The sequence below is a fragment of the Staurois parvus genome, unplaced genomic scaffold, assembly GCF_062004578.1.
Source record: "Staurois parvus isolate SC_StPar_1 unplaced genomic scaffold, SC_StPar_1.0 ptg000303l, whole genome shotgun sequence".
Taxonomy (NCBI): Eukaryota; Metazoa; Chordata; class Amphibia; order Anura; family Ranidae; genus Staurois; species Staurois parvus.
The window spans coordinates 10,864,739-11,153,096 of record NW_028318099.1 but is presented as its reverse complement, the minus strand read 5'-3'; the positions used below and the strand labels follow the sequence as shown (position 1 = coordinate 11,153,096).

General features: G+C 41.9%; 1 protein-coding gene across 2 annotated transcripts; it reads right to left on the bottom strand.

Moving 5' to 3' along the window:
* Window positions 1-151,995: 151,995 nt before the first annotated feature.
* Window positions 151,996-283,836, bottom strand: WDR11 (WD repeat domain 11). 2 transcript variants are annotated; one of them, XM_089683228.1, is made up of 30 exons: window positions 283,669-283,836; window positions 260,534-260,645; window positions 242,694-242,847; window positions 242,171-242,344; window positions 240,131-240,317; window positions 239,602-239,767; window positions 238,006-238,120; window positions 230,352-230,550; window positions 227,309-227,409; window positions 226,111-226,290; window positions 220,959-221,043; window positions 216,207-216,313; window positions 203,375-203,450; window positions 203,065-203,173; window positions 198,671-198,795; window positions 194,174-194,321; window positions 185,156-185,262; window positions 183,305-183,419; window positions 181,777-181,948; window positions 176,511-176,619; window positions 175,983-176,045; window positions 174,688-174,753; window positions 170,982-171,129; window positions 165,821-165,916; window positions 164,287-164,452; window positions 162,492-162,589; window positions 158,679-158,824; window positions 158,473-158,552; window positions 157,531-157,720; window positions 151,996-156,886 (listed from the first exon to the last, which is right to left on the bottom strand). In XM_089683228.1, exons 1-29 carry the CDS (start codon window positions 283,752-283,754, stop codon window positions 157,560-157,562), a joined length of 3,651 nt encoding a protein of 1,216 aa, XP_089539354.1. In that variant the 5' UTR covers window positions 283,755-283,836; the 3' UTR covers window positions 151,996-156,886; window positions 157,531-157,559. The 2 variants fall into 2 exon arrangements, with proteins under 2 accessions (XP_089539354.1, XP_089539352.1); XM_089683226.1 differs by having other exon boundaries at window positions 151,996-157,720.
* Window positions 283,837-288,358: the final 4,522 nt, after the last annotated feature.

Sequence of the window (288,358 nt, the reverse complement as noted above, 5' to 3'; positions counted from 1 at the left end):
GCAGTTTCCTTGGGTATTCCATACATCCAGGTTCAATACCCCTAATAAACTACAAACAAACCAAGCTCAAGGACTGTTTGCTGTCTCATGGAAGCAAGTCTGGGAGGAATGCATGTTGCCTGGCTGTGCAGGACTATAAGAGGACCCAAATCTCTAGCCACTCCTCAGGGGGTAGTGCTACAATACACTACAATATGGATTTATAGAGGCATAGTATTTTCCAACATTCAAACATACTGGGCATTTGCAGTACTTGTTTAAAGAAGAGTTAGCAAGAACAGCAGACTTTTAAGGTATACAAACAGAACTTAATATATAAATAAAAAATGATTATTAGTATCACATTTAAACATCTTAACATTTAATAGCTTACATTACATTTCTGTATACTGTAACACCTCAAAACCTTTTATTATCCCCATCCAAAGCCTATTAGCTATCTATATACAATAAGAATAGAAGCCACATACTGTAGTCACAAGAATTAATATGCAACGCTTGACATGATATTCGTCAGTATATATATCTCTCAGCATCATGGAATGGTCACTAGTACTTACCCATGGAAAACCCTTTCTTGGACAGTCCAACACCCTAAGGCCTCGTTCACACCAATGTATTATTTTAGTGCTTTTTGCAGAAACGCACTAAAGTCCATTTACCATGATTTCCTATCATCGGTTCCTATTTTGAGCCACTGCATATTTGGAAAGGGTCAGGGACTTTTTTAAACACAAAGCAATGTGTTTTTGGTTCAATAGACTTCAATGGGGACGTCACAGAAAACACATGTGGTGCATTTATTATGTGTTTTGCGTTTTTAATCTGCCCAGCAACAAGTTCTGGCCACTTGCCGAAAAATATTTATTTTCCTATTCCCCTCCCTACAACTCTTCTACTATCTTCCACTGCCTTTTCATAAACATTTGATTATTATCTTTAACACCATCCTGTTTTGAGGCCATTTTACTAAAGTATGCATTAAACCCCTATTATCAACAGTACAATACATAAGAGGAAACAAAAAGTTAACACTCTAGATGGGAAAAGGGAATAATTCAACATGACATGACATTCAATAATGTAACCACGTTCAAAATGGCCACGCCGCTATTTCCGGTTTAGCGTGTGACGTCAGCCGTCACGTTCATTGACGCGTTTCGTCACTTCCGGACCTCTTCTGAAAACTGGAAAAACGTGGCTTGAAGCCATGTAGACTGCTGAGACTGGTCTGAAAGTTATGCTGTCCAAAATTAACCCCAAATGTAAGATATATATTAAATTTTGCTATATTCTTTATATATATAATACATGGATCTGTTCTTTACCTTTGAGGAATTTGGAGAATTGAAGGTTACTATATATATGGTGGATGCAAGCTTGGAAGTGACTGCTGTATACATCCTGCTATGCTTGATATTACTCCATGAGGGTAATTGTATTTAATCTCACTGTTTAGAGGTGGTCACGGAGTGTTCACTTCACTGATTCATGGATTGATTGATTTGTTTCACTTTATGTGGTTTTATTGATTTAATACTTTAAATATAATATAATATTTTTATTTTTTTATTTTTTTGTTATTTGAGTGTACATAATTTTTCACGTTTATTGGAGTGTACACAGAGTGATTTTTATTGCATGATTCACGTGTCACTCACAGTTGAATCTGGTTATTTATATTTATTTTGCACATATTTATTTTTCACCTATTTAAGTATATACTTATTTTGTTTAAGGTATATACAATTAATTTTGAAGGTAATACACTATTTTAGTTATTTTTTCTCGAGGTATTAAGTGGTTTGGAATGGAGAAATAAGTTGGACACACTGAATTAAAATATTATGGAGGACTACCTATATTTGGATATTTTGGACACTAATTTTTGGACACTTTATTTTGGACTTTTGTATATTTTTATTTTATATATTGTTTCTATATTATAATTTATTTATTTATTTATTTTACGTAAGAGGTTAGGGGTTGTTGGGTTTCACAGAGAGAAAAGGTTTGAGTATTCATTTTGCTTTTAAGGGTGAAAGTGTGACTTTTCTTTGGAGGGTTATTATAGTGAGAGTTCACTTATTGATATAACTACTGCCTCTCAGGAGAGCAACCCCTTTGTGGGTACCCAGTTTAGGGGTCCCACAGAAGACTGAATGGACTTGAACACTTGGAAAGGTATGAGCTGGCAACCTGGGGTAGGAAGTGAGGGTTATGCTGCAAGATTTCAGTGAAGTTCTTCAGTAAAAGTTTGTTAACTGTTTAAGTGCCTGGCCTGAGGTTCTTCCCCAAGAAGTGCATGCAAACAGGGCTTGTATAACAAGGAGAGACAAAAGGGCCACCAGTGAAGGGTTAATCGTACAGAGGAGTTGGTGGAAGAGGCAGCTACAGGTAACCTGTAAAGTGGTGTGAATGCGAAAGCAGTCCGGCAGTGGGAAGGTTGGTACCTGGCAGGGAAGTCACCCCCAGTAGCAAAGGGGTTGGTGAGCTTGACCCCCTCCTTAGTGATCGGTACCCCATACAAGGGACGTACTGTATAGTGTGGCACTGGGGGCACCTAGGGACAGTAAGGAAGTGGATCCAAGTCAAGTTTAAAGCTCATTAGCAACAGAGGTCTGCACTGTATGCATTTGGCAGGAACTCACATTTTGTCACTGGGAGTGAGCGGACAATCATGGCTGCGCTGGTGAGCAGAACACAGGCTCTGTGATGTCCCTTCAGAATTGCTGCATTCATGAAGAGGTGGTGTACAGTGACATGAGAAATGTGCTTAATTGCATAGTATTTAGGTATATCAAGTGGAACTGTGCAAGGCGAATGGTTTTCCTCTGAGTTGGGGTGCCGCTTTAATGCTGATCGTCGCATGTCTGCGACCCTGTGCCCTTGTTACCAGGGCATTAGCAACTGCGTTCGCGAGGGTCCCTGTATCGGGCACAGAGCCCTGCCCACACACTCATTTGACAATGAGCCTGAGTCGAATGTTTATCTGTTTCAGAAATTGGAAAGATTTTTCAGGAAAAGACTCTTTCAAAGACTAGCTTCTACAGAAAGTTTGTTCTGTACAGCAGGATTCTTTTGTCTGTTTTCCATCTGATAGACCATCTTTCTTGTCCATTTTTACATCTTAAAGTGATAGTAAGGGCAAATTAAAAAAAATAAAAAGATGTTAAACTTACCTGCTCTGTACACTTACAATTGTGTTCAAAATAATAGCAGTGTGTTGAAAAAAGTGAATAAAGCTCAAAATCCTTCTAATAGCTTTTATTTCCATACACACAAATGCATTGGGAACATTACACATTCTATTCCAAATCAAAACATGAAGAAAAATAGATCAAATTTGTGTTGTTCCTCTAAACAAATTGAAGAAAAGTGAATATTAGACTGTTCAAAAAAATAGCAGTGTTTGTATTCTTCTTTACAAACTCAAACATTCACTATATAAACTGAAAAATGTTTGAAGATTTTGCTTTCCTTTGAATCACTTAATCAATATTTAGTTGTATAAGCACTGTTTCTGAGAACTGCTGTACATCTGTGTTGCATGGAGTCAACCAACTTCTGGCACCTGTGAACAGGTATTCCAGCCCAGGATGATTGGACTACATTCCACAGTTCTTCTCTATTTCTTGGTTTTGCCTCAGTAACTGCATTTTTGATGTCACCCCACAAGTTTGCTATTGGATTAAGATCCGGGGATTGGGCTGGCCACTCCATAACGTCAATCTTGTTGGTCTGGAACCAAGATGTTGCATGTTTACTGGTGTGTTTGGGGTCGTTGTCTTGTTGGAACACCCATTTCAAGGCATTTGCTCTTCAGCATAAGGCAGCATGCCCTTTTCAAGTATTCTGATGTATTCAAACTGATCCATGATCCCTGGTATACGATAAATAGGCCCAACACTGTAGTATGAGAAACATCCCCATATCATGATGCTTGCACCACCATGCTTCACTGTCTTCACAGTGTACTGTGGCTTGAATTCAGTGTTTGGGGATCGTCTGACAAACTGTCTCCGGCCACTAGACCCAAAAAGAACAATCTTACTTTCATCAGTCCACAAAATGTTGCACCATTTCTCTTTAGGCCAGTCAATGTGCTCTTTGGCCATGGCTCTTTTTTTCAACAGTGGGACTTTGCGGGGGCTTCTTGCAGATAGCTTGGCTTCACATAGACGTCTTCTAATTGTAACAGTACTCACAGGTAACTTTAGACCTTCTTTCATCTTCCTGGAGCTGATTGTTGGCTGAGTCCTTGCCATTTTGGCTATTCTTCTATCCATTCGGATGGTAGTTTTTCGCTTTCTTCCACGTCTTTCAGGTTTTGGCTGCCATTTTAAAGCATTTGCGATCATTTTAGCTGAGCAGCCTATCATTTTCTGCACTTCTTTATATGTTTTTTCCTCTCCAATCAACTTTTTAATCAAGGTGCGCTGTTCTTCTGAATTATGTCTGGAACAACCCATTTTCCTCAGAATTTCAGAGGGAAATGCACTGTAACCAGCATGTACAACATTTGCTGCCTTCCTTCCTTAAAAAGGGTAATAATTGCCACCTGTTTTTAAAAGAATGAATGACCCCACTAATAGAACTCCACACTGCTATTATTTTGAACATGCCCCTTTCAATTAGTGATTCAATTACACAGAATCAGCAGCATGCATGTCGAGACTGTTGGGTCTGTTGGATTTCTATTACTCTACTACACCTGCTAGTAAATTATTTGCCATGTAGAAATATCATTTCTACCAAAAACAGTGATTGGTCAGGTTAGTGATGTCTGACTGCTATTATTTTGAACACAACTGTATATTGCACAGAAAGGTTGATTACGTCCTCTTCAGGCAGACCCAGCAGGCACGGTTTGCTTTGGGCAAGGTGGTGGTGCGTCTTAATGCAGCAAATGCATGAAACGATAAGTTCACCTTTGGGAACATGATACATGCTCCACCCGTATTTTGAGTGGAACGTGTAACGTGTTCCCAATGCTGCAGCCTCCGCATGCTGACAACCCCCCCCCCTTCCTGTGACAGAAGTACATGAAGAAGTTCCCTGTACAAGCAGTCGGATTTAAAAACAGAGTGGCCATGCAAGGCTCCACCCACATCAGACATTCTCAGTGTTCTGTGAATGACTGAACTACAAGTCCCGAAAGCCTTAGTGGCTCTCAGCTTGTAGTTCTCTATCAATTACCATGGCGCTTTGGAGCGCCATGGTAGTTTATTGAATTTTCCTGTCAGTATATCTGCTTGTCCATACATCCCATACGGGCAAGCAGATATACTGACAGGTCTGCAGGAGACCTGCATAGCCCCAGCAATGCTTTACAGGCACCTGCAGCCAAAAATAATAAATGCACATTTTTTTAAATCTGCAACAAAATGTACATTTGTTATTTTTGAGCAAAAAGTGAACTTATCCTTTAAGGTAAAAAACATTTAGATTTTAGAAGCACTTCTCTAAAATACCTGAAATTAATACACACATGCATTTCCTGTATCCAGGCACATTAGGTAATATTATTTGTCATTGTTGCTTTTTTGGTAGCTGAGATTGCTACTGTAATTTTCACAACAAAAGATTGTTCGTTCAAATATTCTTTCACAATTGTGGCAAGCACCTAATTATATCTAATTTATTGAATTTATTTATAATTTACTGAAATATATAGTCGATAAACAGGGGTGGACTGACCATTTGGAATCTCGGGCACTGCCCGAGGGCCCGGGGTGAGTAGGGGGCCCCATGAGATGCCCCTGGTACCTTTTTCATAGGCTTTTTTGAGTTTGGGCAAGGACACAGGGGTCCCATGATCCCCTATTGCCCGGGGGCCCCATGAGTTGTCAGTCCGCCCCTGTCGATAGATAATAAGTAGGTGATGAAAACTGTGATTATATTTCAGAAGACTGGATAGATCACAACTTTATATGTTATGTATAAAAGGTGAAAGAAAAAATCTGTGAAAACATATACAGTAAGCTTGCTAGCAGTCACAGATGTAAGTTATATGATTTTGTTTCTTGGAATGTAAGTGGCCAGTAAAATGTTGTCTGGAAGCTGGTGGTGACTTCTGTCATTATAAAGCATTCCACCCTATATTTAAAATGTACTATACAAATACCTGTGGATCTGTGATTTATTTACACTCATATATGTCTAATGTTGATGGATATGTGAAACTAATGCTTTTTTTCCGGTCCATTCCCACTTTCCATTCAGTTTATTACTGCATGCGGAAATGATTTAGGACTTTGTATATTTTTTTTTTGTTTCATCCTGTTGTAATACTCAGGAGAGTAAACATGATTTTTCTTTGGGCCCCATGTTTCCATCCTCCTATCCTAGAGCACAAGTCTGAACAGGGCCAGACCTCACTGGCTGCTGCAGTGTACAGGTCAATGGGTTTAATTTCATTACGCAGTTAGCTTTGTGAATGAACAGCTATTTATTGCAGTTGTGTTATATGTGCAGGTGTGTATTTGCTATAGTGGATATCTAGACTAGCAAAGGAAAAGAAAATTGCAGATGATGTCCACAGCAGCCAATCAGATTACAGAGGTCATTCATAAGCAAATATCATATTGTGCAAAAAAACACTGGGCCAGGTAAACTAATGTTACTGAAGCATATTTTTTCGGATATGTCAAATAATAGTTACATTTGGAGGGTTTTAATTGAAAGATTTGATTAGTACAGCAAACAAAAAATTAAAAGTGCAACTTTTTGCACAAAAAGTCTCTTAGTCTGCACAAAATAAATATTGGTACAGAAAATGGGTTTGTCAATAGAGGTGTGCAGCTGTGTGCCAAAAAAATTGGGTGAGAGAGTTACACATTCTACCATGCACCAAATAAACTATATATAATGCAACATAATAGGTAATTTGACACACAATGCACCAAAATATGATGTTATAATTCATGTTCCTCAACAACTACCCATTTTAGTGCACCTGGCCGACTGTCTACTGCAGTAAATATGGTGCCCTTACATCAGCCTTACCCAATAGCCAACTGTTATTTTGCAGCAGGTAGAAGCTTGAAAAACTAGAATGGCTTAATTTTAGATGTAATTTTAATGTATCTATAGCACAACAATTTTTTTGGGTGCACTGGGGAAGATTTATACTTTTTGTCAGGTCCTCTCTATTGGTCCCAGTGACCATTGACACTGGAACTTGTCATCAAAACACACAGAGCAAAATCTTACACTGGAGCTGCCTGTTCCAGTGACAACTGTCTGGGAATTTCCCCGCACTCTGGGGAGATTTCCACTTCCTAACTTGTTGCAGACATAAGATGTTAAGAGAAATCTCCCCAATGGCACGCAAAGTACAAAAAAAATATATATCTCAAAAGTTCCAACCATTTCCCCATTCCATCCAAACGAAACGAAATAATTTGACACTTTAAATGCTAAAATCAGTTGCCATTTTTAGCTTACTAAATAATACATTGTAAGGAATTATGATGTGCAATAACTCTCTACCATCAGCTGGAAATATACAAAACTTGGTAGCCCTCTGGATTGCTGCTCATTTTAAAAGAATGTTGCCAGCTTAGATGTAAACTGATTCCTAAAAAAATAAAAAGCTCCTCCAAATAAAATGTAGCTTATCTGTTTAAATTGTCTCAGTGTAATTTTTAAAATAAAAGTTATTATCTGGTCCAATGAGCCATACTTCTGCCATGGTAGAAAATATTATCCTCTCTTTTGCATTTGGTGAGCAATGCATCCAGTTGCAGTCTGGGCCTTGAGAGGTTAAAACCGGAAATGATGAGATGACATAATGGGGTTTATTTACTAAAGCTGGAGAGTCCAAAATCAGACTCCCTTCTGCATAGAAACCAATCAGCTTCTAACCTCAGCTTGTTCAATGAAGCTTTGGCAATGAAACCTGGAAGCTGATTGGTTTCTATGCAGAAAGGAGTCTGATTTTGGACTCTCCAGCTTTAGTAAATAAACCCCAATGTTTCCTCACCGCATGTCAAATGCCCTATGAGAAGCGCACCACCATGGATCGCTGTGCCGATGGCTACTGCAAGTGTAAATGAGCCCTAAGGGACATATTTCTAAAGAATTCCACCATACATTCTCCAACATTTGCCCAACTACTGGTCAACATTTACCCATTTTAAGAATAACATTTACTGCACGTTCACCAGGTGTTAAAACAAAAATAGGCACTTAGGGCTTCTTTACATTCACGTCTGGGGATATTAGAACCCTGAGGTTGGGCCATGTTTTTACTGCCCCCCACCACTACCACTCCCCCTTTTACTGCAGAGGCCAGCAGCTGCGAGTGTACACATGAATTATATCCCCTGTCACACTCAGCTGGTGGTAGTGCCCTAGTTGTCCGGTATTTAGGGGGTTAAAACACAGTAAGAAGAACTCCTTACTGCCTGTCAAAATCTCTCTGAGATGCAATTTAACGTTTATAAAAGAGTAGATGTTACTCTCTCTGCATATTTGGTGGGCAAAGGTAAAAAAATAAAGTTTGCCATGCTGAAATGCCAAATAATTTATTTTGTTATTATGAGTTTGCAATAGTTGCTTATAAGGAGTGTAAAGTCTGTACATTCTTAATATAAGTTCAGCAAACTTTTTTATTTTGTACCTCCCTGTTTCCCGTACTGTAAGTAGTATGTAATATTTTGTAATAAATAATTGGTAGTATTTAATAAATGCAGAATAACTTTAAATACGTTTTCCTTAAATGGGATGACATATACCAAACATGATCATTTAAACTTCTTTCTGAATGTGATGTACATTAGCGGAAAGCAGTGTTTACTCTTCGATGTAATGAGTTCTCCTTGAGGGGACAGTTTATTCGAGGTGAGAAATGATTAGACCCACCATGTTAATACCCCTTTAATGATAGAAAGGTGGTGATAATAGTAAACACCTGGGTGTATTTTATTGCCATCATGTGGCCTTCAATGAGATGCATGTTTATCAGAGCACGTGCACACATCCCAGCATATACTGCCGCCTGGGAAACGGGCAAGTGTTAAATGCTTTATGATGCTGTAAAGATAGTGAGTTGATTACAAGCTGGATCTTCTGCTAGCAGGTGCCAGATGCAAATGCTGCCATATATTGGCTCAGTTTTATAACTGGTGAAAAATACAATGAACACTAAGATGACAACATATCAGTACAGCAGCTGCTGGTACAAGGCCACACGAAGCTCCTGTTATTGGTCAGGCTTAGAATATTTCATTTTTACATGTACCCTGTGTACACCTGCCCCCAAGTTAGTTCAGGTTTGCAGTGAAGAGTATGGTAATATTAGAGTATTCAGTGACAATTGTGTGCTCCCAACCACATGACAACAGTTTGGGAAAAGACCCTTTTGTAATACAGCATGACAATACACCAAACCAGCTCCAAAAACATTATTGCTGCTCAGCAACTTCTGTTAAGTTGTTCATCCAAGTTTTATCCTGTGTTTAGCCTGATGGAAGGGAGAATGGTCTTGCCCCCAAAACATGTTGGATGTTTTGATTAGACATTTTTATCAACTATTAAAATTGTCTCGGATTTTTTCATCTGGTTTTAGTCTGACGCTCCTTTCTGTATTTCTGTGGTTTGCACTCCAAAATGTCATGGACTGATGAGTTTGGTGTGGAGGAACTTGAGTGGCTAGCACAGATCCCTGACCTTAAAGTGGTTGTAAACCTCAGACATGAAATATGAACAAAGTGTATCCCTCTATAGTGTGTACTTGGCTGAAGTAAGAGCACTAAGTGTTTGATTTCTTTCTGCTGCTTTGTTCCTCCGCTATCTGTATGGGTCACTTCTGACAAGTTTTCCTGACACCAAAAGAAAAATGGTGACAGGGGAGGGACCTCCAGCAAAGTGACAGCCTCAGCTCTGTTCCTGTGTACTGTGTGAAGGGGGTGTGTCCCTTTCCTCCAATCAGCTTTCAACACTCTCCTCACTGAGCTCTAAAGTGTGTAATTTCAACTCTCCACCCCCTGATTCCTGCTCAGACAAGCTTTATAAATTCTGGACTTTGAATGGATGTAGAAAAGAGAGGGCTACAGATAAGCAGGTGCAATGTTTGTAGGAGGATTTGCTTAATCTCTGTAGATCACTCAAGGCTAGTCACTTAATTGTAAGGGTTAACAATCACTTTAACTACATTGAACACTCTTAGAGTGAAGCAGAATGCCAGGAACTAGGTCTTCTCTTGCAATATTAGTAAATAACCTCACAAAAACTCTGAATGAGCACAAATTACCACAGACACACTCCACAGTCTGGTGGAAAACCTTCCCAGAAGAGTTGAGACTGTTACAACTACAAAGAGAAGGCCAGTTCCATAGAACGCCCATGTTTTTGGAATGGGATGTCCAACAAACTCACATAGGTGTGATTGTCAGGTGTACACAAATATTTGGCCATACTATGCACCATGTGTACACATTCGGCTACTGACTTTGCAGCTTAAGGGGGAGCTATTGGGGAATGATAAAACCTAACTCACCCATGTGTTTTTACTGCCCCCACAAGTGTATACAAGCCCTTAAAGTTCTAATTGTATTCTGTTTCCTTTGTTATTCGCATTTAATAATATGTTATAAGCAAGTGTTAATTATGAATAAACAAAGTATCAGGAATTTGAGAATTATGATATGTTCCTAATTTATCTGAACATGAGAGCAGCCATACATGTATTTATTATTTATACAGGCTGAGCTTTCTGCTCAGAATTGCTGCAAAACCTCTGTGCTTTACTGTTCACTCTCCTGGCTGCATTCATTTTTCCTTTGTTATTTCATTTTCACCTGGTGATCCTGGCATTAAAACATTGAATGTGCTTGGGTGACACTGCTCATTTAAACTATTGGATCTATTAAGGAGCAGTTTTGTCACCATGACAGGACTACAAAGCACCTCCCGTTTCCTTATCAACAAGCAGTGAGAGGGTGTTTTGTAGTAACCTGGGCCGCAAGGAAACATTTTTCAAGATAACATTTGCAGAGTGCACAAGGTAGCTGTGGAAATCTAGTAGGATCAACAGGTTTTTTTTTGGTTTTGCATTTATCAAACAAATGCAAAAAAAAATTATAACACTTTTATTCAATGAACATAGAGGAGAAAATTAACTTAATTTTTAGGTTTTACATATACATTAATAACCAAGCATTTTCTCAGTCCAGCTACATCACAACCTATAATCAACCTGTGCTCCTCTGCAATCAGTCACAGGTCTATGGTACTATACAAGACCCTTAACATTGGCTAATCATCAGAAAATTCTGCAATGGTTAGGGGGTCACCACAGTTTATATAAAAGTTCAAGGTTAACAGCTGTGCTTTACTAAACCAATGCCTGACAGCAACAATACAGTAGTATAATCAAAAATTATCCATGTAGTTAGCATTTTATTTGCACACAGAAGATGTCCTAATATTTTTATTAGTTCCACTGAATATTGATTGCAGAGGTCAATTGAACAATGGGAATTAATCTCTTTATACTGAACTAGCCTTGAGATATAATGATGGTTTTATTAGCCAGACTTTTTGTGTTTATGTGGGTAATACATTGGTGATTTTGGATACTTTTTCCTAGAGCGACTGAACTTGAACATTCTTCTGCCCCATATAATTTTTTTGCATGACATCATATTAATAGGATCCTTCCACCAACATATGGGTATAATATAGATTAATCTCATAATCTGATCAAAACATTGAAAAAAAGCATTCAGGAGAACTGATGCATCTTTTGTGAAAACCTCAGCTTGTATCAATCTGCTCAAGTGTTCAGATGATATTAGACTTGCCCCCTTTTGACCATTACTGTTAGACTTGGCCCCATTTTGAGCTTTACTGTATGTTTTAAGTGACAGCATATGGCAATGAATTCAATCATGCATTAAAGTGTTATTAACCTCTTCACGTCAGCCATAAGCATATATGCGGCCTCTCAGCGGGTGGGCCTTACTGTGGAGAGGCTGAATAAATGCGTACCAAAATGTAAACAATGCTGTCCTGAGAGCACATGCCCTGCGCACTCCCATCACAGTTACCAGTAATGGAAAGCTCCCGATCTCTACTTGGAGCTTTCCGATCATGTAAAAGCTGTGACAACAAATCACCAGTCTCCACCTCTCAGCATCTGAAACCTTTTACATGGCCCGGGAGGTGCTGGCAGGAAGGGGTTAAACGCCACTAAAGAATGTAAAAAATGGCCCCTATTGCAGGTTTATGCCATAATGTGCTAGTATTATTGGTATATTAGCACCTAATGAAAGACTTGAGCAGCCCTTAGATGAGTAATTTTTTTTTTTCATCTAACCAATGGGTGGAATGACAAAAAAAAGACTCATTTCCAGAATACACTTATCAGCACTGCTGGCTATAGCTGCACAGCCGACCAAGTGGATAAAATTAAACAGGCTGGCCATATGTGGATCGAAATCTGGCTGGTTCAGTAGGGACCAGGCGAATTTCCATCCATGTATGGCCAGCCTGTCAATTGGAAGGCTTAACCTGTCAACCGAGCCCTCCAGTGCTGCGCTATCACTGCTATTGCTGGTCCTAGGTGCTTTTATCTTTGCCCGGTCTTCTTTCTGGGTTTCATCTCTTCAGCTGCTTGAATAGCTGGGCTGCGATGAAGGCACTCCTGTACTTTTGTCACATCACCATAGCACAGAGTGGGTTCCCTAAATGTGGTCTGAGCTGCGGCTCAGATTGTATTACAGGGGGAGGCATTTATGACACGAGATCACTATGGTCTTCTCTATTATAAACAACCTGCCTGACAGCAGTTTTCAAACAAAATGTGAGCTCAGTACCACTTTACATTTTTACATTTTATATCTGTATCAATTCTTTGTATTGTTTAATATTTGTTGAGGAAATTGTGCAGTAATTTGGACTTTGGTTTTTAATACTTTACATCTTGCTCTTTGATAATCCTACAAAAATGGACTTGTAGCATAACCCTATTGTAATTTAAGGAAATCTAAAGCCCTGTTCTACTCTTTGGCAATCAGGTTTTGCTAGGAAGTTGTTTAGATAAATTACCACTGCAAGGGAAGGTGATAATATTCCTTTCTGGTTGTATTTTAGATTTTAAATGTGTCTGTGTTTTAAAAGAGGGATATGCTTTTAGCTAGATTGTAGTTCTTTAGTTAAAAGATTTCTAATAAATATTATATTCTCTGTGCTTCATTTATCCAGACTATGTAGTGGAGTGCCCATTTACTCACCATGCTCAGATGTAGGTGCAGGCCTCTTTAACTCAATTTCCCACACCTCCCTGCATTCCCAGATACCCCCAGGGAAGATAAGTTCCTCAGCTTCCCTCCCTCAGAAGCCACACCTCAGATGCCACAGCTGATGGGGCAGTGGCAGCTGGGAAAGTGATCTTCAGCCAGGTAAGTGGCCCTCCACTGTCAGAACTGGGGTGCAAGCAACCAGGTAGGAGCCAAACTATTTTCCCAAAGACCCAGCCACTGAGGAGAGCCTCTCCCTATTGCTAACACAGTACTCTAGTTCCATTGGGGTGGCCTTCTTGTCTTTCGGCTTTTTAATGCCTCCAGCTGTTTGCTTGTGTTACCAGTGCTACCCTGGACTTCACTGAAAGGTACACTGTTTATAAAGACAATTGCAAGTAGCTGCTTGTGTTTTACTGTTGTTAAAGAGTTTTATAAAGACTATGCTATGCAGCCACATTACCCTGATTGAGCCCGGGAGACTTTGCTGTAAAGAGTCCATATTTGCGCAACTTTCATAAGCTGTTTTGTATTACACTGCAGAGTATGCATTCTGTTTGCCATTGTATACCTGCTTTGCATCATTGCTTCCAACAAAGCACTTGTTTAGTAAACTGCAAGTTAAGGTTACTTGTCTGATCATTTGGTCAGTTTCTTTTTCTGTTAAACATGACAAATAGGATTGACCATGTCATACAATGGTAACGGGAGTGGCTTGAAAGCGGTTCCTGGTAGTACCACTCCAGAGTGAAGTAGGCATCCTACTACTCTTATTCTTGGCAGGTCTACTGCCACAGCAGTTACCCAAGTACCCAAGGCTGGGTCAGGACTTGGGTGGCTGGATCAAGAAATTGCAGGGCCCAATCCAATCATATGGGGTCCTGCCTGCTCAGCAGGCAGGACTGGCTATGAACTCCTTAGAAGGGCAGTATGAAGGTTAATCTTGCACCTCTGAGCGGAAGACCAGGATTCCCTTGACAAGATAGTTAAAGTGGTGGTAAAGGCTAAAAACTAACTAATCCTAAAAATGTCCCTCCCCCTTCTTCCTACCTATCAGGCACACCCTGTATACAGAAGATCTGCATACTTACCTATTTTTAATCCACTCCAGTCCAGTCATGTGATTCTGCAGCTCCAGCTCCCCTATCTAAGGGGGCTCTCTACAACAGCTGTGAATTACCAGAGCCGTGACAACATCACCCATAGACTCCCATGGCTCAGCCATTGTCGGCGCCCCCTTCTCTCTCCTTCATCAGCCTCTCACTGACACAGGGTAAGTAAGCCTATTAGATCAATGATGACACATGTTCTTACAGGGGGTCCATTATCTGGGTTCTAGTAGATATTAATCCTGATTAAAAATGAGCTACCCATGAGAAAGAGCCTTCCCATACAGGAAATCAGATGCTAGAACAGATGAGGGTAGGAGCCTATGGGTGACTCAAATCACCTTGGTGAGAAATTATTATTATACATAATTTATATAGCGCCAACAGTTTGATCAGCGCTTTACAATATAAAGGAAGGCAATACAATTCAATACAAGAGGGTTAGGAGGGCCCTGCTCTTGAAGCTTACAATCTAAGAGGGAGGGGCTGGTGGTACAAAAGGCAATAACTGTGTGGGATGAATTGATAGGAGAAATAGAAGTTTAGGTTATTAGCTGAAGGCAGGATAGGTTTCTCTGAAGAGAGAGGTTTTCAGAGATAGCCTAAAAGTGGGCAGAGTAAGCGATAGTCAGATAGATTGGGTTAGAGGGTTCCAGAGGATGGAGGAGGCTCTGGAGAAGACCTGGAGATGAGTATGGGAGGAGGAGACAAGGGAGCTAGAGAGTAGGAGGTTGTGGGAGGAGCGGAGAGGACGATTTGGGTGATATTTGGAGACAAGATTGGTGATATAATTTGGGGCAAAGTTATAAATGGCTTTATATGTTATTGTTAATGTTTTGCATTTTATTCGTGTGGCAATGGGAAGCCAGTGGAGGTATTGGCAGAGAAGGATGGCAGATATTGATTGGTTGGTAAGGTGGACGAGTCTATCAGTAGCATTCATGATGGACTTAAGAGGGGATAGCTTGTGATTAGGTATGCCAATGAGAAGGAAGTTACAATAGTCAAGGTAAGAATAACAATGGAGTGAATACGTTTCTTAGTGGTTTCAGTGGTTAAAAACGGTGTATCTTGGAGATGTTGCTGATGTGAAGTCTACAAGATTTGGACAGTGGTTGAAAGGACAGATAGGAGTCCAGGATTACACCTAGTACCCTGGCATGAGGGGAGAGACTGATGGTTGTATTATTGATCTTGATGGAAAAGTCAGGGGAGGGGGCATGGGCTGAAGGGAATAGTTTGAGCTCCATTTTAGATTTAGATTGAGGACGTGGAGTGACATCCATGCTGATATGTCACTTAGTAAGTTAGTAATGCGTGAGGAGACTGAAGAGGTGAGGAGTATAAAGATAGATTTGTGTGTCATCAGCATAGAGATGATACTTGAAGCCATGTGAGTTTATCAAGTGACCAAGGGAGAAGAGGTCCAAGGACAGATCTTTGATGGACCCCTGCAGAAAGAGGAAGTGGAGAGGAGGAGACCGAGTTATAGGTGACACTGAAGGAGCGCTGTGATAGGTAGAAGGAGAACCAGGAGAGAGCAGAGTCTTGTAGTCCAAGAAAGTGGAGTTTTTTGAGGAAGAGGGGATGGTCAACAGTATCAAAACCTACAGAGAGGTCAAGTAGTAAGAGTATGGAGTAGTGACCATTGCTTCTAGCAGTTAGTAAATAACACTGTTCAACAAATTTTTATTTTTTGCCAGTTTTGGAAACAAAAGGATCAATTTCTTAATGAATTTCACATTCTGAGTTCAAATATAACAATGAAATTTGTCAATTGGCTCTAGTTTTTCTGTAAACGGAAAGTTTTCTACTATAGGCGTAATGACTACATAATGCACAATAATTAAATAGATAGATGTCTTTCCACAAATATAAAGCAAGTGATATTGACTACATAACAAAGCCTAAATGACATAATATATTGCATATGATTACCAAGAAAAATTATAGCCATAAGCTAAGTTGAATCATTTTAATACTTAGGATTCTCACTAGTTTTGTCTTCAGTTTGTGTCGGTTTTGCTTCTCTTGGCTTTTCTCTTGTATTCGAGGAAAGGGCTATCTCTTACAACTGTCCAGCAATAGTCAGCAAGCATTGATGGGCTCCATTTACCTTGATATCTTCTTTCCATAGCTGCAATGTCTTGATGGAAGCGCTCTCCGTGTTCATCACTCACTGCTCCACAGTTTGGTGGGAAAAAATCCAGATGCGAATGTAGAAAATGAATTTTTAGAGACATGTTGCAACCCAGATTTCTGTAAGTCTGAATGAGTTTTTCTACCACTTTCTTGTAGTCTGGTGTTTTATTGTTTCCAAGAAAATTTGATGTCACTGATACAAATGCTGTCCAGGCAGCCTTTTTCTTTCCACGCAACAGAGAAAGAAACTCATCATCATGAATAAGTTTACGAATCTGTGGCCCAACAAAGACTCCTTCATTTATTTTTGCAGCACTAAGTGCTGCAAATTTGCTAAACAGGTACTTGAAACCTGCTTTATTCTTGTCCATTGCCTTAACAAAGTTTTTCATTAATCCCAACTTGATGTGTAATGGAGGTAATAAGATCTTATTGCTGTCTACAAGTGCTGGATAGTTAACATTTTTTTCTCCAGGCTGCAATGACTGGCGTAATGGCCAGTCTCTTTTGGCATAGTGCATTTCTCTCGCACGACTGTCCCACTCACTGAGGAAGCAGCAGTACTTAGTATATCCACCTTGAAGTCCAAGTAGGATAGCAATCACCTTCAGGTCACCACAAATCGACCACTGATGTTCATCATAGTTGATGCACCTTAAAAGCTCGTTCAAGTTTTCATACGTTTCTTTCATTGAAACTGCGTAAGCAACTGGAACTGACGGCAGCTGATTGCCATTATGGAGCAAAACAGCTTTAAGACTCGCCTTTGAAGCATCAATGAACAGCCTCCACTCATCGGGATCATAGCATACGCCGATGGCTGAGATTAAACCATGAACATTGTTACATACAGCAATATCACCTTCCTGGACGAAGAATGGGATCAGATCTTTCTGACGATGATGGTAGAAAGACGTACGAACATCACTTGCTAGGAGATTCCACTGTTGTAGTCTTGACCCCAAAAGCTCTGCCTTGTTCTTCGGATGATCCAGGTCTCTGATAAGATCGCTCAATTCCACTTGTGTAATGAGGTGTGGTTCAGTGGATGTGGATGGAAGAAAGTCTGGGTCATGTGAGGTTGACGGTTGATGACTACATGCTTCAGGTTCTTCCTCACTTGACTCAACCACAAAGGATTCTGGTGCTTTAGGAATTGGTAGCCCCTCTCCATGAGGAACTGGACGTATTGCCGATGGAATATTTGGATAGTGCACAGATAACTTTTTCTTCTTATTTAGCCCTTTTGTTGGAGGCACCATACAAAAGTAACAATTACTAACATGATCTGTTGGCTCTCTCCAAATCATTGGCACAGCGAAAGGCATAGATGCCTTTTTTCCATTCAACCATTGCTCCAGTGCCGTCCCACAAGAATTGCAGCATATATGTGGTGCCCAGCTCTTGTCCTGGTCTCCTATCTTGCAGCCAAAATACAAGTTGTAGGCTTTCTTAATCATTCCTGTTATCCTCCTTTTTTGTGAGATAAAAGTTATTTCACCGCAGATATAGCAGAAATTATCTGCTTTATTCACACAAGTTTGAGGCATTACTGAGTAACCTATATAAGCATAAAACGAAATGTAAAGACGCTGTCGAACTACAATCAGCTACAGATACTGCAGCTTTTATGCAGTGAAGTGATGCAATTAAAGGCTAATATTGCATCATCTCAGTATACATGCAATTTTCTATTGGTCACCAGTATCAATTGCGCAATATGCAGCTGAAGTTGCATCATAATTTTGAATGGCTTACGTCATTAGATGGGTGAATATATCATGGAAACTAGAGCCAATCAACATTTTTTAGGGTCATTTTCGTTTTCAGCACCCCACAATTATGTAAGAGTAGCTAATTTTATGCCCAAAACTTTTTACCTGTTGAACAGTGTAATTAGTGAGTTTTAGTAGGGCAGTTTGAGTGGAGTGAGCGAAGGCCAGACAGAAAATGGTTGAAAAGGTAGTTGTCAGTGAGGTAGGAGCTTAGGCGATTGTAGACTAAGCGTTCTAAGAGTTTAGAGGTAAATGGGAGCAGAGAGATGGGTCTTAAGTTGTTCAGGTTGGTGGGGTCCAGTGAGGGCTTTTAAGTAAGAGAGTGATCTGTGCATGCTTTAGAGGGGAGAGGGAGGTGCCATTAGAAAGGGAGAGATTGAAGATGTGAGTGAGGGAGCATAGGACAGAATAAGAGGGTGACTGTAGTAGTTGTGAGGGAACAGGATCCAGGAGGAAGGTGGTGAGATGGGCTTCTGAGAAAACTTTAGTGACCTCTTCAGTAGTAGCAAGGACAGATGAGGAAAGTGTTGAGGGAGGTTTAGTATAATATATGCTAGGTGGGATAGATGTCTGTGCAGTGCAGATGCCCCTATGAATTGCATCAATCTTGTTTTTGAAATGATTGGCAATCTCGTAAGCAGTGAGTGAGGTACTGGGTGGAGGGGGCGGTGGAGAAAGTAGAGAGTTAAAAGTAGAGAAGAGATGATGAAGACTGGATGACAAGGTATTAATAAGTGTCAGGTACCAGCTGGCGAGGGCTCTAGAGATCCACAGATCGGGATTCCCCAGGGCGCAGAGTCTAAGCCCCAGACTGCTTATTCACCAGAGCCCCTGATGGTGGGGATGGACTTGGAGCAAACTGAGACCAGGTCGTGGCCCCCGAGTACCACCCAGCTGTGGTAGAAATAATTGCCAGTGGTACGTAGCGGGTATGGGCCTGTTGTGAAAAGGCGGAGCAGACCTAGGCAGTAGCAGATGGATCCTTGCAGGGTGGATGGATCCGAACAGGAACAGCAAAGTCAAACAGTCCAGGTCGGTAACAGCGGAGGCAGACGGTACAGGGCAGCAGGCTAAGAGTAGTCGGGTCACAGGCCAGGTTCAGCAACGGAGGTCAGATAGTCAGGATCAGGCAGAGAATAGTCAAACGAGCCAAGGGCCAGACCAGGAGACCGTCAACAGAATCAGGGTCAGGCTGGGTCGGCAACAAAGCAATCACAGGAACAGAACGAGCAGGAATCAACAGGAACAAGACCATACGGCAATTTGAGCATGCAAAGGGCCGGTTTAAATAGTGCGCCCTGCGCTGTCATTGGTGCCAGGTGCGCGATCGCGAGTGCGCATGCGCGATTTCCGCAGTTGCCTATGTCCTAGTGCCCGCCGGCTAATGCACATCGGCGTTCTGCGCATGCGCAGACCCGTGCGCCGCCGCGAGCTCTGGGATTCCTGACAAGAGTGACAAAGTAGGCTTGTTTGACAGCATGGAGGGAGGAATTTTATTTTAGGAATGTATATTTATATAGTATGAATGCTTGATGGGATTTGTTTTTATGCCACAATCGCTCCAGTGCACAACTATGTCTCTTAAGATTTCTGGTGTTGTCAGTCTTCCAAGGTTGTAATGGTCGGGACATGATACTTTGTGAAGTTAGAGGAGCAAGTAAGCCTAGTGTGGATGAAAGTGAACTGTTGTAGACAGAAGTGGCCGGGTCAGGGCAGGAAAGGGGAGAGATTCTGTCATAGAGACGGTCAGTTGCAGAGTAGAAAAGAGAAGGGTTAAAGTTGTGAAGGTTTCTGTAGGTAACTGTTTGCTGCTTGGAGGGATAGGTGTTTGAAGATGAAGACACTGTGAAGGTGATGAGATTGTGATCAGAGAGAGGAAAGGGGAAGGTTGTGAGGTTGTAGGGAGTGCAAAGATGGGAGAAAACAAGGTCTAAGGCATTCCCATCAGAGTGAGTGGAAGACTATATCCATTGTGTTATGGCAAACGATGAGGTTGGGTTGAAGAGTTGGGATGTAGCTGGATTGTTCACAATAATGGGAATGTTAAAATCACCAAGAATGATAGTGGGTATTTCAGAGGAGAGAAAGTAGGGTAGCCAGGCAGAGAAGTCATCAAGAAAGCAGGACACTGGTCCAGGAGGCTGATAGATCACTGCAATCCTCAGAGAAGTGGGAGAAAACAGCTGAATGCAGTGAGTCTTGAAAAAAGAGAAGGATTGAGAGGGAGGGGTAGGGAGGACTTGGAAGGTACTCAGTGGGGATAGAAGCAAACCAACTCCACCTCCTTTCCGACCACTGGGTCGTTCTGCAGGAGAAGCAGAATCTGATGCTTGAAGCCAGGTTTCTGTAATTGCTAGTAGGTTAAGGGAGTGGGAGACCAAAAGGTCATGGACACAGGTGAGCTTATTACAGACAGTGTGGGCATTCCAAAGTGCACATGAAAAAGGGAAGGTGGTTTTTAGGAGCATGGGGATTGAGATTAACCACTTGCCTTACCGGGCACTTTCACTCCCTTCCTGCCCAGGCCAATTTTCAGCTTTCAGCGCTGTCACACTTTGAATGAAAATTGCGCGGTCATGAAATACTGTACCCATATGAAATTTTTATCATTTTTTTGAGACAGATAGAACTTTCTTTGGAGGTATTTAATCACCACTGGATTTTTTAATTTTTTAAGAAACAAACCAAAAACAACTAAAATTTTTGAAAAAAAAACGTTTTTTCTTAGTTTCTGTTATAAAATGTTGTAAATGAGTACTTTTTCTCCTTCACTGATGTGCGCTAATGAGGCTGCAGTGATGGGTACTGATAGGCAGCACTGATGGGCACTGATAGGCAGCACTGATGAGGAGGCACTTGTAGGTGGCACTGATGGACTTTGACAAGCATCACTGCCTGATTGTGGCGTAAAACCAAATCTCAACAAGCATTCACCCTATATAAATCTGCTTTCTTAGCATACAATTCCTCCCCTCATGTTGCCAAACAAGCCTACGTTGTCACTCTTATTAATACCTTGTCATCCAGTCCTCGTCGTCTCTGCTCTACTTTTAACTCTCTACTTTCTCCACCTCCACCCAGTACCTCACTCACTGCTCACGAGATTGCAAATCATTTCAAAAACAAGACTGATTCAATTTGTAGGGGCATTTCCACTGCACAGACATCCATCCCACTTAGCATACCTTATACTAAACCTCCCTCAGCACTTTCCTCTTTTGACCTTGCTACTACCGAAGAGGTCACTAAAGTTTTCTCAGAAGACCATCTCACCACCTGCCCCCTGGATCCTGTCCCCTCACAACTACTACAGTCACCCTCTTCTTCCATCCTATGCTCCCTCACTCACATCTTCAATCTCTTCCTTTCTAATGGCACCTCCCTCTCCCCTCTAAAGCATGCACAGATCACTCCCTTACTTAAAAGCCCTCCCTGGACCCCACCAACCTGGACAACTTAAGACCCATCTCCCTGCTGTCATTTACCTCTAAACCGTTAGAACGCTTAGTCTACAATCGCCTGAGCTCTTGCCTCACTGACAACAACCTTCTTGACCCTTTACAGTCTGGCTTTCGCTCACTACACTCCACTGAAACTGCCCTACTAAAACTCACTGATGATCTACTAACAGCTAAAACCAAGGGCCACTACTCCGTACTCTTACTTCTTGACCTCTCTGCGGCTTTTGATACAGTTGACCATCCCCTCCTCCTCATAAAACTCCACTCTCTTGGCCTCAGAGACTCTGCTCTCTCCTGGTTTTCCTCCTACCTAACTCATGCCTATAACGCTGCCTCCTCCTCTTCACTCCTTCTTTCCGTAGGGGTCCCTCAAGGTTCTGTCCTTGGACCCCTTCTCTTCTCCATCTACACTTCCTCCCTTGGTCACCAGATAAACTCACGTGGCTTTAAGTACCATCTCTATGCTGATGACACACAAATCTATCTTTCTACCCCTTACCTCACCCCTTCAGTCTCCTCTCGCATTACTATCCTACTAACTGACATATCGGCATGGATGTCACTCCACTTCCTCAAACTCAATCTTTCCAAAACTGAGCTCTTAGTATTCCCCTCAGCCCATGCCCCCTCCCCTGACTTCTCCATCAAGATCAATAACACAATCATCAGTCCCTCCCCTCATGCCAGGGTACTAGGTGTAATCCTAGACTCCCATCTGTCCTTTCAGCCCCAAATCCAATCACTGTCCAAACCTTGTAGACTTCACCTGCGCAACATCTCCAAGAAACGCCCGTTCCTAACCTCGGAAACTACTAAGCAACTTATTCACTCCCTTGTTATATCCCGCCTTGACTATTGTAACTCCCTCCTCATTGGCCTACCTCATCGCACGTTATCCCCTCTTCAGTCTATCATGAATGCTGCTGCCAGACTTATCCACCTTACTAACCATTCTGTATCTGCCACCCCTCTCTGACAATCCCTCCCCTGGCTTCCCATTGCCTAACGGATAAAACTCAAAACATTAACAATAACGTATAAAGCCATTTATAACTCTGCCCCAAATTACATCACTGATCTTGTCTCTAAATATCACCCAAACCGTACTCTCCACTCCTCGCAAGACCTCCTACTCTCTAGCTCCCTTGTCTCCTCCTCCCACGCCCGACTGCAGGACTTCTCCAGAGCTTCCCCCATCCTCTGAAACTCTCTACTCCAATTTATCAGACTATCGCCTACTCTGCTTACTTTTAGGTGATCTCTGAAAACCTATCTCTTCAGGGAAGCCTATCCTGCCGTCAGCTAATAATGGAATCTTCTACTCTTCCAACCAATCCATCCGCCACAGCTACTACCTTTTGTACCACTATCCCCTCCCTCCAAGGAGCAGGGCCTTCAAATCCCTCTTGTATTGAACTGTATTGTTACTGTATTGTCTCCCGTTATATTGTAAAGTGCTGAGCAAACTGTTGGCGCTACATAAATCCTTTATAATAATAAAAATAATACCTCAAAGTACCAGGTATGTTTTTGGAGGTTGACACTGGAACAGAAATTTTCCAAAGACGGCACTAATTCTTCTGACCCTGGTGACACCCTGAATTTCCTCACTTTGGAAGGACATTTCCTGTTTAGGTTACGGGACAAGAAGTGGCAAGAAATATCCCCATTTGGACAGAGATGGCAAAAAAAGAAAGTGTTAGCCTGTCAATCTGCAGGAGCAGAGTCTTCTGACAAGGTGCTTCAGGTAGTGTGGGTCTCATACAAAGCAGTAGTTTGGAGTGGTTGCAGTCTGTGTGCATTTTTCCAAGTCTGAAGTGAAGGACTTCTGGCTGCATTAACATATTTTGCACCCCACAGATACCAGTCATACTTGAGTGTAAGTAATTATATTAAATCCCTGATATATAGATAGGTATGAGTATAAACAACATTTAAATAGGCAAAAATGTTTGTGTATATATCTATATCTAAAATCCTTTCTTCTCCCTTTTACCTCTGATTCCATTAACCTTTTGGTCTTATTACTACACAGTAAAATGATGTTATCTTAACCCCATGGCCTCTCCTTACAAGCCAGAAGGTGAGAGTGACAGTAACAGCAGGTGTGACTTTAGATTCCAGGTTGTGAAGAGAAAGTTAGTTGTGATCCATCTGGCAGAGAAGGGAAATTGCATCACACACTGACCAGGTGTACATTGCAATAAACCATATCCATTGTATTCTTCATACAATAAAAGTTGATGTTTGTTCAGCACTTTGTTATACTGAGAAATATTGCTTGTACCACGATGTCAGGTTTGATAGAGTGAAATCTTTATGATCGGTTTGACACCTACACAGTTAGAATACAAAGGCCTTTCTGAAAACATTGGTGTAAACTGATCTCAGACATTCTACCAAACCCGTCATAAACGAAGGTTGCCATTTACAACTTCAGCAGCCTTCACCACCATCTGCTTCTCTGCTCACAAAACTTCTATAAGGATCCTCACTTCGTTACATCAGAGTGCCAGGGGATTAAACATTTACTTATGTTTTTTCCAGTCTTTTTTGTTTTCTGTAAACAAAGATAAAAATTTTATGATATTTTGTTATGGTTTCTTCTCTGCACCTGCTGTAGCAGTACCAATGAATGGCACGGAAGCTCTAACTGTTCAATATACATCTGTTGCTGCAAATTCCTTTGGCTTGCATGTCAAAATACCTGTAGACTTAAACCATCAATTTTCTTTCTTAAAATAATAAGCATGTCATAATTCCACTGGTGCTCCTGGCTCCTCCTTTTTGGCAAGTGTCCCCCCATAGCAAGCCGCTTGCTATCGGGGCACACCTTCAGCTCGCTCCTGAGCCATGATGTCTGTGTTTATAGACACAGACAGCATAGCTTGGCAGCACCTCCCACTCTTTGTTCACAGGATTTGACGGACAGCAGCAAGAGTCAATGGCCCGAGTCCCTGTGAGAAAAGGAAGAGAGGGGAGAGAAGACTGCTGTGGGGCACAGTGCTGGATTGCTGACAAGCTCAGATAAGTGTTTAAAGAGGGGGAAGAAAAATAGTGGGGTGTTTTTTTACCTTAATGTAGGGAATTCATTAAGGTAAATAACCCAGTACTTTTATAATGGTTTTAAAGTAAAGTTTTTCCCCAAATAAGATAAAAATAAAATTCACATGCATTTTATTTTTAATTTTTTCACATTTTGTACTCGAAGCTTCCTTTTTTCACTTGTGCCCTGGTCATGCCATTATATTTCTGTGCCCTTGTGCCACCAGGATCTATGCAACCCTATGTAAGTATCTGTAACGTGTATGCTCCCTCTCTGTACTACATCTCTATGTGCAGCTGTTCAGAGAATTGCACACACAGCCAGCGTGAGAGGAACACAGAACTGCTGTGGAGGAGAGGTGTACCTATTTTTCTGCACTCCTGTCGTACTAGCTGGGCATGTGGCGCTCTAAACGGCGCATGTCAAATTGCAGTACAGAGCAGGAGTGTACACATTGCAGAGACTCACTCAGGACTCGGGGCACAAAATATAGTGACATGGTCAAGAGACAATTAAAAAAGGAAGCGCCAAGGAGGAAAATAAACTAAAATTCAAACACGTGAGTTATTTCAACCAATTTTAAGAATATACATTTTTGTCTTTGATACCACTTTAGAGACCTTTTATATAGAAGAATGCAGTAAGCATTTAGAAATATTCTAAATAAAAATAAGTATGTTTTTTAATGTGTTTTAATGCAGTCAGGCTGTCAATAAAGAAGCAAGTCTAAAGCGGTACCAATACCCTATGTATGAACCCCTATATATATATATATATATATATATATATATATATATATCATAGTAGCTGCAGTATGATATCATACTTCTTGCTCTGGTGGTAGACTATACAGATTACAGGCCAGATAAAATGATGGCTAGTGTTAACCGTGCAGCTGTAGTACCAAAAAATGTCCACAGTTTCTCCAGTACTTGGCTACCATTACCGCATGCTTGATTAGACAGCATCAGGGTTGTGCTGTTAGTAAAATGTAGCCCTGGCATATAAAGCACTTCATTCATTATTAAATGTTATCTAGCTTGCTTGTGTTGGTGGAACAGTCATTTTTTTTTTATGTACTGCATAGTTGTCAACATTTTAAAAAACGTCCAGAGACGCTTTTTTTTCTGTGAGTCCAGTAAGCCATTTTTGGTGGAGAATATACTTTAATTGAGGGCAGGGCATTCACTTAAAATGGGCATGGTTCTATATGATAGTAGCACCCTTCTAGATAGGTGCTAAGTTAGGTAAATTTAGTTCTTGGTTCATTGTAATTCGTGTAACTGCATGTGATTGTTTAGGTCTGTTCTGTGTTTCACAGGCTGCAGGTTTGACTGCTCCCCCTGCAATTTAGAGCTTTCTGGGTGGTTCTGGAACATAGGTGTAGAGTAAAGCAAATAGGCAACATGAATACTTATACTGTCTCAGCCAAGTCACCCTGTGGGAGACTGGACGGATGGTTGCTGGGAAAGTGTATAAATAGTCTGAGAACTGGAACAGAAGTGTCTTGTCCTTGATGCCTAGGAGGGCTGCTTGCCCTCTTGCCATGCCCAATTCTGCCATGTGCTTGCCATTCACCATTCACCAAGGCCTCAGCTGGGTTGGCTGGAGGGCCTAGTTGCTGAAAAATTGCTGGAGCTGACTGAGGGGCTTCACATCTGAGGATCTAGTCTGGTATCACTGGGAGAAAGTATTTGGAAGATGTTGCTAGGAGGTAACCATCTGTCTGAAGACATTAGTGATTACAGACTTGTGTGAGAGATCCCAGAGACTGCTTTTGACACTCTGTCTGGTGTTATACAGTCAGCTGTGTGTAACAGGGACATTGTGTCCAGTGTCTTGAGGAGCTCAGTCTATTTAACTCTTCGTGAAGGGACTCTGTTTAGATTATCCAAAGAGGAGGATTTATATTGTCAAGTTGCTACTAAAAAGCTCAATCCATCATCTACTTGTACAAATGGTAACTGCCCCAACCTATAACTGTGCAGCAAGGAGCACATGGAAGGGCGATGCATGTCAAGCAACAACAAAGGCAAATTCTCGGCTCAACTTACCAGCCAGTCTGCAACAACCGAAATTGTTCGCGTTAAAAACAAGGGTTTAGTTTACACACATTTGCAAATACGTGTGTAAGCTGCTGGGCCACTTCACGGCACCACAGTATTATCTGCAGTCTTAGCTATATAAATTTTGAGAGCCTCCATAATATGAGTACAGTTATAATAATGGATAGATTGAGGGCAGGTATGCCTTGAGGGAGCCTATCCCACCTTAAAGGCACAGGGGCACCGAACACCCAGCATATAGCACAATGGCAGCAAATGTGTTCAGTGCGTCCCCTTACCAAATTACCAATGGTACAAACAAATGGCAACTGCCCCAACCTATAAGTGGCCTTTACAGCAAGGAGCACGTGGAAGGGCGACACGTCAAACAACAGCAAAGAAAAATTCCCAGCTCAACTTACCAGCCAGCCTGTAACAAACCAAATTGTTGTTCAGTGGTGGTAGGGCATTGATCCTCAGTGGGGGGTCAGGGGTGGGCGATGGTGCTCAGTGGTGGTAGCCATGGCATTGGTACTCAGTGGAGATCAGGGTGGACACTGGTGCCCAATGGTGGTAGTGTTGGACTTACATCCTCAGAGGAGGGTTAGGGGTGGAAACTAATACCTGGTGGTGGTATCTGGAGGCACTGGTCCTCAGTGGGGAGTTGGGGTGGGAACTGGTGCTAAGTGGGAGTAGTGCCCCCCCCACCAAGCCCCCCCATGCTGCAGTGGCAGCGCAGGGGAAGTATATATGCCACAGCCATGGTGTTTTGCATTGCATGCGTATTACATGACAAAAGTCATTCATGAGCAGTAGCGAATATACAAGGAATAGAGTTCATATGTGCAGGACCCGTTGTCACACTCACTGCTAATCAAGCCGCCCCTACCCATATTCAGCTTCACTCTGCATATCTCATCAGTTTGAGCTGCAGAGGAAGTTAATAATGCAAGACTTCCTCTGCAGGTGTGTGCGTTTACAAGTTTCAGTTATGGTGAGATGAGATAGCTGCAAGACCACTGTGACTGTGTGACAACTCACCAGATTGGTGTGGTCTGGAGTCCTGCACTGATGTCACACAGTCACCCTAGGGAGGTATGCCTCATGCTGTGATCCCGAGACACAGCCTGTGTAGGACAGCAGAGTGAAAGGCAGGATTGTCCCAGCTAATCGGGACAGTTGGCAAGTATGTTGTGCTTTGGCATCACTTGCAATTTAGCCTGGCTATGTTGCCCAGATGTTTAGTTTGAGCTAGCTTCAGTGTATTTTGTTGATTTTTCTTGGCCCCCACACCAGCCCAAAAATACTCTTTGGGTTTGTACATATAAATGACTGAAAGAAGATACAGTTACTTCAGTACAGTTTGAATCCTAAAACCAAAGAGTGAGATAAAAAAGGACCTTATTTCTATCTGTAATTTATTTTAAATGTCTAAATAGGCTAAAATGGTAAAATGGAGGGGGGGGGGGATCACATGCAACATGCTGTATTTGTCTTGTGCCAGGACAAGGCCATCGAGTGCCCAAGATGAAGATGCCAAACTGTGCCGAACCCCATCCCCCTAGGAACCCCCCCCCCATGTTTTTTGCACATGAGCCACTGTCAAGGAGTAGATAACTAGGGGCAAGTAAGCAAATGGATTGCAGAAGGATGGAGAAGGAAACACAACAAGGCAGTATAAATAAAGCATAGGGCAATTGAACATCTTGAGCAGTGGTTTTCAACTTGGTATTGGTGTCAGTGACTATGGATGAGCTCAGGCGTGTTTGGATCCTAGTCTGAACCCACCTGAGCTATTCTGACAGAAAGCTGTCACTGCACACCCCCAATCCTAAGCAGCCAAGGCATTTTTGCCCTGCAGCTACACATATAAGGAGCGTGTATATATACGGCTGAGGAGTGGGAAATTACTTGGCTGCTTATGATTGGTGGTGTGCAGTGACAGATTGTTGGCACGATAGCTCAGGTGGGTTCAGACTAGAATATGAACTTTCCTGAACTCATCCCTGTCAGTGACTGCAGTATAAAACCTGCAGCATTAGTGTCAGTAATACTAACCCCCAGCATTGATGTCAGTGACTGCAATAATAATCCCTAGCATTGGTGACAGTGGCCACATTAATGTCAGTGGCAGTACAATTACCCCCCCCCCCCCATTTCACTGGTTGTTAGTGGCAGTGCTGTTAACCCCCTCCTGCTTTGCTGGTCATTGACAGCTCTATAAACCACCATTCCACCCTGCATGCATGGTCCTTATGTGATCACATGCTCCTGTGCTGCTTTCTTCACTCTTTCCCCTCCTACCCCTCATTTTGCTGAGACTTCACTTATACTGTTGGGTGGTGTTGGGAGGAATACTAACTACAGGCATGTGGCCCCCCACTTCCACTCTTCCAAAGTGCAGATTCTTATGATAAGGCGCGTAAAATAAAAGTATGAAGTACTGCTTCTAGCAGAGACCCATGAGGCAAAGCATGGAATGGCGAACCATGAAGCACTGCATATAGTAGAAGCAGAGGTATGAAGGCTGCATGTACAAGTGAGCCATGAACCACTGCATGTAGTATAGAGGCATGAGGCACTGTATGCTATAGCTGAACATGAAGCACTGCATGTAATAGGGAAGAATGTCAAGTACCCTTTTTGCTAGAGACACTCGTACCCCCAGACATATGGTCACCATTATAAAGCATTAATGATAATAGTGACTTCCCACCAAAGAAAAAGCTCCACCAATTTGGTATTTCAATTGGGTTGCTGGTAGATTGCTATATATTTTGTCCTGTAAACTACTCCTCTCCAATACAAGATGATCATGCAATCTTCCAGCAGGGAAATTTCACCAGTGAAATCATGGAAGCTATAAAATTCCAATTTGGGAATCCGTTTATAGACATGACTTTTGGTGGGAATGACACTCTTTAGCACTTACATGAAAATGTAAACGTCCATTATTCCTATATCCCACCTGACCAGTAGCAGTTGTACCCTCACAAACTTTTACCTACTCAACTGAAAAGTAAATTCAAGGTCACTTGCAGTGAGGAATGTAAAAGTCGATTAACAAGAACAAAAATCATTGAAGGAGTAAAAGATAAGCTCACTATGGGACTTTGAGTGGGATTTAGACCGCAACAGCGAGACTTGTGCAAAACTTAGATGTACACATTTGATATGGTTTTCTGTGCAGGTGAGTGCCCCAAAGGAAAACATAGCTCTCTATTTTAAGGTATGGAACTCATGCAGAAAATAATTATGGTGTTGCTACCAGAACATATTTCAACAGGAAATGTTAGTCACCCTTTTTATGTAGTGAGCAGTGTGCTTAAAGCACATTCAATAACTGGAGGACTCAGCTAAAGATTAACACACTGGTTTAATTGTATCACATTTAAACAAAGGAAATGGGGCACAGGAAAAAACAAAAACTTATCTCAAGTCGGAAATCACTGAAATCTCTATGAACCTATTACTAACTGTATAGATAAGGACGGCAACTCAAAGACTTTACTGTACATTCACCCAGGTGACCTAGGGCCCTGCTTTTTATAATACATAAACACATCAACACAACTTGCACTTTTAGTAAGATACCGTTACATACAATAGGCCTTTTGTTCCCCATCTGTTTCAACTTTGGTGTCTTTTTTTATTGTTGTTATGGGTACATAACGTTAAGTTACAAGATAAAAATATTCACAGTTGTAATCTTAATTATTTTATGGAGACTTTATAAAAGAAAAAACTTGTCTTCATGGGAATACTGAATAACTTTCCACAAAATAAGTGCAATTTAATTTAATTTGTTTCAATCACAATTCCAGTATTTTTTCCTTGGTAAAGTGTGAAAAGTAAGAACTGTGAGATTTTGATTGCTGTCTGTGACCTATTGGAGAATATCCCTCATTTACCATATAGTCACCAGGACAAAAAGGAATGCACTTTTTTAGTAGTATTGAATAGAAATTTAAGACCCTCTGCTTCTGAACACCATGCACCATAAGTCTTAACCGCTGTGCTTCTAAACTTCACACAATATGTGCCACCTCTGTGCTTACAGAACTCTCACCTGCAGACTGATATCATACAGTATAGCATGTGTATGATAATCCACCCAGATTCCACCAATGTTCCGATCTTCCTTACCTCCAGACCACTAGGGACTCTCCATATGTACTTCCCAAGACTCCGGTTTTGAGGAGTAAGGTACCCTTAAGGCTCTTGTTTATTCATGTAGCCATATTTGCCTTGCCCATGTAGGGAAAAGATACCAATACGCCTCTTATGGTGTAGTATGTTAAAGGTGTAAATATTTATTACAAACAAAATGCACTTACACCTTAAATCTTTTAAAATCGCATCTAACATAAAGATCTCGGATTTTACTTCTGTATGCTGTCGCTTCCAGTCCACGCCTGCCTCCGCTCATGCCCTAAGCAGGGATTCCTTGATGAATCCCAGTCACGTGACTTCAAGGTATTCTCTGATGAAGTCATGTGACCATGGCATAATGTGTAGAGTGTGAGTGGAGGCAGACGCAAACCGGAAGTGACGTCATATGGAAGTAAAATCTGAGATCTCTATGTTTGATGTGATTTTAAAAGTTTTTAAGTGTAAGTGCATTTTGTTTTTAATATTTACACCTTTAACATATTACACCATAAGAGGCGTATTGGTATCTTTTCCTCTCTTGGGCAAGGCAAATATGGCTGCATGAATGTACCTTACTCCTCAAAACCGGAGTCTTGGGAAGTACATGTGGAGAGTCCCTAGTGGTCTGGAGGTGAAGGAAGATCGCAACATTGGTGGAATCTTGGTGGATTATCATACACATGCTATATGATATCAGTCTGGAGGGGAGAGTTCTGTGAGCACAGAGGTAACACACATTGTGTGAAGTTTAGAAGCACAGCGGTTAAGATTTATGGTGTTGGATGATCACTATGACAAGAATTCTACTATTTTTACTTTTTTTTAATATTACACATTAAATTGTATGGACTAGCACTACAATATGGCATAATGGACTTTTAATGGTTACGGTACACTGTATTGCATATGTTTACTATTTATCCGAGGTTCATTAGATTTATTCAATACTATTTGTAATGCACATGAAGAGCAGACGGTGCATATACTGTATATTGTTTCACCATTAGTAATTTTATGTTTTCACATATTTAATATAGTCTAACAGCACAGTATCACATATTACATTGTTTGGCACTAGCCTAGATCAAACCTCGATCTAGCAGTTTTTTCCTGTCTTTAAAATTTTTTATTAATATTATTTTTTTTTTTGCACACTTTTGTTTGTTTACATCTTTCTCTCCGGCAAGGAGAGAAAAATACAATGCCTCTTTCTCTCCATTCAGAAGAGAAAAAAAACCACAGGTGCTTGCTGCACAGTGACTAATCCCTGTGATAGGCCAAAGGCTATCACAGTGATCAGGTGACCAGGACCGGGTTCTGATCGTTAGTGATTAGTGAGAACTCTGATCAGTGAGAACTCTGTTCTGGGAGAGTGCTATGCAGCACATTCCCAGCACAAACACAGAGACACATATACCAGTATATGTGCCCAGGTATAAAGATCACCTCGTGGATGCTGCATATATGTGTTACTCTGTCGTTACGGTTTAAACATCTTTTGTTTTGGTACACCTAGAATGTATTTAGCTTATTTAAACTGAAGGTTTTGAGCAATAGATATAACACATAACCCTTTGGTAAATTTCAAGCCCAGCTCCAGCCAAAGCCTCCTATGTTCTGGATAGAGCTTGGAAGAATTAGAATCTCTATCATGTTTTTATTGCCAATCCTGCTCTAGGGAGGAGATTTACCCTCACTTCCCCTTAGAGCAAGAAGTAAAGATCTCTGTAGTATGATGACATTTTATTAATAAACAAATTATTTTCTTCTTGCACTTTAAATGACTGGAAAAACATCCTCTGTACTGCAATTAGCTGAAGCAAAATTATGATGGATTCAACTTCTGTGTCTTATTAAAGAGTTAGGGCTCATGTTCACTGCAGCTGTTCAGCGTTTTTTTCAGCAGCCCCTGAACTCACCCTAATGTTTTCCTATGTGTCCATGTACACATCTTTATTTACAGTCGTTTATAGGCATTTGAGTTTACAGTTGTTTTTTTGAACGCAGAAAACTTGCATCCAGCAGTCGATTTTATCACCATTTCAAATACAACACACTTGTAAATGAGGCTAAACACGCCAAATCGAGTTTATATGTATTTGCGTTTGAAATTTTTTTTTTAACTCTTCCAGTTCCCGATGCTGTCCAGAGCCTTTTTTCATCATGAAAAATGTATGCAAAGCGTTTTGAAGGTACTCAAATGGACAAAACACTGAACACAGGATGTTCCTACCAAGCTTGTCACGCATTGTAATGACCAATTCAAACCTCAGACCTCTCCCACCCTTGGAAACAAAAGATATGTTAATGACCATTCACACCTCAAATTCCTCATGAAGACCCCCTACCAGGTGGTCTTAATGACTCACTCCACTAGACAGCTTTCCCACCCTTGGAAACAAAAGAAACGTTAATGAGCAACTCACACCTAAGCTAATCTCAACACCTACTGCTCTCTCTGCTTCTACTCTCTGTATTTCTCTGAAACCGTCTAAAATAGTTAATAATTTAACACTTGTCAGTGCATTCTGGACATTTAGGAAGTTCTCCTCTGCTTATCTTTAAAAAATGCTTCTAAACGCAAACGCGCATAAACGCGCTATGCGAACACAGCTAAACAGACGGTTTTTAACCTACATTTTCCAGCAGTTAGTTTCCATCGTTCAGAAGTATCCTGTGTACATGGGGCCTTAAGCTGCCAGTAGGTGGCAGCAAGTCATCAGATGACCATACTGTCTGGATAAACTGGGTCTAAGGAATTATGGCAATGCATAAAGTTGCATTTGAAAGAGAATACAGCTGTTTTAGGCACTGTAGGCCATCCTTCCTTGTGTTGCTCCTTAAGATGACCATAGATGATTCAAATCTCAGCCAGTTCAGCAGGGAATGGCCGAGATTCAAACCATCTGTGGGCAGGCTGATTGTACTCAAGTTGATCCATTGAACCATCAGTCGGATTTTTACATGCAATTATTGTGAGCAGTTATATCTGCTAGCAATATTCACTGTGTTCTCCTAGCAGGGACAGCTCCCTGATTCCTCCTACTCCGGGAGAACACAATGGCTCCGTGGCAGGAAAGAAAATCACTCTATTCCCCCATCAAAACAGTTAGTTTTGATGGGAGAATAGAGTGATTTTCTTTCCTGCTGCCCATGGAAAGAAAAGAAAATCGCATCATCTATGGCCTGCCTTAATCTGTGAACTTTATTCACAGTTACCCAAGATTACCCAAGTCATTACTGTATTCTAAAAATACATTTTGAACCCCGACGGCACCAGTTGTCCTCTTTTAGTTGTGCACTTAGATTTTGTGTAAACAGAAACCACAGTACTGCTGGCTATATTCCAGGCATATCTGGTTTTCCGTTAACATAAATTTAGTATTAAAGCACAATTGTGATACAAGAAACGTGGACCATTGCAGGCACCTTCTTAAAATAATAGTTATACTGACCCACTGGCATTAGGGTACATTCATACCAGGTGTAGAAATGCTTTGTCTCTGGCGTGGCCAGTTTTGGTGTGGGCTAAAAAAGTACTGTATACAATACTTTTTTTTCCCAGCACAGCACTGTCACTGCATGCTGGCCAATAGAACCTTCTGAAATGTCACGGTTTGATATTTCAATAAAGTTTGCTTAAAAAAAGTGAATTGTGCCAGCCATGCAGCGACTGGTGTGAATGGACCCTTAACCCCTTGGTGCCGGTGCCTCCTGGCCCTTTAAGGGTTTTCTGATGCTGAGAAGTGGAGTGAGGTTTAAGGTGGGGGTTAGGGTCATGTGACCGCCATGGTTGGCTTTACCTGAGGTGCCTGGAGCACACAGGGCTCGTGCTCTCTGCACATTTTTTACATCGGGTACGGGCGCCGAGAGGCCGCATATTTGTGTAGCGCCGGTGCAAAGGAGTTAAAGATTTATGTCACTACATTGGAATAAGTATGCAGATCAGGAAAATCAGATGTTCTTATCTGCATACCTGTCCTAGGCCAGTTTCTTCAAGACAGCCAGATGGCTAATATCTTCAAAAGAAGGCTCTGTAATGAGTTTTCATATTTTGCTCAAGGTTGTCTCTTTAGTCTTTTATGGTTGGTTGCGCATTATATTAAGGCATCCAATTAAAGTAGTTCTAAATTATAACATTTTTTTCTTACCCAAAATAAAAACATGTTATACTTACCTGCTCTGTGCAATGGTACTGGATGGAGAGGCCCCAAACCTGCTCTTCTGGGGTCCCCTCCTGGATTTCTCTGCTCCAATTCTGTGTCTGCCTCCATAGCAAGCCATTCCTAGACACACAGTGCTGCTCAGCCCCGCCACCTGCTCTCTTCCTACAGGATTTGATTGATAGCAGCATGTGCCAGTGGATCCTGCTGCTGCCTCTGTATCTTGTGAATTAAGGGAGAGCCACTACAGTTGGGCACAGTGCTAGATTCAGTGAGGGATTAGGTAAGTATGCGGTTTGGGGAAGGGGGGATACTGCTTCTTGGACATTTCTACCTTAATGCAAGGTATGTATTCTGGTAATAAAAAATGTTAGAACTTTAAAACCACTTTCATTTAGAATTTTTTGCCAATGCATGGCAGCTGATGGAACAGGACCTGCAGCATTTTTTAATGCAGTGCACCATTATGCTGAGCATGTGCTTTGTGGTGCACTGCAATGCACGTCTATTGGCACCTACTAGAGCACTGGAGTACAATCTAAAGGAATGGCACTACAACTCAACTACAACAAAGTGCAGTCTTTTACTGATTGGTTGTGCTCATTACTGCAATGCATAGGTCTAAAAGGGCATTCCAACGTTGGTGTTAGAAATTCTACTACAACTTTGCAAAAAGGATGTTAATTTGGTGGCAGTCTTCCATTACCCAGCTAAAGTCCTCTCCTGCCCTAGCGTGAACCTATTTCATATTTCTTCACATAATGGTCTTTTCATAAAATGTCCTGAATACAATTTCTTTCCCCTCCCTTGTGTAACTAATAAACTATTTCCTGCTCTGGCTGTGACATGTTATTTTTTTCCATTATACCTCTAAACAAAAACTATTTGCTCTGAGAATTCACTCCTGTGTTGATTAGAGCGTGAATACAGCCGGTATATTGTTCCTTACACTAACTGACTGCTCAAACAGACCTGGGAGTGAAATCACCTCTGATTTCAGATCCAACAAGTGATTGATTAATGAATCCACCACTTCACAGGGCACATTCCATCATTTTCTTCATTATACACTATTTTTCTTTTTCAGAACGAGTTTGTGTATAAAGACCATTCCTATCTAAAGACTTTTTCTTTTTTTTTTCTTTTTTTTGCCTTTTTTCGTTTACTGTAGGGTGATTGTCTATACTTGTATGATATTATTTCTTTTAATTTATTACAGGACAAGCTCTAGCCAGTAAAACTAATTACATATTATTCACATTGGATTTTTTATCCAGGCTAGTGATATGGGCTTTCTTCCACCCATAAATATTCCCTTTCATTTTTCAATGAATGGGCTGTATTACCATAGATCAAGACCATGCAATAAATACTATTCTGCTATGGTTTAAACATTGTTGCAATCACTTAAAACTATGTTGATTTGAAGGTAAAAATGTAGCATCTAAAATCACAGTGTTGGAATGCGGGCAATTATTGAGTGTCAGGTGTTTGGTAGACCAGCCCCTGGCTTTCATTAATATCAACACAAAAGGTTTTGATGTATGATGGCCTATAGCAGCAAACCAAACAGTGCCTCTCAGCATCACCATATTATTAGCAGAGCTTCAGGCAAGCAACTAAATCCCTAGTAGAAATATCTGACAAAGAATTTGCAATTCTGTTCAGCTACCTATGCTAAAAGAAGTATAGTATGTGGGCTGTCATTTTTTAAGTCCTTGTGAAAATTCTAGTTATCTGCCAGTCATGCTAATCTTCTGCTGTAGAACCCATCTCTTGGCAGATATGAAAGAATGTATACAGTAGCATAAAAACTATAAAATTAGTGACATTATGCACTTAGCCTAAATTACTGTACTGGCTGCATCAGCTTAGTAAATTTGTGGCCAGCTTTAAAGCGGAACTACACTGCATCTGAACACCGCAAACCAAAAATGCTATTTAATCGATTTTTAGTATTCTAAGCTGACTCACTCATCCATCCCTGTCTCCATGCTTTATTTTGCTGAGAAATCACTTTTAAAAGCATCTTTGGCTGTGGCCATCTTGTGTATGGGCAGATAAATCATGTAGCATTTGGAATCCATCTTCCCTTAGCTCAGGCATACAGGCAAGAGGGGGTGCTTAGCTTAGAAATCCCTCCTCCTCCCCTGAAGACTGCTAGGGTGTACAACATCATTTGTCTAGATCTACTTTCTTACCTATTTACTAATTTTAGCGACAGGTATAGTTTCTGTGGCTGGTCAGACACTGTCTTCTTTTTGTATGTCCAATTTGGTTTCAATGACAGTTGCGTTGAAACTCTGTGGTGGTTTGCCTGATGCAGTTGAGTATGTGGGGGGTGGTGGGGGGGGGGGGGGAGAGGGGAGCAGGGGGATGGCATTTACCTGCATTGGCATCTTTATCTGTTCTGTTATTCTTTCCTCCATTCTACGTTACTATTCAACACATATTATATGTAATCTACCCCTAAATATAAAAAGCATCTGTCATCACACTGATGTATTTCTACTTAAGTTTGAAAAACAGCTTTGGGCAATAAGGAGTTTGGAGCATCGCTACAGAAACAAAATAGGGAGTTAAATACAATTCTTTACTTCATGTTTCTTCTTGCAATAAAGCATTCATACAATACTAAGCCAAATGCATAGCTAATGTCAGGTGACATCAACATTGAAAGCTCTCAATAAAGTCTTTCCTTGCCTTGACTCCAAGGACAGCCTCAGCCCCTCTGACACACTTGGTTGAATGAAAGTTACTTAGATACCTTTAACTTGGTTTCAAATTAACATCACTAAATACCCACATGACCGTTTAGTGGTAAATGAATGCAATGTATTGGTACAAAAACTGTATATAAAGTGAGCGCTAAGAGAAAAAATCTGGGAGCAGCTAGCACAAATGGTGAACCCACTCCATATCACAATAAAACATAAAAGTGCTGGTCTATACAAAATAATAATAAGTGTATATATCTGAAAATAAAAAAAAATCAACCCATAGATGAAATGTGATACAGTAGCCCGTGAATGTTACTACATATCAAAATGATAAATGTACAAAAAATATTATATTATGAAACGTGCACCCTGGTCAAAGCCAGACCAACCGCAGAAACAGGCCAGGGTCATAAAAGATGATCGATTGATTCTCTGACCACAGAGAGGCAAAAATTAGCTCTCCTTTTTTAGGACACATTACTAAAGGCCACGTATCAGCCCTTGAGAAGAGGAGATATGCATACTTCACTCTATTCAGGACTGCGGTTCATACTAATTGTGGGTGCAGCCCTTTATGCCACTGAGCACTTTTAGCATTTAGCACTGAATATTATTGAATCAAGGACTTCTTTTATTCATTTGGACTATTTGTTGAGTCACTATTATTTATGATTGCACGTTTCATGATATAATATTTTTTGTACATTTATTGTTTTGATATGTAGCAACATTCATGGCTACTGTATCACATTTCATCTATATGGGTTGATCGTTTTTGGATTTTCAGGTATATACACTTATTTTTATTATTATTTCATATAGCGCAGCACTTTTGGTGTGTTTTAATGTATTGGTACGGGTTAGAGTAAATGGTGGTTTGAGCATAAATGACAACACAGAAGGTAGGTTGAGACACAATCCACTAGACAGTATAATCATTATGGTAAGGTAATTTAGAATAGAATTATGTACCACTAGACTGGGATTAACTCATGAACCAGCACAAAGTCAGCAAAAAACAGTGCATAGAACTAGCATTAACCGAAGTGCACATGCGTGCGGTGCCAGGATAGGTTATGAACTGACCACGTCCTACACATACTCAGTCATCGGAGCTAATTATAGCTGAAGGGGGCAGAGGAAAGGCCTCAGGACTGGCACCACTGGCTGGAGGAACTCATGATGCACTGACAAACGGCGGGTGCGGCAACAAAGCCAGCACAGCCTCCCCAGCAGCCCCGATCGGACCGCCAGTCTCCTCTCCTAGAGCAGACCCCTCCAGCCAAGATGTCGCCAGTACACAAAGTCACACCACACAGCGGCCAGCCATCAAACCAGCAGCTGTCCTCACCTCCACCACAGCCAGCTTCTCCAGACAATACACTGGGGGAACCCTTCTCTTCACAGTCCCAGGAAGACCCACAGCCACAGCGGACACTACTGGGTGACAAACAATAATTCTCCCCATATCCTTTATCACCTGGGGGAAACATTGATAGTACAGCCTCCCCGGCCTCCTCTATGGATAAACATATTGTAGAACTAGCCGACATTATTCTGAGTCAGTTTAGATCCACTGAACATCCACACTACCTCCACCATATTCAGGAGATGCAGTGCCTATAGCCAGATTCTCCACATTACTGCAGCAGGAATTATCTAAAGCTTGTGCCATTATAACTACCGATGTCAAAAGTTGTTTTCAATGCATAGGGGAAAGACTGGACTCTATCGAATCCAAATTGGATGACACTGTCAAACAGGTGAACCAGAATTCTAACCTGATAGCTACTCTACAAGACCAATTGGACCAGGCTCAAGCCAAGATAGAAGACCTTGAGAACAGATCAAGATGCTATAATTTCAGGATCAGAGGTCTTCCGAAATCGGAAGTAAATCTGGAGCCAGTTGTACATACCCTGATGCAGGACCTAATCTCTGACATCACCCTGCACCAGCTGGAATTAGACCACTTCCATAGGGCCCTGACGACCCCTAGATCTGATGGACTACCCTGTGACATTACTGTCTAACCGCATTTTTACAGGATCAAAGAAAAAATAATGATGGCAGCTAGAACCAGACAAGAACTCAGACGTTCGCTGAAACCACTACTGATGCAGCTAATGAATATCATCAAATATTGCTGGTCATTTCCCTTCTGACTCTCCTTTACTTTCAGAGGAAAGACACGCTCATTCTCAAGCTTCTAAGATGGAGAAGAAATCCTCCTGGGACTGGGAATGATCTCATGGAATTCTCCCTCTGCCAGAACATCTAATACTCCACCCAGACCGGTCTCCCCGTTATGGTCACAGTCGACAAGATCTGCCTCCAAGAAGACCCAATTACCTACATGAACACTGGGGAAGGGACTACTACAGGCCAATTGCCTTCATAGGCAGAGCCATCACCGAGGGTGATACCTACCACTGTTCAGTTTACCCCCCCTCCTATATGCCTTACAGGGTAGTTGAGGGGAAGGAAATTGTTAACACACAGAACTGGACTTATTGTTGTTTAAATGATCTTACGGTTTTATATGTTATGAGTAACTTTGTTGGGCTATGTATGTTTCTTCTAGTTGGAAACACAAGAATGTCTACTTGACCTCTCTCATCTTTTACCCCTTCTAACATTGTCTAAAAGATAAGATGTGCTGAGGTAGAACCGCATGCCACTGCACATTTTCCCCTCGCTGTTTGCTGATGACAACTTTGCCCTCGATAATGAGGTGCTGTCCCCACAATCAGCTTTAGCCTATATAATGTGGAAGTTTATATTGTTGATGCTTCATTGCCTGTCAATAGGTAGACAGTGGGAAAAGCCAATGCCTCTGTTCCTAATACCCCTTTATATTCTTTCTATCTTTTAGTATCTTCTTTACCTCAGTGCACCGTCTTCTATAAGGCCGCAGGGACCCGGACAATTACTTGGAGGTTTTTGGTGGACTGTGAGACAGCTATCTCAGGCGAGTACAAACTACAGAACCATTATGACAAAAATAGCTCTGACTAATTTTAAAATACTCACTCACAATGTCCAAGGCTTCAATTCCCCAAACAAATGAACACTGACCTTTCATCACTATCATAAACAAGGGATAGATGTCTTATTGCTGTAGGAGACCCATTTCTCCTGGAAATCACACCCCAGTTATTTAAATGCCAAATACCCCACATATTATCTGTCCAATGGGTCAGATAAAAAAAAAGGTGTGTCGCAATCTGCATAGCTAAACTGGTGCCTTTTATCCCTAGTGTGGTTATCTGGGATAAAGAGGGCAGATATATTCTCCGAATGGAAAAATCAATGAACACTTGGTCACTTTTATCTCATATTATGCCCCGAATGTCAGACAAGCAACTTTCTTTAAGAATACGTTGGCAATCTTAATCCCTCACGCAACAGGCTACATAATTTTTGGAGAAGATAGCAATACTTCCTTGGGACCAAATTTTGGATAAATCTAATTCCCTTAAAACTGTATTAAAGCATTCCCCAAAACAGAGCAGTAAACTATCTCGTCTATTGCATTCTTATGACCTTATTAATGTCTGGAGAGATAATCATCCTACAATGAGGGATTATGCATATTACTCAAACGTCCACAAAACTTACTCCCGCATTGACCATCTTTTCACTTTATCCCCACTACTCTCATTTATCACTTCAACTAAAATACACACTGCATCCTGGTCAGATTATTCCTCAGTCCAGATGACAATATCATACCTCTGGACGAAGGCTCGCCTGATGGCTTAGCGGCTTAATGCCTCTTTACTCAATGATCCCACAGTATACACAGAAGTGGAAAACACTATACGCCAGTATTTTGTTGAGAATGTCCCAGAGGACACTTCCCCTACTACGAATTGGGCGGCACATAAGGCGACGATTCGAGGCAAACTCATTCAAATAGCATCTAGGGCTAAATGGGAGCGGGAACTGATTAACCAACAAGAAGAGGAGCTCAAGGAGCTACTCAGAGAACAGAAAAAAACATCCTCATATTGACATTCGACATAAAATGATTTAGCAAGGGGAGGCCAATTACTTTTTCACACAGGGCCAGGCAAGGTTGGACAGCTTTTTTCCCTTAATAGATTAAATCATCATTTAAAAACTGAATTTTGTATTTACTCAGGTTATTTGTGTGTAATATTTAAATTTGTTTGATGATCTGAATCATTTATGTGTGACAAATATGCAAAAAACAAATCAGGAATTGGGGGGCATATACTTTTTCACAGCACTGTAAGTAGAGGCAAGGTAGGCCTCCCTGCAGAGATGACTTTCAGGGATCGCCTAAAGGCAGACAGGGTAAGAGATGGTCAGAAAGATTGGAGGATGGCATTCCAGAGGAAGGGAGAGGCTCGGATAAAATGTTGAAGGTGAGCATAGGAGGAAGTGATTGAGCTAGAGAGCAGGTCTTAGGAGAAGCAGAGGATGGTTTGGTTGAAACTTTGAGACAATATTGGTGATGAAGCTCGGGGCTAAGTTGTGGCTAGCTTTTGATTTTGATGTTAGTATTTAAATTGTATTTGTTAAAGAAGTGGAAACCAGTGGAGGGTTTGGCAGAGTGGGGAAGTGGACGCCAAGTGGTTGGTAAGATGGATGGGTCTGGCAGAAGCATTCATGATGGAGTGAAGGGGGTAGCCTATGTAAAAGTAGGCCAACAGAGAGGGAGTTGCGATAGTCAAGGTGAGAGTTAGCCAGGGAGTGAAGAATTAGCTTTGTGGCGTTATTGGTTAAGAAGGGGTTTATTTTGGAGATGTTGCAGAGGTTAAGGTGGAAAGATTTTGACAGTATTTGGATGGGGAACCATAGGGAAAGATCAGAGTCCAAGATTACATCGAGCACCCTGGCGTGAGGGGAGGGACTGATAATTGTGCCACTGATCATTACGGCGAAAGTCAGAGAAAGGGATGAGGGTGTGGAGGAATATTATCAGCTCAGTTATGAAAGACTGAGTTGAAGGAAGTGGTGTGACATCCATACTGATCTGTCAGTTAATAAATTGTTAGTGTGCAAGGAGACCGGAGGGGTGAGTAGAGGAGTAGAGAGATAGATTTGGGTAGTGTAGGCATAGTGTAGGCATAGAATTTGTATTGGAAGCTGTATGAGGCTATTAGCTGACCCAGGGAGAAGGTGTAGATAGAGAATAGAAGAAGTCTGAGGATGGAACTTTGTTGACTTCTACAGAAGGAGGAGGAGGAAGAGTTGTAAATGACGCTGAAGGTAGGATGACATAGGTAAAAGAAGAAACAGCAAAGAGCAAAGTCAAGGAGGCCAAGGGAGTGGAGTTTTTTTGAGGAGGGAGCGGTCAACTGTATCAAAGGCAGCAGAGAGGTCTATGAGTATATAACCATGAGTTGTGAACACCTGACCATCACATTTACTAGAGCTTGTTGGATATCTTTTTCCAAAACCCATGAGCATTACTATGGAGTTGGAACTCCACATGGTCCTTTACAGCTATTTATTCCATAAAGCCAAAATAGCATGCTGACAATGGATGAGATGACATGGCTTTCAATTTGGATTTCAATTCATTTCTAAAGTTTACGTACTGACTTGTGGCAAAGATGGCATCCTATGACACTGCCACATTTTAAAGTCACTGAGCTTTTCAATACCACCCATGGCATCCTATGACACTGCCACATTTAAAGTCACTGAGATTTTCAATACCATGCATTCTACTGCCACTGTTTGTCAATGGAGATTGCATGGCTATGTGCTTACTTTTATGCACATGCTACCGAACCTAATTTACAAGGCATGTCCACATACTTGTGGCCATATAGGGGTAGATTTACTAAAACTGGTGCACTCAGAATCTGGTGCAACTGTGCATGGTAGCCAATCAGCTTCTAGTTTCAGCTTGTTCAGTTAAGCTTTGGCAATAAAAAGTGGAAGCTGATTGGTTTCTCTGCAGAGCTGCACCAAATTTTGCACTCTCCGCAGTGTTAGTAATTAACCCCCATAGTGTTATAGGAGACCGATCCTCTATGAGCTCACTTACATTCTGTGGGTTGCTTCATATGTTACTTTAGCTACTGTGTTTTGAATGTTTTTTTTTCATTCCTAAGTGATACTTTTCACTGTATTAGTAATTTCTGATCTGTGTATCATTCCACAATGGAAAGTCTTGTCAAATTGTGACATTATCTGTCAGCTTCTGTAATCACTTCATCAGTTTTAATTTGCCACACCCAGAAATTTCCACCGATGTGCCTAACATTTGGTTTAAAATTTCATTGCAAGTATTTAATATGTGACCTGATATTTGAAACCTAAGCAATCCATCCAAGCATTGCTTCCAATATCTATAAAGCGAGTAAGTTAATAATGGAGTGTCTCATCACTCCCAACCTCGAAAAAAACAAAGATCCATACACAACTCCTGCCCAGTTTTTAGATATTTGTTAAGGTATAAATCAACTAATCTCAGCAGCACACCATTATATAACTTTTAAATGATGATCCACTGTGAATAGTTGATTTACTCTTTAATAAATATTATGATACTTGGCAGGAACTGTCTGTGGATCTTTGCTTTTCATTGATTTCTGGATCAGTGCAGCCAGCTGTGGTCCTGTACTGGATGGTGGCTAGTCCACAAGGTGACATCAGTTTCATTAGGAAGTTAGGGAAAATCTGCAGCCAGAACACAGATAGAAATATGGATAGGAGGTTTAGCTTTGTCCTATTCTACTATATAGAATAGAAACGTTACATTAATGTGCATTGTATCATGCATTACCATGCATTGCGTTAAGGTAACATATTCAAATACATGAACTACCAAAGCACCAGAACAGAAAAATAAAACACATGCAGCAATGCAGTGCACCACAACTCACAATCGTGCTTTACTGTGTTGTGGTATACTGCAATGCATTTGTGTCACTTCAGTGTGCTTTACAGTAATGATCACGTTACTGCAACTCACCTCAAAAGCAATGTGTACATGGGCCTCTAACTGCATTTACTGGAAGCCAATATTCTGCGTATGCGTTTACTGGCAACAGCTTTACACAATCCAATTCTGGCAAGGGATGTGATAGATTTGGACATGATTCATGACAATTGGGACATGTATGGGTTACCGCCAGAGTGCTCAAGGTCTAGAATTTTAATTTTTTCACTATTTTATTCTTTTTGTGAAAAAAAAATATAAATTAATAAAGGGTCATTTTTTGGCAAAAGATCAGGTCCAGGGTAGTTAAAAGGGGCTTAAAGTGTTACTAAACCCGGAACCCTGCATTCAATATAGCTGGTCTTAACATGGAAATGCAATTATTTTAGTAAATATAAATTGCTAAATACCTTTTCTCATCAGTAGTTAGATCAGTCTTTTGACTTCTATCAGTGTCCAGTAGAGCACTGGTTAAAGTTTGTAGGAGGAGTTTTCATTCTCATCTCACTGTCCTATGAGACTGCAGGACCCCTGACCCTCTTTCTGGACAGTGCTGATTGGCCCTGTGCTGATCACATGCACTTTCTCAAAAAGAAAAAAAAACTCTCTAGCAATGCACACCAAACTGAGCATGTGCAGCTTGCCCCTAAGGCTCTGTTATATCAGGAGATGAGTCGGGGACAGTGGAAAAAGTGGAGGATCAAAGACAGGATTAAATAGTCTTTTTACACATTGCAGTGGATTAACACCTTAAGTTCCACAGTGAGTATAACAAGCTTGCTTTACTGTAAATACAGGTTGCTTTTACTGTTGTGGGTTTAGTAACACTTTAACCCTTAGGTGCCATTTAAAATCCATTGCATTCTTAAAAACCACCTGAAATTTTTATTCCACATTCAGTGCATTTCACCAAAATGGCAAGATTTCACTGAATGCTCATGATTCTTGACAAAATTGTGAGTAAAAAAAAAACTTCCAATATTGCCCATCCCTAAACAGGGCCCTCTGCAAACTTTACAGTTTAACCAAAGGATGCAGTGCTTATTTTCCTCTTTATGGAAAATATCTACCATCAGTCACACCATAGTGACAAATAATTTTACCAGTTGGAATCACTCATTAATATAGCGTTCAAATACATAAAATTGCTTGCTCCTATTGTGCTGCCTTTGGTAAGGTAAGGGTCCTTTGTTGATGGGCTTTGGGCTTTTGTCTATAGCATCTGTTTGACATCAATTTGACATGCTTCTGAGAGCAGTCACATTTCATTGACAGGTGTATTTGACCTGCTTCAAGCAGATTTTGTATACTCATAGACTTTGTATGGAAATGCAAAACATGTTTAAAGTGAACAAAAGCCTGTTAACAAAGGCCCTAACACTGTGTGTTTTCCATGTGATGCTTTCTACCCTTCATATGTTCAAAGTACTTGCCTATTTTGTGCCTGACGTGACATATACTCTTGAAATATTAGTTATTCACTCTATGCTGGTAAAAAAAATGTAATTTTACATACATTATTGTGTCCTCATTGTACATGTGTCAACAGACAACCCATCTAAACTTGAATTAAGATCTTACTCTCAAGGATAAGCATTATGATCTGATATGTCATTTTCAAAGTTATCTTTCCTACACAGTGTTTTCTTTTTGTTTCTTAGGATTGCCACTGCCTTTGGCTTTGTCTCTTTTGGCAAACAACCAACCTTGTGTGAGCAAATTCTCCGTCTCTGCCTAGACCTGTTCAGAACACAACATGTAGAACTTTCCTTCAAGGAAAATAATTACAGCCAAAGAAAGACGAGGAGGGAAATTGACAGGATCAGGCTGCGAGGCAGGCGGGGAAGTAGAATTTCTCTCCCTTTCTCTGGCACTCAGGGCAAACATTCTTGTCACAGCCAGAAAATACACTGCTCAGATTTTTTTCTTTAAGCAAAGACTATGTAAACGAAGAGATTTGGCCTGGGGGACCTGAAGGAGACGTACACCTTCCATGTTCAATGACTTAGTGTAGAAGAGGAGTTCTTGGGAATCCTAAGAAAAACACATTTTCCTCTGTGACCTATGCTCAGTTTTTTTCTAGCAGTGATTTGCTTTTGTTTGTTTTGAGAAATAGAAGATCTTGTGAATTTACACTTATATAAGTTTCTGTTTAGTGATAGATGTAGTGTACAGTTTATTTCTGGCCATTGTGTAAGGTTAGCTATACAGTCTTCAATTTTTCTTATTAAGCTTAGCGGGTTGAACAAAACTATGGATAGATTTTCATATCCACACCAAATAGCTCTGATGGAGGAATATCCCCTGACGGCTATTGTGTTCATCCATGTCTGTCAGAATACCCAAACACTGACTGTGTCTGAATGGATACAGTCAGTGATTCGCCAACAATTTTCTAACCACCTCTTGCAATTTTTCAGTTGAAGTTTGTCGAGCTTGGTGGAGGCCAACATAGCTGACACTGACTGTGTCTGAATGGATGCAGTCAGTGATTGGCCAACAATTTTCTAACAACCTCTTGCAAATTTTCAGTTGAAGTTTGTCGAGCTTGGTGGAGGCCAACATAGCTGACACTGACTGTGTCTGAATGGATGCAGTCAGTGTTTGGCCAACAATTTTCTAACCACCTCTTGCAATTTTTCAGTTGAAGTTTGTCGAGCTTGGTGGAGGCCAACATAGCCACTCACTGCTGGAAGATCAGCCACTTTAGCAGGAATCAGTAACAATTCAAGGCATGTATGGCTAGCATTAGAAAAGGCTAAGTATTGTGAAGCAGAGCCTTAATTGTCAGTAGACGAATACCAGTAGACACAAATGAAGTGAAGCACAAATCTTCATTCACGTCACAGAGACACTTCAAGGAACATCGTAAATTTTACCTGAGCCAGGCAAAATGTCTATTTGATGGCAGTCTCTCATAAACTAAACTCTACTGTAGTATGAACAGCACAGAAGCATGACTTGTCCCAAGACGCATGTAGGGCAAGGTCAACAGTACTGGTGTTCTACCAACAAAAGATAATAGGTTATCTTATATACCAGTACATTTGACAACAATTGCAGGGAATTTAGGAAAATCTTCAGTGATCATATAAGTAATATTTAGCTTGGCAACGATCAGCAGAAAACCATATGTGATTAGTCATGTTTTATTTAGCTGCTTTGAATGAGGAAATTATTGGACACTACCAAGAAATTCGTACTAAAGCTGTCTATGGGTATTTACAGGGCTTTGATGGTGTGGGATGTCAGATGTTTTTTACACGGAGAGCATATTCCTTAGAAGAGACTACTTGTCCTTGTATTGGAAATTCCTCGGTAGAAAGCACAGAAAATATTTACGGTTCTACATGGACATTCGCAAAAATTTGAACTTTGCTCCAAATCCCTTTATTTCTATTGGCTTTTAGAAATTTAGAAGGTAGAGGGAAGTGACTTCATAATAGGTACGTCACCTAATGTATGGTGTCTCCTTGTAGAAGGTTAAAGACCCACTCCAGGCTTGGGATCATCCCCATTAGAGCAACCCTGACCCCCTTTTTAAGACAAATTGATATATATTACTTTAAAAGTGTCTTTGGTCTGGTAAAGTCGAAGGTTATTTTCTCCCTATTCCAGGAGTGGGTGGATCCTTAATGCTTCAGAGAGTGGTGCCACACATTGACATGGCATTGCTCTTTGCAGCATTCTCCTCATTCGCCTGTGAACCCATGTTGGGGAACGGGCCCTTGATCCCTGGGCTTAGAGGAAGCAGGTTGAATGATACTGGGTAGTACTGGATCCGTAAGCAGGTAAGTGTACAGAGAAGAGGTGAGTATTGCAGCCACAGCTTTTCTGAACTATCTTTTTTTCCCAAGCTTGATCCTTGAATCCTGAATAGGTTTACCAGGCAGGATATATTTTAAATCAGTAGTTTCTCTGCCAACTATATACATACAGTATGTATGCAGCATTACTGCATGTCATACAGCTCATTAATGTGCCTTGTTTTAAGCTTATGCTTAGCAGACAGCATTTTCCCACAAACTGTATATGCCGTCATAACCTTTGATGCTGTACCTCACGATACGGCAAATAAATTGTCAACTTCAGTCACAGAGGCACCAGCTAAGCAGCACCACCAATTTGCCCTCTTTGAAGCTCAGTAAGATCTGACGTGACTCCGTATTACTAGCAGCGCACGTAGTAAATGATAAAAGTGAGGCTTTTCACCTGTTTGCTACGTGTCTCATCACACAGCGGAAGCAAAAGAATATTACATCACTTCTGCTTTCAACGCTAAACACACCTGCTTCCGTTTTTTTGTCTAACCTCTGTATATTGGCTTCAGTGGCTATTTTTCATTTATTCAGTGTTACATTCTCACTAAAATCTGCAGTCAGCTGAGGCTTTCTAGAATTTAAAAAAAAGACTCACTTGCAACCATGGCAACAGCACTTGAAGAACAAGACTTCTCAGATTTTTCATCCCCCAGGTCATGTATTTGGCTCACTGATTTTCCCAGAAATCTTCACAGAGCTTGAGGTAAAATTGCAGGCATTCTTAGTGGTGTTATTTACTGCAATGACTGTAACATCTTCAGTGAGATACTTGCCAAGAATAAAGCATGTTCAAAGGATGTAGTAATATTCGCACTCTCCAGCATCAAGCCACATGAAGCTTCTATGCATTCGTTATTATGCCTCATGATTATCACATCAACATGTGCAGTTCAAAAAATAAATTATGTATTGGTATGGAATTGCTATTTTTCAATTTAAAATTGACAATTGAAAGCCTCTATTTCTCATAAATCAACATTTTGTCCCACAAGCTGTCATTTTATATCTCCCTGGAATTACTCCTATTTCTGCCTTCTGAAAGAAAAACTCATCGTTAGTATCTAAACCCAAAAACAATACATTTTTTAGTTCTCAATGTACAGAGCATTCATAAAGTGAGACCCCCTTCACTTTTTTCAATTTTGCAATGTTGCAGCCTGATACTACAGTTGTGTAAAAGTGCTCGGTAGGCAAGTGGTTAAATTCATTTTTCTTTCATTTATGTACTTAGTACCCAATATTGACAAGGTGAAAAAAGTAATTTTAGAAATGTCTGTGAATTTATTAAGAATAAAAAACTGAATTATCACATTGGCATAAGTAATCAGATATGCACAACAACAATTTAACTCAAGTGTCTCCCATTTCTCTTGATTGTCGCTGAGCGGTTTCTACACCTTGATTGGAGTGCATTTATGGTAAATTAAATTGATTGGACATGATTTGTAAAGACACACACCTCTCTATGTAAGTCCTCACAGCCGCCGATGCATGCTGTGTCAGAACAAAAGCCATGAGGTCAAAAGAACTGTCTACAGAGATCAGCTAATTGCAAGGCACAGATCCAGCGAGGGCAAAAAAAAATTCTGCTGCACGGAAGGTTCCCAAGAGCACAGTGGCCTCCATAATTCTCAAATGGAATAAGTTTTGCACATCCAGGACTCTTCCAGGAGCTGGTCATCTGCCCAAACTGAGCAATTGGGTGAGAAAGGCCTTAGTAAGAGAGTTAACCAAGAATATAATGGTCACTATGAATGAGCTCAAGAGATCCTGTGTGAAGATGGGTCAAAGTTCCAGAAGGACAACCATCACTGCAGCCCTCCATTGATCAGGGATTTATGGCAAAGTGGCTGGACAGAAGACTCTCAGTGCAAAACACATGAAAGCCCACTTGGAGTTTGCAAAAAAGCTTTATGAATGCACTGTATCAGTCCTTAGATATGGTGGCTGCATTAGTTCTCCTTTTTTTTTAGGCTTTTTCCCATTATTTGCACCTGGCAATCCTGAAAATAACACAATTCTTGTATCTTTATCATGGTTTTAAGGCTTCTCATTCCACTTTTTTTTTTTTTTAAACAAACTTAAAGAAATTCCACAAAACAGTTGGCCACATAGGGAATTTTCACCAACAAAACAGAAAACAAAAAATGCTAAGCCACCTGGTTCTCTCTTCAGCAGCACCACTGCTCTTTTAACTGGTGCCTTAGACCATCTCACCCAACTCTTCTGACTCTCTGTGTTCTCCTGGCTCACTCATCCTTTAGTTGCAGCACTCCCCAGCTGCTCAATAGGAGATTTTCTGAGACCCCGAGCTCTGACGCTTCTCCAAGTTTCCCTTTGTCCCCTGGATTCGCTTTGTCACCTCAGCTCTCCCAGTCCTCTGGACTTGCTTAGCTGTCCTATTTCCTGAGTAGAGAACCTCTTATAATGGGGCTATGCCTGTCTCCTGGATGGAGCACACACTTGTCTCCTGACGGAAGCCCTGGACTATGGTCAGGTCCTTGCTTATAATTAGAGATGAGCGAATCGAACATGGCGAAGTGGAATTCGTTTCGAAGATCAGGAAAAATTCGATTCGCGCCGAATCCGAAAATTAGCAAACTTCGGATGCACGAATCGAATTTTCCCAAAAATGGCGGCGACATGTGTGGCGACGGAGCGGGGATCTCTGGGAAGGCGCGCAGACAAGGCGCGCTGACCCATAATGCATTCATTCATGACATGTGATCGCATTAGCCAATCAGCAGCCAGCCAGCCAGCACTGTGTAATGGTGGAGCTATAAATTGCGGCCATCTTACAATTCTCCATTAGCCTCCGGTCATTCAAGAGAGACAGACCTCTGTGTATTAGGGACAGAGTTAGGGCCACAGAGACTTTAGGGCCACAGAATCGTTACTTAGGGACACAGAATTGTTACTTAGGGACACAGAATCGTTACTCAGGGACACAGAATTGTTACTCAGGGACACAGAATTGTTACTCAGGGACACAGAATCGTTACTCAGGGACAGACACAGAATTGTTACTCAGGGACACAGAATTGTTACTGAGGGACACAGAATCGTTACTCAGGGACACAGAATTGTTACTCAGGGACACAGAATCGTTACTCAGGGACACAGAATTGTTACTCAGGGACAAAGAATTGTTACTCAGGGACACAGAATTGTTACTCAGGGACAGACACAGAATTGTTACTCAGCGACACAGAATTGTTACTCAGGGACACAGAATCGTTACTGAGGGACACAGAATCGTTACTCAGGGACACAGAATTGTTACTCAGGGACACAGAATCGTTACTCAGGGACACAGAATCGTTGAATTAAAGAGTATGTCAGACAACACGCAGAGGAGTGGCAGAGGAGGCAATGTTTCAGGAGCGAGCAGACGTGGCAGCAGAGAAAGGGGTCGAGGCAGCACTAGTCGCAGCCAGAGGCCAGTGCTCCCGGTGTCATCCAGCGGTCGTGTCTCCACCGACAACCCTGCCGTCATCGATTGGTTGGCTCGGTCGTCTTCCTCTTCCCAGGTCACCTCTTACACCTACAGCCAACGGTCGGTGGGTACGTCAGACACAACCGTTAGTTGGCATGGCCCGGGAGCAAGCCCACTGAAATCACGTGTCCTCTACCTGCCCCTGTCCTTTGGTGTTCCCTCACCAAGCGAAGTATCGCATGCTGTGGGCTCAGCCCCACTGTACAGTGAGGAAGAGCTAACAGAGGGCGGTCAGGAACGGGGGGAGACATCCGCCTCTTCAGCAGCCAGGCGAAGAAGTACTGGCGAGGAGAGTGGCTCGGTAGCCGGTCTAGAGACAGGTCTGTCTCCTGACCCACACGCAGCCGAGGGGGCTAGTAGTGAGGCGGAGACCCTAATTGATGATGATGAGGCTGATCGCACTTGGCAGCCTCGTCGTCATCAGGCTATTGCTTCCGCATCATCAGGAGAAGAGGGTGCCAGCTTGGCAGCGAGCAAAACAGTCGGTGGGTTGCCCAGGAGGCAGCAGGGTCGCAGCAGTGTCAGTGGAGGCAAACGGCCACGGAGTACAGCACCAGCTCCACTGCAGCCTACCACCACGGCCAGTAGTGGTGCCGGTGTGCACGGAGGAAGTAGCAGTCAGCCAGTGAGGAGTAGCGGGGGCAAAGTTTCCTACTCGGCGGTGTGGCAATTTTTCGTCAAGCTGCCCGAGGAAGTAAACGTAGCCGTATGTCGACTATAAATCCGCCATGAATCATGCCCCAAACATGTTATTATTTTTAACATGGGCCCCCGTACCGACTCCTCATGCTGCTGCCAGGCCCGTAATCTGTCATGGGCCCCTGTACCGCCTCCTCATGCTGCTGCCAGGTCCAGAGTGTGTCATGGGCCCCTGTACGGCCTCCCATTGGTGCTGCCAGGCCCGTAATCTGCCATGGGCCCCCGTACCGACTCCACATGCTGCTGCCAGGCCCGTAATCTGTCATGGGCCCCTGTACCGCCTCCTCATGCTGCTGCCAGGTCCAGAGTGTGTCATGGGTCCCTGTACGGCCTCCCATTGCTGCTGTCTCCATCGCCACACTCTGCCATGTGCCACTTTCAGGTCACCTCACAGTGCTGGTGGGTTCCATTTTGTCATAGGGTGCTGGCAGATTACGGGCCTCCCATTGCTGCTGCCAGGCCCGTAATCTGCCATGGGCCCCCGTACTGACTCCTCATGCTGCTGCCAGGCCCGTAATCTGTCATGGGCCCCTGTACCGCCTCCTCATGCTGCTGCCAGGTCCAGAGTGTGTCATGGGTCCCTGTACGGCCTCCCATTGCTGCTGCCAGGCCCGTAATCTGCCATGGGCCCCCGTACCGACTCCTCATGCTGCTGCCAGGCCCGTAATCTGTCATGGGCCCCTGTACCGCCTCCTCATGCTGCTGCCAGGTCCAGAGTGTGTCATGGGTCCCTGTACGGCCTCCCATTGCTGCTGCCAGGCCCGTAATCTGCCATGGGCCCCCGTACCGACTCCTCATGCTGCTGCCAGGCCCGTAATCTGTCATGGGCCCCTGTACCGCCTCCTCATGCTGCTGCCAGGTCCAGAGTGTGTCATGGGTCCCTGTACGGCCTCCCATTGCTGCTGCCAGGCCCGTAATCTGCCATGGGCCCCCGTACCGACTCCTCATGCTGCTGCCAGGCCCGTAATCTGTCATGGGCCCCTGTACCACCTCCTCATGCTGCTGCCAGGTCCAGAGTGTGTCATGGGTCCCTGTACGGCCTCCCATTGCTGCTGTCTCCATCGCCACACTCTGCCATGTGCCACTTTCAGGTCTCCTCACACTGCTGGTGGGTTCCATTTTGTCATAGGGTGCTGGCAGATTACGGGCCTCCCATTGCTGCTGCCAGGCCTGTAATCTGCCATGGGCCCCCGTACCGACTCCTCATGCTGCTGCCAGGCCCGTAATCTGTCATGGGCCCCTGTACCGCCTCCTCATGCTGCTGCCAGGTCCAGAGTGTGTCATGGGTCCCTGTACGGCCTCCCATTGCTGCTGCCAGGCCCGTAATCTGCCATGGGCCCCCGTACCGACTCCTCATGCTGCTGCCAGGCCCGTAATCTGTCATGGGCCCCTGTACCGCCTCCTCATGCTGCTGCCAGGTCCAGAGTGTGTCATGGGTCCCTGTACGGCCTCCCATTGCTGCTGTCTCCATCGCCACACTCTGCCATGTGCCACTTTCAGGTCTCGTCACACTGCTGGTGGGTTCCATTTTGTCATAGGGTGCTGGCAGATTACGGGCCTCCCATTGCTGCTGCCAGGCCCGTAATCTGCCATGGGCCCCGTACCGACTCCTCATGCTGCTGCCAGGCCCGTAATCTGTCATGGGCCCCTGTACCACCTCCTCATGCTGCTGCCAGGTCCAGAGTGTGTCATGGGTCCCTGTACGGCCTCCCATTGCTGCTGTCTCCATCGCCACACTCTGCCATGTGCCACTTTCAGGTCTCCTCACACTGCTGGTGGGTTCCATTTTGTCATAGGGTGCTGTATGGCCTCCCATTGCTGCTGCCAGGCCCGTAATCTGCCATGGGCCCCCGTACCGACTCCTCATGCTGCTGCCAGGCCCGTAATCTGTCATGGGCCCCTGTACCGCCTCCTCATGCTGCTGCCAGGTCCAGAGTGTGTCATGGGTCCCTGTACGGCCTCCCATTGCTGCTGCCAGGCCCGTAATCTGCCATGGGCCCCCGTACCGACTCCTCATGCTGCTGCCAGGCCCGTAATCTGTCATGGGCCCCTGTACCGCCTCCTCATGCTGCTGCCAGGTCCAGAGTGTGTCATTGGTCCCTGTACGGCCTCCCATTGCTGCTGTCTCCATCGCCACACTCTGCCATGTGCCACTTTCAGGTCTCCTCACACTGCTGGTGGGTTCCATTTTGTCATAGGGTGCTGGCAGATTACGGGCCTCCCATTGCTGCTGCCAGGCCCGTAATCTGCCATGGGCCCCCATACCGACTCCTCATGCTGCTGCCAGGCCCGTAATCTGTCATGGGCCCCTGTACCGCCTCCTCATGCTGCTGCCAGGTCCAGAGTGTGTCATGGGTCCCTGTACGGCCTCCCATTGCTGCTGTCTCCATCGCCACACTCTGCCATGTGCCACTTTCAGGTCTCCTCACACTGCTGGTGGGTTCCATTTTGTCATAGGGTGCTGGCAGATTACGGGCCTCCCATTGCTGCTGCCAGGCCCGTAATCTGCCATGGGCCCCGTACCGACTCCTCATGCTGCTGCCAGGCCCGTAATCTGTCATGGGCCCCTGTACCGCCTCCTCATGTTGCTGCCAGGTCCAGAGTGTGTCATGGGTCCCTGTACGGCCTCCCATTGCTGCTGTCTCCATCGCCACACTCTGCCCTGTGCCACTTTCAGGTCTCCTCACACTGCTGGTGGGTTCCATTTTGTCATAGGGTGCTGGCAGATTACGGGCCTCCCAGTGCTGCTGCCAGGCCCGTAATCTGCCATGGGCCCCCGTACCGACTCCTCATGCTGCTGCCAGGCCCGTAATCTGTCATGGGCCCCTGTACCGCCTCCTCATGCTGCTGCCAGGTCCAGAGTGTGTCATGGGTCCCTGTACGGCCTCCCATTGCTGCTGTCTCCATCGCCACACTCTGCCATGTGCCACTTTCAGGTCTCCTCACACTGCTGGTGGGTTCCATTTTGTCATAGGGTGCTGTATGGCCTCCCATTGCTGCTGCCAGGCCCGTAATCTGCCATGGGCCCCCGTACCGACTCCTCATGCTGCTGCCAGGCCCGTAATCTGTCATGGGCCCCTGTACCGCCTCCTCATGCTGCTGCCAGGTCCAGAGTGTGTCATGGGTCCCTGTACGGCCTCCCATTGCTGCTGTCTCCATCGCCACACTCTGCCATGTGCCACTTTCAGGTCACCTCACAGTGCTGGTGGGTTCCATTTTGTCATAGGGTGCTGGCAGATTACGGGCCTCCCATTGCTGCTGCCAGGCCCGTAATCTGCCATGGGCCCCCGTACTGACTCCTCATGCTGCTGCCAGGCCCGTAATCTGTCATGGGCCCCTGTACCGCCTCCTCATGCTGCTGCCAGGTCCAGAGTGTGTCATGGGTCCCTGTACGGCCTCCCATTGCTGCTGCCAGGCCCGTAATCTGCCATGGGCCCCCGTACCGACTCCTCATGCTGCTGCCAGGCCCGTAATCTGTCATGGGCCCCTGTACCGCCTCCTCATGCTGCTGCCAGGTCCAGAGTGTGTCATGGGTCCCTGTACGGCCTCCCATTGCTGCTGCCAGGCCCGTAATCTGCCATGGGCCCCCGTACCGACTCCTCATGCTGCTGCCAGGCCCGTAATCTGTCATGGGCCCCTGTACCACCTCCTCATGCTGCTGCCAGGTCCAGAGTGTGTCATGGGTCCCTGTACGGCCTCCCATTGCTGCTGTCTCCATCGCCACACTCTGCCATGTGCCACTTTCAGGTCTCCTCACACTGCTGGTGGGTTCCATTTTGTCATAGGGTGCTGGCAGATTACGGGCCTCCCATTGCTGCTGCCAGGCCTGTAATCTGCCATGGGCCCCCGTACCGACTCCTCATGCTGCTGCCAGGCCCGTAATCTGTCATGGGCCCCTGTACCGCCTCCTCATGCTGCTGCCAGGTCCAGAGTGTGTCATGGGTCCCTGTACGGCCTCCCATTGCTGCTGTCTCCATCGCCACACTCTGCCATGTGCCACTTTCAGGTCTCGTCACACTGCTGGTGGGTTCCATTTTGTCATAGGGTGCTGGCAGATTACGGGCCTCCCATTGCTGCTGCCAGGCCCATAATCTGCCATGGGCCCCGTACCGACTCCTCATGCTGCTGCCAGGCCCGTAATCTGTCATGGGCCCCTGTACCACCTCCTCATGCTGCTGCCAGGTCCAGAGTGTGTCATGGGTCCCTGTACGGCCTCCCATTGCTGCTGTCTCCATCGCCACACTCTGCCATGTGCCACTTTCAGGTCTCCTCACACTGCTGGTGGGTTCCATTTTGTCATAGGGTGCTGTATGGCCTCCCATTGCTGCTGCCAGGCCCGTAATCTGCCATGGGCCCCCGTACCGACTCCTCATGCTGCTGCCAGGCCCGTAATCTGTCATGGGCCCCTGTACCGCCTCCTCATGCTGCTGCCAGGTCCAGAGTGTGTCATGGGTCCCTGTACGGCCTCCCATTGCTGCTGCCAGGCCCGTAATCTGCCATGGGCCCCCGTACCGACTCCTCATGCTGCTGCCAGGCCCGTAATCTGTCATGGGCCCCTGTACCGCCTCCTCATGCTGCTGCCAGGTCCAGAGTGTGTCATTGGTCCCTGTACGGCCTCCCATTGCTGCTGTCTCCATCGCCACACTCTGCCATGTGCCACTTTCAGGTCTCCTCACACTGCTGGTGGGTTCCATTTTGTCATAGGGTGCTGGCAGATTACGGGCCTCCCATTGCTGCTGCCAGGCCCGTAATCTGCCATGGGCCCCCATACCGACTCCTCATGCTGCTGCCAGGCCCGTAATCTGTCATGGGCCCCTGTACCGCCTCCTCATGCTGCTGCCAGGTCCAGAGTGTGTCATGGGTCCCTGTACGGCCTCCCATTGCTGCTGTCTCCATCGCCACACTCTGCCATGTGCCACTTTCAGGTCTCCTCACACTGCTGGTGGGTTCCATTTTGTCATAGGGTGCTGGCAGATTACGGGCCTCCCATTGCTGCTGCCAGGCCCGTAATCTGCCATGGGCCCCGTACCGACTCCTCATGCTGCTGCCAGGCCCGTAATCTGTCATGGGCCCCTGTACCGCCTCCTCATGTTGCTGCCAGGTCCAGAGTGTGTCATGGGTCCCTGTACGGCCTCCCATTGCTGCTGTCTCCATCGCCACACTCTGCCCTGTGCCACTTTCAGGTCTCCTCACACTGCTGGTGGGTTCCATTTTGTCATAGGGTGCTGGCAGATTACGGGCCTCCCATTGCTGCTGCCAGGCCCGTAATCTGCCATGGGCCCCCGTACCGACTCCTCATGCTGCTGCCAGGCCCGTAATCTGTCATGGGCCCCTGTACCGCCTCCTCATGCTGCTGCCAGGTCCAGAGTGTGTCATGGGTCCCTGTACGGCCTCCCATTGCTGCTGTCTCCATCGCCACACTCTGCCATGTGCCACTTTCAGGTCTCCTCACACTGCTGGTGGGTTCCATTTTGTCATAGGGTGCTGTATGGCCTCCCATTGCTGCTGCCAGGCCCGTAATCTGCCATGGGCCCCCGTACCGACTCCTCATGCTGCTGCCAGGCCCGTAATCTGTCATGGGCCCCTGTACCGCCTCCTCATGCTGCTGCCAGGTCCAGAGTGTGCCATGGGTCCCTGTACGGCCTCCCATTGCTGCTGTCTCCATCGCCACACTCTGCCATGTGCCACTTTCAGGTCTCCTCACACTGCTGGTGGGTTCCATTTTGTCATAGGGTGCTGTATGGCCTCCCATTGCTGCTGCCTCCACCGCCACACTGTGGCTCCACACTCTGGTTTTGGCCCCGTGACTGCCCAAATGAGTGAAGTGTGCGGTGATTCTAAGATCGACGGCACTCATCTGCATGTCATACTGACTGACAGTATTAGTTCTCTTCCCCAGCAGACTCCAAGGGCATTTAAATTAAAGGTACAGTGTTCTGCACTAATATAAAGGCTCTCTGAAGCCTAGAAACACCCTTTTTATAAGTTAAATTCGCAGCGAATATATTCGACTCGAATCAAATTTATTCCACGAATTCGCCGAATCAAATTTTTGAATAATTCGCTCATCTCTACTTATAATCACTGTGCACACCTGCACTCACAGCCTGCCAGTCTCCTGCAAGACCCAGACTGGGTTGGAGATTTCTTCCCTCCCAAAGCACTATGAAATCTCAAAACTACAGAGTCCAATCTGGGAAAACCAAAATCTGAGGAAAGCTGGAAAAACAGTTTTCTCCACTCAAAGTCGATACTCTAAATGAGTGCGAACCCTGTGTCTTTCTACAACCAGTTTCTGGTGATGGGGCCGCGCACTGTCACAATAGCTACACTCAATTATTTCTGCTTTTGTTCATCTTTATTATGTTACATGGTAGATTGATGTGAGAAGGATGTTTCTGCTTTCTTTTCTGCTTAGAGGACATAACAAGGATACATTTCTGGCAAGATCAATAAGTATTTTCTATAGTTGCTAGAAATGTTCTGCATCTGAATAAAGAGTTTTGGGTTTGCCACTACTATGTATCCTGCATGTTTATGGACTGCAGACCCAGTGAAATAATGCGAGAATTTGCTATAATAACCATATTACACTGCTTAGTGTTTGAATTTAGTTTGTCTTCTCGTAGAAGAGCCTATAAGGGGACTTTTTAATAAGACAGCCCACCTTTTTTCATCCTGAATCCAGCATTTCAATCCTGCTGATATCCTTCAGCCTCTTTACAGTCTGTCCCTGTCCATATGCACTACTGCGATAATAGGGTGCTTGTGTTTTTCCACAAGGCATATTTTCTATTTGTTGCTGGCTGCAATAGTTTTTTTCACAGACTTTTTTTAAAGAAGCCCATAATGAACATGGAAGCCCTCCTGAAAAAGTGATTTAAAATAAAGCTGTTTACAAGAAAAGAGAAACAAATGCCTTCCTCTTAGCTTCCGACGCCTCCAGGAGACATGGGTGACATTCCCGCGCCTCACTGTTGCTTCCTGGGATACCTGGGTGCTCAAAATACCATGAAAATGCACTCCAGCTTATTACTGGGACTCATTTTATGGGATTTTGAGCGTCCAATTATCCCAGATGACAACATCAAGGTACAGGAATGACACCATGCCTCTTGGAACTTTTGGAAGCCGGGGTGGAGATAACTATTTTTCTTTCAACAGCTTTATTTTCAAATGGCATTTTCAGGTGATTTTACTTTCAGGGGTTAGCACTTTTAATAGAGCGACCTTTCATTTCCATGGATAACAGCCTATGTTTGACAAAAATGGAATATGCCTGGGCAATGTATATTAGCTGGAATTTGTGGGAGACGAGAGAATAATTGCTACCTCATAATACAAAGAGCCCAAACAAAACTTCAATATCAGTATCACTGGCTTTTATTTTTATGAAAGCCAGCAGTTAAAATAAAAATAGGCTTTTCAAGAGTTATTTTTATGTTAAAGCTTATGTAAGCTTATGCACATATCTGTACACCCAAAAATCCTGGTAAGGACCAATATCTGTCCTGGACAGCTGATTGATAGCTAGCTCTTTGATTGTCAACACCTTAGATGTTTTTTCTAATAATTGGGGTATTTCCCTTTTTTTTTAGATTACTTTTAGCTTGGAGTAATTAGAGTGCATCAGGCAGTTGTTGCCAACAGTCCATTCAAGAGCTGGGTTCCCCTTCCTAACTGCTGTTATTTTTACCTGTTTGCGTTGACCAGGGCAGGGACGCCATACAGGGTGAAAAAAAATAAAATAATGAAAACTATAAAAAAAAGTTAGTCTGTAAACGTTTTTTAAACAAAAATGAAATTACATAAAAAAAAAATTGTAAAGGCGGGTAGAGGTATGTAAATATGGTACTACCTAGGCCATGAACTGGAGAAAAGGTAATGTTGTTACCAGGTCTTCACCATGTATGATTCAGTAAGCATATTCTTCCCATTAAGCTCCAGCTCCCAAGAGCCTCTCCTCGTGCCAATAAAAACATTGGAGGGGTAGGTGGAGGAGAAAGAGATGAAGGGGAGGGGGGAAGAAGAGGTCACATTAGCATGGCAGCAACTTGAACTCTCCTTTTAGACATGCCTGTCTTTTTTTGGACAGTCTTTATTTGGGGAAGCCTATGGTTGTATGATTCTATGTTTAATTTTTGCTGCTGCCTGCCCTTCCCTCTGGCTGTAGAATTTTCTCTCTCTATTTCCTGCTGCCTGCCCCTTCCTCACATTTTTGAGAGGAATGCAGCCTATAGCCATAGGTTTCCTCCAGCAGCTATGTCTCCAGTGCCCTAACTATAATTAATTCATAAAATAAATAAATACATGAAATAAACTCTTTTTTTGAGTGCCTGGGAGAAGAAATATTATGTTGGCAAAGCAGAGGAATTTCAGACGTGTCTTTGCTGTGCTCAGTCCTGTCACTACAGTAATACCAAAAAATGCATACAAAATATAAATACTTATGAAAATATAATCTGAAAAAATAAGTTAAAAAATGAGGATGGAATTTGCTACTTTGGGGTAACCCAGGCATACTAAATTATATAGGGGAGGGGTTGCAGTGCAAAAGGCCTGGGCAAAGGGCAGTTCAGACTACCCGATTTGGAAGTAGCTTCTTTTTTTTGCAACTCCAGATGGAAGCCGATGCCTACTGCCATTTGGAGCTGCACTGTCCAGCCACTTTACAATAGCTATTACTATTGTCCCTTAAATAGTATACTAATTCTTATTGCAAGTTAAAACCTGCCTTGGCTCTATTTAAAGCCTATTCAAGTGCTTGCATACTGTCATTACACTAAATGATTTATAACAGACACAAACCTGAAGAATATATTTTGAATATTTTGGGAATATTTACGGATGCAGGGATGGGAGGGGGGTTGGTTTTAAAGTGTTTTTGTGCATGTGGTTAAAACGTATCCAAACCCAAAAACAAAATTGTAATATTTTGCACCTTATCAGATTCCAGGGATGAAAGAACCTGTCCAGGTTCAATCTGTGGGAGGATTCTTGCTTGAAATTTGCAAAACCTGAACTTGGCTGTGAACCCTCTTGATGTTTATGGGTAGTAAAACTGTACTATAGCTTCCATGAATGAAAAGTGCTCTATGAATGGGGGAGGCAGACTTTTTATTCATCCGCCCATCCTCTATTCATAGGTGGGATATGGGGGGGGGAGACTAATTTGAATTTCAAGTAGGACAATTGGCACCAGCACAAGAGATACTTCCCTTTAAATGTGATTAGTGCCCTTTTCCTAATTTTTTTTAATTTTATTTAAACTTAGGCTTTAAAGCTGAAGTATGGGAATTTGTACATAGTTACATTGATCTAGCTTGGACCATTGTAAGTATGTATGTGCCACACCTGTGATATTACTGTTGACATTAGAAATCACTGTAGTAGGCACCATTACTACTGCTGCTAGCTTCTGGGTTCCATTATGAGCAGTTGCCCTGAGGCTGCTAGCTTGTCATTGGTGCCATTCAGAGTTTGCTATGCATTTTCTCAATGAATGCACAGCATTCTCTGATAGAGAAGGTGAAGATTGTGACAGCACTGCATTGCCTCTTCACCTCGTCTAATCAGAGCATGCTTTGCATTCATTGAGCAATCATAAAGTGTTCCTTAAATAACTCTTATATCCCTGCTTTAAATTTTAAATTTAACCAAGGCAGTGCCCAGCTCCCTGTCCCCTCTGTTTTACAACTGATTGTCTTTTAGCCCTGAAATTGACCAGAATTAGGCAATCAAAATGCACCATCCATAAACATCAATAGGGTTCCCAGCTAAGAGCAGGTTTGCAGATTTTGAGATTCAACAATCACTTTTCATCCCTAGCAGCATGTAAGGTGCAATATACTACATTTTTATTTTTGGGTTTAGATATGCTTTAACAGGAGCCAGAAAACATTGATATTTTTAGGGACATAATACCATGTGATCCTTATGTATTAACCTTTACATACAGAATAACACAAAAATTAATAATTTAACAAGCATTATATAGAGGTTTAGCCCATACAAACGTTTGTGTTGCATTGCCATGCAGTAAAGCATGTAGCTCATTGACAATCCAATGCACTACAATAATAGTGTGTCAGGTCGATTTTATAGTGTGTTGTATGCTGACAGAACTATCATAATGAATGGGCTACCTTAACACAGCACAACACTATAACACTATGTTCTAATGCATGTATGTTTGCACAATACATATTCTGGAAGGATGCTTAAAGGATAAGTTCACCTTTTTGGTAAAAAATAATAAATGCACATTTTGCAGGTCAAAAAATACATTTATTATTATTATTATACAGTATTTATAAGCGCCAACAGTTCGCTCAGCGCTGTACATTACAAAGGGAGACAGAACATGCGACAGTACGAAAACAATACAATGTGATACACGATGAGTTCGAGCGCCCTGCTCTTTCGAGCTTACAATCTAGGAGGGAGGGGATAGTGGTACAGGAGGAGATAGCTGTGGGGGATGTAGTGGTAGGAAGAGTGGAGGAGGTTGGCAATTAGCAGGGGGTGGGGTAGGCTTCCCTGAAGAGGTGGGTTTTCAGGGTGCGCCTAAATGAGAGGAGAGTAGGTGATAGTCTGATGGATTGGGGTAGGGAGTTCCAGAGGATCGGTGATGTCCTGGAGAAATCCTGGAGGCGGGCATGGGAGGAGGAGACCAGGGAACTAGAGAGAAGGAGGTCTTGAGAGTGTGCGTGTTGGGTGGTACTTGGATATTAGGTCGGTGATGTAGTTTGGGGCAGTATGATGGACAGATTTGTATGTCAGTGTTAGGATTTTCAATTTGATCCGTTGTGCAATCGGAAGCCAGTGGAGGGATTGGCAGAGGGGGGTGGTGGAAACGGAGCGGTTGGTGAGGTGAATGAGTCTGGCTGCCGTGCTCATGATCGACTGAAGCGAGGATAGCCTGTGGCTAGGCAGGCCAGTGAGGAGGGAGTTGCAGTAATCGAGTCGTGATATGATGAGGGAGTGGATGAGCTGTTTAGTGGTTTCTGGGGTTAGGAACGTGCTGATTTTGGCAATGTTGTGGAGGTGGAGTCTGCATGAGTTTGTTAGTTATTGGACTTGGGGCTGGAAGGATAGGTTGGAGTCCAGAATGACACCAAGTACTCTGGCTTGTGGGGCGGGCCTGATAGTGGCATTGTTGGACGTGATGGAGAAGTCAGTGGGGGGTGGTGTGCGAGCTGGGTGGAAGACTAGGAGCTCAGTTTTGGAGAGGTTCAGTTTAAGGAAGTGGAGCAACATCCAGTCTGATATGTCGTTTAGTAGGTTTGTGATTCGGGCGGAGACCGAGGGGGTGAGGTGAGGGGTAGTGAGATAGATTTGTGTGTCATCGGCATAGAGGTGGTAGTTGAAGCCCTGAGAGTGTATGAGTTGGCCAAGGGAGGAGGTGTAGATGGAGAAGAGAAGGGGCCAGAGGACAGAGCCTTGAGGGACCCCAACAGAGAGGGGGAGCGAGGGGGAGGTGGTAGCGTTATAGGTAACGCTGAAGGAGCATTGTGATAGGTAGGACGAGAGCCAGGAGAGAGCAGAATCTCTGAGGCCGAGGGAGTGTAGTTTTTTGAGGAGGAGGGGGTGGTCGACTGTGCCGAAGGCAGCGGAGAGGTCGAGGAGTAGGAGCACTGAATAGTGGCCATTAGCTTTGGAGGTTAGAAGGTCGTTGGAGAGTTTGAGTAAGGCAGTTTCGGTGGAGTGTAGGGGATGGAAGCTGGATTGTAGGGGATCGAGGAGGTTGTTGTCGTTGAGGTGAGAGCTTAGGCGATTGTAGACTAAGCGCTCAAGGAGTTTGGATGAGAATGGGAGCAGGGAGATGGGTCTGAGGTTGTTTGGGTTGTTTATTATTTTTCTCTGCAGGAGCCTGTAATGCATGACACCAGCGAACAGCAAATCACTGGCGCCATGCAGGTCTCCTGCAGATCTGTTCGTATATCTGCTTGCCCAAATGGGATGTACGAGCAAGCAGATATAGTAACTGGAAGAATGAATGAACTACCACGGTACTCCACAGTACTGTGGTAGTTCATTGAGGTCTACAAGCCAACAGCCACTAAGACTGTCGGGACTTGTAGTCTCTCTTTCACAGAGGACTGTAAATGAGTGGCGCAGCCAGGCGGGTAGGGCCCTGCACGGTCACAGTATTTAAAAAATTTGACAGCTATCAAGGGGGGAGAAGATCCCTCTCTAGCTGTCAAAGCGGGGATTGGGGGGGAGCGGGGGCCGGCCCAGAATATGGGTGTAACATGTAAAATGTTATTAAAGGTGAACATATCCTTTAATTAATTTGAAAAAAAAAAAAAGATTGTTAAATTACATTCATTATGCTTAGTGGAGTGATGTTACGTCAGAAAGTGCAAGCACATTGCCTATCTCTATAGAGAAGAACAAAGTATATAAATGAAGTTGACTCAAATACCTGGCAATGTACTGTATATAGATGACCTGGAAATTTGTATCTCAACAGTGTTGTAATGTTGGTTTGAGGAAGTACAGGTAGTAGTTAATGGAAAATATGGTAAAAGATTCTAATGAAATAGTCATGAAAATTTTGTTATAAAAAAGGAACTTGAAAACAAAAAAGAGTAATAAAGACAACTTTTGATTATTAAAATGTGTCCATTTTTAGAAAAGTTTCCAAAGATGAATAATGTTGTGCCCCAAGGGTGCTTTCGAAGAATGCCTTTTCACTAGTGATTGACCAAAAATATTTGCACTGAGTGCAAAAGTTCAGAATGTTGACTTTTCTGCCAGCTACAGACAGGATTCAGTCAAAAGAAGGTAGCGGTGCAGGAAGGGTTAATCTTTTCTCAAGGGCAAAACTTAATTAAAAGATTGCTTTATTTGATAGTGTTCCATGTCTCAACCTGTACTGCTGGGAGCCGAAGAAAGTATGCATTTCAGGACATATTTCACCAAATGTGTTATTTTTAAGAAGCACCTTGACTTGTAAGTAATTACATCTGTAAGTCAAAATAAAGAGTTTCCATACCCCAAGGGAGGGGAGGATCAGGACTGGGAACACAAACAGGATCTAAGTCCAGGAATGAAACATTTGGAATTAAGTGATAGGCTGGGTGTATTATTAATGCTGACTAGCATATAGTGCATATCCCACTGTCCCTGTTCATGAATTATCGATGCTAAAGCTGCATACCCCACTTTCCCTATTCTATCATACATCATTTTATCTGGTTGAAATATTCTGTTTGATAAAGTTCCCCAGAATTTAGATTACATGGATTTTGATTTTGATTCATGCCAGTGTTGGTGGCATGTTGTTTGGGTCCTGAAGCCTGCTGCAATCCTTTTACATCTCAATATTTTCAAATTGGAAACAGTATAGAATTTGAAGGGTCAGCATAAAGGGCCATCCTTCTGATTATTTAGATTGTAAGCTCCACGAGCAGGGTCCTCCTATTCCTTCTGTACTGAAATGTATTGTAATTGTACTGTCTCCCTTATATTGTAAAGCACTGCGCAAACTTTTGGCGCTATATAAATCCTGTATAATACTAATAATAATTATTTCTAATCAATAAAATTACTGTAAACCCTCACCTTGTTAAACAACCAATTTAGGTTAAAATATAAATGAAAGGCAAAACATTTGAGTATAGGTATAAAAAAAAATTATAAATACCTTTTTAAAAAAAAAAAAAGGTAATTACATACCCTCTGTTCTCAGCTTCATAAGAGCTGAGGGAGAAGAAACAGCAGAACACTGATATTCCCAGTGAATGACTGTGAAGGGAGGGTGTGTCAGGACAAGTTTGTTCGTTGGAGGAGAGGAGCACAATGAGTTCCCAGCATAGCTAGAGAACTGACCATAGTGTGTTCTCCTGCTTAGTGTGGTCAGTATGTAATAGGAAAGCAGAGGTCTGGCAGGAGCACCAGGAGTTTTACACAATGGAAGCAATTCAAAGAGAACAGGATTCTTTTTCATACAAGTATGTGGCACAGCAGGAATATGAAATGTTGGGTTTACATAATCTTTAACAATGGTGGTAGAGATAAAATTGAGTTTTCCACTCAGAAGGTATATACTGTAGCTGTGATTTGAGTCATTGTAACTCTCCCTTTGCTCTCCTCCTGGGCCACAGTTGTCAGACTTCATTAAAAAGAGCTATATGTACAGTAACCCATAACAATCAATCAAATTCTAATTAGTTTTCCATTTAAGAATGAATTAGTCTTTACTCAAAAATATGAAAATATCAGAAGCGTTTCAAAAGTTTGACAGTGACAGAAAATCAATCAGTATATCATTTTTATTGCTCACAATGCAAGGAGTGTTGGAATCTTGTGGTCTTATGTACTCGTTGGCCCTTATGCCACGTTTTATAGCTGGGCACACAGACATGCACTGCTCCATCTGCCGGACTTTACAGAACCTGCAGTAGGAGCAAAGTTCATGCTTGCCTCTATTGTAACCTGACCAGCCACCAAATACAGTTCTGATCTGTTGAATAAAATAGTCCTGGCCCTTTGTGGTGCTCTGCCATTGATGCCTGATTGTATCTGCCATTCTGGTTTTGCCCTATCCTGCCAGCAAATTTTTGGGGATAAATTATTTGGAAGAAAAATAATACCATTCCAGGAAATGGTGGTATATAGTAACATACTGTTAGCCAAAGTGCACATAGGGCCAGGCTCTCTCTCTCTGATTCATTCTTTAGCACCCTTCAAACTCTTTTTTCAGTTCTATATTTTAAGACATTCTTATTGCTTCTTCTCTCTCTCTGTTCATTCTTCTATCTTTAACATTGTCACCCTCTTTCGCTCAATATGTACCCCTTTGACACTTTTATTTTTAGCATTCAATTGCCACTCCACCCCCCCCCCCAACTGTCACAAGCTTGTAAATGGGTGCCCCCTCCAGTTGTCCACCAGCTACCACACTATAGGCCCCCAGTGTTTTACAGTTGCTGAATCCTTGTTCTGTCATCTCCTATTACTATCAGTCCAGCAAAAAACTTTATTTGATAGAATTTTTTAAAGATTATTGACCCTTTATTGTGACTACCCAGCACAGCCTAAAAGTTCATTGGTCACGTGCTGAAACACATGGAACTTCCAGACTTTGGATTTACTACTGCCATTTTCATGTGCAAGAGACCCCCAAGTCCAAAACATAGTAGGCACACACATGGATACACCAGAAGACAGAGTCATTAACCATTAGCCGCCCGGCCTATAGCCGTTTGGCGGCCGCAAAAAGGCTGTAGCTTTCCAGGGTATATGCCATTTGGCGTCCTCCCGCACATGCGCAGTTCGCGCGGTTGCAGAGCCGCGCAGCGGCGCGATCTGTCACCGGCCGTGTACCTCGGACACAGCCGATGACAGATCTGAGTACCGTCCCCCGTTGACAGTTGTATACAATGGATGGCTTCATTCATGCCATCCATTGTATACTAGTGCCTAGCTGTGAATGGTCACAGCAGGTCACATGCACATGTCATGTGATTAGCTGTGGCCAAATCACAGCTAAGCACACAAAAAAAAAAAAAAAAAACTTAACAAATCGATGTCATTCAGGTAAATGCTTGCTTATAGCAAAGTATTTCTACAATGTTACTATGGTAACATTGTACTACTTTGGTCATAGTAAAATATGAAAATAAAATCTTAAAAAAAACAAAACAAAATGTAATAAAAAATTAAAAATAATAATAATAAAAAAAAAAAAATATATATATATATATTTTTTTTTTTTTCATACTGTCACCAGTCAGTGTCCCTGTTCACCGCTATGCCAGTTATATGATGACGCTGTACTGCACTGGTGACAGTATGTAAAAAAAAAATAGTGAAAATAATTTTTTACATTTTTTCATTTTCTGAAAAATTTATGACAAAAAAAATACAACTTAAAAAAACTCGCCATTCCTCTTATGAAGTACGTCGGACTGTCTACTCTGCAAATAGGGGTCATTTGGGGGATATCTGTACTATTCTGACTTTCTTGGACCTCAAGAAATTAGATTGGCTGTCAGTACTTCAGGATTGATCAATTTTCAGATCTATACCATAGTTTGTGAACTCTATAACTTTCCTACAAACTAAATAATACATCCTAATTTGGGTTATTTTCACCAAAGACATGTAGCAGAATACATCTTGGCCAAAATTTATGAAGAACAATTATTTATTGGTAAACTTTTATAACAGAAACAAAGAAAAACGTGTTTTTTTGTTTTCAAAATTTTCAGTATTTTTTTGTTAATTTAGCAAAAAATAAAAACCCCAGCGGTGATTAATACCACCAAAAGAAAGCTCTAGTTGTGTGAAGAAAATGATAAAATTTTAGTTTGGGTACAGTGTTGTATGACCGCGCAATTGTCATTCAAAGTGTGAGAGCGCTGAAACCTGAAAAATGGCCTGGGCAGGAAGGTGTAAAATTGCCCGGTATTGAAATGGTTAACAAAGAATACCAGCCTGAAAGACCATGGGCTATGGCACTCAGACCTCAAGTAAATCCAGTGTTAAAGCATCTGTAACTGCAGCATTTGTTACACTAGATGATTGTGTGGTTGTGTTTGGTATTTTTGGCAAATGGTATGCAGGATGACTTATGAGCTATTTTTAATAGTGCAGCTTATATACCTTTGTCACACACCCTCGCCTACTTAGACATTTGTGGTTATGTGTATACAGACAGAGAGATTGCTAAATGTCAAAAGAATTTAAAACATGCCCAGAAAATGCAACACTTTTAATTGTTCTTTAATTACCATTGTTTAGAAGGATTGGTTTAATGCCCAAGTCACTAGTTGCTACACTGCTCTGATTTATGGAATGAATGTAAAGCTACTTGCAACATAAGTGGTGGGGTTTTATTAAGTAGATGGCACCAGGCTCAGACTTGTAGTCTGGCAATGCGGGTATTTGCCAGATAGGAAAGCATGTATTTTTGGGTTGTCAGTGTTTCTGTGGGCTGCTCAGCCTCAGTATGAACAATGAAGTCCATGTTAGCCAATGCACCTCAGAACATATTTAAAAAAGCAGTGAATGATCAATTCACAGATCATCAGCTGCTTGAATCCCTGCTGTTACTGTATAATTGCTGCATTTATAAAGAACGTATAGCGTCATAGCTGCATAAATTCCAGTATATGTACCATAGTTTGTTGATGCTATAACTTTCATACAAACCAATTAATATACACTTATTGTTTTTTTACCAAAAATATGTAGGAGAATACATTTTAGCCTAAATTTATGAATAAATGTGTTTGATTTTTATTGGATATGTTTTATAACAGAAGGTTGAAAATATTGTTGTTTTATTCAAACTTTTCGGTATTTTTATAATAAAAAAAACAGTGATGATCAAATACCACCCAAAGAAAGCTTTATTTGTGTGAAAAATATATGAATTTCATTTAGGTACAGTGTTGTATGACCAAGTGATTGCCAGTGAAAGTAGCTCAGTGCTGAATAGAAAACAAAAATGCCCTGGTAATGAAGGGGAAAAAACCTTCTGGAGGTCAAATGGTTAAGGTGTGGCTCTGCACAACATTTATTTAATATCCAGGGCCTTTGATCCTTGTGTATATATGAAGCCTGGAGTAATTAGGAACCTCCATAGACTCCTATGGGGCCAACAATCTCAAATCAAAAGTTAATTATGTACTATATTGTTATGCAAAATGCATGTGAGGTGTAGTCCCATTTTTACCAACAAAATGGTTACAAACCTAATATACTGGGTTGTGCCTACTTTCTTGATTTTGTGAGCCCAGATAAGACCAATATGCATACAGTTGCAATGAATAGCCTGCAGGTATGTTTGGATACGCAGGTGCCCTTGCACATAAGTTATCAACCTATGACTCTCAGGGGATGGATGACCGACTCCCCCAACCTCTAAACATGCTTCATACACATTCACTTAACTAAATCCCACTTTGAGAGACTGATTTTCATTTTAACAACCAATATTTAAATATTTGATTTTTTGTAATGTAAATGGTAGCACCTGCTTCGTTAATGCTGGTCATGCAATGGGTGTTTTAGTAAGTAAATTCTGCATAATCAACCAACGTTTGTTTGCCTGTTTATAAATGTTTTTGCACAAGATTCATACATTTTTTTCCAAGTGGATTCATTTTGGAAAATGTGAGAATTTTCGGTGAAATTTGTTTGAATCTATTGTGAAAACATGTTTAAATAGACCCCTATGTACTGTAAGTGTAAACCCCTTTACCTTTTTAATCCTTTGCTGCTTCTCTCTTTGGCCTCTCTGCTGTCTATATGCATGCTCTTCAGTGATGGCATTTCCATCACTAGGGTTCCTGATGGCTGCCTTAGGTGTGTTGAAATGCTTGTAGTCTGTATCAGAAGCCATTGTGACAGGGTGACAATGTTGTTAGACAGGGACAGACTGTTGTCAACTTATAAGACGTGCCTGAACAAAGACTATTGTGGCAAGATTGCCAGATGTTATTTTAGAGAAATCTGCAGGTTTAAGAGTTTGAAAGTTTACTTTTGATAGCATGTCATAGTTTATATGATATTTTAATGATGGAATTAAGATATATTTTAAGAGGTGGTAGGGGGAGAGAAGCACAACAAGCACAATGTAATGTTAAAAGATAGATTTAATGAAAAATGTAAGTAGCACTCACAAGTTAAAAATGGAGCTCAGCATGACAGTCAGGCAGCCTCTAGGGCAGGGAATAGACCAGCAACCAGAATGCCTTGCCTTGGCCACTGGTAAGGGAGCAGAGATGGAATGGAGACAAGAAACCGCTGTCACTGAGGAGCCAGAACCATGGATGGAACACAGAGTCCAGGTGTAGGAGCCATCTTCTGTTGCTGGAAAATGGAAAGTTGGAACAGGAACATGTTTCATAGCAACCCTGTTTCTTCTTTAGCCTGTCCCTGAAGAGTTCTATCTTATAACGCTACACTATGGTTGTGTTTCTCTCTCCCTACCATCTCTTCTCTTTCCTAGCGACACAGCACGTCCATGCTGGATTGAAGAAGCACTTCCAGAGTCAGATCAGCAGTGTGTTGTATAGCAAACTGGGCTATCCACAGCGTTTAGCTTTTAACAGTTTCGTTTGTTACATTGTTTCACATTGTATTACATTGTTTCACATTGTGTTACATTGCTTCACATTGTGAATTTACATCCAGTTCATCAAGGCACTGATTCCTAACCAGCATATCTATACATATTCTGGGGGGGGTCCTACTAGGGGTGGTTTCAGCTGATGATGTTGGTGTACTGTGATCATCTTGGGTGTATGCACTTTTGACTTTTTTTAGTTGTTTACATATATTTTACCATTCATTATCCAACATATTGCAATTCAGCGTGTTAGTTTAGTGCCAATCTTCTCATTACTTATCATGGGTAGTATGGCATGGGTATCATACTGCTGGAGTAGAGTGTAGCTGTGCCCTCGCAGCTTGTACTCAGAAGCAGGAATGAATAGGAGTGAAGAGGGCATATAGAGGCCTAGCTAGGAACATTTGGATAAGTTGCTGTGTGATTTTATGACTAGTAATGATGTTCGCGTTTGCCGCTACCAAGCGTTTGCAGCAATCTCCAGGACTTGCAAGGATTGCTGGCAGAAATAAGGAACAACCAATAATGAATTACATAGCCTTTTCCCTTGGTCATCTCAGCACAAGAGCCGATAATTTGAAAGAATGGATAACCCAGACCCTTCTTTAAAAAGCTGGGCTCATATCCGCATTTTACTTTTGTCTGTGTACATTGAAGCTTTTAGGGAGAGAGAAGAATTCTTCTGTGAATGGAGAGATACTGTGATTTTTATATTTATTTAAAGTTTTGGCATTGGTAAATGTCCTCCAAACCCAGGCAGATTCCCTCATTTCTACTCATGACCAATATCTCCATAAGTCTGAGCGAGTAAGACTATGGGCCTACCACATAAATGTAACATAATCAAAAGTAAACTTTTAGGTCATCTGAATCATCAAACAGGATTTATTTGATAGCCACAAGTTGTCATTATTAAAAACAGTATGAATTTGTTTCTGCTCTCCCAAGGTGCTCTGCTTCAGTGTGTGTGTGTGTGTATATGTAAGTATGTATGTATATATATATATATATATATATATATATATATATATATATATATATATATATATAAAAATACACTGTTTACAGTATTTGTGTGTATGTATATATATTTATATATTGTATATACAGTACATTTATCTGTACATACAGGTTAAGTCAGTAGGTTTGGTTTGTTCCTTGTGTTTTTGTAGAGTATACAACACATCCTGTTCATGGATACTTTTTCAAAGAAATTGGATTCCTGCAAATTTGTCTTGTAGTGTTTTTTGTTCATTGTGTTAATCCATGCTGTTGTTTGCTGAACTGTATATGTAAATATTCCTGGCACTCTAATACCTGTATCCAGCTTTGCAAATACTTTTATGAATTTCTGAATGTATGTTTTCTAAATACACGCTTACTAAAACTGATATTTATATCATTGGAGAAATAAAAAAAAATTATTATTTCCCATATCTCTCAAATGTTTCAGTTTAGAGAGCTCTGTGCTTGAGTTTGTAAATATGCATGCTTGCCAAGGTTATTGTTAAAGTGTCCTGCTCTCCTTGGTAGACTTTATCTTTTATTTAGGAGAACACAAGAGGAAGAGTGGAAAAAAGATCCCAGATATGGAGAAAACAAACACAAATGTGCACAGGAACAGAGCCAGATTCTTTGACATAGAAATCTGCCACTGGAGATCCTAAAACTGGCCATAGATGGAGCAATTTTCTCCCCTGCAACTATGGGGCAGTCGGTGTTGATGTGGGAATCCCTCCCACGGAGCCATTGTGTTCTTCCAGTGCTGGGGTGAGGGAGCCGTTCCCACTGGGAGATCACAGTGATTACTGCTAGAGGCTATAATAACCGCTAGTAATAATTGAATGTAAAATCCAACAGGCTGGTTGTACCCAAGTTGATCCATCAATTAACTTGAGTATATTCAACCTGTCCATACATGGTCCAAATCTCGGATAGTCTCTGCTGAACTGGCTGAGATTTCAACTGTCTATGGCCAGCTTTAGGGATAAAAGAAGCCAGTGGGTAACTTAGCCCATCCATGGAGTAAATACTGTTTTCACAGAATGTATAGTTGTTTATGTGCCCACAAGGCTAGATCAGGCCTTGTTTGTTACTTTGATCCTCTCCCAAACAGAAAGCACTAGGGAATCATAAAGCCCTAGCAAATTACTTCTGTCCTCTGGGACAATTAGGATGTCCCTTGCTGATTGCCTCCCTTTGTACTTCTATAAAAGCACTGAAGAGGTAAATGTCAGAATGCAACAATAGCATCCCAGTCATGCTGCCATGATGTCACCATGGAAGGAGTAACTATCAGCATATAGCACAGCATACAGCTGCCATTGAGTCTGCCAGCAAAAAGGGGGAAATCAGCCACCACTTTAAAATGTTGCTGCCTTAAACCTTTCCTATGTTGTGTATCCATAAATCCAGGCTTGTCTACCCTTTTATACCTTTGGATGAATCCAAAAGGAACCCAATACATATAGGGAAGAAACATAATGTACACACTGATAACACCCTAGTCAGGACATATCCGATTAATCACTTATAGTACTGTAGCCAAAAGCCTGTTTGTATACTACCCACCATTCACCTAATTATTAATCTTGTGTCATACTTATACAAATCATTGCTCTGATGAAGCCAACAAAATAAAACACAGCTGTGCTCTAAATTAAGGACAAGATGAAAGCTTCATATGTACTATACAAGCATATGTCTGAGTAGGCATCTTACTTATACAAAACTTTAACATCCCAAAAGTTACACAATGTCATTACTTCATATATACATGTAAAAAGTGTGATGTCAGTATTTTGAAATTACGTGGATGCAATTGTGCATAGGAGACACTGTCATTTTACCTTAATGGCCCTTTGTTGCACAGCCTTGCTCATTGACAGAAGAGTTAAAGTGACTGCACTGCATTGTTCATGGTCCATATATATCCAGTCTTGTGATCCTTGTTGGGCTAGAGCTGAGTTTAGTCAGATTTTCAGATAAATGGAATCTATTTCTGAGGAAAACAAACACATATTAACCCTCTGCCCCATATGAACTGTGTCTGGGAGAAATTTCACACTCTGCTATGAAGTCTGAAAAAAATCTTCTGGCTCGACCAACCATATGGGGCTGCTTTTCACCCATTATCATATTGTTCTATATCGTAATGTAAAGCAGGACATGTGTTTAGCCAGGTTCAGCCTGGTTAAGCTGTACAGTGTCTGTTTTGTCTACAATGAATAAAACTGCATAGGCAAACTGGCTTAGACATTTGGCCAAATATTATTATTATTATACAGGATTTATATAGCGCCAACAGTTTGCTCAGCGCTTTACAATATAATGGGAGACAATACAGCAACAATACAGTTCAATACAAGAGGGATTTGAGGGCCCTGCTCCTTGGAGCTTACAATCTAGGAGGGAGGGGCTAGTGGTACAAAAGGTAGTAACTGTGGGGGATGTAATACTCGGCTTAATGTTTCCTATACTACCTGTTACTTAAAGGTTATGTGAATACTTGCAGCTATAGCCGCAACCATTGAACATTGTATTCTGACACCTGGGAAACCTCTTGACGTCAGAATACAAAAGCTCTGCGGGAGGAATTCCCCCATCGATACTGAATGTGTTGATGGGGGGATCTATCAATTTTCTTTCCTTCGCCGTGTGGTTTTGAGACACTCATTTACAGAATGCATATTTAGGTCTTCAAAAGTATTCAACCTCCATACTTTTTTTGTGGCAGGTGTACTTTAATTTACTTTAAAAAAAAAACCTTTAGGCTGGAAGTTCACATGATCCACTCTTATGACTCGTTTGAATCTGCTAACCTTCCAGGCATGCATATACCTGGGTGAGTAGACTAATAGACATGTTGTTATCATTGTATATAGACGTCATACTGGCATAGGCACATCCTTATAGTGATGCCCTTTAGTACAAGCTCCACCACTGGTATCATGCGATACATTTAATAAAAGTTATTGCAAGAATGCACTGCTGAAGACAACATGGAGTCTGTACCAAACTTCAACTGTACGTACCACCAAATTAAAGAAAGGAGAGATAGCTTTATGTTTTGAAAAAGTTCTAACCTCCTCTCAGCATTCACTGTTCCCCCTAAGCACTAAACTATTTTAATCCTGCATGCAGGTCCCTTGCTGTGTAGACACCAACCAGTTTTGGCATGATTTGCTTCTTTTGGGATGGAGTCCCTCTACCAAAAAAATAGCAATGTGCCAAAGGTGCATCAGGCTCTTCTGTGCCTCACAGAAGCCAGTGTATGAATCTTAGCAAGTAGGAGGATTATGTGAATCTTTGGACTCACCATTACATTTCTCTCTATCAGTATTATTTTTAAAGCTGGCATCTGTGTGTTTCCAAAATATTTGAATTCCAAAGTTTAAATCCTCTGCTGTCAATTATTACATTTAAAAGTGGACTCCAATGTGTTGATGTATAATATATACATTTTAATGCTTTTGTTTCTATATACAATCAGTTCGCGTACAATGGCCATATGTATTGAATGTCCACTTGATAAGGGCATATGATACTGTTCATTCAGCCATGTGTAATGTAAAACTGGCTCCGCTTAGCTTGTCAGATGACTATAGTCATCTTCTGGCTGCTGACGGCAGTCCAATTACCTTCAAAGAAAACAAATAAAAAATCTGCTGATTGACAATTTGCCTGTAGACACACATTTCACAAAGGCTTGTATAAACATTAAATATTCTCAAATCTTACAAACTCCAGCAGTTTCCTTGGAAACCTACAGCAAAATGTTTTATGTGTCGGATATTTTAGAGAAACAAAGCACTGTTTTTCATGTTCAAGTTGGCTATGTGCTTTGGAGCACCAAATGTTAATTACATTGAGAGAATAAATGAAATCGTTGGTCTGAATCCAAGTAACAGCACCTTGTGGCAGTTTGTTTTACCTGTGCCCACAGTGCCAAACATTTTATGCTGCAATGGACTGGATAACTGTGTGGAAAAAGGACTATTTTCTTGTAAAATAGAAATTACTATTGTCTTTTTATAGTGGATGAATGAAAGCCTTATGGGGTAGATTTACTAAAACTGGTGCACTCAGAATCTGGAGCAGCTGTACATGGTAGCCAATCTGCTTCTAACTTCAGCTTGTTCAATTAAGCTTTGGCAATAAAACCTGGAAGCTGATTGGATTCTCTGCAGAGTTGCACCAGATTTTGCACTTTCCAGTTTTTTTGCCCACTGGATCCACTGTGGGTACAGGATTATAACTTTTTTTTTTTGGCTGAACTGGATGGACTTTTGTCTTTTTTCAGCCGGACTATGCAACCCCAATTATGTTTAAAGCTGAACTCCAGTTAGCTTGCAGAAAATTAGAATCTGGCCAACCAATCCCACAGTTTAAGGATCTAATCCTTGATAAGTGGTTGTTAACTTGAAAATTGGACCCCAGGTGTTGGCCCTCTGATACTTCTCTGAGGGTTGCAGAATAGCAGCTTGTTTGTAGGCACTTTATTATGTTGCATCACATTAGGCAGCCAATTCAAAATGGAAGGGGCTATAATGCACCTCAATTTCTGGATTTACACACCGCACAGTGGCTAAATGGTTAGCACTTCTGCCTGGCGGTACTAGGGTCGCTGGTTCAAATCCTGACCATGGCACCACCTGCCTGGAGTTTGCTTGTTCTCCCTGTGCCTGCGTGGGTTTCCTACGGGTACTCCGGTTTCCTCCCACTCTCCAAAGACATGCTGCTAGGTTAATTGGCTCCTGTCTAAATTGGCCCTAATATGTGTATGTATGGATGTGAGTTAGGGACCTTAGATTGTATGCTCCTTGAGGGTTAGGGACTGATGTGAATGTACAATATATATGTAAAGTGCTGCGTAAATTGACAATGCTATATAAGTACCTGAAATAATAAAATACAAATACACACACTGAAAAGAAAGTGGAAGTAAAATAAGACAGTTACATGAACTCCCAGCATTAGTGTCAGTTAATGTTAGAATAACCCTCTGCATTGGTGTCAGTGACTATAGAAATAATTCCCAGTATTGGAGTCAGTGACTACAATAATAACCCTCAGCATTAATGCCAGTGACAGCAATAATAACTCCCAAGCATTAGTGCCAGTGACCACAAAAATAACCCTGAGCATTATTGCAATGTAATACCTTCCAGCATTTGTGGTTTGTGGCAGTGCTATTTCAAATATCCTTCATACAGTGCATGGTTTAGGAGTGCATGGTACACAGAGTTCAGGGTTTAAGAGTGCGCAGAATACAGAGATCAGGAGTGTGGTGTACAAAATGAAGTGTGCGGAGTACAGAGTGCAGAGTTTAGGAGTGTGTGGCGTACATAGTGAAGGGTTTAGGAGTGCGTGGAGTACATAGTGCAGGGTTTAGGAGTGTGTGGAGTACATAGTGCAGGGTTTAGGAGTGTGTGGAGTACATAGTGCAGGGTTTAGGAGTGCGTGGAGTACATAGTGCAGGGTTTAGGAGTGTGTGGAGTACATAGTGCAGGGTTTAAAAGTGCAGAGATCGAGTGCATGGTGTACAGAATGCATAATTTAGTAGTACACTGAGTACAGAGTGCAGGGTCTAGGAGTGTTCATGGAGTACAGAGTACAGAGTGCAGGGTTTAGGAGTGTGTGGAGTACAGAATGCAGGGTTTAGGGGAGTGACGAGTACAAAGTGCATAGATCAGGAGTGTGTGGTGTACATAGTGCAGGGTTTAGGTGTGTACAGAGTTCAGGATTTAGGAGTGTACGAAGCACAGAGTGCAGGGTTTGGGGGTTTGCAAAGCACAGACTGCAGGGTTTGGGATTGCGCGGAGCACAGACTGCAGGGTATGGGAGTGCACAGTATACAGAGTACAAGCTCCCAGGGAGCACGTTTATAAATGGCCACCTGCTCCTGCACTTCTCCTGTCCGGCCGTTTATATACATGGGCCAGACGGGAAGTGGTTAAAGTCTACAGAGGGTGAATTTTGTTAAATTTTAACGCTACTAGGCAAACTACTGTCAGAAAAGTCATGGGAAGCTGGGCACAGCCATGGAGGACATGTACCAAAAAAAAAAAACCATGCAACGAGAAGAGCATCTTTTCATGCGTTTTTGAGGGCAATGCCTTAAAGCCATATGTAGTGTTACAGAACAGTACAATTTCATAGACCTTCTCAGCCACAGCACATATTTGGCTGTGGAATTTAATTTTTCTTTTCCTTTCCAGTTAGCTTGGCTTGCATACAGCAGTAGCACCCCAAATCTGATTCATTTTAGACTGAAATAAAAGGCTTTTTCCATTTAGCTTTAGCAGCAACATGCTTTTCATCAACCAGTTGTTCTGTCGGCCAATTTCTATCAAGCTCCCATTAAGAATTAGGGGACGGCAGATGATACATTGTAAAATTGTCCAGATGCAGGACATTTGTAACGAATTGGCGTAAATGTAGTAGAGAAAAGGACTACAGGTAGGTGTTTTACTGCAAGAATTAGGATACTGCAAAAAATAAAATGTGTAAAATTGACCAGTTGCAGGACAGTTATAACTTAGGATAGTAGGCCTAATGGGGCTGTGTCTAACTTTAATTTTTATGTGGATAGGCAGTGCAGTAAGTGTGGGTGATGCAATGTGAGGTGGTTTAGGTGAACACTGTTCTTGCACTTTCAAACAATGTAGCAGCATGCTTGGAAACATAAGGCAGCTCTGAGAACAGGTAGTAATGAATATTATGCTTTTAAGCACCCCAAACCAAAAAAAGCGCTATCAACATAAAATAACAGTAAAAAAAGCTCTGCATGAAAACCAATCAGCTTCCAGTTTTTTGGGGGTTTTTTTGTCAAAGCTTAATTGAACAAGCTGAAGTTAAAGCTGACTGACTACTATGCACAACTGCACCAGATTTTGCACAATCCAGTTTCAGTAAAACAACCCCAAGTCCCCAATAATAATAATAGAATAATAAGAAAAAGGGTTGACTGCCCAAAAAGCTAGGAACCAGAATTCACAGTTTTCTAACTGGCCTTAATCTCTCCCTGTGCACTTTGTCAGCAGTTTCCAATGCACAGACACTATGGCTGCCCTGTGCCCTCTTCTTTTACAGTGAGGTGACTGACTTGGCTAAAAGCCCCTTGATTGGCCTTTTTAAGCCTACTGGCCATAGTTCATTATTGTTTAAAATTTTCTACTGAGTGAATCTGCATATAAATTTGCTGGGTCTATAAATCTCTAACGGCAGGATTTGTCTCAACCCCTTGGTAGTGGCAAAACCAAACCTCATGCCTAGTAATCATTAATTTAGAACAGGTTTCAGTGTTTCTTAAAATACACCATATCCTGCCACACTCTATCTTTGGGTACCATGTGAAAAAAATGTAAATAAATTGAAAGAGGTAAATGAATTGTAGTAGTCCGTAAATGCTGAATTTTGTAATGCTGGGAATCTGTATGTTAATTTACAGCATTGCTAATTCTAAATACTACCCTGCTACTGAAATTTAAACCAGCACTTCTTCCAGGTATCAGTATTAAAAGATTGGGTTCACTGCAGACTCGCCATAAATTATTGTATTATATTAATATTGTCTCTCTCCTCGTTTCACTTGCACAAATTCCATGTGTGATGAACCATGGAAGGGTTAAGTTTCACGTTAACATTATATTGCCAATTTTCCACTCTTTTAACACAGCAGAGTAATCTGATATAAGACAAGGAACAATCAACAATTTCCTGGGTGTCCTGTAGAATTAAATTAGGCTGGTAACACTGTCGGTTCTGTAACGGAGTTAGTAATATGGTCTATGCGTAATGAAAGAATGTGGGCAGGATTTGAAATCAATTAAAGCCATTGTACTTTGTAAAGAGTGTCTTTTGCAGATGTCATCTGGTGTGAAGTTTATTTTATTAGTACATTTAAGTGTATTTAAAGTCAAAACTTTATTTTTAATTTTGAAGTTATATTTTGGTGTCTGTGTCCAACTGGGGAGATTGCTCTTTGCTCTTTCTCCTTTAAATGCAAAAGGAAATGATAGGAAATTTCTGTAAAGTGATTGTATTTCCAGTCTTAGAGAAGGAACAGGTGTCCCCATTGGAGGATTGTTCCTCATCTATTGCTTTAGTAGAAAAAAATGTTTGGCTTTCCCCTTCTGTCTTAGTGACACTTGATAACCATGACAGATAGAGGGGTGAATCTCACCTATGGAAATACACACAGTAATAAGAATGCTACCAAGGGTAAAATCCTCCCTGGGCATATATTAAAAAGAACAGACATTATTGCAGCTTTGTAGTTATTATTCTTAAATCAAGCAGCATAAATACCTGAATTTTACTTTCTATTAGCCTCTTGCAATCATCTATACAGAAGACCTCAAACTGGAAGAGGGAGAAACAATCTGTTGTGCTGCAGTGCTCATGTGACATGCTGATAGTAGCAGAGAACAGAGAGATCAGCTAATCAGTGTGATGCTTCTCCTCTTACTGCCCCCCCCCCAAAAAAAAGGTGGGGGAGATGCAAGCCCTGAAAATGTTGCTTAAGTGCAACAGAGAAGAATAAGATCTTCTCTTCTGCCAAACAGGGCTGTTCTGTGTGGCAGAGCTGTATAAATCTCAGGACCGAATGAACAGAAATACGACTCCTTTGGCAGGTAAAACAACTCCTTTATATTTATTTCATCTGTGTTATTTAGCAGTCTCTCTAGAGTTTAATCCTTAACTCCTAATTGTTATTTGTAGGGTGTGGATTTATTGCTGGTCATAGACAGTTTGAATTTTAATTGATTGTTGCTGAATTGGCTAAAAATTCAAGCTGTGGGTGGCACCTGGCTTGACAAAAGTCAAAATTCTACTGAGCCAGGTGAAAAAGTATCAACCAGAACAGTGATCCCACCCCATCAACAGCCACAAGTGGAGATTCTTCCATCCATAGTGTTAGGGTTGATGATGAAAGAGCTTGATTTAGTCTAATTTAGCACTGGTTCACACCAGATGCAGTCCAGTGCTTTTTTTCTGCATCAAAAAATGCCTGCACGGTGTTTTCCATGCATTGCAATGACCCTAGTTCACACCAGTGTAGTCCGTATCAGTGCGTACTGTGAAAACAAAAATCAGCATGTTATATTATTTTCTGCACTAGAACTATACTGGAACACAACAATACGCATACAAAAATGCACTGGAATAGTGTGGTGTGAACTGTAAGACAAAAATGCATCTGGAAAGTGTTTTTGTGGTGTGAACTGGCCCTTAGTCTACGGGCTGAGCAAGAGAAGATTAAGGCTCATATGGCTACCTTATGTGTTACAGGGAAGGGTAAGTATTAAAAACTAAATATTGGGTTAGGGAAATTTTTACCCAATGAGACATGAGTAATACAACCCCTACACATCCAGACAACATCTACAGGTTCTAGACATGATGTGAGCATTTACCTTTCCAACCAATATTTTTTGATGATGAACACCAACTTCTATCCATTGCTGATTTGCTGACAAAACCTCTATTAAGTTTACTAGCAAGGCTGTTTTCAATCTATAAAGTGCAGTGTGTGTGTGAGATATCCATTCAGTTGTACACAACTCTTGGCCAGTCCTCCGGTTATGTCTGCTACCTAAGAGATAGAACTCTCCCTGTTTGCGTGGGCCTTGGACCCGTATGTAGAATTCAGTAACACATGTTTAAAGTCTATTAGTACGCATAATATGGAAGGACAGGAACCAATTAACTTACCACCATGTCTTGGAGTTTGGGAGATAACTGGAGTACCTGGAGGAAACCCACGCAAAGCACAGGGAGAACATGCAAACATGCATACAATTGACAAAATTCAAACCAAGGACCTCAGAGCTGCAAGTCATAAAAGATAACCACTAAGTAGCCCATAAAGTGCAGCAACCCACAGTAAACAATAAAAGCATTGTTTGACTAAGCTGAATGCAATACATTGAGCTTCTGGTTGCTATTAGTTTTTACACTTCAATGCATTCCTCTTTTGGGCAAGCACATATGTAATTAGTGGAGATACGAGTTACACATATCACTGACCACTCTAGCAATGCCTTGAGACCCTGAGTTACATCCTCCCATCAAACTTTTCCTTGGCTCTAATCCTTCTGGACAGTGTTCTTAAATTTTATTACATATCATCAATTATGGATCCTATCTAGTACATGACAATGTACATATATCAGAAATACAGCCCTCCAGCACTGATCTATACTAATATACAATATAGCTGCCAATGATGATTTCAGTGCTGACATGAAGTAATATGATTAATAAGCTGGGTGGTAGAGATTTTGGTTACAGGTTCCCTGTCTGTTATTTCACTGAATCATGTCTCAGAAGCAAGATGTAGTCAGCGGCTGTAAATTTTGCAGCTCAGCAGGTAAGGGCAGGTTTAAGATTTGTTGACTGACAAAGTAATCTCCATTTCAAAATGCTTTAAATTATCCCCCCAGCCTAAGTGTTTATCAATCTGTTCACTGCCAAAGAAGCCTGGAAAATCACGCAGTATAAAGAAAAAGGCGTTTTAGAAAGAGCTAATGAAAGTGAACTAGCTGAGCGCATTTATTTACTATAAGGAAAGATTGTGTTGATAGCAAGGAATAAGAAAAAAGTATTTTCTTGTCCATTTTGGAAAAGAAAACAGATCAGTTGCTTTGGGTTACACCACAGTCAATGTGCCACCTCCATCCTTCCAACACATCTCTAGCATACAGAACTCATGTGAAGCTTCAGTAGGATTCCATTAGGATTCCATGTTCTAGCCAGTCATTGAAATTCAATGACCATTAATTGGAATGTCCTGCTGAAAGAGAATAGCACCATGAAAAAAGTCTTGAGGGGAGGAGTGAAGGATCATACTACACAATGGGAATCTGACAAAGAAGAGGTAGGGGGCATCTGATTCAACCCACTGATACTCATCACAAGCACAATTATCAGTTGTAGGTAGAGCTGGCTTTTTCATATGTTCATTGAATTTAACCCTTAATCCCTGGAAATGTATACAGCGTACAGAAGTTAAGTTTTTTTGTGAATGTGCAAAACAAGTTTTCTCAAACTGTAGACTTCTTTAGATGTTTTTTGAAATTCCACATAGCTGTGAAGTCAGGGCTTCACCATTTATGAAATGGGTTGGATGTAACTGGTGGCAGAGTAAGATTGAGACAATGTTGACTTTTAATTCCTACATAACACAAGAATAGATAAAGACTAACTAGAGACATACTGTATATTTTACTGCCGTTTTCATCCCTCCATTGCTCAAATACTCTCCATTTTGCACTCCTGAAGCCTGTTGTCAGCTGACGTCACTCAGCCAGTCCAGGCTGGGGAAAGATCCCGACTTTAAAGTCGGATCTACTCCAGTGTCTGGAGCAGCACCTGGCTCAGTCTCTCAGCAATCTACCGAGAGCATGAGCCAGCCACTCCCTCCCCCTACACTGCCCAGCACTCCAGCAAGCACGGGGATGGGGGGGGGGGGTTGGGGCAAAGCAGATAGTGGTCACTGACACCGCTCTCTGCTCACAGCGGTGCTGAGAACTCAGCGATTGGGGTCATGTAATCACTGAGTTCTCACACTTAGAGCCAGTGGGGGACAGATGCAGCATTGGACTAATGCTGAATCCACCTAGGTAAGTATGAGTTCGGAAAAAAACCCCTAAAGGTCTCTTTTAACTATAGACCCCGTCTTCCAGACTCTTCTCGAAGGCATCGGGGACATCACTGTGTTTTGTCACTGTCTCCTCTAAGAGTATAGTACTTAAAATTCAACACCATAATTCCATTGTATTCTAGCATAATGCAGGGTTTTAAAAGCACAATGCAGTGCACCAAAATGCAGTGCACCAAAATGCAACTGTTTTGTGCAGTGAGGTGCATTGCATTAGACAGCCAATTCAAAATAATTGACTGTTAACATACAAAAAATTACAAAATATAGATCCTGGACTATCTTCTTTAATTTTTTTTTTTCTTTTTAAAGTGAAGGGCAACGCAATGCATGCAGCATAATGTATGTGTGTGTTGTAGTGTGTTAAAACACTGGTGCATTGCAGCCCTATAGATCAAAACCACAGTAATGTCCCTTTCACTCAAGGCAGATTCCATTCCGATCAGCAGGGGATCAGCTCCCAGATCCCCTGCTGATGGGAGGCGGAGGAGAGTGCGCAGATGACCACGCCTGTTCTGTTCTATAGGCAGCTAGGAGTAGATAAACTCCGCTGTCAGTTTACACCCAACTACCCTCCAATCAGCTCTGCCTAAAATGGAAGAGGACTACCCTCTTGAGGGCCACTGAGTTTTTGGGTCCCCCTAAGCTCTGCACAGTCAAGCAACATGCATTTTCCACACTTTCGTCCAACGTCAGTAAAACAGTCCTTGAGCTTGTTTTTGTTGTTTATATTAGGGTTTAACAACTTGGATGGGGTCTAGGGGTATATGGCATGCCCAAGGAACTGTAAAAATATGAGGACAACTTCTGTACAAAAAAATGTGGACCAAAATCAGCAACAGTTTCTTTGAGGAGCACTGACTCCCCTTCAGTGTACTTCCTCAGACCCCAGATGAAACTCTCCTCATCCACCCAGCTGTCCTGAGGATATCAATGGGAAAGGGATTCCAGATTCCACTGTGAAGCAGTCCCAGATGAGGACTAGTTGGGCATTGCACCTGACCGCCCTCTCTCTTCTGTGGCACAAGGGGTGTAGAAGTACTTACACTGTCTTGTCCTGTATCTTATTGGGTTGCAGCTGCTTTCAGTTCTTAAGCAAGTCTGGCCCCTTCCTTACTGACAACATGTCCCCCCTGCCCTCCTTGAGGCCCCCCTCCCTGGCTCCATGCTCCAGCACCTTCCTTCAGTCCATCTTCCACCCGAACACAACACCACTCCTGGTGCACAGGCTCTCTCACATTTAAAAGTTGCCACCATGCCCGAACCTGTCTGGGGATTGCCCAAGCTCCCTTAAACATGCAAATCTATGCTTCCTTCCCTCCTCCACCCCTCTTCTAGAACGTTCCTCCAGTTTCTAGAAGGTTGGCAGGGCTCCAGACCTGTAGAGCCTCTCAGCCTGCCCTGAGGTAACCTCACTGCCTCACTCCCAGGCTGACTCATGCCAGGCTTCTAACAAGCCTCTGACTATCACACAAATACCCTAAACTAGAGGACGCTACCTATGTAACATGCTAACCACTTGATGACAGCCCACTGCTTTTGTACTGTGGGTGAGCACTCTGCGCTGGATCATGTACATGTACGTGATCCAGCATTTCTAGGTAGGGGACAGCATGCGCGCTGCTCCATCTGTGCTCTCATTCAATACAGCACAGTTGTCAGCAGGTCCCGGCCAATGATTTATGGTCAGGACCTGCTGGTCGGCTTAGCGAGTCACAGTACAGAGCCCTGTATTTTCTAATAACAAAGGGCTTTGTACACAAAGCAGGGAAAGAAAACAGCCACATCTCGTAGTAAAAGCAGCACACATTTTTAGGCACACAGTTAACGCTTTGATTGTCCCTAGCTGTTAACCCCTTCCCAGCCATTGTCATTAGTACAGTGACAGTATATAGTATTCGCACTGATCGCTGTCGCTGATGACGTCAGAGTCAGTCAGTTCCCACCCAGTGTCAGTTAGTGTCAGGTTGCCCACCACACAATCACAGTTGCACTATAAGTTGCTGATCACCACCTTTACTAGTATATAAAAAAAATATATAAACAAACATTCCGGTATATATATCATTGTTTGTAGATGATATAACTTTCACACAAACCAATCAATATACACCTATTGAGATTTTTGTTTACCAAAGTTATGTAGCAGAATACATTTTGGCCTAAATTTATAAGAAATGTGATTATTTAAATTTTTTATTGGATGTTTTATAACAGAAAGTAAGTGTTTTTTTTCTCAACATTTTCGGTCTTGTTTTGTTTATATAATAGAAAATGAAAAACCCAGTGGCGATCAAATACCACCAAAAGAAAAAATCTCATATAAATCTCATTTGGGTACAGTGTTGCATGACTGCGCAAATTGCCAGTTAATGTAGCATAGTGCCGAATAGCAAAAGATGCCCTGGTCATGTAGGGAGTAAAACCTTTCAGAGCTTAAGGGCTGAATAATGCAGCAGCCCTGCATCCCCCAATCCCCAACTAAGACAGCACACAGGGGATCTTTTCCCTGCTGTCACAATTTAAAAACAGCATCGATCCATGAATGAATGAACTACAAGACCCGTCCACTGTGGCAGATGGCTTGTAGTTCTCTATGAACTGCAAGGGCACTGGTAAGTGCTCTTGTAGTTCATTGATCTTCCTGCTCTTCAGCTTGAACTATCTACTGATTGTGGGTGCAATGCTTTGCAGGTTGCATTGTAAAAAATAATAAATGCACATTTTTTACCTGCAAAATTATGTGCATTTATTTATTTCATTTTTTTTTTTTTTTTTACAAACGATGAACTTGGTTTTTAATGCTTCAAAATATGCTCACTGAAAATGCACTACTCTTTTTCATTTGATTTAGGGCAGTTGACTAATCAGCAGGTTTTTTGCAAAGAACTTTTAAGTGCTTAAAATAGTTTATTAAAGTTAAAGAAAATGTTAAAGCTCATACAATATCAGCCATATCAGTACCTGCACAACTTTATACAGCATATTATGTTTGCTCTGGAAATAGAGAAAGTTATGTGGTCTTTCCTGCCCTGAATATTCCTCTTGTCTTGCAGCGTGGTGGCACTGGACAGCAGGGATAGAGGTGCGAGATAAGACCAGGACAGCAAACAGCAGTGACAAAGTCACATTCACCCTTTTCAAGCATTGTGATCCTGTAAGGGCTCTTGAAACCCTCCAAAGCTGGACCTTAGCTGCTCTGTATATCTCATTACATTGTAGTTTACAATGGAGCTGTGTGCTCTGCAGACATTCATATCTAAGTAGAACGTCACCCCTCTTCTGATACACAAGTGAGAAAGCTCTCTAGCTCTCAAGGGCCCTGCTAGGCGCCTGAATTCCTGCCCTCTTTTCAGCAGAGAATTGCTCTATTAACTCCATCTTTGCTGCTGAGCCAGACAGCTACTTCTCCATCCCTGGCACTGCCTCCTCATAAATCCTGGGCTTAAACCTAGTCTGAGATGTATGAAAGTGCCCAGGCATGCACCAGTAATTACATTACTTCACAATTTTCAATTGTAATGTTTGCAAGGCATTTGGAAAGGATTCTGGAGTTAAAAGCTGACTATTTTGAAAGAGCTAGATAACAAAATCCAAAGAAAATATAAAGTAAGCAGCTTTTGTTGCAGGGTTGGGTTATGCGAACCTATTATTACTTACACATTTGACAGCGAATAATGTGTTGAGGTCGCAAAATAAAGCTTGAAGGATTGCTTAAAAATGATTAACTAAAATAGGGTAGATGTGAGCCAGAGTTTGTGATTAAAGGCTTCATTCTGGGCAGAGCTGCCCTCATGAACTAAATCAGTGTTTCTCAACTTTCTTTTTTACTCAAGGCACCCTTTAAAATCCTGCACACATCTTGAGGCACCCTATTCTAAAATGTAAAAAACTAAACCGTTTTACATAATGCAGCAGTATCCACTAACATAGGACACCCAACATTAGAGGTGATTTTTTTCTTCCAGAGCAAATATACCTTTCTACACTAGTATTCCAATATTTTACTTCTTTTTCTCTCCTTCACTCTCCTAACGTGACCCCAGTGCTGATGGTGAGGAGCAATGGAGGGGCAAGCAAGGATGTTGTGCACAATGTCCTCCTTATCAACTGATTGGTCATTGGTTGTTAGAATACTAGCGGCTAGAAGGCTGTAATGGAGCACATTGAAAACCTGTGGCTTTGTGTACCTAAAAGGTACGCTGCATCCACCTACTGGTTTGTATACATTTTTGGGCAATTTTTAGGCATTTTGCCAAGGCACCATTAAAGAAACCTGAAGGCATCAAAGGGAGCCTGGTTGAAAAAGGCTGAACTAGATGAGTGTGCAATGATATGCAGAGCTCAAGCCTGACAATTTGTATGAACAGGAAGATGAGGGCCTAAAATAAATATAATTATTTTGTGTATTTCTAAATAAAAACATGTTGCGGACAAAGCTGGTATTGCCCCAGTATACAAATGTTGACCCCTGGGAATCTAAGTTGCTCATGTGCGAAAAGGGTTCTACAAATATTCAACATATTAAATATGAACTTCTGATTTCACTTCATGGATTCACATGGATGGGTTCCCAACTTTACAGTACATATGATACAGAGGAACCCTCTGTATCATATACTATAATGTCACTCACTGCACATACAGAAATAGATGAAGTGCTATATTGCCTGAGTTTTATTCACCAAAGCAGGGGTGGCTCCGGACAAATTTTATTGGGGTGCTGTTTTGGTGCTGTAAGTATGAGTGGGGGAGCTAATGTGGCGTTTGTAGTGCACTGCCTGTTGTACTCTTATTGGCATGGCCAAAAATTGGCTGTGACCAAAGGTGGGCATGGCCAAAAAGTGGGAGTTTCTTTATGGCCTATAGACTTTATTGTGTCACCTTACAGACCCCAAGGTCACCATAATTAGTTTTCCCATTGGAATATTTACCCTCTATTACTTTTCTGCAGAGCCTCCCCAGGCTTGGGAAGCATTCTGACATTATTGTTAGGATCTGCCCTGCTGCCTGTTTGACAGCAAGCTCTGCCATTCAGCATGCAGCTGAGTGCCAAAACCTTCTGCTCCCGCCCCCTCTAGAGCCCGGCGCTCCAGGGAGTACTGGAGGAGCAAATCGGGGAGCAGCAACTGACTCCACTTGCAGCAGACCAAGAGCTGAGTGATCAGCAGTCATGTGATTGTTCAGTTCTTAGTCTTAGAGTCGGTGTGGGACCGCTGCAGCATCATTAAAATCCATACTTCTCCTTTTAAGTACACAAAAACTTTTCTCTTTTTGAATAGCACAAGGGTGTGTTATAACCCCTGTGAGGTTTGTTTTCTCCATTTGTGTCCCATTGCACAGATTTCCCTTCACTTCCTGTCCCATAGCCAAACAGGAAGTGAGAGGAAATCCTAGCAAATTAAGGGAATTCCCTGAGGACCCTTAGGTCACCAAAACTAGTGTCCCCATTAGAAGCTTTCCCGTCTATTACCTTTCTGGGGACAATCCAAAATTTGGGATTTTCTTTTACTTTCACTTTCAGTGATAATGGCAAGTAGGACAAAGAGAGCGGGTGAATCTCTTTAACGGGGGCACAGGCAGCAATAAAAACTGACAGGTGTTCTAATCCCTCTACACTCTATTCAAAACTAAAAAAAAAGTTTTGCCTTTAGTTATACTTTAACCTCAGCACAGCACAGTATTAAAAACCCAAGCATAGCACAATAATAAACCCTCAGCACTGCACAAAAATTAACCCCCGACAATGCACAACAACACGCCCTTTAGCAACAACAATTAACTCTCAGCATGGAACAATAATAAACCCCCAGCACAGCACAGTATTAAATCCACAGGAATGTACATTATTAACACCCAGAACTACACAATATTTAGCCTCTCAATGTGGCCCCTTCATTTTGAAACATATAACATAGTGTCTAGAGTGAAATAATCAGCACAATGTAGTGTGGGGATCAGGACTGTGTGCAACATTACTTTCTCAGTGTGTCCCTGTATACTGGTGGTCAATGTGTCCCCTGTGCAATGGTGGTCAGTGTTCCCCCTGTAGACTGGTGGTCAGTGTTAGCCCCATACAATGTGGGTCAGGGTGCCCCCCCCCCCCCATATACTGATAGTCAGGGTGGCCCTGTACAATGGGTGTCAGTGTGCCCTGGGACACCATTAGAAATCATGGGGCACTCCTATACAGCCTACCTGACAGGGTCCTCTTCCCCTGCTCAGTGTGGCTGTCTGTACTAGTGTGTGCAATGTGTGGCTTGAGTATGTAGTGTCAGTGCGGAGCAGTATGTACAGAAAGCGTAGTGAGCAGTATGCAATAACATACGTAGTGTGGAGTGTGTGATATGTAGCAGCAGGAAAGTGCAGGGCAGTAAATGGCATGCAGTATGTAGTATTAAAAAAAGTAGGGCCATGCACAGTACCTGGTGGCAGTGCAGAGTGACTGAGCAGTAGGTAATGGTGAGGCAGTCAGTGAGCAGTATATAGTGTTGACAGTCAAGGAGCAGTATGCAGTGGTGGGGCAGTCAGTGAGAAGTTCATAGTGGAGCGGCAGTCAGTGAGCAGTATGTAAAGGCAGGGCAGTCAGTGAGCAGTATGTAAAGGCAGGGCAGTCAGTGAGAAGTATCTAGTGGTAGGACAGTCAGTGGGCAGTACGTAGTGTGGGCAGTCAGCAAGCAGTAGGTAGTGAGGACAGCCAGTCAGGAGTATATAGTGGCAGAGCAGTCAATGAGCAGTATGTAGTGGGAGCAGTCAGTGAGCAGTATGTAGTGACAGCAGTTAGTGAGCTGTATATGGTGGAGGCAGTCAGTGAGCAGTATATAGTGGGGACAGTCAGAGTGCAGTATGTAGTGACAGAGCAGTCTGTGAGCAGTATATATCTGTGGGGCAGTCAGTGAGCAGTGTGTAGTGGGGACGGTCAGTGCGCAGTATGCAGTAGGGATAGTCAGGGAGTAGTATGTACCATGTGAGCAGTACCTAGTGGGGACAGTCAGTGAGCCATATGTAGTGGGGGCAGTCAGTGAGTAGTGTATAGTGGGGGCATTCAGTGTGCAAACAGTGTGTAGTGATGGGGAGGTGGGAGTCCCCAGTCCTTTGTGTGCAGTGTAGTAGTCAGGCTAAGGGCTTAAAACAGCACTGATGGAGGAAACTTCTGCAGGGGGAAACTTACCACATGGCTGGCAATTACCGCATGGCTGGAGGTGGAAGACTTCCAATCTGCCATCTCTGCTACTCCTTCCATTTCTCAGCTGCTAGATCATCCAGAGCTGTCACCAGTGAAAAAGGAAGAATTCAGCCATACCCAAGCCCTACACACCACCTCCTTCACCCTAAGGAGAAGCTGCACAGCTTAGAGAGTTCCGCTTGCTACCAGCCACATGCTATCCTATGCTGCATGTGGGGAACTAGAGGTGCACTGCAGCAAGAGGAGAAAGCCAAAGGCAACCCCTGCCAGACTCCCCTTGTGACAGAGATGGTTGTCTAGATGGAGGTGCTAGTAATTTTTCTGGGAGTGCTATAGCACACTCAAGAACCCCTCTGGCGCAGTCCCTGCACCAAGGGTTCTGTGAATCTTGTTTGAAATTCTGTGAACCTGAAATTTAAGGTGAATCCTATTGAAGTCTACGGGTATGAATCTTGTTTTTAAACACTAGTCATTTTAGGACTATTAGGCAAACTACTGTCAGAGAAAGACATGAGTAGCGGGGAACTTCCATGGGGGAAATTTATCAGTGCAAAAATGTATATTTTAATAGATAACATACAGTGGAAAGATGATCTTTTATGTGGGTTTCCAAGGTAGCACTGAAAACACACAAATTCTTTAAATAACCTGTTTGGGGGATGGCAAAAATCTGTGCGTGGCTTAAGGTATACTATGATTTCATGGCCAGTCTCAGTGACAGCATACACTGGCAGCACATACTTGGCTGTACAATTGATTTTTTTTTTTATTTTGCAATTAGCTTGGCTCACATACAGCAACAGAACCCAATCTAATTAATTTCAGTTTGAAAAAAGGATTTTTTCAGGTACCTTTAGGAGCAATACAAGCTTTTTCATCAAATGGTAATAGACCTGCTTTGACAGATAAAAAATAGAAAGATTGCAGAAAACAATTTGCCAGCAATTTGCTATGGCTATCCCTGTTCTCACTGGTGGAAAACTGTACAATTAATATCAATATCTCATTAAGAATGAAGAGACTGCAGATGATAGAGCAGTGTAAAAATTGGTTAGCAGCAGATCATTTCAATAATGTGGAATTTGCTGAACTGTACTAGAGAAAAAGTGTACAGATGTTTACTACACGAATTAAAAGACTCCAGATGATACAGTAGTGGCTAGGCCCAAATTTAATAGCGATAAAGAGCCCAGCCTGGGATTTTACTACAAAAAAAAAGTATTTCAGAGGATACAGCGTTGTAAAATTGGCCAGCAGCAGGGCTGTTTTAACAAGGGATAATAGGCAAAATCAGTACATGCCTAACTTTTATTTTATTTTTGGGGATGGGGGGTAAGGTTAATGTTAGTAATACTGTATAATGCAAAGTGGTGTAGGTGCACACTGTTATTGCATTTATTTATAGCTCCAAGAACATCAGTAAAAAAATGAATGCTCTGATTTGGGCAACTTAAAGTAGTTTTAAAAGGTAAAAGGTTTTTGGCTTAATGCTGTCTCTGCATTAAGGTAAAAAGACATTTCAATATCCGCTCACCCCAGCTCCCCTTAAATATTTACCTGAGACCAATCTCGATCTAGTGCTGTGCCAGTCTGCAGCAGAGCTTCTCCTCTCTCCTCTCTCTCTCTCTCACAGGAGGCTCGGCAACAGCAGGAACCATTGGCTCCTGCTGCTGTCAAATTTTGTGAGGAAGGAGCAGACTGAGCCACAATGTGTGTGTCAATAGATGCACACAGTGTGGCTCTGGATCGAGCCCACTTGAGCCTACAAGATTCACCTTAACCTATGGTAGAGGCAAACCTGAACATCATCCCTAATTCTTACCTTACTTTGTGCTGTACATGAAACTTGTCCTCTTTTTATATAGTTCTGAAGAAATAATGGTTGTTGGGGAGTTGCTGGAAGCTGGGGCCCTTCAGCATGGCTTCGAGGAGGTGTGTTTATCAGAGGGTCCACTATTAGATTACATTTTAAAAACCCTTCAATTAGTAATAGTTTGGACATACTTTAATTTCATGATTCTGAGATTGAACTCAAATATATGAGCTTTGATTTTATGCAAGTAGATGTTTTTGTGTTACAAATAAATTTGATGTGACTTTATTATGATTGGACACTGTATCATGCAAAGGTATCATAGAAGTGTTCACTTGTTTCTCCTCTGTTTTCATCAGTCTAATGTGAGATGTCCATACCAACTAACAATATTATGTTATCAAAATATATGTACGTCTCTTTTCCTAATTATATTAAATTATATTTATTCTGTGAAGCAATCTAAAAATAAAAAAAAAGAATGTTAGTGAAATGAAAACTCCATAGTAAAGTAGGGAAACAATTCTGCTATATGAACCACTTTAAAGAGTACTGGTTGCCTTTAGCTATTTGTCCTATCAGATTACACATTTCATATTTGTGGTATATACTTGTTAAACATTCTAGTTTCAGCAGGACATTCTTTTCTGCCTTGATGTCTATAGATGTGGGGCCTACAGGAAGCAGGCTTGGTTTTAAAGAATTGGGGGAACGGGGAGAGGTTTTGTGACATTCGAGGTGGCCTAAATAGCATGGACTCTAGGGTTCCAGCTATCAATACACGGAGTATGAAATACCCAAGAGGTATTTCTGTAGGCAGTGGTATTTTTACTTTTAAGGTAAATTTATCAAAGCAGTTTAGAATTTTGTAAAGCAGATCCTGTATGAAGCAGATGTAGAACATTTTAGATAGAAAGCAAGCATGTGTTTGAAAAACATACAGAATTGAGGGGTACCACTATGTTTAGATGATGGAGGAATCAAAAGAGTAGCTCTCAATATGACATAGGCCCCATGCCTTCCAGAACTAGTTCTTACTGAAATAATCACAACACAAAAAGCAGAGCTTTTCAAAAAATAAAAAAAGGGGGGCCATTTGTGCCTAGGTCAGCATTATCTATTAATTCAGCTCTTTGTGGACTGTGGTTTACTTATGATTTTAAGAATTTTCTGGAGAATGTTGAAGTACATATGTGACTATAGGAGGATGGAGCTTGAAGGATTAGTTTACCTTTAACAAAAACTGCCTATGCAGATAAGTGGTGTCTGTAGATAAAAACAAATGGTTCATCTTTGACCAAAATTGAAGATTGCCCTTGCTATAGGTGTAGGCCATTTATGTACCTCATGAAGTCCAATTGAAAAACTCCTAGGACATTGTTTTACGAGAGGTCTAAATGTTATTGTTCACTTTCACAATTACAGGAGTGATTCAAACCTCCTCACATGCGCTCTCTCTTCCCTGTTGCAGTAGATCTAAACTCAGCATTTCAGAGCTCACTCCTTTGATGGCGGAGGTGCACAGTAACAGACGGGCCTTTCTTAGCAATGTCCTTAGAAACATCCTGGGAGTTTTCCAGTCAGGCTTCCTGAGGCACGTAAAAGGTCTACGCCTATAGCAAGGGCATTATCCAACTTTGGTGAAAACTGCACAATTTGTTTCTATCTACAACGGTTCCTTGTCTGCAAAGACAGGTTTTTGTTAAAGGTGAACTAACCGTTCAAATACTGTGATAAACTTTTGTCTTTTATTAAAGTTTCTGAAATATTCTGGTCAACCTACTGGTGACAATGGGGTTGATTTACTAAAACTGGAAAGTGCAAAATCTGGTGCAGCTGTACATGGTAACTAATCAGCTTCTAACTTCATCTTATTCAATTAAGCTTTGACAATAAAACCTAGATGCTGACTGGTTTCTATACAGAGCTTCACCAGATTTTGCACTTTCCAATTTTAGTTAATCGACCCCAATGTGTAGAAAAATGGAAGAATTTGCATTGTTATTGGATACATTTTATAATTGCCATTTCACCATAATCAGTTTTATGAATTACACAAATAATTTCATTCTAAAACTGCTGAATGCTCTAGAATAGTGTGGCTACAAGCAGTTTTTTGTATCTTCTTGCTATATGTACTGTAAGTACTTATTTTTTCTGATCACTGCCAATCAATCCAGAACACTCTAGGAACATTCTATATCTACAGTGGGTATAGAAAAGAATTGCCCCCTTTAAAATAATCACATTTTGTTGCTTTGCAGCCTGAACTGAAGACACAGTTTTTTTAAAATTTAACTTATAACATCCATGTGAAAGATATAACACCATGTCAGAAAAAAAAAAATCAAACACAGAATCACTGAGCTGGAAAAAGGATCACCTCCTTTTGTCAGTATTTTGTTGAATCACCTTAATTACAGCATTTAATCTGTTGGGATGTCTCTACTAACTTTGCACATCTAGACTTATTTACCCACTCTTCTTTGCAGAACTCCTCCAGTTCAGTTAAAGTTAATGGTGACCATTTGTGGACTGCAGTCTTTAAGTCATTCCACAGATTTTCAATGGGGTTTAAGTCTGGGCTCTGACTAGTCCATGCAAGGATATTCATCTTTTCTCCTTCAACCACTGTGTGGTCATTTTTGCTGTGTGCTTTGGGTCATTGTCATGTTGGAAAGTAAACCTTTTTTTCCCATTTAACAACTTTGTGGCAGAGGGCAGCAGATTTTCCTCAAGAATTTAATGGTATTTTGCCCTATTCATTTTTCCTTCTATCCTGACAAGTGCTCCAGTCCCTACTGCAGAGAAACACCCCATAACAAGATATTACCACCTCCATGCTTTACTATAGGAATGGTGTTATTTGGATGGTGAACTGTATTGGATTTCCGCCAGACATATCATTTACTGTTGAAGCCAAATAATTAAATTTTAGTCTCATCTGACCATAACACCTTTTTCCATGCGGCCTCAGAATCTTCAAGGTGCGTTTTACAAAACTCAGTGGTGACTGTATGTGGATTTCTTCTTGCAACCTTCCCATACAAGCCACATTTGTGGAGAATTTGTGATATTGTTGTCACATGCACACAATGATCACTCATAAATTCCTGCAACTGTCATAAAGTCCTGCAACTGCTTCAGAGTTGCTGAAGGCCTTTTGGTAGCTTCTCTGACCAGTTTCCTCCTGGCTCTTTCAATCAATTTGGAGCCACATCCTGATCCATGGAGGGTTTATGTTGTACCAAATACCTTCCAATTCTTAATAATAGACTTCAATGTGCTTCTAGGCATTGATGAAGCCTTTGATAAATTTTTTGTATCCATCCCTAACTTGTGCCTGTCCATAACTTTATCCCGGAGATCTTTTGACAGTGTCTTGCCCCCCTATAGTTGATTGTTTGCTTCAGTTGCACTATCATGGACTGAAATTCTCCAAGAAAGCTCTTTTCATGCTGTGCTAATCAAAATGACCACAGCTGATCACAGGTGAAAGTCAAATGTCTTTGTGTGCCATTGAGAAGGTGATTAGTTATGCCTGATAGAGTTTACAAGTAATTTTTTGGAGGGGGGTGATCCTTTTTCCAACTTAGTGATTCTGTTTTTGAATTTTTGAACATTTTTCTGACATGTTGATTTCTGTCTTCATTTCAGGCCCTTCCGCAAGCTTTCTTGGCAGGAGATTTGACTGAACAGGTTGAATTTACCCTAGGCATTTGGTATTGTTAACAAAGACTGGTACTGGGGATGTATAACCGCTCCTCTTCTGATCTCAAAGGGTACAGGCTTCCAATGCACACATTGATGTGTATACCATAAACATTCATAAGAAAGATTGTTTGGAGACCAGACCTTTCATGACCCAACTGTTGAACCATATCTAAACCCCAAAACAAAAATTAAATGTATTACTTTAGATTATATTACTTGCTCTTAGATATGGTGGCTGTAATAGTTTTCTTTTTTTGGAGAGCATCATTTCCTTTATTTTTATTGGATGATCCTGCCAGTAACACACTTCCTATCCCAGGGTGACAACGCTCGCTCATTGCACTGTAATAATTGAGGAGTATTCTTGTCAACCTATACCACTCTGCTAATTTGGACTACAAACAGTAACCCCTCTCATCATCTGTATTACACAGAGAGGAGTTGTTTTGTAGTTTGCAGAATATTGCTGGGAATGTAAATAACATTGTTTGAAATGTCAGTTTAGTACAGTAGAGTTATGACACTAAATTTCTAGGAAGAGGCATTGTGCTTTACTTGCAGAAAATTTACTTACTCTTAAAAAAAAAACTATTGCATCCACCTAATCTAGGGATTGATAAGCTGCAACATATCACAATTTTGTTCTTGGGTTTTATATATACCTTAAAAACCCAATTGAATTTCAGTTTAAATCATCTAATACATTCCATTAGAATCCAAATAAAAGATGTGTAAAGTCTTATAGTTTTCCTTTTGAAAGTAGTCACAACATGTATAGAAAGGCCCTCCGCATTAAGGTTACCAGGTTTTCAAAATCAAATCTGGGGACACCCTACTGACCACACCCTTAAAAGGGTATGGTTAAAAAAAAATGAAACTATGCTGCAATGGGGGTCAGGAACTAAGTAATTGAGAATTTAGTAGTCAGAATAAAGTGCAATCACACAGTCCAGGAGTCAGGATTAAGTATTTCCCAGAGTTCACGAGCCAGAATTAAGTAATGCCCAGAGTTCAGGAGATAGGATTAAGTAACGCCAAAAGATCAGGAGTACAGGGATCATGCAGTTACTTATACATTGTGGGTTGTGTCTGTCCAGGGGTGGACTGACAACTCATGGGGCCCCCAGGCAATAGGGGATCATGGGGGCCCCTGTGTCCTCGCTCACACTCAAAGCACACCCAAAAAGCCTATAAAAAAGGTGCCAGGGGGATTTCATGGGACCTCCTACTGACCCCAGACCCTCGGGAAGTGCCCGAGTGCTCAAATAGTCAGTCCGCCCCTGTGTCTGTCATCCCCACCCCAGAACCCAGAATTGTTCCAGGAGCTCGGTAAACTGTGATCTGGGCGAGCGCAGCCATTCATGCTGCCATGCATGCGCAGACTGCTCTAAGTGTCGTGTGCAAGCGTCAGTCCCAAACAGCATAGCTGGAGCAGTCTGCATGTGCACAGCAGCATGAGTGGCAGCTCACATGCAGGAGTACTCTACTGGTGCGATTGTTAAATTGACACTTGTGCAGTGTGATGAATTGGAACCCATGCACTGTGAAGGCTACAGTTTCAGCTCACAAACACACCTGTTTCCCAGGGACAGACCCCTCTCAACAAAGACTGTCTCTGGGACACGGGGATGGATTGCAACCGTTCTTTGCATAGTCAGAGTTAAAGCTGTCCATACGGTTTTGTTGACCGCAAGGCTATAGGTCTGACTTAGTAAGGTGTGTCTCAGAGAAACCACTGCTTCCAACTGGAGACCAAGAGTCCTTCTTTACAGCACACTGGTAGAGTACAGGCTTATCTACACAGGCTATGACTGCTTTCCAAAGAAAAAGATCCTAAAGACTTTGCATCCCTTTTGCTTTGATGCATCTAGAATGTATTTAGCCAAATTAAAATTGAATGTTAAGTTGGGCTTTAACATCTATCTGTAGGCAGCAAATTCACAAGAATGACTGTGCCTTACAGGCAATAACCAGGGACCTATAAATAGTAATAGCTAAACACTCTGAATAGAACTGACAATAAGAATGTAAACTACATATATCTGTCATAAGTCTTAGAATTTAACTTTGCCGCTGCTTATATTAACATAGCATAATACTTCTTTCTAGGCTCTTCTGGAAAATCAGTGGATAAACTGGGGAAATGTAACACATGCTAGCAGTAAATTAAGTTTGGAAAAAGACAGATGCCAGTTGAGCTCACCTTTTGTTAAACTCTAACACTCATTTTTTATATTTATAGCTATTATGATCCAGATGAAGCCAGTAAAAGAAAAATCCCAGTGCGGTATTTGCCAAATATGTCTCCGTTGTTTTTGGCCCATAATGCAATGCTCTGCTTTCTCCTAGGATCAATGTTCTTGTGATGGCTTAATCGGAATTTAGGATTAACAGAAATGACATCCCCTAGGTACACAGGCTTGTAATGAGCAGGGCAGTGAGCCATCATTACCATCACATACTTGTGGGCCTGTGCCTAGGGCAGCAGGGTAAAAGAAGGTAGCATCAAAGCACATGTACATTTCGTTCATAAATGTTTGTCTTGTCTGATCTGGATATGTGAGGGGTAATTCAGCATAATTTCTTAATACTGTTCTGCAAATTACATATGAGATATTTTCTACTTTTGTCAATTTATAATATCAGGGCTGGTGAGGATTTATAATCTAATATAAAATACTCTTGCAGAAGCCAGGACATGTTAAAGCCACACTCTAGTGAAAACTTGTTTTTATTTGGATATATTGGGGAATGGTTAGAACCCCTGTCAGGCTTTTATTAGGGGCCTGTGTTCCCCCTGAGGTGATTTCTGACTAGGGGAATGAGTTGCCATGCTTTTGCCCTATGTTGTTCATGGAGCTTTATTAGCAGAATTGCAGAATGCTGGACTATCTGATCTGACTGTTGTTCACTTACTCATTAGTGGGAAAGCCAGTTAGGTTAAGGCTTGCCATGCATGTTAGATGAAGGCAAAAATTTGGAATGAAGCAACTGGCTGTGCAGTCTTTTCTTGGGATACAACATAAACACCTAATAGATGCTTTTTCTTTACCTGAGGCTCACATAATGCATGCATCATTTAGAACAGAAGTATGGTCAAAGTAGTGTGGATCACAGGAGTGTAATTACTTTTGTTCTCCTGTAACTCAGCTGATAGCAGGCATTTTTGACTTTAGTTATACTTTAATCAGTACATCCCATGGCACATACAGATCAGTTATTATTTTTTTCAAAAGTCATGAATTTAACCAAGACCGTAGCTCACCTACTTCCAGGTTTGCGCAGTGACGGCTGGGGTGGAGCCTGTGACATCATTGTGCAAACCTGAAAGTAGGCGAGTGGCATCCTTGATGAGATGATGCTTAGCCACAGTTCTTGAGGGGGCAAAATACAATTGTTACTGTTGTGCACTGGTTTGACAGCGCACTATTCGATGTAAGTGGATTTTAATTTTTTTTTTTATCTGGTAATGTTGTAACTGGCTCTGCTATACCTGGTTGGAGGTTCCTAAAAGGGAGAGGTGTGGTGATATTTCTGAAAGTATGCTATGGAAGTGTTGTGCAGCCCCTTAAAGGGGTAGGCATATCTGTGATATATATATATACACGCACACACACATAGTGCTCACCATAAAAGAGTACACCCCAACAAATTTGTCAGAAAACCTTTACTTTCCTTTCAGAATCAACATTTTCTATGGGACACTATACTACAAAAAAATGTGGGCCGTTGATTACTAACATGATTTGTTAATTTGCACACACAAAAAAGTATTTTTCCTAACAAATTTGTTCAAGACCATGTTGCAAAAATGAATACACCCCAATGAAAGTCTTAGGAGCAAAGCTAAATTTTGGACAATAAAATGCTAATTAACAAGAATTCAACTAGAGATGAGTCTAATTATTCATTAAACAGGTGTCCAGCAGACAGTTGATTATAAAAGGGCATTACTTCACAAAGAAAACCCCTTCTCATTTCATGCTGTTAGCAATGGCACCGCATGGAAGAGAAATGTCACTTGTCCTGAGAAAGAAAAATAATTTCTTTATACAAGAAAGGTGAAAGCTACAAGAAGATCTGCAAAACTTTACCTATGATCAGAATACTGTAGCAAAAGGGATACAAAAACTTAACAAAGATGGAACTGCAACAATTTCACAGAGATGTCCAGGCCTTTCACAGAAGTTAACACCTCGACAGAAGCGTCTTCTGATGAGAAGGGTTGAAGAAAATCACCATGCAAGTTCACTGCAGTTATCTAAAGAAATAGAAAGCCAAACTAGTGTGATTGTTTCCCGTGACACAATACGGCATACACTGCAGAGGAATGACATGCATGGGTGTCATCCAAAAAGGAAGCCTCTCCTAAAGCCCATGTACAAAAAAGGCCACATAGAATTTGCCAGGGCCCATGTTGAAAAAGAAGAAGACGACTGGGACTCCTCTCTGGAGTGATGAGACCAAGAAAAATGTTTTTGGAACTGATGGCTTTAAAACTATATGGCTTCGGAAAGGTGAGGAGTACAAAGAAAAATGCACAGTGCCTACAGTGAAATATGGTGGTGTCTGTGTCTTTCTGTGGGGTACTTGAGTGCTGATGGTGTTGGGGAGCTGCATTTCATTAACAGTATCATAAAGTCACAATTGTACTACTCTATATTGAAAGAGAAGATGCTACCATCATGCTCTTGGTCGTTGTGCACTTTTCCAACATGACAATGATCCAAAACACACATCTAAGGCCACTGTTGCATTTCTGAAGAAGATCAGGGTGAAAGTGATTCAGTGGCCAAGTGTGACTCCTGATCTGAACTCAATCTAACACCTATGGGGATTTCTGAAGAGACAAGTTGAACATCACTCTGCATCTAGCATCCAGGCTCTAAAAGAGGACGTTCTTGAAGAATGGAAAAAGATTGATGTTGCAATATGTCACCAACTTTTTCATTGCATGCCTAGATTACTTTTTTGTTGTTTTTGTTGTGGGGTGTATTCATTTTTGCATCAACTAATTTGAATAAAACTGAATATTTTGTAATCGAAGTTATATTATTACCTTACTTTCATCTAATGAGCTAAAGAAAACTTGGTTTTGTCAAAATTTTGCACATAGTTCTTTTGTTCATTGAGATATTGATTAAAATCTTACTTTTCAAAAGGGGTGTACTCATTTATGTATATATACTGTGTGTGTGTGTATATATATATATATATATATATATATATATATATATAAAAAATATTTTGCACTTGCTTGTTGCTCCAGTTGGCATCCATGACTCCTCCCGTCAGTGTTACAATATGTTCACAGGTTTTATCTGCACTCTTCTCTGTCTGTTTATTCCACAATTATGGGCTTTTTTTGCAGCATTAGTCTTGTCTGTATTACCATGTGGTTGTATCAGAATTCAAAACATGTATTCACAAGATATTCTTGGACGTTTATTTGATTTATGATAAAATTAGATTTTAGACCATTTTATCAAATGATCTACAAGTTTTATGTTTTCACTGCAAAGTAACTGAAGCCAAAATCATAATAAGAATGAAGTAATCATTGTCTGTAGGGATTCCGATGTATCTGTGTTCTCAGAAGCTGAGGGTGTAAAGCTCTTGTTTAGCTGGCCTGCTGCAACAAGTCTGCCCCTCATTATCTCAGGATCAGTTGGCAGGTTTGATCTGCTAACTTTTCCTGCCACCTAGTGAATAAAGTCATGGACTGCTGGTTGGGCTGTTAATAACACTGCAGACATGTTATTTCCCCTTGAACAGATAAAGAGGAGATACATGAATACAGTATACAGAATATGAAAAGCCACACAGATTAATAAAAAAGACTGCATACACATTGAGGAGTGATAAACTGGGATAAGGTCGGAGAAAAAAAAAATCCCATATAATCATAGCAGGGTGAAAGCAGCATAGTAGAAGTAACTGATTTAGAATACAATAAAGTATTTTTTGTAAACTCTCCTACCCCAACTTTAAAATCAAACTGCAGCACTGTGTATTAAATATGCTTTAGAGAAAAAACAATGTTTAAATTGATTGTACACACAGCTTAAAACATGTGTGCAAAAACATTTTTTCCAGTTGTACAGAACAGGACAAGACAGGCTCTTTAATCATTGCAACTGGGTTATATGCAGCTACCTTAAGGGGACTGAACACTGGCAAAAAAATAAAAGAAAGGCTGCAAGAACATCCGCCTAAATAACCTTCCCCACTCCCAGCTAGCCTTTGCTTTTTGTTAGTGTCCTTAGGTGATGGACTTCTTCTCTATTGAAAGTAGCTTCCCTTCTTATATGGAGAATGTCTCTCTTTGTCTCTCTCTCTCTCCTTCTCTGATAATGTTTCAGGCTGATTCTTCTATCAATAGCCTGCATCATAGCCACTACAGATTTTCATGGAGTTCTGGACTGGTGGACTCCTCAGCAGAGCCCTGGGGGGCCATACCCACTGGTGGAAGACTTAGGGTCAGTGTGTAATGTTGCTTTGCACTGGATCTTGTTGTGGACGCCCCCTTGACATGTAGTGCAATGTGTGGAATTAGCTGCAGGATACTTAAAGGTCCAGGGCTATTGTATGCCTGCAGCAAAGAAAATATCTGAAGTCTCCTGCAAGGGAATACCTAATGTGGAGGATGAAACCAGAATGGGGTTAATTCCCAGTTTTTCCTTCTAGTAAAGTAGTAAGTGCAGGGCAAAAGCCCTTTAAATCTTAAGCACAGGGCTTCTTTGTCTGGATTTCCCCTTTGGATACATTGGAACTGCTGTTATCCCTTCAGATGGTCACAGTAGGAACCATAATATTATTAAGTGCCATCAACTCAAGCCTGAGTCCTAGCGACTTGATGAATAAGAGCTCGAAAAAGAAGTCTGCTTTGTGCTAGTCTTGTGAGATCCTCCAGTGTCAGTCGGTCTCTCTCTTCCCCTGGTTTCTTCGATCTTCCCAAACATTATTTCCTTCTCCAGTGATCTTTCCCTTCTGATGGTGTGACCAAAATAGGATGCAACTTCATCATATGAGCTTCTAGGGACATAGCCAATTTGATCCCTTTCAAGATTAATCTATTAGTTCTATTGGCTGTCCATGGCACAAAAAAATCCTCCAGCACCAAAGCTCAATCCTGTTTACACAACAATAATTAAAAACTGAGAAAATGAGAGCACAGACAAGTCTGATGTTTGTTTTCAGTGTAATTTCTTTCCATTTGAAAACTTTGTTGAAAGTTTTCATTGTGTAGCAACAAAGTGCAATTCTGCAGAATGTTTAATCACTGCTGGTTGCCTCCTTTTTTATGAGAGAGCCTGGGTGATTAAAATGCTTTACAACTTCTATTCTGTCACTGTTAAGCTCAAAATTGTCATTTTCTGTGTTCGTAACCTTCATCTTGTTTATATTCAATTCTAATCCAATGTCACCAGTTTTGACTTTACTTATCTAAGTATCTTTGGGGCCATAAGACACCTAGAATGCGATCCACTATTCTATCATTACCGAAATGAAGGGTTGGGGGTGGCCCTGCCCAATTTTCTGCTTTACTGTCATGCAGCCTTTCTGCTCAGAGTGATTGACTGGTACCATGGTCAATCTACCAAGTCATGGACTCAGTTGGAGAATGATCTTTTGACCCCTGACCTTACATCCTTGTCTTGGTTGGAGCTTGGACAGAGGCCTCAGAGAGATTTAATACCGCTTATGGTTCATGCGACTTTACAAATTTGGGATACTTACTTACATAAGAGTCTAGTGACCTCTAGGCCGAGCCCTTTGACCCCATTGTTTGGGCTAGCATCATTCCCTTCCACGTATCAGTGCTCTCAGTTCCTGTGTTGGTGCCAGGATGATCCTCTACTGGGCCACACTTTGTGTGGCCGAATCCTTTTACCTGTTACCCAAATTTGTCCCTCTTGCCATAGTGCATCACTTGCATGGTTGGAATATACACAATTGAAATATTATCTGAGTAAGCGGTGCTATACCGATCTTCTGACACAATCTTCCTTGGCTTTCGAATCTCTCCTATCCCAGTGCACTTTCACAGGTATACCAGATCTAACTGCGAGAGACATATCCCAATCCCCCTCTGTACCTTTCTAAATGGGAACAGGAACTGCACACATTAGCGGATGAATTGGTCAGGGACAAGATACTGGCTGCATCATACAAATTATCTGTATCTTCTTATGCTCACGGGCGAAATTACAAGATCCTGTCTAGATGGTACTGTTGCCCTACGATTTTGCATAAAATTTACATATCTAACTCTGAGATTTGCTGGAGATGCTTTGAAGAACCTGGTACCATGACCCATATTTGGGGCACTTGCCCAAAAATTTTACCTTTCTGGGAGAAAATACTCAATTTGTTTAATACATTCGTGGGAGACAACATTCCAAATGAACCTCGGATTACCATATTGTCTATGCTGCCAGGTTCGTATAAGCAATTTAAAAGAAGTGTATGACACTTTCTTACGGCTGCTCGTTCTGTGATCGCCAGGCATTGGCATCAGACTGAGGCTCTGTCTATAGCTGAATGGACTTGTGAGGTTGACAAGACTGAATATATGGAAAGGATGATTGCTTGGGATGAGGATAAATCTGAATCATTCAAGCTTATGTGGACACTGTGGTCTCACTTCAGATTTTCAACAGGCTTTGACAGTTTTATTTCAGTTTAGGCCGACAGTCCTTTTGCTAATCGAATTCCTCATCCCACCCACCCTTCCTCTCATGTGCGTTTTTTTTCCCCTCTTTCTTCTCTGTTTCCTACTTTTCTTTTGTCCTATCCAATAACGGTTTCATAGTATTTTGGTATCCGTTATCTCAGGGCTTAAAATTTCGAGTCTAGACCTACTAGCCAAGCACAAACCTTACCCTCAAAATATCAAGTTTTACAGCTTTAAACCTGTAGTAAACATTTTGTATTTTTTTTTGTTTATCTCCTGCATCTTTAAAAAGAGACTTTAGTAACTAAAGTCTCTTTTAAAAGATGTAAGTTTAGTTCACAGAAGTATAGCATAGGAAAAAGTGCTTATTTTGATGCCAAAAAACATGGAATAATAGTTACTGTAAACATGTATTTTTTATCTCCAGCAGAGATCTTAGAGAAGTGTGGCATTAAGAAAAAAGTGCCTCTTTTGATGGCCAAAAAACATTGCATAAAATAAATAACAATAGTAAACATTTTCATCTCTCCAGAATCTTATTAAAAGAGAGCTTGGGGAAGTAATGCATTAAGAAAAAACAAAAAGTGCTTATTTAGATGCCAACAAACATGGCATAACAATAGTAAACATTTTACCAAAGATGTGCTAATAGAGCAGCCATGGTTTGTGTTGTACAGCAGGACCAAGACTTGTGTAATACCCTTTTTCTGATGCAAAATGCCACTTCAATGGCTGTGTGTGGTTTGCAATCTATTCAATGAAGAAAAAAACACCAAAAAATGATTTTTTTGGATGACAAAAAGCAGTAGGAAGCCAGTTTCACATCAAGATTTGCAATGGTTTTCGTTGTACAGCAGGACCAAGACTTGTGTAATACTCTTTTTCTGTTTCAAAATACCACTTCAGTGGCTGTGTGTGGATTGCAATCTATTCAATGAAGAAAAAAAACACCAAAAAATGTAATTTACCTCAAGCTGGCGGGTGTTGGGATGTGGACCATTGGCGGGTCTCTCCTTCACGTATCCCCCACGTTGGTGTAGAGCGGGCCTCTCCTCGTGTCTCCCAAGGCAGTGTAGAGCGGGCCTTTTCTCCTGTCCCCCAAGGCAGTGTAGTGCGGGCCTCTCCTCATATCACCCAAGGCGATGTAGAGCGGGCCTCTCCTCGTGTCCCCCAAGGCGGTGTAGAGCGGGCCTCTCCTTGTGTCCCCCAAGGCGATGTAGAGCGGGCCTCGTGTCCCCCAAGGCGATGTAGAGCGGGCCTCGTGTCCCCCAAGGTGGTGTAGAGCGGGTCTCGTATCCCCCAAGACGGTGTAGAGCGGGCCTAGTGTACCCCACGCGGTGTAGAGTGGGCCTTGTGTCCCCCAAGGCGGTGGAGAGCAGGCCTCTCCTCGTGTCCCCCAAGGCTGTGGAGAGCGGGCCTCTCCTCGTGTCTCCTGCGGCGGGGGAGAGCGGGCCTCTCCTCATGTCCCCCGCAGTGGCGAAGAAGAAACCTGAAGTTGGAAACCGGAAGTTGGCTTCACAACGAGGCTTGGAGCGCAAGTGGAACGCAAATTGATCCCCGGTGCCTGGGGATCACATTGCAAGCCACCCACTCCATCTGTGCTCGCCACAAAGGGATTTTCCCTCGCATTTGGCAAGTGGGCGAGCAGAAATTTCAAGCCCTGAGTTATCTTACAGGGCGATTTGATATTTCACATGCTTCCTAGATTATATCTTTCTTAATTAAATTGGATATGATGGCCTAATTTTTTCCTTTCTTGTTTTTTTTTTTACAAAATAAAAATGATATAACTTTTTAATATATTTGATGTTCATGTACCCTGAAAGTCCCATCTTCTCTATTGAATATTTGTAATTTTTACCAAGGTTTTAGTCATCTTTATTGAAAGATGTTTTGCGCATCATTTTCCTCTTCTACCTCTCTATATTGTATTATATTGTGTTTATCATATGAGGTTGTTATGTTTTTGGCAGTTATTCATATGTTTTGTATAAATGCTACTTATTTCTGTACTACTTGCAAATACTTCATACTTCATAATAGAAATAGATTAAACATAACTTATCTGAGTAAATACAGCATATCTTCTTTGCTGCAGGTGATGAGTGTTGTCATCTGCATAGCGCAGGTTGTTTATGTTTCGGCTGCCATCTTTAATACTGACAGACTCTTCTTCCAAGTTTACTTTTCTGAAGATGGCTTCACCGTATAGGTTTACCAAGTAAAGTGATGAGATATATCCTTGTCTAACACCATGTTTTATCGGAATGCAGTCAGTGTTGCCTTATTCAGTTCTCACTGCAGCTTCTTGATTTTTGTAGAGGTTCTTTATCAACTGTGTGTTTACGTATTCCCATTTGCAACATAGTCCTTCAAAATTGATCATGATCCATACAATCAAATGCTTTACTGTAATTAATAAAGCTAAAGTATACAGTCTTTTGGTATTTTGTGCTCTTCTCTAATATCCATCTAATATTGGTAATAATGTCTCTTGTTCCTCGGCCTTCTCTGAACCCAGTCTGAGCTTCAGGTAGTTCTTGCTCAACGTATGATTGTAATCTCCTTTGCATTATTTTCAGTAATATTTTGCTAGCATGTGGAATGAATGCAATCGTTCTGTAATTGTTACAATCTTTGGCATCTCTTTTCTCCAGACTAAGAATGAACAGTGATCTTCTCCAGTCGGTTGGCCATGTTATTTCCTCCAGATCCATTGACATAGCTGAGTAAGGGCCATGATAGCACCTTTAGAACCTCTAAATAACTCAGTTGGAATCTCATCGATACTTGGTGACTTATTGTTTGATAAAGCTTTAATTGCTGCTATGACTTCTTTCTTTAGTACATCTGGTTTGTCGTCTATATCACTGTCTAGGAATCCTAATAGCCAGGGTTATAGCAAGCTTTGGTGCCTTTTTGGCTCTCAAGGTGTGCCTAGTGTGGCTCTATTACCCCGCATGCATCATCCAAGTGACACCTACTGCATCTGCTCAAACAGGCACTACTGCTCTTGTGCATCTTCACAGCCTCTTTCTCATTGTAGTTACTGCGCCTATGCCTCCTGCCTCTTCGAACCTGGGACTACAGACCAGCAACTTCTCCTGGTTCTCTAAGAATACATAACTAGTGATTTATTTTTGCAAATTCTGAGTTACTGCAGCCTACGGGTGCCTGGCATCGAGGCATCCGCTCTCCTGCTCCCTCTCTATTGCTGCGAGTAAGCCTCTGAGGTAAAATTTCACATGGCAGATCACAAGCACAGGGAAAAGGGGTCAAATAGCTTGCTAGCTTAACCTCCTTAGCGGTATTCCCGAGTGTAGCTCGGGGTAACATTTCAGTACCAAAAGCGGTAACCCCGAGCTACACTCGGGAATACCATGCGGCGCTGCTCCGGCATGTGTTCTTCACTTACCTTACCCTGCGCTCCCACGATGTGTCCCCTGCAGCGTCCCCGGCCATCTCCTCCGGCCGATGCTGGCATCCGGCTTCTGTGTCCTGTCCCTGTGACGTCGGGACGTACGGGCGCCGCCGGCGGCGGGAAATTTAAAAATTTTAAAAAATGTAATTTTTTTTTTTTTTACATAGTAAAACATTGCTGTCTCAACCAATTTCACATACATTTTGTCCCGAGTGCTTTGTCCGGCGCCCTGCCTGCATTTTGTCTGTTCTTTCTGCCTGGAAACTGAGAAAAGTCCATGGCGTCCAAAAAGTGTCCCTTTTACGTCAAAAGCGGGTTTAGATCAGCTAGAGAACAGCGATAGTAAATCAGAACCACTTGCAGAATTGAGTGATAATGATTCGTGGGGGAAATTCGTCATCAGACACTGAAAACGATTCTGCGACTGAGCTCAGCAATGTGCGAACTTGGCGCTATATTTCAAATTTCAGTGTTTTTGGTTTGATTATATTATTGAATTAAATTTTTTATTATTTTTATATTATTTTTATGATTATTTATTAAATTATAATTTATGATTTTGTGTTTCAAATTTTATCATACCCGGGATGTTTACTAGACTCTTGTTCGGACAGATTTCAGTGAGTTTTTCCTAAAAATTACAGGCCTACAATTAAAAAAATACATATTTCCATGCAAAAAAATGGTACCGCTTTCAGCACCAAAAATCTGAAATAATCATACCGCCAGGGAGGTTAAGCTAAGCTTTTGGCTTCTTTGTGGGTGGCAGCACATCTTTTCAGAGCCCTAGTACCTATTCCTCTGATAGCAGCCCCCATTCTGTTCCCCTGATTTTTCCTGGTAAGTTGTGGAAGTTTCTCAAGACAGATGCCAGCCTGTTGGAACTGGGGAGCAGTCCTGTACACCCTATCAACGCAGTGGGCTTGGTCATCAGCCTTCTGATCTATATTTTGGAATTCGGAGCAATTTGGTTGTCCCTTCAATGCTGGGCTCTCCTACTTGCATGGCCGCTTGATCCAGGGGAATAGGCTCTTTATCCAGAGGTCTTTCAAACCATTTTCCATAGGTTGGGGACACCCAATGTGGATCTGCTGGAGTCCAGATTCAACATCAAACTGGACAGATTTTTGACCAGGTTCAGGGACCCTTGGGCCTTTGCAGTGGATGCTCGATGACATTATGGAATCAGTTCAGTCTAATCTACCTCTTTCCGCCCCTCCAGATTCTTCCTCTCCTACTTTGCATGATCGAGAAGGAGGGCATTAATGTGATCCTCATTGCATCAAATTGGCCTAGGAAGATATAGTACTAAAACATACCCATGCTTCTGGCAGACACCCCAGGGGCGCTTCCAAATTGTACCGACCTTTTGCCCCAAGGGCCAGTGTTATTTTCCATCTTGGCTTTTGGTCAATGGCTTTAATGGCAGGGATGTTGAAGCCATGGTGCTGAGAGACAGGGCACTTTAGGATTTAGTTATTCCTACTTTCTTGAAAGCTAGGAAGTCTACTTCTTGTAAAGTCTACAATCAAATCTAGAAGTCTTTATTTGCATGGTGCAAGTTGAGGTACTCTTATCATACAAGGTATTCCATGGGACGTGTCTTTCCTCCAGCCTGGTCTGGACCAACATTTGGCCTTGAGTACCATTAAGGGACAAATCTCTGCCATCAACATTCTGTTTCAAATACTTCTGGCCCCTCACATTCTAGTTTATTTCTCCCCCTGATCCTTTCCCTGTACCCCTCAATCTGATTCTCTTGACTCTTTAGTAGTCAGCCTTTGAACTCATTAGTGATATTCCATTGTCTGACTTTACCCTTAAGGTGGCCTTGCTTATGGCTGTTACTTCTGCGAGAGTCTCAGAGTTGATGGCCTTATCCTGTAAGAAGCTTTTCTTTGTGTTACACATTGACAATGTTGTCTTGAAACGTAAGGTCACCTACCACACAAAGATGGTCTCTGCCTTTCAACTTAATCTGCATATTGGCCTTCAGCTACTTTCCCTTTTAGGAAATTGTATTCTCTCTTGGTTTTTCCTAAAGTTTCCCACAAGTGTCTCCATGCCTCTCACTCCACCATTACTAGGTGAAGCAGACAAATTATTATTGGAGGCTTAATCTGAATGATAGGGTTCCTCCCTTCTCTGTCAAAGCACACTCTACCAATGTGCACTCTGATAATGCTTTTTGAGCTTTCCGGCATCAAGATTCTGTTTCTCAGATTTTCAATGATGCCACATGGTCTCCTGTTCACTTGTTTGTTAAATTGTACCAGATAGATATTCAAGCCTCCTCTGATGCCATGTTGGACATAAGATACTACAAGCTGTTCTCTGTTCTTTCTTGACCTGTTTATTATGTTTTGACTTTATTTGCTGTGTTGCCAACCCCTCAGCTGGACTGCTTTTAAATATCCCAGTCATAATGATTAAAGAGCCTGTGTCCTGTACACTATGACTGGGAAAATAGGTTTTTTGACTCACCAGTAATATCTGTATCCTGGATTATGGTACAGGACCCTCCTCTCAGTTCTTATCATCTCCCTATTACATGCTACAAAACTGAGGCTAGCACAATATGGGAGCAGTTATACAGGGAGATGTCCCTGACGCTTTGTTTTTTTTGCCAGCGTCCAATCACCTGCAAATAAGCCAGTCATAATGATTAAAGAGTTTGTGTCCTGAACTGTATTCCAGGAAACAGATTTTACTGGTAAGTCAAAAATTCTATTTTATTTTAACAATTTTAATTGAGGTAGTAAAAATGAGTCCTTCTGGCGAGTTTTTACTGCTGTCTGTGTCCCTCTGGAGAAATTCATCTGGAATCATAACTGTTGGACTCAGATATAGCCCAGGGTAGACTATGGCTCTGAGTCATCTAGGGCAGAGATCCACAGTTCTGTTGCAAGTGCCTGTTGTGTAGCTTCCTTTACCAAATCTAAGGTTAAAAACTGGTGTTTTTTTATAAACTTTTTAAAAGTTTTGCTGTTACCTGCTAAAGGTCACCAGGGCCGCAGATTAAAAATATAAATCCATAGCTACATCCCAGTTTTTCAAAATCCTAAAAATCTCATGTAAACAATAACTTCACATAGGCATGCTGAATTACGTATAAAGGAAAATTAGAACAATAGTGGACCAGTAGCCAATATGAGCCTTAAAGTTCAACACGTTTTGTGGGGGGATTATGCAGTAAAAAAGGTTAAGAAATTAGAGCTTCCCTCATGTTTTGTTGCCGTCTGTGTCTCCATTAGCATTTTTTCTGTTGGAAATTGACTACTCTTTTTGGATTTTGTTTTCCTGCTCTGACACCTGTCACCTAGGTGGGAAGTGAGGGGAATCTTCCTCCTGGAGACATAGTTCAGCAATAAATCCCTGCAGCACACTACAGCCCACATTGCATTCACACCTGTGTATTATGACTTGCTGAAGTGCAGGTACGTTTCTTTTTACTATCTTCACTCACAATGACAGCACACGTATACACCACATAATGTGTATTGCTGTACTCTGGGGCGGACTGACCATTTGGAAACTCGGGCACTACCCGAGGGCCCGGGGTCAGTAGGGGGCCCCATGAGATGCCCCTGGTACCTTTTTCATAGGCTTTTTTGAGTTTGGGCAAGGGCACAGGGGCCCCATGATCCCCTATTGCCCGGGGGCCCCATGAGTTGTCAGTCCGCCCCTGGCTGTACCTCACATTTAAGCACAAGTTTTTAAAGCGCAATACTGCAAATGCATAGATGTGAATCCAATCTAAAGATTCAGTGCTTGTTTCAAATGGCCAGATGTGCACTTTCTGTACTGCACCCTTTAAACAGTACAGTTAATATGGCAAGCTTAAAATGCATGAAAAGAAAAAAAGGATCTGAATTTAAAGGGCCTGGGTGCCATCACCCCATAACACATTAATAATCATCCCCTGACCTGATGTGAAGCATACTAATACAAGACAGACTAGCATTAAAGTTGTTATTGTACTAAAAGAGGAACCAAACAGCACATATAAACAAGCCTGTTTTTCCTTCTTGGAAAGACATGACAGGCCTGGGAAGCTGAAACATATGTTTTCATGTTTGTAGCTGGCGTACGTCAAAAAGGTTAGGGTATGAACATGCAAGGCCTTCCCTCAGTACTGTGACGTGGACAGCAGTGTGCTGGGAGCACAGGCGTAAGGGTCTGCATTATCCTCTATATGCAATAGCACATCTGCCAGATGTTCCAGCAGTCATGACAAGGAAATGCAAAGTTCATCCACTACCACTGTTTATATACTAGCAGCATACACTGATTCATGCAGGGGGTTCTCCCTGAAGGAAACCTCCTCGTACATTTGGAGTTCACAGTTTTCCTGGAGAAACTGGACTAAATCCAGCTTGTGCTACATTTATGGGGTGAACATAAACAAAAGCTGCTTGCACGTGAACTTTCAAAGCTACACTTTGTTCGAGCTCACATGCTAACCAAGGCTGGATTAAAAAAAGACTTCATTCTTGGTTTTATAGGATGTATGGAGTCTTTACATGAATTTCAGCCAGATCGTATAGTTTCAGGTTCTAATCTACAACACAGTAAAATTCTAGCAAGCCCAATAGCTTAACTTCATACATTTTGGGCCTATTGCAAAATCTTTATAGGGCCCCCGTCTCCCTATCATCCATTCTAATTTTACTGTGGCGCACAGCTTGTGGAGCAGGTTTCTTGGCAGCAACAATTTGATGCGCTGTAAATAGGCATCGATGCTTCCATTGCATGACATTTTCAGCAAAATCATCTATTTTGCAGCTTTTATTGCTGTGATAGTTTTTATAGCTGTAAAAATAAGGTATTTATCATCATGATATTAGATATTTCATCTGGGATTTAATGCAAAACTTAAGACCCACTTTGAAAAATTGCTGAGAGTTAGAGGTTTTTTTGCCAAAATGGACATGCAAATTTCTTTTGCCAAAAATGCCTTCCCCAGGCGGCTATCGATTTTTCTTTTCAAATATACTGCATGACATGTGCCGTATGCTGTACATCCCAGCTCATTACTGGCATGATGAGAATAGAGCTGGATACTATGTAATTCCTGCATGTATATGCAGGCATTACATCTGTAGTGGCTGTCCAATGGCTGAAGAGAAGAGTCATGGATCTAGAACAGTGGTATCCAAACTGCGGACTATGAGACAGATGTGGCCCTTTGCTTTTCTTTATCTTGCCCTTGGCACATTTTTTTCCCACTGATACAAGGCACCATTTCTCCTGCTGACACCAGTGGTGGGGCACCATATCTCCTGGTGACACCAAAATGGTTTACCAATTTTCTCACTGACACTAGTGATGGGACACTATTCTTCCCACTGACACCAATGTTGGGGAACTATTTCTCCCACTGAAACCAATGATGGGGCACTATTTCTCCCACTAGTACCAACTATTCCTTGCACCAGTACCAATGGTGCACTATTCCTTTTTCTACTGACCATAGGCATGTGTAATTTTCTTACTCCACTGACAACGAAGCCAAAGGCATTGTTTAATTCCTCTGAAGCTAAGGCATTTTCTACTCCTGCTGCTCCCAAAGTCTGAAGGACAGTTATCTTTTTTTTTTTTATCTGGCCCTTTGCCAAGAACGTTTGGAGACCCCTGATTTAGAAACAGCAGTGGGAGATGTCATTGTTGTCAAACAGAGTAGCATTTGGAGGCTGGACCTGTCACCTCTATAAGAGGATACATTGAGAGGTAATTGTGCCATAATGTGCAGGTTTTCTGTGCATACTTGCACTTTATATTAAAAGTTCACCTGTGCACAGCAACATTTAGTTTAAAGCGGAACTATACTCACCTTCAATGCAGCTCTGAAGTGTCCTAAAGCTCCCTGACAGCTGCTGACATTTTTGGACAGTCTGCTTCCGGGTATTGATCTGCAGCTGTTTTCATTGACTGTACCAAAATTACGTCACTCCCGCACGTGCATGGTAACACCCACATGTGATGCTGAACCTCCATAATTGAAAGGAGTTTTTGGGCTAGATGATGCAGGACTTCTTCAAGTCAGAAAATAAGGTAGTTTCTCTGATTTTCTACAGCTCACAGTGTGCAGTGAAATCAGGCTAAGCATTTTCAGTAGAGGAGGAGTCAGTATAACTGTGCAGAGAATGTTGACTTAAATCAGGGGTCTCCAAACTTTCTAAACAAAGGGCCAGTTTACTGTCCATCAGACTTTAGGAGGGCCAGAGTGGCCCGTGACAACAGAAAATGCCCCAGTATCTGAGAGTAAAAAAATGACATAGTGCCTGTAGTTAATAGTTGGAGGAATACTGCCTAATTGTTTATATCAGTGGGAAGAATTGTGCCCCATTATTGGTGTCAGTGAAAGAAAAAATGCCCCATTGTTGGTCTCAGCGAGAAGAATGGTTCCCCACTGTTGGTGTCAGTGGGAGGAATAGTGCCCAAAGGGCCGAATAAAGGCAAGCAATGGACACAGTTTGGAGACCACCATCTTAAATGAATGAACAAAGTTTTCAAGTGTTCAATAATTTTTTTTTAAAGTGTTATTTTTCACAAGTGCCAGAACTTCTTTTTAAAACTTCTTAAAGCTTTTCTAAAGGAATCTTTAAAAATTAAAATAATAAACATCTTATACCCAAATGGTTTTACACTGAGCAGTCCCAAACCACCTATTTTGGGATCTGGTGATCTTGGCTCCTCCTGTTCTGTGTCAAACCCCATAGCAAGTGGTTTCCTATGGGGACAGACATGCCGGCTTGATCCCATAGACACACACAGCACAGCTCTTCTCCACCCCACCCACCCCCCGCTCCATCCTCATCATTTGACTGACAGCAGCAACAGCCAATGGCCCCCACTGCTCTCAACTAAGCTTCTGAGAGGGGAGAGAAGAACTAAAGCTGAGCACAGTGCTAGATCAATACTGGAGACAGGAAAGTGTTTGGGGAGGGAGCACAGAAAGTGGCAAAAGGTGGAATGCATTATGGCTAAAAAAAAAGTTTTAGCTTTAAAACCCCTTTAAACGTCATGTATATTTACACTTGCCAAACCTTCTACCATTAGAAATTTCTTTTCATGTACCTCCACCCTTAGTTTAAATCCTATTCACCTTTACAGATTGACTGTATATTGTATTTTAAGGTCATACAAACAGACAAATGTCAGTCTGGGCAACAAATGTATGTACCTATTGTCAGGGGCGGACTGAAAACTCATGGGGCCCCTGGGCAATAGGGGTTACATGGGGCCCCTGTGTCCTTGTCCACACTTAAAGCACACCCAAAAAAGCCTTTAACAGGTACCAGGGGCATTTCATGGGGCCCCCTACTGACCCCGGGCCCTCGGGCACTGCCAGAGTGCTCGAATGGTCAGTCCGCCCCTGCCTATTGTACACCAGTAGAAGTTGAAAGAGATAGCCAGGCTGCCTCATGCCTCATCTGGCCCAGGTGGTTAGCAGGTAAAAGCAGCCTCAGCTCAATTCATCCAAGTCATGTCTCCAACATGTTTTGCCCCACCTCAGGGCTTAATCATGGAGGTGTATTGTAAACCAGTATATGAATTTGGGGCATGCACCCTCCCTACCACAGAATCTGTCGCACAGACAGCACAGTGCCTGGAATTTTTAAAGTTGGGTGAGCGGAGCCTGTCCGGGGTTCACAGACACTAGTTTCCCATCAGGTTCACTCCCTATTTGATTGAATGTCCGCTGTCAATAAAAAGGAGAGAGCGGACTTCATGTGATACCAGTGTCTTAACATACCTATGAGACTCCGTCCACTGGTTGCTAGGAGGCTGTAGACTGTGAAGCCAATAGCATTCTTAACCAGTGCAGGTGAAGAGGTGGTAGTGGGAACATATGCCGCTTGCTACACAACATATAGAGACGGGCACTCTGCTTGTTGCTGTCTGCCAACTTACAGTTGGTCTTGTGACGATCCCACGATCGCTGCCACCAATATGTGACGGGCGCGGCGTCAGACCCCAGCCCTTCTTACCAAACTTGTGACCAAAGGACTAGCCAATCTAAAACCGCGATGTCACGTGCGTAACAATGCCACACCCAGCTGCACCCTGCACACCGATTTTCCAGCTAATTGGACCACGATCGATGTACCGGCAGCCTGAATGCGATTGTTACTGGGTCAGGTTAATTACTGCCACCACCTCCTTTTTATACAGAGAAAGAGGGCACTCAGCAATACACTAGGATGATTGGTTAACCGTAAGTATCCCGCTATCTCTACAGACCGGTTATACAGAGGGTTAAATACTCATAGTAGCGCTCTCCAGCAGCAGGGATTCGTAAGTTACATTCAGGAGCTATAGAAACAATTCAATACTTTTAGAAAGTAAGATTTATTACCAAAAGGTTAAAAGGGTGCAGTAAAAATATTTACAGAAAGAAGATGTAACATATATATATATATATATATATATATATATATATATATATATATACAGAGCACAGCAGCACAGCAAACAGACGACAGAAAGACGTTTAGGTAAATAAGTACTTGCCAAATACATGCCTGGGGTTAAGCAGTTTCAAGTCTGATGAGCTAAAAAGGGATTTCTGGTCTCGCACTCGGTTTCGTTGTTGCAGCGAGATTCTCCTTTGCTTTCTGTCCGATAGATGTTATATCGCAGACGGTCCTCACTTCTCTGACTACACCCAAAACATAACAGCTTCTTTTTCTACACAACATCAACTGGTATCTTCGCTACCTTATTTGGCAAGAGGATGATTTAAACAGCTACACTTAATGCATTCCTGAGGGAGGGGGTGGAATGAGGGGGATACAGAAGACATCTTAATACAGTGAGAGCCTGTGCCTGGCTCTTGTATGCACGATACTACACCTTCCCCCCCAATACCAAAATGTAGAAGTTTGGGGTAAAATGGAGAACTGCACCTCTCCCTGTGGGCATGATTGTGACAGGTCTTAATTGCCTAATTATCTACAAACTGGGGGTAATTATTTTTTAATTTGGTGCACCTACAAAGGTGGTACTTTTAAGAACTACCTGAATGTGCTTCATTTGTTGGCTAAGCTGCTGAAATGGGCATCAAAGAATTTGCCTCAGACCACTTAAAAGGGCCAAACTGCCAGAAAAATGTTGCTATGTCTATATTGAATTCCCCTGAGTGAGTTAAAGCTTCAGATCATTCAAAACTACTTGAAAGAAGGGATAACATGGGACAAATGTGCAGTCAAGGATTGATCCAAAGCAGCAGATAACCCTACAAATGGGTTCCTTTACTATATTCCATCTTACTTCATGTTATTTATTTTCTTTGCATCATATACACTATATTGCCAAAAGTATTGGTACACCTGCCTTTACCCACACATGAACTTTAATGGCATCCCAGTCTTAATCCGTAGAGTTAAATATTGAGTTGGCCCACCCATTGCAGCTATTACAGCTTCCACTCTGCTGGGGAGGCTGTCCACAAGGCTAAGAGTGTGTTTATGGGAATGTTTGACCATTCTTCCAAAAGCACATTTGTGAGGTCAGGCACTGATGTCGACCGAGAAGGCCTAGCTCCCAGTCTTCCCTCTAATTCATCCCAAAGGTGTTCTATTGGGTTGATGTCAGGACTCTGTGCAGGCCAGTTAAGTTCCTCCACCTCAAACATGCTCATCCATGTCTTTATGGACCTTGTTTTGTGCACTGGTGCACAGTCATGTTGGAACAGAAAGGGGCCATCCCCAAACTGTTCCAGCAAAGTTGGGAACATGAAATTGTTCAAAATGTCTTGGCATGCTAATGCCTTAAGAGTTTCCTTCACTGGAATTAAGGGGCCAAGCCCAACCCCTGAAAAACAACCCCACACCATAATCCCCCCTCCACCAAACTTTAAGCTTGGAACAACGCAGTCAGGCATGTACCGTTCTCCTGACAACCACCACACCCAGACACGTCCATCGGATAGCCAGACAGAGAAACCTGATTCGTCACTTCAGAGAACACTGCTCTAGTGCTTTCCACCACTGCATCCGAGACTTTGCATTTCACTTGGTGATGTAAGGCTTGGATGCAGCTGCTTGGCCATGTAAAACCATTTCATAAAGCTCTTTATGCACTGTTGTTGTGCTAATTTGAAGGCCACACGAAGTTTGGAGGTCTTCAGCTATTGATTTGGCAGACAGTTGGCAACTTCTGCGCACTGTGCACATCAGCATGCACTGACCCCTCTCTGTCATTTTACGTGGCCTACCACTTCGTGACTGAGTTGCTGTTGTTCCCAGTTGCTTCCAATTTGTTATAATACCACTACCACAATTGACCATGGAATATTTAGTAGCAATGAAAGTTAACGGATGGACTTATTGTACAGATGGCTCCTGGGAGTGACCCATTCTTTCACAAATGTTTGCAGGAGCAGTCTGCATGCCTAAGTACTTGATTTTTTACAAGAAGAAAAACGCAGTACTTCTAAATGTAGACTAGCGGATTTAATAGCTAAAACCAAGGATTAAAAACACTCATATTTGCAAGGTGAGATACAAGCTCATAATTAGGGTAAGGTGACGAGCGTGCGTACGTCCGGCACAGAGCTGGTGCAGTGGGCGTGCAGGTGGTGTGGAACAATGGCACCAGCTCTGTGCCGGACTTACGGATGCTTGTCACCTTACTCTAATTATGAGCTTGTATCTCACCTTGCAAATGTGAGTGTTTTTAATCCTTGGTTTCATCTATTAAATCCGCTCGTCTACACTGTATTTTTCTTCTTGCTTTGCATGGTCCTGGAGCCGGCTTCTGCTCTGCACACAGCTTGCCAAGTGGATGGACTTGCTTATTACCATATTGGACATTTACAGACAGGTCCAGTTACATATATTATTTGGGTTCCATGCACCTGTTCTCTCCCTATGATTGATTTTATACACCTGTGGCCATGGAGGTGATTAGAACACCTGAATCCAATGATTTGGAGAGCTGTCTCAAAACTTTTAGCAATATAGTGTATATCACAAATTCTTATTTTTGGCAGTTTTTAGTAGTTTTCTGACATTTTCTGCATATGCCATTAATATCTAGTTGGTAACCGGCATATATCAAATGTTCAGGATTTGCTGTATGACTGACACCCTGCACAGTATTGTTTCATGTACTTACATTATGTATTATTTTATTGCTTTTGCTCTTCACCAAATGGCATCTGGGGACAGGTCTGAGGGCTAAAACATAGCAGGAGAGACTTCAGGAATTTAAAGTGGAACTACACTGCATCTGAGCACCTCAAACTGAAATTTAAATCATTTTTAATATTCAAAGTAAACTCCCTCATTCATCCATGTCTCCATGCTTTATTTTGCTGATAAATCATTTTGAAAAACACTCTGATAGCATTTCTGGTCATGGCCATTTGAGTAAAGGAAGATGATTCATGTAGCATTTACTTTCTGAAATCCATCTGTCCTTAGCTTAAGCATGCAGGCAGTAGGGAGTGCTTAGCTGAGAAAGCCCCTCTTCCCCTTCTCCCCTCCTGAAGACTCCCTAAATGTATGACATCATTTGCCTAGCCACAAAAACCAGGAAGTAACTGAACAAATGTTCCTAGGGCTCCCTGTGTTGCAATATCAGACCAAGTGTGTGGGGTACTGATTGTTTAATGAAAGAGCCAAGCTCACTTCCTTCACTACCAGAGTGCCAGTCACCTGGGCTATGTCACCCGCTTCCTGTCTGACTGGCTACTTATGCATCAGTTGTCATTAGCAATGATTTTGCAGCTTCGGTTGGATAGCTTCCCACCTATTCGACATGAATACAGCTTCTTCCTCCATTCCCTGTTTCAAGCTCTAATTCTTTGATACACTATGCATGCATCCCTTTTAAGTAACTTCAAACCAGGAACCATATTGGAACTTCAGAACTTTTACCAACAACTTTTCAAGCACATAGAAACATAGAAAAATGATGGCAGAAAAAGACTAAGTGGTTTATTAAGTCTGCCCGTTTTGTGTTTTTTTTTTTTGGTAACTTTTTTTTTGAATATAGATCTATGTTTGTCCCAAGCATGTTTGAAGCCATTTACTGTTGACTGGCTTGCAACCTGGGAACATTATGGGACTGTAGGCAGTATTCTTTATTCTATAACAATAAAAGACCACAACTCTTATTGTTTGGTGCTAACTTGGCCGTGACTGTTTTATTATTGGTGTAAATATCATTCTTTATAATAACTCTTCATTTTTATATATTAGCTTACTAATAATTGTAAAACATTTTTACTTAAATTAATATTACTCAAAACCCCAGCTTAGTCACCATGACTCAAGCTGTACCTAGCAGTCTAATTATGTCAGTATTTCTGTGCTCAAAGCGGTACATTTTTTTGCATGGACATATGTATTTTTTTATTGTAGGCCTGTAATTTTTAGGAATAACTCACTGAAATCTGTCCGAACAAGAGTATAGTAAACATCCCGGGTATGTTAAAATTTGAAACATGAAATCATAAATTATAATTTAATAAATAATCATAAAAATAATAATAATATAATAATAAATTTAATATAATCAAACCAAAAACACTGAAATTTGAAATAGAGCCCCAAGTTCGCACATCACTGAGCAAAGTCGCTAAATCGTTTTCAGTGTCTGATGACGAATTTCTCCATGAATCATTATCATTCAATTCTGCAAGTGGTTCTGATTTACTATCGCTGTTCTCTAGCTGGTCTAAAATCGCTTTTCACCTAAAGGGACGCTTTTGGACGCCATGGACGTTTCTCAGTTTCCAGGCAGAAAGAACGGTAAAAGAACAGGCAGGGCACAGGACAAAGCACTAGGGACAACATGTATGTGAAATGCTTTGATACAGTGATGTTTTACTATGTGATTTTAGTGTATTTAGTGAATGTCACTTTTTCACATTTTTAAATTTCCCGCCGTTCCGTCCCCGTACGTCCTGATGTCGCAGGGAACGGAACCCGGAAGACAGATGCTGGCATCCGCCGGAGGACATTGCAGGGGACACTGCAGGAGGGACATCGCGGGAGCGAAGGACAAGGTAAGTGAAGAAGAGATCCCGGAGCAGCGCTGCAGTGTATTCCCAAGTGTAGCTCGGGGGTTACTGCTTGTGGTGCTGAAACTTTACCCTGAGCTACACTCGGGAATGCCTCCAGGGAGGTTAACACAACACTTATCAACCATACTCATTAACCATACAGCTTTTTGCAATTAACATACTTACGTAATCTACCATTATTAAATATGATACTTACCAATAATAATTGGCTGCTTCGAAAATGGGTGGGTAAGAGGGGACACCACAGAGATGCCTCCCAGGTTTCTGTTTTTTCCGTTAACAGACTCCCTTTTATAGCCCTCTCCTCTCTCCAATTCTTCTCTGTATTAGTCACTTTTTCTTCCAGGAATGTCCAGGTGTAGTGGGGGTCTATAAGCTCCCAATTTCTAGAATCTTCCCTATTATAATAGTATACCCTGGGGAGGGGCTTAAAACTGTCCAGGTATAGTGGGGGGCTAAAAAGCTTCCCCATTACATTAGTATACCATGGGGGGACTTGAAACTTTAATGTTTTTTTTCTCCTCCTCACACCAATGGGGGGGGGACTAAAAACCCTACTGACCTTCTAGAATGTTCCCCCACTGTATTTATACAGTGGGGGGGACTTGAAACTTTATTTCCCCTGCCACAGTCCCATAAAACAAAGGGGGAGGCTATCAAATCCCCCTTTTATTTTCCTATTCCAAGCATCAACATGGAATAAAAAAAATAATACTTTCTAAGGTTAGTTTTGAACTCTCCACCAGTTAGTTTGTGGTCATGTCCCCGTGTTCTTGATTTTGGTTTCATATTGAAAATACTGCCTTCCTGAACCTTACTCACCCTCTTGATGTATTTAAAGGTTTCAGTCATGTCTGCTCTTTCCCTTCTTTCCTCCAGACTGTATATTTAAGTTCCTGAAGTCTCTTCTGATCTGTTTTATCCCCCAGACCTTTCACCATTTTTGTCACCTGTCTCTGGACACATTTTATCTTATCAATATCTTTTTGTAAGTGAGGTCACCAGAGCTGGACACAGTATTCTAAATGAGGTCTCACTAAAAATCTATATAGGGAAATCAGGATATTCTTCCTTCTGCTGGTGATCCCTCTGTTAATGCATCCTAGATTTCTGTTCGCTTTCCCCACTGCCTGGTCACACTGTTTGCTCATTTTGCAATCACTTGATATAAGCACCCCCAAATTCTTTTCCTCTGTACTGACAGCCAACACTGTACCCCCAATGTTGTACTCTCTCAAGTGATTCTTTTTCCCTAGGTGTTATTTTTACATTTAGAAACATTGAACTGAAGTTTCAACGTCTTTGACCAATCTTCCAGCAATGCCAAATCATGTTCCATGTTACAGACACCTCCAGGGATATCAACCCTATTACACACCTTTGTATCAGCAGCAAAATGACACACCTTGTCCAACAAACCTTTAGTCAAATCACTTACATATAGATTAAAAAGAGTAGGACCTAATACAGAGCCTTGTGGTACACCAGTAGTGACTGGTCTCTGTTTTGAGTGAACCCCATTAACAACAACACTCTGGTATCTATCCTTTAGCCAACTGCATATCCACTGAACTGCACAAGGGTAAGTCCTAGCTTGTACAACTTTTGTATTAGTTCATTATGTGGAACTTGATCAAATGCCTTGCTGAAAACAAGATATGCTATGTCCATAGCACCACCCTGGTCAGAAACATTGGTAATATGGTCAAAAAATTAAATAAGATTAGTATATTAGTATGACATGATCTGTCCTCAGTAAAGCCATGTTGGTTTGGGTCCAGCAAGTTGTGTATTTGTAAGTGATCAATGATCCTTCTTTTCAGGAGCGATTCTATTAACTTGGCTACAACAAATGTTAAACTCACTGGCCTGTAATTGCCAGCTTCTACCTTGCTGCTCTTTTTGTGGATAGGTACAATATTAGCTGTCCGCCAGTCATGGGGAACTTCTCCTGTTAAAAGAGATAGATTAAAAAGATCTGTTAATGGTCCAACAACTATACCTCGAAGTTCTCTTGGAACTCTGGGATGAATACCATCAGGGCCCATTGCTTTATTAAGCTTTAACTGAGCCAGTTCCTCTGCTACCTCTGTCTCCAGAAATCCTAAAAATGAACTGTCATTACAGTTCATACAACCAATATGATTCCCCAACGTGTTATTGCTAGTACAATTTATTTCTGAGAAGACTGAACAGAAGTAATAGTAGTGGTTTACTACATCCAGGTCCCCTTAAACATAAGTGTTGTGCCCAGTTTTCATTTTAGTGATCCCATTGTATTTTTGCTTTCTATCACTAATGTACCTAAAAATGTTTTATCTGCTTTCTTAATTGATTTAGCGATTTCCTCTTCTTTTTGTGCTTTGGCAGCATTTATAATGTGTTTGGCCTCCGTTTGTCTATTTTTATACTCTTCTCTGTCAGCTTACACCTCTTGTTTCTTTGAATCTTCTATATGCTGAATTTTTCTCCTTTACTATCCTATTTGCCTCTTTAGTGAACCATATTGTTTTTTTCTTCTGTTCATTCTTTTTTGCCTGACTTATAATCTAATTGTCCCCAGGATGGTAGACTTTAACAGTGCCCACTGATTATTTATTCCTATCATTTTACTTAAACTTTTTAATTCATTTTTTTAGAAATGTACCCATTTCAGCAAAATGTGTCCTTTTGAAATCTAAAACTTTTGTTTTTGTATATGATTTTTCAGATTTGTATCTGTTTTGTTTTAATATCAAGCCAAATACATTGTTGATCACTAGAACCCAAATTTTCTCCCATCTCAACATCAGATAGTCAGTCTCCATTTGTCAGTACTAGGTCTAGTATATGATCAACTTGAGTTAGCTTTTTACTGTTTTAGAGAAACCCGCACGTGTCGGTACAAAGCAGTTTTACACATATTCCTTTCATACATTGCTCTCTAGTTTTTTCTAGCTTCAGGCTGCATGGCACCGTACCTTATTAATTAGTGCAAAGTCCATAGAATAAAGTCCATCTCCGGTTTATCTGACTTTGGTACCCCAACTGGGTAGCCATCAAGGGGGAGCCCAATAGCAAGAATAGTTCTCCATGTGGCAGCAGTCTTTCATGCAATTCCCTATCAAAGGACCCAGCAAGGTTTCCTTGTTATAGTTTGCCACAAGGGGGCAGTGCTATGAATACCCTGGAGCCAACAATATTAACCCCTTTCTAACTCTCGGGCAGCCTGGCAGCAGAATACACAGTAAATATCTTCAATGAGTAAAAGGCCATACAATGATAGCAAAATGAGCACATAGCCAAGTATTCACCCCATGTAGGCACCTGCCTACATGCTAAGATCAAGAACACAGGGACATGACATCAAACTAGCAGGAGGAAAGTTCATAACTAATCTTAGTATTTTTTTTTCTTATCAAAAAAGGTGTTGATGCTTGGAAAAGACTTCCAGCAGAGGCAGTGAGTCAGTCAACAGTAGGTGGTTTCAAACACGTTTAGGATAAACATAGTTCTATACTCAGACAAAAAAAGGTTAATAAAAAAATATATAAATTAAAAAAAAAAATGGGCAGACTTGATGGACCACTTGGTCTTTTTGCAGCTGTCACTCTTCTATGTTTTTATGTTTCTATATTAAAGTTCATATCGGAAAATAAAAGATTACTTGTCAAAGTAAGCTGGTGTATGGGTAGAATAAATCTTCTTTTTAGTGGATTTATACAGGCTTCCTCACGTTTTTGGGTTTTTTTTTTCACTAGATCTTTAAAGGAAACATTTTATGAAAAAAGCAGAGAGCCATCACTGACCTCTCATTCTGAATATTCTCAATGCCTCACTGTCATCCTGGCTCTCTTGCTAAAATACTTTGCTTTCTAACCAATAGGTCAGCATTACAGCCAGGTAAATAGCATTTTTCATAGAAAAGCCACATTGGTACCTCCCATATTTCTTTAAAAAAAATTGTAGTTTAAAGTTGAACAGAAATACAACTCTGATGTAAAACAGCTCTCATATGTACATATTTAATCTGTGCATTTTAGCTGTTTGCCTGGAGTTCAGCTTTAAGTCAAGGCTTGTGGCTAGGATGAGGGAATATAAAATGTAAGTTTTAATCTGATATGTCACGTATGTGTGAAATGCCGAGCCATAAATAATCTATACAAATGTCTGGAAAATGTCTGAAAACCACATATTACAAAAAAAAAAAAAGTTTCAGCTGGAAAAATCAACAGAAAGACATGGCGGTCAGTTGTGAATTCCTCTGGGTGTCTCCTTCGTGGTGTTGTATATGTCTGTCACATCAGGCTGAGGGTGTATGGTATTCTTGTGTTATTACATTATAACAGTGGGATATTTGGTTTGGGGCTTGCTGACAATGTTTATGTGTGCTATGTTTGTTATATTAATCTATGGAGCTGTATATTTGCAGCAATGGAACACCCAGTGAATATAAGAGCAAGGTATGGCTGTATATGTGTTGTTCCTAGTTCTTAGACTTTCAATCACCCACATAAAATAATCTTAAATATAAAAGCATTTCTATGGTCAAAATGTAAAACAATATATTAATTTCAACATACAGCATAATTGCAATTATTTCTAGCCTACTCCTATTAATCATAACAATGTAGAAGTTTGTAAACCTATTTTGTGCAGATCACCACACATTTTTTTCACAATGCTCAGTGTGTAGGCACTGCTTTATCACATATTTCACAGAGCCTACCTTCTGAATGACAGAGGTCCTTAGAGGAGGTAGAGTCAGTACAAGAATCATTGATTATGGGTAGCAAGATACCATGGCATATGTAGGCCTTAGAAATTGAAAGCAAACAGCAGGAGAGAAGCTGCAAACAGTGTAGGGAGTCGAGGAAGTTGTGGAGAATGATAGTCAGGAGCAGGGCTGGGATAAGGGGTAGGCAGGAGGGGCAGCTGCCCTGGACGTGGTGGAGATTTGGGGGGTTGTGCTAGAAGGGGCGATTTAAAGGGAGGGATTTGTACTAGGAGGGTGGATTTGTGTTAGCATGGGGAATTTGGGTATGGATTTGTGCTACATAGGGAAATCTGGGGGGGAGGATTAGTGCTAGGAGAGGGGATTTTGGGGGTGATTTGTGCTGGGACAAAGGGATTTGGAGAGGGATGGAGGATCCATGCTCTAAGGGGAAATTCATGTGTGGCAGCACCCAACTATTGCAGAGTTCCCCTTTAGGCTTTAACATTTCTAGTTTGCAAAAAAAAGAACTAACTCTTAGCTCACTCCCTCCCCCACACATGCTGTGGAAATATTGGCAGTTAGTGAAATGAAACTGTTTAACTGCAAAATGCTAAATGTTATATGTTGTACTGTTTAGCACATATCTTAATGAGGACAAAGAGGAAACATATGCATTGTGACTTAATTGTTGGTATATATACCATGTAAGATGTTTTTGAACCTACCTAGCTTGTAGACACAAGTCCTTGCTGGGTACCAGTGCTGGTAAAATAAACAGCTTGTTTTCCTCAAGTCCGTGTCCAGAATTCCAGAGTTTTACTTGGAATTCCCAAAGTTGCTACTACATGAGGAGTAGAGGATGTGTGTTAGGAGGGGGAATTTGGGGAGGAAGATGATTTGAGCTGGGAGGGGGGATTTGTACTGGAAGAGGGGGGATTTTTGTTTGGGGAGAATTTTGGCTTGCAAAGAGCATTTATGCTTAGGGGGGTAATTGGTAAAGTTTAGTCCTCAAAATAGTTTTTTTTTGGGGGGGGGGGGACTTTTGCTGGGCCACTGGCCAGGAGACAGGCAGCACTCACAACACGAAAAGAGATTTTTCAAATAAGCTCATATTGGATTGTCAACAATAACAATTGTTTGTATGCTGATGTTATAAAGTAAGTGTATGCAGTGACTACTTTGACCAGAGCAGTTGTCACTGATCCTGTATGCACAACTGAGTCTTGGTAGTGTTTAGGTTTGGACTGGCATACTCCGGCATTTGAAAGAAAACCTGCTGTATCTGAAACAGAATTTGCTTTTGCTTTGAGCTCCTGGGTGATGCACAACCAACCGTAATCTTTCGAGAATTAAATAGCAGAATCGCTCTGCTGTGATCATAAATCAGCTATGATAATGAAACACTAAAGCTGGTTATGCAGCAAATTGGTGAACTGAACAACATTTGTTGGTTGCCCTGTTGGTACCTTTCTGCCTGATATCCTTCAATCTGAAAACTGAAGAAGGACAAACATTTTTTGATGGAACAATGGCTGTATGTAATTAAAAGCAGCCACTGTTAAGGTATTCAGACAGCCATGGGTGCTGGCTATCAGAATACACTAGCTGGTAATGAAGCTTTAGTCATTCACCCAATTTAGTGGGGATGAGGGATACAATAGATCGTTCTTGTTTAGACCACCGGGCTGAACAAGGGAAATTTAATTTTTATGGCTAGCTGAAGGGATAGGGATCTATGACTTACTTGTGGTACACTGCTACTATAGAGCGACGCTTCTTATTTTTAGCTGATTTAGGGATTGTGTAGATGGGGATCAGTTTTTAATTTCATTCATCTTGTGTTTTCTCATATCAACAAATGCTATATATGTTTTTATTATATATAATATTGAAAAAGTACTAAGTATTGTGTATTACTCAAAGTTGGGAGCCCTGGCAGGTCAGCACCATATACTGTATGTAGTTTATATCAATGATGAATTTGCAGCCAGAAGAAGCCAGAGCAGAGATCTATCTCAGACAATGTAAACAGTTCTGCATGAAAAGGAGACATTACTGCTGTGTAACCAAATGGATTCCTGAATGCTGTGTTAACTGTGATCCAACCAAGGTCAGAGTGTCATTACATTCTGAGAACAATTCATACAATGTGCCACATTATTCTTGTGCAGAAAAAATAAAAGGGACAATCTAATTGTTATAGGGAAATGAGTACTTGACTTCAGCAACCTAAAACTTTAAGTCATTGTGTTTCGTCTCTGATAAAAACAAGCTGTACTTTTTAGACATTACAATGTTCATAGGAAACCATTCAATGCAATGTAGCTTTTAGGACCATCCATATCAGGAGCGCTAGAATGATATCATTACTAGAATTCACATTTCAGTAGTCTGGGAGAGGCCTGAGTTTGTGGACACATTGCGAGGCTGGAATTGTCCAGGGCTGTAGTAATCTTTTCTTTTATAATTTAATAAGATTTCCTTCAAAGTAAGCCAGCAAATATGAATTGATGCCAAAACTGCATAAACAATAGTATTCTCTACTGAAGATGTAGCTGGAGTAAAACCAAAGTCTAGACAGGCTAAAACCTTCGCCAACCAAGCCAACTTCTCTATATGCGCCACCTTTATTTATCCCAATAATACAAGGAACATACCACACATACTTTTATCTTCTACATTACAACTTTTTTCTCTGATAGGCTATTTTACGTTCTGTATTTTTCTTTTATTTTCTAGTAGGCCATAGATTCAACCTCACTTTTCTATATCCCTCACTTACACTCTAACAGAATTTACACCTGCCCTTTTTCTGTGTCCTTCCATTACACCCTAACAGGGGCGGACTGACAACTCATGGGGCCCCCGGGCAATAGGGGATCATGGGGCCCCTGTGTCCTTGCCCAAACTCAAAAAAGCCTATGAAAAAGGTACCAGGGGCATCTCATGGGGCCCCCTACTGACCCCGGGCCCTCGGGCAGTGCCCGAGTTTCCAAATGGTCAGTCGGCCCCTGCACCCTAATAGATTGTATACCATCATAGACTTTAAGCCCTTCCTCCTTTGGTATTCTCCCTTTTACGCTAATAAATTGTACGCTCTTCCACCTGTATCCTTCCCTTTTATCCTAATAGACTGTACGCTCCTCCTCTTTCTGTATCCCTTCTGATAGCATTTATACCCTTTCTCCTTCTGTATTACTCCATAAAACCCTAATACCCCTAATAACCCTAACCCGTTGCTGCGGCTATGGGAACGTTTTCCATGTTCCACCCTAAAAACGGGTGGAACATGTAACATGTTCACAAAGGTGAACTTATCCTTTAAGCTTTGATAATAAAACCTGGAAGCTGATTGGTTACTTTGCACACCTCCACTAGATTCTGCATGCACCAGTTTAGTAAACCTCCCATTATACCCCAATAGATTGTAAGCCCTACCATCTGTATCACTCCTTTATACCCTAAGCACTTTCTGTATCACTACCTTATACACCAACATATTGTAAACTCCTTCTCCTTCTGTATCTATTCCTTATACCTTAATTATTAATATTATTACAAGTGCTGTCAATTTACACAGCACTTTACATATGTATTGTACATTCACATCAGTCCCTAACCCTCAAGGGGCGTACAATCTAAGGTTTCTAACTTGCATTCATACATACAAATACTAGGGCCAATTTAGACAGGATCCAGTTAACCTACCAGTGTGTCTTTTGAGTGTGGGAGGAAACCACAGTACCCAGAGGAAACCCACGCAGGCACGGGGAGAACATGCAAACTCCAGGCCAGTGGTGCTGTGGTTGGGATTTGAACCAACGACCCTAGTACTGCCAGGTGGAAGTGCTAACCATTTAGCCACTGTGCTGCCCTAGATTGTAAGCTCTTCTGCATTCTCGAACACTACCTTACACCCTAATACATTATAAACTGCTCCTCCTTCTGTATCACTACCTTATATCCTCTTTTACCTTCAGTACCACAACCTTTTACCCTAGAATATTGTATGCTTTTCCTCCTTCTGTATCCCTCTTTTACATGCTGAGCTCTTCCATCGTGTGTGTCTTTCCTGAAGACTGTAGGCTCTTCTGCCTTCTGTATCCCTCCCTTATAATGTAATTTATTTTAGGCTTTTGTGTGTCCTTCCATACACTTTAATAGACTGTAAGCTCTTCTATCCAGCAGCCAAGCTGACAATCTAACATAGCTACTCCTTAATAGGGTAAAGGGGAGGGGGTTGTTCTCCTTGTTTGGCTCCTGGGCAGCAGTCCTACCTACTCTACCCAAAATGAGGAAGCTTGTGGTGTGAATTGTTAGAATACGTGCATGTATATTCTTTGTTTAGACATGGTGAATTGTGTTTATAGGGAATAATGCTGTGGTTGAGAGCAAGAAATCAGGCAGAACAAATTGGTGCGTAATCCCATATTGAAAAACATAGTCCAGAGCAACAGCTAGAGAACAGGATATGTATCTAGTCATAATTGTCATTTTAAGGGGATTTGCATTTTTAAGGGGATCTTAAACTGTACCGTTGTGTAGAAAATGCTGTATGAGTGTAAGTACGCTCCCTGTGACTAGTTTGGCTGTTTTAATGTAAGTTTCTGTACTGTCTGTAGCTTTCCAGCAGTCAGATGCAAGATTATTCCATTATAATTCCCTAATACTAAACAATAGACCTTAGGTGGCTGCCATCACAACCACCTTCCACTGAATTTTATTCCCAAACCTACATATACAGATACATTGCTTTTTTTCTTTATGTACATCAAGAAAGACCTAAAAACGGGGACTTATGAGGCCCAGCATCAATATAAAAATGTTTTATCTTTTATACGATTCAGTATTATAAACGTAAATAATAAAAGTGCAGCGCTCAAAAAAATACTGAAAGCAGTGAAAAGTCAATACAATATAATATCCACGGTGTTCTCTGAAGTGATGCGATCTTCCAGAGCTCTTACTGCCTCAAATAATAGCAATGCGCACTCACCAGAAACGCATGGATTATGCGCATGTAGGAATAATCATCCTAGATGTCAGGTACATCAAAGACCAGGTGGCGGGCATCCCTGTCAAGGTCCTACCTTTTTCCTGTGGTTATGTTACTTCATGTGCTGGTGTCCATCTTGGATTCTGCTGTGCATGATGGGAGCCCTTTTATGCCTTCAGGTTTCTGTGGTCCATCCTCCAGAGGGGTGTGGCTGATGACATATAAGCCTGTGGCCCGCACATGCTCTTTGCACTTGTGTCTTGTGTCTTTGTGTTGCTGTTACTCTGTTCTGACTCTCGTGACTCTCCTGGTATCTGATTCGGCTTGTCTTGACTATTCTTTGTATTCTCCTTTGATCTGACCCTCTGTTGCTGAACCCGGCTCGTGACCTGTGATTCTCGTCTGCTGTCCTGTACTGTTCTGTCCTGTTGTTGTTGACCCCGGCTTGTCTGACTACTCTTTTGTCTCTTCCACCAGCTACACGCCATTGGCGGCGGCCATTACCGCAGCTGAGGTGTCTCGGGGGCCGCGACCTGGTTCCTGGCTGCGTCAAGTCCATCCCCACCATCAGGGGCCCTGGTGAAGGGCAGCCTGGGACTTAGACTCCGCGCCCTGAGGGACTTTGGTCTGTGGGTGGTGGTTGTCGTCAGCCAGTGCGTTACATTGTTAGGCCTGCCTGTCCGTTCCTCAGCTCCTGCCCTGACAATCCCTCTCACGGTGGGTCATCACAGACTCCAAATAAGATCCTGAGGTCCCCTTAAGGTCAATCGGGTGCTCACACTGTTAGTAATGATCCCTTCTCTGGATGGCACAGGTACCTTCTCTGTGGGGGTAATAGCTCCACATTTGAGCCCCAGAAAACAGGTGCCAGAGATAGTGTAGTATTTCCAGACAAAATTTATTGATTTAGTATAAAAGCAGGGCAGTATGCACATTCAAATCCATTTAAGGTAAAAAACAGCATTACTGACCCCAATAAAGATGGCCGCCGGGCCTCCTCGTGGCTCCGGCGGTGAGATGACGTCACGCTCTGCACAGCTCCTCCTTAGGCCTTTCGTGCTACAGGCACATCATCAGAGGGGAGGCTGTACAGAGGCGTGACTGACGTCAGTACTATATATAGGGGGAGGCAGCACATGCGCGGTTAATCGCGGCCATCTTCCCGAAGAGCAAGCACTGCGCAAGCGCGTGCACGGCAACGCCATTTTGCCGTGGATCCGCGATCTTGCAAATAGCATAGGAGGGGTAGGGAAGTACCTCCTTTCACCAATCCTTATAAGTTATAGGCTAGTCAGCCACAGACCCCAGGGAACTAATAGGATAATATATTCCCAGATAAAGTGACAGTGCTCCGTGAAATCTTAATATGGAATAGTGGCCTGACTATAAATGTGTATATCTATACATGGGGCATTATAATGGCCCCGCAGTGAGTGGCATATAACTGTGCTAACGGACCACGGCAAGGTGGATGCTACACATTACATAAACAATATATACGCGTCCCAAATTCATGACCAGATTAGTTAGATGGACTAATTAGATAAAAAGAGGTAAAATCTAGAAGTCCATGTACTAAATCGAGTAAGATACATATGATGTAAAAATGATATGAAAATATGCATTAAAAACCTATTAAATTTATACAAAATGGAATTTCTTCTCCTTCCATTCTCGTATCAGAGACAAATGAATGGAGGTATAAATTAGAATATATTAAAATGTACATAAAAACCAATAAGTTAAAATATATAGGAGAGATAAAACTCTCTAAAATTAATAGAAGCAATATTTAAAACTGCAAATCCCATGATTGTAGAACACATAAATACATGATATACAGATTTATATATATATATATATATATATATATATATATATATATTAAAAAATATTCAATAATATAAATATAATGTAAATAAAATTAAATAAAATTAAAAAAATATTAATAATATAGAAAGAAATACGCTAAATAAATTGGCACAGACTAAAAAGAGATAAAAAACCACTCCATCAGCTATTGGCGATAAAACAGTTGACATCCACTTCTATATTATGTCCTAAGGGGTGTAATGTATTGAGCTCAAACACCCACTTCGTTTCTACTTGGGAAACCACTCTTGTTTTATTAATACCTCTCCAGTGGTTGCCAATCACATCGATGCCAACAAATTTCAAAGATGATGGGTCCTTGTGATGGTGAATACGATAATGGTTGGACAGTGAATGCTCCCTAAAACCCTTTTTAATATTTGATACATGTTCACGCAGTCGGTCGCGTAAACGTCTTGTTGTTCTGCCAACATATTGTTTTCGGCAAGGGCATTGTAGTAAATACACTACAAATTTACTGTAACAGGATATAAATTGTTTTATATTATATGTTTTACCAGTGATAGATGATTCAAATGTGTCAATTCTATTTTTTCTAGTGTTATTACATTTACAGATAACACACCTGTTACAAGGATGAAACCCTTTTAAATCATTAAATAGAGATATATTTTTAGGGGGATCAACCACATTTGGTGCAATCATGTGTCTAACAGCAGTTGCCTTACGATAAACTATTTCTGGTCTATCGGGCAAAATTGTTGATAGTATTGGATCCATTTTCAGAATGCCCCAGTTATCATTAATAATTCTATTGATTGTTTTGTCGAAAAAGACGTAACGAAGGGGCATATTTTTATTCGGTTATTTTTAGGTTTATTTAACAACATGGTATTTCTATCCATCTGTGCCACTGTTTGGATTGTATAGTCTAGAACCGCTTCTCTATACCCTTTTTCCAAGAATCTATTTTTTTAAATATTAGCCTGGACTTGGAAGGTATCATCATCCGTACAATTGCGCCTGATTCTCATCATTTGACCCTTTGGAATATTTGCCAGCCACTTTGGATGATGGCAGCTTCCAAGAGGGATAAAGCTGTTGCGGTCTGTTAGTTTAAAAAATGATTTTGTAATTACACTTCCCATAAAATTAACAAGCGTCAAATCTAAAAAATTAATCTCCTGTCGACTGTATGTGTATGTAAGTCTAATATTAAGACTATTGTTGTTAAGCGAAGTAAAAAAATTTAAAAGAGATTCTTCCTCTCCATTCCATAAAAGCAAGATATCATCAATATATCTTTTAGAAAACATCAATGCAGGCCAATCCCTTGCAAAGATAAAATCCTCTTCCCAACGAGCCATGAATAAGTTTGCCAGACTGGGGGCAAACTTGGCCCCCATCGCTATGCCCTTGATTTGCAAGTAATGTTCCTTGTTAAACCAGAAATAGTTTCTGTACATAGCAAATTCCAGTAATTCCGAAATAAGATCCTTCTGGGCGGCAGGTAGAGGGCTATAGTGTGTCAGAAAAAAGTCAGCAGCTTCCATACCATTATTATGGTTAATATTAGAGTATAGGGAGGCAACATCAGCCGTGACCAGAAATGTATCGGAAGATGTGGTTATGGTGCTGACTTCATTCAGAACCTGCTTAGTGTCTTTTAGATAGGCTGGGGTTTGTGAAACCAGTGGTTGGAGAAACAAATCCACATATTCACCAATCCTGGATCACAAAGATCCAATACCACTTATTATTGGTCTTCCTGGTGGTTTTACAGGGTCCTTATGGATCTTTGGGAGTATGTATAGGACCAGTAATCTTGGTGCTGTTGGGCATAAAAATGCCTTCTCTTTTTTATTTTTTATTCAAAATACCCTCTTCATAGCCTCTATTTGTTTTGAATATGATTCAGTATTGTTGATGTGAAATTGGAAGATATCACATATGTTGGATTTTGATATCCAATAAATGTTTTTATATTGATGCTGTGCCTCAAAAATCCCCACTTTTAGGTCTTTCTCTATTTTCAAATACATATTATTAAGGATGTGGCACCAACATATATTTTAACATTGTTCATTTCTTTATGTACATCCATATCATGGGACTGATGCAGCTACTCTGGTGTTTGCACTGAAACAAGACTTCAGTAGAGGATCATCTGAATATTTCCTGACTGTTCAAACAGCCATTACTTGTGCTCAAAAACATTCTTTAGGATGCCCCTCTGAACAGCGATCCGCAGTGGTTTGCTTTTCAGAGGGTGACTGGCAAATGATGAGGAGGCGATATATTGTCTACTGATCACCTGTTTTAATGCTAAAATGCAAAACTACCAAAACACAACCACGCACAGTACAGCCTTAATAATGGTTTCCATTCAGAAGCAGTACTGCCCACTGTATGCGACATGCTGTTTAATTTTTGCAGCAGGCACAAAGCAAATCATTGCAACTGAGGCATTTGTACAGTCTTGAGCTTCTGAATTTTTTGTATATAGGTGGACAATCGGGAGGTGGAAAATCCATGGCTCAAACTCCTGCTTCTACCATCTTACTCCCCTTTCACATGAGTAGGCTAATTGGGTCTGCCTGCCAGTTTTTTAGGTGGACCCAATCGGACCCTCCATTATTCTCTATGGAGTGGCGGATTTAAACAGATATGTGTCCATGTATACCGTCTTTGTCGGACGTGGCGTCAGACCCCCACCCCTTCTCACTAACTCGTGACCGAAGGACTAGCCAATCTAAAACCGCGCTGCCACGTGCGTAACAATGCCACGCTCAGCTGCACCCTGCAAAAAGATTTTCCAGCTAATGCACCACAATCTATGTACCGCAGCATGAGAGCGATTGTTACTGGGTCAGGTTAATTACGCAATTAACCCTTCACACTGCCACCACCACCTTTTTGTACAGAGTAGGAGGAAACTCTCCAATCTTAGCAGTAACACTATGATGTTTGAATAAGCGTCTGTATACACACTGTCACCGCAGGCAGATGTATGCAGAAGTTTAAAAACACACAGTAGCACTCTTCAGAGACAGGGATTCTTAGTTTGCATAAAAGAGCTTTAGAAACAGTTCAACACTTTTCAGAAAATAGGATTTATTACTAAAAAGGTCAAAATGGTGCAATAAAAATATTTACAGAAAAAGATGTAGCCAATATATATATATTTATAAATACAGAGAGCAATACCACAACGGAGAGATAACAGAAAGAAGTTTAGAGAGGTAGAATACTTGCCGTCAGCCTTGGTTTAAGCAGATCAAGGTCCTGAACAAAAGGGTCCCATTCTCCCAAGTTGGTTCCTGATGTTAAAAAGGGAGAATTCTTCAACTTACTTCTCCAGGCCTGACAGCCTATTTTGTAGTCCTCCAGCAGGGGGCGTCTACTGAAGCCAAGGGCCAAGCGCCTCATTTGGGGAGGGGGGGGGTTTAGACGGAGACCCAGGCTAGAACCAAAATCAATCACAAGTTATACCAGGGTCAATAACCTTCCCTAGGTACATGTAGCATCCTATCCACTGGCAGGATAATATGCAGAACGATATTCTGAACGTCCAGACATCACATATGACATATCTGGCTGTGACGGTTAAGGAGATATCGCTTTCTGCTCCCGGGTAGACGTAATCTAGGGGTGTAAGGTATCAGGTGACTTGTATTAAAATAACCTCTCTGAATATATGTTTTGTTTTATGGTATGTATTATCTACGAGAAATTACGAAATTGTATGAAAAAGTGTTTTCACATGGGATGCAGGTTTTACTGCTATTTCAGAATGCATTTGAAGTCCAGTGACTGACGGGTTTATAGCTTTACGATCAGCTTCAGAGCTAGAGTTTGCCAGACACACAGGAATCAGCTAATTGGGTTTACAACCATGAAGGATATCCAGCAGTGTCCTGTGCATTCCTGAACCCAGCACTCACGGACCACGTGTCACTCAACAGAGAGGGAAGGGGGAGCTGATTTTGAGTAAGAAATGATACAAGATGGAGGGTCTTTACCAAAATGGATGTACGCGTCCATATTTGTACGTACAATTGCTACACCGTCTACATCCAATCCTCTAAAAACCAACAGATGGGGATCTTTTGTCTAGTGGATTGGATAGTAGTTTTGTGTAAATGGACAGGTCTGTTTACATCTGACCACCCATAGAGGACAGCGAGCTGTGTCTGCTCTGCATAAGTGGAGCACACATGGACCTGCGAGGATCAGTGGACAGATACCCTGCTGAGCAAGTGGACTCCTGGTGGAGTCTTTCCCGTGTGGAAGGGACCTTACTCTTGTCATTTGTATCTACTGGCAGGACTCCTCAGGTGTAAGGGTACATTTGTATCTCCAAAGAATACTCAAACTGTAAGTGATTGTGATGCCTGCCTGCCAGAACATGAGATTGCAGTTAAGAGTTGTTGGCTTCAGAGCTTTATGCTGAATTCTAGTTGAGTTAAAGTGTTTCTAAAGCTATAGCAGGGATCAGGTAAAACCTGTCAGATTGTAAAGAACTAAAAGCAAAACTCTTTTTTTCCATTTTGGAAAGAGTAAGGGAGGGTTATAGCCCCTATCCGTTTTTTTTTTCCCCATCTGTATCACATTAGGGAGATTTCCCATCACGTCCTGTCTCATAGCCAAAATAGGAAGTGAGGGAAATCTCTGGTTGTCATCAGATTCACCATAACTAGTTTCCTCATTAGAAGATGTCCAGTCCGCTCCTGTTGTAGTGACAACCCAAAATTTGGGATCTTCTTTTACTTTCGATGTTGGTGATGATGGTAAACAGGCCAAATAGAGATCCAAAACTTAAAAAAACAAAAAACAAACCCCAAAAAGCATTGCCTTTAGTTATACTTTAATAACAGTCTGTGTTCCCTTTGGGGAGTCCAAAGTATCCAATGGAGACACATGTTCTGGTGACAACTGCCAAAAGGAGGATTTCCCCTACTTTAGATAAATCTAAACTAATGCCACCAGGATGTATAGGGAAATCTCCCCAATGGGATACAGACAGCAAAAAAATAACTTATTTAACCCTTCTCTACTCTATATTGGTTTTAGTTTTTCACGACATTTTTTTTTTAGTTTAGAATATAAACTATCAGGCTTATATTCTGGCCAAAAAAATAATTAAAAAAAAACAAATCCAGTACATCGCCGTACATATCTCTATGCTTTGTATCCTAAAACACATTGATTGTGCCAGAAATCCATTGTGCTCCTAACTTCCTCTTGAACTTACAACGCTTTTTCAACCACAATGACATTTCAAGCAGTGTTGTTGGCCTTGTCTAAGGTCTTCTACTGGACAACAGCAGATGATTCCTTATGTTATGGAAATCAGGAGAGTCAGATGTGTTCTGTTGTCCAGCAGAACAGAACACAAGCAGGCCTGACAACATTACTCGGGATTTTAGTGCAGCAGAGTTGTCAGCTCCATACAGGAAATGGGGTGCACACCAGAATTCTAGCAGATCGCCCAGTGAAACCCATCAGTGCTTTTTTTTTAACCACTAATTTTCTTTTACACTAGTGATTATGAAGAAGCAATGTGATTATTTAGAAAGTTAAACATCAGATCTAAAAAGAGGAGCATTTATGGTCCGTGGACAGTTGTGTGGGCAGGGCCAGTTGTTTGGTACCCAAGATGGAGTAAAGGCACACAGAGACCAAGGAAAGTGGAACCTTTATTATTTGGTTAAATAGAATAAACAAATATATGTGGTGGGCAGTAGCAATGGGGATCGCTTAACAATCCCCAAACAGTATGGCATCTTATTAATACAGGCAATTCGATTCCAACAGCTCGTGGCAGCATTAGAAGTACTACAACACAGTTCCAGCAGTTGAGGTTTCACTTTAACAATGCTTAGAGTGCAGTGGGTGGCCGATCAGCAGCACAGCAGAGGTGTAGGCACACTTGCAGACCGACAGAAAGTTCTTTGTTCCAGCTATGAAGTCTCAGAACAGCCAGCAGCGGTATCCCTGACTTGTCCCTCCTCATCAGGAACTTCTCCTTAGCATTAGGTGCACTATCCCTATGCAGCAGGGATCCTATCCCTATTCTCTCCACTTCCCAAATGTGCGCCAACTGCAGTGGGAAAGCACTATATATTAGCATTGCTTTAAAAATAGTCATCCAGTGTTTCAGCGTCCAATTGGAAAGCTGCTCCCCTGATGACACCTACAGAGCCTTCAGAGGAACAGCGTCCCTCTCATTCTCCTCTATTCCCTCTGTACAGCGGCCAGCAAAACAGTGCCACCTAAAGAGGGAAGGATAAACTGCACATACCTACACACTTACTGGTTTTCCTGCAGTAAAATGCATGCATTGTACTGCATGAAAATGCATTTCAAGTAGAAATACCATTTTTTCCTATGTGTCTGTCATCACACCTTTGGACTGCAGTTTAATGTATTTTTAAAGATAAACAGAAGGAACCATTAACATGCTGCCACACATTGCAAAACGTGCATACAGAGCCTTGAAAAAGTATTCATTCCCCTTGAAATTTTCCACATTTTGTCATGTTACAACCAAAAACGTAAATGTATTTTATTGCAATTTTATGTGATAGACCAACACAAAGTGGCACATAATTGCAAAGTGGAAAGAAAATGATATATAATTTAAAATTTTTTTTGCAAGTAAATACTGTATCTGAAAAGTGTGGCGGCATTTGTATTCAGCCCCCCGGAGTCAATACTGTGTAGAACTACCTTTCACCGCAATTACAGCTACAAGTTTTTTTGGGTATGTTCCTACCAGCTTTGCACATCTAGAGAGAGGGACATTTCTGTCCATTCTTCTTTGCAAAATAGCTCAAGCTCTGTCAGATTGGATGGAGAGCATTTGTGAACAGCAATTTTGCCACAGATTCTCAATTGGATTTAGGTCTGGACATTGGTTGGGCTATTCTAACACACGAATATGCTTTGGTCTACAACTCTGGCTGTATGTTTAGGGTCGTTGTCCTTCTGGAAGGTGAACCTCCGCCCCAGTCTCATGTCTTTTGCAGACTCTTAACAGGTTTTCTTCTAAGATTGCCTTGTGTTGGGTACCTGCCGGTGGTAGCCTCTAGCGTTCCACAGACCGGAATCCCCCAAGGAGCGGAATCCCCCAAGGCGCGGAATCTAAGTCCCTACCTGCTTGTTCACCAGGGCCCCTGATGGTGGGGATGGAATTGGAGCAGGCCGAGACCAAGTTCGCGGCCCCTGGGTTCACCCAGCTGTGGTAGAAGCACCACTGAAGGTGTATAGCAGGTGAGAGCCTGATGTGAGGAGGTAACAAGAGCAGCGTCGGGCCTGCCGGGTCGGTAACGGTGGAGGCAGAGTGGTACAAAATCAGTAGGCAGAAAGATAAACAGGTCACAATCCGGGTTCGGTAACAGGAGATCAGAATGTGCAGGGTTAAGCAGGAGAATGGTCAGACAAGCCAGAGATCAGAACAGGAGACAGACAGCAAATCAGGGTCAGGCAGGGTTGGCAACAAAACAATCTACTAAACAGGAACTCAGGATACAGGTAAGACCATACGGCAACTAAACACAGCCCTGACCTGTTTTAAATAGGGCGCCCTGCGCCCTGATTGGTTCCAGGTGTGCGACCGTGATCGCGAGTGCGCATGTGCGAGCGCCGCTGCAATCATGGGTGCCCAGGTCCCAATGCTTGCACGCTAGTGCAGCCAGGCACACCGCACATGCGCAAACCCATGCGCGATCGCGGCCAGCTCTGGGGTCCCTGACACCTTGTATTTGGCTCCATCCATCTTCCCATCAACTCTGACCAGCTTCCCTGTCCCTGCTGAGTAAAAGCACCCCCACAACATGATGCTGCCACCACCATGTTTTACGCTGGGGATGGTGTGTTCAGGGTGATGTGCAGTGTTGGTTTTCCGACACACATTGCGTTTTGCTTTTCGGCCAAAAAGTTAAATTTTGGTCTCATCTGACCAGAGCACCATCTTCCACGTTTGCTGTGTCTCCAACATGGCATCTCGCAAAGTGCAAACGGGACTTCTTATGGCTTTGTTTCAACGATGGCTTTCTTCTTGCCACTCTTCCATAAAGGCCACATTTGTGGAGTGCACGACTAATAGTTGTCCTGTGGACAGATTCTCCCACCTGAGCTGTGGATCTCTGCAGGTCCTCCAGAGTTACCATGGGCCTCTTGGCTGCTTCTCTGATTAATGCTCTCCTTGCCCGGTCTGTCAGTTTAGGTGGATGGCCATGTCTTGGTAGGTTTGCAGTTGTGCCATACTCTTTCCATTTTCAGATGATGGATTGAACAGTGCTCCGTGAGATGTTCAAAGCTTGGGATATTGTTTTTTATAACCTAACCCTGCTGTAAACTTCTCCACAACTTGTCTGGTGTGTTCCTTGGCCTTCATGATTCAGTTTGTTCACTAATGTTCTCTAACAAACCACTGAGGGCTTCACAGAACAGCTGTATTTATACTGAGATTAAGTTACACACATGTGGACTCTATTTACTAATTAGGTAACTTCTGCAGACAATTGGTTCCACTAGATTTTGGTTAGGGGTATCAGAGTAAAGGGGGCTAAATATAAATGTACGCCATACTTTTCAGATATTTGTAAAAAATTTGAAAACCATTTATCATTTTCCTTCCACTTCACAATTATGTGCCACTTTGTGTTGGTCTATCACATAAAATCCCAATAAATTAACATTTATATTTTTGGTTGTAACATAACAAAATGCGGAAAATTTCAAGGGGTATGAATGAATACTTTTTCAAGGCACTATACAGTAGATGTGAATAGGCGTATCTAAACACAAGAACAAATAAGGCAATATATTGTAGCTTGCAAGTCTCTGAAGATGGCAGCTGCATTAGTTTTCTTTTTTTCAGGCTTTATTTCCACTTGGTGATCCTGCCAGCAAGGCACTTCCTGTCCTAGGGTGATCACGCTTACTCACTGTACTGTATCTGTGAAACAGAATTATCACCCTAGGCTGCTCTACTGATTAGGATTACTAAAAACTCCCTCTCTCCTTACTATCATAAAAGAGAAGGTGTTCTGTAGTACACACATGTTAACCGGGAAGGCAAATAACATTTGAGGGCACATTCACATTACCCGCACAAGAAGCAAGCTGTTTTCCTCTGCGTCTGTGCTGCACAGGCTTCAAAGGCGGTAATATTTTTTTTTTAAATGCAGGACACTGTTTACCTTTTTTCCATGACTTTATTGAAATGTCACAAAGTTTCTATGCACTGCAGCTCACAAGGACAGACAGAGAGCTCCGATGCAGTGCGGTAAAGATGTCCATGTGGCAATGCTCCTCACCTGATGTCTTCTATTGCAGAAAACTGGTGTCTGCACAAATGTCATTGAACCCCAAGCAGGGTGGACTGATCACTTGGAAACTCAGGCACTGCCCGAGGGCCCGGGGTCAGTAGGGGGCCCCATGAGATGCCCCTGGTACCTTTTTCATAGGCTTTTTTGAGTTTGGGCAAGGACACAGGGGCCCCATGATCCCCTATTGCCGGGGGCCCCATGAGTTGTCAGCCCGGCCCTGGTCCTGAGTCTTCAGTTCAGTGAACAGAAACAGGTACAAAAACAGTGGATTTTTGGTAGGATCAACAATTATTTTTCTGTTTCGACAGAAAATGTCATAAACGTGAAATAAGAAAACGAATGCAGCCACCTTATCAAAGGACTAGTATGGTGCAATATATTACAGTCTTGTTCTTGGGTTTATATACACTTGCAAGGAACAAGGGACAGAGACACTTGTTCTTTCAACTGACAGATTGTTGAGACCAATGATATTACACTTTTATTATTACTGTTATCATTTCTATAAAAGTTGAAAAACATATTCTCTGGAGCTTGGAAACTTGGGAAATGCACAAGATGATCAGACAATGAATAACTGAGTGTAATAAGCAGAAACAAAAGGAGAGTAGACCCTGCCCTCAAGATTTTTTAATATTTAGGGAAATATTTGTTGTTTCTTTGCACCACTGCCATAAAGAATAGTAGTATTGTATATTGCCAGTGTGACCCTATGTTCAGCTTTTTGTTTCCCAGGTGGCTGAAGGAGAAAAATAAATGTTCTTTGTTGCACATGTGACCTCTTCTATTATTACTGGCCGTTTGAAGGAATGCTTTACACTAACAAGCACAGTCCAGATAAGGACACACATGGATATTTAAAGAACTTTTTTTCCTAAAACACAAGTTAACTTGTATAAACAGCCATTAATAACAGTCCATATATAAACGTGCTCCATTTTCATATATTCGTAGAATTTGAGATACTTTTGTTTTGTAAAGCATAAAGTGTATGTATAGCCAAAATTTTTTGCTATTTTAGGATACAGTGGGATATGGGTTAAAACCCATGACATGACATGTTAGGTTTTTGCGGCCTGTGTACCATTGAGAAAAAAAAAAGTCACTTCCTGTTCCAGAGGCGCAACGGGAAATTAGTCAAAATCTTCAGATTTGAGGGGACTTCTCTTCTCCTTTTAGCTTGTCCTCCCGTGGCCTGAACAATAGGAAACAACCTGTGTATGGCTAGTCATACATGGGTCTATTGTCAGTAGCAGCACAACCTATGTGAGCACCAGTAGTAATTACTGCATTGTGTATTCTGGACATTACCTTTCTGTATGAAAACCACATGAATATGAACAATCTTTAGTTTGCAGATGTGTTGAGTGAGTTCTTGCACTGGCTATCAGCAATCATTTTCAGGAAGAATGGATCTGCGAAGACTTGTAATTCCCATTTTTTTTTTCCTTTTACCAGATTAAGCTTATCTATTGTCAGCTCTCCAGATCTGTGCAGTAATGTAGTCTGAAACATTACTTTTGTGCAGGAGTTAACTGTATTAAAGACCAATCACTGCTTCTCTCTCTCCTTGTGCAGGGTGACTGGTCTTGTCTCCGCCCCCTCCTGTAGTTTTTTGCAGGAAGCCTGTAGTGAGTGGGGTCTGCTGTGTCCCTCCCACAGCTCTGCTCAGGCTATGTACAGCACAGAAATAATGTCATTACTACTTTTACAAGATAATGTTTGGGTTTGCAAAGGTATTTTGTGCATACAAAGTAGAATAAAATCCTCTGTAACCCTAAAGTCGTGCGACTTCCTTGCAACATGCTTGCGACTTTGTGATTTAACATTACAGTTTATGGCACTCAAGTTACAGAAAAATAGATCAGGAACCTTTTTTTTGTCACTGCAACTTGAGTCACATTGATTAAGACAACTATTGAAAAATTACATTTTGTCTTGTCATGTGCCACAAGTCACAGCAGTGTGAACCGGGGCTTAAGGAATTTATTGAAATTAAAGTTTTTGTGGCCAAAGTTCAGCTTTGAACAGTAACTGTAAGATTTTAAATGTTTTGCCAGTGTAAATGAGAGAGAGAGAGAGAGAGAGAGAGAGAGAGAGAGGAAATGAATCCTATCTGTGACTGCAGGGGCAGACTGACTATTTGGAAACTCGGGCACTGCCTGAGGGCCCGGGGTCAGTAGGGGGCCCCACGAGATTCCCCTGGTACCTTTTTCATAGGCTTTTTTTTAGTTTGGGCAAGGACACAGGGGCCCCATGATCCCCTATTGCCCGGGGGCCCCATGAGTTGTCCGCCCCTGGCTGACTGGCATCTCCTATGAAACCTGACACTTGCACTGGACACAGACAAGGAAGTGAGGGATTTCTGCCCCCCCCCCCACCTTCTCCTCTCAGACTGTAATAGAGAGAGAGTCAATCAGAGGAGCCATTAAAGGAGCCAATGACAGGGACTTTCTCAAGCAGGAAGTAGAGCTGCGAATCATTGTGGAATATGCAGTCTTGAACAGAAACAGCCTGATAGGCTGATAAAGAAATAGAACTTCAAAGGCCATCATACTTCGTGAGAGCAGAGTGAAGGACTCCATCTTGCTTTTTCCTGCTTTTTCACAAGTATGACAAATCACAGCTTGAACTATCTTGCTTTGCATGTAATGAGTCTATCTTATATATTAGTTTCACCTTTTAAGTTACATTACTGAAATAAATGAACTTTTGCACAATATTCTAATTTTTTGAGTTTCACCTGTATGTATGTATGTACAGTATGTATGTATATGTGTGTGTGTGTGTATATATATATATATATTTATATATAAAAACAGTTGTGTTCAAAATAATAGCAGTGTGTTGAAAAAAGTGAATAAAGCTGAGAATCCTTCTAATAGCTTTTATTTCCATACACACAAATGCATTGGGAACACTACACATTCTATTCCAAATCAAAACATGAAGAAAAATAGATCAAATTTGTGTTGTTCCTCTAAAAAAATTGAAGGAAAGTGAATATTAGACTGTTCAAAAAAATAGCAGTGTTTGTATTCTTCTTTACAAACTCAAACATTCACTATATAAACTGAAAAATGTTTGAAGATTTTGCTTTCCTTTGAATCACTTAATTAATATTTAGTTGTATAAGCACTGTTTCTGAGAACTGCTGTACATCTGTGTTGCATGGAGTCAACCAACTTCTGGCACCTGTGATCAGGTATTCCAGCCCAGGATGATTGGACTACATTCCACAGTTCTTCTCTATTTCTTGATTTTGCCTCAGAAACTGCATTTTTTTTATGTCACCCCACAAGTTTTCTATTGGATTAAGAGTCGGGGATTGGGCTGGCCACTCCATAACGTCAATCTTGTTGGTCTGGAACCAAGATGTTGCACATTTATTGGTGTGTTTGGGGTCGTTGTCTTGTTGGAACACCCATTTCAAGGGCATTTCCTCTTCAGCATAAGGCAGCATGACCTCTTCAAGTATTCTGATGTATTCAAACTGATCCATGATCCCTGGTATGCGATAAATAGGCCCAACACCGTAGTATGAGAAACATCCCCATATCATGATGCTTGCGCAACCATGCTTCACTGTCTTCACAGTGTACTGATGCTTGAATTCAGTGTTTGGGGGTCGTCTGACAAACTGTCTCCGGCCACTAGACCCAAAAAGAACAATCTTACTTTCATCAGTCCACAAAATGTTGCACCATTTCTCTTTAGGCCAGTCAATGTGCTCTTTGGCAAATTGTAACCACTTCAGCACGTCTTTTTTTCAACAGTGGGACTTTGCAGGGGGCTTCTTGCAGATAGCTTGGCTTCACATAGGCGTCTTCTAATTGTAACAGTACTCACAGGTAACTTTACACCTTCTTTGATCTTCCTGGAGCTGATTGTTGGCTGAGTCCTTGCCATTTTGGCTATTCTTCTATCCATTCGAATGGTAGTTTTTCGCTTTCTTCTACGTCTTTCAGGTTTTGGTTGCCATTTTAAAGCATTTGCAATCATTTTAGCTGAGCAGCCTATCATTTTCTGCACTTCTTTATATGTTTTCCCCTCTCCAGTCAATGTTTTAATCAAGGTACGCTGTTCTTCTGAACAATGTCTGGAACGACCCATTTTCCTCAGAATTTCAGAGAGAAATGCACTGTAACCAGCATGTACAACATTTGCTGCCTTCCTTCCTTAAATAAGGGCAATAATTGCCACCTGTTTTTCAAAGAATGAATGCCCTCACTAATGGAACTCCACACTGCTATTATTTTGAACATGCCCCTTTCAATTAGTGATTCAATTACACAGAATCAGCAGCATGCATGTCATGACTGTTGGGTCTGTTGGATTTCTATTACTCTGCTACACCTGCTAGTAAATTATTTGGCATGTAGAAAAATAATTTCTACCAAAAACAGTGATTGATCAGGTTAGTGATGTCTGACTGCTATTATTTTGAATACAACTGTGTGTGTGTGTATATATATATATATATATGTATATATATGGGAGAGACACACAAACTATGTAAATAGAAGCAGGATTCATAAACGTTTTACACTGGCAAAACATTAAATAGGTTACAGTTGCTGTTCAAGGCTGAATTCTGGGCCCAAAAACTTTCATTTAAATATATTTCTGCTTCTTATTCACTAGTGTGGTTTCTACAGGCTATAGAGATGTGCAACATCTGCAATTCTCTGATGGCTATTTATCATGTCATTTTTTTGATTAGGTGTTATGAAGTAGCTCATAAGCAGCATTGTTGCCCCAGAAAAACTCCTCTCCCCCCTTTGCCCAGACCAGGAAACAAACACCTGAAGCTTGAACCATGTACAAAAACACTTACACTTAGCTTATAAAACACCTCAAAAACACAACAAAAATCACTGGTAATCCGCTCAGCTCATCTGTGAACATGGGCTTAGTGATGATATTGGCTGTGTAGATATTGTGAAGAACAGAAGAATGCCCTTGCAGGCTGCAGCAAAGACATTTGATCCAAGAGCACAGAGCTAAGAGTTGGGTTTGTATGTAATGTGACAGATTTTTGTTCTAGTTGCAGAATTTCATTTTGTCCTGGGGGAGAAGCTTCTCTCATCTGCTTTCCTGTTTACAAGATGGGGGAAGTACAAGTTGCTCAACCTCAAAGTGTTTCCCTCCTCCTCCTCCTTTCTGGCTTGTTAGGTTGTTTACCTAAACTTGTCACTTGTTCCTGAGCCATTCATCAGCAATGTCTATATAGAAAGGACATGCACATGAGACCGCACCAAAAATACATTTTAACTTAGGAAACCTAAAAAGAGGTGAAAGAGTAATGTGTGCCTATTGTGTGATGAGGGGCATAATGTTTAAAGGCATGGAGAGAAAATTGTAGCAGGCACAGAAGTTATATGTCTGCATAAGTGAAAAGGGTCAGGCTGCATCCAGAAAAGTGCCTCCATCATGGAACTCAGAAGACACATTAGTATCATTATTTGGGCAGCCATTGCTAAACTAAGTCTTCTGAGATTGCTAGTTCTCTGACCTGCTGGATTCTATACTGAACTGAATTGCAAATCAGAAGATACACAGCATGGTGATCAGGAATTTTCTTATCACTTGTATGCTTGGTTTGGGGCGGTGATTTAGAGATCCATATAACTCCATAATTCACTCTGTACACTAATCATGGTCTTTAAATTGACACTGTGTGCTCCTCTGGGGTGAAACAGGGAGCCAAAGTGGGGCATGTGACAGCACTGGGCCAATCAATGCAGTTAAACGGGGAGTCTATAGCCTTATGTGAGCAGATATTCCAGTGGATTTCACCATATCTAGGGCTTTTCTTTATCTTCAGACAGCTACATGGCCAAATCACATATTGTCTTTAAATTCTGTATAGGAGAGCAAAAGTGTTGGAACTTTTATCATTATTTTTTTTAATTGGAAATGAATCCTTCTCTTCCTCAGCCATTGATCTCCATAAAGTGAATGGCAATCTCTCCCAGTGGGGATACTGCAATAAACACCTAACAGAGGTTCTATCTCTTTCTACTAAATAGCACATTTTAAATTGCTATTTGTATCCCTATTACAAATACTTATCCACTCAGGTGATGGAAAATCTGTGCACTGGGCTACAGTAATACAAATCTAACCCTCCACAGCTTGTCCTTAAAGTGGAGCTATTGTTAAGAATCATTCTGAACATATATTTTTAAAACACAACTCAAACCAAAACCTAAGGATTAGAACTTCTGTTGGGTTTTTGCATTGTGTTCCATGTTTTGCCCCCACCACCACCAAAAAAAAACAACAAACCCACCAATAATAATTTGTTTGCTATTTTTTACCATGTAAAAAGTTCATTCTGGCTTGAGTCAGGCTAAAATGTATTAAGGTAAAGTGCAGTAATCTCCTTCACCAGTTAAAGACCACCATGTATTTTGATAATGATAATCTATGAATTTAGAACACATTTTTGTTTTAGGTATTCTGACTAGGAGAATCCAGAAACAAATCACGTGTTACCAATGTTGTCAGTCTGCTTAAAGAATAACTTGCCTTCTGTTATACAAGCTGTAGGTGGCAGTTGTGTCTTCAATACAAGTATTCAGTGTTAAAACATAGCACATACTAGCCTGCTCTGTGGATGCAGTCGTCTGGTTTTATATATATATATATATATATATATATATATATACACACACACAGTGGAGATATAATTATTTGATCCCTTGCAAAATTAGTACGTTTCCCCACTTACAAAGAAATGAAGGGTCTATACTTTTTATCATAGGTGTATTTTAAATGATAGAGACAGAATATAAACCATACATCTAGAAAAAAAACACAACACAAATTTTATAAGTGGAGTTGCAGTTCAGTGAGTAAAATAAGCATTTGATCCCCAAGCAAACCATGACTTAGCATTTGGTGTTGGTTACCAGGGTTGTACACAACTCAGCAGGAATTTTGGTTCACTCTTCTTTACAGATCATCTCTAAATCCTTGAGGTTTCTTGACTGTCATTTGGCAACGCAAAGTTTCAGCCTCCATAAATTTTCTATCTGATTAAAGTCTGGAGACTGGCTAGGCCACTCCATGACTTTAATGTGCTTCTGCTTTGTTGCCTTGTCGGTATGTGGTGGTCATATTCAGTGTTCTGGCTGAGGGAAGAAGGTTCTCATCTAAGATTTTACAATACATGGCTCCTCAATGCGGCAAACAACCTGTACCTTTAGCAAAGAAACAACCCCAAAGCATGTTTTCACCTCTGTGCTTGACTATAGGGATGGTATTCTTAGGGTCATAGTCAGCATTTTTCTTCCTCCACACACAGCGAGTTGAGTTGATGCCAAAAAGCTCTATTTTGGTCTCATCTGACCACAGCAGTTTCTCTGAATCATTTAGATGTTCATTGGCAAACTTCAGACGGGCCTGTACATGTTCCTTCTTAAGGAGAGGGACCTTGCGGGCGCTGCAGGGTTTCAATCCATGGCAGCGTATTGTGTTACCAATGGTTTGTTTGGTGACTGTGGTCCCAACTCCCTTGAGATCATTCACAAGCGCCTCTCATGTAGTTGCTTTGTCCCTCACTTTTCTCATGATCATCCTTAGCCCATTAGGAGAAATCTTGCATGGAGCTCCAGGCTGAGGGCCATTGATTGTTATTTTTTATTTCTTCCATTTGCGAATAATCACTCCAACAGTTCTCTTTCTCACCAAGCTTCTTGCTGATGGTCTTGTAGCCCATTCCTGCCACAAATCCACGTGGAAGTAAAAACACAGCACAACACTTACAAAGATGGCCGCCGAACCATCAACATGGACACGACGGCGTGCCGTCTGCACGTAGGCTCCTCCTTGATGCGTTTCGTGCACACACACGTTATCAAAGTGACCCGCCTCCTCTGAGTTGATGGTCCGGCAGCCATCTTTGTAAGTGCTGGTGCTGTGTTTTTACTTCCACATGGATGTGTAGGTCTTATTATTCCAATAAATACTACACTATATACCGCTGTTTCCAGGCTCTGTATTGTGAGCACCTTTTCTAGGATCCCATATTGCAAGATCGCAGGATTCTTCCATAGCGGAGGGGCATACATTCCCTAGAGAGAGTGTTTCAAGGCTTTATTCATTGCTATCTCTGGTGAGTGCATAGTGGTAGAGGAATATCACTTCACTTTATGTTCACTGGTTTACAAGAACACATTGCCATATTCCACAGGATATCTCACTTGGGACTGTTTATTCATTTGATTATCACAAATTTTTTTGTGTATTTATTTTCTTCCATTGTATGATTATTTCTATTCATTTAATTTTGATCATCACAGGGACGTTTATGATTTATAGTATCTAGTGCTGTACTTTCTCATTTATGCACTTATGCTCATTTATTTATTTGTGGATGAAGGGGTTCATCATTTTTTGTGCCTGCTGCTTTTATTGGTTTATTAGAGCTTATTTGTATTCAGATTTTTTCATTAGCTGACACAGTGTTTAGGACTTAGGGCTCCAGCAGGAGAAACATGATTGGTGAGCTCAGAGAAAGTGCAGTCCCTATAAAGAGAACCTGTCACTTTGCCCTGAAAGTGCTTCTAATATTTAGATGACGAACTTATGTAACACAAGATTCTGTTTTAAAGATGCAGGAAACCACACGTCATGCATGCCAAATATCAATAAATGGTGCTAGTCACTCATTTACATTCTACAACATATTATAGGAAGACATAATATACAAACAACACACACATGTAACTTCTTTATTACATTAATTTAAACAGAAATCAACAAGGAATGTATTAAGCATTATAGAAATCATAGTACCAACGAATAAGGTAAATTACAAATTACTACAAAGCTCACACGCTTGGTGTTACTTGTATATACTTATCAGAGACAAGGTCTGAACATCTATAATGTACAGTAAGTGCTACATGTTGGGACCAATATTAAACTGCCAACTGCATCACCAGCAAACCACCAATCGCTGTATGCCCATACAGAGAGCAGCACTGGGGTATTATTCTCCATGTATAGCCAGATTCCTATATTGGTAGTATACAACATATCATAGTTTATAGTTGAACTCCAGGAATTCAGCCACTTTGTTCAATGTGCTGGATTACTAGTGGTTAAGGCCAATGAGGTGAATGCCACCTTATGAACTTGTGTGTTTAATTTACAATTTGTATTTTTACTGAGAAGCAGGAACACCACTTTAGTTACAGCTCTGGTACTCCAAAGCTGGATCTTCTGGTCCTAGCTCCTGCAGCTGCGGAGACGCATGCAGCTGGTGTGTTCGCCCCTTCCCTCCTCCTGCCCAATCACAGAGCATTTGTGTTATATTTATTAATTCACAAAATACAAGGGTTTCAGTGAATGAACAGTGGATGGGAGGAGCAGGCAGGGCTGCTGATGTATGCAAGAGCATTATCTCTCCTGTCAAAGCACCAGGAGTGTGATAGCTGTACCCCCAGAGCTAAAAAAAAACAGATGTTAATAAATAAAATTTCAGATAAATGTCACATATCAATAAATAATAAAAAAAAGATAGTCAAGGAGGTGGCGTCCACCTCATTGGACTTAACTCATGGTATGCCAACAGATTTTACAAAGTGGCTGAATTCCTGTAAATGAGCTTCAAGGCCTCTTGCACAAGGATGTAATAGTCTACTTAGATCTTTCTGCCAGCAAAATGCTGTGTATAAACATGAGAAAAAAACAAAAGTTGTGTTCCGTAAAGCCCATGCATATACAAACATAAAATTCTTCATCCTCTTTTAGCTGCCAGTGCTTCAGTCTATAAATATACGCTTATATATACACCTGCTTTGGACACAGTTGCATTACAAATCTTTATGAAGATTGTCCCATACACAATATACCTGTTTTTAGATCCATAAAACATGCTGGACAGCTACAAATGTGGCTTTTTTGCACAGGTGCAAGAGGCCCTAAACGTATCATACTGTGATTTCACATATCTTTTGGAACCTACAGTGGTCAGGCTCCTCTTGTATAGATCTCTATTTTCTGCAGCTTGGTGTTTTCTGTGTTCTAACGCTTCCTGCTGCGTCCTATAGTATATAATAGAAACAAATATTCCAGAAAGAGTGGATCTTCCTCGGAATGGCCATGACAGCACTGCAGACTTCAAGGCTCTTTATCACCACTGATATAAGATATTAGGTGGTGTAATACTCCAGTGGCTAAAGACATTGAAATTACATTTTTGGTGAACTGACATTTTAATTGTACAAGCTTTAATCTATTCTATAAGGCACCACTGAATCCTTTGCTAACTAGCACTTTAATTTCATACGTAGTAACATTGTATGCTTTCTTCTGGGCCAACCTTCCAATTGTATACAGATGCTGCTCACCTTTTAACAAATAGCCAATCTTTTCTTACTGATCAAAATATTGCTTGAAGTATAGCATCTTAAAGTGGAGCTCCAGGCTCCCGCTTAATAATTAAAAATCAGCAGATACAAATACTGTAGCTGCTGACTTTTAATATAAGGACACCCACCTGTCCAGGGATCCAGTGATGCCCTCACCCCGAGCCAATTCTTCATCTTCAGTAAAGGAAACCGAAAGTGAAGCTTTGTGGCTTCACAGCTGGTTTCCTACTGTGCATGCACTTTGTGAATGGTCCTGCAATCTACTGGGACCTGTGAAGTGTCAAATGTGGCAGCGGAGGGGGGAGGAGGCAAACAAGCCAACCTTCCTCTTTTAGGTGAAGTTCTGCTTCAAGCTGATTATACACAGCTCAACTTTTGGCTGATTTTCATAAATTTAATTTAGCGTGATGGAGGAATCTATGGATTTCAGTCATTCACCCTAAATGGCTATATTCAGACCAGCATTTAGTGACGTATTCGCTTCATGTCTGGAGTGGTGAAATGAATACGGCTCCAAATGTTTTACAGGTTGGTGATATATGGATGAGGAGTCCTTAGACCGTCTTAGCTGCCCCTAGAAATCACTTGGATATATATTTCACCCCTACTTTAATCTTATTGGTAAATTGAAACAGCTCGCCTCCTACAAGACAGAGGTGCCTCTACTTAATCTCTAGGGTTGGTTAACCTCTTAGTATGTGGGGACCACAGAATGCTATGACACACGGTAGATACAAACATATGAGAACACTGATGCTTATATCTAAAGGTATCTGCCTTAACTGTAAAACAATAGTAAGACAACCACTTCACACTTGTATGACATACAATAAATAATAACAAGAGCATATGAAGGCAAAGTACCAACCCCCCAGTAGCAGCTTTTAGAGCCATTCAAATTTAGCAGCACTGTACACCATACTGGAGGGTAACACCACTCCTGCTAGAAAAATGCAAAAAATAGTTACTTATGGAATTAGGCTGACAACTGGGTCATTTTTTTTTTTTGTTCAACCAGCATCTTGAATGAGAAAATCTGACCGGATTCCCCCATCACACATTCAATCTGGATGGGGGAGTCCTCCCCACTTTTGTCATTGTATTCTGAAAGTGGGGAGACGACTCCACTGTCAGAATACACAGATCAGCGCTGCAGCCTATTGCCTGCAGCACTGACTGAGCAGAAATATACCAACAGGGCAGTTGAACAGAATTCAAACAAAAAATTAACTTCTGTTTAACCACAGTGGCCAGCTTTAGTCAGATAACAGCCTCAGATGTGCGTTGACTGGCAGCTCTCAAGTTTGGCATTGATATAATGTGACTGATATCAGGGGTGGGGCTTTTACAGTTGTGTATTTCTCAGGGGGTGTTAATTAAAAGACAACTGCACCCAAGGCACAGTTTGTCCTCCAATGCTTGGTGTCTGTTAAGCCAGCCATAGACGGTTTGAATCTCAGCCAGTTCAGCAGAGACCGGCTGAGATTTAATCCAAGTATTGGCAGGCTGAGTGTACCCAAGTTGATCAACTTGGGTACAACCATCCTGTCAGATTTTACATGTGATTATTGCTAGCGGCTATTATAGCCGCTAGCAGTAATCACGGTTTTCTCCCAGCGGGGACAGCTCCCCCTGCCCCAAGAACACAGTGACTCCACAGGAGGTATCGTGTGATTTTCTTTCCTGCATCTCTCAGTTACAGGACAAAAAATCACTCCATTTATTGCCAGCTCTAGGTCCACTTTAGGGCATCCCTTTCAAACTGCAACCCCCACACGTCATTTCTCATTCACATTCACAAAGCTCTCCTTACAAAAACCATAACACTCTAAGCCCAAAACATAAATATCTACCATCATTTTGTGGAACTGTGAATTAGTCATCTTTGAATTACGTAGGAAGGAGTAAGCTATGGGGTCATCACTACAGTATTTCTTGGAAACATTAGCACTGCAGAAATAAACAGACCTGCTGTTCGTAGAAAGGATATTTCAAAGGTCATGTCTACATAAAACTGACACTTCAATTTAGAGAGACACAAATGGGTTGCGTCATTCTTTGGCTTTTTAAGCAAGAAATCTTTTCTGAAGTAATTAGTTTGGTTCGATCGTTATGTGTTTTGCCTTGGGCTACTCTATTTACTGAAAATTATCTCATTATAATATCAGTGTGCTGCAAATTAGATGACTACCAATGAGTGGTTAAATCTCACAGTAGCAAAAGATTTAATCATTAGTGTAGCCCTGCCCTAAAGCTGGCCATACATGGAGCAAATTTTAGCTGGTTTCTGTTTAACTGACTAGTTGCCAATAGTGTCCCTGCTTGCATTCTCCAGCCCAATATTGAAGGAGCCGGATGGAAAATTCAATCAGATGCAACAAGCGTTTGACCGTCAGAATGCAATAGCTGCCAAGAGAGAGTCAGCCATCCACAGTTTGGCATGGATGGAAAAATCAAGTGATTTCTTGTCCTGAATGAGATAAATCTTAGTGTATGGCCAGCTTAACATTTGGATATGTTGTACCCAAAACTTTGGCAGGTGCACTTGTACTGCAACCCGTGGAACTTAATGCAGAGGCCAGCTGGAAAATGTGGAAAGTCTGGGACATTTTACCCAAAACAGAAACCACTATTTTAGGTGGATTAAGCCGAGAAAATCTCAGCGCCCATTCTACAACACACATGATCTATGTGTGTTGCATTGCCATTCATTGTGAATGGCAACCCAACCTACTGTACAACATGCATATTGTATGTAAAAGAGCTTCTTTGAAAGTTTTCCCTAGGAATTCTTGGGGGGACGGGTACATTTAACAACCATCAATTAAGAGCAACAATTTCCACTGGATGTTCCTCAAGTGATGCTTATCAATAAATTTAATGTGTGTTAGATATCACGTTTATACATTTGGTTTTGAGATTTTCCAAAGTTTTCCTACTTCTGCCCTCAAATTTCGCAAAATTTCTGAATGATCGTTTCTTTCACTCAGCAAAATGTTAGTTTCTAGGTATCAAATGTATGTATGATATGTATATTATTTTAAACATAAAATAGTACTTCCACCTGGATGAAGAAACAGCTGCTTGTAGAGTAATGTTGGTGGCTGTGATTTTAACAGTAGACCCCATCCAACAGTGTAGAAATTCTGAATGGAGTCAGGATCCTTCACTGTAAACCTGTGATGGTGCCGTTTCCTGGGTAAGCCTGTGCTTTTAGAAGAATTGGTGTGTTGCTAAAAGACAAGAACCCAGATATCATGAAACACTGGTTTAGCAGTAGAATGCAGTTATTCTGATACTCTGTATTTGATGTACAAATATTTCATCCTCAAATGGATGCCACTCTTCCTTATTTTCACAAGATAACATACCATGACAAGCACTATAGTCTGTTATACAGATTAGCAAGATACAAATTATTGATCACACATGCATTCAAAAATGCTTCTTGATTTACTTGACTGTCATAATGACCTGTATACTTCAACCCTCCTTTGTACTTTCTTGGACTTGTTTAAAAATTATGCACAGTAAATTCACCACAACCAATCAGAAAATATCTTTTACTGTTCTGACAGTTATAAACCGAGTTGGAGGCCATTTGGTTAATCTTTGCTCTGCCCTAATTTTAAGTGTCAGGTGAATCTGGCTTTGTAGGGCAGAATATGAATTGGTAAAGCATAGACAAAGCAGACTATTAAATTTCTTCTAAATCTATATTACAGTGTGACAACTTGCAATGGGGAGTGCAGTATAGGATCTCCTGTTTCTGCATATATTCCAGTGAATGGCAGACTCACTAGTCTGTTGCAGACAGTACTAGGGTCTACCTTCCATGAAGCACAATACTCTCCTTCTATTACACCAGTGTACTTGCCTCTTCTCTAAATAGAGGAACTGTATGGTTTATTCATGCTCCTCTTCCTCAGGTTTGTGGCTCTGAAGTTCAGACAGTAAATCTGTACCAGCATCTCCTGCTTTCTTGGCAAATCGCAATGCTCCCTGTGTGAATCCTAGAGAGCGGAGACTGCGTGCGTAATCTGCAAACACTGCAGAGATCAATTTATGTAAACAAAGGTTAAGGAAAATGCAAATAGGGCCTGTTGTATGGTAGATAATTTATCCAGACGTTCTACTACATAGTTTATCATGCTGAATATAACAGTGTCCACCTCCACTTATTTATATATAAGCCTATAACAGATATAGCTGCCTAGAACTCCACTTCTTGTAGAAATGGTATACTTGCTGAGCTAAATCCTGAGGGTCTGGTTTCAAAATACAATAAGCTAACAAAATTGTACTCTGATGCATACTTTCCAAAGGAATGTTGACATGTCTAGGGGTGGGGAATGCTCCCTGTAATGTATTCATGTTTAAACTGAATGCTGCAAATCTGATCCCACCTACTCAATATAATGTACTAAAAAAAATATTATGTGGACTGACAATGCTGCCCTCATGTAAAAAACAAAACCTCCTGGCTGTCTAAATGCAATAAAGGGTTTCAGTTTTCAAATATGTTCATTGCCACCCGCTGTCAATTAAAAGGCAAGGTAGACCTGACAGGGAACTACTCTGTCAGGTCCCCATCAGGCTCTGCCCACCCAACACATTGGCTTTATGCGTGTAAACAGCCGGGTTATCACATAGCAGAAAGGGGATAGAGCCACATGCTTCTCTGTACCAGGTATGTCACTTTGCTTTCTCAGGAAAATAGGGCAGTTGCTTCAGAAAGTACAGCTGCACTTTAAAACCTACAATAGACCATGGAATGAGCAGTGTTCAAACTGCATTCTGCAATACTTAAAAAGGATATTGGACTCGTCAGTGGTTTCAAATGCCGAACATCGCAGACAGGCTTCCAGAAACAAGGCAGCACGATCAAAGCACCTCATGCTGAGAAATAAAACATAAAAAAAGAGAATTCTATATGTGAAATATGTCTAGAAAATCAAACAAGCTTAGTGTATGTAAAAAGCACACACAGTCCAAAATCATTGTACTTTGGGAGTAGGAGTTTACCTGTGTAACATTTCTATTACTTTTCTGAAGCAGCCAAGAGAAAGGAGAACAAGGATTGCTTTATATTTCTGATTGATATGTGGGGAACAGAGATGGTCCACCCAACGTTTCATGACCTCCGCACATTCTTCTGGATTCAGTCGCACCTGAAAACAGTGTAGTATTAACAAAGGTGACATACTGTAGATATTACCGTGGATATACTGTGCCTCTCTATACAAAGCATCTGCTTCCTAATTACAACAAATTACACGTTTCCTTTAATTTCCTATACTCAAGCTCAACCGAGGACCTAGTGTGCTCAGAGACCAGGCTCACTTTTCTGTAAAATCTAAAGCAGATTTGCCAACTTATTTCAGAAACAAAAAGGACACCTTATCTTCATGTAGTAATTTAGGATATTTGTATCCATTCACATGACACTACTTCCTCTCAATCAGAGCTCGACTGTTTATGCTGAGAATAATAAAGTGGAATTGTGGGCTTTCCCTAACTAGTCTTCAAAACGCTCCCACCCCCCTCCTGACACCCAACTAACCTGTGTAAGACAGCTGTATACTTACCTAGTTTCAGGCCACTCATGTGGTGGCTGCAGGGAGAGGAGAGAGGGCTAAATGATAGCTGGTTATGTCTGGGAACGGTGACATCACTTATAGGCTTACTATGGCCCATCCATTATCGGTGCTCCCTCCTCTCCCCTACAGCAGGCGTTGGCTGACACGGGGGAGACAGATCATATGATTGGCCCAGCTCAAAAATAGGCAAGTATATGCATCTTTCTTACACAGTCGGAAAAGGTGTTATTGGGGGAGGGGGAAATTTTAAGACTAGTCAGGAAAAGCCTGGAATTCCACTGTCTGGTCACAAAATAAACTGATTTCTAATATTTGAAGCATTATCATGTACACGTATGAACTTACATTCTTTGTCGGTTAGCAAGAATGCAACTTTGAGTACCAGAAAGATGGATTCACTGAGGAAAGAGGCAGTGTGATGTAACAGTACTGGTGAGATTTCAGGCACATACTGCCCTCTAGAAGCATGTCAGGAATATGACCTGTCCATTCAGATATCCCTTACAGACCTTCTAAAAGCATAACTAAACTATCTCCAGGTCTAGAACAGCAGAACTCTGGGATAAGTAAACATTGTCTCTATACAAGTCAGGTCTTGAATCTTGGTGTGCTTTGTGCATTTCTTTCAGATCTGTACAGTAAAAGGAATGGGGGGGGGGGGGGGATATATGGGAGCAGCCACTGCTGCATTAATAAATAAAAGGTATAGGCTTCGGGCTGTCATTCCTATCCTAGCTTCAGTACCAAGGGTGTCTTTGGCCTGGAATGAGTATAAGTGATGGAGTTCAGACTTGACAACCTTGAAGCCAGTAATTCAGAAGTAGCAGCTCTAACATTTCTGTCCCCACAGGTGCCTTTTGCAATATTAAAAGGGACACCTGGGTGTATGGAGACAGTAACATTTAAAGGTTTTTTTGCAGCCTGTGCTCATTTTAACGGGAAATAGTTTGTGTCCAGGGTACAAGCACAGGCGTGCCATTACATGCTACTATATAGCATCCCTGAAACCTGGAGGCAACTGCTGTTTTTTTCTTTAAATTTGGGGTGGGATTTATTGGTCTGCTCTGCTGTTATCGATCCTTGTCTGTCCCACTTGTCCACTGTATAGGTAATACTGACGGACCCCCCCCTTTCTTAACTTCTGGTTAAAAAGTCCACCTGCCTAATTCCATATGCTATGCCTTGCTGTTACTCAATGCTGCCAGCTCAAACGATTCATTTATTTTTAAAGATTGGGTAATCCAAATTTTATATAGAACTCAACCTGACACCCACCCCTGCAGGGGGAAAGCACATGGCATTGAAGGGTGGGTGTGGCCAAATTGCACTGGGAGGGTTTTAAGCAGGTATTGTTAAACACCAGGAGTGCAATACACACAGGGTTCAGGCATGTGCTTGGTGCAGCGCGCAGGTGTGCACTACACACGATGCAGAGCTTAGGAGTGCTTATCTCACAGGGCAAATTCCTCCCACCCTCTCCCCCCTTCTGTTCTGTCTTCACCCCCACTTACAAAGAGTAGCAGAGAAAGGGACTGCTGCAGAAGAGTTGCTACAACTTACAGTATAAGGGCTCGTTCACACTTGACTGTTTTACCAACGCTTGCCAAACGCCCCTATAGCGTTTGGCAAGCGTTGGTCCGGTGTTTGCGGAGTGTTTTTTAACGCTCGGCAAAAGCCGCATGAGTGGTTCAGCGGCAGTTGCTAGGCATTTGCCGAGCGTTAAAAAAGCTCCGCAAACACCTATAATGAAGTTTAAATGGTGTTACCGCTCTGCAAACGCCCCACAACCGCGCCGCAAACGCCGGCCAGGCGTTTGCGGAGCAGCACCATAGACTAGAATAGGAGGCTTCAAGGCCTCCTGACTCGACCAGAGGCATCCATTTTGCTGCAACGCGACGCTAAGGCTCCCGTTAGAACAGCACCATGTGCTGCAATGAGCAGAATTGTCTGAGGCGTTTGGGAAGTGGTAAAAACGCTTCCCAAACGCCTCTCTGCCGCCTGCACACAACGCTAGTGTGAACGTAGCCTTAGTGTGATAGCTTCAGGAGGAGCTGTTGCCAGGAGCTTAGAGTAGATCCCTTTCCCACCCCCACCTCTGCTCTCAGAGGAATATGCAGGGCAGGGAGCGTTTTGTGCGCACCGCCAGGAGGGGGGGCTCTGTCACTTGTACACACAGAAGCTGTAGTGAGCGGCAGGCAAGGGGCCAGCGCCGGAGGTGGTAGAGCTTTGTTTTGCTATGTTCTGGCTGAGAAAAAGCCCTGCTTGTAAGCATTCCAAACATAATCAGAAAGGACTTACACATGTTTGTGTAGACTCTCTAGCAATCCAGTGCTCAGGCTGGGTGACTGGCCACTTAGGAACCTAGCACTACATTGTGGAAACGGCATACAATACCCATACCTGGGGGTAACAGGCTCTGGCAAGTGAACATGTGAAAGGATAGTATAGGTCCTTTACCAGGATTGTTATCCAGCAAATCAAGACCTTTTAGAAAAAAAAAAATAATAATAATTGCAGTTCCAGGCCCTTCCAATGCAGAGATCTCCTCGAGTACCTGTTCTAGCAGAAGTGCAGAGGCTACCACTACACATGATGCAACATAGCCATAGTCTACCAGCACCTGCATGGCTCAGCATGAATTGTTTCCTAGGCTGGGCTGTACATCATACAAAAAGAATGCAAAGCAGCTCTCTGATCTGCTTGGCTACACTGTTAAAATAAGAAGAGGTAAAAAGCTATTTTTTTTTTCTCCAGTTTAAAAACAGCCCCATTGACACTTGCAAATTTGCCTTTGCAGTAAGCTGCAGGAGACCCAGCAGTGGTTTATGGTGATAAGCTGCAGGCAGGAAACCCCAATGAAATCAATAGGAGACTGACTGCTCCTGCAGCTATTTGTGGCCGATCGCATGTAATCACTCATGCAGCTATCACCTCTGAATGACTGGTCCTGCATGCAAGCAGCCTGCCTCCAGGGGCGAACATTCACAGTAATTGCAGCATGAGAGATTATATGTGATGGGCTGCAAATGTCTGCTATTTGTATTGCTTTAATGGCGTTTCCCATCGGCAGCAAATCACAGGGAACCCCCACTGGGTGTCCTGCAGGTAATCGCAAACAGACTCATTCACAAGTGAGAATGGGGTCTTAATCCTCTCCAGCACACTATAAATGAGTACTGCAATCTGGTGGGACCTTTTATAAAACTTCTTGCTATGGAACCTGGGTGCTACTACTAACCTTGGCAAGCCATGCTGCATGGTTCCACTCATTATACGTCTGCAGGTAACGGCAGGCATCCGCAGCCTTGTCTATCAGGCACAGTAGCTGCACTCCCTCTGTGAAAAAAAAACAGAACAACTATCAATTTTTCCTGCCTATAATGTATCGCCAAAAGGACTTTTAGCCAGCCTTTCCAGGTGTTGAAGTTCTAAAGGTAAAAGGTTTTTTACATTAGGGTATAAGTAGCTCCCCTGCAGCTCCCTTCCTAAATACTTACCTGAGCCTAATCTCCATCCAGCACTGTGCACATCTGCAGCAGCTCTTTTCCCCTCTCCCCGCTCTCACAGGCTTGCTTGAGAGTAGCGAAGCCATTGGCTACAACTGCTGCCAGGCAAAACCTGTCAGCTGACAGCCAGGTCGGGGCCAAGCCGAAATATGTGTGTGAAAAGATGCCAACAACCTGACTCAGGATCAAGCTCGTATGAGGATGCAACTTCCTATGGTGGAGACTTGGTGAGGGGGAGGAGCCAGGAGCACTGACAGGGGACTCCAGAAGATAAGAACCAGGGACACTCTGTGCAAAACCATTACTTTCAAATGCACCAGAGACACATTGTTTGCCCCAGTGAACAATGCCTACTGAAAATACACCGCCAGTGCATTTATGGCACATTACCATAGACTTGAATGGAAGGAGTTGAGATGCTTCAACTCTTTCCAAACGCAACATGTAACTTCATTTTTGAAGCGCAGTGACCTAAATGAGTATTTGGATAATGTGAACAGTCCAGCTCACTGTCCATATTATCAACTACGGCTCAAACGCCTGCTTTTAATGCCAGTGTGACTAGAGCTTTAGGCCCAACCCCAGCTAAACTGTTTTTGTCATTTTGAAAATTGTGTATTCTGATTAGTTCCTATGACAAGTTTTTACTGCAGTTTTGATCCACATTGTGAAGATTTTCATTTACTTCCTGATCTGGCTAATGTGTCCCCTGGACAGGAAGGTATGGAAATATCCATATAGGGACACAGACAACAATGAAAACCTGACAATGTTTCTAATCCTTTCCAACTCTATTATAAAAGTATTTTTATTGCTGTCTGCATCCTTGTTGAGTTTGCTCACTTACTGCTGCAACACCATCACATATACAGGAAGTAAGAGGGCATCTTAATGAGTGCACATCGCTAAAAACTTACTATCAAAATTAAAAAGAAAACAAGGTGCTGGCTAACTTTAATGCCTGATGTCCTGGTAGTGTTTAAAGTGTACGTTAAGGCAAAAAAAAACCCTGCAGTACATGCACATGTCTCCATATTTTATCAATTTAAGACCCTGCAAGTACAGAAAAATAACTGTTAGAAATAAATGCACTCTTCCATTTAAGTCCTGTTGTGGGTTGTCAACACCCAGCTTTATTGTGGACGGAGTGGTATCAGGCCTGTCCAATGTCATTTGCTAAACTACTCAACCACTACTACTCTCAGATCTCTACAACACTAAAGGCTTACCATTCTGTAGCCCATAAGAACTAGGAAGGAAAGTGTGGAGAAGACACAGGACAGTGAATTTCTCAACAGGATTTTTTTTGCATTTTTCAAACAAATATAACAAAATGTTTCCAATGATATATTTAACAGACCAACAGGAAGCAAAATAAGAGTTGATTGCTTTACTTACGCATAACTGATTTTCATTACATTAAGTAATGAAAATAAAGCACAAAAATCAGTTGAATTATGCAGTTTCTCAATATCAATAGATTTGCTTGTTTATTCTAGCTAGTACTGTAGACAAAAAACATCGCACCTGCCAGTTTTCCATTGGCTATCATATTGGTTGCCACAAGTTTAATGGTGCTCTGAGAAGGTCCAGAGGAAGTGACTGTGGTCACCAGACAGGCCTTCAGTGAATCACAGTAATACTGCGGATTGTCAGCGCTGGTCTCTAGTAGCAGCTGTACAGCTCTGTCAGTCTGTAGAAAGAGATTCTGAAAGTTACTACCCTATACAGACATAAATTATGTAAACTGGACAAAAATATTTTCCTCAATAAGGTAGTGCCATGTGCAGTACTTCACAGCAATCGCTTATTTTTTTTATTATGGCCAGAAAACAGGTAATTTTTCTGCACCGCCACGCTCTGCCCTTTGCATAAGCCTGATAACTGTTCTATGATGCAGTAAAGTCAGCTGTTTTGGTGTATTTTATGTATCAAATACATCTTTGAGATTATAAGTCTATAAACTCAGCTAGCTCCAAACAAGCAGACTGTGAAAAAGTTTAAAAACCAAAGTGACGCACCATAGCTTTTCTGAAATGAACATATATTTGCTGTGCTGGCAGAAATGGAGCATTGCTTTTTTAAATGCAGATAATTTTTTCCATACAAAATATTCCATTCAAATTATATGAAGTGTACCATCAGTTCTAGGCATATTATGCAGTAAAATGAGATTCAGAAGGGTGTAAAATATATACTAAGAAATACAGTCTAAAAATCATCCACGTAATTCAGCCCATTTCACTCAGTCTCATTAATCTGATGCTACTGAGTGATGTAACCACTTGCTTAGATTATTTGTGGCACATTAAAACCAGAGTGCTGCAAATGGGATGACTACCTGCAAGGCGTTAGAATGCTTTGTAGCAAGCAAGGGCACCTGTCATAAGAAAATGTCATTGCTGACCCCCTCCTGAAAATTCCATTTGCTTGACTGTCGTCATTAATTTCTGGGTCACTGACAAACTCCAGATCAGGGGTTCTGACTTTAGTTAATGCATGTCTGTTCTAAGTCTGAATCAGAGGTCAGCAGGACTGCCAGACAACTTGAATTTTCAGGAGATTGGCAACGGCCTACATGTTTCCCTCAGTACAGGTCTCCTTTAAAGCTGGCCCTGTTAAAGCAGATCTCCACCCAAAAAGGGAAGTTCCAATTTAAGGTTTTGCCACCCACTCCCCTTTAAGGATTAGCACCTTTGGGGAGTGTAGGGGAAAGGGGTACCAAAATTTGATAGGTACCCCCCTCCCACTTTCGCTGTGAGTGCCTAGAGGACCATTCACAAAGCGAAGTGCTACTCGCGCAAGTGCAGTTGGCACCCACACTGAAGATGCTGGTGCCGGGGACACAGGACATCACGGGATTGAGGGAGAAGTGGGTGTATGTTTTTTTTAAAAGTCAGCAGCTACAGTTTTTTCTGCTGACTTCTATTTATTTTTTTATCTTGGCTGGACCTACGCTTTAAGCCCTTTGGTTTCCAGAAAAGCTAACAAACGTAGTCATCATAATGCAATGAAATGACATATCAAAAGTGGTAAACTTGTCTGTGATCTGTGAACTCACCTGTCCTAGTAGCAATAGCTGGTCAGCACATTTTCTGGTATGTTCATAACTGGAGCGTTTCACTTCCTGAAGACAAATTCTGTCCAACTGGAATTTCTGCAGGTAAAGGTAGAGAAAAGGATGTACAGAAATCACATAGACATCATTTTATGAATGCTGGTATGAGCACACCATTTGGCATTCATTGCGCCTAAATACAGAATAAAGAAAATGTTCATGGGAATAAACCAATAAAAGTAACTGTAGGCTGCATTACGTACATTATGTTTCAAAGCCAAGAAAAGTGAAAAGAAAATACATTCTCACATGACATCCCCCTTCTCTACCAAGCCCTAAATCATAACCCAACCCCTAAAATAACACCATAACACTGCACCTCTCACAACCATTTCACCCTAAACCTAATGTTCAATCCTTAACATAACCAAATGGCTTAGCTAATTAGCACTAAGTGCTGGTTCATACCATGGAAACGCGTTTCGGATGCGCTTCTGCATACACGTTTTTAAAGGTGCAATTTTTCCCCTCTTTTTTCTTCACCTTAAATAAAGACATGTGCGTTCTGGTGCATTTTGATGCGTTTTACCGCATTCTAGTACAGTTCAGTGAAGAAAACATGCAGCTTGTTCCAACACACTTTTTTGGAACTGACTGTACTGGTGTGAACTATGCCATTGGAAACCATATAACCGACTATCCATGCGTTTTTGTTGCAGGGGAAAAAAAATGCATTGGACTGCATGTGGTGTGAACTGGTCCTGAATGTTACCTGTCCCACATTGAAAGTCCAACACTCAAAAGTTTTTTTTTTGTATTCACTGTAACAAAATTTTTTGGAGTCCATCGAGAGACACAGAAAGTAAAAGTTTTGGGTTATACTATGAGGTTTAGACTTCAGCAAAAGAAAGAATGTGGGACCTATGTCCTTTCTATGGACTTCAAGAAAAGGATTTTATGGTGAATATAAATATTCTATGAGAAGGAATTTGATTAAACTGCTGCTCAACTTGCTTGGCATTCATTTCTCTTGGTAATGTATTGCACCAAATTAAAGAAGAATTTGCAGCACTTTTGGTTCTGACAGCGACTCGTGCACCAAATTCCACCTAAAATGCACCACTTTTACATTGTGTTGCATTGAATGCACCACTTGTACATTGTGTCACACTGAACGCGCCAAATGTAAAAGTGGAGCTAATTAAAACCAATTCCCTTTTGGCATACAGAGAAAAACTCAGACTCGGACAGAATTTGCGAAAGAGTCTCACATGCATTCTAAAATCGGCAAAGCATAAGCCAAATTCAGGAATTAGTTCTAGGCAGATACATGAATTTGGCGCAATCTTCACTTTTAGAATGCATGACAGACACTTTCACAAATTCTCCCTGATGTGTTCTTGTATTTTGACAGCGGGGTCTTCTTCGCTGTCAAAAAAACACTGATCAGCACTGCAGCCAATTGGCATTTTGTTTTTGTCTTTTTTACCTAAAACACACTGACATTAACACTAACTGACACCAATTGTTTTTTAATCCTGACCTTTGACCCTGACCCAAACACTAACCCTGGCACTGAACTACATCAAACCTTAATCAAGGTATTTTTCTTTATTTTTTTAATATTTAACTAATTTTTTTTTTCTTTAACCCAGGAGGATTTTCAAACCCAGAAGTTAAAGAGATACAATGTATCTCTCTTCTCCATTCATAGAGAGAAAAAAGCAAGGGGGCGGGGTTTTACAGTGACTGATCACTGTGATAGCCAATCAGAGGCTATCACAGCAATCATGTGACCCGGAATCGGGAGTCCTGGGTCCCAATCATTAGAACGTTACGCGGGGCTCTCAGTGACACCGCGGTCTCTGTGCTGGGAGCGCGCCGATCAGCGCGCACCCAGCACAAAGACAGGTACGCAAATATGCGGCCCCACAGAAAAAAGCCCAGTTCCGTGAGGCCGCATATTTGTGTGACGTAGGGGTTAAGGGAGACCTGGATGTAGCAAACCACTTAAACAATTACTTTTGTTCAGTCTTCTCAGAAATAAATTATACTAACAATAATAAGTTGGGAAATCATATTGGTTCTAGTAATGATGGATCATTTTTAGGATTTCTCGAGACAGAGGTAGCAGAGGAACTGGCTCGGTTAAAGATTAACCTCTTCCATACTTTTACACCTTCCTGCCCAGGCCATTTTTCAGGTTTCAGCGCTTGTACAACATTGTACCCAAACTAAAATTTTATCATTTTCTTCACACAACTAGAGCTTTCTTTTGGTGGTATTTAATCACCGCTGGGGTTTTTATTTTTTGCTAAATTAACAAAATAAACAAAAAAAGACCGAAATTTAAAAAAAACAAAAAAAAAACACATTTTCTTTGTTTCGGTTATAAAAGTTTGCAAATAAATAATTGTTCTTCATATATTTAGGCCGAGATGTATTCTACTACATGTCTTTGGTGAAAATAACCCAAATTAGGATGTATTTTTTAGTTTGTAGGAGAGTTATAGAGTTCACAAACTATGGTATAGATCTGAATATTGATCAATCCTGAAGTACTGACAGCCAATCTAATTTCTTGAGGTCCAAGAATGTCAGAACAGTACAGATATCCCCCAAATTACCCCTTTTTGCAGAGTAGACAGTCCGACGTACTTCATAAGAGGCATGGCGAGTTTTTTGAAGTTGTATTTTTTTTGTCATAATTTTTCAGAAAATGAAAAAAATTCAAAAAATTATTTTCACTATTTTTTTTTTACATACTGTCACCAGTGCAGTACAGCGTCATCATATAACTGGCATGGCGGTGATCAGGGACACTGACTGGTGACAGTATGAAAAAAATATATATAATTTTTTTTTATTTTTTTTATTATTTTAAATTTTTTATTACATTTTGTTTTCTTTTTTTTTAAAGATTTTTTTTTTCATATTGCACTATGACCAAAGTAGTACAATGTTACCATAGTAATACTGTACTACTTTGGGGAAGTGATCAGTATTTTTTTTTTTTTTACACAAATTTGCTTATAGCAAAGCATTACTTTGCTATAAGCAAGCATTTACCTGAATGACATCGATTGTGATATAACGAAAGTGATATAACGAAAGGTTTGTTGGGCAAGGTATGTCTTTTTGCTGATGATACAAGAGCGTGCAATAGGGTTGATATCCCTGGAGGTGTTTGTAACATGGAACATGATTTGGCATTGCTGGAAGATTAGTCAAAAAAGTGAAAATTGCAGTTCAGTGTTTCTAAATGTTAAATCATGCACCTAGGGAAAGAGAATCCCTTGAGAAAGTACAACATTAGGGGTACATTGTTGGCCAACACTACAGAGGAAAAGGATTTGAGGGTACCTATTTCAGATGATTGCAAAATGAGCAAACAATTTGGCCATCTAATAGAATTTTAGGATGCCTCACTAGAGGGGACACCAGCTGGAGGAAGGAGGTCCTGATTCCTCTATATAGATCTTTAGATAGACCTCATTTAGAATACTGTGTCCGGTTCTGGAGACCTCACTTACTAAAAGATATTGATAAGATAGAACGAGTCCAGAGATGGGTAACAAAAATGGTGAAAGATTTGAGGGATAAAACATATCAAGAGCAACTTCAGGAACTTAACATGTACAGTATGGAGGAAAGCAGGGAAAGGGGAGACATGATTGCAACCTTTAAATAACACTGTTCAACAGGTAAAAAGTTTTGGGCATAAAATTAGCTAATCTTACATAATTTTGGGGTGCTGAAAACGAAAATGACCCTAAAAAATGTTGATTGGCTCTAGTTTCCATGATATATTCACCCATCTAATGACGTAAGCCATTCAAAATTATGATGCAACTTCAGCTGCATATTGCGCAATTGATACTGGTGACCAATAGAAAATTGCATGTATACTGAGATGATGCATTATTAGCCTTTAATTGCATCACTTCACTGCATAAAAGCTGCAGTATCTGTAGCTGATTGTAGTTCGACAGCGTCTTTACATTTCATTTTATGCTTATATAGGCTGCTCAGTAATGCCTCGAACTTGTGTGAATAAAGCAGATAATTTCTGCTATATCTGCGGTGAAATAACTTTTATCTCACAAAAAAGGAGGATAACAGGAATGATTAAGAAAGCCTACAACTTGTATTTTGGCTGCAAGATAGGAGACCAGGACAAGAGCTGGGCACCACATATATGCTGCAATTCTTGTGGGACGGCACTGGAGCAATGGTTGAATGGAAAAAAGGCATCTATGCCTTTCGCTGTGCCAATGATTTGGAGAGAGCCAACAGATCATGTTAGTAATTGTTACTTTTGTATGGTGCCTCCAATTGTAAAAGGGCTAAATAAGAAGAAAAAGTTATCTGTGCACTATCCAAATATTCCATCGGCAATACGTCCAGTTCCTCATGGAGAGGGGCTACCAATTCCTAAAGCACCAGTATCCTTCGTGGTTGAGTCAAGTGAGGAAGAACCTGAAGCGTGTAGTCACGTGCAGTTGTAAGAGATAGCCCTTTCCTCGAATACAAGAGAAAAGCCAAGAGAAGCAAAACCGACACAAACTGAAGACAAAACTAGTGAGAATCCTAAGTATTAAAATGATTCAACTTAGCTTATGGCTATAATTTTTCTTGGTAATCCTATGCAATATATTATGCCATTTAGGCTTTATTATGTAGTCAATATCACTTGCTTTATATTTGTGGAAAGACATCTATCTATATAATTATTGTGCATTATGTAGTCATTACGCCTATAGTAGAAAACTTTCCGTTTACAGAAAAACTAGAGCCAATTGACAAATTTCATTGTTATATTTGAACTCAGAATGTGAAATTCATTAAGAAATGGATCCTTTTGTTTCCAAAACTGGCAAAGAATAAAAATTTGTTGAACAGTGTAATCAAGGGGGTGAATAAGGTTCAGGAGGGCAGAATGTTCAACATGAAACCAAAATCAAGAACATGGGAACATCACCTTAAACTAACTGGAGGAAAGTTCAAAACTAATTTCAGAAAGTACTATTTTACTGAAATAGTAGTTGATGCTTGGAATAAACTTCCAGCAGAGGTAGTGAGCCAATCAACAGTAAATAGCTTCAAACATGCTTGGGACAAGCATCAATCCATACTCAGACAAAAAAAATCATAGACAACCTACTTGGAAGTAAGCATTCTCACATAACAGGTCGTAACAGATGTCCAATGGGTCTCCTGGGACTCTGGCATGAGGTGAATCACTTTGGTAAACCTGTAGATAGTGAGAAGCCACTGTCCAAAAATGAAGCTCAGATTCATCACCATATAACCTGCAGGGGAGATGTAAGTTAATCATTACAAACTGTATACACAGTAACAGTAAGGAAGCATGACAAGAAGACAGGTACTCTTATTGCCCTGTCTAGAAGGTCTGGATCAAAGCTGAAGAGTAGCAATCAGGTAGTGGTGTGCTCTCCAGGCAGGCTCTATCATAGGAAGGTATTGTCCTGTTTAAGCCACCTACAGATGGAGCTTCCAGATAATAAAGATTTTCAAACAATTTGGCTGAACTTTTGTATTGCATAGAACAATGATGATTGAAGACATACTGATCAAACATAAAAGAGTAATTTGTCTCTAACCCTTCACTACCATCCCGCTCGTTTTCTATTCCAAGCAATCAAGCCAGTCTTCATGTGTATCAGTAAATCACAAAAGTCTAAAAAAATGTACTAATCTAAAGCACTTGGATAGCAAAATGTATTTTTTAAAAAGTGACAGTTACCTTTAGGTGAGAGTCATTGAGATTTGAATATTACAGTCATTGCTTATAATTAAGATTCTTTTGTAAAGTCTTTTTTGAATGAAGCCTCAAAAATTAACTTCTGTATCCCAAAAACATATATTTTCCAAAAGCATATATCTAATCATGGTAAATGCTGCTGTGATTGGTCTTTTACCTAATCATGTGATTAGCTGTGTCCGTAGGACACAGCGATCACCGACAGTACCGGGTGCGTGCCGCTGGGGGCACGCAGGGGATGTGTTCTGGGAGGACGTCCATGAAAGCCCTCCCAAAACTGGACAAACGTGCTGTAGCTGTCTTTCAGCTATAACATGGTTGGGAAGCAGTTAAGTAGTTTGTCAGACAAATGCTTCAATAAAAACGACATTAAACCAGGTCTGAGCACATTCAAAATTCTTGCTAAATATATTAAATAAAGCAAAGATGTAGGGAAAAAAAACAAACACTTAAGTAAACATGCTATATGTAAGGTTACACTCTAAATCATTAAACCTCTCTTTTCTAATGCAGGGGAAAACAACAGAGAAGTGAAGAAAAGGTGCAAAACATTTTCCACATTTTGTCATGTTACAACCAAAAATGTAAATGTATTTTATTTGTATTTTATGTGATAGACCAACACAAAGTGGCACATAATTGTGAAGTGGAAAGAAAATGATGAATGGTTTTCAAAAGTTTTTACAAATAAATATCTGTGGCGTGCATTTGTATTCAGCCCCCTTTACTCTGATACCCATAATATCTAGTGGAACCAATTGCCTTCAGAAGTCACCTAATTAGTAAATAGAGTCCACCTGTGTGTATTTAATCTCAGTATAGATACAGCTGTTCTGTGAAGCCGTTAGAGAACATTAGTGAATAAACAGCATCATGAAGGCCAAGGAACACAACAGACAGCTCAGGGAAAAAGTTGTGGAGGAGTTTAAAGCAGGGTTAGGTTAGTTGATTCTACAAAGTATTGACTCAGGGGGGCTGAATACAAATGCACACCACACCCTTCAGATATTTATTTGTAAACCATTTATCATTTTCCTTCCACTTTACAATTATGTGCCACTTTGTGTTGGTCTATCACATAAAATACATACATACATACATAAATACAAAATATGTTTTTGGTTGTAACATGACAAAATGTGGAAAATTTCAAGGAGTATGAATGCTTTTTCAAGGTACTGTAACTAGAGTATATGCTACTGGGAAGGGGGGATTCAAGAAATCCTATTGCTACACCCTGTAAAGACAAACCACAGGTTTACTTCAAACAATAATCACAAATTAATATACAAAGCCCAGATAGCCACCATGTACTTTGATTACTGGGTCTATAAAAGTCTATTGGATTTTCAGGTTTTGTTTACAATTGGTCTAGGTGTTTTTAATTTGTATTCTACCTCTATCTTGGCACACGTACTTCCTTTGCGGTAGTTCACATGCAGTTCAAACTAATTTAATGAATCCCAGGGAGAAACCTTATTTTTCCCCCAATACAGTCCTAATACTGCCCGTTATCACATCAGACTGGTCTTCAGACCCCTGTACCCTCTGCTGTCATAGCTCACAGGTAAGTTTGGATGCATTTATACTTTTATAATTTTCCAATTGCTATGACTAGCATTGGGACTGTTTGGGCAGCTGACTCAGTAACAACATAGCAGGGCTCAGTGCATTGCTGAGATACCTACTGTAAACGATTTTACTTGCTAAAGAATTAGTAATTACCTTCGGTCAGCTTTGTGATTTACACATCTCTGTACAGAAAATGTGTTTCCTATTTTCTGCTACAGCTTTGTAGTTATCATCAGCTCACTGGACAAAGGTTATAATTCCCATACATTAAAGTATGTATGGGTCAAAAGACACTACAAGTACAGAAATTTCCAGAATTCCAGTAAGCTTGTATCTTCCGATGCACTCTGCACAGGAATCTCAAGTAGTGTTATCAGCAGTTCTTCCCTGCTGGATTACAGAACACGTTCCTATTAAAGTGATATTAAGCAATTTATATTTTTTTAAATAACATGTTATAGATACCTGATCTGTGCAGTGGTTTTGCACAGAGCAGCCCCAACCCACCTCTTTTCGGGTCTCCCGAAGGCACTTCTGGCCCCTCCCTCTTGCCTAGCCTGGCCCCTCCCTCTTGCCTAGCCTGCTTGCTATGGAGGCACCCGAACAGGCTCACTCCCGAGCCACTGCTCTACATGTCCATTCACACACAGAACCATAGCTTGGCCCTGCTCCCTCTTTCTCCTTGGTTCACAGGCTGTCTCAGCCAATGAAGGGAGAAAATGCCCAGAGAGCGAAGGCTCTCGTGTACATCACTGGATTGTAATAGGGCTCAGATAAGTATTAGGGCTGCTGTAGACGGGTGGGTTTTTTTTACCTTCATGCTGTAGTTGAGCCGTGCAGTTTCAGCTGAAAATGTGCCCGTCATGAAGAGGGTCCACCCTTGAAACCAGTCAGTGGTTATTCAAGTTATAGACTGGCTGTACGCTCTCCAACAAAATCCACTACAGGGATTCCATCTGTGCAGTAAAAGGCTGTGCAGACCTCTTTCTGGATGTCATTTTATGTGATATAGCACGTCTATAAAGACTACACATTCAACTATTTTTAATTAAGGTTATATGAAAGTGTCACGCAGTGCCTTTGTGTGGTTTGACCTAGAGTGTTTTATAAAAATTCCCAGACTGGAGGAAGCAGCAAAGCCATGGATACTGTGTATAAGGAAATAGCAAAAGATATTGCCTATTGTAATCACAGTTACAAAAGATAACACAAAAATGACATATTCCTAAATTTCCCTGCAGCAGGATTGTAGGGCTTGAGCACTGATTGTATTTAATTGTATATTGCAGACATATCAATAATTAACTTTTTTTTTTGCCCGCACATATATTTTAAACAGTCGGCATTTGATACGGGATGCTGTGAATTTGAACCAGGAAATAGTGTTGTCATTGGTTCTGAACAAAATGTTCTCGCCTGTGTATCTCAAATTGAATTTAGTTGTTTGTCTGGAGCTCAGTTTTAAAAGGGAAGACTTATATGACCACAGGACTAATTGAAGATTTGAATGTACCTTGCCACCAACAGACACCTCTGTGTAAGCATGAATTCTGAGTCTAGAAGAAGGTCCTTCACATCACTACAAAGACAAAGTATTTTACTGTGTTAAAAGCCTGTAAATCTATCTTTTACTCAATTCATCATATTACTGCTTAACGATGTAGTGCATAACATTGAAATATTCATAGTATCAAATAATGTGTTGCTTTGGGCTCCTGATAGTAAATGAAAACCCCTCAAAATACAGGTTTTAAACCTTGAAAACGAATTCAGAACATTCTTAAAGTGGTAATAAACTCTTTTTTTTTTATTTTTACCTACGATAAGCTTATAATAAATCTGACCTGTAGGCAACATGAATATCTCCTAAATGTGCACAATTTCTAGTGTGCGGCACCCGGTGACATCACAGGTGCATGTGCCCTGAAGGAACAGCATACCAATGCCGTTCATTCAAAGCTCTGTGCCGCAGCCGTGACTCCCACACACATGCATGGGAGTGACATCATTGCAGCTCGGCCAAACAAGCGGCTGCAGCCCGCAAACCCAGAAAGAAGACTGGGTGGAGGTGGAAGCCTCTGCAGCGGTGACAGCACACTGCTGGAGGGCTTCGATTCAAGACATCTTTCATAATGTGCCAGTATGTGATGCATACTAGCACATTATGCCTTTACCTTGCAGGAGGAAATCTTTTTTGTTTTCTCTTACTTTTCTACCACTTTAAAGTACAAGTCCATGCTTTTTTTTTTTTAGCTTTGAATAAAATGGAGAGTGGTAGGACGTGTGTAAAGTTATTTCTTTGTCCCCTCTGGTGGATTTGCACGTCTAGTACAGAAGACCACACAGGACGTGAAGAGGTTTTAAACTTTCCTTACTCTGTCCAAAGTTTTATTCATTAAAAAAACAATTATTTGGCTGGAGTTTCACTTTAACATAATGACCCCTGGCTTTCACAAACATTACAGAAGTCCAATGCATTATAACCATTAACTCATCACATTTTCTGTTTACATCCACTTTAAATGCATTTTTCTGTTTGCAGACATGATTTTGGTACTTGGCAGAATCCCCTTTTAGGACAAAGTTGCTAGGATGTTTATTTTAAATACATGTGTTAAAAAAAATAAATGATGGCAGATAAAACTTAAATCCAATTACTTTTTAGTGTTTATATGGAAACTCTTTCAGCAGCCTGTAAGTGGCTGATTGTGGACAGAAGGCCAAAGCAGCACATTTATGTTATCAGCTATCATTGTACAAACAAGTTATGTCCTCCACTGACAGTATACTGAAAACATCAACACTCACTTGGTCAGAGAGTTTATCTGGTGCTGGATCAAGTTTGTCAAATCTTCATGTTCTGGATAGACACTGCAAATAAAAAATACGTTCAATTAGTCCACTTGGCTTTTGGGTTCAAAACTCATAGGGAATATTGGTAAACTGAAAGACATAAAACATGTCAGACACAATCAGCTCTGAAATCACCAAGGTCTTGCATCTCTTTTTCTACAGTTACCACAATTAAGATGCATTGGTGTTTATGCTCTGACTATACCCAATATTCAGAACTGAACAATATCCCCAACATCACCAACAGAAAAAAGTGTCTTGAATGAGAACACTCAAGGTGTCCTGAGTGTATTAAAAATATTACATTTTTGCCCTTGCTAGATAAAGCTTTGATTCCACATTGTCCAGTTCAAGTCAGAATCTGGTGTTCAGACATACAGTAACACAGACAATATTTGAGATAAATAAGGCCCAGTGTATCAGTGTTCTATTCCCAGCTTGACACATGCATATCTTGAATAACGAATAGGAATATAAACTTACACATCTGCAATGTCTAAAGAGTATTTCTCCCCCCACGGCTGGTGAAGCAGGAAAGCCTTTAACACAAGAGAGGCTCTTGGAAGCAACATGTATGGGCACCACACAGGATCTGAAAAACACAAAAGCAGTGTTTTTATTTACTGCAAGTTTCTGCTCAGTAAAACTAAATTACAGGCAGGTGTTTCAGGTTTTAGTGAACCTTTAAATCGTTAATTTGGACCAAGCTGGTCCAAACAAACTATTTACTTCACGAACAAATGCGTGTGCTATATAAATTGTATGTGGCATCAACTACGTACAGTATACAGCACTGTGCTCACGCAGTAAGACAGGAACTTGGCATCTCACTTTCAGAACAAAACCGAGCTTGGCGGAGTGCTGCACAGTCATTCAGAGGGAACTTTGTATTCTATGAATGAGTACAACATAAGTTTTCATTGGCCTCTCCACTTGAATGGCTGAGCAGTGCAGAGTAGAAGTTTCTGTCCCGCTGCTGAACATACCTGTACAGGATAGATAATGTTCATAAAGCGCTCACAGCTGTTGCATCAGTCAGTGAAGTAAAAAGTTCATTTGGACCAGATGATCCATATAACTATTTAAAGGTTCACAAAACCCGGAGATCAGTATTAATGAAGTTATTTTAAAAAAATCCATTAAATGTGTTTTCAAATTCTTGAGGGATTGAATAAATAATAAGCAATAGGGGAGACCTAATTGTATCATAGGAAAAATACACGCACACATATACATACAGTGCCTTGAAAAAGTATTCATACCCCTTGAAATTTTCCACATTTTGTCATGTTACAACCAAAAACGTAAATGTATTTTATTGGGATTTTATGTGATAGACCAACACAAAGTGGCACATAATTGTGAAGTGAAAGGAAAATGATAAATGGTTTCCAAATTTTTTTAACAAATAAATATGTGAAAAGTGTGGCATGCATTTCCCCCCCGAATCAATACTTTATAGAACCACCTTTCGCTGCAATTACAGCTGCAAGTCTTGTTGGATATGTCTCTACCAGCTTTGCACAGCTAGAGAGTGAAATTTTTGCCCATTTTTCTTTGCAAAATAGATCAAGCTCTGTCAGATTGGATGGAGAGCATCTGTAATCAGCAATTTTCAAGTCTTGCCACAGATTCTCAGTTGGATTTAGGTTTGAACTTTGACTGGGCCATTCTAACACATGAACATGCTTTGATCGAAACCATTCCATTGTAGCTCTGGCTGTATGTTTAGGGTCGTTGTCCTGCTGGAAGATGAACCTCAGCCCCAGTCTAAAGTCTTTTGCAGACTCTAAGGCTTCATGTACATGAGCAGCATCTAAATTCGAGCTTAGCAGCTTTTGGCATTTTTTTGCCAAAGCTCCTCAATTCCATTAAAAGCCTATATGTCCATGTACACATAGGCTTTTAGCAGAGATTATGAGCTGTTTTCTTATAGGATTGCCCTGTAATTGGCTCCATCCATCTTCCCATCTAACCAGCTTCCATGACCGTGCTGAAGAAAAGCATCCCCACAACATGCTGCTGCCACCACCATGTTTCACAGTGGGGGGGGGGGGGGTTGGTGTGTTCAGGGTGGTGGGCAGTGTTAGTTTTCCACCACACATAGCGTTTTTGCTTTTAGGCCAAAAATTAAAAATTTTGTCTCACCTGACCAGAGCACCTTCTTCCACCTGTTTGCTGTGACCCCCACATGACTTCTTATGGCTTTCTTTCAACAATGGCTTTCTTCTTGCCACTCTTCCATAAAGGTCAGATTTGTGGAGTGCACGACTAATAGCTGTCCTGTGGACAAATTCTCCCACCTGAGCTGTGGATCTCTGCAGCTCCTCCAGAGTAACCATGGGCCTCTTGGCTGCTTCTCTGATTAATGCTCTCCTTGCCCAGCCTGTGAGTTTAGGTGGACGGCCATGTCTTGGTAGGTTTGCAGTTGTGTCATATGCTTTTCATTTTCAGATGATGGATTGAACAGTGCTTTATGAGATGTTCAAAGATTTAAATAGTTGTTTATAACCCAACCCTTCTTTAAACTTCCCCACAACTTTATCCCTGATTTGTCTGGTGTGTTCCTTGGCCTTCATGATGCGGTTTGTTCACTAATGTTCTCTTACAAACCTCTGAGGGCTTCACAGAACAGCTGAATTTATACTGAGATTAAATTACACACAGGTGGACCCCATTTACTAATTAGGTGACTTCTGAAGGCATTTGGTTCCACTAGATCTTAATTAGGGGTATCAGCGTAAAGGGGTCTGAATAAAAATGCACGCCACACTATTCAGATATTTATAAAAACCATTTATCATTTTTCTGAGACACTGAATTTTAGGTTTCACTAGCTATATGCCATATTCATCAAAATGAAAAGAAATTAATTCTTGAAATATATCACTCTGTCTGTAATGAATCTATATACGAGTTTCACTTTTTGAATTGAATTACTGAAATAAATTATTTTTTTGAAGATTATCTAATTTATTGAGATACTCCTGTATAAACATACATACACACACAGGCTTTTGAGGTACTCCGGGATTAACACCGAAATATGCAAATAAAATTGATTAATTTAAATTTTAAAAAAAACTGGCAAAGTTCCTGTACAATAAAAGTCAGAGCATGGGATAGTCAGTATTTTGAATCTATCAAACTCTGCTTCGTGCACATGTTTAAACAAGAAACAGCAGGAGAAAGATGGCCTGACAAGTCTGCTTCTCTTCCCTATTGTCCAATCACAGTCTGGTGATGGAAAGGTGACCAAGCAGTATTGCTTAACTGCTGCAAAGACATCAAGCCACATACCAAGAGTATGCAAATCTTAGGATTGGCTGGACAAAATGACAAATCAAATGCATTTCAAATGAGTATTTAGCAGTTTCAGTTTAAACAATCGACCTAAAAATGTATTTTATAGAACAATGGTCCTTTACCAAAGTCAACATAAAAAAAGTCCACTCCATCTCATCAAATCTGAGTGCATACAAGGAGATTACAATGGTCATTGAAGTATGCTTGTTTATACAAATTGCAATAGACTGGTAAGCAGATTAAAGATTTGACTGATTTGTGCAAAGAGGCATGTAGACATTTGAGAGGATCAATGTTCATCCCAATTTTCTTAAGTAATTTAAAAAACCTGATGACAAGCCAGCAAATCAGGTGCTTGCGAATTAATTTGTTTATCTCTACGTGCTAAAGTGCAAGAGGTTTTCTGTATTCAGACGGCATAAAATGCACTTAGCATAATGCTTAATAGTTCAATAAATCCCACAGTTAATACAGCTGGCAGGCTACATACAAGTTTAACAGTAAGACAGTACTAAATGAATGCCCACACCATTGCCTGCAAGATCAGTGACCTTTAAAGTGGAAGTCCAGTCAAATACTAAATATACTTAAACATGCTTCCATCCCTATTCTAACTATCCTGTAAAGGAAAGATGCCTATACTTATTCTGAGGGCAATTCAGTCTTCACATGATTGGCTACCAGCGCCCGCTTCAGTTCGGAGGAGGGACAGCCGACAACAGATGACCTATAGTAAGCCTATAGGTGATGTCATCGCCCCAGCTCTGAAGCTGTTACTTGTGATCTCTCCTCTTCACTGAAGCTGGCCACTGGGGTGATCATGTAACTGCACCAGAGTGCCCTCAGAATAGGAAAGTATAGACATCTTTCCATCACAGCGTAGTTCGAACAGGCTAAGAATGGGGGTGGGAGCAGGCTTAAGTATAGTAAATATCTGACTGGACTTCTACTTTAACTGTCATGCTGCTTGTAATCCATTCAGCCTGGGCCATACAGAGCCCAAGAATGAGGAATGCACCACCTACATGTCATGAAAATGAAAATAATCCTCACAAAACAAAAGTATAGGAAAAATAAAAACAGAATAATGTCTAGGGGTCTACTCTTTGTCTACCACCTAGTGACACTAAGCTAAGCCTGGAGCCGGTCCCCCCTCCCCAACAGAGAGAAGAAAAAAAATGAATATTCTCAAGAATCTGACTACACAGTACTGGATATCCAACTTCAATAAGTTGAACACACATCCTAAATTCTCCAATACTGGAAAACACAATGAGGAGGATTTGTTCAAAATGGAGCAGCTCGAATCTGAAACAGCTGTGCATGGCAACCAAATCAGCTTCTATCTTTCATTTTCAAAGCTTAACTGAACTAGATGATAGAATCTGATTGGTTGACATGTACAGCTGCTCCAGATTCTGGCTGCTCCAGTTTTGATAAATTCTACCATGAGGCAGATTTACTGAAAAAAAAAAAAATTAAAGTGGTTCTAAGGGCAGAAGGTTTTTTTTAAACTTCTGGGTGCAGCTCACCCCACAGCCCCCGGAAAGTTACCTGAGCCCCATCTCAATCCATTGATGTGCACAGGAGCCTCAGTTGTCCCAGGACTTTCTCTCCTCATTGGCTCATGCAGAACCAGGAGCCGTTGGCTCCTGCTGCTGTCAGCCACAGTCAGTGAGCCAATGAGAAGAGAGAGGGGGCAGGGCCGAGACACACTCGGATTGTGAATGGACAATGTCCATTTACAGGAGTGCAGCTTGGGAACGAGCCTGCTGGAGTGCTCCTATAGCATAGGTTTGCTATTGGGGGTGCTCAGCAGGTGGACAAAGCCAGGACCGCTGGTGGAGGACCCAAAAAAAGAAGAGGATTGGGCTGCTACCATTGCACAGAGCAGGAAAGTATAATATGTTTCTTATTTAAAAAAAAAATGTTAACCTTTAGAATCACTTTAGGAATTTGCTGGAAAAAAAAACTGTATATTCGCTTCAATCGACCAATCATGCGAAAAGCATATGCATGACTGGCTATTCAAAGTGATCAAGAATTTGCTTTTTACATGATTGGATAAATGAAGAGAAGATTTGCACAATTATTTTTCAGTGAATATTCTTGACTTTTTTTCAGTAAATCAGCATCACTGTATACCGACTACATAAAGCAGAGTCTCCAGAACAGTAATCACTTAAAAGGTTGTTGAAACTTGAGTTATGTCAGTTCTGACCAACTTGTTAAAAATATATATAGAATTTAAGCCCACACAATGGCCACATAGGTGCCATATCATACACAAGGGGAAACTGCCGAAACAAATGTTCCTACATAGAGAGGGTAGGAATGAGAGTTCACAAATTTTCCGCATTGTGTACATGTTCCTGCATTTGACAGGTGAAGTTTCATGCTTGACTGTGCCTATGTCCACAAACAAACATGGATTTTATATTACCTATTAGCTCTTGTTCATCCATTCTGAAGTTTGAAGACTTCATAGACATCTCCAGTACTCTGATGCAGCCGTCATCACAGGCCAGGATGACCTTGTCTGAGGAGCACCAGTCTACATCCAAGACTCGATAATTCACATTCCTTCCAGTACGAAGGTTGCTCACCATCTGAATCTAATGGACACAGAATGTAAGCATTATATACACAACACAATGTTCAGAAAATAAATTCTTAGTCTCTACCTGCAGGGAAATGCAGAATAATGTGTAAAAGACAACAGATCGTTTTACAGACTCTGGTGACTGACCCCATAGTGATCACAATGGTAACAATCTTACAACATTGCATTTTACTCTGCCTACGTTTGCAAAGATTTCTACTAACTTTTGTTTTCATTATGTTAATTGATTTTAATTATTTTAAAGTGCACATCATACATAACATTTTTTCATCTGTCGTTTGAACAACAGTGACACCTGCAGGACAATCAACAAAATAACTGCAAAGTAAAAAATGAATTGCCTTTTGAGCATTACAAACTTTCTTTTTCTAGCAATACTCGGATGTCAGACATGAGAATTTACAGTTACTTTCAGTTACATATATTTTTAAATTATATATACATGAATGTATCCTGATTCTGGAGCAGTTGTGCATAGTAACAAGCTTCTAGCTTTAGCATGTTCAGTTAAAGTGTTACTAAAGCCACAACAGTAACATCAGTCTGTATATGTAGTAAAGCATGCTTGCAGAGGCGGACTGACAACTCATGGAGCCCCCGGGCAATAGGGGATCATGGAGCCCCTGTGTCCTCGCCCACACTCAAAAAAGCCTATGAAAAAGGTACCAGGGGCATCTCATGGGGCCCCCTACTGACCCCGAGCCTTCGGGCAGTGCCCGAGTTTCCAATGGTCAGTCCGCCCCTGCATGCTTGTTATACTCACTGAGGAATCTAAGGGGTTAATCCTCTGCATTGTGTCAAAAGACTATTTGATCATGACTTCTGATTCTCCTCTTGTTCAGAAATCCACCTGATAAGACAGACTGAACACGTAGCCACATGCACATGCTCAGTTTAGTGTGTATTGCTTGAGAGGTTTTTTTTTTCTTGGGAGAGTGCATATGATCCGCACAGGGCCAATCAGCACTGTCTAGACAGAGGTCAGGGGTTCTATATCCTCCTAGAGCAGAAAAAAAACTCCTCCTACAAGTGTTAACCAGTGCTCTGCTGAAGTCACAAGACTACTCTAACAGCAGATGAGAAAATGTATTTAGCAGTTTATATTTACTAAAATAATTGCATTTCCATGTTCTGTGTACTGTGGGAGACCAGATATAGTGAATGCAGGGTCCTGGGTTTAGTAACACTTTAAGTTTTGAAAGTAAAAACTGGAAGCTGATTGGTTACTATTCACCGCTGCTCCAGATTGTTTTTTTTTTGTTTTTTGTTTTTTTTTTTTACACAATTCTTAGCAAATTCCCCTCTTGGAATTTTAAATACGGTTTATAAAAAAATAACAAACAGTTACCTCTTTGGTATCCCAAACCTCAGCTCCGTCATTATACAGCACAATTAGCTTCTGATTCCCTTTTCCTGGAGCAAATCGGATTTTCCGCACACAGTTTCGGTGTGTAGGTACTCCCCTAAAATAAATGAAAGAGCATAGAAAATTGCTCACAGCTTAGCACACATTACAATACATGATAGCTATCACAGTATGCGTACAAAAGGTCACTTATCCCATTAACCCACTTAGAACATTACATTTAGTACCAGGCAGCAATAAAAGGCGCTAACTGCTGATGAATTTTAATTAGAAATGAATCTGGGTGAACAGATGCATTACAGATCAATGGGTTTTTCCTCAGCTTTCAGGAGAACACATATTTGTAGATTTTAATCAGAGGCTTGTTCAACATAAAGCACCACATTAAATGAGATACAATAATGTGCTTAAACAATTACCATGATAAATACTCTTCTAATGTCTCATAGTTTAGACTCAATTTCAAGTCACAAGGATGCTGCATCATGATAGGTAATACATATGAAAGAGTTTTCACGTCAATTGGAACCTTCTAATTTCTCCCCTTCACGGAAAAAAATCTGTTTGGTTGCTGCGGGTAAGAAGAATACTTTTTCACACTTTAATAAACAAGGTCTGCTGCCCTGCTGCTCAGTGGGTCCCTAACTTGCGGTCAATTTTTCCAGCTATACCTCATATGAAAAAGTCAAAGCTGACAAGCAATGATGTCAGGTTGTATAACCCATGTACAAGCTGCCATAATGTATCTTTCCTGTCCCCCTTCAAGTACAAGTCAAAGCTGACAAGCAAGGATGTCAGGTTGTACAACCCATGTACAAGCTGACATAATGCATTTTTTGTCCCCCTTCCAGTGCTGCCTGCTAACCCCACTTGGTGCCTGTGCAAAAATGTCACTATTAACATAGAAACCCCCCCCAAGGCCTAGGCTTTATCACAGCTTGCACAGGTCATGGCCATAAGATTCATGGCAAGAAACGAGTATAAAACACTACCAGAAAGAGAAATAATTTTGTGGTGTACGCTAATGGCACTAGAGGAGGGCATTGCTGTAGAAGGGTACAAAAGCTTCTGCTCTCAGTGTATGCAATCATAACTGCATCAATGACATAACATTAGTTTACAGTGTTACTAAACTCACAACAGTAAGATCAGTCTGTATATGCAGAAATCATGCTTGCTATACTCATTGTAGAACCTAAGGGGTTAATCGGCAGCTTTGTGTAAAACGGATGTTTGATCCTGCCTTTTCTGATCCTCCCCATTTTCCACGTTCCCCATTTTGTCTCCTGATAGAATAGAGCCTTGAGGACACTCTGCACAGGCTCAATTTGCTGTGTGCTGCTAGACAGTTTTTTCCTTTCTTTTGGGAACATGTGATCAGCACAGGGTCAATCAGCACTGTCCAGACAGAGGGTCAGGGGTTATACAGCCTCATAGTGCAGTAAGAGGAGAATGAAAACTCCTCCTACAAGCTTTAACCAGTGCTCAGCTGGACACTGATAGAAGTCGCAAGACTGCTCTAACTGCTGATGAGAAAAGGTTTTTAGCAGTTTATATTTACTAAAATAATTGCACTTTTATGTTCTGTGTACTGTGGGAGACCAGATATAGTGAATGCAGGGTCCTGGGTTTAGTAACACTTTAAGGGTCACTCAAAACTGACATTTCAGTTTTTGGTTATTACAATCATAGAAAAAAAAACATTGTCAAATTTAAAAATGATAAAAATATGAAATAGGGTTTCAAACATCCTTCCTCAGCTGTGCTTCTAATATAAACTGTAGATAGATTTACATTGACAGTCTTGAATAAAGAAATAATAATGCCTCTTACCTTGACATACGACCTTTTAGGTCCCAAAAATTCAGGTTCCCATCAACATCTCCCAAAACCAAGATGTCACCTTTCCAAGCAATGCATGAAATGCTACCCATGCTGCCCTGCAGAACACAAATACAATTCTGCTCAATTCAAAATTGCTGAAAACCAGGCATATAATTTGCTTTGTAAAATATTACAATAACCCCCTATCATTTAATACATTTAAATGCAATCATGCAGTAACCTTCCCTCTCCCATACAGGTGACTGATACCAGACAGATGCAGTTTACTACTACATAGTATTATGGGGGCATAGAGACCCATCAGAAAGTCTATATAAATAAATTAGCTGTTTAACACTGTGTGTGTGTGTACTGATCAGCCATAACATAATGACCACTGACAGGTAAAGTAAATAACGGATAATATTTTGTTGCAATGGTACCTGAAAATGGGTGGGATATTTTTTTAGCAGCTAGGTAATTAACATGTTGTCCCAGGTGTTAATGTGCTGAAAGCATGTGGGGGAAAAATGGGCAAGTTTGTCAAGAGCTAAATTGCAATGGCTAGGTGACTGTGTCAGAGCATCCCCAAAACAGCAGCCCTTGTGCAATGTCCCTGGTCTGCAGTGGTCAGGACTGACCAAAAGTGGTCCACGGAAGAAAAAATGGCAACAGGGTCACAGGCAGCCAAGGCTCATTGCTGCACATGGGAAGCAAAGGCTGGCCTGTGTAGTCCAAGCTACTGTAACTCAAATTATTGAAAAGGTTAATCCTGGTTCTGATAGAAAGGTGCCAGAACACAGTGCATTTCAGTTTGTTTCGTATAGGGCTGCGTAGCTGAAGACTAGTCAGGGTGCCCATGATGACCCATGTCCACAGCCAAAAGTGTCTACAATGGACACATGAGCATCAGGACTGGACTACAGGAGCAATGGAAGAAGGTGGCCTGGTCTTATGAATTCAAGAATGATTTGAAGAACACAACAGGTTCGAGGTTCTGACATGATCTTCAAATTCTCCAGATCTCAATCCAATTGAGCATCTGTAGGCTGTGCTGGAAAAACTATTCTGATCCATGGAGGACCCACCTCGCAATGTATAGGACTTAAAAGGCCTGCTGCTGACAGCTTGGTGCCAGGCACCACTGCATACATTCAGAGGTCTAGTGGAGTCTATACCTCGAAATGCTACAGTCATAATATTATGGAGGGAGGGAGAGAGGGAGAGGGAGGGAGAGAGGGAGAGGGAGGGAGAGAGAGAGAGGGAGGGAGGGAGAGGGAGGGAGGGAGAGAGAGGGAGGGAGGGAGGGAGAGAGAGGGAGAGAGAGGGAGGGAGGGAGGGAGGGAGGAGGAGGAGGGGGGAGGGAGGAGGGGGGAGGGGGGAGGGGGGAGGAGGAGGGGGGAGGGAGGGAAGGGGGGAGGGAAGGGGGGAGAGAGAGAGAGGGAGAGAGAGAGAGATTTTATTTTTTAACAAAAATAAGTTTAATCATTAAAAAAAAAGACACCAGCCTGCTGCAGACAGCATTTCCTCCTACTCCCAGCAATTACACTGAAACATTGTAACTTTGTTTTCTTGATTTTTTAAAAACAAGGTGACAAAATACGTAAACATAGAATAAAAATACTAATGTACAGGCTGCAGATTTATATAATTGTGTCATCTATGATCGAAAGAGCAGGGCCCTTGAACCCCTCGTGTATCACATTGTATTGGTATTGTTCTGTCACATGTTCTGTCTCCCTTTGTAATGTACAGCGCTGAGTAAACTGTTGGCGGTTTATAAATACTGTATAATAATATTAATAATCTATGAGCCTGTGTCTTAGCCCAGTAAGTGAATGCTGGCTTGTGTGATGCCGATAAAAGATTAGCAAACACAAATGCTCCTGTGCTTGGGGATGGACTAGATGCAGGCTACAATCACATTAAGAATGTCCTGGAACATGCACACCTTGCTGCCCTCAATAGACCGGGGAAATCCAAATATACTAAATGAAGAAAGAACAGAGGGCGCGCAGGCCTAGTGCATTACCATAAAAAATGTTTAAGAAGAAATAAAGTACCGGTAGGTGTTGTACAAACAAACAATAAAGTCAAGGCACATCATAAAAGAACAGCTGGGTCAACACCACGCTGAGTAACAGTCCGCAAAGTGTAGACATCCAATAGGCTGACATGTTTCAAGGACTTGGTTCTTCCTCAGATTCCCTATTGGATGTCTACACTCCCTATTGCGGACTGTTACTCAGCGCGGTGTTGACTAAGCTGTTCTTTTATGATGTGCCTTGACTTTATTGTCGTTTGTGAGTACAACACCTACTTTATTTCTTTTTAAACATTTTTTTATAGTAATGCACTAGGCCTGTGCGCCCTCTGTTTGTTCTTTCCTGATAAAAGATTGTCTGTCCTGAGCAGAAAAGGAATATGAAGGCATTTTCTAGGGTATTGTAAGTGTTCTGACTTGTAATAAATACCTGAAGAAGCGTTACCCTTCCACAACACTTAGTATGCCTGAATTTACCATATAAAATATATATGATGTTTGCATTAATGGTTTATTCTTCACAGCACAAAGCATCTTACATATAAACAGCAAAAGTTTTCAATCAAGACTGTCCATGCTCACATAAGTTTTAAGGTCTTGCTATAATCTGCTGCTTTCCCATGAGCACCATTAGACTGAAAGCTCACGCTTGGCTAATGTGCCGCTGACCCAACAGATAACACGTTAGCACAATATACGGCAGCGATTACAGCACATCCATGCCATAAAAGTGCCAATATCTGCGCAACAATATATGATTCAGGAAGCTCTAAAGAAGACATTATCGTCACAAGTAATCTCACCAACAACTACATTATGGGAGGAAAAGTAGCAGCAGACCATAGAAGAGGAGCTGTATGAGGACAAGGACAGTGAGAAATAAGCTACTGGCAGACAATATTCCACTTTTGCAGCTAAACTGGGATAACACCATCTTTACATGTGTTACATGTTCTACTCACATAGTAATAACCTTCAAATTATATGTTGCTTTCCTTTTATGTGTTCTTTTCTGAAAACTCCAGAACTGAAAAATCCCAACTAGTTCTCTCTATGTAATGTTCAGGAAGGGCCTGGATAGTTGTTTGCCATAAGTAAACCTGTTTGTACTGTTCTGACATACTGCATTAGATAGGGAAGGCTGTCCGTCCTAATAAATGGTTAAAGATCTAAGGATTGGGTGGTGCATTGTATGATATTGAGCCTACAAAATAAACTGTCCCCAAGTTTGTCCCCTATCTCCACATTGCCATTTATTCAAAGCAATTGAAGCTGCCTACAAACACATTTGCTTTAGCGAATCATGTAAGAAATATATAAAAAATAAAAACATTTAGGTATGCTGTGTGAATGAGAACACACAACAAATATATAGTGAGGGTTTTTCAAATTTGACCTCAAAGGTGGAAACGCATAAGGTATTTAAAACACAATAATGAAGTACAGGACAATATATAATAAGGAAAAAAAAATTAGCCTTTTCAAATACTGCTGATGCACAAGAAGAAAAACAAAACCCCCAGTAAGGCACCTGCTAATTTATCCCATAGGGAAGAACAGCCAGCACTCTATACAGCTAGCCAGCACAGAGGAGTAAACTAGTTATGACATTTCATTATAAAGCAAAAGACTGTTTAATACATTGCTGTTACATACATTGGCAATTATATTGGAAGGTATCCTGCCATATCACAGTGTCTCTGTAAAGCCGAGTACAGCAAGACAAAGAGGGTGTGATTATAGGTAACAACATCACAGTAAGAGGGAGTGATTATAGGTAACAACATCACAGTAAGAGGGAGTGATTATAGGTAACATCACCACAGTAAGAGGGTGTGATTATAGGTAACAATATCACAGTAAGAGGGTGTGATTATAGGTAACAATATCACAGTAAGAGGGTGTGATTATAGGTAACAATATCACAGTAAGAGGGTGTGATTATAGGTAACAATATCACAGTAAGAGGGTGTGATTATAGGTAACAACATCACAGTAAGAGGGTGTGATTATAGGTAACATCACAGTAAGAGGGTGTGATTATAGGTAACAATATCACAGTAAGAGGGAGTGATTATAGGTAACAATATCACAGTAAGAGGGTGTGATTATAGGTAACATCACAGTAAGAGGGTGTGATTATAGGTAACAATATCACAGTAAGAGGGAGTGATTATAGGTAACAATATCACAGTAAGAGGGTGTGATTATAGGTAACAATATCACAGTAAGAGGGTGTGATTATAGGTAACATCACAGTAAGAGGGTGTGATTATAGGTAACATCACAGTAAGAGGGTGTGATTATAGGTAACATCACAGTAAGAGGGTGTGATTATAGGTAACATCACCACAGTAAGAGGGTGTGATTATAGGTAACATCACAGTAAGAGGGTGCGATTATAGGTAACAATATCACAGTAAGAGGGTGTGATTATAGGTAACATCACAGTAAGAGGGTGTGATTATAGGTAACATCACAGTAAGAGGGTGTGATTATAGGTAACATCACAGTAAGAGGGTGTGATTATAGGTAACATCACAGTAAGAGGGTGTGATTATAGGTAACATCACCACAGTAAGAGGGTGTGATTATAGGTAACATCACAGTAAGAGGGTGCGATTATAGGTAACATCACAGTAAGAGGGTGCGATTATAGGTAACAATATCACAGTAAGAGGGTGTGATTATAGGTAACATCACAGTAAGAGGGTGTGATTATAGGTAACAATATCACAGTAAGAGGGTGTGATTATAGGTAACAATATCACAGTAAGAGGGTGTGATTATAGGTAACAATATCACAGTAAGAGGGTGTGATTATAGGTAACAATATCACAGTAAGAGGGTGTGATTATAGGTAACATCACCACAGTAAGAGGTTGTGATTATAGGTAACATCACAGTAAGAGGTTGTGATTATAGGTAACATCACAGTAAGAGGTTGTGATTATAGGTAACATCACAGTAAGAGGGTGTGATTATAACATCACCACAGTAAGAGGGTGTGATTATAGGTAACAATATCACAGTAAGAGGGTGTGATTATAGGTAACATCACCACAGTAAGAGGGTGTGATTATAGGTAACATCACAGTAAGAGGGTGTGATTATAGGTAACATCACAGTAAGAGGGTGTGATTATAGGTAACAATATCACAGTAAGAGGGTGTGATTATAGGTAACAATATCACAGTAAGAGGGTGTGATTATAGGTAACATCACAGTAAGAGGGTGCGATTATAGGTAACAATATCACAGTAAGAGGGTGTGATTATAGGTAACAATATCACAGTAAGAGGGTGTGATTATAGGTAACATCACAGTAAGAGGGTGTGATTATAGGTAACATCACCACAGTAAGAGGTTGTGATTATAGGTAACATCACAGTAAGAGGTTGTGATTATAGGTAACATCACAGTAAGAGGGTGTGATTATAGGTAACATCACCACAGTAAGAGGGTGTGATTATAGGTAACATCACCACAGTAAGAGGGTGTGATTATAGGTAACATCACCACAGTAAGAGGGTGTGATTATAGGTAACATCACAGTAAGAGGGTGTGATTATAGGTAACATCACAGTAAGAGGGTGTGATTATAGGTAACAATATCACAGTAAGAGGGTGTGATTATAGGTAACATCACCACAGTAAGAGGGTGTGATTATAGGTAACATCACCACAGTAAGAGGGTGTGTTTATAGGTACCACATCACAGTAAGACAGAGGATGAAATTATAGGTAACACGTCACAGCAAGTCAGAGAGTGAGATTTCCCCTCACTTCCTCTCCCAGTTACCAAACAGGAAAGAAGGAAGGAAATCTTTCTGAAGACAGCAATAAAATTTGGCAGAGTGTCTAACCCTTTCCCCCCTATACTTGGTAATAATGATTTATCACTGTGTTGGAGAGATTTGTGGATCAAGCAGAAGTGAGGAATAAACAGCATAAAAAAAAGTATTGTGACATGTCTGGAGTCATGCAAACTTGTAATAAGGTTTATTTGAAGAACATTTGGAGTAATGCGGACATTTGTTTTAAGACTTACAATTCCCTGCCTACTGTACTGTAGAACCTAAAATGCTTCATTCTTAAATTGCATCACATGTAGAAACAGCAATATGTATAAAAAAGTCATAACACATTTGTTGTCACCTACAAATTACTTCGGGAGTGATTCCAAGTAAAGCGCATCTGTTTAAATGTCACAGCAGATAGTGACACTATACAGTGGGGTTGATTTTCTATAACTAAGAGAGTGCAAAATCTGGTGCAGTTCTGCATGGAAACCAATCACCTTCCAATTTTTTTTAATTGAACAAGCTGAAGTTAGAAGCGGATTGGGTACCATGCAGAGCTGCACCAGATTTATGTTTTATATTGCTCTATCACCCTTAAAAGGAAATGATTAAAATATATTAGAACATAATTGCTTTACTATATCTATTTTTGCTTTTCTATTTGCTTTATAAGAAATGTGGAGTTTATATCAATGTTTTTCTAGAGTTAACATATTAAAAAGACAGTTTGATGTACTCCAATTATTGTGTGCTAAAGTTTAAAAACCTTGTTTCCATGTATAATTAGTAATGATATATTTACATGGGCATAGACATACAGTATTTGCTCATCATTTATGGAGTCTCCACTTCCTGCTTTGTAGTGCTACACAATGCTTGTGCTTACTGCTCCTTCTCACTTACAAATCAATGAATCCAAGACATGCTGGTAGGTTAACTGGATCCTGTCTAAATTGGCCCTAGTATGTGTATGAATGTAAATTAGGGACCTTAGACTGTATGCCCCCCGAGGGTTAGAGGGTTAGGGACTGATGTGAATGTAGTGTAATATATATATATATTATATATATATATGACGGCGCTATATAAGTACCTGTAATAAATAAATAAATATGCTGGGCCCATGGATAACAACGCACTTAATTTGTTGCTGTTATATGGACAGAGTGGTGGTTTTGTTTGTGTTTTTTCATGTTGTGTTCAGAACTGAAACAAATAAATAAATTGGGACCATTATGCTTTTTACCTGACCTAAAATTCATTCAACCTAAAATTCCATTTCTGGTTACCACTGGTGGGATGAATCATCTTCTGGTTTCAAATGTCTTTCAGAATTTATAAAGTCAAGATTTTGCATTATTATTATTATTATTACATCGAGTTTATATAGCGCCAAAGGGTTTGCTCAGCGCTGTGCATAGCTGATGGATACAAAACCCCTTTTCACAAGCCATTAACAAAGGTGTCATCCCCTTTGCCAGATGACTCCCCAATTACTTATCATTTAGAAGACCCCTTGGTGGGAGTGTAACACCATCATTTGGCTTGAAAGTTTCTGCTGCCACTAGATGAGACATGGAAAACCTCTCGTCTAAGCCCCCCAAAAAACTAAAAAGCCCTTACATGCTTTAGTTCACTAGCAACTACACAGAACAGAAATATCAGAACAGAAAGTAACCAACGTGTGCTCTCCCTTTCATAAAGTCAGGTATCTAGAGTGTACACCAGAACATAATGCACAATTATACCAATTGTCTTGCTTCTGGCACTGGTTTTTATTGTCAGTGTACATGAGCAGAGCACATTACAAGGAAGATGAAAAAAAAAAAAGAAGATCTTTAAACTGAAAACAACTAGATTCCCCTTATTTACGTAGGAGCTCTACCATAGTGACTGAAGCCATTCAGAATTGACCTCGTGCTGCTGGTGGATGAATGAGAATTCTGCCTTTCCCTGGGTCACTAGGCTCCCTGGTGGTGTATGAATGCTTTTACATACCCTGCCACTCACAGCAACCTGTACAGAATACTGGCAGAGAGGACACTCAGGCCCAGCAATGAATGATGTCCTTTTATGTGTCAAAAGCCCCTGTGCTAGAATGTATTGCTTCTCTGACTAGCCTTGGTTTAGAGGTCTTCAGTATATACTCACATATTATATACAGTAAGGCTAAGCAATCTGCAGTTAGATCAGAAGTAAAAAACCCTCCACTGCACACTGACCAGTCACACTGCAGATGTTTTGGAAGGTAATAAATAATCTGGACACTTATTTACAGCATGCTTGGGTTCAAAATGCAAAATTGCTATTAGTGTGAGGAATCTTCGGGTAGGGCACTGCTCTCTGTATCGATCCTCTAGCACTAAAAGTGAATACATGCTTTGCCATATATAAATTGTTCCGTTTCTGGTGCTATGTCACATCTTGCATTCAGGAACTATTTCCTATTGTCAGCTGTGGAGTGGCACTGAACTATATCTAGAACACATTCCACTGTCAACCCACCAGACAAACATGGCTATGAAAATGCTAGCTAAGTGGTGAGCACTCTGGTCTTGCCGCTTGGTTGTAGTGTTGAAGTGTATGTATAAATGTGGCAGAGATATTAGAGTGTAAGCTTGTTCAGATACATGTCAATGATAAGTGGATTCTGCTATAGCCTGGGGAGTACGGAGTTGATAGAATAAAAATACAGCTTTTAACCAGTATTGTTCAGAATGTAAACTAAACACTGCTCAAATGTCTTCAGCTCAATACTGAACCGTGTATTGCAGACTTACAAAGAGTTAACCTGTATAGTCACTAGAACAGTTCCCACAGGCCTGCAGATGCAATGATCTTTGCCAGCAATCAGTAGGTTTAATTTTCTACTTTTGTTGCGATTTACATAGACATTTGTAAGTGGTATCTTACCACATCAGAGTATGCAGTACGATTCCGCATAGCATTTAAAAAACTAAACACTGCTCAAATGTCTTCAGCTCAATACTGAACCATGTATTGCAGACTTACAAAGAGTTAACCTGCATAGTCACTAGAACAGTTCCCACAGGCCTGCAGATGCAATGATCTTTGCCAGCAATCAGTAGGTTTAATTTTCTGTGCTGCTAAATGATATCATCCCCTCACATGCCCATAGGCTAAACCTGTCCTGGTACAAAAGCAATATTATGAACTCACATCTGGGGGAATCCTGGCGCTGTCTTTCACACTGTTCCCTTCCACAGTAAGGTGATAAACCTGCCCATCTGTGTCTGTGAACACAAAGTGCTCCCGCGCAGAGATGTTTTGGCTCAGCTCCGACTTGCTCTCCGCCTCCTGTAACAGACTAATGCAGCAGGTAAATGCAGAGAACTGCTGGCATCAGGTACTGAGTCATTTTCTTTACCACTTTCTTCACTAATGGCCTCATTAGTGCACCATTAATACACAGCCAGTGGCTATAAAGGGAGGAACTGAAATTGCAGCAAACCAGCAACGCTTATGATCAGTACTTTGGGTTAATGCAAGTGTTAGAGAGGGATCCGTATCCCTTCACTCGCATGAAAAGTAATTGGAGGTGGAGGAAAGCATACACTCAGCAGAATTAAAGAGCTGAGTTGATGAGGGACATGGGCAAGGCATAACTTTACAGCCAATTGTTTCATTCAGCCAGCTATCACAGATGGTCAGCACAGATTTAATCATTTTAATACACAAATTATAGATCTACCATTGAGGCCAAGAATGACAGAACTTATATTCCAGTTATAAATGTGTTAATGACAATGGCACAGATCATTTAACACCGTTAATTATATTATCCACTCGTTTCTACTGACATGTACATAGGCATACCATGTAAAGTATTTATTTACAATATTTAACAACATGAAGTTTAAAAAAATAATTAAATTGCTTCTATGTGACATTACATCATAACTTACCCTCCGGTCACATCGACCAGGTGACTTGCCAAGTCACACCCTATTGTCCACTATTAGAGTGGTCATATTGGTGCGGTTTCGTCTTGGTCGGAGCCACACCGATTTCAAAAGTAGTGCATGCACTATTTTTGTTGCAATTTGCATAGACATTTGTAAGTGGTATCTTACCACATCCGAGTATGCAGTACGATACCGCATAGCATTAAAAAAAAAATTAAAAAAAAAAAAAATTAGCTTGGGGGCCCCCCCTTAAATCCGTACCAATCCCTTATCCGAGCATGCAGCCCAGCAGGTCAGGAAAGGGGGGGGGGGGGACGTGCAAGCGCCCCCCCTCCTGCACCATACCAGGCCACATGCCCTCACACCTTGTCCCCATGTTGGGGGACATGAGGACAAGGGCCTCTTCCCCACAACACTGGGCTGTGGTTGTGGGGGTCTGCGGGTGGGGAGCCTATTGGAATCTGGAAGCCCCATTTAGCAAGGGGGTCTCCAGATCCCGCCCCCCGCATGTGAATGAATATGGGGTACATGGTACCGCTACCCATTCACCAAAAAAAAAAAAAAAAAAAGTGTAATGTGAAACAAGACAGGAGACAGTCTTTGACAATTCTTTTATTAAAAGAAGGAAAATAAAAGAACGTCGACCAAAGTAGATCCCAGGTCAATCACAATGCGCGCCACCCAAAAAAAAAAAAAAAAGGCTCTGCTCCTGATGCTGGTTACAGGCCGTCTGCCTGCTCCACCGGCTTGACAGTTCTTAAATATGTAAGGGGTGAGGCCACCCGTCTGACCCCACCCCGTGTGACATCATCTACCGGGCATGCTGGGTCCATGATGTCCCACGGGGGCAGGGTCACATATGTGATGGCCCCGCCCCTTATATTTTTAAGAACTGTCAAGCCAGCAGAGCAGTCAGACAGCTGGGAGCCAGCAGCGGGAGCGGAACCTTTTTTTTTTCAGGTGGCGGCGGTGGGCATCGTGACTGACGTTGGATCTACTTCGGGGTGCATTCTTTTATTTTTCTTCTTTTAATAAAGGACTTGTTAAAGACTGGCTCCTGTCTTTTTTAACACAACACTTTTTTTTTGTAAATGGGTAGCGGTATCATGTACCTCATACGCATTCACATGAGGGGGGGCAGTATCTGGGGGCCCCCTTACTAAAGGGGGCTTCCAAATTCTGATAAGCCCCCACCCGCAGACCTCCACAACCATAGCCCAGGGTTGTGGGGAAGAGGCGCTTGTCCCCATCAACATGGGGACAAGGTGATTTGGGGGGGGAGGCGCGCTGAGCACCCCCGCCCCAAAGCACCCTCCCATGAGGGAATGTGACCTGGTATGATTCAGGAGGGAAGGGGGGCGCTCGCTCGCTCACCCCCTCCTTACTTGACCTGCCAAGCTGCATGCTCGGATAAGGGTCTGGTATGGATTTTGGGGGGGACTCCACGCCATTTTTTTTTTAAATTTTGGTGTGGGGGTTCCCCTCAAAATCCAAACCAGACCCGAAGGGCTTGGTATGAATGGAGGGGGGGATCCCATGCCGTTTTTTAAATAATTTTTTTAATTGCCGGCAATTCTTTCTTTTACTTTCAGCTGTCAGTGGAGAACCCCGCTGACAGCTGAAACATTAACGCATGGTTTTCACTACTAAAATACTGCATGACTTGATAAAATAACTCATGCAGTATTTTAGTAGCTTTTTTTAGTGAATTCAAACGTTTTTTGTAAAAATTGCTATGCGTTATCCTATCATATACTCGGATGCGGTACAATACCGCTTAGTGAATTGTGCCCTGTGTCAGATGTCTTGCAAATCGCGCCTGAAATCGGCGGTTTACCCGACTTTTAAATCATGCGACTTACAGTGAAGTCGCACGATTTCAAAGTCAGGCTTGATGTGACTGGGGGCTTAGCTGCATTTTTATGAATGATGATTTGGACTTCCCCTTGCTCAGCAGTTAAATGATATAAGGTTACAAAAAAGTGAAAGCAAAAGTCTTTGAACTCTTTGATCATTCAGGGCAAAGTGTCATGTCAGGTTCTTTTGAAAAGAACACCCTTACCACACTTAAGCTGGCCAGATGGGTTTAATCTAGGACACTTCAGCAGGGATCAGCCAAGATTTGATCCATCTATGGGCAGGCTTGTTGTACTGAAGTTGATGCATCAATCGACTTTAGTACAACCAACCTGTTGTATCTTTTTCATGCAATAACTGCTTGCGGCTGTAGCCACTAACAGTGATCATTGTGTTCTGCCGTCACGGAAGGGTCCCTGCCACAGAACACAATAGAACTGCAGGAGGGATTCCCACCATCAACATTGACTGTGTTGATGGGTGAACTGAACAATTTGCTTTTCTTCCACATGTGGTGGAAGAAAAGAAAATAGCATGATCTATGGACTGCTTCAGACTTGTCTAATCTGCTTCCCTTCCCCTTTGTTAAAATCCCTTTCATGTAAATAGGTTACCCACAGGGGACTGTTTTTTTCTAAACAAAAGTGGAGTTGTGCTTTAAATATATTAGCTGAAAAAAAAAACTATGCTGTCTTGAAGTATTCAGAGACCTAAAACAGAAGTTATGAGAGCCATGTATTTGTCCTGTAGAACAAATCAAGCATAAATATGCAAGGTTTATGTAATTGAACTACACGCACCTACTGCACCAGCCTTAAGGTGCTCATACACGGATTGAAATTCGGTTGGTTCAGCAGGGACTGGCCAAATTTCGATCCATGTATGGGCAAGTTGGTTGTACTGAAGTTGACCTACCAATTGAATTGTGTACAACCAGCCTGTCAGGTTTTTCCTGATCAATCAGCACCGCCAACTATAGCGGTTAGCACTGATCAATGCATCCTGATGGTGGGGAGTTTATGGATAGGGAAATTGGGTCATTTTTTTTCACTTAACCCACTGGTTGAAAAAAAAAAAAATTGAACAACGTATAATTCCTTACCTCTGTGGAATGATAATCATCTAGCCTAGATCACCAATTCTTCCCTTTGAGCCCTATCCTGAGCGTGACCCAGAGAGTTACACACATTCCTGGCCATTTCAGCTGGATCAAATGAAGAGCTTCTGTGTGCACCTTTAAAAAAATCTCCACATACACTTTACAAGCTGAGTACATTTGGTGCAGATTGAACATAGGCTCTTCATAAAACACCTAACATTTCCCAGTACTTCATGTAAGCCTTTAAGCCAGGTTTACATTACTGAGTTACGGTAATGCATGTTAAGTGCATACGTGTGCTGTTGCGCCACTCATTTTGAACAGCACCCAAATATACTAAGGCAATGCAACTACACTACCATGCATTGCATTCCAAATAGAGGCCAAATGTAAACCTAGCCTAAAGCAAAGTATGTGTAAACTGCCTTAATCCAGAGCTACCAGTTATAAAAAAGAAGCCTCACATATACGATTACTTACACATCGCTGCTGAAAGCTGACCTGTGATTGGTTGCTATGTGTAGTTACTCTTCATAGCTCTCCACATTATGTGATTAAAGATGTTTTCTTATTAAAACATTTTTTTTGAATATGTAAAATTTTTAAAATAGGACCTAGGCTTCTTGCATTATTCATTTATTTACAATCAGGGTACATTGAAAAGGCTGTTTGGTTTTAGTTTTGTGCACTTGAGATTGGCTCTGTTTCTCTGATTTCACAAGTGTTCATCAGCACAGTATGATGGGAGAGTTATGAATTATTACTATGCCTCTAAAGAAGCGCCAGATGTTTCACCTGATGACTGAAGACTCAACGCTGTTTGGATCACTGTCTGAGGACACTGTCTGACGTGCCATTGCCTCGCGAGCTGCCATCTGCTTTTTGCGGAGGCTCTTCAGATTATGAGACGGGGACCACTCCTGAGAGAAATAAAGGAGGAAGCAGAGTTACTACATTTGTAATGTCTGAAATGCCAAACATTCTGGGTTACTGACATAACAAAATCAGAGTGCCACAGAAAGTGTAAAATCTGCAGTCATCCAAATAACAGCTATACCTGAGAGTACAACATGACAATTTACATATAAAGAAAAACTGTAGAAAAGAACTGGTGGTGCTACTCATTTGTTCAGCTCCATAGATCTCTAACAGGGTTTGTTTACAGTACAGTATTAAAATACATATAGGAAAAACTCTTTATAAATACTGTATTTCGAAATTTCCACTTGCCCGCTTGCATTGGGCGAGTGGAAATAAGGTGGGGGAGAGCAGCGCCAAGACTACGGGTGTGTGGGAAGGGCGGCAGTGGTGGCAGCGACAAACAGCGATCTCCTGCATGACATTCAATGAAGCAGCTGGAAGCTGCGGGAGGGAGAGGAGAAGCGACTTCCGGCTGCTTCATTGAAAGACATACAGGAGATCGGTCCTTGTAACTGCCCCCACTGCTTCACTAATCATCAACCTTTCTCCCTCTCCTCCTCCCCCCCCCCCCCGGAGATGAAGAATATGAGGTGAAAGCTACTTTGGATTGCAGGAGAAAAATGAACCAGCCACAGTACCTGATTAAGTGGAAAGGGTAAGGTCCTGAAGAAAACTCCTGGGAGCATGAACAGAATGTCCATGCCAAAGGATGTATTTGTGCTTTTTTCCGTGCCCACCCTGCTGTGCATAGTCGTGTGCATTTGATTCGCGCACCCGCGACTGCCAATTGCCAATGTTGGCGCCAATTAGACTATTTAAACCCAGCAGCACCATTAGCCTGTGCTGTCTGATCTCCTGTATCCCTGTGCCTGTTCCTGAGAGTGATACCTGGGATTAACCCCGACTTGCTTCTTGGACTCCGCCTCTAACTTCTGTCTCTGCTTGATCTTCTCCCACCATTACTGCCCTTGGCCTGTGACCCAACTATTCTTCTGCCTGCAGTTTATGCCTGATCCGTTTATCTGTTACTGACCCAGCCTGTCCGAATCTGCATACAGCGTGCTACTCTGCTTTGCAACCTACCTGTCCTACTGTGACATCTGCTTGCTACTAGCCTGCTCTGCTGCCAGCCTGCCCCGCTGTGACGTCTGTCCACTGCCAGCCTGCTCTGCCACCAGCCTGTCCAGCTGTGACATCTGCCTGCTACCAGCCTGCTCTGCTGCCAGCCAGTCCAGCTGCCCCATCTGCCAGCGAAGTGCCAACAATTCTTTCAATGACTACAGGACTGACCAAGCACTCATACCCTGCTGTGCTCTCGTGGTTGCTGTTCCACCTTCAGTGGTCCCCGAGCCGGAGCTTTACGATAGGCCTTCCTCTGCCGTCAGGCTCACAAACAAGGTAAGTGACACCTCCCTTCAACTCCTCCCTCCCTTTCTCCCCTCCCTCCACCCCTTCCTCTCTCCCTTCCACCCTTCCCTCCCTTGCTTCCTTCCATTTCCTTTCTTTCTTCCTTCCCTTCCTTCTGCATAAAACATTTAACAATGCAATTTCATGAGATAATTTACAAGTGCGTGTTTAGGGGCAGAATGAAGGGTGGGGCAGGGTAGGGATTGGGTGGGACAACAGATAGCAAATAACTCTTAAGGCTTGGCTAGTAGCTCAGGACTTGACATTTTGAGCCCTGCTGTATCGGTAATTCCTAAACCCCCTTTTAGTTTTTTGGGTTTTTTTCTTTCGCCATCTGTATCCCATAGGTTCGCTCTAAAATGAGCAGAAACCCTCATGGAGACAACTGTCTTCAGAGAAAGTTTTCCTGTCCCTGTGACAACCATGGAATTTTGCATTCCCCATCACTCACTGTCCCATAACCCAATTAAAGTGGTTCTAAAGGCATGAGGTTTTTTTACTTTAAAGAATAAGCTCACCTTTGGGAACATGTTATGGTGGAACATGTACCATGTTCCCATAGCTGCAGCCACGCCTTCCGCCCCCCTCCCCCTGACAGATAATACGGGTAGAAGCCCCCCTGTACTATTTGTCAGATTTGAAAAAAGCACAGCCGTGCGGGGCTCTGCACACACGGCTGTGTCATTCATTCAGGGACTTCCAGGAATGAATGAACTGCAAGTCTTGACAGTCTTAGCGGATGTGGCCTTGTAGTTTTCAATGAACTACCACTGCGTTGTGAAGCGCCGTGGTAGTTCATTCAAGATTCCTTTCAGAATATCTGCTTCATCCCATACGGCAAGCAAATATTCTGTCAGGTCTGCAGGAGACCTGCATGGCATCAGTGATCTACTGATCGCTGGTGCAATGCTTTCCTGGCTCCTTTGGACAAAAATAATAAATGCACATTTTCTACCTGCAAAAAAATGTGCATTTATTATTTTTGTCCAAAAGGTGACCTTATCCGTTAATGCATTCTCTGCATGAAGGGCCAGTCCACACCACAAAACGTCCTCCAGATCCATTCTGGAAGTGTTTCTGTACGCTCTTTATTAATGCATTCCAGTGCGTTTCTGGACAGCAAATGTTTCATGTAAAAAGATATTTTGAAATTTTTCAGATTCTGGGGCAGGAAAAAGCCCCAGCAAACTGTATTTACAGTCAAGGGACAGAGGCGATCCCATCTTGTCATGGAGAAACTGAATAACCCAAAACTCCTGAATTCTAGGGCAAGACCATAAGAGATGAAAGAAAGTGCCCGTCGTCACCAAACATTTTGGACACGCAGGACTTTTGTTGGGCCCAAATTTGGCCATACGGACCGCGTTAATATAAATTTGGATTAAACGGTGCATTCATTTGGGTGATACCAATCTATAGGTATCCAAGCTCTCTCCCCATTCCTCATCATCCAACTCATGAACATCAGCTGCCCAGCAATTTTTGGGAGAATAGGCCACCTTAGCAGCTATGGTAGTGAGCAACAGGTTGTAGAAGTTAGAGATCAGCTTGCGGCCCTCATCTGCACCCAGCACATACAACAGGGGTGAACTGGAAGTATAAGGGGGGGCAAATAGAAATGGAACAGATGGAGCATGTTGCATCTGAAAGTACCCAAACAACATAAAATTTGATAGGCCATATTCATCTTTTAATTGTTGAAAGGTCCTGATCCCTTGATTGTTCATCACATAGTGCATATAATCTACCACTTAGAGATCCACAAAACAGGATCTGGAGCTGACAGTAACTTGGGAAGCCAACTATTATACCAAAGAGGAGCATAAGCATGTATTACAGGAGAGGCAGTACCACCATGAGGATACAGCATGCCCATACGGTTGTCTGCCCCTGTTGTGCCAGCCAGCCCTCAGAGTAAATTGTAGAAATGATGGAGATAAACAGAAGGTGAAACATTACACACCCAAGTCAAATACTGTTGTTTATCAGATTTATTAATGTGATAAAAATGTGACAGTTGGGCAGCTAGAAAATATAAACACAAGTCAGGTAATGCCACTCCCCCCTTAGCCATGGGGTTTTTTGAACACCCGCCATGCTAGTTTGTGTCTAGAGCTTCCCCAAACAAAAGTTTGTAAAATTTTCTTCATAGTTTTGAAGTACTTTAAGGGGATTTAGATATAGATCGGGGAGTGCCAAAACATATAGAAGAGCTTAGGAAGGATTATAATTTTTACCAGGTTCACTTTGCCCATTACCCCCAAAGGCAACCTATGCCAGACCTGAACCTTCACCTTCGTATTTAGGCTTAATATCGCTTTTATTTCTTAAGTGCCATTTATAAACAGCCCTGCTGAAATACACATTTAGCAAGCTTCCGTTTTTAAAGTAGAAGTAAAAGCAAAACTTTTTTTTCCATTTAGGATACAGCAAGGGAGATTTATAACCCCTGTCAGTTTTCTTGTTGTGTCCCACTGGAGAGATTTCCTCTTACTTCCGGTCTCATAGCCGCAAAAGGAAGTTAAAGCAAATCCTTCCAAGGTGAGGGAAATCCCTGGAAGTCAAAAGAACTACTGTCGTCTTGAAGGTTTTCCCTCTATTCCTGCTCTGTAACAACCAAAAATGTGGGATTTTTTTTATCTTTCACTTTAGGTGACAACAGTAAACAGGACCAATAGAGAGGGTGCATCTCTCTACTTGGAATACAGACTGCAATAAAAACCCAACAGGTGTCCTAAACCCTCAACACTCTATCTAAAACTTAAAAAAAGGTTTTGCCCTTAGTGTTAAACATACAGTGGTTATAAAGTGGTTAAGCAGTACAAAAACTATCTTGGTCATTAGAATGTGTTCAAACATACCAAGGCAGTTACTGTAGGGAAGATCTTTGACATCTCACGCAGCAGAGTACAAGTCCTGATATCCCATAATTCCATAGGCTTGTCCTTAAACACCACAACAAGATACTGCCTGCAATACACAAAGACAGGTGTCAGATCTTAACAAAGTAGGATGGTTCCCCTTTCCTTTGATAGAGTGGGAATATTAGTAATGCAAAATAAAGTTCACCAAGCAGGTGACCCAGACTTGTGTTATTCTTAATTTAATGCTGCCAAGGAAAAGCAAGACATTACTACATCTGGGGAGACATTATAGCTACAGTAAACGTACTTTAAATGAGATACTTTGATCATCTCTATGGACTGTTCGTCATTTCCTCTCTCTCCTCTGAATGACATACTTCTGCCTGAAAGTAAGGAAACAAATTACATAATCCAGAGAACTGTTGCACCGAAAACTGTATGACGCCTACAAAGCACTTTACATCAACTAAACATGCCACATCTGATTTTATTTTTATAGTTCTTTGTTCACACATCACGATCCTTCAGTGCATCCAGAAAGTATTCGTAGCGCTTAACGTTTGCCACATTGTGTTATGTTACAGCCTTATTACAAAAGGGATTAAATTCATTTTTTTTTTCATCCACGTTCTATAAACAATATCCCATAATGTCAGCATGAAAGAAGTTCATTTTGAAATCTTTGCAAGTTATTAAAAATAAACAAAAAAAAAAAAAAACACATGTACACAAGTATTCACAGCCTTTGCTCAATACTTTGTTGAAGCACCTTTACCACCAATTACTGCCTCAAGTCGTTCTGAGTATGATGCTACAAGCTTGGCACACCTATTTTTGGCCAATTTCTCCCATTCTTCTTTGCAGTACCTCTCAAGCTCCATTAGGTTGGATGGGGAGCGTCGGTGTACAGCCATTATTTAGATCTCTCTAGAGATGTTCAATTGGGTTCAAGTCTGGGCTCTGGCTGGGCCACTCCAGGACATTCACAGAATTGGCTCGTAGCCACTCCTTTGTCATGTAGGCTGTGTTCTTAGGGTCGTTGTCCTGTTGAAAGATGAACCAGCTCCCCAGTCTAAGGTCCAGAGTGCTCTGGATCAGGTTTTCATCAAGGATGTCTCTGTACATTGCTGCATTCATCTTTTCTTCAATCCTGACTAGTTTCCCAGTTCCTGCCGCTGAAAAACATCCCCACAGCATGATGCTGCCACCACCATGCTTCACTGTAGGGATGGTATTGACCAGGTGGTGAGTGGTGCCTGGTTTCCTCCAGACATGACACTTGGCATTCAGGCCAAAGAGTTCAATCTTTGTTGCATCAGAGCAGAGAGTTTTGTTTCTCATGGTCTAAGAGTCCCTCAGGTGCCTTTTCAAAAAATGAACTGAATCTATTTTGGAATAAGGCTGTAACATAACAAAATGTGGCAAAAGTTAAGCGCTGTGAATACTTTCTGAATGCACTGTATACAGCTCGTTTTACTTTAGGAAGAGTAAAGATCCCATAGTATGCAACATCAACAAAAGCTGGCAATACATAGGTCAAAATTCTACCTGTTCAATGGGAACCAGACAAATATTCATCCATGTGTTGCCACTGTGGGTGAACAGAAGTCAACATACTGATCGAATTCTGTTCAACCTGTCGGTATTTTAAGGCTGCAGCACTGATCGGTGTATTCTGACAGTAGGGAAGCCTCCCTGCTGTGAGAATACATAGACATAGTGGACAGATTCCACAACCACATTGAATGTGTGGATGTGGAAATTGGGTCCGTTTTTTTTTTTAGTTGAACCTGCTGGTTGAATGAAAAAAAAAAAAAACAAAAAAAAAACAACCCATATATGGCTAGCCAAAAGATACTCTTAGCAATCCATAGAAATTATTCTACCATATCATCATGCATAGAGCAAAAATGGGTCCATGCAGCACAGAGGCCATGGAGTTTATTTTCAAATGGCAAGACTCAAAAAACAGCAGCCCTATAATGCCTTCAAGCATTACCATTAAGGCAACACTGTTTTGTAAAGTCTCCCCTGTAAAATTAGCGAAGTAGAAGAGAGGTACGGGTTGCTGGATCACTTACAACAGCAGATGTTTTCAGCTAGATATCAAGCAGTGTAGCAAAAATGGTTCTCCTTAGACAGCTGTTCCAGGAGTGGTGGTGAAAAGTTGGCTTTTTGCACAAGTAGGCATTGGTGTCCATAAAGTAAGCGTCAAAAGTCCAGATTCAATTTTATTTAGACTCTTTATCCTCTCATAAAAAAAAAAAAACAATGCTTGTCAAGGTGCTCTATATCAGGGCTTGATACTGTTGAACAAATTGTGCACTGGATAAAATTGAAGGGATCCTGCAGGTAAACTAATAGAATCATGCCAAACGCTGTAGTGACTTAAACCCTGTCCCTTGTTTTTAACCTAATGTTCCTGAAAGTAGATATGTAATGTCACGTTTCCGTCAAAAGTGTGACAGAGCTCTTTGTTCTACAACAGGGGTCATCAAACTTTCCAAATAAAAAGGGCTAGTTTACTGTCCTTTAGGCATTAGGGGGGCCAGACTGTGGCCAGTGGGAGCCGAAAATGCCCCGTCAGTGGGGCTAAACAATGCTCCATCATTGCTTTTAGTGGGAGGAATAGTGCCCTATTATGGGTATCAGTGGGAGAAATGGAGCCCCATTGTTGGTGTGAGTTGAAGAAATAGGGCCTTTGGCCCCTGGGCCGCAGTTTATGGACCACTTTTCTACAGCATTTTTACTCTCTGCAGGCAAATAGGGTTGAGGTGACAAGCCCACACACGCTCCTTGCCTCTCCCCACCATGGTTCTCAAGAGGTCTAGTATCAGCAGCAGCTTGAGCACAATAGTAATGATGTGCTGCTAAAGCCTTCTACCCACTCCTTCACCATGTAGTTGTAATTGGCTTGGAAACATCTATTCCAGGTAATAATTCAGGTAAAAAAGCAATTTGTAGTGAGCGCTCTCAAATGTATACAGCAGCTAGAACACTCCAGGTAACCACAATACCTTTAAAATATACATATATCAATATAGCAAAAAACAGTGCAGCGCTCAAAATTAATAAATAAAAACAAAGTATATATATACATATAAAAAGTCTATGCAATATCCGTGGTGTTATCTGGTAAGGTGAATGCACTTCCGGAGTATGTACTGCCTCGAAATAATAGCAATGCGCACTCACCAGAAACGCATGGATTATGCGCATGTAGGGATAATCATCCCAGGTAACCAATCCCTCGAAGACCGAGTGGTGGGCGTCCTATTCACAGTGGGTCATCAGAAACACCAAGACAGATCCGGAGGTCCCCTTAAAGCTAGTCAGGTAATCCACACTGATAGTGTTGAACCCTCTTCTGGCTGGTGGAGGCACCCTTTCTGTGGGAGTAGTAGCTCCAAGAAGGAGCCCCAAAAAACAGGTGCCAGAGATAGTGTAGTATGTTCTTTAGGTGATTTTATTAATCAAACATAGCATAGTAATAGGGCAGTATGCACATCACAGTATCAGTGTAAAACAGCATTACTGACCCCAATAAAGATGGCCGCCGACCCTCCTCGTGGCTCCGGCGGTAGGAAATGACGTCACGCTCTGCACAGCTCCTCCATAGGCCTTTCGTGCTACAGGCACATCATCAGAGGGGAGGCTGTACAGAGGCGTGACCGACGTCAATGTAATATATAGGGGAAGACGGCGCATGCGCGGTTACCCGCGGCCATCTTCCCGTGGAGTCCGCAGTGCGCATGCGCGCAAACGGAAGCGCCATTTTGCCGTGGATCCGCAGTGTGAAACAAATGAAGAAAAGGGGATGGGAGATTCCTCCGCTTACCCATCGTAACAACTACAGGATATTCAGCCACAGACCCCAGGGAAACGATGGAGCCGTATACTTAAGTCTATTAAAGTGACAGTGCTCCATACACAGGAATCTTCAGATATAACTGTGAGGTGCCAATTTATATATGTTGAGGGCAATCTCAATGGCCCCAGTGTGAGTGGTATATACCTACAGTGAACGGACCACGGCAAGGTGGATGCTCTATATTACATAAAACACACATATAATCAATAACATCCCCAATTCTTGTTAAAATTAGATAAAACCATTAGTAAAAAGCTCTAAACATAAATATATCCAATATGAACATATACATATATGTGAAAGTCTCTGTTCTAGCACATAATCAGTTTATTATTAAGATACTAATCCTCATTACTCTATTCTTGTAGTCAAAAATAGGTAAATAGAATAAAATTAAAATGTAGTAAAATCAATATAAAATTAAAACGTTAATATTGTCTCAAATTATAAAACGCTCATTATAATTGAAACTAAAAGCCGTAGTTGAAAAAAACCCTAATTAAAACCGCACAAAGTATAGATGTATCATATACAGGAAGAGATATACAATAAAATACATAGGCACAGAATATACGGTATTAGAAAAAACGTCCCAATTAGCTGTTGGCTATAAAGCAGTTTACTTCTACCTCTATATTACGTCCTAGGGGGTGCAATGTATTGAGCTCAAACACCCACTTCGTTTCTGCTTGGGAGACCGCTCTAGTTTTGTTAATTCCTCTCCAGTGATTACCAATCACATCAATGCCAACAAATTTCAAAGACGATGGATCCATATTATGATGAATGCAATAGTGATTAGACAATGAATGTTCCCTAAATCCTTTTTTGATATATTCGATATTTGGCCCGCTGGGAGGAGGACCTTATTTTTGCAAGAGACTGGCCCGAATTGACATTTTACAAAAGGTATATAGATGATATCTTGCTGTTATGGAATGGAGAGGAAGAATCTCTTTTAAACTTTTTTACTACACTCAATAATAATAGTCTTAACATTAATCTTTCATATACTTTTAGTCGGTTGGAGATTAACTTTTTAGATTTGACACTGGTTAATTTTATGGGAAGAATTACTACCAAATCCTATTTTAAACCTACAGACCGCAACAGCGGTTGGTGAATATCCCAAAGGGACAAATGATGAGAGTTAGATGGAATTGCACGGATAAAGATAGTTTTCAAATCCAAGCAAAAGTCTTGAAGAATAGATTCCTGGAGAAAGGATATAATGAAGCGGTCTTAGATTACACAATCCAAACTGTGGCACAGATGGACAGAAACACCATGTTGTCCAACAAACCTAAAAAGGATCAAATTATAAAGAAAGTATGCCCCTTTGTGACGTCCTTTTCAACACAGTACAAGACAATAAATAAAATTATTAATAACAACTGGGGCATTTTGAAAATGGATCCAATTTTATCAACTATCCTGCCTGATAGACCAGAAATAGTTTATCAGAAGGCGACTGCTATTAGACATATGATTGCACCCAATGTGGTGGATCCCCCAAAGAATGTATCTCTATTCGATGATTTAAAAGGGTTTCACCCTTGCAACAGGTGTGTGATCTGCAAGTGTAACAACACTAGAAAAAATAGAATTGACACATTCGAATCGTGTATTACTGGCAAGAGATATAAGATAAAACGATTCATATCTTGTTATAGTAAATACGTAGTATATGTACTACAATGCCCTTGCCAGAAACAATACGTGGGCAGGACAATAAGACGTTTACGCGACAGGTTGTGTGAACATGTATCGAATATCAAAAAAGGATTTAGGGAACATTCATTGTCTAATCACTATCGCATTCATCATAATATGGATCCATCGTCTTTGAAATTTGTTGGCTCTGATGTGATTGGTAATCACTGGAGAGGAATTAACAAAACTAGAGCGGTCTCCCAAGCAGAAACGAAGTGGGTGTTTGAGCTCAATACATTGCACCCCCTAGGGCATAATATAGAGGTAGACGTAAACTGCTTTATAGCCAACAGCTAATTGGGACGTTTTTTCTAATACCGTATATTCTGTGCCTATGTATTTTATTGTATATCTCTTCCTGTATATGATACATCTATACTTTGTGCGGTTTTAATTAGGGGTTTTTTTCAACTACGGCTTTTAGTTTCAATTATAATGCGCGTTTTATAATTTGAGATAATATTAACGTTTTAATTTTATATTGATTTTACTCCATTTTAATTTTATTCTATTTACCTATTTTTGACTACAAGAATAGAGTAATGAGGATTAGTATCTTAATAATAAACTGATTATGTGCTAGAACAGAGACTTTCACATATATGTATATGTTCATATTGGATAAATTTATGTTTAGAGCTTTTTACTGATGGTTTTATCTCATTTTAACAAGAATTGGGGATTTTATTGATTATATGTGTGTTTTATGTAATATAGAGCATCCACCTTGCCGTGGTCCGTTCACTGTAGGTATATACCACTCACACTGGGGCCATTGAGATTGCCCTCAACATATATAAATTGGCACCTCACAGTTACAGTCAGGTCCATAAATATTGGGACATCAACACAATTCTAACATTTTTGGTTCTATACACCACCACAATGGATTTGAAATGAAACGAACAAGATGTGCTTTAACTGCAGACTGTCAGCTTTAATTTGAGGGTATTTACATCCAAATCAGGTGAACGGTGTAGGAATTACAACAGTTTGCATATGTGCCTCCCACTTGTTAAGGGACCAAAAGTAATGGGACAGAATAATAATCATAAATCAAACTTTCACTTTTTAATACTTGGTTGCAAATCTTTTGCAGTCAATTACAGCCTGAAGTCTGGAACGCATAGACATCACCAGACGCTGGGTTTCATCCCTGGTGATGCTCTGCCAGGCCTCTACTGCAACTGTCTTCAGTTCCTGCTTGTTCTTGGGGCATTTTCCCTTCAGTTTTGTCTTCAGCAAGTGAAATGCATGCTCAATCGGATTCAGGTCAGGTGATTGACTTGGCCATTGCATAACATTCCACTTCTTTCCCTTAAGAAACTCTTTGGTTGCTTTTGCAGTCTGCTTTGGGTCATTGTCCATCTGCACTGTGAAGCGGCGTCCAATGAGTTGTGAAGCATTTGGCTGAATATGAGCAGATAATATTCCCGAAACACTTCACAATTCATCCTGCTGCTTTTGTCAGCAGTCACATCATCAATAAATACAAGAGAACAAGTTCCATTGGCAGTCATACATGCCCACGCCATGACACTACCACCACCATGCTTCACTGATGAGGTGGTATGCTTAGGATCATGAGCAGTTCCTTTCCTTCTCCATACTCTTCTCTTCCCATCACTCTGGTACAAGTTGATCTCGGTCTCATCTGTCCATAGGATGTTGTTCCAGAACTGTGAAGGCTTTTTGAGATGTCGTTTGGCAAACTCTAATCTGGCCTTCCTGTTTTTGAGGCTCACCAATGGTTTCCATCTTGTGGTGAATCCTCTGTATTCACTCTGGCGAAGTCTTCTCTTGATTGTTGACTTTGACACACATACACCTACCTCCTGGAGAGTGTTCTTGATCTGGCCAACTGTTGTGAAGGGTGTTTTCTTCACCAGGGAAAGAATTCTTCGCTCATCCACCACAGTTGTTTTCCGTGGTCTTCCGGGTCTTTTGGTGTTGCTGAGCTCACCGGTGCGTTCCTTCTTTTTAAGAATGTTCCAAACAGTTGTTTTGGCCACGCCTAATGTTTTTGCTATCTCTCTGATGGGTTTGTTTTGTTTTTTCAGCCTAATGATGGCTTGCTTCACTGATAGTGACAGCTCTTTGGATCTCATCTTGAGAGTTGACAGCAACAGATTCCAAATGCAAATAGCACATTGAAATGAACTCTGGACCTTTTATCTGCTGATTGTAATTGGGATAATGAGGGAATAACACACACCTGGCCATGGAACAGCTGAGAAGCCAATTGTCCCATTACTTTTGGTCCCTTACCAAGTGGGAGGCACATATGCAAACTGTTGTAATTCCTATACCGTTCACCTGATTTGGATGTAAATACCCTCAAATTAAAGCTGACAGTCTTCAGTTAAAGCACATCTTGTTTGTTTCATTTCAAATCCATTGTGGTGGTGTATAGAGCCAAAAATGTTAGAATTGTGTCGATGTCCCAATATTTATGGACCTGACTGTATATCTGAAGATTCCTGTGTATGGAGCACTGTCACTTTAATAGACTTAAGTATACGGCTCCATCGTTTCCCTGGGGTCTGTGGCTGAATATCCTGTAGTTGTTACGATGGGTAAGCGGAGGAATCTCCCAACCCCTTTTCTTCATTTGTTTCACACTGCGGATCCATGGCAAAATGGCGCTTCCGTTTGCGCGCATGCGCACTGCGGACTCCATGGGAAGATGGCCGCGGGTAACCGCGCATGCGCCGTCTTCCCCTATATATTACATTGACGTCGGTCACGCCTCTGTACAGCCTCCCCTCTGATGATGTGCCTGTAGCACGAAAGGCCTAAGGAGGAGCTGTGCAGAGCGTGACGTCATTTCCTACCGCCGGAGCCACGAGGAGGGTCGGCGGCCATCTTTATTGGGGTCAGTAATGCTGTTTTACACTGATGCTGTGATGTGCATACTGCCCTATTACTATGCTATGTTTGATTAATAAAATCACCTAAAGAACATACTACACTATCTCTGGCACCTGTTTTTTGGGGCTCCTTCTTGGAGCTACTACTCCCACCGAAAGGGTGCCTCCACCAGCCAGAAGAGGGTTCAACACTATCAGTGTGGATTACCTGACTTGCTTTAAGGGGACCTCCGGATCTGTCTTGGTGTTTCTGATGACCCACTGTGAATAGGACGCCCACCACTCGGTCTTCGAGGGATTGGTTACCTGGGATGATTATCCCTACATGCGCATAATCCATGCGTTTCTGGTGAGTGCGCATTGCTATTATTTCGAGGCAGTACATACTCCGGAAGTGCATTCACCTTACCAGATAACACCACGGATATTGCATAGACTTTTTATATGTATATATATACTTTGTTTTTATTTATTTATTAATTTTGAGCGCTGCACTGTTTTTTGCTATAATAATTCAGGTAAACAAAGGCATTCAGAAAATAAAGAGACATTCATCTTAGCCCAGATTAGTAATTAGCAGGGTTTCAATGGACTTTAAGGATAATAACTCATGTCCGTACCATGACATGTTTAGGTGTTAAATAATAAATTGTAGGCTGCTGCCTAGTGTTGGTAAAGCAGGCTATATCTCATGCACCTTTGGGTGGATCAGATCCTTGACCAACAGTTCCATTCCACATTCGCACAGCCTAGGAGGAGGGCCTGAAAAAGCTGAGGTGACGCCACAGGATATGTGAACCTCTCCAGCTTAGCCCCATCTCCAACCTAGGTCGTGATAACCATTTGGGGATTTATTTCACAGTAAGCCATGTACAGACACGGCTTACTTACATCGAAGGAGGAGACCATGTGTAGTGTGGTGGCAACAGTGCAGAGGCTATGTGACACTGCAGACTGTTGTCGCCACACTACTGGTGACTGCAGGGTGCACCAGTAACTTATTTAGAAATAAAGATTTTTGAGGTAAGCAACGTGCACAGGCACATTATAGTAATTATTAAGTATGCAAATATTGTGCAGCGCTATTAATAATTCGAAATAGACCAAATTATAATAAATGTCATAAATGTTAAATAAACCGTACAAGCGTGACAGTCTATGTAGTGTGAATATCACAAAATCTTCAATCCAGTGGTGGTGCTCCCAGTGGTAAAGTAAGAATTGCGCACTCACCAGAAGTGTAATAAAATTACGCGGTGTATATGTCAACAAAGGTCCCCTTCACAGGTATGGGTCCAGGCTGGAACATAAGATGATTCTCCCTCCAGGAATAAGGATATGAGCCCTCAAAGGATGTGAATGGATCCAGCTAACCAGAGGTCCCTTTAAGGGATAGATGGGTATGGATGCCTGTTTACAGGTGCTTCCCTCTCTGGATGGATGGACTGGAAACTGGATCGCAGCAGGGCTCTATAAATGATAAGCTCCTCACAGCAGACCAAGAAAAGTGCCCATAGTGTAGTAATTCATGTATATAATTTATTAAAATCACAGTAGCATAGGTAAATAAATAAATAAAACACGGCAGCGTCAGGTGTAATGAAAGACTGACCCTCCAGGAATTAAGATGGCCGCCAGGCCTCCACGTGGCACCTAGGCTCCTTCTGACGCATTTCGTGTGCACGCACTTCTTCAGAGGCTAGAGTCTAAGTGACGCCATGATCGTGAAGCCGGCAATTTATACAGTAAATAGCGCATGCGCACTGAGTCAGCGCCATATTGCCGTAGTGCGACATGTGTTAGTACTCTGTGCGCTTGCACAACGCCATTTTACCATGGATAGGAAATATACAACAGACGTGTTTAACTGAGTACTTGTTAATATAAAACAAAGATCAAAGGTGCGTTAATACATAGTGATGGGTAAAAATAACTATTGGGAGATTAATCACATCACATCCAAATCACTAGGAACCAATAAATATTGATCCCAATTTCGAAAAATCTATAAATATGTTGCCAAAAATAAATGCATTAAAATATATACGCTAAGGTAGGATGATGCAATAGAACAGGGGTGGGCAAACTTTTTGACTTGAGGGCCGCAATGGGTTCATATATTGGACCCGGGGGCCGGACCAAGAGTAGATGAATGATGTGTATGTGTCATCCATAGTAAGTATAATAATATTCCCCCATAGTAAGCATAGTAATTAATCCCCCATATAGTAATTAATCCCCCATAGTAATTCATCCCCCATATAGTAATTCATCCCCCATATAGTAATTCATCCCTCATAGTAATTCATCCCCCATAGTAATTCATCCCCCATATAGTAATTCATCCCCCATAGTAATTCATCCCCCATATAGTAATTCATCCCCCATATAGTAATTCATCCCCCATATAGTAATTCATCCCCCATATAGTAATTCATCCCCCATAGTAATTCATCCCCCATATAGTAATTCATCCCCCATAGTAATTAATCCCCCATATAGTAATTCATCCCCCCTATAGTAATTCATCCCCCCTATAGTAATTCATCCCCCATATAGTAATTCATCCCCCATAGTAATTCATCCCCCATAGTAATTCATCCCCCATATAGTAATTCATCCCCCATATTAAGTCCCCAAGTCCCCCCTGTGTCAATTCACTTACCTTTGCACCGCGCGTTCCTCTCGCCGTGTTCCCGCGCCGTTCCGGTGTAGCATGAAAATCTGTCTCCTATGAGGATCTGTCCCCCTCGACGTATCTGCGCATGTGCCAGTTTCAGGCATTAGCAGCCGATCGGCGATCTCCGGCACATGCGCAGATACGTCGAGGGGGACAGATCCTCATAGGAGACAGATTTTCATGCTACACCGGTCTTCAGGGCGGATTGTGAGAGGAGCCTAGCGGGAGCCTAGCTCCGCGGGCCGGATTAAAAGTCCGCCGGGCCGTATACGGCCCGCGGGCCGTAGTTTGCCCATTGCCGCAATAGAACATAAATCAAATGGGTAATTAAAACCAAATGATGAATAAAAAGTTAAAACTTATTTGATAATGATAAATGATGTTTAAACAATTTATGTGTGGGTATTAAAGCACCTATCATGAATAAAAAAGGGGCTATAATTATGAAGCCTAAAAAATGTTCACAAAAATTAAAATGAACATATAGGTCTAAAAATCAATATATAATTCCATGGTAAAAAGGGGAGTATATACCATATGAATAAATAATAGGAACATAACATACGAAAAATAATAACTAAATACTTATAAAATTCCATAAATGATAAATGTAAACGAAGGTAAGACGAATGTAATGGATAAAAGGCCTACATGATACAAATATATAAATTCCATAAAATAGCATAAATTCCATAATATTACAAAACGCATTATACATATAGAATCAAAAAGCATAAATAAATGTAAGAGATAATATAAAAAGGCATGATATAAATAAAAAGTTCAGCTATTATCGATGAAACAATTTACTTCGATTTCTATGTTCAACCCTGCTGTGTGTAAAGTGTCTAACTCATAAATAAGCTTATCATAAGAGCGCTCACTTTTATTACTATTTGTTATAATTATTAAGGAGGGTTTCATTTTATTTGTTTACTTATTTTTTTAGTTTAGTGACACTTTAAAATGCAAATTGCAGATCACAGTCATTAGTCTGAGTGTACTCAGCCATAGGTTGTGCTGCAGTAAAATGTGTGTCTGAAGGGCTCCAGAAATACGCAGTATTTCAAATTTGGCATTCGTGTACAAGAAGACTCATATGTAACCTAAAGAAGGCATACAATATATTATAAAAACTGTAATGGTAGCAACATCAAAATTCAAATACTATACAGCCACAAGCTAAATAAATGTCACAATATAGCAAAATAGTAAACACTTCTATTTCCTACTAATAAGCACTTAACCTAGGTATACAAAACAGTTACTCAAAAACTGAAAAGCCTGGGGGCAGTGAAAGCTAGTTTTACATTCTCAGAATTGTTCATTACACATCTAGAAGGCTCATATCACCTCTGTTCAATAATTCACATTGTGAAAGCCGAGTCCACTGCCAAGCACAGTGTGAAACTCGATTACTTCAAACGTGGAGAACGGAATAAGGCTTGGTTAGGTGAAAGCTAGGAGAAATCGAATGAATGTTCACTGATCTCCTTACTGGTGTACTTACCCAGCGACACTGACCATGGGAGGCCTGCAGGTGGGTCAGCAGAGCCCGGAAAACATGTTGGTGGGGGGGACACTACCCAGTGTTTGTGGAGGCAATCAGGTGGCTGTACAGCCTTCAATGTAACAACCTCTGCTGCAGGTGTAGGACATATGTAGTGAGAGTGTTAAATTACATCCTTGGAAAATGCCCTTAACCTGCCTGTGAAGTGGCACATCTGTATGATGTATAGAACAGCAAAACTGACATTTACAAAGAAAAAAAATGCCATTTACAATTGCTGATAAATGACAGCTCCTGCCTGCTTTGTTCTATTTGTAAACTCAATGGCAGGGGATTTCTTTTATCTGTACAGAACCCTTATCCTTGATGAGGATGATAGATGTCAAAAGGGTTCCCCAGAAAAAAAAAAAAGTCTGCAATGTTAGCATCCATATGTTTATCCCCAACAGTTTCCCTTATCGAGCACATAGAACTATCCATCATCCCCAGACTCACCTGTAAGCAGATCAACCAGCTGTAGTTCATTCCTCACTAAGCCAACATTGTTAGGGGTTGAGGTGGCAAAAGACAAGAAGTTTGTAAGGCTGGTCCATTCAATGCCCCTGAATGACAGTAAGGGTTATCAGTGCATGTTTAAGAACCAGCACTTTATAACTTTATAGTTCTAAGATAAAAACTACTCAAAATACTTTGTTATTGACACTGTAGCCACAATATCACCAGAAAGTCAGGTTGAAGTAGATCAAAGGTTTGCACTCCATTATAGTATGGACAGGTAGACTAACCTTTCAATTTCTAGCCTAAAGAAAACTAAATTTGCTGCCACATCTAAAAAAGGAATGTATCGTCTTTCAGCTTTCCATGGATATGAATTGAAATCACAATCTAAGGTTTTTTGGCTTGCGTGTAAAACCCTTTTCTTTAATCATAGACCCTGAGTTATATGCAACCACCTTCAAGTGACTGGACATTGGCAGAGCTGTGGTACAGCCCATATATAACTGATCCCACTCATAGTGGTCCTCAGCTTTGCAGCAAGCCATAAGGGCTGGTTCACACCAGATGCAGTGGGGCTGCCTTGGGTGGCTATTCCAGCTAAATTCCACCACATGGACAAGTCAAAATACCTTGACTTCTATGTGCCCAGTTCACACCACTGTGTTGCAAGTTTAAAGCAGTGTTAGCTTATAATAAAATATCCCAAGGTATGAACATCTCACGGAGCACTGTTCAATCCATCATTTGAAAATGGAAAGAGTATGGCACAACTGCAAACCTACCAAGGCATGGCTGTCCACCTAAACTGACAGGCCGGGCAAGAAGCATTAATCAAGAGAAGCAGCCAAGAGGCCCACTCTGGTAACTCTGGAAGAGCTGCAGAGATCCACAGCTTAGGTGGGAGAATCTGTCCACAGGACAACTATTAGTCGTACACTCCACAATTCTGGCCTTTATGGAAGAGTGGCAAGAAGAAAGCCATTGCTGAAAGAAAGCCATAAGAAGTTCCGTTTTCAGTTTGCAAGAGGCCATGTGGGGGACACAGAAAACATGTGGAAGAAGGTGCTCTGGTCAGATGAGACCAAAAATGAACATTTTGGTTGAAAAACAAAACACTATGTGTGGTGGAAAACTAACACTGCACATCACCCTGAACACACCATGAAACACAGGGGACAGGGGAGCTGGTTAGAGTTGATGTGAATGTGGATGGAGTCAAATACAGGGAAATCCTAGAAGAAAACCTGTTAGGCTTAATGTACACAAAAATACCCTTACCACCAGCTGTAGGAAAACGCAAACCGTGGAAAAAAAGGGTACCGCGGTTTGGCGATTTTCCACGGTCGGAAGTCAAAACGTGTTTAACCTCACCTAAAACGTGGCAGTTCCTAAATTATGCTAAAAGCCTATGTGTACATGGATACATAGGCTTTTATGGAGTTGAGTTTAGGAGCTTTGGCATAAAAATTTCAAAGGCTTCTAAACTCGAATTTAGGAGCTGCTCATGTACATGAATCCTTAGAGTCTGCAAAAGACTTGAGAATGGGGCAGAGATTCACCTTCCAGCAGGACAACGACCCTAAACATACAGCCAGAGCTACAACGGAATGGTTTAGATCAAAGCATATGCATGTGTTAGAATGGCCCAGTCAAAGTCCAATTGAGAATCTGTGGAAAGACTTGAAAATTGCTGTTCACATTCTCCATCCAATCTGATGGAGCTTGAGCTATTTTGCACAAAGAATGAGCAAAAATTTCACTCTCTAGATGTGCAAAGCTGATCGAGACATCCCCAAAAAGACTTGCAGCTGTAATTGCAGCGAGAGGTGGTTCTACAAAGTATTGACACAGGGGGCTGAATACAAATACACACCATACTTTTAAGATATATATGCGGAAAAAAATTTGAAAACCGTTTATTATTTTCCTCCCACTTCACAATTATGTGCCTCTTTGTATTGGTCTATCACATAAAATTCCAATAAAATACATTTACGTTTTTGATTGCAACATGACAAATTGTGGAAAATTTTAAAGGGGTATGAATACTTTTTCAAGGCACTGTAGGAGTAATGGGAGTCAGAAAGACCATGGTTCATTAGGACCTAGTCTACAACAGCCAATCAGGATAATGTACTGGCTCTTGAGACAGCAAGTCGGGAAGTGCCCATGGAGAGTCTCCCAGGAGCTACAGAATGTCCAAGTACCAAGTTTTCCCGAGCCAGATTGGTTCCATCAGGATCACCAGAACACGCTCAACCTTGATAGAGGCATAGAACAGGCAAAAGTAATCCCACAGGATCAACAGTGTGTCCACTGCAGCTGCCAGAGGATCCCTGGTCCTGATCACAGAGATGCCCACCATGTTGGTGAAGTTGGATGCTGTAAATTCCACATTCAGCATCCTACAATGGTGACAGATGTTCCCAAAACACTTTAGGGTTTACAGACCATTTCCTGCATGCAAGTGTTGACAGAGTCTACCTGCGATCGGTCAACTCCAGGAATGTGAAATGCACACAGCACCCCAATCCATCCCCCTTTACTCTTTCACCCCTCTAGTCTAACGCCCTTTACTTTTACACTCCACTAGTTTAGCTCTTCTTTACCCTTACACCCCCTAATCTACCCGACCCCTTACTTCTACATCCCCTACTCTATTCCCCCTTTTTCCTTACACGCACAACAGTCTATCCCCCTTTACCCTTACACTCCCCCCAATCAAACTCCCCCCTTTACCCCTACATCCCCCCCAATCAATCTTCTCCCTTTACCCCTACTCCCCTCCCCAATCAATCTCCCCCCTTTACCCCTACATTCCCCCCCAATCAATCTCCCCCCTTTACCCCTACATCCCCCCCCCAATCAATCTCCCCCTTTACCCCTACATCCCGCCCAATCAATCAATCTCCCCCTTTTACCCCTACATCCCCCCCAATCTACCTCCCCTTTTTTCTTACATCCCCCACCCCCAATCTATCCCCCCTTTACTCTTACCCAACCCCCCAGTCTATCCCCCTTTACCCTTACACCTCCCCCAATCTATCCCGCCTTTACCCTTACTCCCTCCTCTATCTATCCCCCTTTACACTTACTTCCACCCCCAGTCTATAACCCCTCTCAGCTGTCATTCTTTCTTGGTGTATTCCCGGGGGCTTTGTCAACCGACTTCCAAAGTTATAAAAACTTTCTCCAAACTCTGTACACTCCCCAATGACTAATCCCCCCCCCACCCCCGTCATGTGACCCAGTTGGCCGGTCATGTAAGCCCAGCAGGTTGCTAGGAGACAGCATCCTGTGCAGCTACCGCAGAACCTTATTGCCCCCCTGCCCCCCAGCACAGTCCAGCCCTGCCCCCTACATATGTATTAAAAGAACCTGGACATAGAACAGCAGGTCAATCCTCAAAAATGCAGGGTAGCATGTATTGCATATATCAGGTTAAAAACCCTTTGTAAATCTGGGTCGTGTGCAGGTGGCTTAACAGCCCCCAGGAGTAGACTGTGGGGTTTCAGAGATGGTAAGAGGACTCAAGCACACTTTGAAATGGAGTCCAGAAGGTTCAGAGCTATACTCTGCTGGGGGTGGTGCCGAAGCACACTTAGAGCCTTGGAAAGCAGATTGCCCCAGTAATTGGTTACAAACCACCAAAATGTCCAAAGTGAACATTAAGATCCTGTCGGAGCCAAAAAGACTTTGTTGATGACGGACATATAGTAATTAGGGGTCTCCAGATCAAAATTACAGGTGTCATTTCCTTCTGGGGATACTGAGTAACTGCCCCTAGAACCAGTAGAAAAGTATGGTCTGAGGTCACCAGTTACAGCAGAACTGTCCTCAGTGAATCTTTGACAAGAAACTTTGTAACACGTAGCAGAAAACAAATAGGCCCAAAGACAAGCAAGGCCTTGCATACACTCAAGCTCAAGTAGCTGATGTTGATGAGAGTCACATGCAGCCAGAAGTTATGAAGTCATTGTAGGCAGGTAGAGAATAGAAAACAGATGATCCCTGTGGTGCTGCAGAATTAGCAGAGGGATGGTGCTTCGTCTAGGCTAAATGGTGGGTAAAAAAAAAGCACAAAGCATATGTAAAACTTGCAGCCTGATTGCGCAGTGCAGCTATCCAGCTCCACAATTCAGGGTCCTGTACCTAAAAGGTCAATTTCCAGGCTAGCACCATAATCTTCCAATCTAGTGGGGTCTGGATAAGGCTTCCAAACCTGTTGCTGAAAATACACCAATCTGAATAGCTGCTGTACATGACACTAACATAAGCAGCTATTTGAAAGTCTTAATAAAAGTCACTAAAAGTCTATAGTGCATTTAATATCTTAATTGAAGAAGAAAAGAGTAAAGAAAAAATAAGAATATTAGGGCTAGCAAAATTTAAGTTAGACTTTTATCAGCTGGGAGCCAAGTCAATTTAAAAAGGGAGAAGGACTGTTTTAACAACATGGGAAATACAAACAATACAGCTCGTTGGGAATGCAGATCTTGGTAACATTCATGCTTTCCACATAAGTTCATCCGAAAAAGTGCACTAAACAGACACTGTGCTAACAGATGTTCCATATGGGTTGTGTACACATACAAAATAGCATTTCAAATATACTCAGAATACCTGGAATTTCTTCTGGAACAAATGACTTTTATCAATATCTCTATTTAATTTCTACAATGTATGTATCCCCTACCAATACAAGAGTCACTATGACTTTCAATGATGCTAGAAGACTTTGTTACTCACCTGACTTCACATGAATGTATATTTAACTCTTTGTGCAGCAGCCCACTAGTCAGATTATACACAAAAACTGAGCCATTGCTGGTGCCTGTAAATAAAGGATATTCTGTATGAATAGAGAGAACCAAGGGAGATAAGCAAATCTCAGAATTAGATTGTCAGCTGCTCTTCTTGGCTTTGACACTGCACCACAAAATACCATTTACAAAACCCATCATTACCTGCAGCAGATTATTTGTTTCCCCAATTAAAATGTGCTTTGAATTCTGTTCTGTAATCTACCACCTACTGGACTTTGTCTCATTAATTTATTCTAAAACCTTAACTCTCACGTCTGGTCTACTGATAAAATAAACACCCAATTAGAATAAAACATACACCTGCCGAAAACAGAGCTTTAGTGTACTAAATGAGTTCGCTAATTGCTATCCCATGCCCACATATATTAGTCTCTTAGGGAGAAACAGAGCAGCCAAATCAAAAATGATGTAAATCTTGGCATTTAAAGCGATCCCTATAGACTACAAGCCAAACATTACAGAATATGGCGGTATTGTATGTGTTAAAGGACTTGTGACATAGGAAGGAAGTTCAAATAATGTTCGGCTATGAAAATGGAAACATCTTAGGAGCTTATCTCAACTGGATATGCTTGTGATTAACGCTGCATTGTAGAAGATACTTTCAGAATTCCTTCTCTGTAATCATGCGAGGAACCCCCCACCTGCTGCTGATAACCCTAACTTAGACAAAAATGGCAGATAAGCAGCACAGAACAGTTAATACAACAGATCTTCATGTGTCGGAAGGAAAACAACCAGGTTGTCCCTTTCATGGTTCCTCTGCAGTGCTGAAAAATGAGGAGATTCGGATTTACTGTTCTTTCCCAAAACATTTTTTAAAAAGCCAGTGTGAAATACTGTGTCTCATTTCTCTATAGAGAAGTACTTTTCTGCTGCAGCTACAGTATGAGGCAAGCTGCTGTCAGAATTGGAAACACATCCAACTTACATTATGCACTCATTCAAATATAGATGACTAGCTACTGATGTCCTATATAGGACCCATGTATAAGAATGCGGGAGTTTTGGTCCCTCACGCTGTATCATTTTAACATGCAACTTGAGTCTTGATGTATTTCATTTTTATGGTTTGATATATTTTAGCATGCAAATGTTTCTCTGGTAAACTCATGCACCAAAAAACACACGAGGACTCATGTTCAAAACCAAAAAGGTGTGAATGGGGCCTTTGTACCCCTTTACCTAAAACAAAACCCCAAAAAAACCCTTTCTGTTCTATTGGATTGCTTACAGGTGTTACCAAGGTCAAATTACACACATGCACACCATGCCCACATCTGCTAGTTTTCCCTAAGACAAACAGTCCACCTACACACTCTCCACCTTCAAAATGACTTACTGTCATTGGCTGATGAACTACTAGAGACTTATCTAAATGTAATGACTTCCATTCTTTCCTTCTTTGCAGTCCTCTCCTTGAGCATATTACTAACAAAAACGGCAAGTGGAGTTTTATGAAGCTTCAGTTTCCATTATCTTACCTCCCTCTGCTGACCAATCAGAAAGCAGTGGTTTCTTTCCGTTTCTGAGCCCCTCCAATAACATGTGGTGTGCATGCTTTACGTGAACCCACTCTGTGAGCTCAATATTCCTTTCTTGTACATCATGGGACACAGAGAATGTTCATATCCATGATGATAGGGTTATGCTGCCACCTTTAAGTGACTGTACACTGACCAAGAGAAAAAAAAAAAAAAGACATGCAATCCCCTTCTAGGTATTACCACTACCCTTTAGGCAAGGCTTCTGTTTTTTTGCTAGTGTCTGAGGACTGGTTCACATCTATGCAGTTTGCTATTTATCTGCAGGTTTTGCATTTTTTGCACATGCATTTTTTGATGCGTTTGGAATTTTGCATGGGTTTTTTTTGCCAATTTGTCGATGAACAGATTAAAAAAATGCAAAATGTGTCAAAAATGCATTAAAACTTGTCAAAAACGCACTACATGCTTTTCTGCAGCATCTCCATAGACGTCACACCTATTTCTACATCACCAAAGATTTCTGCAATTTGTGGTGGAGGACTGCCACTTCCAGGATGTGGCCCTGCCAATTGGCCTGTCCACAGCTCCCAGAGGCTCTGATTGCTGCCAGTTCATCTCTCTCCATGCCATTGTGATTATTACACATGCTAAAATGGATTTTCAGCTTGTTTGAAGGAAATTGTGTATCAAAAGGCTTGATTTATTCTTTTAAAGTGTGAGTGCAATATGGAAAACATGTTTTTTATATTAAAGGCTTTATACAGTATTATGCTATTACGGTCTCCCCCTTCTTTTTTCTTTGCATCTACCATCCATCCATGAGTGAGAGTTTGCGAATTACCAAGGAAGGATTGCTAGGGGTCGTTTGGGAAAACGTATGTCCATCTGAGCTTGCAATTGATTTCTTAAATGTGAGTGTAATGGTGAACATTAGCTATATTTTTTTGTTTATGCAGTATTACACGATTTTTTTTTTTTTCATCCACTCAATAGGCATTGGTTAAGAAAATACTGAAGCAATCAGGAGATTCGTTCAACGCTATACAATTGAGAAGATCTCATCTCAACTCCAAAATGTGTGTCTGATTCCTGAAGTCATTTCCCACTTGGTAATCACCTGATTAGGGGAGTGTGGGTGAAAACTTGCACCATTTAGATGATCTGAACACGCTGGGAACTATATTGTTTTATATTATTTTATTAAGTTTTTTTGAAACACAAGACTCTTTATTTGGGACTTATTTGGTCTTTTGTTCTTTGTTTTTTTTAATTGGTTTGCGCTGTTTTTTTCTTTGTTTGTCCCAGAGGTTCTGGCTCTGGTTCTAGGGCTCCTGCATTACCATGGGTATCCCTGTTATAGCATATATGGACAAATTACTTCTGAGCCAGCAATCTACTTCTATGCTGGAGACCAATGCATCTCACACGGTGCACAAAATCTGGAAAGGTTCAGATGGGTTTTGAATTTACAGAGGTTGGCCTTATCCCCAACCCAGAGGATGAAATATTTAGGCCTGACCCCTGATACTGTCCAGGCAAGAATGATCCTCCTTCTGGACAAAGGGCTCAGATAGACTTGCTGAAGACTCTGACAAATCCCTCAATTTGCATGAAGATTCTGACAAAGATGGTAACCTCCTCCAAGGCAGTGCCCTTTGCCCAGTTTAATTCCAGGTCCCTCCAATTGAATATTTTAGCTGCATGGAATAGAAGGATGCAGACGTTAGATTCTCTGATGTTGTTAAACCCAGCATGAGACCATCTCTGGACAGGTGGATCTCCTCAGGGATGCTGAAGATGGCAAAATCATTCCTCCCTTTATCCTGGAGGGTCCTGATGACTGACATCAGCCTGAAGGGCTGGGGTGGCGGTTTGTACAATTTCTAGGTCCAGGGAACTGGATCAAAGCAGTAGAGGTAGTTGCCCACCAAGGCAATATGCCTTGCCCTACTGCATTGGTCAATGCAGCTGAAAGGCTTGACTGTAAAGATCCAGTCAGACAACAGCAAAACAATGGCATACATGAGAAGGTGCCAGGAAGTTGGGCTGCTCAGAAGGAAGCGGATCTCATTCTGTCTTGGGCAGAACTCCATGTTCCTACCCTGCATGCCATCCACACTGCAGGCATGGAAAGCTGGCAGCTGGACTTTCTCAGCCATCAACAACTGTCTTTGGAGGAGTGTTATCTTTACTCAGAGGTGTTATGGCATCAAAAGGTTCAATGCGAAGCTGGACAGGTTTGTTTCCAGAACCAGGGACCTTCAAACTTTTGAGATGAATGCTCTGATGACAGTATGGGACCAGTTCTCCTTATTCTATGCCTTCCCGCTATTACAGATTTTACCTCGTCCGCTTTGCAAGATTTGAGTGGAAGATATTCTGGCGATTCTGACTGCCCTGGCCTGGCCCAGGATAACTTAGCACTTCAACATTGTGAACATATTGGCAAATGACCTTTGGATCTTTCTGGATCAACCAGACTGTCGCAGTGACCATCTTCCATCCTTCTTTACAGCCACTGGATTTAAATAGCATAGGTGTTGAAGTCAGGGTCTTGAGAGAGGGGGGAGTCACTGACTCGGTCATTCCTAATCTACTGAAGGCTCAGTAAGTGAATTCAAAGAAGATTTACCACAAAACTTACTAGATGCAAGGCCCGGGGTGGGTCTCATCCTGGCTTTTCTCCAGTCTGCATTTCATCTGGGACTGGCCCTCAGTATACACAAGTGAACAAGGGTCAGATTTTGGCAGTCCTTTTTGCAGAAGCCTATTGCTTCACATGCCTTTTTGCAAGGCAACACATGTATTGTTCCACCAGTCAGGACTATTTTGACTCCATAGGACCTCAACTTGGTACTTTCTGGATATCATAAATCTCCTTTTGAACCCACAGGGATACTACTTTAGTCCTACTGTCTTGGAAGATTATTTTTCTTGTCGCCACTACTTTGGCTTTCAGAGTTTCATAATTGGCTGCTCTTTCCCATAGGAGGCTGTTCCTTGTGACAAGGCAGTTTTGCTACCTCAGCTGTCATTTTTAACTGTAGTTGTTTCTTCCCTCCATCTCAACCAGCGTATTGCATTGCTGTGTTTCTGTCCTAAGCCACAGGCATTGGGGGCAAGGTTCTTCATACTTTGAATGTGGTCCGTGCTATCCGGAGTTACCTGACATCAACTGCAACTATTCGTTAGTTTGATTGCCTCTTTGTGCTTCCTGAAGGCCCAAGGAAGGATCACACAGCTTTCAAGTCTACCATTTTTCGATCTAACAGGATTACGATCTAAAAGGGTTAAGTGACACCATTTGTGGTGACAGCTCATTTTACCAAGAGTAAAACTGGCAAATAATACAATGCAAATGCAGTGGCAGGTGTTCAGTCAAATCCTGGCAGTAGCAAGGAAATGCTCCCACCATTAACTTCCCTCTTCTCTGCAGTAGCTTCCAAAAAAGGAGGATCTCCTTAATGGTCACATGGCCTACACAAAATGTCTCCTAATATGGTACAATAGATGTCCTAAGTTTACAAAATGTAATATTTGTTAATGGAATAGCTGCTAGGATTTCATCTGGGTAATGAGTGCACTTACCTACTGCAAGAAGGGGCTTATACTGTGTAATATTCTTGGTAGTGAGTGGAGGACACATTCTCACCACAAATGGGGGCTGAGGAAGTCCAGACAGAAGGCCTGTCAGCAAGAACTTGAGGTGGACTTCATGGAGTGGACCCCCAGATAGAGCAGAATCACAGGACAGCATGCTCTGACCAGCTGCAAAATAAGCAAACAGTATAGCAAGGGAATTAATATTTAACTGGTGTGAGTAACAGCCAGAGTGTGCTAAACTGACATATTAAATACAACCCTGTCCTATGTACACTCAGTTTCATTGTAGCGTGAACAGAACCCAACCAGAGCAGCACGAAGGGCTTAGCAACACAACATCATGTTTTAACAACATCTATAATAACCTTGAGGCTACCCTACATAATTAAATCGTGGTACACTCCAGTGTCTAGGTAAAGCGGTTGTAAAGGTAAAAGGTTTTTACCCTAATGCATTATCTGCATTAAGGTAAAAAACATTTTAATAGTAGCACACCCCCCAGATACTTATCTGAGCCTGTTCTCAATCCAGCGCTGTGCATGTCTGCAGCAGTTCTTCTCCCCACCCCCATCTCCCAGGCTTGGCTGAGAGCAGCAGCATTCATTGGCTTCTGCTGCTGTCAGTCAAAACGTGCGAGCTAAGAGCGGGGGCAAGGTTTACAAACACTTTAAAGCATAACCCAAAATCAGTTTCAGTGGTTCTACTTCTAAGTCCACTAAACCCTGATCTAAGTCCTTTCAATTGCTCCCAATTTGCAATGCAAGCTTCATGAAGCATCTGAAGAAGATTATAATGATGAGTTAATGGAGAATAAAACTAAAAGATCACTGATTGCACGTTATAAAAAGTTAGTCAAGCTGAATCAATGATTTCAACCATTTCTGAGTCTCTAACTCCGAACAAGTAAACCGATCAGGAATTTGGATTGTGTGTTGACTTTCCTGATCTGCAAGCTTGTTCTGAGTTAATGACTCCATAATAAAGCAACTGGATCAGCTTAACAGCCAGAAAACTACCATTTCCAGGAAGGCAGCTTTAAATCTAGGACTACTGAGAACCGTAAAAAAAATAGTATAGGTAAAAGCAAACATTCTAGAATAGAAAAAAAAGCAAAGTCGCACTGTTAACCATGCAGTAAATGGTATATATCCAATGACTACTTAAATCTGGTATATTTGCTTACCAATCATACTACCCAAAGAGAGGTCAGGACACTTTTTCTGTAGCGGTCCCACTGGACTTCCACAGAATGATGAAGGAGCATATAAAGCACAGGTAGTGGAGCTGTAGAATAAGTAACACATTTGGTATTGTTACATTTATATCATTATCAAAGATTATCCAGATCAAATAGAACACTCTCAAAGTGGCTGAAAACCTCAGACATAAAATACGAACAAAGCATATCCTCTCTATAGTGTGTACCTGCCTCAAGCAAGAGCACAAAGTGTAATTTCTCTCTGCTCCTTCGCTCATTTGTTATCAGTTTGAATAACTACTGATGGGTTTTCCTGACACCAAGGGAAAAAAAAGACGACAGTCTAGAAACCTCCAGCAAACATTCTGCGATTGACAGCCTCAGGTCTATTACAGTGTGCTGCGTGATGGGGGAGGGGGGGGCTCTTCCCTGCAATCAGCTCTTAGAACCCTCCTCACTGAGCTCTGCAAAGTGTAGTTTCAGATTCCTGCCCCAATTTTTCTGAAATCTCGGACAAGGTGTGTAAATTCTGCACTTTGAAGAGATGTAGAAAAGAGAAGACTGCACATAGACAAGCACAGCCTATGTACCAGGATTTGTTTAATCTCTGTGTATCACCTAAGGTCAGTCACTTCACTGGGAATATGTAAGGGTTTTCAACCACTTTAAAAAGATTTCAATTTTTAAAAAGTATGATACATCACGTTTTATTGCTACACAAAAGACATTTCTAATATAATAGACTTTATTATTAAAGCCTACCTATAGCCAAAACCACACTTAGAATCAACTCCAGACTTTTTACTTGCTTAACTGATTAAGAAATAACAAAGGAGTAGCCCACACCTGGCCATGAAACAGCTTTTGATTCAATTGTCCAATTACTTTTTGTCCCTTGAAAAAGGGGGGATGGCTACTCTTAAGAGCTGTAATTCCTAAACACTTCGTCCAATTTGGATGTACATACCCTCATTTAAACCTGAGTGTGCACTTTCAGCCCATATTCATCATATAACTTTATTATATAACTTTATTATATATGGGTGATAGGTCTTATACGCTTGTTCCTTTAAGGGCATTCTATGACCGCAGTCGGAACTTTCAAAGGTCTCCTCCAGAACCGTTCTCAACATATCTAACCAATTCACCAATTCCACCGATGGATACTCCAAGATAAAGTATACAGACCATCATAGATCTTTCCATATAAAATGCCATGTTTATTAAAACTCATAAATCGACTTACCCACATTTAAAAGTGCACTGTTAACTGGTGCACAACAGATAAGCAGCGTATGTAATGATTCAATCCACCAAGTGGGACATCACCATTAGAGGCTGCAGCTTGTGGGAAGATGGCCGACTATTACACACCAAACTGAGCATGTAAAGAGGGACTCCACACATATGTCTTATCAGGAGATAAGAGGGGGACACTGAAAGAAGGGGAGTATCAGAGATGTCAGGATCAAACAGCCTTTTTACACAATGCAGAGAATAAACCCCTTAGGTTGCACAGTGAGTATAACAAGCATGCTTTACTGCATATACAGACTGATTTAACTGTTGTGGGTTTAGTAGCACTTTAAGACTGCAAGCTTCCACATAACATATACCAGGTACCTCCTGAGACTTGCTTTCACCAAACAGAGACAGATGTTCTATGTTGCTGGCCCCACTCCTTACGCATTATGCCACGGACAGGAAGAAGCCACGACAGTGGTGTAACAAGTGTTTGTCCCTTCAAATAATTTCGAAAAAGAGCTATGTACTAACAAACAATCTGACTAATATACGATCGCTTCGAAAGCAGTATTTTTCAGCCGATTTTCTGATCGTGTGTACTAGGCTTAACTCTTTTGTGTGTCCCTGGCAACAGAGTTTGTCCTGTCACATCTCCTACTTTTCTTTCCTACCTCCCTAATATGTGTTCCCTAAGCAGAGCCTGTGTTATTCCTGTTGCTTCCTCCCTCCACTGCAGCAGTAAATCAGCCTCTAGTTTCAGGCAAAGTGACGAGAATAGACAGCAAATGAGCAAAGCAGGGTGAGACAGAGCATTATTGGATTTTAAACACTATAGGCACTTATTTTTCATGTTTTACATAGCTATACCTGCAAAAGAGGCCAGCAAGAAGTGATCTATTAGGACTTAATTTTCTGACTTAAGTTCCTCTTTAATAAGATAACAGGCTCAGTTAATGGATATCCCATCAGCTGATCAAAGGCTAAAACTACAGGCAGTGCATGCTGGGACTAATAGATCCTTTATTGCTGCAGGCGCAGACCGTGGTCTAGAGGCAACCTATAAAGGCTGTCACTGGAATGGACAGAGTTGAGAAAGGTATCCCATTTACCCACAAGGTCAGGCTTTTTCAAGCACATTATTACTAGAGAAAACAATGTCTTTTTGTCAACCCATACCCCGCTGCAGAACATATGGTAATTGTAAGGGAGATACAGGAGGCTAATAACAAAGACTGCTGCAGGGAATCCTTCTGCGTCTTATCGAAATGGCAGCATTCCGTGAAACGACAGATAATGACTTGATTATGCCTACAAGCGGAAGTTTAATAATCCAAAATAAACACAGAGGATGAACTCCATACACCAATACAGAATGTTAAATAACATGGGAAAAAGGCCAAGACAAGAGATACATATGCTTGTTTAACAGCCAAACCTCAGAAACGGGTACTAATACCACCGGTATATTTTTATATCCAATCCCAGTGAAGGTCTTCTGTAGATTTTCTATGGCCAAGCTTTGTATAAATCAAACAGATCTAATTAGCCAGCTTCAAAGAACAATGCCAAGCTGTGTACAAAAGGTGTTTGCAACAGTATTATCCCAAAATAGTGAATATGCGACTTATGGGTAGAATAGATGTTCCATTTTTTAAAAGGTTCACACCAGAAAATGTGCCTTTTACTGAAAACACTCAAAGGCAGATAGATACCTTCAAGATTCGCAGAACAAACTTATCAAACATTATTTCCGATTATCAAAGAATATCAATTAAAGAACAACCTGGCATTCCGAATCTTTTTCCCAGGCACACTGGACTTTAGCTCCCATATCATGACCCGACCATCACTAATGATCAGAGCAACAGTATTCTCATTTGTCGGGCTGCAAGCGATGCTATATGGACGCACTGTCTTGGTTACCCGGATGGCGTCACACTGGCATTTTAGGTCGTAAGTCATTTCTGGCACTGGATCAGCCTCTGTGGAGAAAATAGTACAATTACTTCACTTAGATAGCACATTCCTATGGGAGGTCTGACATAACTTGAAACAGTTTTACTCCGAATCCATGATGAGAATGATGAATACAGCCATTTAAATTACCCACAGGGACTAATTTGTAAAGCTCAAAATGCAGCAGCTTGTACACTTTTTTTTTCTTACGTATTGTAGTTCACACAATATATTTATGCAGCTATTGTCCTAATTTATGATGATAATGTCCTAGAAAGAAAACAATATGTCCACAGATATTAGGTGCATAATTTAACTCCACTTTGCTTTCTGACAATGTGTTTATGCAATATAACCAAGTAGGTATAGCTGAACTAGCAATTCTATTTTATATGACTTTTCACAATTTCCATGAAGACTAGTTGGCTGACTGTGGGATGGCAAAAGCTGAGAATTCCCACCACAACAATTCTGACTGGAGAGACACTGCATTTATTACAATGCATATCTTGCTAAAGGAAAAATAAAATGCTAGTCAAAAGATCCCTTCCCTCTGGAAAATCATTTAACTGAAGTGGTCATAAACTAGGCAGCTTTAGTCTAGGTTCGCACTGAACCGTATGTTGCACTGCATTCCTGTGCAAATCACAGGCAATTCTGTATAGGGAAATTTGAGCCCATTCATTTTGAACCGCTCAAATGGCACCATATCTGCATCAAAAAGGTGCGGGCACATACCTATGCGATCCAGTTCAGGCAATCGCACTGCATTTGTGACCTGCTTTTTGGATGTCCATAACTTTCCATTGACAACTGCAGCAGATCGCAGAACACAGTGTGATTACGATGCGATGCAGGAGACGCACAATAATCGCTCCATTTCAAGCACCACATCAGTGTGAATGGGGCTGAAGGACACTTTTTTGGCTCACTGTTTTTTTTTTTTCATTTTTCTTTTTTGAGTATAGCCAAGACTTGATATATCCACAGATCATGCGTGGTTAGATCATAAGTGCACCATCAGATACCCCTGACTGTCAATTCTCCAGGATGATTGCTAGACAGGTTTTTAAACCTTGCCCCACTACTATCTGGTTTTCTGGAGAGAAGCAGGCTCTGAAAAGAACACACCACTCTCCATAGGTTTCAATGAGTACATTCAACTTTCCCAAGCAAACATGTTGATGTGACAGCCAAAAAAAGCTCTGATGTGGGCACAATCACATGTGCCAAAGTAAGACAAACTACAACTTTTATTAAAACCTTTGATTCTCTTTCTTCTAAAAAGATTTTTAAACAGCAGGCTGTCTTTTTCCTAGAATGCTAAATGTCAGCCTCATGCATACTGGACAATTCTGCAGCTGCTTCTATAGGTGTCTGACATTTTTGTTTTCCTGCATCTCAATTCCCCTACATGTTAGCCTATGTGTTCATGCACACAGACGTTTAGCAGTATTTAGTATCAGGGGTTTTTAGTGGGGGGAAAAAAAGAAAGAAAAACCCCCACTGCCAGTGCGTCCCGGAGCAGCAGAGTTTTTGCAGAAAAAAATGGTTGTAAGTGCCCCTAAATGTGTTAACACTAGGCCATTTAGTGCTTGAGTTTTAATTCATTTCAATGGCCAGAATAAATTATTATTCTGGTCAATTAAATGAATTAACGCTCAAGCACTTGATGCCTGTAAACATACCTATTATTATATTATTATTATACAGTATTTATAAAGCGCCAATAGTTCACTCAGCGCTGTACATTACAGAGGGGGACAGAACATGTGACAGAACAATACTAATACAATGCAAAACATGAGGGGATTGAGGGCCCTGCTCTTTCGAGCTTACAATCTAGGAGGGAGGGGATGGTGGCACAGGAGGAGATAGCTGTGGGGGATGGAGTGGTAGGAAGAGTGGAGGAGGTCGGCAAGTTAGCAGGGGGTGGGGTAGGCTTCCCTGAAGAGATGGGTTTTCAGGGTGCGCCTAAAGGAGAGGAGAGTAGGTCATAAACTGATGGGTTGGGGCAGGGAGTTCCAGAGGATGGGTGACACCCTGGAGAAGTCCTGGAGGCGGGAATGGGAGGAGGAGACCAGGGAACTAGAGAGAAGGAGGTCTTGTGAGGATCGGAGTGTGCGTGCTGGGCGGTACTTGGATATTAGGTCAGTGATGTAGTACGGGGCAGTATGGTGGACAGCTTTGTACATCAATGTTAGGATTTTGAATTTGATCCGTTGCGCAATCGGAAGCCAGTGGAGGGATTGGTAGAGGGGGGTGGCGGAAACAGAGCGGTTGGAAAGGTGAATGAGTCTGGCAGCCGTATTCAGGATCGACTGAAGCGGGGATAGCCAGCGGCGAGGCAGGCCAGTATGGAGGGAGTTGCAGTAGTCGAGTCGTGATATGATGAGGGAGTGGATGAGCTGTTTAGTGGTTTCTGGAGTTAGGAACGTGCGGATTTTGGCGATGTTGCGGAGGTGGAGTCTGCACGAGTTTGTTAAAGATTGGATACCTAAAAGCCTTATATGCTTTTACAAGCGTCAGGTGTTTTTTTGTCTGCCAAAACGCTACTGCCAGGAAGAAAGATTTCCGGGAGAGTTTGCAAAAACGTCCTGTATGCATGAAGGTGTCAACTGAATGTCATAAACAGGCTCGGCGTGTGTATTCATGCTCTGTACTCTAACGGGAAAAAGAGAAATGCATAGGTTGGTTTAATAGCGGAAAGCACAGGTGTCACCAATGTGACACCTGTCAAACGGAAGATTCTAAAAAGCACAATAAGGTCATATGGCACCACAATGTGCATTGCCTTACAAAATGTTGGCCAAGTAAAATCATTCATGAATGAGTTTTAACAGTATATATAGCCATCTGGCTGAAGCAGCTCTTGTCCTGTAATGTAATGTAACAAAGATGCAGATCTATGTCCTAAAAAAGGGGAAGGTCCAACCACTGTAGTTCTTGCACGGAAGGCAACGAGTTAATAAATACAACCCAAACAACTACTTTTTCATACAGCAGACTGTAGAGGAGTAAACGTCTGGAAGCAGAGTGCACACCACAATTTACAAAGCTACTCAGAGGAATAAGGAGAATACAAATATTCCTCTGCAGGGAAGGCTGCTAATTCAGACTGTGGCTTTCTGGCTCAGCAACTGAGACGGGTCTGCAGGTGTCCCAGCGTCTTCATTAATTCTTCATAGAACTGTTTGTGCTTGGTGTGTCCCATGCTGATGTTTGACACCTCAGCAGCTGTTATACCATATAAAATTGATGCAACTGCCCTTTCTTTTTATGCAGTTTCACAGTCTTAACATTGGTGCATATTGTTGCCATGGTGATAAAACACTGCAAGTATTGGTATTAGGGCAAGTGATTAATCTACATGTCAACTGGCTGATTATGTGTGAGAATGCAATAAAACACCATAGTGAGGGCTAACAGACTAAACTTTTTAACTACTCGTAAGCTTTGTATTTCAGGTCTATCAGATGAAAATAGTTTTTTATCACTTGGCCAAGCAGAAATCATGACACTTAAAGTGGTATTATAACTGAAAAACATAACAATTGGTAAGCTGCAATATATTAGTTTTCTATGTGGTGGCTGCATTTGTTTTCTTTTTTCTCTTTATTTTCCCCAAGTAATCCAGCCAACAACACACTTCCTGTGTTGGGGTGTCTGCACTCCACTGGAGAGGCAACACAAATACATTTGGCAGAGTATAGTGTTAAATGCACTAGCAGATATAGATGTACTTGACTAGCAAATTAAAGCCAAATGCCAGCTAACACTTTAAGCATTTAAAGCAACAGTTTTTATTTTACTTTTGGGATAACGGTTTTCCATAAATGAATACAATCTGACCATTGTAAGAACCCCTATCAGTGTTAAATGGTTTGTCTCACCCCTCTAACTGCCAATTTTTCCAGACAGCTTGGTCTGCTTAACTGCTTCCCAACCGCCCTATAGCAGATATACTGTACTGCTACAGGGCGGCACGGGTGCGCAAAATCATGTATATACAGTATACACATGATTTTGCATTTCCGGGTAGGGGGCACGTGCCCCCTGTCAATCACCGGGTCCCGGACGGCGATTACTCGCCACGCCCAGTGATTGCCAAGCATCTCTAAAGGGGAGGAGAACTGTTTGTAAACAAAACAGTTCTCCTCCCTGTCAGCTCGTGCACACTGCTTTGGATGTCTGATGAAGGGGTCCTGTGAGACTCTAAAACGTTGCCTTGCTGTAACTATGTGATCGTTCATTAAAACTTTTGGACCCATATTGGTGATCCTCGGTGTGCCGATGACATTCTCCCTTAACAATATCACAAATTCTCCATAAATGTGGCTTGGATGGGAGGGTTGCAGAAAAAAAGCCACAGCTCAAGAAAAGCCACATGTAGTTGTGAAGAACACGGCATCAGACCCCTGACCTTCTCACCAAACTCGTGACCGAAGGACTAGCCAATCTAAAACCGCGATGTCACATGCGTAACAATGCCACGCCCAGCTGCACCCTACACAACGATTTTCCAGCTAATTGGACCACAATCAATGTACCGGCAGCCTGGGAGCGATTGTTACTAGGTCAGGTTAATTACGCAATTAACCCTTCACACTGCCACCACCTCCTTTTTGTACAGAGAAAGGGGAAACTCGGCGATATCAGCTATAACACTATAATGGTTGAGATAATCATCTGTATAGCTAGCACAGTCACCGCAGACAGGTTATACAGAGGGTTAAACAAACACAGTAGCGCTCTTTTAGAGGCAGGAATTCGTAAATTGCATTAAGGAGCTTTAAAAACAGTTCAATAGTTTCAGAAAGACAGATTTATTACTAAAAGGTCAAAAAGGGTGCAATAAAAATATTTACAGAAAAAATATGTAACCAATATATATATATAAATATACAGAGAACAAACAGCACAGCAAAGAGGTAACAGAAAGGAGGTTAAAGGGTTAAAGTACTTACCAATCAACCTTGGGTTTGCAGATCAAGTTTCAGAGCGAAAGGGCTGTCTCCCAAGTTGGTTCTGATGTTAAACGGGAGAATTCTTCAATTTAACTCTCTTAGGCCTGACAGCCCATTTTGTAGTTCCCTAGCAGGGGGTGTCTCTGAAGTCAAGGACCAATGCCCCGTTTAAGGAGGGAAGGTCTGGGCGTAGACCTAAACTAGAGCCAAAATCTTATAGTTCATAGTTTGGCTCATAACTTTCCTTAGGTACAAGTAACACTCCGCCCGGGGGTAGTATAATATGCAGATGCATCTGAGGAATGATTAGATATGAAATATGAAACTATACACTGATTGGTTCAAGAGATCTACTTTTCTGCTTTCCTATGTATTCCAGCCAAGGAGAGTGACATACCACACTGTTGGTCTCCTTGTGGCCAACCTGAAGATATGCCTGGTTTTTATGTAAGTCTCTCATATTCCAAGATATGAGACATAGGAAAAAATGGATATTAAAAGTTATCTGGTTTGTGCTCCTCTGGAATGTTTTTGAACTCCTGGGAAGGCTTGCGTTATCTTTTACGATGAGCTAGATTGCACAGCTTTCTTAGACAGCCAGGCGCTCAGCTAAGAAAGGTGGTATAGCTCTGGGCTCCCTGCTGGACTCTGGCCTGCCTGTGACACTTCCAGCACCCACACCGACCAGATGTCACTGTGGCTCTCAGAGAGGGAGAATGAGGGGAGACATGGAGAATTCTTAACAAAATGGAGGGCCGCGTCCGTCTCTGTGTGTACACTTGCTACAGTAGTCACCACTGAGCTTTGCCAAAACGCACCTTGAAGATTATGAGGCCACATGGAAAAAGGTGTTATGATTAGATGAGACTAAAATTTAATTATCTGGCCTCAACACTAAATGATATGTCTGGCAGAAAGCCAGTACATCTCACCATCCAAATAACACCAATCCTACAGTAAAGAATGGAGGTGGTAATATCCTGTTATGGGGGTGTATCTCTTCAGCAGGGACTGGAGCACTTGTCAGGATAGAAGGAAAAATGGATGGGGCAAAATACCATCAAATTCTTGAGGAAAACCTGCTGCCCTCTGCCAGAATCTTGCAACATGACCCAAAGCACACAGCAAAAATTACCACACAGTGGTTGAAGGAGAAAAAGATGAATGTCCTTGCATGGTCCAGTCAGAGCTCAGACTTAAACCCATTTGAAATCTGTGGAATGACTTGAAGACCGCAGTCCACAAACGGTCACCATCAAATTTAACTGAACTTGAGCAGTTCTGAAAAGAAGAGTGGGCAAATATAGCAATGTCTAGATGTGCAAAGTTAGTAGAAACATATCCCAACAGACTAAAGTCTATAATTAAACATAAGGAGGTTCAACAAAATACTGACACAAGGGGTGATCTTTTTTTCAAATCAGTGATTCTGTTTTTGAATTTAAATTTTTTTTTTCTGACATGTTGGTGTTATATCTTTCACTTCAATATTATAATTTGAGTAAATACAACTGGATAAAACAAAAAATGTGTGTCTTCATTTCAGGCTGCAAAGCAACAAAATGTGGTTATTTTAAAGGGGTGATTCTTTACAATACCCACTATATATTCACACATTCTTTGGCAGAGCTTTCCTTTAAATTGGACATGTCTGATGGGTTTAAAAAGGAAAGGCTGTCAAGACATTGTAGAGAAAAAAAAACAGTACTGAATCATCCGTACAATACAGGAAAGGATCATGTAAGGTAAATAAAAAATAAAAACTCACAAACTGTAGAAAACATTTCTCACAAGCAAGGAATAATTGAAACAGAAAATGAGGTGACCACCATATGGTCATGTTTGAGCCAACTATCACTCATATGGTCTGGATGGAAGGTCTGCATGCTGCAAATATTACATTACTATGCTCTGGATCAGGGTGTCTCCAAACTTTCTAAACAAAGGGTCAGTTTTCTGTCCTTCAGGCTTTAGGAGGGCCAGACTGTGGGCATTGGTAGTAGAACATGTTCCGGCATCAGTGGGAGTAAACAATGACCCATCCTGGTGTCAGTGAGAAGAATTGTGCCTCATTGTTGGTATCATTGGGTGGGAAGAATGATGCCCCATTGTTGGTGTCACTGGGAGGAACTGTGCCCCATTGTTGGTGTCACTGGGAGGAACTGTGCCCCATTGTTGGTGTCACTGGGAGAAACAGTGCCCCATTGCTGATGTCACTGGGAGGAATTGTGCCCCATTGTCGGTGTCACTGGGAAGACTTGTGCATCATTGGTGAAGACCGAGACTGAAATTTTGGCCCAAGGGCCAGATAGAAACAAGAAAGGGCTGCATCTGGCCCCCTGGGTCAAAAAAAATGAAGCACCAGCTGAAAGCCATTTGGAAGCATTGACTACTGGGAAATCTTGTAAATAAAGCAATAAGATATAATAGAAATAAGCTGTGTGCAAAAGGTCTGAAACCATTCCTGGGCAACTAAAGTATGTTTGCCTCATTCTACCATACCAAGACACTTGCCTGCTTCCTCACTTGTTGCTCCTGAACTTCCACAGCTCTGCCTTCCTACCCGGAGTGTAATGCAGCCATTCTCATGGAGGCAATATAGGACATCCCTCTGAAAGCATGGGGTCACCTAGAGAAGCAGGAACAACAGCTGTTATGGAGCATCATAGAATTACAGAACAACCGTGACGCTTTTAATATATATTTTGGACTAAGCTGAAAAAAAACGTATAAAGTTATTCAAAGCACTTCTAACAGTATCAATTGGTATGAATTATTAAAAGCACATGCTCACCCAAGGAATCCAGGGCTATCCTCTCAAATATTCATTACTATTCAGTTAAGATTTTTCTTTAATGTGGCTGTGGTAAATGTTACAATGGACTTGGACAATGTGTTTTAATATATTGTGTATGATTTCTACAGATGTGAAGACTAGTAAAGTGTATCTCTAGGCAAATATTTTTATTTTTTTTTAAGTTTTGTACATAGTGGAGAAAGGTTAGGCTCTCTGTTAAGTTTTTACTGCTGTCTGTTTCCCATTGGAGAGATTTATCCCTATACTTGTAGAAAAACCATGGTCACCAAGAAAGTACATGAGTTAAAATGTTAGAGTTCTCCGAAAAAGCGGTAAAAGGAAATCATCTAATGGGAAATGGTCTAAGAGGAGAATGACCCTCACTTTGGGAGATTTCTTCTAACTTCCTCCTGACTCTCTGAAACAGGAAGTCAACATTTTCCAAATGGTACACTGAAAGCAAAAAAATAACCTGGCAGAGCTTTCAACTCTTTCATTCTCTATCCAACCAAAAAAGGACACAAAAATGTTTTGGCGATAGATATACTTTAAAAGCTAACTTTTGCAGCACATTACACCTGTATTTAGCATGCAACATGGCACAAATGTAACTGAGATCTGTGACTGAATGAACTACAAGTCTCATCTGCAGCACGTTACACCTATATTTAGTAAGCAACATGGCACAAATGTAACCGAGATCTGTGACTGAATGAACTACAAGTCTCATCTGCCAAAAACAGCAGATAGGCTTATAGTTCTCAATGGAGCACAGGTGATTACTACACTTGTAGTCCATTGACACTTCCTCCATCTCTCCAACTGAGCGCCCGTACCTCAGTAAAGACAGAGCTGCAGCAAGGGTCTGCAGGTCTTTAAACTGGATCCATAATCCATCACACCTACTAACATCACAAAGAGGAAAAACACTCCTGAGCAAAAAGAACTGTCAGTAAACCAATATAAGATCCCTAGACATTCTATTAACACATAGTAACTAGAAACCTACATGTGCAAGATTTTTTAGAGGATGGATATAGTACTTTTGGATGCACAGATGTCCTACCCGAAGGGCTGCCTTACATAAGCCCTCCCTGTAAATTTAATAATAACCTTCCCTTAAGTAAAACTGACCTCTTGTTTGTTTGCTCACCTCTCATGTACCAGTATCTTCTATGTCAGATTGACCTTCCTTCCACCAAAGATACCAGCACCACAATTTTCAGCTTCAAAAACTTTACAAGGTATTCTAGAAGTTCACAAAAATTACACATACTCAATATTGTGAAATAAATCAATATTCATTTGAGTACCTGAAGGAAAGGAACACCTGTCCTCTCTATAGCGACAACTCCAACAGTCTGATTCACCTCCAGATCTAAGATGAGTATTTCTCTGGGATAAAGCAGCAGCATGTGGTGACGCCTAGATGGTAAGTAGGACAGCTGCAAGCACTCATTCAGTGTCACAGTCTCAGCACTGCAAAAAGAGCAAGCAAAATACAAGGTAGAAGAAAGAGAAAACTCATACCAACTTGCAAAGTACACAATTTTAGAACTATTTACAGATAGGAAACATTTTAGAGAAAACCAAAATACAGCTACAGGATATGGCAAAACACAGATTGCTTCTAACTCACTCGGTAGCGGATTTTGTTGATGTAAAAAAAAAAATATTAGTGGCAGCTGTTGTGCACTTCACTTTTTGTTTGGGCTTTATTGTCTTCCCCCCGGCCAATGAAGCCAATTTATTGATAAAACATGAGATTTGGATCAAGATTTGTAGTAGTCAAACAATTCATATAAAAATTTCCAAATGCACTGAATGGTAGGATATACTCACCTTGGCTTCTCATTCGTGATGAGTATCTTCACTTTATTAAGGGCTTTCTTTGCACCAGTAGTTGTCACTGGCTTTGCATGAGCAGGACTGGAGTGAGGGCTGGATATATAAACTTTCCTTCCACTGCTGGCGGGGGGCTTGGATGGAGAAAAGTCTGAGACAAACACGATGCCCTCGCTAGTCAGTACTGGGTAAAAAAACAAAAAAATTATCATTAAAAACTGAAAATTCCATGACAATTTTGAAGAATCACAGAATACCATAGTTAAAGGGCTACCCCACTGTCTACAAAGTTACAAGGTATGTGTGTATGTTTCTTTTTATTTTTTTTTGGGGGGGGGGGGGGGGGGGAGTAACCTTCCAAAATAGATAACTTTTGCCTTATCATATTTAAATACAGCTATCACACATTTCAGATCATGCAGTGAAAACTATGTTGAGTTCCTTGGTTCATGAGATTGTGAATGGTGGTGTACAAAACACGTTTTGTAGTGTACCTGTACTGTCTGCCCTCATGTTGTAAAGCACTGCTGGTGCAATATAAATCCTTTATAATAACAAATCTATGCAGAGGTTTACTGGAATATATAAAATCTAAACACATATGGCCTGTCATAGCAGCCACCACTAAACCAAATAACAATGGTAATAAAAACACCAGGGCGTATTTACTAAAAGTGAAGAGTGCAAAATCTGGTGTAGCTCTGCATAAAAAACAATCAGCTTCCAGGTTTTATCGTCAAAGCTTAACAGCTTCCCGTCCGCACTATAGCAGAAATACTGCTACAGGGCGACACGGGTGCACAAAATCACATATATACACACACACACGTGATTTTTCACTTCTGGGTATAGGGTGCACGTGTGCCCTACCCGTGCCACCATTCTCGGCCGCAGCTGTCAATCACCAGGTCCCGGCCGGTGATTACACGCCGGCGCCCAATGATTGCCAAGGATCTCTGACGGGGAGGAGAACTGTATGTAAACAATACAGTTCTCCTCCCTGTCAGTCCGTGCGCACTGCTCTGGATGGCTGTGATTACAGTGAAGCACAGACACACAGCCCAAAGTAAAACAGCACACAGTTAACCCTTTGATCGCCCCTCATGTTAACCCATTCCTGCCCAGTGCCATTAGTACAGTGTCAGTGCTTTTTTTTTTTTAGCACTGATTACTGTATTGGTGTCACTGGGGATGTCAGTGACACCAAGTCAGTTCCCCCCAGTGTCAGAATGGGAAAAAAAAGGACAAAATTTCATTCAGATTGTAAGCTCCAAGGAGCAGGGCCCTCCTAACCCTCTTGTATTGAACTGTATTGTTGCTGTATTGTCTCCCATTATATTGTAAAGCGCTGAGCAAACTGCTGGCGCTATATAAATCCTGTATAATAATAATATAATAATCTGGGTGCAGCATTGCATGACCGCGCAATTGTCAGTTAAAGTAACGCAGCGCCGTAATGCATAAAATGGCCTAGCCAGGAAGGGGGGTAAATCCTCAGGAGGGCAAGTGGTTAACTAAACAAGCTGAAGTTAGAAGTAGATTGACTACCACGCACAGCTGCACCAGATTCTGAGTGCTTCAGTTTTAGTAAATCAACCCAAATGAGTATTCGTTATAGTCAGTATTCAGCCACTGGCACAATCCTTGCTATTCTGTGGATCATGGTAGCCTTTCCAACTCACAGCATTGTAGGAGGACAACGTTTAAAAGCTATCTCCTGCATGACGCCTGCTAATTTTTTAGTCACTATTCATTTTATAAGCATCCTCAGAATGAGCTCGCTCCAAGGCAAGTTGTCACAAACGTGTCATAACCAGGCAGTGGGGTTGGTTCATAGCAAGGTGGCATTATATCTTCACACAAAAAAGGCAGACCATGTGACTTCCTCTAAAGTCTGTATTCTGCAGTGTTTCTTTTTATTGGGTTTCAAAATAAAACAAAAATTAAAAAAAAGGGACCATGTTTATAAAACAAAGAAGAAGACAAAGGGGTAGTTCGGCTTAAAGCCTAGAATTGATGATTTCTCCCAGTACTTACAAGCAAGCTGAGAAGGCTGGAAAGGGTTGAAGGAGAAAGAAAGGATATTTTCTGCATAGCTCTTTTTCCAGAGTTTTGTTCCAGTGTCCGCATTCCACAGTACAATGAGATTAGGGGGATGCACCGCCAGCAGCAGATCACGAGAGGCATCCTGGCTCCACAGCCACTGCATGTCTGCAGGATAAACAAGGAACATCACTATATTAGTGAAAGGAGAGATGAAGAAAACACAGGTTTGTTGACAGACCACTTAGGTATGATCTGCATAGATGCGAACCAACAAAAAAATAAAAACAAAAACAGCTAAGCTAAGCCATGGACAGCTTATCACACATGATCTGAAATGTACAAGTGGATCACTCCTTTAAATTTAGTAACTAATGCAATTCTAAGGAAAAAAGCTCTTCTGGCACACTGACTTAGCTGACCGAAAGCAAAACAACCTGATTACAACTAGACTTGATGGAGTAAGAAATAGGAATTTCTTTTGTTCCACTATAACCATTCAGTGATATCTCCTTACCATGGATGGGTTTAGAATGCTCCTGTATTTCACATCGTGTTGTGCCAGATGCAACATCCCACACAATAATTTTTCCACTGGCATCTGCTGATGCCAGTCGCAGGGAGTAAGGTGAGCCTTGGTTGTGGTGATAGTTTTCCCTGGCCCATTTCACCTGGGGAAACAGAAAGAATGGTTCATATAGACTATGGTGCACACAAACCCGTCAGTCATATTAGGCAATTGGCAATAGCAATTACACCTAACCTACAAATATTACAAGCAGCATTAAAAGTGCTATGGTCACGCCAAACACTTTCATTTCATAACATCAGTATTGTAATTGGCATACAAATAATAATTTTTAACAATTCAGTAGAAGCTTACATGAAAAATATCCTTTCATATTGTGCCCTCTGCCTGTCTATAGGCCATCTCTTTACATAACTTCCTGGATTAGCTTACTTTGCAATTCCTCCTCTACTGTTTACTTTCAATTTCTAAGGACTACATACCCCATGGTACCTTGCTGTCTGCAAGCAGTGATTCCTGTACTCTCTCGGTCTCATGAAATTCTTCCTTTCAGTACTGCTGTAGTACAGAAGGCAGGCTCTCTGAAATATGTGACACAGCGGTGCCTACTCACAGGGCATGTGTCACAGAATTCAAGGAAGTAAACACGTGGGGACCTTTACAAAGTAAGTTTACAAACTCCAATATTATTGATATTTACAAGAGTAATTTAGAAATAATTGAAAATTAATGTGGAAATAAGTAACTTTACCATAGATAGGCTTTAACCTTTAAAGTGCACCCCAACCCAAGACTGTTCGATGCCAAAACTGAAGGGGAAAAATAAAGGCTGATGCAAGAGAAATTTGTTTATTTAGCAGAGAATGTCTCCCTCTCTCTCGAGGAAATCAATGCAAAGCTATGACTTATTTATTTCCCTTATTTAGCTCCAACATATTACACCGAGCTTCACAGGGTGTATACAACCAACCGCATTAATCCCCCCCCAAAAGAAACTTGTAATCTAAAATTGGACCAATTTGTGTAGAAACAGGAGCAGCAGCCAAAAAAAAAAATCTAAATTCAAACATGTTTAACTTGTGCACATCTATGAATACGGATTATATTCCTAAAATGTCTCGCCATTGTATGCAGGTATACAGGTACACTTTTTTGCAACTTCATCGCTGGGATAAAAAAAAAAATGGCACAAGGCTGTACAAAATGCTGTGGTTTCTTCTGCTGGCTCCTACATCAGCAACAGGATACAGTAGTAATATAAGTCAGCAGAAGAGACCACTGTGTGTGACAAGGGACTAAGGCATTCAATGTTCCTGGCTCCTCCCCCTGGTGAGGGGGAGGAGCCAGGAACATTGAATGCCTTTCTATGGGGCACACATGCGTGCCGTCATAATGCGGGGGGTCAGCCCTGCCCTCATTCCCTCCTCACTGGTTGTGACTGACAGCAGCTGAAGCCAATGGCTCCTGCTGCCGTTTCTGAGCCAATGAGCAGGGAGGAAAAAAAAAAGACCAAAACAAAACAAAACAAAAAAAAACAAAAACACCTTTACAACCACTTTAAGGCTAAATTATGTTGACTATGTTATCTGTATTTGTGAATACACCCCAATCCTTGTAGGAGTATTTACATATATCCATCTGGGTCTGAGACTTCCTACACAAAAGAGGTAGTTCCATCTGCAATATACATTTATTGATAGAGGTACATAATATATACAAAATACACGCTAAGCAGTATTTACAACACAATGTACAGTTTAAGTCTCTTGACTTGTATGATATTTACAATTTACCCACAAAACCATGTTTAAAATACAATGTACAATACAAGTATGTAGTTAGTTTACCTTTCAACTTCAGGTTTAGGCATCCTGCCTGCTGTGTGTGTCTCATCACAAAGAGACCTCCAGCTGGGTGACCAGGCCTTATATCCCCCCTCCTTTCTGTAAGGTGGCTAATATAATGCTCACTAATTGGACACTGTACCTAGCCAATGTATATTGGGCACAGCCTGTATGGAAGTTCAAAGAAGGCTGCTGTTTACCACTCCTGAGATGTGCTAAGGGGACAACAAAAGGCCAGAACTTGTATAGTGGAAATCAATCTCTCTATCTATATATATTTATTTACACCAGTATAGAAGCCAGAATAATTTTCATCCTGCTAAACACTCAATGGTTTAAATACTGTATATTTCCATCTAAGTAAAATATACTTGTAATTATTACATTATTTACATTCATTAATGGAGATTTCACATAAACTCATCTAACAATTAATATTTACATTTTCCTCTTAAAATGCAACCAGGGCATGAATTCCATCTCTGTGGAAGCAGCCCATAATTCCCCTAGTCTCATTGTGGCTGGCCACAGGCAATGACATCGAACACATGGAGAGCTTCAAGATCTGCTTATAACATAGAGGAGGGGACATGGGTTCTATGGCCTATGTTCTCTTGCTTATCCGCATATCAAGACCAGTTACATCCTTTGCACCTGGATTAGTCATTTAGCTCCTCCGGAGACGGATCAAGATGGTTTAACGGTTAGTATCTCAAAGGAACGCCTTAGACCTCCTGCTATCCCCCCGGGCTCTACCCCTCATTTCCCCGTTCCTCTCATTATCTTTCTAGTCCTTTCCTCTTTTGAGGACTGGGACTCCCCCCTCCATACTTTTTTTTTTTATATTCTGTTCTTATTCTCTTTCCTCCTTTCTGCTCGTGGATTCTCTCTTCTTCTATTCTTACCCCATTTTACAAAATCAGGCACGACCTGGAAACTAACCTATAGCGGATAGCAGTCCGCATAGTTTTGTGTACCATTGTACTGAGAATCTTATTCGTGGTTATTACGTAATCTTCCAAACTATACTTTTGAGGCCACAAAGGGGGTTGGGTGGGGTTTACTGGCCTTTATGAAAACATTATATTCATTTGTTATGTTTGTTTGGCCTCTTAGCCTCTGTTTGATCTGCAACTGCCAGAGTGCCAGGTAAGGATGCCACCAGCAGCATCGCCTTCCTCCAACACAGTGAGAGCAACTGATGTTGTTCCTCCCACTGTGTGACATCAGAAACTGGAAGCGACAAGGATTTTGTCACTTCCAGTTGCGGTTTCTTTTATTCCAAGCCATTGTTGGCTTGAGTAGCAGCAGATCTGGGGGTCTCAAAGACTTCTGATCTCTCCATAAAGAGGACTTGTCATGGCCTATGCTATCACAAGATGTTTTTCATCCCTCCTCCCCTGTGATAGCAAGAAAAGTGATATTAAAAAAAAAAAAAAAAATCAACAGGGCGCTCATGAGCAGCCATCCAAGATTGTCGCTCAGTAATGTCACTCCTCATCCACCTGACACAGTTGGCTGTTTTTTAAGCAACCTGTGGAGCTTTGTTCCTGCACCCTGACCACCCTTCTCTTCCCCACCCTCTACCGCACCAATGGGAAGAAAAAAAAACAAAACAAAAACTACCTTGGCACACGCCTCTGGGGTTAAGCCAGCTGACCTGGTAGGCGGGGCCTCTCTACCTGCAGACTCACAGAAAGCCTGGAGCTCGAGTCTGGAGCTCCTACTGTCCATGCTGACGGGTGAGTCCGACCTTCTCTCTGTTGCTAAAAGTATTGCGGAAGCATCGCTGCTGCCACAGCCCTCTGCACTGAGAGATGCCGAACTCTTTGGATGGTTTAGGACTATGCTGCAGACTGAGCTATCGGCCGCTACTACTAAACTTGCAGCCCATCTCACCAAGGAGATAAGGGAGCTGGAGAACCACACGTATGACCTAGAGGACAAGATGGACGATGCTATCATGATCATTGAAAATCATGAGAAGGACTAGTCTGATCTTAAAAAGGTATTGGCGATGGCCCTGTTGCGGCCCGAGGACTATGCAAGCCGTTCTCACCTCAGGTACCTACGTTTGCAGGGCATTCCTGAAACTGTCACTGATCTCCCCTGCACCCTGACGGCCCGGTTTCAAGAGCTGTTTATCCTCTATACCTATTGACTGCCTTGAATTTCACCGTATCTGTTGAGCCTTGGGACTAAGGAGACAGGATGATCTTCCCAGGGATATTATCATTAAATTCACTTACTACTGCACAAAGGAGACCCTCTTGATGGTGGCACGAAACAAAATCGGAGCTGTGCTTCCAGGGGCATGGTTACCAGCTACTCTTAGAACTTTCACAGGTCACTCTCCAGAAACAGCGCCAAGTGAAGCCATTTACCATGGTCCTCCTAAACCGACCATATTAAATATACCTTGGGCTTCCCCTTTCAGCTGTCATTCGACTATCAAGGTAAGAGCCACTCCGTCAGCACCCCCAAGGAGACACAGTTGACGCTTGAAGGATGGGTCATCACAACCTTCAGGCTCCCAGTGGGCCTCTTTTCAATTCAGCTGCCTTTGGGAGAAGTCTTCCGGCCGCAAGATATCTCGCCCTCGCACTAAATCACAATTCAGCCTTCTAAGATCACCCCCAGCTGTGTATCGGCAGACATGTCTTCTTGAGCCACTGCCTCTGGAATTTGTTCTCCTAAATCTTAAAGTCACATCCATGAGTTTTGGCTGCTAGGCCATTTCTGATGTTAACTTGCTGACAATGTTTTTTGTTATACAGACAACTTTCAAGAATTGTACTGATCTGATCTGTATGAGGCCCTGATTTCCCTTTCAGGTGATGGGTTTTACCTTTGCCCTGTCAACTCTTGACTCAACGCTATGCCTTTACTCAGCACTGCTCGTTGGCACTACAGCTCAAACCCTCCTAGGGTTAGTCCTATACTAATATGTTGTGCTTATGGCTCAGGGGCTTCCCGCTCCTTAATGATGAAATTGGACCCCTCCAACTGCCTGGAACTCCCAAGTACTATCTAGTTTTGCACTTGTTAATTTCTACTCAGGGTCCACCTCCCCCCTTGGCCATGCCCAAGCCTTATTTTTATGCCTTACACCGTCAGGCCTTATTGCCTGCTATAAACCATAGGATAAGCTAATGGCCTTATATGTGGCGCTCCTTACATTTTGAATTGTTTAATTTTATATTATTTGTATTTTTTCATGGTTGCAAAGGTCTTCCCGCTCCCTTTTCCCCCTCTCCTCCTACTCCTTCCCTCCACAACTCCCCCCTAATTCCCCCTTTCCCTCCCTCCCTTCCTGACCCTTCTCCCTTTTGAGTGTGGTGGCAATGCTGTGGAGGCCTCACGTCTTCTCAACAGTGTATGTATATTGTAACTTGTTATGTTGTCTTGAAAACCTAGGAACGGAGGAGGGCCGTGGGAGAGTGTGAACATTGCATTTGCATTGTCCCGCCTTCCCGACTCTCTCTTGCATTCTTTTCTAAGGCATATTATTTGTTTACAGTTTCAAGGCTGTGGTGTTTTTTTTTTATCTATGGGGATATTTCCTTCCCTATCAGCAGTGTGTATCCCCTTCTCCTGTCCCTTTCCCCTTTTCTCTCCCTACCTTCTCCCTTTTTTGCCAGTCCCCCCCCCCACACACTTTTTTTTCATAATTCAGAAACTTATTTCCTGAAGCTCCTCTGTACTTTACCTTATTTCCATGGGAGATACTGTTGTTGTTAAAGTGGCAACCATGTGTCCGGTGGTGGAGCCACCCACCCCCAGACATCCTCCATTGTAGGGATGTGTTCCACCTATCTGGTGGGTTTTGATTTTGGCTACAATTTGCCTTCTCTCTTCTCTTTTCTTCCTGTCCTTTTTTTTTCCTTCCTTCCCCCTCTTTTTCGCAGGGTCTCAGGATTCGTCCAAGTGCTAGCCGGCCTCAATTTAGGGCAACCACCGTCATTCTTTTTGTTGATGAGAACCTACTTTTCTCCCCATCATGGCCACTCCCCTGCTAAAAATCCAATTGCAAAACATTCATGGCTTCAACTATCCTCTTAAATCTCAGCAAGTAGATGTAGTCTCCCTACAGGAGACCAGGTTTGCTCGCCATTCCACAGTTTCTCTGCCCACATTTTCTAGTATTCTATACTGCCTCTGAGAAAAACAGAGGTGTTTTGATCACATTCACTCACAACCTTCCTTTCACTTGCATTCTGGAGATTGCAGACCCTACGGACAGGTACTTGCTCCTACAAGGAACCCTCTGGGACCAAGATATTATTATTGTTTCCTTCTACACACCTAACAGATTCCAACATAAAATGTTTCTCTCACCTTTCTAAGGTGATCTATCAGCACCAGAAGAGCTTACTCCTGATGAGAGACTCCAAACATTGCCCTTAACTCAGCTCTGGATAGACTATATGCACTGGGGGGGGGGGGGGGGGGGAGAGTCACCCCCTCCCATAATCCAGCACAGAAGGTCCAACTGTATGGAGGTTTTACAAACCTCTGGCCTGATAGAGGTCTGCAAGGAGCTTCATCCTACTGCTCACAATTTCACTTACTATTCTAACCCACATGATAGCGTTTCTGGACTGACCATGTCCTTATGCAGGTACATCATCTTCCCCTAGTTAGTAAGGTCTCTATCCCTTCATCTCCATGGTCTGACCCATTGGATTTTTTGCATATTTCTCAGGCCTTACCAAATGCCCCTTTCACTGGAGAATTAATGAATCTCTTTTCACCACCTAGGATACTTGTCTACACATTCAGTCCTCTATACAAACCTATTTTTCTGACAATGCAGGCTCGGTCACTTCAGTCGTGTTCCTATGGCAGGCCCATAAGGCCACCGTCCATGGCCAAATCATCCAACTCACCTCTTCTAGAAAACGACACAGGAAGTATCGAATCACTGAGTTGCATTCCCTCCTGGCGGCTGCAGATGCTCTCTTGAAAGCACATCCTACCACAGTGCACAGGAAAGTTTGTGATATCTTGGCCACGGAGCTGGATCTCCTTTGCACCTCGAGCAGAGAAGGCTTTGCGGTGGACCAAACACAAGTACTACACATGTGCGGATAAGCCTGGCCCCATGCTGGCTAATAAATTTAATTCGGTAGGGAAACCACATATGCCTATCCCACTTTGAACTCGTAACATCTTTTATATCTTACCAAACAATTGGGTATTATATTGTGTTTATGTGAATTAAAGTTCATTAAAGTGTATTTTTTTTTTTAAATATAAATGTTTGTAAATACAAAATATAATGTTTGTGGGTTATAAGCATTTTTTTTTTACAAAGTAAATTAGCTTTTTACATGTAGGAGAAGAATGTCAGAATTGGCGTGAGGCTCAAGTGGTTAAATAACAAATTATTTCTTAAAAATAAAACTAAGAAAAAAAAAGAAAAAAGCTAGACTGATTAAAAGGGGCATCACAGTATACATAGTATCGCAATTATTTCCTAAGAAGAGATTTCTCATAAGAAGCATCTTTGATCCCTCAAACAACTCTACACTTTTATCTGTTCAGTATTATTTCTAAATGTCTTATCTGAGTTGTAAAAGGTACAAACTACATTCCTAAAACCTGTTACAAAACATAACTTGCATTTGTTCACTTTCAAGCAAGACATGACTGTTAGAAAGGAGGAGAAATTGTCATGTACATACTAATTGCCTTAAAACAAACCCACGGCAGTGCTGTGCAGGGAAGGCACAGTTGACTGCATCTAAGACTCTGGGGAGACCAAGTGTTTAGAGAAGTTATAGATGCTGCTACCTTTCCTCCCACAGTGCAAACTGAGCAGCACAGATGCATCACTTAGCCGCATTTACAAGTACCTTGCACTCCTAAAGAGGAACTCAAGCCTCATTCTAAAATTACCATTTAAAAGTAATGGTACTGTATATTCTTTTCGGTACAATTTTGGGACACCAAAACTGATGGAAATATGGTCAAGGTTTTAGAAAAAAACTGATTTTCATGTATAGTTTCTATTTATGGCAAATCCAGGTTTACTCATATACAGTAGTCAGGCACAGCTTCCTGTTTTGCAATAATGGCCGCACTTTACAGCTTCTAACAGATTAAGTCTATGGGGCTGATTTAGAAAAAAGACAGAGAGGCTGTTCACTTTGCAAGGGAAGATGCCACAGAGATTAGTGAACGAGTCAAAGTTTCACTTTGCAAAGAATATCCAATCATGTGCAGGGAAATTAAAAAAATAGCATTTTTGTTTCCACTTGATTGGATGTGGAAATCAGCAGAGCTTCTTATTCACTAAACTCTGGAGAAAACCCACTTGCAGATTGCAACTGCACTTGCAAAAGTGAACAATCTATTTGCCTTTAGTAAATCATCTCCAATGAGTTATCAGCAATTTTGGGTATGCATTTTTTTCAGTAGGGCAGTTATTTCAGCAGTTGGTAGCCTCCCTAGCAGTCTGATTATGTCAGCATTTCTGTGCTCAAAGCGGTACTTTTTTGAATGGAAATATGTATTTTTTTTATTTTTAGGAATAACTCACTGAAATCTGTTCGAACAAGAGTCTAGTAAACATCCCGGGTGTGTTAAAATTTTAAAACCGAAATCATAAATTATAATTTAATAATCATAAAAAATAATATATTAATAATAAATTTAATTCAATAATATAATCAAACCACAAACACTGAAGTTTGAAATATAGTGCCAAGTACGCACATCACTGAGCAAAGTCACAAAATCGTTTTCAGTGTCTGATGACGAATTTCCACACGAATCATTATCACTCAATTCTGCAAGTGGTTCTGATTTACTATCACTGTTCTCTAGCTGGTCTAAAACTGCTTTTGACCTAAAGGGATGCTTTTTGGATGCCATGGACATTTCTCAGTTTCCAGGCAGAAAGAAAGGTAAAAATGCAGGCAGGGCACAGGACAAAGCACTGGGTACAAAATGTATGTGAAATGGTTTGATATAGTAATGTTTTACTATGTAATTTTAGTGTATTTAGTGAATGTCACTTTTAATTTCCCGCCGTTCCATCCCCGTACGTCCTGACGTCACAGGGAACAGAACCCAGAAGACGGATGCCTGCATCGGAAGGAGGCCATTGCCGGGGACACTGCAGGAGGGACATCGCGGAAGCGAAGGACAAGGTAAGTGAAGAAGAGATCCTGGAGCAGCGCTGCAGGGTATTCCCGAGTGTAGCTCGGGGTTACTGCTTGTGGTGCTGAAACTTTACCCCGAGCTACACTCGGGAATACCTCCAGGGGGGTTAAGCAGAGAAGTTGGGTGGTTGCAGATAATACAGTTACCTCAAGCAGATATGCTATAATTTTCTATGGTTAAGGCCCCTTTCATATGATCGGTCTGATTGGGTCCGCCTGTCCATTTTTCAGGCAGACCCAATCGGACCTTCCATTCTCCTCTATGGAGAGGTGAATGTAAATGGGCTTGTGTCCGTTTACAACTACCTCCAATTCAATCCACTAAAAACAAACAGAAGGGGATCCGTTCCCCTCTGTCTGGGAGGATCAGATAGGAGGGCAGTCAGGTGTAAAGAGACAGCCCGTCTATACATCCAACTGCCCATAAAGCAGAACGGGCTGTGTCCTTGTTCGTTCCGCATAAGCGGAGCAGACATGAACCTGTCAATCACCCACTCCGCTCTCCTCAGTGGAGGATCAGCGGACAGACCCCCGCTGGGCCAGCAGATTCTGCCTCATGTGAAAGGGGCCTAAAGCCCATCTTGGGGCAAAAAAATAACCATCCTACCACCCCCTTCTCACCCAGTTAGTAAATTATGTAATTAAAAGACTGCAGAGACACACCCTATGTGGTATACACTCAGATACTAGTTTTAGTAATTACTATGCAGCACTAGCACTGGGGGATTCTGGGCAAACTGGTAAATACACAATTCAAATAAATTGGATTTTTGATGTACCTGTAAAATCATTTTCCTAGAATACATTACAGGACACAGGCTCCAAGTCTTATACCACATAGTAATGCAGCTGCCTTTAGGTAACTGGGCACTGGCAAAAAAAAAAAAAAGCTGAAGGACACCCCAAGTAACTCCTCTCACTCCAAGCAAGTTTCAGTTATTTAGAAAGCAAATATAGAAGACAACTTCCACTTCCAATGGCCTAGGCCTGTCAAAATCAGGTACCCCCTCCCCATAGGTGCCAATTCCTGACAGGGAGTGGAGGACCAGCGCTTAAAGCGGAACTTCGCCTTCGGGGGTCGAGCTCCACTTTAAGGCTTAGACCATTGGGAAGAGTTGAAAGGATCAAAGAGAGTTGCTTAAAGAACCGTATGACCAAAAATGGCATCAGAGACCTAAACATCAACTTTGTAAAAGGAGATCTTTACTCCCCTAAATTACTTTACCTCCAAGAACCATCCCCCTAGCCTGTAAAGTAAAAAAGCATTTTCTTCTGTTTGCAGAGACACACAGCAGACTGTGGGCAGAGACCTGGTACATGTCATCAGAGGCCGTCTGCCTGAACCTGGAAGAGACAGCCAGCTCCTAATTACTGTGGGACAAAGATGGGTCCTGGGCTCTAGAAGCTAAGCAGTGACTTAAAGCATGACAAGTCTGGATTCGCTGGTCAGGTGAGTATGTAAATGAAGGACAACCCAGCATAACAGGTAAGGGGGGAAGAAAGAAGGGGAGTGAAGGACCTCATTAACAAATGAGTGAACAGGTGGCAGCCTTGCAAATTTGGCAAACACATGTCCGATGCTGACAAGTCCATGAAGCACTTACAGATCTGGCAGGATGTACTCTGAAAGGAAAGGGTGGAATCTTATCCTTTAAAACAGTAAGAAGCCTTACCCACCTGGAAACAGTGGAATGGGGACCTTTAGGAATGACAGAGTCTGACTGCCAAAAGAAAAAAAGATAGATAGACTCGAACAGTGCAAATTACTTCAAGACAGTGGCACGAAGTCTCCCTAGGATGTTTAGTTGTAGGACATAGGCGGGATAAACAATGTCCTGGTTAGGGATTTAGGCCTTAAGACAGGGGTCTATATAAGGCCAGTAGCTAAGACACCAACATCACAGAAGTATCAGCAATGAGGCAGGAAACCTTATGAGTGAGGGTAGACAAGAGATTATTATTATTATTATTATTATTATACAGGATTATATAGCATCAACAGTTTGCGAAGCGCTTTACAATATAAGGGAGACAGTACAATTACAATACATTTCAGTACAGAAGGAATGTGAGGGCCCTGCTCGTGGAGCTTACAATCTAAAGGAAGGGGGAGGTGATACAAAAGGTGATAGCTGCGGGGGATGATCTGGTGGAGGTGATTCAAGTACAGTTCTTAGGTGGAGGTGGGGTAGGCTTCCCTGAAGAAGTGAGTTATCTAAGATCGCCTAAAGGCAGACAGGGTGGGAGCTGACCGGACATGCTGTGGAAGGGAGTTCCAGAGGATGGGAGAGGCTCTGAAGAAGTCCTGGAGGTGAGAATATCCCTGATAGGCTCAAAGGGTGGTTTTAGCAAAGCCAACAGAGCCAGGCAGAGACCCCATGGAGCTGAAGAACGCACAGGTAAAGCGACATGAGCAAAACCCTGTATGTATTCACCAAAAACTGAGAAGCCAGTTTGAAAAAGAATGGGTAGTGCTAAAATTTGACTTTTGATGTTGAAAACAAGGTCAAATGCTGTTCTAGATCAGATTAGAGAATCAACGGAATGCAAAACACTGAGAGCTTCTGGAGAATGAAGTTTCTGGTTTCCACCAGAAGTAAGCTTTCCAATTGCAGTGGTAGGCTTTGCGAGAAGTCGATTTCCTAGTCTTTAAGAGCACAGGAATGAGTGTCTGAAATGCCCCTATCCCTCCCTAAAGGCCAACAGCTAGGCAGATAAAGGCAGTGACTGATAAGCAAGATGGTAAACCAGTCTTTGGGACAGTAGATCTAAATGATCCAGAAGGGCCAACAGAGAGTCTACAAGGAGCCTATGTCCAAGCACCACATACTCCTGGGCCAATTTGGTGTAAAGAAGACCACTGGAATGCCCTCCATCTTGATATTGCATGAGCAGATGAGGATAGAGCTTTATTCAGGGTAAAGACATAATTCAAGTCAAACTGATTTCATGAAGTCATCAGAGCAACCACTGCCAGGACCTAAGGATCCCTGGTCCTGACATAAAATCGACTGTTGAACCTGAAAGTTAGGAGGTTCACATTCTGCATCCCCAGCTGTGCAAAATAGCTTGAAACACCTCCAGGTGAAGGGACCATTTGCCGGAGTACAGACACTGACGACTGAGTAGTCCAACTCTCATTTTTCACACCAGCAGAGACAAGTGAGTGCAGGACACGATTGGCTTGGGGGTCTATCTTCTAAGATATGAAACCCAAGGCCTGAGAGGAACAAAAGGGGCTTTTTTCATTGCCAGAATGAAAGGCTTACTAACAGGAGCTTTTGCCTTCCTATTGTGGGGCAAAGGAGTGCTCTTCACTCTTTAACTTTCTTAATATAAATATCCAAGGATTCTCTGAAAAGGCACTTCCCTTGAAAAGGACATCCATGCAAGATGCTTATTGTGAGGAAGCTCCGCAGACCAACATCTGAGCTGGAGGGTCCTCTTCATGTGTACTGAAACGAGGCCTGGATATCTGGGGAAGTGAATCTACTAGGTCATCAAAACAATAGTGCAGAGCCATAGGTAAGACCTCTAGTTGTTGGAGGATAGACAGATTCAGAATGAATTCGGGGTTCTAAGCTTAACTTAATCCACACAACCAGAATCAAGCATATTGACATGGCTGCAACAGCAAGTTGCATAGCGGGGCCTGTTAGACAGAAAAAGGCCTTAAGGAGGGCATCTAACCTCTTGACAGACTACCCACTTCTTCAGGAACACCTCCACAGTAGGGTATTGATGAGAAAAATATTTTGCGGGGTAGAAGATTTTTTTCAGGGTGAGGTACTATAACATACCTGAGAAGGTATTTTCAGGCCAAGGAATTTTTAGCGAGGCAAGGTTAGTGACCTTTGGCAAGGCTGAAACAGGTTGCTCTGGGGTTGAGGCATATGAGCACTGCTTAAATAAGGACATCAATAGTATCCTCAAGCTGCTGAGAAATATCAACACATTAGACTTCCTGCAAAGAGTCTTCAGAATCGCATGACGTACATCTCCACTCAACTCTTCCAGCAGTGCGAAAGCAGTCATATGAGATTCACAGATGGGGTTCATTTACTAATACTGGTACACTCAGAATCTGGTGAAGCTGGGCATGGTAGCCAATCAACTTATTCAATTAGGCTTTGGCAATAAAACCTGGAAGCTGATTGGTTTCTATGCAGAGTTGCACCAGATTTTGCACTCTCTAGCAGTCCTAATATACATAAGTAATTACAAACTACAGATAGAAATAATACTCTTGAAAGATCAACATTTTTGAGTTGGTTTGCCTCAATCTGATCTCTTTTCCTTGTAAATACAAAGAAACACTACAGTTCTCACCTAAACAGCTGTTAATTCTTTGTGCATGCTGGTAGCTCAAGGCCAGATTGGTTTCTCCTCATTTGTACTTACTGCAGTTTGCTAATTTTATTATGCTTTACTGAACCTCATAAGTACTTTCAATCCAACTACTGAAAACTGTTCTGGTATATTTGCATGTAGTTATTATTACTTCAGCTCGCAACTGGCAGGTTTAACATTTTCCAGACTAGGGGCCCACAGGCTTCCTAGATAAAATGGACTCTGATTGCTTCTGCTCTGTTCACCCTGATCATCATTTGAGAGCTTCTCCCATTTGGTGCTTTAGGAATCATCAAACTCTATAAGCAGCAGACTCAAAGAGAATGATTCACTAAAATTGGAGAGTGCAAAATATGGTGCATCTCTACAAAGAAACCAATCAACTTCCAGGTTTTATTGTCAAAGCTTAATTGAACAAGCTGAAGGTAGAAGCTGATTGGTTACCATGCACAGCTGCATTCGATTCTGAGCTCTCCCGTTTTAGCAAATCTTCTCGACAGTGTTCACCTTAATCAGACAGGTTCCTGCTCAGATGATTTCTATTTCTACCACCAGTCAACTGTCTCACAGATGAAAATTGTACTTTCATCAGAAGTTACTGATTAAAAAATAGAAAGTTTAAAAGAACCTGAACACACAGAAGCATGCTGTGTAGCTTTACCAATGCAGGCAGGTACTGGAAAGAAAATATGCTGAATTCTTTACCGAAAAACAATTTTTTTTGTCTGATACAATGTAAATTGTTGGTAAGTTTTTAAAGGGAAACTCTACTGTAAACCCATAATGAAAGAGGACTTGATCGAATGCAGGTCCTTTATTGCTGAAAATCTACCAGGGGACCTGCAGCACAGACTAATTTCAGCATGCTTTCTGAATTCTCATGCTTTTCCCCCATAGACGATTATCTAAGACAACATCTAGAGCAGGGGTCCTCAAAGTGCGGCCCGCCGAGGACATTTTTCCAGCCTGCCGGCAGGGGCGTGTTTGCCGCGAGGAAAGGGACACTAAGTACAGGGGCGGGCAGGGGGCTGCTGTATCTTACCTGGCTCCGTGTCCCAGTCCCAAGATGATCCAGTCCAGGAAGTGCTGCTCCTTCACTCCGGCCACTCCCTCACTCGATATTCGCGCTGCCGCTCGGCTCTGCCTCCTCACCGGTGACTGGCTGCCAGAACTGTAGCTCAGAAAAGTCACACAGGCGGTCAATCACCTGCAAGGAGGCAGAGCGGAGCTGCCCCACGAACATCGAGTGAGGGAGAGGCCGGAGTGAAGAAGGACAGCTGACAGGTAAGTGTGCCCTGCTGATGGTGCTGCTGCAACCAGGTATGCTGGCTGCAGCAGCACCATGCTGGAGCAGGGGTCAGCAAGTTAAGTGTCATTGGTGTCAGTGGGAGGAATAGTGCCCCATCATTGGTGTCACTAATACTAATGATGGGGCATTATTCCTCCCCCCACTGACACCAACGATGGAACACTATTCCTTCCCCCACTGACACCAATGATGGGGTACTATCCCCCTCCCACTGACACCGACGGGACACTATCCCGCCCCCCCCACTGACACCAATGACGGGGCACTATTCCCCCCCACTGACACCAATGACGGGGCACTATTCCCCCCCACTGACACCAATGACGTACTATTCCGCCCACTGACACCAAAAGATGCGGCACTACTTCTCTCCCCACTGACACCAATGATAGGGCACTATTCCTCCCACTGACACCAATGTTGGGACACTATCCACTTCCCCCACTGACGGGGCACTAGCCCCCCCCCCCCCACACTGACACCAAACGATAGGGCACAATTCTTCCCCCACACTGACACCAACAATGGGGCACTATTCCTCCCCTCACTGACACTAATGATGGGGCACTATTCCTCCCACTGACACCAATGATGGGGCACGATTCTTCCCACTGACACCAATGATGGGGCACGATTCTTCCCACTGACACCAATGATGGGGCACGATTCTTCCCACTGACACCAATGATGGGGCACGATTCCTCCCACTGACACTAATGATGGGGCACGATTCTTCCCACTGACACCAATGACGGGGCACTATTCCTCCCACTGACACCAATGACGGGGCACTATTCCTCCCACTGACACCAATGACGGGGCACTATTCCTCCCACTGACACCAATGATGGGGCACTATTCCTCCCACTGACACCAATGATGGGGCACGATTCTTCCCACTGACACCAATGATGGGGCACGATTCTTCCCACTGACACCAATGATGGGGCACTATTCCTCCCACTGACACTAATGATGGGGCACGATTCTTCCCACTGACACCAATGATGGGGCACTATTCCTCCCACTGACACCAATGATGGGGCACTATTCCTCCCACTGACACCAATGACGGGGCACTATTCCTCCCACTGACACCAATGATGGGGCACTATTTCGCTCCATAAGACACACTTGGGGGGAAATGTCTGTGCGTCTTATGGAGCGGCCGGCCCAGTATTCCCGCTGCCGTTGTATGTCCGCAGTCTCTGGTCATCCCCTGTACTGTGTCCGCAGTCTCTGGTCATCCCCTGTACTCTGTCCGCAGTCTCTGGTCATCCCCTGTACTCTGTCCGCAGTCTCTGGTCATCCCCTGTACTCTGTCCGCAGTCTCTGGTCATCCCCTGTACTCTGTCCGCAGTCTCTGGTCATCTCCTGTACTGTGTCCGCAGTCTCTGGTCATCCTCTGTACTGTGTCCGCAGTCTCTGGTCATCCTCTGTACTGTGTCCGCAGTCTCTGGTCATCTCCTGTACTGTGTCCGCAGTCTCTGGTCATCCCCTGTACTGTGTCCGCAGTCTCTGGTCATCTCCTGTTTTGTGTCCGCAGTCTCTGGTCATCTCCTGTACTGTGTCCGCAGTCTCTGGTCATCTCCTGTACTGTGTCCGCAGTCTCTGGTCATCTCCTGTACTGTGTCCGCAGTCTCTGGTCATCTCCTGTACTGTGTCCGCAGTCTCTGGTCATCTCCTGTACTGTGTCCGCAGTCTCTGGTCATCTCCTGTACTGTGTCCGCAGTCTCTGGTCATCTCCTGTACTGTGTCCGCAGTCTCTGGTCATCTCCTGTACTGTGTCCGCAGTCTCTGGTCATCTCCTGTACTGTGTCCGCAGTCTCTGGTCATCTCCTGTACTGTGTCCGCAGTCTCTGGTCATCTCCTGTACTGTGTCCGCAGTCTCTGGTCATCTCCTGTACTGTGTCCGCAGTCTCTGGTCATCTCCTGTACTGTGTCCGCAGTCTCTGGTCATCTCCTGTACTGTGTCCGCAGTCTCTGGTCATCTCCTGTACTGTGTCCGCAGTCTCTGGTCATCTCCTGTACTGTGTCCGCAGTCTCTGGTCATCTCCTGTACTGTGTCCGCAGTCTCTGGTCATCTCCTGTACTGTGTCCGCAGTCTCTGGTCATCTCCTGTACTGTGTCCGCAGTCTCTGGTCATCTCCTGTACTGTGTCCGCAGTCTCTGGTCATCTCCTGTACTGTGTCCGCAGTCTCTGGTCATCTCCTGTACTGTGTCCGCAGTCTCTGGTCATCTCCTGTACTGTGTCCGCAGTCTCTGGTCATCTCCTGTACTGTGTCCGCAGTCTCTGGTCATCCCCTGTACTGTGTCCGCAGTCTCTGGTCATCCCCTGTACTTTGTCCGCAGTCTCTGGTCATCCCCTGTACTGTGTCCGCAGTCTCTGGTCATCCCCTGTACTCTGTCCGCAGTCTCTGGTCACCTCCTGTACTGTGTCCGCAGTCTCTGGTCATCCCCTGTACTCTGTCCGCAGTCTCTGGTCACCTCCTGTACTGTGTCCGCAGTCTCTGGTCATCTCCTGTACTGTGTCCGCAGTCTCTGGTCATCTCCTGTACTGTGTCCGCAGTCTCTGGTCATCTCCTGTACTGTGTCCGCAGTCTCTGGTCATCTCCTGTACTGTGTCCGCAGTCTCTGGTCATCCCCTGTACTGTGTCCGCAGTCTCTGGTCATCCCCTGTACTGTGTCCGCAGTCTCTGGTCATCTCCTGTACTGTGTCCGCAGTCTCTGGTCATCTCCTGTACTGTGTCCGCAGTCTCTGGTCATCTCCTGTACTGTGTCCGCATTTGTTCATAGTTTTTTTTTCTTTTAAACTTTAGTCCGGTTCTCCAACAGTCTAAGGGACAGTGAACTGGCCCCCTGTTTAAAAAGTTTGAGGACCCCTGATCTAGAGCATCCAAGTACAGGAACTTCTCAGCTGTGTCCCAGCTATCAAGGCTGACTTAGTGGTAGTAGTGGTGGCGGGAGCAGTGCTCATATCAATGTCACAGACTGTGCTTCCTGAGGGATTTGCATGCTCTTCTATTACATGATAAAAACACATACACAGGCTGGGAAACAACTAACTTTTCAATAAAGATTGTTTTTCATAAAAAAAATATTTATTTAATATATAGATTTTCGTTACAATGGTAAGAGTGAATCCATCCCACTTACCTTGACGATGTTGGCTTTGTGCTTTTCTAAAACCTGAAGAATCTGTGCAGTGCTGGGGTCTACAACCAGGATCAGCGAGTGACAGCCATAAGCAATTAAACCTTGACAGCCCCTAGAGAGAAAACAATTGATGAAGAGCCCGTTCACTGCAAACACTTCTTAGATGGACTTCTACACCTACTGCAGGTATAACAACACACCTAGTGTGTGTGTGTGTGTATATATATATATATATATATATATATATATATATATATATATATATACACACACACACACACACACACACACACACACATATATATACGTACATACACACACACTCTTCATCATCATTTAAACTTGCAGGCAAGCAAGTCTGTTACAGATACTATTAAAACAAATAGAGCTCTGTTCACACAACGAACTGTATTTTCCCATAAATGAGAAGAACCACACACTGAATAATCTAGTTGACTTTTTGGCCCATTTTTAACTTGGTTTTGCATGGTTTTATTGGTTTGGTTTGAATCCTTCGGTGCTTACGAACCTTCAGAAGCCAAAAGAAAACCTAACATACCTATGCAGTGCTTAAAGAAAATCACCAACCACAAAGTAAAAACAATTAATCTATTTAAAGTTAAATTAAAAAAAAACAAAAAAAAAAAACCACAACAAACAAACAAACTGCTTTTACTACTAATTTTAAATCTGAAGCTGCACCCCCCCCCCCCCCCCCATGGTACTTCTGCCACATTATGTCCTCAGCTTTCTTAGTTGAATGGCAAGAAGTGTCATTTAAAGCCCCACCCTGGGATCAATGTTGCTTGTGGTCCTTCTTTAGGTGTCCATGTTACTGCCTGTGTGACATGAACGCTTCCTATTGGGAGAGAGAAGACGACTAATGTTAGCACAGGTGAGCAGGTAGGGGAGTGGTAGTCTTGGGGTGCCATGGCAGCATTGAATTAGTGGTTCTCTGCAGTAGAACTAATAGTGGTAAGGGACCTTGATGGGGGACTTAGATGATTGTTGCTGGTTTTTTAAGATAAGGGGCAAAAAATTACTGTCTGCATAGGTCAGAGGGGGGTGGGGGACCAGCGTCATCCCACAGCTTGGGTTCTAAATATTACAGCACAGAAGAAGGAAGAAGAAATATACACTTTGGTTGGTCTTTAAAGCAGCTCTCTCAAGACAAACAGCTAAATTACATGGCTAGAATTATTCTATACATTTGGTTGTACTTGCTAAAGCATGGCATATCTGTCCAGCCAATGCTGGAATTTACAAAGCCCTGCCACACTGTTGATCTTATTTTACTGCAGTTAAAGCTGAATAATATTCACATAAGCTTCAAAAAGAATATCAAGGTACAGGCTTTCCTAATTTAAAAAAAAAAAACCCACACCTTTTTTTTCTAGTTGTCTTTTTTTTTTTTTTTAAGTATTTGTTATCCCCCAAATACGTCCCTCATTCCTCTTCTTTCTGCTACAGTGAAGGAAATAAGTATTTGATCCCCTGCTGATTTTGAATGTTTGCCCACTCACAAAGAATTGATCAGTCTAAAATTCGAATGGTAGGTGTACCCTAACACTGAAAGGCAGAATAGCAACAAAAAATTCAGAAGAAATGCATGCCTAACAAATTATGCACTGATTTGCATGTTCATGAGGGAAATAAGTATTTGATCCCCTTCACAAAACATGACTTAGTACTTGGTGGCAAATCCCTTGTTGGCAATCACAGAGGTCAGACGTTTCCTGTATTTGGCCACCAGGTTTGCACACATCTCAGGAGGGATTTTGGCCCACTCCTCTTGACAGATCCTCTCCAAGTCTTTAAGGATTCGTGACATTTGGCAACTCGAACTTTCAGCTCCCTCCACAGATTTTCAATTGGATTAAGGTCTAGAGACTGGCTAGGCCAGCCATTAAAGGTTCACCCTTAGGATATATGTAGTACACCCAAAAGAGGTGAACTGGTTAAGGTAAATTAGGTGAATTTTCTAAATGAAGAATAGATCAATTGTTTGCTGGATGGTATTAGTAAGTAGCTCATTGATTGGTTTTGCTTGTTGCCTGAAATTGCTCCTTTAGTCTTGGTTCACACTACTGCGACCTGTAAGTCGCACGACTTTGCCAGGCAACTTGAGTACTACTTTGAAGCAACTCTGAAGCAACTTTCAGGGAATGCCTGAGTAGTCTTTCTGTAATGTCGGATCCAAATCACATCAATATAGATGAGGATCCAACTTGAAGGCGATCCATTAAGGTCTATGGGCACAAGTCGGATAGAAGTCACCTTGAAGTAGTACAGGAACCTTTTCTAAAGTCGGAGCGACTTCAGTAGTGCGAATTAAGACAGCTGACTAACATGGGATTTCACATGCCATGCGACTTGGGGTCTCACAAGTCAGATCCCAAGTCGCGGTAGTGTGAACCGAGCCTAAGGCGGAACTAAACTCTATCAACATTGACCATTTTAAATCCTTATTGCTGCTAGGATTAGTAAATAGATAGGCAAGTATATCATATTTACCTGTTTTAAACTGGGGTTTTTTTTCACATTTTTTCAGTGGTTTCCTGGTTCCAGGCCTAGGGAAAAGATGTCATACATCCCAGGATTCTTCAGGGAGGTGTTTTTTCAGCTAAGCACACCCTCTTGCCTACATGCCTGAGCTAACGGCAGATGGATTCCAGGAAGAAAATGCTACATAAATCATCTGCCCTTACTGAAGATGGACACAGCCAGAAATGCCAGGGATGCTAGGAGGATGTTTTTCAAAGTGATTTCTCAGCAAAATAAAAAATGGAGACATGGATGAATGAGGGAGTTTGCTTTGAACATTAAAATGAATTACGTATTTTCAGTTTGTGGTGCTCAGATGCAGTTCAGTTTTAATAATTTCAGTTCAGTTGCAAAAGAATATTTTTTATATTTTTTTTCTATATTGTCTCTTATTGTACACAATGGTCAAAATAACAAACAAGAATGCCACCACTGTTTTAAAAACATGCCTATATTTAGCAAGCCCATATGTAATTTTTTTCTATTTATAAACAAAACAACTGTAATAAAACCATTAAAAACAATAAGATCCCTTTCACACGGGGGTATAATCGGGTCCATCTGTCAGTTTTTCAAGCGGACCTGATCAGATTCTCCATGTACGTCTATGTGCAGGCGGATGTAAGCAGATGAGCATTCATTTACGTACTTTTACCCAATTTTTTGATAAAATATAAAAGATGATGTTACTCTGAGTAAATATTTTAACCATATCGCATTCATTTTTTTTAACTTTTTTTTATCACTTTTATTGCTGTCATAAGGTATGAAAACATCCCCTGCAACAGCAATAGGTAGTGACAGGTGCTCTTTTTCGAGAGATCTGGGTTAATAAGACCCAAGATCACTCCTCTGCCCTTAAAAGCATTTGATCACACAAGATCGGTATGCTTTCCATTTTTAAAAAAGGGCACCCTTTACATCCAGGGAAACCGGAAGTGATGTATGCTCGTCGCTTTCTGTTTTCTATATCATAGAGCGGAAACACCAGATGGTCGATCGGGTGTCCTGGTATGGAAGGGGGGATGTTCCCTCCCACTGCTTGTAAAAGCAATCCAGTGGCTACTTAGCCATTTGGATTTCTTTTACAAGAGAGCTGACTTTTGGCTCTAATTCCTGCTGCTTGCCCGCAGCAGGGCTAAACATAATGAAAAACCTCTTGCCCGGCTCCCAGAACTGTATGACCCGGGCATCGGGCTATAGGAATTGCACATCTCTGAATATAATTCTGAAATGTAAACCATTACCGCAGTGGGGTAATATTGTATTGACATGGAGCAGCCTACATGCAAAAAGAAAAGAAGAGATGGATGGTTATGGACTGACAACACAGCACTAGAAGTAAAATAATTAACGAATCGTTGCACAACACTTGTTTATTTAACACATAGCACTTTATATTAGGAGTGAAAATTGAAATTTGTCCATTTTTGTCCATGCATTTTCCTTCGTTAATCCCCCAATTTTGTTCCGAGTTATTTCTTTATTGTGGAACTCCTGAGAGTTATTTACTATTTAGCTAAATTCATGTAAAATTCTAGAATCTGTAAAAAATTAACCCCTCATTTGGTGTTTACAGCCAACTGGTAAAACCCACCAATGAGCTGCAAGCAGTCAGCGGTGCTAATCATATTCCTACACAGCAGTTTACTCTCGAGGGGTTCAAGTGCTTTATATTTCCCAGGCAATTAGATACTGTAAAATGCACCTTGATGAGTGACATAATGAAATGCCTCAAGAACAGAAGAAACTTCTGTCTGCTTTCATAAAATTTTCTATTAATGGGCCAGCTTGGGCTTTGGGAGCATATTTACTTCTTTGAGGTGTTTACATGCATTGTGTTAAGGCAGCCCATTAAAAATCAAAGGGTTGTCAACGCACCCTTTCTGTACTGCAATGCACTACTATACAATGCAGTGCTCTACAGCTTAGGAGCGATGCATTAGTACATTGGGGTACTATTTAAAGCAAATGGTACAAAAACACAGCAACATGTTACATTGCGCTCCTCTGCATTGTGGGGCACTGCAGTGCTCATCTGTTGGCAAAGTGCAATGCCATGCAAAACAAATAGCACTGCATCAACGAGAATAAAACGTTCATGACCTATTTATAACAACGCAGTGTATATATGTTGTGTTGCCTTGAGGTCACTTGTAACTGGCACTTTACTTTGTAGTTACTTTGTAACTGGCCATGCCACAAGTGTTAAAGTGTCCTAAAAGACAGTTCCTGTAGTCTACGAAGGGCTTATTTCCATGGGAGCAAAGGACCCAACACCGACAAAATACAGCGCATTTCTGCGCCAAGTATTTGCGTACAGTCGTGACCAGCAGCCTGTAAAAAACAATGACAACTGGTGCAATGGCTGTATATACAACCTAATGGTTTCATGTGTACAGGGAGGAATGAGAAGTCATGGACACGAGCATCCTCGTTTTCATGGCTCCGCCACCTATAGTCAAAGAAATGTACTATGTGCTCATCCGACTGCAATGTAAACCATTCAAAGAGCGATTAACTCTCCTGTTAGCAGAATGCATGTCACTTATTGTTGTGGAATTTATAACATGATGGAGAGGGAAATTATCATCTGAACCCTCTTGTACTGAATTGCTCTGTAACTGTACCACCTCTATTTTGTGAAGTGCAGTGCAAACTGTTGGCACTAAATAAGGCTGTTTTCACACTGATCCATTTGTCTTATTCTTTTGCGTAAAGAAAAAAAAAAGTGGAAGAAAACATGTGACAATGTATTTCTATGGAACTCTACACTGATCCGTTGATCCTTTTTTTCAAAGTCCTGCATGCTGCATTTTTGGTGTTTAAAAAAAAAATTAAAAAAATGCACCTTTCCATGAAATCTATGGAAACCGCAGCAAAAGCACATAAAAAAAATGCGCCTGTGTTGCGTTTTTGATACAGTTTTTGACACATGTCCTTACTAAAAAGAAAAAAAAAATGCACCACAAAAGCAATAAAAACAGGGTAAACATGGCAAAAGTCAGTCTGAAAGTAGCCCAAGTCCCATATAATAATAATTCCTTATCCAGTGCTGGATACATGTTTTATGTGAAATTGTCTCTACAAATAGAAACATAAACCTGCCTGCAAACAAAGAGATATAATAACTCTCCCATGGGTGGTCATTCAGATCTTTGCAGCCTTCAAAGGCTACGGCTGCTGAAGAATCTGCTACATCAAAACACACTTCTGGGGGTGTTGAATGGCCAGATCCTTACCGTGTACTGCAATTTAATCTGCCGGCCCCTACATTACTACTGTTAACCTCCTTAGCGGTATTCCCGAGTGTAGCTCGGGGTAGAGTTTCAGTACCAGAAGTGGTAACCCCGAGCTACACTCGGGCTTACCATGCGGCGTTGCATAGGGATTCCCTACAGCGCTTACCTTGTCCTTCGCTCCCGCGATGCGTCCCCTGCAGCGTCCCCGGCCATCTCCTCCGGCCGATGCCGGCATCCGGCTTCCGTGTTCTGGTCCCTGTGACGTCGGGACGTACGGGCTTCGGAACCGGCGGCAAATTTGAAATTTTTTTAAAAATTTCATTTTTTTAAAAATGATTATTACATAGTAAAACATTGCTGTTTCAAAACATTTCACATACATTTTGTCCCTACTGCTTTGTCCTGTCCCCTGCCTGAATTTTGACTGTTCTTTCTGCCTGGAAACTTAGAAAAGTCCATGGTGTCCAAAAAGAGTCCCTTTATGTCAAAAGCGGTTTTAGACCGGCTAGAGAACAGCGATAGTAAATCAGAATCACTTACAGAATTGAGTGATGATTCGTGGGGAAATTTGTCATCAGACACTGAAAACGATTCTGCGACTTTGCTCAGCGATGTGCGAATTTGGCGCTCTATTTCAAATTTAAGTGTTTTTGGTTTCATATTATTTAATTAAATTTATTATTATATTATTATTTTTTATGATTATTTATTAAATTATAATTTATGATTTTGTGTTTCAAGTTTTATCATATCCGGAATGTTTACTAGACTCTTGTTCGGACAGATTTCAGTGAGTTATTCCTAAATTACAGGCCTACAATAAAAAAAAAAAAAATACATATTTCCATGCAAAAAAATGGTACCGCTTTCAGCACCAAAAATCTGAAATATTCATACCGCTAGGGAGGTTAATTCAATTTAAGGCAACTTAAGGAATCACCATCTATAAACCAGGTATTTCTATATGCATTGATGAACAAAGAACTCTACTACAAAGCGACACATTCACAGGCACATCACATAACACTGGCCTTGTGACAGCCACTGATGAGTTTTTCAATATACTACACAAATAATGTCATTTCCCTAGATCCCTGGAATAGCAGTTTACATCTGCCCTTGTCTGAACAACATGAACAGAGAATAAAAAGAGATACATGCTTGTGACTTGCTGATTTCTGAGTGAACACACTAGGTATAAGGACCTTAGTCTACGATGCAAATTGATGAGGTATGAGAAGGCAGAGTCAGCAGAGGAATAAAACAAGTGCAAGCAATGGAAAGAAAGCTAGAGGCAGAAAAAGTAATTACATTTTGAATGAGAGACGTCTATGACGGTTTATGGCCATGTTCTGGAAGTATGTTTATTGGATTTGTACTGTTAATCTGTCTATGCACATTAAATACTGTACACTTATTACTCCAATGCCAACCCATGCATGAAATGTTATAAACAGACAGCACAATCTTTCAGGTTAATTTGTGTTTGAAAAGCATCCATATGAGGTGGTAAGAGTTTCATATTCACTTTTAATTTCTTCACTGCCCGGTAATAGGAAAGCCAAGTCTAAAATTTACTATATAAAGAGCCTCTGAAGAAAGTAAAACGTCCTGTTACTTATAAAAATGTGACAAATCTGAACATTGACTATGACAAACAATTCATGCATGGCCCTCAGAGAGTAGGAAGTGGCTTTTCTCAAAGATTTTGGCACAGTATATGACCATATGTGTGGACATGCCTCCAAATTGAGTTCTGGTGTTAGTGCGTGTTGTGAGCTGTGGTCCGACTCTCCTATGTGTTGGCAGCACACAGGTTTTTTTTAACCCTACAATGCGAAAAAAATAACTCAATATGCATTTCTGCATCACAGAAATAACAAGGGTTCAATAGTGTTTCATTCGACTTGTTGGCTACAAGAATTTGTCCAACCACAATGTCAATGTATTCTTGATACAGAATATATTTTTTAATCTATACAGTCAAAAACTGGAAACCTGGTCTTTTACATATTCATGTAAGCAGCTGAAAGGACACATATTTTTGGCGATAAGAAAAATTTCAGGTGCCCACACCTCTACTCATGATTATGGCACATTGGCCTTCCAATGTTATTATTTTAAGGAATCCATTGGGACAAACGTACAAGAATTGTTTAGGATGTATATTGTGAAATGGTCATCCTTAACCTCTCTGTACTGGGCGTTGGGGGTCACTGACTTATTAAAAGAATGATACATAGGGATCTTTTTATAAAAACTGATCTTTGCGAAAGTACCATTTGCACAAATATTCCAAATAATACATGTAATGTTTGTAATATGTGTAAAATGTCAGCTTCTATATGTTGTCTTTTACATTCCACCCTAAGAGAAAAAATCTTGAGTGCCAGTTCACATATATGTGGATTGGATACGGTTTGAACTGCAAACAATCTGCATGACAAGTGAAGTACATTGCTTCGTATGGTGTCTGTTCACATATGACCAATGCATTGGCGGTGCAAATGCAACGCGGCTTGAGAAATTTCGAGAAAAACGATTTCTAAATCGCATGTGTGAGAACAGGATAAAATCCTGACCTAATCCTGTCCTGAACCTGATATAAACCTGACATGAATCACTGAACAACTACTGTGTTAATTAGCTGTGAAATTTGAGCTTCAATCCCCACCGCAAATGTGTGAATCAGCTCTGAAAGTGGATTTGAAGGCAAATATACTTACCTTAGTTCCAACTGTCTGATGCACTTGAGGTCCCTCGCTAGCATTTCTCACCTTCATCCATGTGCTGGTCTTCAACTGTCTTGATTGGCTGGTGCAGGATGAAATCACTCCAGCGCATGCACAAGAGTGCATTCAGCCCGACACACAGGCAGTATGCCAGAATGTAAACTGAGCTTTACATGTACAGCTCCATATACATTCTACCGTGTTTCCCCGAAAATAAGACACTGTCTTATATTTATTTTTCCTCAAGAAGACACGCTATAGCTTATTTTCAGGGGATGTCTTATTTTTATTAAGTATGGTATGTATGGTAAGTATGGGGAGCAGCAGCTTTACTGGTGTTTGTGGGGGATGAGAGACCCACAGACTGTTGCTAGTCAGTGCTGGGGAGCAGCAGCTTTACTGGTGTTTGTGGGGGGGTGAGAGAGACCCACAGACTGTTGCTGGTCAGTGCTGGGGAGCAGCAGCTTTACTGGTGTTTGTGGGGGGTGAGAGAGACCCACAGACTTGCTGGTTTGTGCTGGGGGAGAGAGACCCACAGTGCTGAGTAAAATAGCAGGCACAGTTTTACTTCTTCCCCCTGAGGACACACAATACGGTACCTAAAGCAGAGTGTCCTGCTCCTCACTTCACTGAGACTTTTACTTTCACTTTCTACGTCTTCACTGTCTCCCTCTATGAATCAGCTGGCACCATGCACAGAATGACAGAATGACAGAATGACCGGGAGCCGACCTTGTTGATGGGGCTGCCCAAAACCTCTCCGTTCACCTCCGAGGTAGCAGCTGTCACAATGGGGGAGATGAGAAGGGCTGTCCATCCATCACTATGTCTTATATTGGGGTATTATTATTACATCGAGTTTATATAGCGCCAAAGGGTTTGCTCAGCGCTGTACAATAGGGGGGACAATACATGGCGCAGTACAACAAAAACAGACAGCGTACGAGGGGTAAGAGGGCCCTACTCTTTCAAGCTTACAATCTAGGAGGGAGGGGGCAGTGGAACAATAGGAAGTGGCTGAGGGGGATGAAGTGGCTGAGGGGGATGAAGTGGTGGGAGGAATGAGGGAGAATGGCCATTAGGTGAGGGTGGGGTAGGCTTCCCTGAAGAGATGGGTTTTGAGGGAGCGCCTGAATGTGGGGAGGGAAGGCGACAGTCGAATGGATTGGGGCAGTGAGTTCCAGAGGATAGGGGAGGACCTGGAGAAGTCCTGCAGGTGTGCATGGGAGGAGGAGACCAGGGAGCAGGATAGAAGAAGGTCCTGTGAGGAGCGAAGGGTACGGGTAAGGTGGTACTTGGGGATCAGGTTGGTGAGGTAGTCAGGGGCAGTGTTATGAACGGCTTTGTAGGTCAGGATTAGAAGTTTAAATTTGATGCGTTGGGCAATCGGGAGCCAGTGGAGGTATGACTTATATTGCGCAAATGCTTAGAAATCCTGCTATGGCTTATTTAATGGGTATGTCTTATTTTCGGGGAAACTTGGTACATGGGACTGCAAACAGGCAGGAAGGTATATTTTTTGTGTAGAAGAGACATTGTATGTCTCTTCTGCAATAAAGAGCCTGCCCATTCGCAAATTTTTTATCTTTCAACTTTAATTCCACTTTAAAGTGGTCATAAAGCCTAAACATTTTTATCTTAATGCATTCCTTGCTACTAGAGAGAGTCAACTGCTATACAGAACTCCATTACGCAACTCTGAAAAGTTTTCCAGACTGAAACCAAAGATAAATAACTGAGTTCCATCTCTACAACATTATATCAATCCTGTGTAGCAGTTCACTTTCTGCAGTAGCTTTTGCGTTACCTTGTTGATGATGAGCACAGGAATCTCCATACAATTTATACAAAGTACAGATGGCTCTCTCAAATCATTTCTTCGTCAGCCCAGGTGCCCATAATAATGAATTGCTGGGTGTAAATGCACGCGAGTATATGTTGGTACTCCCCCGCCCCGCAGGCCAGAGTACTTGGTGTCATTCTTGACTCCAATCTATCCTTCCAGCCCCAAGTCCAATCTCTAACAAACTCATGCAGACTCCACCTCCACAACATCGCCAAAATCCGCACGTTCCTAACCCCAGAAACCACTAAACAGCTCATCCACTCCCTCATCATATCACGACTCGATTACTGCAACTCCCTCCTCACTGGCCTGCCTCGCCGCTGGCTATCCCCGCTTCAGTCGATCCTGAATATGGCAGCCAGACTCATCCACCTTACCAACCGCTCCGTTTCCGCCACCCCCCTCTGCCAATCCCTCCACTGGCTTCCGATTGCCCAACGGATCAAATTCAAAATCCTAACACTGACGTACAAAGCCGTCCACCATACTGCCCCAAATTACATCACTGACCTAATATCCAAGTACCACCCAGCACGCACACTCCGCTCCTCACAAGACCTCCTTCTCTCTAGTTCCCTGGTCTCCTCCTCCCATTCCCGCCTCCAGGTCTTCTCCAGGGCGTCACCCATCCTCTGGAACTCCCTGCCCCAACCCATCAGACTATCACCTACTCTCCTCTCCTTTAGGCGCACCCTGAAAACCCACCTCTTCTAACCCCCTGCTAATTCCCAACCTCCTCCACTCTTCCTACCACTCCATCCCCCACAGCTATCTCCTCCTGTACCACTATCCCCTCCCTCCTAGATTGTAAGCTCCAAGGAGCAGGGCCCTCGAACCCCTCGTGTATCACATTGTATTGTTATTGTACTGTCGCATGTTCTGTCTCCCATTGTAATGTACAGCGCTGAGCGAACTGTTGGCACTTTAAAAATACTGTATAATAATAATAATACTCGCATACAGCTGCACATAGCAAATGGATATATTCTCCAAAGGCAGTCTTTTTATGTTTGGGCAATAGGTCTGTATGTGTGGATTTACATAAGTACCTGTAAAACTCAGCTGTGTGGGCTAGCACGTAAAGCCAATGCGTTTCTAAGAGGAGCAGCATAGTGGCGCTTGAATCCCAACCACAGCACCACCTGCCTTGAGTTTACATGTTCTCCCTGTACCGGTGTGGGTTTCCTTTGGGTACTCCGGTTTCCTCCCACACTTCAAAGACATGCTGGTAGGGGGGTGGGGGGTTAATGGTGTGGGGTTGTTTTTCAGGGGTTGGCTTGGCCCCTTAGTTCTAGTGAAGAGAACTCTTAAGGTGTCAGCATACCAAGACATTTTGGACAATTTCATGCTCCCAACTTTGTGGGAACAGTTTGGGGATGGCCCCTTCCTGTCCCAACATGACTGCGCACCAGTGCACAAAGAAAGGTCCATAAAGACATGGATGAGCGAGTTTTGGGTGAAGGAACTTGACTGGCCTGCACAGAGTCCTGACCTCAACCCATTAGAACACCTTTGGGATGAATTAGAGCGAAGACTGTGAGCCAGGCCTTCTCGTCCGACATCAGTGCCTGACCTCACAAATGCACTTCTGGAAGAATGGTCAAACATTCCCATAGACACTCCTAAACCTTGTGGACAGCCTTCCCAGAAGAGTTGAAGCTGTTATAGCTGCAAAGGGTGGGACAACTCAATATTGAACCCTTCGGACTAAGACTGGGATGCCATTGAAATTCATGTGCGTGTAAAGGCAGGCGTCCCAATACTTTTGGCAATATAATGTATGTAAAGTGCTACGTAAAATTGAGAGCACTATGTAAGTACCTGTAATAAAGTAAATAAATAATATGGGTTGTCTGCAGCTCACTACAAGTACGAGTGTGTTTTTGGCCCAGATACTTTTGTATTTCAATGGTTTTTATTAATTTTAAACAGTATAAAACAGAGGCAACAGAGGCAACAAAACACGCCCACGCAGGGGCTATCAATTGCACCGATAGAAAATGCATAATAGAGCAGACAACGCTCTAATTCCAATAAGGCAAAACGTATGCCCGCGCAGGGGCTATCAATGGCACATAGGTTACAATAACATCAGTGAAACTCAGATTATCGCACCTAAAGACAGCTGTCCACTGTCACATCAAAACAAACAGAAAAGGAAAGAAGAAAAGCAGAGAAGAAAGAAAGAGAAAAAAGAAAAAAAAACAAAACAAAAAAAAACAAAACAAAAAAAAAACACACACCAAAGAGCAAGGGTCCATGAGCGCCAATACAAAACTCCTTCACCTCCCTACACTGGCAGGGGGGAGCGTGGGAAAGGCATATTGCAACCACGGCTCCCATATTGTCAAAAATTTATGTTGAGAGTCGTTGCATATACTCGACATCTGTTCATTGAGCATCATAGTAGTCATACGATCCCGCACCCCCTGAAAAATTACAATCGGACTCTTCCAGGCCTGGGCAATTGTCCTAGTGGCCGATAAAAACAAATAGGAAGCCAACCGCTGCTGACGAGCCAAGAGGCCCGGTATGGGGCAATGAAGCAAAGCATACCAAGCATCCCGGCGTATGGAGAGATGAAACAAAGTGAAAAGGAGGCCAAACACACGAGACCAAAAACGAACCAACCTCGGGCATGACCACCAGATATGCAGTACATCGCCACGATGGCCACAACCCCGAAAACATCGATCACTACAGGCAGGGTTAGCCTGGGCCAAACGAGCCGGCACCCAATACCAACGAAACAATACCTTATAGGCTGCTTCCAGCGTGGTCGTATTAAACGAACATTTAGCTATGAGTGACCAGGCTTTATGCCAGTCCTCCGGATCCACAGCCACTCCCAGGTCGCGTTCCCACTGAACTACATATGAAAGAGAAGTGTGCGACGAGCATCTGTTCAAAGCTGCGTAAAGAAGGGAGATAAGGCCCGGGGCGCCCGGACGCTGTTGGCAAAGCCGTTCAAAGGCAGATTTCTGATATGGGAAAGCAGAAGTGGCCCTCAGCGAGAGCAGCCAGTGCCGCAATTGAAGGTACCGAAAAAATTCCGCTGGGGGAACATCCCGAGACTCCCGGAGGACATTCCAGGTGGGAAAGGACCGAAAAATCAAAAAGTGTTGCACCTGTGAGAAACCATGAGCCACCCACCAAGAAAATGCCCTCGGGTGATCTAGACCCGGCGGGAAAAGAGGATTATTAACGATTGGAAGCAAGGGCAAGAAAGGCGACATCAGACCACTGGAGTAACGTACCGAGTCCCAGACTCGTAGGCCATGGAGCAACATCGGACTCAGCACCGTAGGGCGCAGGGCAGGGGGAAGCCATAGAAGTGTCGATAGTGCGATAGGGGCACAATTAGGTAGTTCCAGCAGGACCCAGAGAGGAACGTCGGAGGAAGCGTGCAACATAGACAGCGGGGCAATTTGGCTCGCCTGATAATACTTAGTTACATTGGGTACCCCAAGACCACCTTGGAGTCTATGAGCAAAGAGCGTATTTCTAGAAACTCTGGGATGCTTATTGGCCCAGATAAAACGCATAAACTTCGCCTGAAGCAACCGAAGAAAATGAGGGGGAACCCGCACTGGGAGGGTGCGAAAATAATATAACAATTTCGGCAAGATAGTCATTTTCACTGAGTGAACCCGTCCTATCCAAGACAGGTGCGGAAATTGCCAGGAATGCATAAGAGAAGATAAGGAGCTAAGCAAAGGATAATAATTTGCAGCAAAAAGGGAGTCATAGGTGGGGGTCAAGCGAATGCCCAAGTATTCAAGAGAAGAGGAAGCCCACCGGTAAGGGAAATGGGATTGTAGGCGTGAAACCAAATCTGAAGCCAAAGTAATATTGAGAGCAACGGTTTTATCCAAATTAATACGTAGACCCGAGATCAAGGAAAAGCGCTCAAGAACCCGTTGCAAATTAGGAAGCGTCGTCAGAGGATTAGTAAGGGTCAAGAGGGCATCGTCCGCAAAGAGGCTCAGCTTAAACTCCTGTCCCGCGTATGGAACCCCCGATACATTGCAGTCGGTCCGGAGCGCTAAAGCCAGTGGCTCAAGCGCCAGGACAAAGAGTGCCGGGGACAGTGGGCAGCCCTGCCTCGTCCCTCGCCCAACAGGAAAGGGATCCGAGAAATATCCAGCGTATTTAACGGAAGCCGAAGGAAAGGAATACAAGGCTTGAATCCATGAGAGAATAGAATCCCCAAAACCCCAGCGAGACAGCACAAACCGCAGATATTCCCAGGATAGAGAATCAAAAGCTTTATATATGTCCAAGGACAGTAAGAATCCTGGGATTTTCCGTTGTTGCAGAAAATGTATAAGATGGACCACCTTACGGACGTTATCACCCGCCTGCCTCCCGGGGACGAACCCTACTTGGTCCCTGTGGACCAGGCTACACAAATATTTATTGATGCGAAAACTAAGGATCTTGCCCAATATTTTCAAGTCTTCATTAAGAAGAGAGATGGGCCGGAAGGCTTGCGGTTCCTGGACATCATCGGTCGTCTTAGGAATCATAGAGATATGTGCCCTAAGTGCGTCCGGAGAGGGCAAGGAGCCCTGTCGTAACTCATTAAAGTAGGCAGCTAAAAAGGGTGCCAAAAGGGCTGAGAATTTTTTATAATAGAGACCGGAGAAGCCGTCTGGACCTGGGGCCGCGGTGGATCGTAAAGATTTGATTGCTTGTAGCACTTCCGGTACGGTGACACCTGCGTTGAGGGCCGCCTGTGCTGCCTCGGTTAATCCAGGAAGATGGAGGTCCTGAAAGAATGCCTCTGCCTGGGCCACAGGGAAGGGATCTGGGGCAGCATAGAGGCGCAAAAGGAAGTCCGAGAATCGGGAAACAATCTGCTGGGGATTAGAAGTACAGCCACCCGTGGAAAGTCGAAGCCGAATCGGTTTATGGGGTTTCCCCACAGAATTTAGTTTCCTGGCTAGCATGGGACCGGGCTTATTAGCACACGAATAGAATTTATGTTTGGTCCAACGCAAGGCCCGTTCCGCCTCCGAAGAGGCAAGGAGGTCCAATTCTGTCGCCAGAGCGTCCCGAGCGCGTTTATGGGCCACGGATGGAGATGACTTCCAACGCGCATCCGCAGAGGCCAGGAGAGAATGAAGCTCCGAGAGTCGACGTTCCCGCTCCCGCTTCCGGACCGCAGCCAGCTGTATAACATGACCCCGCACCGTGGCCTTATGCGCTTCCCATAGGGGCACTGCTGAAGAGACCGATCCCGAGTTTTCCGTAAAGTATGTCCGTAAGAAGAATTCTATTTCTTGGCAGGTAGCCTGAGTGGTCAGTAAAGAGTCATTGATGCGCCAATGAAAAGGGCGTCGTTCTGACCCAGAAAGGGCAAGGAGGAGTACCAAAGGATCATGGTCTGACCAGGGTGAGGAGGGAATAGTTATCCGCCGGACCGAGGGGAGTTGCTGGACCTGCATGAATATATGATCAATTCTACAAAAACTGTCATGAGGGTTAGAATAGAACGTAAAGTCGCGTTCAGTTGGATGAAGTTCCCTCCAGACGTCCGCTAACCCCGCTGTCCGCAAAAGAGAGCGCATACGTGCCTCCAGCACCAAGTCATGAGAGGGGGTCGCTCCTTGTGCGTAGCGCCTATCCAGTGTGGAATCCAAGGTAACATTCGAATCCCCCATAACAAGAAGAAGACCCTTAGAGTGTCGAGAAATAATGGTGCAAAGATGTGAAAAGAATTTATGCTGGAAACGGTTAGGCGCGTAGTAAGAGACAAAGGTAACCTCCTGGTCCCAGAGGGTGCCTTGCAGAAGCAAATACCTGCCCGTGGGGTCCGCTATATTCCGAGCACAGACAAAGGGGAGATTGCGTTTAAAAGCTATCAGAACACCCCGACGCTTCTCAGGAGCCGAGGCCGTGTAAAAGATGGGATAGTGAGGTGAAAGATAACGCGGAGCGGAGGACTGAGAAAACCTGGTCTCCTGTAGACATACCACATCAATTTGTTGTGACTTGAGATGATGAAAAACTTTAGCCCGCTTCTGAGGCGAATTGAAGCCTTGAACATTATGTGAATATATTTTCAAAAGGGGTGAGGCCATGGCGGTATCAACGCAACACGCTCAGCAGAAAAAAGCCCAAAGCAGCCAGCAATTTCCACTCCCAATGGCGATCGGACCATGGCGTCCCGGAACCCTGCAGAAAACAAAAACAAAAAAAAACAGAGAAAAAGAGAAGAACAAAGAAAGAAAAAAGGAAAAAGACACAAAAAGTATACACAACAGTGCAATCGTGTCACACCAATGGTGACGTGCATCCTACACATGAAGGATACAGTTAGGGGTAACTCTACCACCGGACAAATGGCTGCAAATGGAAACATCAAAACAGAAGCCCTCAGGGGGCAAAAAGGCAATGTACATAATAGAATATAGTAAATCTTAATAAACTAAAAGTCCCAGGAGCAGGAACCTCCGCGACAACCTCCCCATAGAAACCCGGAGAACCACAGGGGCCAACCCCCCTCCACCCAACCAGGCCCACCGGGTCAACCTCCCACCCCGGAGCCCAAGGGAACCATCACCCAATGCCACAAACGTAGACCCAAGCACCATCACATGGACCCAAAACAGGCTGCGGCAGCAAAAAGTCCCGATTCCTAAGTCCAGGAAGAGACCCCCCCCAACCCGGGATGAAACCCAAAAGGGCAAGCCGGAGCAGTCTCAACCTAGAATGTTGACAAACCGGGGAGGCCCTAAGGGCCAAACTCACGATCTCGTCAGGGTAGTCCCTCGGTGAGACAATATGTGGGAGTTCCAAGGCGCATCTTCAGCCTGGAGAAGAACAGGAAGGACTTGATCGCGAAGGGGTCTGAGGGAGAGCCCCCCTCCTGGTGGACGACCGCTCCCAGATGCGGCCCAGAGCGGGCGGCCTTGCCGAGGATCCAGATGAATGAGCCGGGCTCCGATCAGCAGCTTCCGGCGAGAGAAGATGTAGAGATTCCAAGAGAGAATGGGCCTCCTCCGGCGTAGCCACAGAATGACTGCGGCCCTGGTAGGTGAAGGTGAGGCGGAACGGAAAGCCCCAAGCATATTTAATTCTGTGTTTCACCAGGACCGAAGTGAAGGGCTTCAACTGGCGTCGCTTCTGGAGAGTGGTCTGAGAGAGGTCTGCGAAAAGCTGGTAGCGGTGCCCCTGGAAGCTAAGATCAGGGTTATTTCTGGCCGCCAAGAGGATAGTTTCCTTAGTGCGGTAATAAGTAAACTTGATGATAATGTCCCTCGGGGGCCCATCCGGTCGTCTGGGGCCCAAAGAACGATGTATGCGGTCAAATTCGAGCCGGTCAATGGGAATAGCGGGTGTCAGCTCCTGAAACAGAGCAGTAGCAGTGGAGGTAAGATCCGTGACCGTTTCCGGAATACCCCTTAACCGCAAATTGCCACGGCGGGAACGGTTTTCGAAATCCTCAAGCCGCAGTAGTGCGTCCGCCAATTCCTTCTTAAGGTCGCACAGGTCCTGTTCGTGATTTTCAATGACCGTGGCAGCAGCGTCCATTTTATCTTCGAGATCATTCGTCCGATTGCCCAAATCCCGAATTTCCCGCGAAAGACGGTCGGCCAGCTTGGAGGTAGCGGAGGACAATTCTGATTGCAACATAGTTTTAAAGCGGCGCAGGAGCTCGGCATCCCGCAGGGATGGAATGTGCGACTGCCGGGATGGCTCGGGATCCAGGTCCTCCCCACTGCCAGGATCCATCTCACCTGCAGGTAGTGATGGCAGGGGACCCAAACTTGCAGCCAGGGCTTCAGCTGTTGTCCCGGGCGAAAACCGCGAATCCGCGGCCGGGGTCCTGGAAGCCTCCGGCGGCCGGCCCAAAATCGAGGCCGCGGCTTCACCCGCGATCTCCGGCGGGTAGGCCGCAACCTCCCGAACGGTCCGTCGGACACTGGAGGTGCGGGCAGCCGGGGTTTTTTTCCCCATCAGGGTGCTAGAAGGACAGGGGGACAGGTAGGAAGCGGAGGGACCCCCCCTGAGGGTCAGAAATCGGCCGATTTGTCCGGTGGCCGAGACAGTGAATTAATAGGCAGCCATCCTGGCTGGCCCAGATACTTTTAATATAGCAGCACCTGAATAATGCACAAACCGCAATCCCATTGAAGTCCCATTAAATGTAGCCAATTGAGTGCTGATATGTGAACTGTCACCACTGAAATACCGTATATACTCGAGTATAAGCCGAGTTTTTCAGCACATTTTTTGTGCTGAAAAACGGCCCCCCTCGGCTTATACTCGAGTCAACATCTGCTTCTCAAATAGTGGGGCGTGCCCCCCAGGGGGGGCGCGAGGCTCCGTCAAGGGGGGCGCGTACAGGGGTGGGCAGAGGGCTGCTGTCTCTTACCTGGCTCCCACGATGATCCATCCAGGAAGCGCTGCTCCTTCCGTCACTCCGGCCACTCCCTCACTCCTGCCGCTCGGCTCCGCCTCCTCACCGGTGATTGGCCTCAAGAACTGTAGCTCAGGAAAGGTACACAGGCGGCCAATCACGGGCGAGGAGGCGGAGCCGGGCGGACCCGCGAAAATCGAGTTAGGGAAAAGCCGGTAAGTGTGCAGTACAGAGGTGCTGCTGCAACCACATATGCTGGCTGCAGCAGCACCATACTGCAACAGGGGTCAGCAAGTGTCATCGGTGTCAGTGGGAGGTATAGTGCCGCATCATTGGTGTCACTGATACTAATGATGGGGCATTATTGATCCCACTGACACCAACGATGGGGCACTATTCCTCCCACTGACACCAACGATGGGGCACTATTCCTCCCACTGACACCAATGATGGGGCACTATTCCTCCCACTGACACCAACGATGGGGCACTATTCCTCCCACTGACACCAATGATGGGGCACTATTCCTCCCACTGACACCAATGATGGGGCACTATTCTTCCCACTGACACCAATGATGGGGCACTATTCTTCCCACTGACACCAATGATGGGGCACTATTCCTCCCACTGATACTAATGATGGGGCATTATTCCTCCCACTGACACCAACGATGGGGCACTATTCCTCCCAGTGATACCAATCATGGTGCACTATTCCTCCCACTGACACCAACGATGGGGCACTATTCCTCCCACTGACACCAACGATGGGGCACTATTCCTCCCACTGACACCAACGATGGGGCACTATTCCTCCCACTGACACCAACGATGGGGCACTATTCCTCCCACTGACACCAACGATGGGGCACTATTCCTCCCACTGACACCAACGATGGGGCACTATTCCTCCCACTGACACCAACGATGGGGCACTATTCCTCCCACTGATACTAATGATGGGGCATTATTCCTCCCACTGACACCAACGATGGGGCACTATTCCTCCCAGTGATACCAACGATGGGGCACTATTCCTCCCAGTGATACCAATGATGGGGCACTATTCCTCCCAGTGACACCAATGATGGGGCACTATTCCTCCCACTGACACCAATGATGGGGCACTATTCCTCCCACTGACACCAATGATGGGGCACTATTCCTCCCACTGATACCAATGATGGGGCACTATTCCTCCCACTGATACCAATGATGGGGCACTATTCCTCCCCTTATTTTTTACATTGACTAGTAGGTGCCTCATTTCCCACCCTCGGCTTATACTCGAGTCAATAGTTTTTCCCAGTTTTTTGTGGTAAAATTTGGTACCTCGGCTTATATTCAGGTCGAGTATATACGGTACATCAGATTCGACTTGTTGAGCATTTTGATGCTGTGAGCTACAAAACACTTAGGTGTGAATCAGGGCTGCATTTACACAGAGTAATTTTGTTTGTTTTTGCTTACATATACAAGCATATTTCAAGAGTTTAATGTGTATTGAAGCTTTCTGTAGTCAACGGAAAGCACTAGGGGGGAAGAGACCAGTTCTTACGGCCCATATCACACTAAAGCGCGCCTTTTGACAAACATGTATAAAAAGTATTCCCCTATAAATCCCATGTAATCTTTCACACTGCTGAGATGCATTTTGAAAAGTCCTGCATGCTGTATCTTTGTTGCACTCTTCAAATGCACACCAAAAACGCACTTTACATTGTAAGTCAATGGGAACACATCAAAAGTACATGTTTTTGGTGTTTTGTTTTTTTTTTGTTTGTTTTTTTTTTAGTCACATGTCCTTGTTTCACAGGTGCATGCTGAGAGTCAGGAACCCAGAAAGTGCACCAAAAAAAGCATTAAAAGTACATTAAAGCTACATACTGCGTGTAAAAGAGCACCAGAGTAAAATGGGTCTGCAGGCTAAAAAAAACACCTTAAAGAATATCTGATTCATATGTTTTCAGGCATTTCCTTTATAGTCTATGGGAGCAAAAACACCAATCCTGCCTCACAAGTATCTGATGTAGCGTTTGGAGCATCAGGCATGGAGAAACAGGTAACAGAGCGCTCATATGTGAACAGCCACCACTGACATGGACATTGGCACTTCCCAGTACAAAGCAGTCAGGTGTGAATGGTGGCTTAGGCCTTATGCCTAGTAAACAAGATCAGAAAAGCGGACGAAAAATACCGCTTTTGAAGCGATTGTATAATAATCTGATCATTCGAACACAGCTTTCATGTGAAATTATCTGAAGGGACAAGCACAAAAATGTTTCTTGGACAATACCAGAACACATGATTTTTGTTTAATCAGTACAGTATTCATCCAAAAAATAAATAAATTACAAGACCACGCATGCTCAGAAATGAAAGAATACATTACATCACTTCCAAAATTGTATTCTGTCGTCAAAGAATTTTCGTACTTTAGTAACCTCTTTACTTTTGATACAGGGTGCAGCAACATAACTTCCTTTTTTCAAAACGCAATAAAACCCATTTTATGAATCAGAATTGTTTTTATTGTCTTTAGTAATGTAGGTACATATCTAAAGTTCTGTTTTACACAGTTTTGAAAATCATATCAGGTAGGTGACGCCCCCCATTGTCCATACACTGAATAAGCCGATTTCTGGCGTTTTTCATGACCCTTACCACATAGCAGTGGGTATGTTGGCAATTTCTGCGCGGATGTTGGTCTTCAGGTCTTGTAGGGTCCTTGGACAGTTTACATAAACACGGGATTTCAAAAAACCCCACAAAAAAAAGTCGCAAAGGGCCAAATCGGGGGGGCGGGCTGGCCACTCCAAATCGCCCCTTATTGAGATGAGGCGCTCTGGAAAGTGTTCCCTTAAAACAGCCATTGATGCTCTTGAAGTGTGAGCCGTTGCTCCGTCCTGTTGGAACCAAATGTCCCCTAAGTCTAATTCATCAAGTCGTGGAAAAACAAATTCCTCCAACATGTTCACATACCGGTCTGAATTCACTTATTCAGTGTATGGACAATGGGGGGCGTCACCTACCTTATATAACTGTGTAAAACAGAACTTTAGCTATGTACCTACATTATTAAAGACAATAAAAACAATTCTGATTCATAAAATGGGTTTTATTGCGTTTTGAAAAAAGGATGTTATGTTGCTGCACCCTGTATAAGACTAGCATGCAAAAAGAGGACAATCGTTTGTCGGATATTCTCATCATGTACGAGGCTTAATGCACAGCGCTGTTACAGGTGATTGGATATTTTTTTTAGCCTGTAAACAAAGCCTCTATGTCCACAGGCGTTTACAGGTGTATTAGAAGAGACGCATTTACAGAAACAAAAAAAACAACATTGAGGCTAGGTTCGCATTGATGCAGTGCGGGGAACCACGTGATTCCGGTAGGAATCACACCATATTCCTGTTCCATTCACGAAGCATTTCTTTGCAATGCAATTTGAGCCCATTCAATTTGTATGGCTTAAATCGCAACTTACCCGCAGGAAAAACCTTTTCTTGCCGCACTGGAATCTAATCACACAGGAGTTCACACCCATGTGATCCGATTCAGCCAATTGCAGTCTGTTTTGCGAACTGATTTTGGGGTGTCGTTAACCTAACATTGTCACCTGCAGCGGTTGTCATGAATAGAGTGCGATTGTGATGCGGTGTTGGAAACGCACGGGAATCGCTGTGAATCCTGCACTGCATCAGTATGAACCGGGGCTGAAGGTGAACTCACACGGCTTGTGAGTTAAAAGAACTGGAGCGATTCAGGGCACCGCAACGTCCGTTTTGTTTTATATCAGCTTTATATGAAGTGTACAAAACGTACACTTCATTCGCTGCAATGTTGAGTGGTGTGATGCGACTGACATTGCAGTGCGATTCGGGCCAGAGTGCTGCAATAAAATGCAGCATATACGCATTTTATTTCAGCTCTAGGCTGCTTTGCGGTGTGAATGGGACACATGGGAAACAATTGTTTCCCGTGTATCCCTGCGGTCAAACGCCTGTCAGTGCATGTAATGTGAATTGGCCCTGCATGTACATTCAGGAGAGGAGCTGAAGAGAAAGGAGGAGGAAGAAAATAAAAGTGCAAGCCAACACCTACGCGTCTAAATGCATCCAAACACCAGATGTGTTTCTGCGTATTTGAGCATTCATACATTCCAATGGCCACAATAGAAGAATATTCTGGCCAATGGAATCCATTAGCTCTCTGCCGCTCCTGGACGCATGTGTAATACGCAGCTTTCCTCCTGCCATGAATTCTGGCGTTCTGAAGGGCTAAACCTCCAGAGTGACCATTGCTTCCTCCTCAAGTAATAAACACCTGACAGAGCTTCTTCTACCTACAACCACAATACACCTGGGTCTGCCAGTGACCTCTGACCCCGGAACTCACCAGTCCAGAGCCCCCTTGTTATGCTGGGTCAGAGCCCCTGTCAGGGTCCGGGTGGACAGCTTGATATTCACGGTGAACGGGATCATGTCCGGGCCAGGCGCCAGCACTACGAGATATTAGATGACAGCAGCTGCCATATCACCACCCCACTTCCTCCAATGTGCCGGAGACAAGTACTTCCGGGCAGAAGTACAGTCATCAGCAGCAGCATTCGGCGGCCATGTTTAGTGAGGGAGCTGTGGGCAGCTGTGAGGAAGAAGAGAAAAAGAACGTGTTTTCCTGTTCTAATAGATCCTATACTTGCCGTATTTGTCTGCTAAATCATTTGTTTCATGAATTATGGTTACGATCATGTTTTTCATGAGGGGGATTTTGCAATTTTTTTTTTATGTTTATCTTTCATATTATTGAACGTTTATATTTTCTTTCAGAACCCTATTATGTCTGGTCTAGGGTTCTGGATATATTGGGTAGGCAATGTTAAAAAAAACAAAGCGGAAAAAAATAAACCTGCAACTGTGTAGGTTCCTGCTTTAGCCCGGGTTCACACTGATGTGCGGAATTCGCATCACAATTGCAGTCTATTCATGCGAACCGCTGCGGGTGTGTATGTTAAATTAACAAGACCCAACATCGGTTCTCAGACTGCGGTACAGTGTGCAAAATCGGATCGCATGGGTGTGAATACCTATGCGATCCAAATCTAGTGCGGAACAAAAAAATGTCCTGCACCTTTTTGGTGCGCATGCGGTGCAATTTAAGCCATACAAATGTATGAATCATATCGCAACGCACAGAATTCGCATGTGACTTGCACAGGAATGCGGTGCGATTCCTGTGCGAATCAAATGCAATATGCCGCACCACACAAATGTGAACCCAGGCTTGGGGTCAGTTCACACTATAGAAACACAGTCCAGATGCCTTCCAGATGTGTTAACCACTTCCATACAGGGCACTTTTACCCCCTTCCTGCCCAGGCCATTTTTCAGGTTTCAGCACTCTCACACTTTGAATGACAATTGCGCGGTCATACAACATTGTACCCAAACTAAAATTTTATCATTTTCTTCACACAACTAGAGCTTTCTTTTGGTGGTATTTAATCACTGCTGGGGTTTATATTTTTTGCTAACTTAACAAAAAAGGCCGAAAATTTTGAAAAAAAAACACGTTTTTCTTTGTTTTTGTTATAAAAGTTTGCAAATAAATAATTGTTCTTCATAAATTTAGACCAAGATGTATTCTGCTACATTTCTTCGGTGAAAATAACCCAAATTAGTATTTATTATTTAGTTAGGAGTAAAGTTATACAGTTCACAAACTATGGTATAGATCTGAATATTGATCAAACCTGAAGTACTGATAGCCAATCTAGTTTCCAAGAATGTCAGAACAGTACAGATATCCCCCGAATGACCACTTTTTGCAAAGTAGACAGTCCAACGTATTTCATAAGAGGCATGGCGAGTTTTTTAAAAAGTGAAGAAATTAAAACTTTTTTTTTTTTACATACTGTCACCAGTGCAGTACAGTGTCAACATATAACTGGCATGGTGGTGATCAGGGACACTGACTGGTGACAGTACAAAAAAAAAAGATAATTGTTTTTTATTTTTTTTATTAGTTTTAATTTTTTATTACATTTTATTTCTCTTTTTTTAAGATTTTTGTTCATATTTCACTATGACCAAAGTAGTATAATGTTACTATAGTAACATTGTACTACTTTGGGGAAGTGATCAGTATTTTTTTTTTTACACAATTTGCTTTTAGCAAAGAATTACTTTGCTATAAGCAAGCATTTACCTGAATGACATTGATTCATTCAGGGGTTTTTTCGTGCTTAGCTGTGATTTGTCCACGGCTAATCACATGACACAGATGGTCTGTGATTGGCCCAGCTTGTGCATGTGATTGCTGTGACCATTCACAGCTAGACACACTTGTATAAAATGGATGACATGAAAGGAAGCCATCTATTGTATACAACTGTCATGTGACCTGCTGTGATTGGTCACAACAGGTCACATGGTACTGGCAACGGGGCCGGTACACAGGTTTGTCATCGGCTGTGTTCGAGGTACACGACTGGTGACAGATTGTGCCGCAGAGTGGCAAGGCAGGCAGGCACACTGGGCGTGCCTGCAAGGACGCCATATGGCGTCCACGCGGAGGGACGAACTGTTCTCCCGATCGCCATCTGGCTATAGGCCGGGCGGTAACTGGTTAATGCATGCACATTTTTGATACGTTCCAGTTAATTTTTTCCCCTCTTTTTTCTTCAATTTAAATAAGGACATGTGCATTCCAGTGCATTTTTGATGCGTTTTACCACTTTCCAGTACAATTCTGTGCAGGAAAAATGCAGCCTGTTATATGTTTTTTTCTGCATCCGGAACGCATTGGAACTGCATCCAATACTCTTAATGTGACCCCAGTGCTGATGGAGAGGGACAGAGTAGCAATCAATAAAATAAATCAAATAAAGGATCAAATTCTATTTAGAAAGCAGCTCCCACCCAACCGTGTAATCACTCCACTGTATAAAAAAGAAATCAAATAATGGTGAAGCGCTTTCAATATAACTATAAAGTTACATAGTTAGTCCGGCTGAAAAAAGACAAAAGTCCATCCAGTTCAACCATTAATAAAAATAAAAGTTATAATCCTATACCAAAAGTGTCATTAAATTCGTATGAATTCATATAATGTCACATATAATCATAAGCATATCTACTCAGTATTAAATATCAGATAAAAATGTGCAGGAAAAGTAAAAAAAAACATATATAGCATAAAAAAAACAAAACAAAATGTGTAGTCCAATATAATAGTGACTGGTTGTTAGAACACCGGAGATTATAAGATTGTAGTAGTGCACAATTAAAACCTGTGGCTTTGTGTCACTAAAAGGCAGGCTGATCCATCCACTGGCTTGTGTGCAATTTTTGGGCAATTTTTAGGCATTTTGCCAAGGCACCCCTGAAGGCACCGTGGTAGTAAAAGGCTGCTCTAAAGAAACAAGCCTTTATTTAACTGCTTCTATTACAAAGCCAAGTCCACAGCTTGCTCTAAGCAAGGACTTGTTCAGTTTTTCAGAAAGGAGTACACTGTCCTCAAAATCTGTATATACAGTAATTCTGTTATGGAGTATCTCACTCAACTCCCTTAACCCTATCCCAGTAAGGCAGGCCATAGACGGGGAGAAAAGCGGCCGTTTTTTTTTTAGAAAAATGAAAAACGAAAAATCGGTTGTTCAATCAGCCAACGTTACCACCATTGGAAAAAAAAGTCGGCTGATTTTTGTCCTGTCTACGGTCGGCAATAGAATATGCAGAATAAGAAGAAATAGAATATGCAGAAGAAGTAGAAATAGAATATGAATAAAAAGAAGAAATAGAATATGAAGAAGAAGAAATAGAATATGCAGAAGTAGAAGAAATAGAATATGAATAATAAGAAGAAAAAGTTGCAACATTATATCTGTTTGTATCCATTTCGGATACAGATGTTTCTATTTGGATACAAATAGATACAATGTTGCTATACTTTTAAATGTCAAATATAATATCAAACTAAAATTCTTTTTTTTTCTTCATATTCTATTTCTTCTTTTTCTTCTTCATATTCTATTTCTTCTTCTTCATATTCTATTTCTTCTTTTTATTCATATTCTATTTCATCTTCTCATTCATATTCTATTTTTTTCCTTTTCTTCTTTTCCTTCTTCTTTCATGTCACTGCTCATGCGCATTTTTTTATATTGGAAAAATATCGGCAGATTTGTCCTTCATTGCCGCGAAAATCGGCAGAACGACAAATTTGGCCGATTATTTCCCAGCAGAACCGATAATCGAAAAGGGCAGAAATCACTAAAAACAGCCGACCGATTACCGCACTAACGATCCGAAAATCGGCTGATTTTTTTTTCGGCCGATTTTCGGCCATTTTCCATCCCATCTATGGCCCGCATTACTCTAAATATAAAAAAACAAAGCCACAAATGCGCATTGTTTGCGGACAATTTATTGTTATTTATCACCACACACTTCTTTGTAAAATCTACTCTCCTTTCTAGATTGTTTTGGGAGTATCTCGGGTCTTTGGATCAATCAGAATAAGTCTGAGGCAATGAATATAAATCTGATTGACTCAATATTGCAAAGTCTTCAGACACAGTATCCCTTTCACTGGCAACAAACTTCGCTCTCTTACTTAGGCATAAGATTGACGCCTATTATCTCAGCCTTGTGTAAAGCAAACTACCTGGCCCTGTTCAGTAAATTACACTGTTCAACAAATTTTTATTTTTTGCCAGTTTTGGAAACAAAAGGATCCATTTCTTAATGAATTTCACATTCTGAGTTCAAATATAACAATGAAATTTGTCAATTGGCTCTAGTTTTTCTGTAAACGGAAAGTTTTCTACTATAGGCGTAATGACTACATAATGCACAATAATTATATAGATAGATGTCTTTCCACAAATATAAAGCAAGTGATATTGACTACATAACAAAGCCTAAATGGCATAATATATTGCATAGGATTACCAAGAAAAATTATAGCCATAAGCTAAGTTGAATCATTTTAATACTTAGGATTCTCACTAGTTTTGTCTTCAGTTTGTGTCGGTTTTGCTTCTCTTGGCTTTTCTCTTGTATTCGAGGAAAGGGCTATCTCTTAC

Coding starts and splice junctions, on each gene's coding strand:
- WDR11 (XM_089683226.1), bottom strand. CDS start 283,754: ATGATCCCGTTCACCGTGAATATCAAGCTGTCCACCCGGACCCTGACA. Junction 198,796..203,064: donor TCCCTACAGTAACTGCCTTG/GTATGTTTGAAC, acceptor TATTTCTCTCAG/GAGTGGTCCCCGTCTCATAA. Junction 183,420..185,155: donor CTAAAAGGTCGTATGTCAAG/GTAAGAGGCATT, acceptor CATTTATTTTAG/GGGAGTACCTACACACCGAA.